This window comes from Simochromis diagramma, unplaced genomic scaffold (assembly GCF_900408965.1).
Source record: "Simochromis diagramma unplaced genomic scaffold, fSimDia1.1 OVJJ01000293.1, whole genome shotgun sequence".
NCBI lineage: Eukaryota > Metazoa > Chordata > Actinopteri > Cichliformes > Cichlidae > Simochromis > Simochromis diagramma.
In genome coordinates, this window is record NW_024386801.1 from 20113492 (window position 1) to 20319718 (window position 206227).

The window sequence follows — 206227 nt, forward strand, 5'->3', positions numbered from 1 at the left end:
TTGTATAAATATGTCTAGACTTTAGTGGCTATTTCATTGGATTTCCAAAACAGGCAAGTCTAAAAGTCAAAAAGCATAAATATCAAACTGAGGTAACCTTTCTCTGTGACCCGGAATTCCTCTGCATCTAGCTTCCTTCATATCTGGGAGTATTGATTGGCACGTCCCGCTGTCCTAATTTAACATCATGCTTTCTTCGCTGTAACCATACAACCATTACGTAATGCCAGGATTAATTCCAGCATCCGAGCTGATGACATGATCAAATACCAATGGTTCTCGAAGCACAGTTGATGCCTTTTTAGAGCAGCCTGTAATAACTTAAACTAGACACACGTGCCCACGCTAAACCAGAAGCTCTGACAGAAATTCCATGATAAGCACACAAATGTCACATCACATGAAATTTAAAGCTGGTGGATATTTCAATTAGTTTGACAGAACGATCTGATGGCTTGCCGTCTTCAGTTGTCAGTTACATTGCACATTATTTCTCTAACTCCACACTCTATTATTGTTGTGTAACAACCCATTCTTATTGACACCACCATCATTACTGATCACCATTACTTTCAATGATAAAGACATATTGCATTCTTTTAGACCAGTGAAAAGGGAAATATATTTAGCAGCATACCTCTATGTTTCTTTTCTTGCCTGTTTTTTAATATTTTTTGTCACATCTGTGCTGCTTTTCATAGTTAACATAGAGCAAACCTGCACCGAGGCAGTCCACCCTCTGCGCAGTGTTTACTTTTAAGGGAATAGCTTTGTATTTTCCAAAAGGTTGATTCTTCAGTGTTGTTTTTTGAGTTCTTTTTTAATCTACTTTATCATTTTTTTTAGTGCAGTAAAAACAACTGCAAAATGCAAGCTTTTTTTAAATTAAATTTTATTTAAAAGCAAGCTCCTCAACAGAGGTAATAATTAATTAAATTTACAAGACTGTGTAAAAATTCAAGTTTTGGATAAGCCTATCTGAGGAAAGTGTGAGCATTATACCAGTTTGTCCTTACAATGTTTAAAATTAAATAAAATATATTTTAAATGGTAATAAGAACCCCAAAGTTAGGTCACATGTGATAGCTACTAGAAACCCTCCCCACTGGAGTATTATTTTGCTTTAGTGGTACATATGGGATAAATATATATTTAATAATCATTAATCATTGATTGCCACATAATTTGCACCTTCTGGGGCCCCTCGGTTTACAATCTGGAAGTACGTTTCTTAATGAGTAGTGGATATAATTTAATCATTCAACAAAGGCTGAGCAAATAACAAGGAACAGGAAGACATGCATGACGCCAGCGTGAAACACTGCACTGAACTTTACATGAGTCAGAAATCAGACTGTTGTATCACACAGCAGAGTGGCTTTCATGTCAAGCCTTCGTCTACAGTGAAGTACATCATTGTCTTGATAAAATCTGATCACTTGTGACAACAAAATGAAAAGTGTGACTCATGGTAAAGCTGAGTTGAAGGCTCATCCCAACTTCCTCCTGTTCATACTAATATCAAATTATGTGTCATCGGGAAAAAAGACTGACAGCCTGTGCAATTCAGATAAATCAATTAGATTTCAACTGATTGATATCAGCTTTCTTTTTCGTTTTATCCGCTTTCAAAAATAATTTGTGCATATGAAATAAATCAGTGTTGAGTTAATCAACACAAGACAATGTTCTCATCTCCAAAAGTGACTGCTCACATTGCCTTTATTCCAAAGCTGGAGTGCTAGATGAGCAAATGCAATTAATGCTTAAATGTTTTCTGGAGAGCCAAAAGCAATGATTGGATGTCTCAGTTTTGTAGGCTTGGCATCATCAGATGTTTCCGCTTTGACACTGACACCAGGTGACAAATGAACAAATGGTTCTGCTGTGTTCATTTTCAAGTTAACTCAGATGCTGTCATCATCAAAAGTCCAACATCTTTACAGTAAATGACTGCGTTTCCTCAGATATGTAACGTGATGACGAGAGACAGCGATGAGAGCAAATCTTATAATTCTGCATACATGACCAACAATTTCTGTAATGTTTCATTTTTGGTTCAGTTAAATCAAAAGTTAGACTGAAATCCAAAGAGAAAGCATTAAGTTAGAGGGTGGCAATCAAGAGTTTATAGAGTCTGATCCAAAGCTGACTATTTTGGATCAGTCCAAGTTCTTCAAGTTTAGCTTCATATAACAGAGAAGCCTTTTTAAGTATCCATGGACTATGCTCAATTGAACCATACGGCTGGTAGCCTGGTTGCCTTGTGGGTAAAGTTGAGACCATGGCTTTGACAAGTACGACGAAAAGGTAGTAAGATTATTTGGAACTAACTTTTAAACTGCAATCAGCTGTGTGCTACCAGGATTCATGACGTATCCATACTGCAAGATGGGTGGGTTCTGAAGTTTTACAAGCATTGATCGCCATCACTTGTAATCATGAAATCCGGTCGTTAAGTGATGACGTGACGAATCCTACTTCCGGGCCTAAAGTAGTCTGCGTTTGATATGGCTTTTGTGTTGTTAACATGTTTAATGTTTTGTATTTTCTTCTATTTAATCTCAAAAAGCTCCTAAAACAGTCAGTGATCACTGTTGACCTCCCTCAGCTTTTATTACCGCTAATCATTTATTTAAGCTCAGTTTTTAAAACCTTAGGATGTAGCTACAGCCCAGCCCATGCAGCAGTATATGAATGACTAACCTCGTATTGTGAATGAATTATCTCAGTTGTTCTCCTGGCTGAAGTTTGGTCCTTTTACAGCATCTTGCCATGCGATTACATTTGTTTCTGACCACCGAGAACACTCACGTTAACTTTTATCGAGTGGAAAAAAAGTTAGCTTGTTTATATTATGCTAACAAAGCTGTGTCGCTAGCGGTCACGTAGCACATCATTATATACCAGCTAGCCCAACTTCAGTAACCCTACAAACGTCACTGCTGTTTAGTTTTCATTCTTCATTTATGTTGGAAGTGATAACAGAGCTGTACGTTTTAATTTGTTTCCAAAACCCCGCAGTCAGGACATGCTATATTGTATTTAGATAGAAGCTAGCGAGCTAACTTCCTGCTAACTTCTAACTCCGTTAAATGTCATAAATTCCGTTTTCATGGATGCCTGGATGTTAAACTCAATTGTTACACCTGGTAGAGCAGAACGCTGATCATTTTATTAAAGATGAAAGACTTAAGATAGTTTTTCAACTCTCAGTAATGCCATAGTGATCGTTTGATATATGGACCTGCAGCGGAGTTCAGGCCCAGACACGGCTTGTGACATCAGACTTAACGACCGGATAGCAGGGTTCCTGTCTCATCTGTAAATGAAAATTCAAAAATCAAAGCACAACCAGCAGGTACTGTGGAAGTATTAAGAGCAAAACCTCATTTTGCTCAGTATCATGTTTTTGAGAGCCACAAACATCCGTATTTAATCCAGGTCTGCATCTATCTACTCTATCATGCTATAATAATGTGATCATTTATCCCACAGTCACAAACATTTATACATTTAACAGTTCAAGTGAGCACCACTTTAAACCTCAAAACAAACCTTAAAATTGTATTCACCCTGCACACTTTTGTTGGCGTTTAGTGTGGATATGCTATGGTCGTTCAGTTTGTGTGTGTTCTATGCTTGGTATGCTACGAATTTTAACAGTCAGCACAAAAAAAAAATCTATACAGTAATTTTCAGATGGTGCAGATGATTATTTAATAGAGTTGAAATAAGCAACTGTAAAAATGATTAAAGTCTAGAAAATAGCAGAGCAGACGCAAAAATGTGGGGACGAAAGGACAAAGTTCTGGTTAATGTACCTTCATTAAAATATTAGTATTATATGTGCTTAGTATAATGTAATTGTAATATATTTAAGGACATAAATTTAAAACATTTAGATTGGCCAGAGTTAACCTAGCCTCACTGTATACGTAATTTATTTTACATAAATATATTTGGAAAGATTAGATGATAACAGTTCGTGTAAGTATCTCATGTCACTGTGTAACAGAAGCTCAGCATCACATTGACGGCATTTCTTGATAATTATTGTTTGTTGAGCTAACACTAAAAAGAAGACCTGTTTATAGTGCAGCGGTTTGCTTGGCCAGTACTTTTTTAATACTGTTTAGTTTAGTATTTTAACATGAGATACTAGCTTATTTCTTTAACCTCCCAAGACCGAAACTCTTTCGTGGAATGTATTTTTATTTTTTTATTTATTTATTTATTTTTTTTAACCTTTATTTAACCAGGAAAAGTCCCATTGAGATTAAAAACCTCTTTTTCAAGGGAGTCCTGGCCAAGAGGCGACAACATGTTGAAATTACAAAGTTACATACATATTATAAGTAACAATTACATTTTAAAAACATTTTTCTCTGGCTCTCTCAATCTGGACTTAAAAGCATTTAATGAAATAAGATCTGCTATCTTCCAGTCTTTTTGCATCATGTTCCATGTGAAAGGGGCAGCATAAGTAAAAGCCCTCTTTCCCAGTTCAGTTCTGACAAATGGAACATTGAGCAAAAAAAGATCGCTTGAACGCAGGCTGTAAAAGCAGTACTTCTCCGTGTGAGCAGATCGCAAATGTAAGTGGGCATTTGTCCAAGCAAGGCCTTATAAATACAGATGCACCAGTGAACAAACCTCCTGGAGGACAACGAGGGCCATCCCACTCGAGCGTACAGATCACAACAATGGGTCAAGGCCCTACAGTTTGTAATAAACCGTAAAGAGGCATGATATACTGAGTCAATCTTATGAAGACACTGGGCGGAAGCATTCATGTACAGCAGATCACCATAATCTAAAACAGATAAAAATGTGGCATTTACAAGACGCTTTTTTGTCTCAAAAGAAAAGCAAAATTTGTTTCGAAAGAAAAATCCCAATTTTAGTTTGAGTTTTTTCACAAGATTGTCTATGTGAGATTTAAAAGTCAGAGAATCATCAATTTTTTTTCTCTTTGCTATTTGGCTTTATAGCGTTCGATAGAAACTGAGTAATGATGTGCAAAACTCTTTAATTTCTGTCTGAACAGAGCAGCATTTTTCCTGAATACAAAAACAAAATGAGAAACAACAATTGTGCCACTTTGAGCAATATGGCTCATTGGAAAGCCATTTGAAAGAGCAAAATTTAGTATTGTGGTCTAGACAACCAAAAATGTGACGTCGCCGTATGTGGACACCAGGTCCTGGGAGGCTAAGGGAGCTTCAATTAGCTGATCTACATTTTTTGGCAGTTTTACTTTAGTGGTTAATTTTTCAGTCCTGGAGTCTTTGAGTCTTGATTGAGAGAGCTTCAGTACACAGCAGCATGTCAAATTGTTTCATTAGTTACAAGATAAATGTATTTTTATTGCAATCAATTTTTTCTCTAAGCCTAAAAAGCATGTTTCCCAGGCACCTCTTTAAAAAAAAAAAACTACTTACACCTCTCATTATCTATTTTTTTTTTTTACGTTTTTTAATCTGTCATCTTATACCTCCAACATCTATGAACATTAACACATTAGCATCCTAGTTTGGTCTATTCCCATAAAGGAAGTTTATGAGTTGCTGCCCATTTGTCTGCATATCTGTCTGTCTCCCATGTGCCAAGAGAATTTTAACTTCCAGAAACAAAACCCTGCTCAGTTTTAGAAAAGATCTGGGAAAGCATGTGGATCCTGCACATTTACTTTATAATCCATTTATACAAGTAGTTTGTAGTGAGACATGCAAGGCAACAATTATAGGGGCTCCCTATCCCCAAGGAAATCTCTTTAAGGGGGATGTCTTTCTGGTAATCCATCAAATATTCGTAAAGCTATTTCTCTTAAAACAAAAGTTTCTGACCAGCAGACTGATCGCCTTAACAAAAATCAAAAGAAACACAAGTTTGATGGAAATTCAATAGTCATCACAAAAAGCCTGTGTTTCTATGCTACACTGTAACCAGCATAATCTAAAGCCTAATGTTACAGACATGTCTAGGTTTCTAAGAGGTTGTTGCTAAGTGAACTGTACAATCACTGAACAGGGAGCAAGTACATCAACTCCTAAAATTAAACAACTAGTTAGACCACTCTGTGGCACTGTTTATATTTTATCATGGTGTAGACTACTTTTAAACAATAAACTCTTTATAAGAAGTTTTAAAACGTCTAATTGGTGAGCTGCTCAGACACAATCAGAACATTAAAATGATGGATTCTGGTACTTGAGGACTGGTGTGGCTGCATTTCCTGGCATTAAAACAATAAAAAAGATGAATAGGAAAATCCTAATCACTGTATCCGTAATGGCAGAAATCAGCTTCTTCCAAGACTGCATTTCCTTCTTACAATGAGCAGTATTAATTACTATTTGAATTAAGCCAGTATATGTTTATGTAAGCCATACTGGCTTCATGTTGCAATCTTGTCTGTATCCTCATTATATTTTTTTTCTGTGTGTGTTTCATATTGGTCCCCTGTATGTTCTCACTATTTGGTTGTGTCTGCCTGGGTGAGGCGTACCGCTCCTGCTCTGACTGCGATTCACTCTGTTCACCAGAGGCTTGTCACTAGCAGTGACACTGGCTCCACTTTCAGCCAGATTGTCCCGTCTGTGCCACTAAAAATCTTTTTTTTTTTTTCATTTGCAGTTGGTTAAGATGAAGACAGACTTAAAAATGACTAGTAATAACTAGCTCCACTGGGTAAAATTCACACCTATATACATTGTGTGGTCAGTTACATGCTGTTAATTTTGCAAACGTAGCAATATCTTTTGTCTGCTATGAAACATGATAGGCTTGTGTAGTAAGTGGACTTAAGAAGGGATATGACTGAGATATGAATGTAAATCAGAGCTAGACTTTTTCCAGGTCCAAAGAGTACTGGGATTCAAAACTGCTTACAGTGCTGATCGCAAGGTCCTTTTTTTTTTATAACTGTTGGATTTTGTGCCTTATGTGTTTCTATTTTTACTTGCCTTATATGTTCCTCTCTGACTTTGTGTTTCTCAGTTGTTGTTTATGTGGTTACTTTCTTTTTTATTTTGAATTTTTGTGTGTGTGTCTTGTGGATTTTACTTCCTGTTTTTGTTCATTTTCACCCTTTTGTAATTGTCTCTCATCCTCTTTCACCTGTGTCTTGTTGCCAGTCACCACTGTATAAATATAGTTTTGTCTTCGTCAGGGAATGTGTTTTTTTCTCTTTTCCTAAAATGAAAAAGCTTTTACCTTGATAGCAGGTTAATTTTGCCCTGTTGGAGGTTTTAGATGTACGGTAATCCTTGCTGGCACTACTATTGGATCTTCATGATTCTTAGATTCCTGGCTAACCACAAGCGTCTTTGTAGTTTTGTGTGTGTGTGTGTGTGTGTGTGTGTGTGTGTGTGTGTGTGTGTGTGTGTGTGTGTGTGTGTGTGTGTGTGTGTGTGCCCACCCTATACACCTAAGAACAGATAGTGCTCCACAGCATGCTGGTCACGACTCTCTCCACCCAGCTTTTCAGCTCCACCTCAGCCACCAGTCTGCTCATCCTCTATTCAACAGTCATGTTCCATCACTCAAACCCTCGCACTATTCTCCTAAATCTACACTAAACCGAGTTGAACCTTTGCTAATCTGAATCGAGTCCGAAAATAGCTCAGCATGACATGAAGTGGCTTATAGCAAACCTGCCGCTGTCATATTTATTATTATATTAGAGACACACGATGTGTGGCTTTACTTCATCACGTCTATTCTTAGGCACATAGAGTGAGCAAAGAGTCAGTCTGTGTAACTGCTGATATTATTAAGTGCCCATAATGTACAGCTTTTTTTTTTACGCAGAAAAAAACATCTTCAGCCGTTTGCCACTGAAATGCTGCATAAGTGCTTTCGTCAACACCAGGAAACTGACAGCACTGAGAAGGATCTCTGCAAGACTCCCTCCTCACCTCTTCTCACACACACGCTCTACTGGAACTCTTAAAGCCTATGACGACATGCAGATGAGAGCCATAAAACTTATCAGCAGGATAGGCTGCTGTGGCTTCTCTCTGCTCTGTGGCTGCAGACCCCTGACCTGTCTTGTCATTGGATAGCTGCCAGCTTAATGCAACATTGGCAGAGCTGCCACCTTTCCTACCAGTTAGTCCATCCATTTTCCGAGCTAAAACACATCGCTGACCTATTTTTAGCAACACAGGTTGGGAATTTGCGGAATTTTGCACCAGTCAGGATACAAATTATTACTATATATTATGTTTATGTGTTTTATTATACGTTATAGAAGTAATGTAAAATCCTCGGTGTGTCCTGCCAACAAAAGAAAAGACACAACATAGTTTAAAAAAATCACTGAGTGCTAAAGTGATGATATAAACTAGAGATAAACAGTGTTCTAGTAATTAACCATCACTAAAAATGTCTGTCTATCTATCTATCTATCGATATAGATAGATAGATAGATAGATAGATAGATAGATAGATAGATAGATAGATATATGAATGAGTAGAAGAATGGGTGTGCTTACACTTACCACCATGTGTGGGTCCACAGTGTGGCTTGGACCCATCACACAGTGACTCAGGCTGCTCTCCATTTGAAAAATTAAATGGGGGGGGGGGGGGGCACTTGGCAAAATAAAATGAGGCCCCCAGGAAAAAAAGAAAAAAACATGCTGAGCTAAGCACAGCTCCTACAGTCTCAATCACAAAGGAGGAGGTTGGCGCACTGATGTAATGGCTGCCGCCATGCTGCTGCTGCCTTGGCAGGGGAGGAGAGCTCGTCAGCACAGTCCTACTAATTCAAACCCCCACCCCCACTCCCCACCCACCCCCATTCTGGATCAAGGGTACATCAGATATCATTAACAGAGAGAAAGAGAAAGAAAAAAATGGGGGAACGGTGGCCAAGAATACAGCGAGACGCAGGGTATTGGACATGAGAGAGGATGAGGCGTTCAGTGGGCATTTCTCTGGCTGCAGAGACACACATCATGGAAAGCGACAGAATCCCTGAGGGAAGAAAAGATGTCCATGAGAGTTTCTGGAGCTGTGTAGAATGCATGTGTATCACTGTGTCTATGCTAAACCCCACAAACCTGTCAGCATCTGTCCACCTGTAGAGCTGCTGCACAACTCTGTGATATACATTTGAAAAAAGGGAAAAGGCTATTGAAAGCACTGCTTTTCTCCCATATCTCCTATAGGATTTGATTTTAATAAGTTAAAAAAAATGCTTGAAAAGCTCATGAAATGAGTTAAGAAAAGAGAAAAGTAAAACCATTCCTGCAAAGCTAAGTTGTGGTAGATGTTTTCTTTTATTTAAGATAATCCTGTAAATCCTTGTCCAATGACCTAATGATGCTCCCACATAAAACAGGATAATTTTTTCATTTTCTTTTCTTTGACCTTCATGGGCTGTTAGGTTTTAAGGCACAAGAACTATTTGGTTAACGGTTAACTTTTAGGAAAAAAACTGGCGTTTCTGTATTTTCTGGTCAGGATGCTGAGCTCCACTGCAGCTAAAGGTGACAACGCTTGTGAACGCTTTACATACGCTTTATGTACCCTCACCTAAATTTTAAACACAATATTTTCTGTCTCGCTGCTTTTGGGGCGAAAGACAGTCTCGAATCTTTTTTCTGGTGAATTAGCCATAATCTTTTTCTTTATTGGAAAGCAGCTGAAGTGGTGACATATATAACTTTTAAACTAACAATCAGTAATAAAAGTTAACTAACTAAATTAATTAATTAACTAAACTTTAACATATATTTCTACTGTTAAAAAACATGGTCTCTGAATCCTCAGTTTCCTTTGGCTTCAAACTCTCTGACCCATGTGCCGTACCAGTGAGATGGGTCTCAGTTGTAATTTGGCAATTTATAATTTAATCTAGACCATTTAACCAAGAGGTTTTGGTGCCTAAACCTTAAAAAACAACTAGAGAAACCGAAATTGAACAGATAAAAAAAAAAAAAAAACAGGACACAAAGGTTAAACAGTCCTGTGAATTGTGCCACTTCATCTGCCTGCTTGCACATGGTTAAACATTGTGTGGCTGATTATGCTATGCAGTAAATATTATTAATTATAACTTTATTCCTTATTAACAGTAATGAACTATTAACTTGAGCCTAATAACTATCAATACCGTTCACTCATGATAGCTGTTACAAAGTATATCCATTTTGGAAAATGGGCGGTTTGTGTTTTACAGCAAAACAACACAACGTATGAAATACCCTCAGAGAAAAAGCCCAATACAAACAGTGGATGCGTGAGGATTTCTCTGAACACCACATTTATTGACCAGCAATTTCTGGCTTTTACCCGTCTAATGGAACAAAAGCTGGGACTGTTTCTGTGGTGCTCAACAGAAAGCACACAGGATACAACCTCATTACCTGTTACCACTACACCACAGCAAAGGGACATTTTACTGGGCTCTAATAAGCAGTAGCAAAATGATTATATCATAACAGTTGTTTTTCTTTTGTTTGTTTTTTTAAAGATATGCCATCCAAGGGATATACAATTCAAAAATGGTGTGAGTGCCATTTTTTCAACTTCTAGCTGCTAAAATAGTGCTGAAAATTATGTTCATTCACATGTTTAAAGGATTAAAGGTGAATTCTGCTAGTTTTAAGAATTTTCCTTAAAGTACTCCAGTCTTTTCTGAACATGGTGGTGCTTCTGTAAAGACAGAAATCAACAAGAAAGGTACTGAGCTGGCCAACACGCTGGGGAGTAGCATCAGCAACTTCATCATAGATAATAAATAGGCTGCTGACTTAGTCAAACTGGGACTTGTCACATAAAATGTGTATTCTAGGACAGTGTAGTGGATATATAATCTGCTTTACTTTCTACTTTGGTTTAGTCCTGTTTATTATTGTCTGTAAGGAAAGACAACTCATGCACTGCAGATGAAAAGTCATGGGTTATTATGGTTTCAGGAAACAGACAGGTATTGACTGAAGTGCTCTGTGACACAGAAATAATATATGTGAATAATTGAGATGGATGGCCTTCACTAACACATGGACTTCTTTGTAAAAAAAAATTATTTTCAATGTTCACAAATGTTGCATTACTACCTGTACTGTTTTGACCTTATGGTAAATAGTAAATGGAATCACACACATCTGGGAAAACTATAAATGTAGGCAAAAAAAAAAAAAACTTCAAATCTAGCTGGTAAGGGGTTTTCATCATTAAAGTTATTGCGCCTTTAGCGAAGAAAAAGAAACGAAAGTAAAGATATCAAACAAGCACCGACTATTATGTCTATAGGACAATTTTATATTTTCTTTTGGATTTTATGGAGAAACAAGTCTGCGACAGCAGTAAGACAGCGTCCCCGGTGACGCCTCGGTTTCTTCTTCTAATTTACTGCTGCCGCCTAGTGTTCATGCTCAATCACTGCAACCAAGAGCTCGCTCCGTAGAAAAGAATATAGAAAGACGGATTTCGTTAGTAAACTAATGCACATTCCAAGATGGTTAATTAATTCGCACGGATCAGTTCATTCCAAAAAGAGCTCTTGTCGGGGTTTTTTTCACAGTTTCAGTTTCTGCTTTCAGTTCACTTTTTCCTATCCAAATGAGTTGATCCTTCTTATTATTTAAGTTAAAAAAAAACAACAACATTGCAATTGATTAGTTTTGGATTTATCTTAACAAATTAAAACGGTTGTTTTATTTTGTCTTGTTTGATTTTATAATATTTGCATTTGTAGAGGCAAGATTTAAAATACACTTCCATTTTATTAATTTTGTTTTTTAGATATTTTGTGAGTGTTCCGGGGGGGTTGTCGGTTAATTTATATTTTGCACTTATTATTTTTGTTATTGTGATTGCTTGTTTTTTGTTTTTGTTTTTTAATAAGATATTGGACTGGTTTGTCTTGGGGGGGTTTATATCACCAACCAAAAGTTCACTCAGTGATCACTGATTTGAAATCGGGGTTCTGTTGGTTTCCCTGACGTCCTGTCAGGAAAATAAATCAAGTGAGGATCACTGCGCAGGCGGCGGGGACGAGGCACTTTCTTAAGCAGAGATGGTGCGTATGAATTAAATGTATCATTTTTTGGTCAGTTTCATATTATACATCAGTTCCAAAGACTCAATAAATGATACGGTATATTTTTACGTATAATATTTACTCAAGAAATCCTGAAAGCGGGTCCACTTACTCACACAATGCTAACGTTAGCTGGCTAACTTTTGACTGCACTGTGAGTAAGCAAAACACTGCACTGCTAGCGTTAGCCGCACAGTGTTCAAAGAAACAGCCTTCGTGTAGCTTATACTCGGCGTAGTCTGCCTAAGTAAATATTCATTTAGCTCCTATTAAATGTTGTTAAAACATGATGAGTTAAATATTTGTTAGATGAATCAAGAATTGGAAGGCTAACGCTCAGCAGCTAGGCTGAGTTAGCATCATTGAAACTAGCGATGGAAGTAGAATGTCTTACTTTCGTTTTCCCTTAATCCACTTCACCGGCCTTTAGGCTTTAAAAGATAGAAAAAGAGAAATAATTATTTTGTGCAGAAATGTATCACTGCGAAGGCTGTGATGGTTCCGCAAGTCTCCTATAGTAAATGTTAGTGATGTTCTGTAAAGGTTACTTGGCTAATGACAGTTAGCCGTCATTAAATTCTAACTGGTCAAACTTTTGTATGATGGGAGCGTTGCAGTGCGACATGGTGTATGAACATGACTGCATAGCAATTGCAAATCATTCTTGTCCCCACACGTTAATAATAATAATTTTTTAAAAAAACGACAGATACAGATACAAAAACACAGTGAAATACACAAAATCCAACGTTTTAATTGTGACGCTGATGAGGCGATAAAAGCAGAAATCCCCATAACCTTTTTTTAACCTGCTCTTCGTGTCTGTTGTTATTTGGCTTGACGGACAGTTGAAATCCATTTAGTATTTTATGATTGCCATTTACCATGTTCCAGTATTTATGCTGCTGTCTGATCTTAATCCAGTATTAAAGTCAGTTTGGTGTTTTGTGTTTCGAGCCAGTAAAGAGATGCGTGTTTATAAATAATTTAATCACGGTGGTAATTTAAAACCTGGCTCTGGAAAAGTCCAACCTGCAGACAGTCTCGTTTGTAGTTGCCGTTTTCAGTCCTTGAGAAACAGTAGCTAACCAAGAGAACTGCTGATAATGCAAGACAACTATGTAAGTTCAGCTCCTGTGTGTGATGTTTTAATACTAGTGTTTTTAAGTGACTGCTTGGTTTTGGTTTTTATTTTAGTTCCGCAACCAGTACGACAATGATGTGACCGTATGGAGCCCACAGGTAAGTCATGTCTTTCACTGACTAAGTGCATCATTGACACTTGGTAGCATGATGAGTGAAATAAGCCCGTCCATCTGTGAACAGGGGCGTATTCATCAAATTGAGTATGCCATGGAGGCTGTGAAACAAGGGTCTGCAACTGTAGGGCTGAAATCCAGAACGCATGCAGTCCTGGTGGCGCTAAAGGTACAGTCATGCAGTGTTTGGTGGTAATCTTATGACATTGCAGTTTTTTTTATGCCTTGGATAAATGCCAGAAAATTGGTCACTATACAGGCGTTGTTCCTGATGCAGAAAAACAAGTCTGTAGGATTGTATTTTTTAACACACTGTCACCAAGTATCTACACAATTATACTTCTTTCCTGAATATTTTGTGGGTCAGTAGTATGTTTCTGAGTGTCTCTCAACATATTAAAAGGATTTCATTTGTGTCATCCTGCCTACTTGTCTTATTTATAGAAAAGGGGGGAAAAAGCCTGTTTCTTATAATAGGAAGTATATTAAAGTGCAACAGCCAAGAAAATCTGCAGCAGGTTATTGGTGTCAAAGCACAATAACTGAAAATGCACAACTGATGTGTCATGTTTCTCTTGCAGAGAGCCCAGTCTGAACTGGCGGCCCACCAGAAGAAGATCCTCCATGTCGACAACCACATTGGTATCTCCATTGCTGGACTGACTGCTGATGCCAGGCTGCTCTGGTAGGTAACAGTGACACTGATGGTGCAGAGTAAGTCGCTCATGATTATAATACATAATATTCTTAAATACAATTCCTACACCTTCTCTCCCACAGTAACTTCATGCGTCAGGAGTGCTTGGACTCCAGATTTGTCTTCGACAGGCCCCTCCCAACGTCACGTCTTGTCGCTCTTGTTGGCAGCAGTATCCTCTCTACTGTTATCAATCATACTAATATGTTATAGCATGTGTTTCCTGTGTGAGTGAGAGAAACTAGACTGTTTTCTGGTTGTCTTCATGAAAGGATTAAAAAAAAAAAAAAAAAAAAAAAAAAGTGAATCGTACGATTCTTGACTTAAACTGCAGAAACCCAAATCCCAACACAGAGATATGGAAGAAGGCCCTACGGCGTTGGACTCCTTATTGCTGGTTATGATGTGAGTTTGTTTCACGCCTGCTGTTTGTTAAATATCTGCCTGGATTTATGCATGTATAGCTTTATCTGCAGCTGAAAGACTATAAAGGTGTCAGTAGTCAGTGCAGTTGATATTTATTTGTTTTGTGTCAAACAGGACATGGGACCTCACATCTTCCAGACCTGCCCGTCAGCAAACTACTTTGACTGTAAAGCCATGTCCATCGGAGCGCGTTCCCAGTCTGCACGCACCTACCTGGAGAGATGCATGGATAAATTCTCTGACTGTAAGATCCAGTTTTTAATTTTTAACCTTTTCACAAGCATTTACATTTAAAGCAGTTTAAACAGCAAATGAATGCTTATCCTGTTGTTTTGTTAAATAACTAATGTAATTTGGCCATGAGCATCTTGAGGCATTTTGGGACATGTTGAAATATTTTAGTCATCAATGAAGTTTTACAATATAAACGTGGATAGTCACACTGATATGTTGGTTTTGTTGTCAGGTATCCTGAATGAACTGGTCCAGCATGGCCTCCGTGCTCTCAGAGAAACCCTCCCTACTGAGCAGGACCTCACTACCAAGGTACCCCAGCTCCCTCCACACCCACCTGATACGTCACCACCTTACACACTCAGCTAGCACAAGTCTTGACTTAATTGAGACACGAGCTTGTGCAGCACAGAGGCAGTTTCTCAGCACTGTGCCCTTTTTCTTTCAGAATGTTTCCATCGGCATTGTTGGGAAAGACATGGAGTTCACCATTTATGACGATGACGATGTTGCTCCATTCCTGGAAGGGCTAGAGGAGAGGCCACAAAGAAAGGTACTGCAAAGGTTTATCCAGTCCAGCTCCGGAGAAACATTTCCATGTCACTCCATTATAGTATACCATCTAAAATAAAACTGAAAAAAATAATTGTGTTTCAGGTTGCCCAGCCCGCAGATGAACCTGCTCCTGCAGAGGCCTCTGATGAGCCAATGGAGCACTGAGGCAGCACGCCAAACAGTGATCTGCTTCCCATAGATCCCAGACAACCACGTGACACTTAATGCAAGTCAAGAGAAATATTTAGAGGGGGGAAGATGTTGTGATGTGCCACTTGCTAAACTGTTAATCAAAAATATTCTCTGCTAACATCAAACAATGTGATGTTGCTTTTGTATGGTTAAATTGTACCATGATACAAGTAATAAACTCATTTTTGTTTTTGAATGCTGCCTCTGCTGCTCTCCTTATTATTAGCTGACTCACGGCGAGTGTCGATACTTCGATTAACATTGCAGGCATCACTGAAGAGTCTGACTCAGTGCCATAAAGGAGATACTATAAAGCTAAATGGCATAATTCGACGACCAGAATATACAGGAAAGTGTGTGTGAAACATCTTCGCAGCATGTTAATCACTGATGTGCATTCTCAGGTGCTTTTACTCACAGTAGGTTTGCTTAGAAGGCACTTCTTCATATTAAACACTGAGGAGAAGAGGACTCGGCTAACTCCTGTCTAATTAAAAACTTGAGTTTTGTTCCTTAAATTAAGAATAGTGTCATTTATTGCATTTGCTCACACAAAGGAATCCAAGAGCACAGTAGGAAAACTGTCAAAACAAAATTTAAAATGACTGCAGTTGTAATGGTAGTGTTTCATTGTTGACAAAAGTGAGAGGAGGCACAAACATCCCAATATTGTGCACTAGGTATTAAGACAATTTGCATTCCCATTTGGGGTCTGATTCAGTCTTACTTGCTCTTGTTTTTTGTTTTTCTTTCATTTTAGATATACTTCATCTTCCAGTACCAGATAAAATAACATTAGGTCCCCTTAGAGGAGCAGAAACTGATGCCTTCTGACCTTCGTGACAGATCTAACAAACGGTTTTGTGTGCATACTGTCCACCTTTTCAGCACATCACCAGAAATCCTGGAAGCACATTATGAATTCATGCATGCAGACGGGTAATACTGTATTAGATAATGAGGGTTTTATAAACCTTTCAGCCACTGGATCAAGCTGATATTACTGATATAAAATATGCCCTGTTCACATCTTTTCTCATGTATTCACTTAAAGTTAAGCAAGGCTGGAGAAACTGTCATGCTATCACCAGCTTTCATGTTACTTCCAATCTGATGAGAACAGACTAAAAACCCCATCTGCCCTCCCAAACCAGACCCCGGCTCAAGTTGACTGTATCTGAATCGCGTTGGTCAGTTTGTGTCTTTCTTTGCTCTCCTCCTCTTGTTTCTCCGTCTGACCAAGCCGCAGGCCGTTTCCGAGTCCACTGGTTGCGCCAGGTCCTTAATCTTCTCCTGCTCCAATACGGATGTCATTCTCAGCGTGAGCTCCAGCTCTTTCAGGACTCCAACCAGTTCCTCCTCTGGGACACCCAGATCAATCTGACCCAGTTGCTTTCTGTGTTCGTGCATGTCCTCCTCCTCAGTTTTCCCTAAATCGCTCTCTAACCCTACATCGTCTCTACTTGCTGCTGTCAGATCAGATTCTCTCGCAGCTCTTTCGCTCAGATCTTCTGCTTCCTCGACCACGTCTCCACCTGTGACGTCTGCAGTGAGGTTTTCGAGCAGGTCGGCCCCGTCGCCTTCTGTTCTCTCTGCCTCTGTCTGTGGACTGTGGTGGTGCTCCTTACAACAGCAGTGGGAATGTTCCCAGTATGGATGAGGCTCTTCTGGATAATCTGTGGAAAGTTTTCAGAAATGCATCCCCTCATTACTGATCGCTATTGTTTTGAAATCAAAAATACAGCAGTTAGCAAAGGATAATCTATATCTGTCTATCTTACATTCAGTATTGCAGCTTTACTTTGTAACTGAAATTTAGGTAAAAACTTAATTTTAAGCAAAGAAAAAAACTATTTAGTAAAATCATATGAAATCCTATGAAACATTTTCCGACATACAGGGAATCGCTGGCTTCACTTCATCCCTGTGCAGTGTAAAGTTAGTTGCTGAAAGAGAGACTTTACTGACAGAAAGGCAAATAATTGTAAGCAGTGCCTTGTTGCTTGGGAGAACTTTGGAAAAAAACTTGGAAATCACACAAAAGTCTGGTCTGAATTTGTTCTTTTTGTGCATAAACCACAACCTTAAGCAACTGTTTTCATTGTTGCAGAGCTCTCCAAGGGTGTGTTAAACGGACAGTTAATTTGATGCTTTGGTCAATAAAGAATCTAAAATCAAAGAAATAAAGGAGCAATTATCAACTTCTTCACATGCAAATGCATCGAAATGATTTACTGAAATTCCACTTTCAAGTGTATTAAAGTAAACTAAGGACAGACTATTAGGTGGAAGTCATCGCTCCAGTCCTTCACCCTGACTCACATATTGTTGTGGTCAGATATACATCAATATGATTTGAATGCTAATCAAAGCAAAAAAAGATCAAAATGTTTTAACCTCCTAGGACCTGCCGTCCACATATGTGGACATCACATTTTGGGTTATTTAGACCAAAATAATGAATTTTGCTCTACAAGGGCCTGATATCCACTTACGAGGACATTATACTGCTACTGTTCAATCAAAAATTTTAAATGAATATCCTCATATGTGGCTTTTATTATTCTTAAAAACAAAAATAAGGTTAAAAAATATATATATATATATCTGGTAATTCTTTGTTTTTACATTCATCGGCTCCCAATCAGCCCAAATATCAAATTCAAAATGCATGCAGTGGAAGAGTTCGGGTCTTAGGAGGTTAATTACTTTACGCCATTGTTTTAAATACTCTCTGCTGTCTGCAGCACATGCAGCCGAAAAGTGAAAAACAACCACTGATTCATTTTGTATGTTTGCATTAATTTATAAAGAAAAACTGCTGATATTTAGAGTCTGGAGTTTCTCACTCTAAAAATCGTCAGCCCTAAAACTCCAGTATCAGTCTGGCTTTTGTCCACACACACACACACACACACACACACACACACACACACACACACACACACACACACACACACACACACACACACACACACACAGCAGTGGGTCTCCTGACTTCACTTCAGTCATTTTTTTTTGGATTCAATGGGACTGCAGCTGGAGTTAAACACTGAACAGAGACCAGAGAACTGAGTATGAAAACAAAAAAGGAATTCAGAACCACAGCACAGGAAATGGATATATCAAAGACATATCAAAGTACAGAAAGTTCTGAAGAAGAAATAAACTATCAAGGACTTAAAACCAAACACAGATCGCTCGTGTTCTGGCTGGATCATTTTATTCTTTACTTTGGTAAAAAACTGCCTTTTGCTTGCTGACCAAAAATAATCATCATGACAGGAGGTGCAATCACAGCGTTCTGTGACTCTGCCTAAAAAAATATTCATTTTTATAAGTGGATGATTTCCCCTTTATAGGCAGCCTCCTTAGGACAGTGCTGCACTCCACTTAACACAACTTTCAGAAAGAGAGAGAGCCAAAGTGGCTATGCTTAGATGTGGTAAGAATAGCACTTCCAATACTGACCTGAATAATGAAAACATCGCTGTACATGAAATGCAATCAACAGCCTGGCTGATGACAGAAAAATCCCTTAAACTGAAAGCATCTTAAAACAGCACCAGCTCAGAGAGCGCAGCTGTGTAAGTATCACAGTTTATACTGTGAATTCGGCAAAAACACAAAGACAAGCCAAAAAGGATGTGGAGGAAGTAAATGACAGCAAATGAACCCGAACCCAAGTGATGAACAGTTACAAGTGTGAAATCAAAGAGGATCACTTTCTTTTACAGCTGGAACAGAAAGAATTCAGTTAATAAAACACATTCAAAGGAAACAAGGCGAGAGCGAAGATGATGAAGTCACTTTTTTTCTTTCCTAAAAATCTGATAAGAAAACATTTTCCTGTGGGTAAAATATAATCTTTTACCTTTCCACTCATCCTGGGGCTTCTTCTCTGGAGCCATTCCCTCCACCAGCTGACCCTCCTGCATCATCTGTGTTATCTCCGTCAACTGCTGAAGGAGGCTCTCCTCCTGGTCTGCCATCACGCCCTTCACCCTGCACACAGGAAAACAGAAACGTTTAAGCTTTGAATGAATATATTTAAAAGCCAGCTCACTGAACATGCAGCAATGAGAGAAGTAAACACACCAGCACAGGCCCGTCTTAAGTTTACCACTGAACATCCAAAGGTTTCAGAGAAGGCTTGGGAGAGAGAGCTGTGGTCAGATGAGGCCAAAATCGAGCTCTTTGGCATCAACTGGACACGCTGGGTTTGAGGAAGAAAAATGCTGAGTATGACCCTCCGCTGTCAAGCATGGAGCTGGAAATATTATGTTTTGGGGCTGTTTTTCTGCTAAAGGTACAAAACGACTTCTGTGCGCCGAGGGGCCAATAAGTAAACAAGAAACATCTTACTCCTGTGCTTGCCAACACGGGATTCTCCACCAAGTACTGGGTTGTGTCTTGCTTGGTGACCAAATTCTTATGTCACTCTGTAAAAGGCGTACGGTCACCTGTTAGGACTGTGGTGGGCTTTGGAAACAATCTTCTCCATCACCAGCTCTGTCTCCCTCAGCTTCTCCTGCAGCTGGGCCAGCTGGAAATCAGCTGGAGGGCCAAGAAAGGACAAAGTCAGGAGAAAGGGTTGCGGTACGTTTAAATTATGCAGACAATATAGATCAACGCACTGATGCACAGGCAGTCAGAGTCATTTGAACAATGTACAGTTGCATTATTTTCTTTTTTACAACCTTGGGGTTTTTCTTATTGGGTTAATAACCAAACCAAACCAAAGATAAACACAAATGCTTTCTGAGAGCGAGTGACTTAATGCATGTAAACAGCTTTAATAATGACTGAAATGCTCCCTTGATGTTGATGCTGGAAACCAAAAAAGGGGAAATTGTGTTTCTTCAACTTTATTACCACTACATAAAATGACAACGATCATTATGCGCGCTCTTCAGACAATAATGAGCACAACAGTGATAATATGTGGCTCCTGCAGCGCTTCCATCAGAAAGTAACATTAGATTCATTTAGCAGCTTAGTTACAAAAGCAAAAACGATGGGAAAGTGATTAAAAGTTGCTAAATGAGAGTGTGTAAAACTTACTGATCTTTCTCTTGAGGTTCTCTGAGCGTGATGCAGGGAACCTCCCCTCTGCTGGCTTGCTGCTCCCTTTAGACGTGATCTAGCAGAGAGAGAATCAGGATTAAAACTCTTAAAGAAACAACACAGCAAATCCCACAACCCCACAGGGAAGTGTGTGTTTGACTTCATGCTTTATAACAAACAACATCAGTCCTTTGCAGAAAAGACTGTGAACACTTTTCACTTCTTTATGGTTTCATTTTTACTTGACATTAAAATACTTTTACTTGTGCAATTTAGTGTAAATGATGAGAGATGTTTAATTACAGCTGCTACATGAAAGCTAGTTTTTACTTCAGTAAAGAGCTTTTAGGTACATCTCATGCTGTTTCTTCTCGCCAGCTGCTAGTACTTCACCTTAAAGAGGATGTAGAGGATGTAGAGCAAGATCCCGAAGCCATACACGGGGATGATCTGTCCTGCCAGGTTGGATTTGCCTCCAGCTCCCGCCCCTGTTCCTGCTCCCTTGCCTCTGCCTATGGCCTCTGTGTTGTGGGCCCTGGAGGCTCCGGACCCCGCGGCTCTCTGACCTCTGCTCTCCGGAGCCATCTGACGGTGCAACATTGGAGGGAACCGTCCTGAGCCTGCAGTGAGGAGCCAAATGGGAGTCAGTGCCACAGAAATAATCTTGCTGTTGAAAGGCATTTTATTGTCTGATTTTTTTTAAGTAATGCATTTTTTATTTGACTAGCACAGCGCTCACTGAATAAATAAGTCAGGCTTTGCGTAAAGAGCTAGGCTTCATCTAATGTCTGTGCAGGTGTGCCAACAGAGTCATATTTTGTTTTCCAAATATGACCCCTTTAAATACAAAGCAGTTCGTATATTATACACGTATAACGGTAGATAGTGTCATGTGTGTGTTTGGCGCCCTCTCCAGGGAGGAAAATGCTACTACAACTAAAGTGATGCATAAATGATGCAGAACATATTTTGGATTGAAATACTAACAAAAGAAATAGTATAACACAATTTAAAAATCTAATAAATTAAGATACTCATCCATATATATTTATATATATATATATAAAATATAAACCATATGAACCGCAGAGGCAACCTGACCAGTAAAGAAAAGCCGTGAAATGCGACGTACCCTCCGGCCGCTCGGCAGCATCCTTCCTCCCCCGGGATAACAGCATTTTGGGAAGCATCAACGCGACGCACAGCACGAGGCACGTCGCGAGGGTCACCTTCTGAAAGGTTGACATCGCCATACCGACAGGTGAGCAGTCACCTCCCTCACAGAAATAACGACGATATTGTGTCAGATTTGCGGAGAAAGCGCAGACGAAGACTGGAGTGTGGTGAACTTCCTTGTTGGCTGGAGGAGCGGAAGTGCTCGGGAGCTGTAGTTACATAGTTTCGCCGTTGGGTGGCGCCAAATGATCGTATGAGTGTTTTTAATGTCCCTGGCTGGTAATGGAAAGATTTTGTATGTGTGTGTGTGTACCACTTTATAATGAGCTTTATCACGAGCTGGCCATAACAGTTCATTTCAGACACAGGGGGCACTCCTTACACTGCCATTCATGAAAACATCATAGCGCTTCTAATAAAAGCACCATTATATCGAATGAATATCTGTTCATCATCACATCAAGTCATAGATTCCTGGGTCTAAAAATAATAACTATTATTGTTATTATTATTTTATTTTTCATTTTTTAAATTGGAAACTGACTGGGCTGATCTAATAGAAAGTGGAAGCTTGTCCCACAGCATTGAAGATAAAAACAGTGATAGGATGGTCCTCATTATTTTAAGAAAAATGTGCCAGTACTTTGATTTCAAGAGGATTTGTCCACACTAAGGGGTTAAAAGTAGTGAGATGAAAAGTGTGCCTATACCATACAGAGATCACAAAGTATATTGGGTTTTTTTTTTTTGATTGGATGGGATTTTGGATCAAATGGGAAGCCAGTGAGTTTATAGGGCCTAGCACTTGCATTTCTTTCCTCCTTCAGTAATAAAATACTTACATACAATTCTAAATTATTATCCTGAAAAACTAAATATGACTCCCACAGTAAAACTTCAGCTTTCATGTAACTGATATTATACCTAAAAAGAAGATGCCGCAGTTGTAAATATGATGTTTTCCAAAAGGTTGACACTATTTCATGTACTGCATCGCCCCACTCACACATACCTTTTGTTGTCTCCTTCGTCTCTCCCTGCTTTTCTGCCCCTTAAAGATGCAGTAGGGAGAAATTTAGAAAGTGTATTTGTTAGAGGTATCCCATGGTAAAAACCTAACTAAGTGAATCCTAAAGTTCCCTGCTAAATCAACTGCACCATGCATGCGGACTAACCCTTAACATGGACTTGGTAGAGAGCAGGTGTACAGAAGGCTTTAAATGTTTTTATCTCTGAAAACAGGGACTGTTTCTGGCCTTAAATGTTGCCGTAAGAGCAGTAAGAGTGAAGTTGTGGGGCAGGCCACTGAACAGTAAATGTTTTTTCTAAATCTGAGTTCAACCCTTGGACATATAAGTGTGATTTTTTTCCCAATTCCTGTCTGATATGAGCGGGATGCTCAGATTTTACTGAAGCAGAAAAATGCTGTGCACATGTTTTATGCCGTCTTGGAAAATGAACCATTTGCATATTCATCGTCTGAAGGAAGCACATTTGATTTTGTATTCGATTTTTTTTACGAGACAAGTTATTACTTTTGTACATTTGAAGGGAATATTTAGACTGTTAATTCCCTCTGGCGACATGTCTTTTCCCACCCATTACTGGCAATCTCAGTACATACAAAAAAACAAAAAACCATGAGCACACAAAGTGAAATTCAAATCCAGTTTAATTAGTCAAGAAAACAACAGCTTGCGAGCAGAATGAGAACAAAACTAGAGTGGGCTCGAAGTCCCATTCGAGGCTTCAGAGAGGAGAGGCGGGGAGATGGAGCTGGTACTCCTCAGTTGCTGAACAGAGCCAAACAATCTTTGCTAAAGTTTCCGTTTGTTTCGGGGCTTCCTTCGAGCCAGCTGGGTGGGGTTCACCACAAAAGACACTTCAGTGACTGCCAGAGCGATCTGACAATCAGAGGGAACTTTGTATTTTTCTTTGATGGATGACTTGGTTGGTGCTATGTGTGGCCTGGCTGACTTCTTTCCATCCATCTAGTGTTTCACATTTGGTGAAGTAGACTATGAATTATTTGCAAACACTAGTTCACTCTTTTTCTGTTCACCGTCCACATTAGGTCCTCTGGAAAATATCTTCTGATAGTTTCACTACCCCGTTTTCACTCCCCAGTCGATCTCAAGTCCATCTGATCAGAACTGTCAGCTTTAAGGGAAATAGTCACGCAGCTCTGGAATAAAGAGTTCAAAGTTGGGCTGCTGGAAATGTGTTCAATCAATGTTTTTTTTCTTTTTTTTTCTTTTTTTCCATACAGTTCAGTCTGAAACAAGAAGCTGATGAGGTGTGCGCTGCTGTGAGTTTCGTAGTCCAGCTGGCTCACAGTGGTCCTTTCTCTGATCTGCAGAGAGAGATGGAAAACATCAAATATGTCAGAGTGAGGTCTGGGGGCTTCACAAGAAACAATATCATCAGCTTCATGTATCCAGTAACTGCAGTGTAATAGCAAAACAATGGTTTTGTATTATGAACAATACACTGTGGGCTACAAGGGTACTTTCAACAGGTAAAAACATGCTAAATACATAATTTATTTCATGCTCAGCTCTCATAATGAACACGAATATGAAAGTTTAACAAAGCTGTTGCTGCCGATGATAGTTTTGGCCTCATAAGCGTTTAATTTTCTCTTTTATTTATTACAGTCTCGTCCTACCTGTTTGATTTGCCAGTATTAGTTTTCTTGTCTTCTGTCTTTCCACTTCCTGTTTTATTTCGGTAATTGCTTTTCTTGTGGCTTCACTTCATCTTTCTTTTCCAGCCTTTGCGTCTGTTTTCCCTGCCCTTGTTATCTTTCACCTGTCTTTGACTGTTCAGCCTGCCCTTTTCCTGTTTTGTTTCCCTGCTGCTTTTTAGACTTCTAAGATCTCGAAGAAATGATTCATCAGTTAAAATCTTGCACCTCTTTACTTGAACCCATTCACACCAAACTATTCAAATCCGTATGTCATTGTTTTACAAATCCTTTAGTAAATATTATCAGCAGCTCTCTGCAGACCTGCACTTTCCATATTTCTCACAAATGTGCTGTAATCACACTGCCACTCAAGAAAAATGACTTGGTAATTGGTAATTCATAATTACAGACCTATTTCTAATCTTTCTTTCCTCATCAGAATATTTGAAAACACACTTTGCAAACAACTAAATGGAGAATTCAACTTGAAGTGTTTGTGATAAGTACCAATCAGGATTTAGATCCACAGAAATGGTCACGCTAAAGTCATCAGTGAGCTGAAGCTCAACAGTGATTCACAGAGTTTCAGTCCCGACATAGAATTTCCTTTTAAATCCTACTATTAGTTCACACAGGTCTCAATGGTCTGTCCCCCTGGTACAGCTCTCACTTGTTCACTGTTTACAACCCAGTCAGACCTCTCAGGTCATCAGGTGGAGAACTTTTAAATGTTCCTAGAATCACATCAAAGTATTCTGAAGATGCTTCCAGTTGTTCTGTTCTTTGGAACAGGCTGCCTGCTGACCTGAGATTAATTGCCTCTATGCATTCAAATTAAAAAATAGACTCATTTTATTTTGCCATTTTCTCTCCCCTAAGGCTTTTTAAACCTACACAGGTTTTTATGCTTTTATCTTTAATTCAATTTAATTTAATTCAATTCAATTCAATTCATATCACAATAGTCAATTTTATATTATACAGTAAAGACCCCACAATAATACAGAGAAAACCTCAACAACCAGATGTCCCTCCTATGAATAAGCACTTGGTGACAGTGGGAAGGAAAAACTCCCTTTTAACAGGAAGACACCTCCTAGAAAATTGGATAAGCGGTCACACGAAGTAGGCTATTAACTCATTAAATTAGCCAAGGGTTCCCCTTGGACGCTCCCATGAAAGAGTTTATGTTATAATTATGGATAAGTGCACTGGCAACAAAGTAGCTAATTTTACAAATTGTGAGAAAAATATGAAGAGGTTGTATTGATAATGCTGACTGTCTCATACTACTGTCAACAACATGAGTGGTTCGAGAGGAAAAGCAGTGTACAGCAGTCTAGCTTTAAAAGTGCTGTTTGGATGTGCGTTTGCACTTTAAGCATTTTGGTCACCGAGACTAGAAAAGAAAAACTATTATTAATGATCAGTCTATTTGAAACCAAGAAAGAAAAGTGGAAAGATGGTGAAGTTAACAGAGTTGTTAACATCACAACTCTATCATTAAAACATTAAAACACAGGAGAATCTGATGGATTATAAATGAGTATTTTAGGTGTTTTAGGATCATCTATCCATGAAAAAAATAAATAAATTTGTTTGTTGCCAACTTGAAAAGATAAGAATTTATATTTCTTACTGATCAACAGGGAAACACGAAGACATTAGAGGCTAATGAAAACCTTCTATCTGTGCTCAGAGGTCAGAGGGATCCTCCAGGAATAGTGATGCTATGATTGTTTTGTAGGCAGGGATTTCATAGCTGCTGATCTGTAATCTAGAACGCGACCTCAGTCCCAGTACCCACCCAGTACCCTATTAAGAAGTGAACTTTTTAGCGCAGATAACCGAGGGTTACCCAGATAAGATGAAATCCTGCTTTGTATTAAAGGCCTCTGATGGTCAGAGATCAGTGCACTGTTTTTTCCATAGCCATAAACAAAAACATGCTGCGGTTTCTACGATGAATGCAATCCTTTATTTGCTCACAGAAGCCACAGAAGTTTGTGTTTTTACATAAAATTTGTATTTCAAATAATGTTCTGAGCAACGTGTGCTGTTCAGTAACTATAACAACAACTGCACTGCATTGAAAGCAACTCACAGAAATGTAACCTAAACACTTTAACACTTGTTTTAAAAAACTCAGGAGCATAATTAATATTTAATTCTCCCAATTGGAGTGTAGATGAATTTACCTGCTCTCTATACTTTATTTACTTCTGCTTTACTTTCACCAAAGGTTGTTTTCTCACTATAAAGCACAATTTTATTTCCAAGTTTGTGTTCAGTGGAACACAAACATGTTTTTATCTTTATTATTTTTCACAATAAAATGTTCTTTGTAGTGTTTTTTTTTATTATTATTTTTATACTTTTTTTTTAATCTACATGTTAACCAGCTGCTTGAAGGTGGAAAAACACACATGTGCAGTCGTCCAGTGGTCACATTCATGAAAACTCAAAAAGGAAAAAGAAAAAAAAAACATCCTACATCAACAAAGCTACTTGGATCTCGAGAGAACATTTATAAAGAGTTACAACCTTACGAAGCCAAAAAGCTTTCACTGTATCCATTTTATCAAAATTACAGGGTTGGGGCCACATATCTAAAGTAGACTCCCATTTTAGAGAGCTCCAAGCAAAACATGCAGCATATGACAAACATCTGTCTGCATTTGTAATAAAGTTACCTCATTTTTAACCTGAGTTAACAATATACTTGCCTAAAACCTTGAATACTCTGGTGTTTATGTCCCTGAATACATAAAGATGTTTCTTTTTTGAAAACAAATGATATCTGCAAGATTTTTCAACATTAACTGGAAGATCAGAAATCATTTACAAATAACTCTCAGCTTCCAGTGTCCAATCGTGCAGGGCGATGATGTGTATTTTACTGCTGTAGTAGTACAATTAGTATCATAATGATATGTTGGGCTGCTGGTGGCTTTTGGGAATGTTTCTGACCTCGAAAACTTCATATTTGTGGATTGCCTGCTTTCAGCTTTCCTCAAACCCTTTGCACTCATAGCCCAACACCGCTCACACGCCCATCTAGGGGCTTACAAAAGGCAGAGCCCAGGATGTAGTTCCACAGGATTTATGTGACTACAGTTAACAACTTTATAAAGAGTTCTACAGATAAGAACAGAATTATTATGATTATTCTCTGGCAGCACGGTGTTTAGAACTGTTGCCTCACAGCAAGAAGGTCTTGACTTGACCCCACCATCTGGCCGGAGTCTTTCTGTGTGGAGTTCCCCGTGTTTGTATGGGTTCTTTCCGGGTACTCGGGCTTCCTCCCACAGTCCAAAGACATGTTAGGTTAATTGGTGATTCTAAATTGCCCATAGGTGTAGATGTGGGTGCGAAGACTGACAACCTGTACAGTGTGTACCCCGCCTCTCGTCCTATTGTAGCTGGGATAGGCTTCAGTCCCCCCACGACTAGAACCAGAACAGCAGCGATGGATCATTTTGTCATGTATGTAAAGCTTAAATTCTCTCTAATAACAAGCAAGAATACACGAGTTTAAGTGGAGTTACAGGGTTGCAGTGCAGAGAACATCTCCAACCACAATGAATATGTTGTCCCATTGTAACGCTCCCATTATTACAGCACTGGACAGTATATCTGACAGTGGGGAAGAAATGCTTCCAATGTTGGAAGCTTTATTCAGCGTTTTAATGGCTGGAATAAACATTTTTGCTTTGCTTAAGACCCTTGAGCCTTGCTTAGCACATTGCAAAGTACACACTGTACTAATTAATTCTGTGTGAATCACAAAAAGTGATCTGGAAGCACATATTTCTTTAAGCACAGCGCACTCCCTTAGTTTTACTACTGATAAATTTCATAAAAGCAAACATATTAATCTTCCTAAAGTAGCCAAGAAGATATCCTTTAGGGACCAATATCAAGCAGAGAATTATTAATCAGTTACTTCAAAGAAAAAGCCGTACTCAGAACCACACTAAAGCTTTACATGCCTATACTGATTTATACTTTGATATAGTGGATAGTCAGTCTCCAAAAAGTGGATTCTGTTCATCTGGACGTAGCGTTTTGTGGAAGAAACGTTTCGTCACTCATCCAAGTGACGTCTACAGTCTCAGCTGACTGCAGGTTTCATCTCATAAACAGTACATTTGCATAATGACTGAAACCAGCCCACTGAAGGAACAATGGGCTGGGAGGTCAGTTCCTTAATCTTAATTATGCAAATTCTCATGACCATTGATCAACAACCACTGACCAAAACCCACTGATCAAAGACCACTGATCAATGGCCATGAGTACCATTCACAGACAGTTAGGGAATGGCTGCAATCACAGCATTGTAAGATGGCGAAAGATGTACCCTTAGGCCCTCTCCTCGATTCACAGATGGTCTTTCCCTTTTCACGTAAGATTAAGGAACTGACCTCCCAGCCCATTGTTCCTTCACTGGGCTGGTTTCAGTCATTATGCAAATGTAGTGTTTATGAGATGAAACCTGCAGTCAGCTGAGACTGAAGAAGTCACTTGGATGAGTGACGAAACGTTTCTCCCACAAAACGCCACGTCCAGATGAACAGAATCAACTTTTTGGAGATTTACTTGGGCCAGAATGTTTGCAAAATAATCTTGAAAGGAAATTCTGAAATTTCACACAATTACAATTTTTCTGAGCGGAAATATACAGAAGAAATGTATTACTGCAAAGATACCGGCCTCCCTATGTCAGATGTTACACTGACATATTCACACAGTAGATAAGTATTAAGTATTACTGCAGCCAGAGATGTTGATCATAAGGATTTTTGATTGAGCCATCTATAAAGCCAAGTAACATGCATGCATAGCAAATTTAAATATTGGGGTTGAAAATCATTTTTTGAGGCAAACACACCAAAGGGTTGAAATTTAGGTTTGTTTCAAATCACATTTGACTGTTGCTTCACTACAAGATGGTAACAGCTGAAATAAAAGCTACGGCTCTCCCACCATTCATTTAGATAGGACAGGTGCTACCAAAGCTGGTTTCACAAATGAATTTCAGACCATTTTTTTAAGACCTGTTTCAGTCTGCATGCCAGGTTGAATGAGACATATAGTACAAAGCACTCTGAGTGTTCAAGTAGAGTAGAAAAGCCCTATACACCAATCAGGCATAACATTATGACCACAGACAGGTGAAGTGAATAGCACTGAGTATCTCTCCATCATGGCACCAGTTAGTGGGCGGGATATATATTAGAGAGCAAGTGAACATTTTCTCCTCAAAACTGATGTGTTAGAAGCAGGAAAAATGGGCAAGAGTAACAATCTGAGCAAGTTAGACAAGCTTCAGATTGTGATGGCTACGTGACTGGTTCAGAGCATCTCCAAAACTGCAGCTCTTGTGGGGTGTTCTCAGTCTGTAGTGGTCAGTATCTATCAAAGGTGTTCCAAGGAAGAAACAGTGGTAAACTAGCAACAGGGACACGGGAGGCCAAAGCACACTGATACATTGGAGGATTGAAGGCTGCACGTGTGGGCCGATCAAACAGACAAGCAACTGTGGCTCAAACTGCTGAAAAGGTTAATGCTGCTGGTAGAAAGGTGTCAGAATACACAGTGCATCACAGTTTGTTATGTATGGGATAGCCACAGTCATATCCAAAGAGACCCCTGTCCTCCACTGAAAGCACTAACAATGGGCACCTGAGTATAAAAACTGGATCACAAAGCAACATCACGTGGATGCTGGTGTCCATGTGCATCTGTGGGACGTGCCGGACAAACAAGTCTGCTTGCAACTTACAGGACTTAAAGGCTCTGTGCTAACATCATGGTGCCAGATACCACAGCACACCTTTACGGCCTTGACAGGTCCAGCACAATATTAGGCAGGTGGTCATAACGTTATGCCTGATCAGTGCATAAGAAGCAATCCATTTACTATTTACTATTTAAATCAGCGCAATCTAACCACACAAAGACTTAATATGGGGAGGCTTGCATGTTTAAGTGAGATTAAAGTGAGGTCCAAATTTTCACATGTCTGTTAAGTACTGGAAAAGTTCAGGTCTAAAATGCAGATGCTTAAGATGCCTGTCAAGCGGTAAAACCTTGTGCAAAGTCTGTAAAATATTCCGTCTGATTAATATGTGGCTAAGAGATTCCCACGTTTATGCCTGAATGTCACATAATGTGGAAAACACACTAAACTTTTCTCTGCAGGAATTTTAAATTCGCAACGTCTTGTTAGGGACTCTCGTGTCTGCATGTGGACATATTTGGGATGATCCTGGGCGCTCACTTGTATACCTTCCTATTATTTAAGTGCATGGTTTAGTTCAAACTGTCAGACCGTGTGTCTGGAACTGTAATTCACCGTCATCAGAATATTACCTCTTACTGAGGCTGCCTCTCGGTGCTGCCATTAAGATGGCCCCCCTCATAGTCCAGCTGGCACAGGATCATGTTGTTCTTGAGGAAAAACTTGTCTCCCACGCAAAATCTGCAGAGAGAAATCAAAATATGGAACTGGGTCTTGGTTCTTGCTACAGCCGAAGTGAATGATGAGGTCCCAGAGGAGCATTTCAGGCATATTTTCAGCATACATCTGTAGCTATGATGTTTAGAAATTTAATCTTGCATGACTGCTGCCTGATTAACTATCTGAGTGATATACAAAGTCTTTAACCCCTTGAAGTTTTTCAAGTGAAGGGGATTTCATTGCATTCTGATTACGGTGCACTGCTAATATGCTCTTAATGACCAGTGAGCTCACCAGTACATCTCCGAGATAAGTCAACTGAATTTGATCTCCCTGGCTAATTGCTACCCTAATCTTACCTCTGGCGGCAGAGCTGACAGGCAAAGCAGTCTAAATGGTAGACGTTGTCTCTGGCTCTCATCACCATCTCAAAGGCAGGGATCAGCTTACTGCAGGCTGCACAGTTCCCCGTCACCCCAAAGAGCCTGCAGAGGGAGAGAGGGCAACAAACAGGCCTGTAATCTGGACAAACACAGATACATTTCAGCCAGGAGCTGCAGAAGGAAAAAAAAACACTGAACTAGAGGACAAAAGGTAGCCTGTGTGTCCCAGAGAGCATCACAGATGATGCTCGAGCACTGTTCGCAAATAATCACTTCAATTACTGATTTATAGCGGTGAACCGCACTGCGTTTCCTGATTATTGATGGCTGTTTCCACTCCCCCTAATGCAGAGCCCACATTATATACATATAAGTGCAGCCAAGTGTGAAAAACCATTCAAATCGCGCCCCTAGTAGTAATTATGAGGAGATGATAGTATGAGCTTCTCATAATAAGATCTGGAGCTGTGTCATTAAGCTATGGCTGCAACTAACCATTAAGTTTATTATCAACCAATCTGCAGACTCGACAGTCAAAAAGCTGGAATGTGAGCGAAAGGCAAGAAAAGCTTGAATTTCTGCAGAAAACGTTTCATGTTTTTACTTGTCAAATGGCATGTATGATTAATTGTTTCAGCTTTGTTGCCAAAATTAGTCCAGACACCCCATGTGGACAGATAATGAGAAAACCACAGGGTTTGTAATGCATCACACAAACTCCAGTAAGTCAGTTAAAATCAGTTTTAGCTATATTACAACAAATAATCACCTCAAAGCTCTTTATATTGCATAGTAAAAATTGCATGAAAACCCCAACAGTCACACGACCGCCTATTAGCAGCACTTGGTGATAGTGGGAAGGAAAAACTCTTTTATTCGGAAGACACCTCCAGCATCCGGGTTGGACAGATATCTGCTGTGATCAGTGATCAGTATTAGCAATACACTGAATACCTCTTAGCCTATGATATGTTCTTTCTCCATTTCCTCTATTTATTTACAATAGTTTAGCATTAAAGGTTCATTTTTAAAATCTGGTTAGCTCATCAACAGCTGATTATACTATAAAATGTCTCCAACAACGTCTGATATGTTCTGACATTACAGTTTTTCTCTTAAATGTTTTTCATTTGGTAAATGTCCCATAAATTCAGAACCTAAACTATGTCCCTAACCCTACATAGGTCGGCAACAATCTGAGGCATGTTAAGAGGTTAGAGGTATAGCACTACAGTTAGCGAGCCTGGAAAAAAGTCCGTACACTCCATTGTTTTAACAGTGTTGCTCTGCCAACACTGCGTGAAGGTAGGGTTACAACTTTCCATCTATTCTCTTCAAACATCTGTTATTTCTGCACTAATCTTTTTTCTTCACATATGTGAGCGTTCAGAATATCAAATGTGAGTTTTCATAAACAGGATATGAGCTCTATCACTAATGCATTACTGCTGATAGAGAGCAGCAAAATAGAGATTAACTGATACGAAAATGTCACGATTTATATGAAATGTCAGTTGCTTTAAGAAGAAAGTCAATTTATTACTCTCTTCTGAAACCCCAAATTTATCTGGCAACTTTTGAACCTTGTCCTCAGACCACCTGAGAACAAACTGTGTTGCTATAAATGCTTTGTGCTGGCCAGCTGCAGATGGCCTCACCGCTTATTCACCTCTAACAGAATGACCAAATAACTCCCCAAGAGCCCGGCACACACGAAGACAAGTGGCTGCCGCTGATTTCCATATTCCATTAGAGGCCAAATAGAAAAAGGGGGCTTTGGAGGAACCCTTATGGAAAAAGGTCATCCATGTAATAAGGGAGAAAAGCACTGAGCAGCCCTGGATTACAAATGGAAAACGTCATCAAATGAGTGACCAACGTGAGAACAAAAGTGAGACCTAATTAACAGAATGTTCTGATCTAACGAGCTCGAGTCAGGCACCTGGTGGGTTTTTTTCCTGCTCCTTAACGAGGCTACGAAGCTCAATGCTAATTCTCTACAAATGGTCCAATTAAAAGAAATCACATGGTTTTAATCCCACTCTTCAAAGGCCTTTGGTCTGCACCCTTGCAATGATGAGGAAAACAGGAGGCAATCTAGCCAATTTAACTGTCAAAAGGGGTTTTGGTCTCTTAAGTGCAGTGCAGCTAATGAGCGACTTAGCTCCAACCAAATCCAGCTGGATTGTACATGAGACTAACACATGAGTTCAGCAATGTGGCTGCGATATCAGGAGTTCTCTTGCTGACCTGACACCAGATATCATTATTTCTAGGCAAGAAAAATCAGAGGCATATAACTCTGAGTGGAGCCCGTTGATGCAGACAAGGTTTGTTTAGAAAGGGTTGATGGTTTTAAAAAGGCTAAGGTAGAAATCTATTTAAACCCCAAGTACATTGAAACATACTTACCTGTATAGTCATCCTTGACCAAATCACAGTCACAAAAGGTGCAGAATAACTTCAGATATTGTACAGATGGCCGTGCACCGTAATCATGAGGTGGCCAAACCCTAAAGGAGATCCTTCTTTATAGTCAGTTTTACTCTAATTGGGGCAAGAACTTGGTAAATTAATAACATGGGAACATAAAGGGAACTTAAGGCAAGCGTATCAAACCATGAACTCACTAGGACAATTTTTATTGAGGAAAAAATTAAGCAGTGTCATGTCTTGATGCATGCTTAGTCATCCATGTAAGTTAATCCCAAAAAGTTGATTCTGTTCATCTGGATGTAGTGCTTTCAGTCCAGATGAACACCTGCTTTGGCTTCATTTTTCAGACCTGCAGTCTGTGGTGCTGCTCCTTGATGAAACTATCCACTTTGTATGAGTTTATAAAATCATTAGTTATTATTATTCTTTGATTCTCTTTTTCTCTTCTCTTTTTTCCTCTCTCCCTCCCCTCACCCCTGCCCAGTCACAGCAGATGGCCGACCCTCCCTGAGCTGGTTCTGCCAGAGGTTTCTTCCTGTTAAAAGGGAGTTTTCCTTTCCCAGTGTCGCCAAGTGCTTACTCATAGGGAGTTGTCTGATTGTTGAGGTTTTCTCTCTATCATTGAAGGGTCTTTAACTTATAACAAAAATTGAGTTGTTTGTGATTTGGCACTATCTAAATAAAAGTGTATTGAAATTGAAAAGCATCAACTGTTCATTCTACTGAAGTACCAACACAAACTTGATAAAACTTCATATCCACAGCATAATCACAGCTAATATCACCCTTTAAAGACTGATGTCTCCAGCTACATGTCTTCTTAGGACGAAATTAACCATTATCAAAGTCCATGTTAAGAACTATAAGAGACAACGGAAACATTCACAAAGTGCAAGCTTCACTGTTCTGCCTTTTCTTTCTTATGCTGCATACAAGATGCTTATGTCTGTGCAAGTTTACTGCAGACAGCTGATGTTCTTATTTGTGCTCTTGAACCCATAAACCTCAAAACTAGTCCATGTTTGGATAATGTAACCGTTAACCAGTCACCCTGCAGGATAAACCCTTTCACAGGGAAAAACAAACAAGTATTTTTCCACAAGACTGTAACGCAGAGTCAAAATATGGTGACTCAAAACATTCCCTCTCAAGCACACCACATCCAAACACTGTCAAATGATGCTTGGACAGATTTAATTTATTTACTGACGTGTTGGCGATTGTGGACACTTGATTGCCTGTGAGGGCCACTTGCTTCACTTTGATATCGTAGTACCATTCTCTAAGAAAAACGCTCACATTTCACATATGGGAGCCGTACCTCAGGTAGTCTCTGCGGCAAAGGATGAGGTTGGCCCGGGTGTAGAGTGTGGAGCCCAGCCGGCCCAAGCGGCAGTCACAGCAGGCACACTTCAGACAGTCCTCATGCCAGTATCTGTCTAACGCCTGAAGCATGAAGCGGTCCCGTATCTTCCCATTACAGCCGGCGCAGCCCCTCGGCTTTTCTCTGGACTGGAGGGACACAAGAGACACACCTGGCAGGAAAAAGGCCAAGAAACAGACAGACACAGAGACAGACACAGAGACAGACACAGAGACAGACAGAGGAGATTCAGTGTTAGTTTTCTGTCAGGAATGAGACACAAAGAGTGAATGTCAATAAGGGCTTTTTCCGCAATCTATTTTTTTAATTGTTGCACATTAACAATATAATAGAGTATAATAGAGCAAGCATATATATATATATATATATATATATATATATATATATATATATATATATATATATGCTTCATTAGGGAAGTCTGTGGGACATTTATCTCTATTTCTAGTTTTATGACATTGTAGGAGATGTGTTGTTTCCGTTTATAGATATAAGTAACCTGAAGCATGTTATTGGTTTAAAGCCTTTATGATTCTGTCAACATCATCAAAATCGACCTGATGTGGTAAAATAGTTGCTTGGGGTTGCATTGTGTTGCACAGGTGTGCCCATTAAAGTGGAAGTACTGAGTACCAGTTTAAGCAAGGGAACGTGTACTCACTCTCCTCCTTGTCCAGCACCATCCTTTAGGTAAACGGCAATAATCCAAGAGTGGGAGAAATACCAGCCTTTACTCTCCTGCGTGGAAGAGCGGTAACAAACACAGAGGCCTGGACGCGCTGTTTGAACCTAGAGTCGCTCAAACTTCAGCTCCGCTCTTCATAGTCCCCGAAGAGAGAGCCGAGAGAAACAGCCGCGGAGTCGCTCTCTTTTCCCTCGCGCGTAAAAATAGCCCGTGGATGGATGAAAACAGCTTCTCGGAGTATCACCTTGCCCTGCAGTAGAGATGTCCCCAAATCAACAGTGGCTTAGCATTATCTTGGCTGATGTCAGTGCGTAAGTATTTCTCTATCTGCACAGGCTGCGGCTGTTCCCCTCAAATGAGCCCTTCTGCACACAACGAGCCTCCCCCCTCCTCTCTCTCTCTCTCTCGCTCTCTCTCTCTCCCCTCTCTCGCTCTCTCTCTCTCACTGCAAAAAACTCCCAGAGTCAAATGTTTTTTTAACGCTGCGTGCTAATTATATAAAGTCATTATGTTCAGATCTGATAGTAACCGCCCCCTCCCTCTCCAAATCAATTATTCAATACACAGTCACACACCAGGACAGCCCGGGCCTGAGGTGTTTTAAAATGAGCTTATTCAACTCCAAGGACACCAATTATCTCCAGGGCGCCCTGTAGTCAAAGCTGTGGCTTTTCAGCACGACAGATGCAGAGCCTTTTTTGTGCGCGAACGTGCACAGGCGCGCCCTGTTCAACGTGTTCATCCTTTATTAATGTACTTAGGGTATTTTTTAAAGGTAATAGATTAGCTCGGGCTAAGACTATACTGTATTACAGATACCATGAAAGGTATCTGTAATACAGTTTTCAAAACGAAATAGCCACACAGGTGATTAAATCTCCAGATGCCATAATCAGGAAATACTTAAAAAGATACCCTAATGCGTTGACTCCGGGTTTCGAAATGAATACATCATTTTAGATGGCCTTGAACAGGGAAATATGGAATAAAACATGATTAAACTGCTAAAAGCCCAAAATCATTTCTTCTGGAGATTTTTAGTAATGCTTTAGAGATTGTAGGTTAGTGGGGGCGATGCCAATATAGATCACATAAAAAAGCTTGTCTATACCTTCAGTCTTCCATGAATATGACAGGAAATTGAAACCTATAAAAGAGCAATAAAGTAGCTGAAAGCTTCATAATAGAGCAATTACATACAGCAAGACCTTGTGGGAAAATTAAGAAGTTAATAGAACACAAAAAGCATAGACCATGCCAGAAAAGTAATGATCATACTTTGGGTCCCCGTGAGACGATGATCAGCATGTATGACATAAAAACTTTAAAACAAAGGTGTGTCTACTAAAGAGTTTAGGGCTTGAGTAGGCTCACCTAAAGCTACATGCCGATTTTTTAAGGAAATCTAAGCTCTATAAAGTAGCTAAAACTGACAATGAAATTGGTAGTGCAGCCCAATGTGGAAATATTAAGCAAAAACCATAAAAATATACATCAGCTAAAGGTCACAATGACCTAATTGGCAAACCTATTACCACAGGTTGTTAATAGGTGATAAGCAGTGGTTCTCAAACTGGTGGGGAATAGAGCCGCTGCATGCAGACAAATGTTCTGTGGCGCATACATATGACACACATGGTAACATTAATGAAATAAAGTGCTCAGATCCTATCCAGGCTATCATACTAATGTATCAATGCATTTGTCAGAAGACTGGCTGCTATAACCTTCTGACTCCTCGAGTATAATAGTGATATCGTAAGCAAGGAGTCATTAAAAATGAAGAGAATATGTTGGGGCCAGATGCTGTTAATTAAATGCACTTGATTAACTTAGCTGATGTTTTGGCAGTTTGCTGGACTGTAGTATTCAGGTGTGTGAACACAATGAGAAGGAAGAAAGACATCAGCAATTGCTTAACCGACAGTGTTGCTGCCAGTCTGCAAAGGGTTATAAAACCATTTGCAAATAATCTCAAGTCCGTCGTTCTATAGTGAGAAAGATTATTCGGAACTGGAAAACACTTGATATAGGTGTCAATTTTCCCAGGATTGGACATCCCATCAATTTCACGCCAAGATCAGACCATGCAATGTTAAGTGAAACTGCAAAAACCCAAGAGCCACATCTCACTGTACAGACCTCAGTTAGCATGTTAAATGTTAAAATGACACTACAATTAGAAAAAGACTGAATAAACATGGCTTGTTTTGGAAGGGTTGTCAGGGGGAAAGCCTTGTCTAGCTTATGTTTGCAAAGTTCTCTGAGCAGTCAACAAGACTTCTTGTAAGAGGAGACCAAAATGAAGATATTAATTGATGCACAGCATGAAAACCAACCACAGGATATCAACACAAACACCTCATAATGACTGTTAAGTACAGTGGTGGAGAGAAGATGATGTGGGCTTTTTCATAGCCACGGGACCTTGGCACTCAGTCACTGAGTTGGCCATGAACTCCTCTGTATACCAAAGCATTGTGAAGTCAAATGTGAGGCCATCTGTCTGACAGCTAAAGATAGGCCAAAATTGGGGCATGCAAAAGGACAGTGATTCCAAGCACAGCAGCAACTCTACAACAGAATAGTGGGAAAAGAAAAACAATCAAGGTGTTGCAATGGCCTAGTCAAAGTCCAGACCTCAACCTAATTGAAAGCTGTTGGGGACCTTAAGAGAGCTGTGCACAAACAAATGCTCACAAACCTGAATGAACTGAAGAAATGTTGTAAAGAAGATTGGGCAAAAATTCTTCCACAACGATGTGAAAGACTGAAAAGGTCATACAGAAAATTATTACTTCAAGTTGCAGCTGCTAAAGGTGTCTCTGCAAGCCACTGAATCATGGGGTTGACTCAGTTTTTCACAGGACAGCATAGAGTCCTGTGAAAACAGTTTTTAAATGATTTTACAACATGAGAAAGAATCTTAAAACGAAGGCGTTTGATAAAGAACTGACTGATTTATGTGTGATGCTATAGTATTGAAAGAGATGTCATATTGTGAATCGGTTATAGGACAATAAACTCAATGTAGTCATGAATCATACTGCAGGCATTTGAAGAAAACACATTTTTAAAGCCATTTAAGAACATCACTAAGAACAACAAATTCTTTTTGGATAGTCCTACAACTTCCTCTGGCATAATGCACAGTCTTGATTAATACTATAAGATGATGTGATACTTTAATTATGCTGTAGAGCATTTATATGTCTTTGCAACCTCAGTAATAGACTGATAATATTACCTCCTTATAAGAACATGTTATATAAGTTATTTAAGGTAAATAATTTAATCTTTAAGACATTTAGACAGGGTATTTATAGGAATTCTTGCTATGGAACCATCTAAAATAGCTTTATCATAAGCCTGCCGCATTCAATTTTCTCCTTTTATAAATGCAAAAGATGAATTGTGAATAGCCTTGAAAGCCAATTTTTAAGTCCCAGACCTGCTGTAAGTCACTATATTGAAATTTTATGAATAGAAATACAGTAGGGCATGGGAAGGTCATTATTTAAAGTTAATATTGAACATTTGGACACAGTCCCTGTAGACAGATTATTGGAAAAATGTAGTGATTTTCAAAGGGGTTATCAAGGCTGGTACACATCCAAATCCACAAACAACACTGCAGCCTGCTTCCAAATAGATCATCCGGCCCTAAATCCTCCTCATTAGAAGCTGTGGCATCAACAACTGTTCTAACATGGCCCCTGGATCAGGTCACACTAATTAACCAGCACCATCGACCGACTATTCCTCATTATCCACCCTCTCATCTGATCGCATATAGGCCATCAAGACAGCTAACGATCAGCAGACTAATTAATCAGCTGATGTGGTGCAAGTGAAGCTCCAGGTTCCCTCTTCATTTGCGAGACACATGGGAGCTAATTAGTTCAATTATTAATGCATCTAATTAAATAGTTTCTCTGGGTAATCACGGTTACAGTCTCGCCCTCCATCAGTTCCTGTAATAAATGGTTCTGCGATGTGTTAGACCTCTTTTGTCCTTTATTTTGACATACACTAACTCCAGTGCAATGCCTGGCCCTTACTAAACATTACAGGCTATTCACAGGCCCGGACCCCATTAAGCTAATTGCACTAAAAGCAGTCTGTGGCTGACATTAAAGGTGAGCTGTGGTTAGGGCTCTAATTAGCAGTCTGTGAAAATAGGAAGTCTTTTGGCCATCTGCTACAGCTTGCCATCCTGCCTTCAGTGTGAAAAGGGCAGATACAAATTTAGGTAATGCTTTTTTTAGGAGGGCTGTTTTCATATATAATGCCATGAGGGGCCACTACAGGGAGCACAGTTTTTAAAAGTAAAAGCCGAATTTAGAGAAGGGAATACCAGGAAGCTGCTGCATTTTGTGGGATGCTGTATATAGTTCAGCATGTGAAACCACAGGCTGTGTTTTCGTTTCAGATTTAAAGGAGGAAAAACAAGGGTTATTTAGGCTTGGGGCTAATTTTCAAACATCTACTGTGCTGTGAAGGTATTTTTTTTATGTGTAACTTTGTCGGATGTTTAAACAAAATCTAAAAGAACCAACCTGTGTACACAAATCATAGACGTTTATATAGAAGCAAAAGCTTTTCCAGTCGCTAAATGAAAAGCTACCCTTTGGTCCAAAATGAACTATAGCAGCAGCTATTTGATAGATCTCCATGATCTTTTGTATACATTTATGATGAATCATGGTGCGTCTATTTGGTTATTCCGATAACTTCTCATGAAATCATCTAGGAAAAATTTCTACATTATATTTATTTTGCAGCAGGGTGGCTTAGTGGTCAGCATTTAGCCTCACAGCAAAAGGCTCCCGGGCTACACCTGCAAAGCTAGTACCATTTCCACCAGCAAAATTTGCATGCTAATAAAATGCTAAACTAAAAATGTGACAGTGTTAAATGGCATCATGTAAATTTGGTTGTAGCGCAGATGTTAAGCAGCTAGAATCAGCATTTAAAGAGTAATAGTAACGTAACAAAAAGCTGTGGAAGTGTTGTTCAAAATAAACTTGCATGACAAATAGAATAATTAAAATCAAATATTTATTTAATGCTAGCAGAACTAATTAACAATACACATACCACATTTTTTTTGTTTTGCTTTTCTTTCTTTACAGAGCTTGTAAAGAGAGCTTTGCACTCACATCCACATGCTGTAGCTGTGTGCTGTCACCAGGGGGCGGTGTCAGAAATCTTGAAAAAAGCAGTCTTTGGTCAGCTTTTACGTTTGTGCTGTTGGTGGTCCTTTAGCTTAGCTCCAACAACAGAAAATAGTCATATTCAAGCCTTCTGCCTAGACCCAGTGCTTTCACCATTGGGCTAACTGCTCTGCAGTTGGTGGGTTTTTTTCTTTGTTTTGTTTTTAACAACTCTATGCTAGCAGGGTGGCCTGGCAGTGCAGTGGTTAGCACTCTTTAACGCCTTCTTTCATTACACCAAGAAGGTCCTGGGTTTGAGTCAAGCAGCTGGTGAGGCCTTTCATGTTCTCCCCGTTGCCTGTGAATGTGAGCGTGAATGATTATCTTTCTCTGTGTTCCAGATAGGCTCCAGCCTTCCCATGATACTGAATGCATGCATGCTGTTTAGGTTACCCAAAATCCTTCACTCCTGGTAGCATACACAATTGTGGTACCTTGAATTCCACTTAAGTATGTGAAAATGGCAAGATGAATTTCTTGAAAACTGGACGATAACACTAACATTTTTATATTTCTTACACAAAGCAAAGTGCTTTACCAGACAGGCTTGGCTGATTGTAACAGAGCTGCACCTGGACTCCCAAGAGGTTAGATTTCTGAGAGTAAGCTTGTTTGTTCTGATTCCTTGGCTGAGCTGGATGGGGAAATCTGCCAAAGAAATTCAGATTTTAGGACATAAAGTGCTTTTAAACAAAGCAAGTAAATCTCACAAACTCATCCAGAAAGTTCTGTGACTGCTGCATTCAGGTCATCTCAGGATCAAATGCAGAAATCACAAATATATATGTGTTTATTGTCATATTGTGAATAAAGGACCGACCAATTCAGAGATGTGTAATCAGGTTTAATTTGTGTTGATTAAGAGAAAACCTATTTTTGGAGACCAAATAAATATTTTTAATATCACACTGTTACAAAATTAAATAAATGTCACCATACTATATGCTGATAACAGGTTTTTGCTGTGCCTGAGCAGAATCCGAGTAACACTGCTCCATCCTAGGAAATTTAAGATGTCATCTTGTACCTGACAATTTGGGTCTTTTTAACAGCAAACATTTAAGGCTGCTTGGTATAGAGATTGGTCTAGTAGTGAGAGAAGCATCAAAAGTTTTAAGGTTTTAGATTTCAACAGAACAGTGAAATTCTCTCTGTGAGTTGGGGGAGATGCACTGCCTCAAATGAGGGAGTTCAAGTATTTCTTATTTATGAGTCATAGGAAAACAGAGCATTAGTTGGACTGGTGCAACGTCAGCAGTGTCAGACTGCTGTGGTGAAGAGAATGGAGCAGAAAGACAAAGCTTTTGATTTGCCAGTCCATCAACGTTCCAACCCTCACCTGTGCTCATGACACATGGGAAATGACTGAAAGAGTGTGGTAGTTCAGGCATCCGATTGGCAACCTTTGAGGTTTTCTTGGTCTGTCCCATTGCACACTTACTAGAGTGACTGTGTATCTCTTGTTCCCTAGGAACACTTCAGTATCTCTCAAAAGAAACTGCAAAGTGTTGCTGGAAAGAACAACATATAGAATACCCTGCTTAGCCTGCTGCCACTGCAACACAACTTTAGATAACCAAAAGATAATAGATGGATGGATAAATGGATGGATGTTTAGTGAGGTCCCATTGTAATGCTTTTTTGATCTGAGCTCAAGCAGAGTACTTTATCCATCACTACCTTCCTGGTGAGAAACTTAGGAACTTCACATCCTCATACATACTTCTCAACCACAAGGTAGGGAAAAAAGATACCCTTCGTGATTGTTCTCTTTGACTCTGTTGAGACTGTAACACGATGAGCATTATGCAGTATTTAATAACACTTAAAAGTGGCCACTGAAACGATACATTTACTGAGGTCAGACAGCACAGATCCTTGTGGTCTTTTCCCCATAGACTTCTGTGAAACCAAACTTCTTTGTAAAACCAGGGGATTTGCTCTCCATTAGAGGGAATGCAGGTTAAAGGCAACTCACCATTGACTTGGGCAGTGCATATCAAAGTCAGCAAAAAGACAATGCATATAAAATCATGTGTTTGGATCCATGTGTGGAAATGGAAAAGAATATGGTGTTTATTTAATAGTTTATTTTTAATAGTGATATTGTTGAGAAAGGACTATCTATAGTACACAGAGCATAAAAGATTTGCCTCAAAGCAAAAAGTGAATATCAACTTTAAAAAGTGTTTTTTAGATTCTTGTCTCAACAATTCAAGAGCAATGAGGGCATTTGACTCACTTTCTCTACATATTTTTCAGCAGATGGTGTTTCATCCTGCCCAGGGGTAAACAACATTTTTGACACTTTACTGTGCATATTAATCACAAGAAATTAAAAGTAGAACTGACATTCTGTTTTTTAGAAAAGCCGTTAAAGTTAGGATGATATGTTTAGAGGACACTCTCACCTCATTAAAAAGGTCAGGTAGTTTTCCGAATATTTATTTTAAAAGTACTACAGTACTCTTTTTTTTTTTTTTTTTACATCTGCTATAACATCAAAAACAGATGCAGAGAATCAGGGGAACCACAAAATGAGAGCACCATCAGTCCATATTTTCAAGTATCATAACCCAAAAGAAATGCCACAGTGATATTACAGTGCTGTGAAAAAGTATTTGCCTCCTCTCTGCTTTCACATTTTTTGCATATTTGTCACATTTACATGTTTCAGACCATCAAACAAATTTTAATATTAGACAAAGATAACCCGAGTAAATGCAAAATGAAGTTTTTAAATGATGATTTCATTTCTTAATGGAAAAAGCAATCAAAGCACTGATCAGTCACAGACTCTGCAGACTCAAGTTTTGCTTTGAAGAAGCAGCTGGAACATTTCAAGTACTTGCTCATGGTGCTATACAGTCATTTCCACCCGATGAATCCAAGGTCCACTACTGACGATGTGTCCCAAATCTTAATATGATCATCTAGATCAGATCTCTAATCCCCCCAAAAAGTGGCAGATTAGCTTGGGTAAAAGACCGAAAGTTGAGGCACACAACGATGTGTGCTGCTGGTAAAGTTTCTGCTCTGCCTTTCCTCATAACAGCCATCCCTCAAGATTCTCGGCATTTAAAGCAATGCATTATCAGGGACTACAACATCTAGTCCTTTTACTGAACCATGAGTGGTATAAAGAAGGAATGGTGAGAAGAGTGCGTCATCAAGCTCAGAAAAATGCTGGACTGATGAAACTTCACCAGAGAGGTTAAAAGAAATGGGAAACTTGCTATATTTGATGGAACCACGAATTCTGCACTACCAGAAAATCCTGAAAGGGAATGTCCGTCCATCAGGGCCCTGTGTCTCAAGCACACTTGGGTTATGCAGCGGGACAATAATCCGAAACACACCAACAAGTCCACCTCTGAATGACTCAAAAAAACAAAAATAAATTGGAAGTTTCTGAGTGGCCAAGTCAAAGTCCAGATTGAAATCCAATTGAAACACTTGATCTTAAACAGGCCGATTATGCTCAAAGTCTTCCAGTATGGTTCAATTAAAGCACTTCTGCAAAGAAGAGTGGGCCAGATTTTCTCCACAGCAACGTGAAAGACTGGCAGGAATTGGCCTGGGTGTGGCTAGTGAAATTAAACTCAGCTCCTAGCAAAGTCATTTAAAAACTCTACCTATTTTTGTTTAATATTAGAATTTGTTTGATGATATGAGACATGTAAGTGTGACAAATATGCAAAGAAGAAGAAAAAGAAGGAATCAGGAAGGGGACAAATTCTTTTTCACCACACTGTCCATTTCAAATAACTTCAAAGCCAGCACTGAATAGCTCTTTTTCCATGGCTTATATGTTGGAAAGAATCTTTCCCACTTTCAGAAGTGTTTGGGCAGCGTTCCTCTGCTACAGATGCAGCCTGTCACACTTGAAGGGTATCTCTTTGATCTGCGAGTCTAAAACTTGGCAAGAAAACTTCAACAACAGTTGTACAAGCACAAACCTTTCCAGTTTTGCTTTGGAAAAGCTGTAACACAATGTATTTGCGTATGTCTCTTTACATATGTCTGTTCTCTATTTGAGTAAACCAGGAATCTAAAGCTGCCCTGTCCAGCTGCAAAATGCTTTAATATATTTAAATATAGTAAAAAAAAAAAAAGAAAAGAAAAAAGTAGCCTAAACACATATAATCTAGTTACATTGCCTTAAAGGCAGAGTAGAATATCTATATTTTGGAAGGATGACAAGATTAAAAGATCTTGGTATAGTATCTTGGTATCAAATCCACTGTTCCAGTATTAATACCATCCATTTATTACAGTAAATATGAGGAATTTTTAAAAAGAGTAGACTCAAGCCCAAACTCTTGGGTCTACTCAGGAGTCTGGGTCTCAGTAGAGCCTTCTGAAATGGAAATGTGCAAATAATTAACTGTACTTTCCAGCAGTGCCAGCACAACAACAAATCTTGGTCCAAAGCATGAGTGAGATACAATCATTAACATTAGCTACATCTGTGTTTGTCAAATCAAATGTCCAATGCGAGAAAAGCTTGTTATCATTGGCACTAAAGTCACTTAGTCTAGCAACACTAGCTCAGCTGCATCTGTATATCTGCGTATCACGTGTTGTGCAATTTGAGGCTGTAATACAAAAGATGTCATCTCATTCAGCTGCAGGCTTGTCTCCTGAAGTCTGAATTAAAATAATAAAACACACACAAAAAAATCCCCTCTCGCCCCTGCAGGCGGTCTATCCTTCAAGCTCAGGTCCTCTACCAGAGGCCTGGGAGCCTGAGGGTCCTGCGCAGTATCTTAGCTGTCCCAAGGACTGCCAAGATCAAGGACCAAGATCTTGGATGTTGTTCCTGGGATCTTCTGGAGCCACTCGCTTAGCTTGGGAGTTACTGCCCTAGTGCTCCTAGCATCTTGCACTCTGCTTTTGTGTGCTGGATTGTCTCAGGGACATCTTTACACAGCCTGCACCTGGGGTCTTGCCTGGTGTGGTAGACCCCAGGATCTATGGATCTTGTGCTCAGAGCTTGTTCCTGTGCTGCCGTGATCAGTGCTTCTGTGCTGTCTTTCAGTCCGGCTTTGTCCAGCCACTGGTAGGATTTCTGGATGTCAGCCACCTCCTCTATCTGCCGGTGGTACATACCATGCAAGGGCCTATTCTTCCATGATGGTTCCTCCTCTTTCTTGGGGTTTTGCTGCCTGAGTTATTCACTGAGCATGCGGTCGGTTAGAGCCATCTTCCTGATGTATTCATGGATGTTTGTTGTCTCATCCTGGACTGTGGTGCTGAGATTCACCAGTCCCCAGCCTCCTTCCTTCCGCTTAGCGTACAGCCTCAGGGTGCTGGACTTCAGGTGAAACCCTCCATGCATGGTCAGGCGCTTTCTAGTCTTGATGTCAGTGGCTTCTATCTCTTCCTTTGGCCAGCTTATTATCCCAGCAGGGTACCTGATCATGGGCAGGGAGTAGGTGTTGATAGCCCGGATCTTATTCTTACCGTTCAGCTGACTCGCCTGACCCTCTGCAGGTACTTGGTGGTTGCAGCTTTCCTAATGTCCTCTTCGTGGTTCTCATTTGTCTGTGGGATCCCCAGGTACTTGTAGCTGTCCACTATGTCTGCATTGTTGCCTTCTGATGGTTCGATCCCCTCAGTTCTGACTACCTTCCCTCTCTTTGTTACCATCTGACTACACTTCTCCAGTCCGAACGACATTCCGATGTCATTGCTGTATAGCCTGGTGGTGTGGAGCAAGTCAATGTCGCGTTCACTCTTGGCATACAGTTTGATGTCATCCATGTACAGGAGGTGGCTGACAACTGCTCCATTCTGTAGTCAGTATCCGTAGCCAGTCTTGTTAATGATCTCACTGAGGGGGTTCAGGCCTATGCAGAACAGCATTGGGGACAGAGCATCTCCTTGGTAGATCCTGCACTTGATGGTGACTTGAGCTATTGGCATGAATTTGGCCTCTAGTGTTGTCCGCCACATTCCCATTGAGTTCCTGATGAAGGCTCTTAGGGTCCTGTTGATCTTGTACAGATCTAGGTATTCTAGGATCCAGGTGTGGGGCATCGAGTCATAGGCCTTCTTGTAATCAATCCAGGCAGTGCACTATACTATATACATATATATGTATTGTATTTGCATATACACCTACGCAGACTTACTCATACATAGCATACATAAAATTGCATGTTTTTCTGTCTATAAAGATCTTTGTTTAAGGCAACACAACCAGTGATTTTTTTAATTATTATTCACTGTAGTGTAATTTTACATTGAAGCTCTGATCGAGCTGACACAAAGAGTCAGAGGCTATTTGATACTGAAGTAATATCAAATATCTCATTAGATTTAGCTTATTGCATCATTAGCACAGGCAGATATGAACATCTTGCATAGCAGTATTTAGTGCACAGACAGCAGGACATCATTTTAGTGTAGGAGGAGACAGCAGGATACCTTAATAAACCATTAACAACTCAGATGATGTGAAAAGGATTTCATTATTCTGTCCTTGATGCATAAAAATGTCACATTCATTCATATTATCTATCCATACATTAAAGATATGAAAATAGGAGACTCATTTCAACAAAGCTAACCTTAAATTTTTGTATCTCTATTCTCTCAGATAGCAGATGTCTCGTTTTAGAAACAAGCTTTTCACATACATTCATCAAGCAATCACTGTGTGCACTCATTCAGCCTGACACACAGTGCACAGTACATGGAAAGAAAAAGAAGAAAAATATTGTCCTTGAGTCCTGCTCAATCAACTTAAATTCTTGTTTTCATAAACATCTTAAGAGAAAACATGTCTGAATAAAGATAACTAGCTTTACTCCTAAAAAAATATCAGCCTACCACATCAATATGCATTTTAATTGTTTTTTAAAGAACAGTCTGACAAAACATTTTCACTTCTATTTATTTCTGTAGCCAATTATTCCAGCCAGATAGTTTGGTGGTGAGAGGTGAGTGAAGTACCACCTGTTTCTGTTCTAATGTGGATCTGTTTCCTTGGAGGTTCAAATCTTTGGAAGACAGCCAATCCCCTGTCACTCTGACTAAGCTGTCGGTTTTTAGATTGGAGTGGGGATGTGCTCACCAGCTGTGAGATTAAGGGGAACTGATCGATGGCCTTTCTGATTGGCTCTTGGGGTGTCCCAGCAGCATCCAATCCCCTTGGTTCGGATGGTTGTCCACGGCCGAGCCAAAAGCAATTCTTCCTCCGCACAGGGGCCAAATAAGATCACTGACCTGAAGCTTCGAGGCCACGCTTGGAGGTTCTGTCTCCATTTGTCTGCGCTCCTCATTTCTCTGGAAAAAAAGAGAAAAAAATGAGACAGTCAGAAGAGGAGAGGGGAGAGAGATGAAAAGATTGAATAAAATTAGAATTTGTATGAAAGGCATGTTGCACCTTCGCACATTTACACTTTATTTTTGCTCAATCTGCATTTTTCTGACACCTTTGTTGTTATTAAGCTCTAATGTCCACTGTGTTCTGCACTGCTCTCTCCAGAAATTACCTGTCAGTCAAACTCAGGTGGGAGGCACTGTGATGTGTTTTTCCTCAGATTTGCTTCGAGTCTCTGTAGGTGGGGCTGTTTTCGTTTTCTCTTCTGTTCCGCCACATCGAGAGCTGTTTCTGCCTACCACTGCTTTTTTTTATTCAAAACAAACAGCTTTAGCTGCTGCTCAAAATGTAAAATTCATGACTTCCTGTGCGTCAAATGATTTCTTTTTCTTTCTTTTTTTTAGGAAGGGGGTGGGGGGGAGCAGTCTTTCTTGGGCGTAAAAGAATGCCTGTGGGTATCTAAGAGTATAAACGTGTCCGGGAAATATCCTCACAATGGAGCGAAATGATATTTGATGAGGAAAAATGTTCACTGATCCCAAACAGCTGTATCAAAAAGACTCGTGCAGAGACATGGCTTTCATTTGCCTCCTGTGTTGCAATGACGGACACTGTGAGGAGGCTGCACTGCTTTCTGTTTGCTCTTCACCAAATATCCTCTGCTTGGATGTGGTGAGGCAAAAGGTTACCGAGCAATCAGAGGAAACTATTTGTTCAGAAACTTCAAACTTCAACTCTGAAACGCTAACAGATGTAATCTTCATCTATCTGTGCTTTAGCCCTGATTTTACTTGGCTGAGCTGATGATGGGTATTTAAAATATAGCTCTAATAAGTAGTGTGAGTTTTCTTGGCCTGGCACGGATTGTAAAGTAAATAAATACCTTTTTATTTTTATTATTTATTTTTATTTAGATTATTTCTTGAAATAAGTAAGATTCATTTATGGGAAAATTCCAGATGGGTGGCTTCAAAGCCACGTGTTACACAGGGGCGTTATTACCCAAATTCTCCAGCATTATTCACCTCTCCATCGCTGACACGGATCTACAGGTCAGTGTATTTATCACTCTCTTTGTCATCATTTTCCATCCTTTTGTGAACATTTTGCATCACTCTTTTGTCCCATTGCATCCCTTGGTATAGGTTTTTTTTTCTATATCTCTATTTATTTATTTTTTCAGCTTGTCTTGTGTCTCCAGATCCCTTGTTTTGCATCACTCAGCAGATGTTTTGGTTCTCTTTGTGGTCTTTGCATATAATGCTGACTCACATCTCAGCATTTCATTTGAAAGTTGCGACCATCACAAAGGCCTGTTCTTTGTCTCCTCTGGAAGAAATAATTTTTCTATTCTGAGATAACTGGATACTGACCTGCTCTCTGAAATCTGGAGAGATAAGGATTAAAAGACAAAGTAATGGTCAAACTAATTATCCTGTCTAGTTTCAGGATAACAATGTGGTGTTATCTGAAGAAAGGCTCATTTTAGACAAAGTTCTGTACAGCAACGTTCAGCTTGTTTTAGTTCTTTTTACGAAGGGCCAAAATGAGAAGAAGGAATGTCAGAAGAACAAAAATGATCCAAACCTCTGAGGTGCATTTAGAAGAAAACAGCTGAAAAAAAGCAGAGAGTTTGAAATGTTCCTTTCCTCTGGGTTTGTAATCATTCGGCTGACTTCATAACAAGAGATGTTAACAGTGTCCTCTTTGAGAGGCTCTGTCAAGGAAATCAAAGGCAAATTCCTTACATAACATTAATTGGCAAATGAAGCAGTTTCTAATTTATATTTTTCAAGTATTACAGATACCACTGTATCTCATCTCTACCTCTTATTTAGTGGTACACACTTGTACCTGGGTACCATTCATGTATTATCTGGGTAATTGCATCACAAATCAAAGTAGCAAAAACATCTGGAGTTAGATTGTATTTGTTTTCGTACATCTTTGAATAGCTCAGGGTCATAGCATACACATTCTTACTCATATGTGGTACTTAAAGACACGAGCAATAAAAAAAGAGTCAGTCAGAAAGAAAAACACCTATAAGTGAATTCAGATTTTCCCTCACATGTTGAAAAAAATTTCAGACACCATAAATTACATCTAACAAAGTCTATTTATATTGGTTTTCCTTAAATTTGCCACTCACCTTCATCTGAGACCTGCTTTCTGCTTTGGTCTCTTCCTAAGTTTTAGCAGTAAAACATCAGAGTGGAACACTAAGGGGAATACAGCTATTATTTATGGCATCTACATTACTATGTGTATTTCCTCCCTTAACAATTTTTTTTTTTTTTAAAGGACATTTCTGCTGTAAAAAGTAAATAAATAAATAAACTATCGATCTGGTTTGTGTACAAATTTGTCGCCTCCCCTGGGCAAGAAATTATTATTTTTATTTATTCTTTTTATTTTTTTGCCTGTCCCGTTTGGCTCTTTTGCCATCAGAATTATTGTCTAAAGGCAAAGAAAGATGCCCAACGGATTTACTTTACCAAATGGACCATCCCAGCCTTGCTGTAATGGTCTATTTGATTCACCTTTTATTGTTTATTTTATTTTATTTTCACTTGCTAAATACGGGACAGACTTGACTGGGGAAAAGAAAGGGGAGAAAGAAAGAGGGAAAGAAAAACAGCAGGGAAGAGGGCAAAAAACAAAAATAAACAAAATAAACAGACAAAAAATACATATATCAATCACCTGGATCACCTGTTGAGAAAGAAAAAAGAGAAAACAAGCAGAAGGGGGAAAAAGAGCAACATAATAAACAACATCACGATGATATATGGGAATATAACAGTAAATACTAAATATTAAACATTATTGTGCAGCACGTAAGATCGACAGCGCACAGTGTGCTTTGAGGTAGGAGCCAAAAAGGGTGTAGTTTGTGTGTGTGAGCACCCGTGTGTACACCTGTGAGCATGAGCGCGCTTGTATTTAAAAGGTTCCTTCATGTAATGATCTGCAGGAAATTATTAAACTCAAGGCCAGATCGTCATCGTGATCTGTGCTGCCATCTAGTGGAAACGTGAGGGAGCGTCGCTTTGTTTAAGAGGCTAAAATTCAGCATAACAATGGAGCTTCTCCCCTCACTGCTCTGCTTCTAGTCTTTCTATTTTTAGCACAGGAAATTCTTTTTTTTTTTTTTTTTTTACTAAAGGCTTTAGAGTAATGCCCTCTCTCATGGACATCTAATTAAAATTAAGCTGAAAGCGAAACAGCAGTCCCCGTGAAGAGCTAAAACAGCCATCAATGTTTAACTTTAATTTCCTCTGGAATAACCAGTGTTTTTACAGCATTTACAAAAAAGAGCGTTCATCAACAAAAAACTGCATAGATGAAGATATTTTTCATGATACACAGTGCATTCCTTCTGTAAAAAATCATGGTGACATAACTGAGAAGAAGTTTTTCTTTAGAAGAAAAACAGCATTTTGTTGAATAAATTTCATGCCCTCACTTGGTATGTGTTATTTCTACAGTATGGTGTTAAGTTTTTAGGGCATTTTCTTCTTCTTCTTCTTTTTTAACTCAAATAAATACAAGATTAAGATACTGAATCTATACAAAATACATACAGTATACAACCGAAGCTGAGTACAACGTGCAACAATAACAATGTTAAATTAAAATTGATATCACCTTGTAATAGATGCATTATTTTCTAGTCCAATTAAATACTATTTTATCTTATCTGTCATTAAAAGCAAACAGGATACAACAACATATGACATACAGGTTCCACCTTTACAATAAAGTAAGACTAAAGGGTGCATAGGAAGAGTCCGAGTGTCAGTTAAAGGCCACACAGCCACACAGCCATGCACTGATATAGGTATATGCCTCTCACTTGGCACAGACACTGATGGATGTAGCTGCTGGTTTGTGAAGTTGGTGTTGTTTCGTCTTTTTAAACCACACATCGCCAATGAAGCAAACCGAGAAGCCAAGGCACACTACACACTGATTGTATTTGACATGTCACTACCCTAAGTATTATAATCTTCTTCATCATCTCCAAAAAAGACCTGAGAATCTGAGAAAGCACACATCTATCCCCGCTATCACAGGGCAAGAGGCAGGGTGCACATTGGACAGATCTCAAGACTCCAAAGCTAACACAGAAGAATCGCCAGTTAACCTAACCCTGTTCATGTCTTTGGACTTTTCCATTCAACTAAATAAATTGTGTTAAATGTAACGTTCAGCATTTTAGTGATAATGACCACAGCTAAACTAAGTGTTCATACAGCAGGAGCTGTTAAATAAACTATATTATGTATTAGACAATCAGAGGATTTACACAGTATGCGTATTACAAATCACAGTTCAGTGATCCAGTAAATAAAACATTATGGTTTCCAAAGAGTGGCATTACTATGAGAATATACATTTAACGTGCATTTAAAATAACCATGTAATATCAATTATACTGTCTCTGAAATATTATACCAGTATAAAAGGGTGCTGAGCAAAAGACTACACAACGCTGAACTATAGGGGCAATACTCTGGTAAAGTAAAGCTAACTGAACCAATCACAAAATGAAGGCATGCAATATGGTGTTGAAAGTTTCATTCAGTGTCATCACTGTTGGCCTACACTGTACTGATGCAGGAGTCGGTGATGCAGTGCAAGCTTTCGACAAATAAAAGACAGCTGATCAGCCTCCCATGTTGTGTTGTTGGAATAAGATAAGAAGTGTTAAGGTAACCTTTTTTCATACGTTTAAACTACACCAATAAATCAGACAGAAATTTTGCTTAGAAAGTAGCCGTAGCTAAGTATTAAAAAACTGTTAAAACAACTAAAATAAAACAAACTAAACAATTTTTGCAAGAGCTGCTGATTGCTGTGGAATATGTTCACGATCCACGTCTGTTTTCAGTCTCTCAGCCAGATCCGATCTGTTTTTGGAAAGTGTGACCAAGTACAGTCAGTGATTGGAAACCCATGGTCTAATAATTAACAATAAACATGTTTTTTGACCTCTGCATATTTATACAGGGAGCAAGTGCTCCTACACATAGCTCCTCATATTGATGCAGCAGCCCACGATGGACAAGTGCAACTGTTTCTATAGAGAGGCTATTTTGGGGGCCAAATTAGGTTTAGTCACGTGCTTAGAAAGTGACAGGTATTCAGTTAGTTGCAATCTTTATCCTCTAGATGCTGGTACTACACACAGGTCCTTTAAATATAAAAAGTAGGCATTTCACCAAAGGTTCAGTTAATACACATTAAGAGAAAAAGAATAAAAAGTGTATGTAGTAAATATCTTTTTATGCTTCCCTCTCCTGTATAGTGTTGCTCTACTTAACATACCTGCTTTTTTTTTTTTGACTGCCTCACTGTATTTGGCCCTTTCATCAGAGAAACATACCCAAGGCAAAGTCAAAATAACCAAAGGAAAAACAAAACTTTGCCAAGATATATATATATGCCTGTAAATTTAGTAACTATGGCCGTCTGAATCTTTCCACCAACCACTCATGTTGCTCATGATATAAAGAGGCTCACTGTTTCTGTCATTGTCTATACACTCAACAGTTTTCTGCTGAGTGTGTAGACCAACACATCACACATCAAACCCAACACATTAAGGATGCATCCCCTTAAGGGCCACATACAGCAGGGACATCTCAGTGTCCGATTAGCTGCTAACTGTACTGGGATCATCATACGGACTTCCTCCTCTTGCCAAAAACATTGTTGATGAGTTTGGCCATAGACTTTGAGCCGCTGTAGCGTCGTTTGTCAGCGCGATACTTCAGGTGCTCCATCACCTGCCGGATGAGCTGTGTGAAGAGGTTGGCAATGTCTTGGTAGCTCTCGGCTGCTGAGACCTCCTGGAAATTACAGCGGTTTTCCTGCGCCAGACCGCGGCCTTCATCCTCACGCACCTGACGAGCATGGCAGAGGTCCTGCTTGTTGCCAACCAGGCAAACAGGAACATCCATCTCCCTGAAAAAAAGACAGCAGGGAGGCGTTAAGACCATCAGTCTGCAAGATGACTGAGGATAGCAATATGAAGAGGATGCAGAGGCAAATGTGTTTTATTTTACAGCTTTTGAGTGCTTTTGCAACAACATTGCAACAATTTTGGCTATTAAGCAACCTATCCTATCTTTCTGAGCGTAAAGCAGATGTTTCGACTAGCTGTGCTTGATTTACATTCACACAATCCAACAGTTCCACTTGTGATCTACACCTACATTTATTCTCAAATACCTGTCATTAGGCTACACAGCTCTTCCCTCCGTGTTATCAGGATGCCTTGGCATGCTGCCAGGCAGCCTGATAGATGTGGATGGCCTGTTTGTTTGTTTTTTTCATGCTTAAATTTATCAGACACCTGCGCTGGCAATCCCTGTAAATCATGAATCATTTATGAGTTTGAGTTTGTAGGAGGGCAGTCAGGACTCCCAGCATTCCTCAAATTCAAAAGTGCATGTAGATTCATGTCCAGTTACAAAGAACCTAGGGCACAGATACTCTGTTTTGTTGTTTTCCTGGAGTGTTTTCAGCATGTTCAGTTCATATAGTGGGTGTATATCATTTTCCGGACTTGCCACTTTACTTTAAACCTCTGATTACTGATTCTTTGCACGAGGATTTCATCTGACACTTGAAATTGTAGAATTGAATGTATGATTTTGCCTCCATTTCAAAACAGGCATTGTTGTAGCGCCCAGAATTACTGTTAAATAACAACCAATCCAAACATCCATTATATGTCAGCAGCATCTGTTATTAAGTTTCTGCTGACCCTTTGCAGTTCTCCATGCGTGTCTCCCGAATCTGCCGCAGGATGTTTTTGGCATTGATGAAGGAAGTGCGGTCACTGATGTTGTACACCACCACAAAGCCATCTGCCCAGTCCACTGGCTCTTCAAGTATACACCTGGCCTCCGAACCCTGCCAAGAAGAGCATGTGCTTTTATGTTGGTATCACCCAGTTTGTCCCGAGTCAACGTGCCGACTAGGTTGTTTTTCCTATGGAGCAGGAAAAAAGAGTTGGAGCCTGTATCCTTTACACTGTGTCACTTTCTATGGATGGTATTATAATAATATAGCTGGGTACCATTATTATTTCTATAGATATGTTCCAATGCTGAAAACACCTTGTATTTGTATTTTTATTTCCCTGTTTTGAGCAAAACTGAGTCGCTTTTATACTTTTTTGACAAATGCACATTGGCATTACTGTCTTCCCATTGATTATACAGATTTGATTTTATTGCTCTTCTTGCTAATCAAGCATCTTACGATTAGTTTTCATACCTGTAATATTGAAACACTTTCCTTTTATGGATCCATAGCGTATTGGTTTACAAATTTGCTCAGCAAGCGGAGGGTTGCTGGTTCAGTTCCATCCAGAGATACAAATCCCTTTTGGAAAGTGTCAGAAAATGCATCTGGTGTAAAACCCTGCCAAAGGAAACTCACAGAGCTGCTGTGGCAACCCTCTGTGACAAGTGAGCAGCTGAAAGTCACTAATACCAGAAAGCATTTCAAAGTGGTGCCTTAACAATATCAGTGACACCAGTAAATAAATTCAGAGTGACCCTACAAGCGCTTGTGACCTTGACATAAACAGTGTAAGAAGGGCTTGAGGCCTGGGGACACACCTGAGTGCTATAAAACCCCATTTTAAACCTTTTGTCTTTACTGACTTCTTTTAATGCAGTCTGGGTCAGAAGGGCTGGATTGTGACTCTGTGTTCCTTATGGGACAGCAATATTACAGGGGGTCTAAATGACAAAGACAATGACTGGTTTTTGTTTTGAGCCAGGGTACTCCAATAAAACACTAACGTTGTAGTAAAGTCCCTCTCAGGTCTTTAGTTTTGTTGAATGAGAAGTAAGAGGTTTATATGGCTCCCCTTTTTTTCAAAGGGACATTCATCTCCTCAGGATACTCTCATAAATCCTTATATTCCCACACTTGCTAACTCTAAGTGAACACATGACCACAGCTAAGCCACAGGCAGCTCTCCAGCAGCCTGAAAACAAACCACTGTTTTGATAGATAGATGAAGGCAAACCAAATTTTGGTTATGGCCCGACAGTCAAACAAAATTACTCAAGAATGTAAAAATTGACTTTCTTTATGAGTAGTTTAGGTGAATTTTCTTGAAAAGGCATTATTCTCATCAGTGACAGATTTTCATTTTTTCGGTTTGTTTCCTGTCAGTGGTTTGTCGGTGGTCCTCCAGATGAAATGTTAGAAGAACAACAGGAAAAGTTGGTGGTCCTGCTGCAGCTCTGCTTTTCTAATATATTTCTGTTAATACTAAAAACAAGAGTCTTACCTGAGAGCAGGGGTCAAAAACCTCCAAATTCAGCTGCCTGCCATCGATCGACAGTCTTTTGTGGTACAAAGAGTCTGTGGAGGAGATACAAAATGCATAAATAACTATTATATTATATTATTGATGGATGTCAAAATTACACATGGAACATGTCAAAGATGTGGTGTTTGGGACTTTCATCAGTTTTTAGTAAGACTTTCAAGACACAAATCTATTACCAGGTATTAACATTACCTACCATGAATTTGTCATGAATCTTTTACTACAAAGTTTGTTTTTGTTGTTGTTGTTTTACAGGAACTGGACTGCTAGTGTATCAAGCATAATTAAAAAGTTGTGATGGGTCAGACATACATACACAAGTATATATTTTGACTTTATTGTTATTTATTTTAACTTTCCATGTCTATTCACTGCATGACTTGTAATCATGGCTAACAGAGCTAGAAGCATCAATGCCTAAAGCGGTAATGAAAACAGTGAAAACCACAATTACATCATTACAATAAAGGATATAGGATAACAGCATCTTTATGATAAATACAAATAGAAAATAGTATAAAAATACAAATCCATTAGATATCCAACTATACTATCAGAAATGTTGAGCTAAAACACTGGAAGCTGTGTCAAAACAGCTACACGAGAGGATTGTACCTGCCTGCAAAAGGTTTATTACCCAAAAGGACAATATTTTCCTTGTCCATGAATGCACAGGTGAAAATGTTGCATCTCTAAGTGGATGAGAGCAATCTTCTAGACCAAAACCTCATCAAAGTGCCATTATATGAAATCTGGAAACACTTACTGGTATTTGAGGCATATTCACCAATAAAGCGTCTGGTCAGGAAGCGCACGAGGACAGCTGGAGAAAGGAGATGAAATGGAAAACAATAAAATGAATCATGGCATCATTACACACTCATCCCTCTCAGTGAAGAAGGGGGTGGGGGAGCCTTGTTCACCCCAGCAGGCACAACACCGTGTTAAATGTCTCCAGGATTGGAGCGATGAAACTGAAGCCCCACATAAAAGAATGCTGCACGGCTTTCCTGGAAGGTCTGTGTGCATATTTGGCAAGCTGAATAGTTAAATCCCCCCCAGCCTGTGCTTTGCCTCTACACTGCAAGCTACACATAAAACTGACTGACTGGGCCAGTTTTGGTCCCACAAGACAATCAATTTCAATTAAAGGCTGAAGTTTCAAGTGCTGAACTCTGGAAGCTTGCTCCTAATAGTGGGCCTCTTGAGGGGTTGTACAGAGGTTAGGACACGGTGACACACAAACATGGATATGGACATTCAACACTTGGGACTTAACACAATAGGAATTGTCCCGGTTCCATTGTCACATAAAGATACATTCAACGATAAAAGACGCGTTCAAAAGCAACAAATAGAGCAGAAGGGAGCAGAAAAACATGTCGAATGAACTCAAGCACCCACATACAGCTTCCATAAGCTACAGCATCTCCAAGGTAACGGCTCTGCTTCACTGCCAAGCACCAAGAATGGCCATGTCCCATTGTTTTAAAAGGTTTGTACAGTACAGTCTGAACCACCCTCTCACAGACAGAAGCAGAATCATAAGTAATGCTTTCTCCTAGACAGCATTTTTAACAAGAGCTTAAAAATCCAATCTGAAGTGTGTCCAAACAGGAGAACTGAAGTATGGTTGCATGAACTGGTTCTCCGAAGAACCCATAAAAAATACTAAATGGTCCAATATGGACACATGAAACTTAAAATAGACATAGAAAAAAAACAAGCAAAGAAACAAGATAACAAACTATCACTGTGACACATCAAAGCCAGTGAAAGCCAAGATCAAATTACACTCTAAACAACACCACAGGTGGAGCAGCAGGCCGATTGACTTATTGATAAAACATGTTGTGCTTTCCTCTGTCCAGCCTTGAACTAAGCCCTGTGACTGAGGAGTTTTAAAACAAAGGCAGATAATCTCTGGAGGGAGAAATGGTCTTATTAGTTTAGTTAAACCTCAGTGAATGGAGCCAATAATCCACTGTTGTCTTTGGTTATGTAATGCAAAACCAGAGCTCACACAATGCTGGAAGAAAAGAGAAACATGTTTATTCAAACTTGGAAGTGTTCACAGCTAAAAATAATTACTTTTCAGTTCTCAAGGCCACTCTTCCTGGACGGCAAATAACCGTTAAAATCGCATGCCAAAAAAAGTGACATGCAATTAATTAATATTAATTTCTGCTATCATTCAACCTAATGTTTATTTTTTGTTTACCGTGTTTCTGAATGAGCTGTACTTGCACCATAATAGTCACGCACCCAGTCATTTCTGCTGTTTTCATTAAGGGTATGACATGAACCCAGCATAAACCTGGTGGTACCCTGGTGATTTGCTTTGCTCTGATTTAAGTTTTAGCTGTAGCCTGTAGAAGTGTCGAGAAACACTAAGAAGAGATTTTTCCACTCTGTGAATTGATTGTGGTTGGGCTCTGTGGGAATATTCATAGTTAATCACACTTTTCAATCACCTTTTCTTGTCAAAGTTTACAAGAACAAAAATCTGTCTTCCTTCTCTCTCCCCAACCGGTCATGGCAGATGGCTCCGCCCCTCCCTGAGCCTGGTTCTGCCGGAGGTTTCTTCCTGTTAAAAGTGAGTTTTTCCTTCCCGCTGTCACCAAAGTGCTTGCTCATAGGGGATCATATGATTGTTGGGTTTTTCTCTGTATGTATTATTGTAGGGTCTACCTTACAATATAAAGTGCCTTGAGGTTACTTTTGTTGTGATTTGGAGCTGTATAGATAAAACTGAATTGAATCAAAAATCAGCTCTCATGCTCCATGGCTGGCTAGTTAAAAAGTACGCGCTCAAAAATTTTAAACAAAACTTGTTTTGTGGTTAAAGTGACATGTTTTCAAGTGTTACCATATTGCAATCAAGAGATCTATCCAGAAATTACACTTTCCTATGGTAGAAGAAAAAATAGACAGATCTCAGATAGTTCACAGTCTCAGCAGTATCATCATGTTTTGACTGGAAAGTTAGAAACAACAACAAAAAACCACCAAAACTTCTTTTCAGATCGCAGAAGATTGCAGCGCCTCCCTGAGCCTGTTTTTTGCCGAGTTTTCTTCCTGTTAAAAGGGAGCTTTTCCTTTCCACTGTTGCCAAAATCTTGCTCAAAGGAGTTTGCTTGCTTGTTGAGGTTTTCTTCAGAATACTGTCAGCTCTTTACATTATAAAGTACCTCGACACAACAGTTGTTATGGTTTGGTGCAATATAAAGACACCCGAATTGAACTAAATAGCTGTTAAATCATTATATGATGGAGAGCTTTTGTTGTTTTACACATCTGCATTACTGTTTAGAGCACATATGTAATAACGTCTCTAAAGTATTTATGCACATAATTCTGTCCAGCGTCTTTTTTGATGAAGACCATGATAAGTTCGCCCAAACTATGCAGAGCAGGATCGTACTAAGATAGAGCCGTGAGTCACATTCTTTAAAATCTTTAGCTCACCTCAGAAAAGTGTGTTAAGCTACATTGTGTATGTTCTATAATAATTACAAAATCTTTGGCCCTAAATTTAATATAACTGAGACACTGAATGTCTGAGAGGGGAAATTCAAACATGTTAAATCAGCCACAATTTGTCACTTTATCATTTAATTGTTTTTAATTTTAGTTAGCAACAATTTTGATAATATTTAATTATCAGTTTTTCAAGAACAAATACCAACTCTGATTTACCAGTTATCTTATGCACTGTACTGTAAACTGAATATTTTTTGAGTTTTTGACTGATAGCTAAGCAAAAACAACACAATGTAGCCTATAACCATACAATTAAGAACTTGATGACATTTGTTGACCAATTGATTAAAAAATAAAATGATGATAAAACACGCCAAACTGCTACATTAGCAGAGACATGTGTTTAAATTCAGGTAATAAGCAAAATAAGCAAGTTAAATGAGGTGGTTTGAAGTTAAGGCATCATAACTTCCTTGTCAGCAGACTTGACAGTTTTTAGTTTTTATTGAGATACAAGTATAAAGAGACACTTTTTCTCCCTTATAGATCACTAAATCACTCTCAAGTACTTACCTGATTTCCCAGCCCCCTGGCTTCCCAGTAGGGCCAGCTTGATGTCGTTCATGCCTGTGTTGTGTCAGGTCCTCAGCTGTATCTCTAGCTGCAGTTCTGTGTTGCGTTTGGTATTTCGGTTAGCCTCAGCTCACTAAACACTCCTTATCGTAGAAGCAGAGTGGAAGTACATGACGGCCCTCCCCTCTCTTTCTCTTCAAAGAGCTGTTTCACATTTTAAAACCAGAGGCAGAGGAGAGTGGGGAAAACAAGCACCCTCCTCTTTGGTCTCTGTCTCTCTGCCAGAAGCTCTTTTGCGCGCTCTCTCTCTCTCTCTCTCTCGCTCTCTCTCTCTCTCTCGCTCTCTCTCTCTCTCACGCACCTCTCATTTTTCTGTTTTCTCTCGCTCTCTCTTTTTTCCCCTCAGTCTGTCTGTTTTCCTTCTTTCATTCCTCTCTTGGACCTATTTCTCCTCTCTCTCTCAGCCCCCTCCTATGCAGAGCTTGCTCAAAGGTCATGACTGACTAAACCTATTGTGCCGGTCCTTCTCTTAACATTTTAACTGTGGACTTGCTTTCATCTATGGATTTTAGTGCTATTTTTCATGGGGTAATGGTATAATGGTATGGAAGCCAGTTATGCTTGTTTGCCAAGAAATGGTCAATATAACAAAATATAGAATTACAAGAAGCAAAAATAATGCATTACCGCAACGAGTTACATGGTACTGAAAATATATTTTTAAAGATAAATGACACAAAACCTGTGATAATGTTGAGTGAAAATCTCTTATTATGATACTTATCATAATAATGATAAGTATCATAATAATGATAAGTGATAATGCTTTGAAAATTGTGAAGAAAACTCAAAACTACAGTTTTATATTTTATCACGTTGTAGCTGATATTTTTAAAGCTTTTGCTGTGAATACCATTTACATAATGTTTATCTACAAGAGAAACTAACTTTGAGGGAACATCAGTGCCATATAAATTAAAATAATAGATGGGGGGGTTATATCATTAATAAACATATCTGTTTCTGTCCATACAAAACAGGTTTATTTCCTTTCTCTTCATACAGTATACATAGTTCTATATAGTCCCATATTGCTTTGTTCACAAAAGGTTGATTTATTGTTCTGATTGGACACTATAACTGGATCATGTGACTAGCGACATGTGAAGAGTGAGTGTATGATAGGTAACAATGGGGTTGCGGTGGACGAGCTGTTGATTTTTCACATTTATTGTTGACTTGTTTTTGTCCCATTCTGTAACTGTGACTGAAGAATGATTCATATTTTTATTGCTGTGGTTAGTCAGCTTAAGGAAACTTGGTTAAAGAGCAAAAACCTATTTTTTCTGCCAGGACTGGCCTTCCATATAAACCATAATTTACCTTCTTGCCGTGCTTACTCTGATGTTTTCCTGTTTTGGTTTCAGGGAAAAGGAATGGCAGTGATATGATGTGGAAAACATTTTGCTGATTTTTAGTTACACACTTTATCAACTGCCCAGCTCAAAGTACTGAAGCAATATAGCAGCAATAAAAACACTGATTGGAGCATCAGTCATACTCCTCACATCCAATGAAACTGATTCAGACAAGCAATCCATCTCCTTCAGTGTCAGCCTTCACACAAAATGTGACACTTACAGCCTGTAAATCACCCTGAAATAGCTTTGATTTCACAGGCACTAACTCCAGCCAACAACAATGAATATTCTTCAGACTACAACAGCATTTTTGTATCCACTGACCCTCTTGCTGGTTCATTCTGGGCATTTTGGGTCTATTTATTTGATCTTGTTTCTATGTAAAAAAAAAAAAAAAAGTCAGATGTTCTTGTGTTTTATTGGTGAAGGTTGTCTAGACTTGGCTGCACTTGTATTGTCAGGCTTTTCCAAAAACAATTACGACACTGTTTAAAGCCTTAATTTGGGGTCATGGCTTTGGGGTATTTACATAAGTTTATTTATTGTTGTGACGATTTGATTAAAGGCAAAAAAAATCCAGGATTGCCATGTGGTTTCATTTAAACATGTAAACTCAACTTTTATATTTTGAAATGCATTCAAAACGTCCATGTTCGTGAGCGCTGTCAGTCAATTTTGAAGTGAATCATGTTTCCAAATCACCTTTTCCAGACTCTAAAGTACTTTCATCTTGTTTACTTTAGGACTGTAGATTTATACCATTTTTTAAAAAGCCATAACAATGAAATGAAAACAACCTGACCAAATTTCTATATGTGGGTCCAAATCTATTCATATTGCATGGCATATGGACTGAATGTGCTTTTGGAATGTTTACTAAATTATCCTCTTTCCATTCAGTGATGTTTGGAGATCACATTTCCAGAAAATCAGCTTGCATGAGGAAAAAATAATTGGAACCAGATAACTTCATGTTTTGGGAATTTAGATGAGGACTGAAATCACCAACACATCACAAGAAATTCTTTAACTCCCTCATCAGAACAAAAGAGAGATTAATATTTCATACTGGGGAAATATGCTAGCCCCAATCACTCCTAATCCCAAACCATTAGCTAGAAATCTAATAAGCATTGGTGGCTAAACATTTGATGCATCAGCTATTCATCAGTGCAAAACATAAAATTTAAATAAAAATCCATTTTCTGTCATGCTTCTTATTTACAGTGGACATTCCCATAGCAATGAGAAATTCCTCTATTCTACTTCCAAGGTGAGCACACAGTGAAGGACCCAACCATCCATGGAAGCTTTTAAGCAAAAACCATTTCTCCTGAGCTGATCAACACGTTGTTAGGGTTCCTGGGTCGGTGACCCAGTGTTTTGTGTTTTTGGTTATTTGATTTTGTTATTTCTTTATATTCTAGCTTTGCTTTACGGGTTTTTCTTAAGTTAAGGTCCTCTGGGTGGGGTTTGGTTAGAGTTTTAGTGTTTTGGTTTTCTGTCTGTGTTCCTTTGTTGCTGTCTCCCCTGTCTGCTGTATTTCCACGTCCAGTCAGTGTCTGTGTCTGCCCTGGTCCCACGTCTCTGTTCCCTTTGTTTTAGTGCTTGCCTGTGAGTCTGTGTTATGTTTCCTGTTTTACTTTGGAAGTCCATGTCTGATGTTAATGTGTCTGGTTTTGCTTCCCCTGGTCTCGTTAGGCCTGATTTGCCCCAGCTGTGTTTCCCTCCTGTTACTCATTCCCTGATTGCTCCCTCTGTGTATTTAAGCCCTGTGTTTCTTTGTGTCCATGTCGTGATCTACCGTTTATTTTGCTGTGTGTTTTGCCAGTCCACCGGTGTTAGTTTATTTTGAGTTTTTTCCAGCTATGTTATGTTTGCGTTCAGCATTAAAGCTGTTTTGTAGTGATGGTGAGATGAAGCCTCATGATGAACTGAAGCTTCCCATCCAACTGGTCGACTCATGGTTCGAAGCATTGTGATGATTCATTTGCTCTACTGCGCCATCAAGTGGACAATTCAAGTGAAATGGGCTCAATGATTATAATGATGTGATGTGTAAACCTCTAAACTGAATAAATAAATTGTTTTTTATGGTTATTTATCCTGAATATTGTCTCAGTATGTCTGATACAAAAGAGAAAGTGGAAACTATCAGTACACAGTTTTTGGGATGATTGTGTAACTGCGTAATCATGCTTATGTACATCTCAATAATGACACAAACTAGTGTGTGGCACTTCAAGTTGAATGAATAAAGGAATTACTATTGTTCATGACACCAATAACTGAACTCTAAATGTTAGTTATATTTAATATTATACTAATTTTATATTATATTAATTTAATTAATGTTTGTGTATAATAAATTGGCAGCTTAACACAGGAATGTACATGGAAACAAAAAGGGAGGGAGTTGTGATGTGAATGTGCTTGTGACTTTATAACAGTGCTCATGGGGGAATCAGCTGTGTTTTGCTGCCCATTTTATTTCGAATCTGGCGCGAACCAGTGAACCAGTTCCCGAATCAGTCACGTGGTACGGACTGCCCGCGAGGCCTCGAACGTCACTGCATACGTAATCTACGCAAGCCTCGATACGCGCTTCAGAAAAACGCCCCCGCGATTACCCGACGCGCGATTCGAAGCTTCGACACACAGGACACATCACTACTGTTTTGGTTTAAGTTTGTCTCTGGAGTCTGCATCTTGGGTCCTATTCCTGTCCGCACACAGCCGTCACCTAACAGAAGATCGCGACCAGAACATGGACCCTGCAGACTCCTTTTTCTCGGAGTTCAACGGCGAGATGAGGCGGATGGTGAGTCTACTCGACCGCATTGCCCAGTCACGGGATCTACGGACTATGGCAGTCGAGCTGAATGCAGTGGATGCCATCATTCGCCATAACCCTCAGCTGTCTCAGTTTGCTAAGGACACTAAATTGGACGACACCATTACTGCCTGGAGAGAGCAAGTCAAGGCTGGTGAGCTTGCTCTCTCACTCTCTACATCTTCCCCACCGTTACCCCAGGACAACACACACTCTCCTTCTGTCTCAACATTGCCACGGACTTCCTCTCCCTCCCCACACCAGCTGGGTTCTCGTTCACCTGCCTTTTTCCTGGCAGCTATGTGGTCAGAGGATGAGGAGGAGGTCTCTTTTTCTCCACCGGTTCCTGTTTCCTCATCCCGAAGGAAACGGCGTTCTGGCCGCCGCCACAAAGGAACTGTTGAGCATTCTGACTCTGGACATTCTGACATCACACCCACTTCATCTGTTCTGCAAACTGGTTCCGCTGGAGGGTCCGAGGGGCCCGTGCAGCCTCTTGCCTCGTCGGCTGGGGGTCCGGGAGGACCCAGCCAGCACATTCCAGTGTCTGCTGACTGTTCGGGTGCGGCCATTCAACCACCACCGGCTCCACCTGCAACCTCTACATCTACACCGCCCGCAGTGTCTGCTTCCGCTCCGCCTGGTCCGGCCTCCGCGGCTCCGCCTGGTCCGGCCTCCGAGTGTTTAGCTTCGTCTGCGCCTGGGGTCCCCATGCTGTCCGGCCCTGCACGTCCTGTCCGGCCCTGCACGTCCTGCACGTCCAGTCCGGCCGATGACTGGACGTCGTTGCTGTCATGGCCGGCTCCTTGACCTACGCCGCCGTCATGGACGGCCCCCTGAACTACGTCGCCGCCAGTGCCTCCCGCCCGGCCGGCCTCCTGATCTGCTCGGTCTGCTTTACGGGGTTTTTCTTAAGTTAAGGTCCTCTGGGTGGGGTTTGGTTAGAGTTTTAGTGTTTTGGTTTTCTGTCTGTGTTCCTTTGTTGCTGTCTCCCCTGTCTGCTGTATTTCCATGTCCAGTCAGTGTCTGTGTCTGCCCTGGTCCCACGTCTCTGTTCCCTTTGTTTTAGTGCTTGCCTGTGAGTCTGTGTTATGTTTCACGTGGCTGTAAAGAAGCTTTCATGTGCCCACAAAACTACACATACCAGGAAACACGTTACTCTCCCCAGCTGGGTACACACATGAAACTTCAAAGGGTACCATAGTACTGTCAGCAACATCATTATATACTGACTGTGCACGAGGAAACCTTCTAGAAGATTTCTGTTGATTCTGTGAAATAAGATTATCTGCTATGTATGACATGGGAAATTTTATGTTGAACTTAAACTGGTGAACTGTTGAACTAATTGTCAGATAAATTAGGTCACCTAACTGCTGAAAGTCATTGCAGTTAGGTAGCCTACTTTCCAGTAATCTACCTTTTTGTAGGCGTAATATTTATATGACCCTGATTCATCATGCATTTTAGATGTGGTTTGGTTTAGCTTGTGAAATATACTTAGACTTCTCCGGATGCTTTAGTCATCATAGCTTAGCATGATTTAATTTATACAAAGAACTCTTGCAGTATCAAGAACTCACACTCTCTGTACTTTGATTTCATTGGAGTTGCACATAAGAAAGTCCAGAATGAAAGATCCCCTGAAGTGCTGTAGTCCAAAAATGCTGGTTTTGAGGAAGGGAACCATTTTGATTTTACGAATAAAAACCACCAAAACCAGTTTTCATTTTAGGTTTTGACGTCTAGTTATTATTGGTAAATGTGTGCCACCAAAGGAGTCTTTTTCTGTTTGAAGTCCTTAATTGAAAATTGGGCATGCGTTAGCAGAATGCTATATGCAAGAAAGGAAACAAAAAAAAACGAACAAATCAAACAAACAAATTTCTTATGATCAGCATAACCAAGCTTTATGGGAGCTATTTAAAAAATCATTTGTGTATCTTAGCTTCACTTAAGATTATTAAACCTTACTTAAGTGCAACTAAATGATGAATAGATGTATAAATACGCCTATTGAAAAACAATAAAAACATGAACATATTCACTGGAGCTGCTTTGCTATCTTAGTTTAGCTTTCTTTTATTTATTTATTAACCTTTATTTAACCAGGAAGATCCCATTGAGATTAAAAACCTCTTTTTCAAGGGAGACCTGGCCAAGATAGGCGGCAGCAGATGTCTCCCAGTTACAGAAATTACTCAAACACAGGCAGCAACAACACACATGCAACAATAAGTGAAAGAATACAAATAAAATAAAAAATAAAATTCAATAAAATTCAAATAAAAATAAAAAAGTCAGTTAAAATGACAATCAATCTAATTGAAACAGTTACATGTTATGGACTTGGCCTCAAGGATTCGTAGTTTAGATTTAAAAGCACTTAATGAAATGAATTCAGTCATTTTCCATTCCTTCTGCAGTTTGTTCCAGGCCAAGGGTGCTAAATGGACAAAAGCTCTTTTACAAAGTTCAGTTCGGGCAAATGGAACAGAAAGCAACAAGTAGCCATGCGGACGAAGAGAATACCGATCAGCATGTTTCATTCATTCTTTCTTTAAATGCTTAGAAAATTTCATCTTAACAAAATAAAGTTCAAAGTGTTTACATGTATTTAAAAAAAAAAATGAAAATACTAGACCAGAACATGAATTTAAAATGTTCGTTGCAGCCGCATTATAGTATTAGCTTCATAGCTGTAGCTAGCAGTTTAGCTAGGTTTATTTTCATGTAGCATAGTTTTTTTTAAACTCTCTCTATATATGTAGAGTTATTTAGTGTCTTGGGATAATTTAATTAGACTAATCTGATATAGATAAGCGGGGAAAAATTGCAAATAGGTAGTTAATTAGCTCAATTTAGCTATGCTGCTAATTATCGCATCATGGCTAACAGCAACTTGGCTACCAGTCAATGACATTCATGGCAGGTGAAACAGCCTTCTCAGTTTCTACGGGAGCAGTTTGAATCTACAGCAATCCATATTTAACTTTGTATCTTTTACATTTGTTTTTCCATTTATATTTCTGTGACTCTTTATGGATCGGCCATTTGTTAAAAGGTGTTACCCATACACCAAACTTTAAAATACAGCTTGCTGTCTTAATTTTAGCGAACCTTAACAGTTTCCCTCATAGGGTCGTGTAAAGGGTCGTCTTGGGTCCCCTCGAGCTTTTACGCTTACTATTTGTAAAGACTGGATTGTGTGAAGCTACAAGCCGGTGTGTTTTATTTATTATTAGGCTATATTTAATTATATATCCAAGGCTCAAAATTTTGTTGTTAGCTTAGCTTTACTCAGTAACTTAGTAATATGTCCAGAATTAAAATATTAAACTAAAATGTTTAGTTAGTCTGTTTAATTTATTTAATTCGTTTAGTATTAGGTTAACCAAATATGTGTGAAATATTGAAGCATAATAAAGGAAAAATTAGCTAAGAGGCAGAGACATTACTGGACAATTGTGAAACAGTATACTGACCTCCAGCCAGTCCTACCACACATTATAAATAAGCAACATTTAACAATCAACACATACTTTAACTTTAAATCAGATGAATACATGATTGTCCAGATCTACTAAACCATTTCATCAAAATGTGCAAAAGCTTCACGCAGCTGCAGATGGTGGAAGAACTGATGGCACTGGGGAAAAAACTAAATAAAATTACTGCTGATTCATCCCTTTCGGGGTAGAAACAGCAAAATCCTTTGACTTTGTTTGTGGAAAACGTGGTTCTCATTTCAACAGGAACACCATCAATGGGCTGAGATGGCAACTATCAATCTTTCTAACAGAGGTTTCACTTAGTGATTGTTTCAAGAAACCAGAGTGACTTTGGTGTTTAAAACAATACCCATAAATCCAGACATGCCAAATGTCTGTTGGTCTAGTTTTAGTTATCCAGTCAGACAAACTCTCATAAACATCTTGAATATGTTACTGCACTGAACGTCAGGCTCAGACTGGATAGATGAAGTGCACAGGCAGTGGTTATCCAACCCACTGACTTCATATGATGTTTCTGTACTGGCCTGCTTCTTTTTCCTTTTCTTTTACCCCCAAATTTTAGTTCCCAAATTTAGTCATAATTTAGAAAAAATCCTCATAATGTTTCCATTATGAGGATTGAATTATGAAGTGAGATGGGCAATGGTGATTAATGGTGTGTTACTGGTCTGTGAGCTTTTTTTTTTTTTTTAATTTATAGCATTAAAATATCTATGCTGAGCCAAAACAAATGTCAGAGATGATGAGCAGCAGGATCTCCTTTGTCCTGGACAACATAAAAAATTAGGTAAATTTTGGCTTTACACAGCCAGCTTGATGACCACTACAGCATTATCTTCATAAAAGGTGGTACATCGTTTCCAAGAGGGTGTAATAAACCAAATCAGCTATGCTCTCAGTAGCATCCAAAGTCAACAGCATGCACTTACTCCACTCCCAGACACAATAATTCAGTATTTTCATGCAGTAGCTTACCAGGAATGTGAGTGAGGAAGGGAGTCTAAACCACCCTAAATAACACAAAAAGCAAGAGCAAATCATGCAGCAGCTTTTTGGAGGAACGATACATCTTTAACTGTTCTAAAGTGACAATGCTCTTATGATGAATCAAAACTATCAGAGGTACAATCAGGGCTAATGGCTGCTGTTGAGTTTGATCTAAACATTAGATTTAGGTCTTATCTCAGAGACGATATTCTCCATTGCAGCTGGAGGTATGTCAGCATTTTCCTCCTTTTTATACGTTGGTGATTCACCCAGCTTCAGACAGACAGAGTGAGGGGGGCTTTGCATGACGGCTTTGATCTTAAAACATCTGCACACGGGGAAAAAAGAAGGAGAAAGAAGAACTGACGAAAGAAAGAAAACAAGAAGGAGACACGTGATTAAGGTTTAATGAACTGAACAAAGTAGATTTCCAAAGTCATTAAACCTCCTGTTAAGGACATCCCAAGGTCAGTTTATGCTATTTTATCTTAAATTAGCCACAGCGATGGCGACCCTGAAAAGCTCGCTCTCATCCCTTTCTGTATGCTTTCTTTCAGTGGCTGACAAATTTTAGATGTGCACACAGATCAAAGATATTGTTTATAATGGGACCACAGTGGGTTTTATCAGTGGTTGCAACAGATTTTGTCCATTTGAAAGCCTTTCATTGGGTTTATAGAGTGCAGGCACTCATGCAGCATTCACAGAGCTGCTTTCATCACTGATTATACATAAGAGCATTTTGACAATAGACTATAAAAGCATGAGCTTGATGCTCTCTTATGTTTGGCAAATTACAATGAGCTGCAGGAAGGAAGAACAGCAAGAACAAAATGTCCTGAAACATTAAAAAAACATTACACGTTTAAGAGCTGAAAAATTGAAAACCACAATCAGAAAATGACAACAACACAGAGCGAGCCAGCCACCAAGCAGGGCGGCAGAGTCCAGGAGAAACACAGGCTGTCAGGTTTGGCAGACGAATCCACAGCATGATTTTAATGTAAAAATCACCAGGAAGTATCCAAAGACTGTCTTTATCGTTTAAGAAAAAATATATATGGTCAAAAAGAATTAGTGAAGACTGCTGTAAAACAGTGTATTCTGTCAAGGGAGTAAGGGTTTGGGAAAGAATTAGCAAGGAACTGAGAATAAATTGCCGTGACATCATAATTCAGGATGACTAGGGGGAAGTACTGGCATGAATGAATTTTGAAATTAGACTCATTGTAGCTTCTTTTATTTATGCTGCTTGTCCATCCATCCATTTATCCATCCATCTATTCTCTTCTGCTTATCCTTATCTGGGTTGCCGGCAGGCTGGAACCGATCCCATCTACCATAGGGAGAGGGGGGGCGGGGTACACCCTGGACAAGTCGCTAATCTGACCCAGGACTAGTTGCTGATAGGGCTAGTAATCTTAGTCTTAGCATATCTGACATCTGATTGTTTATTGTCAAGCAAACATCTGTTGCAAAATAATTCAACATGTCAATGTTACAATTTTGGTTTTAACAATTATACAGTTATACAAATACTGAATTTCTCTTTGTTGCATATGTTACAACAACTTGTTCTTCATTTTAACTACATGTCTCATGTTATTGTTACTTTTTTATTCCGTTTTTATGGTAAGTCTCCCTTCACATAGAGAAGTACAGCAATGGATAAATTGATGTTTATTAAACAATTTGCTAATTAATATTTATTATTTATCAGTTAATTAGCAAGAATAATTGTTAGATTTCTAGGTTGTGGAAACAAATTACCCTGCAGTATATTTGTAATTATGCTTGTGGATAATAACCAGATAAACAGGTTGAAGCACTACAATAATGCAATGCAATAGGTTTTGTAATAAACTGAAGTATTGTTTTGTACTCTGAAACAACCACAGCTGTTTCAAAGTAAAATGCACATACTATGCATAACTTATGCTCCAAAAGTATTGAGGTAACTCCTGCTGGCAGATAGTACAGCAGATAACGTGTGTGTTTTTGAAGCACTTTCCTCCAGCCTTCACTGGGTTTTACTGGCTTGGCTCTGCATGATGTCATTTAAGGAGCTCGAGCCGCTGTCTCATATTTCTGAAACACTTGGCAGCTTGTTGTGTGCAGACTGTCCAGACAGCATGATTTTTTACCAGTTAGTGTCAAGTAGGTTAAATCAAAATGATTACTGCGAAAAATAAGTTATAGTATTAAAATAAGTTTTGATATCACCTAATCAGTGTTCATTTTGCTAGTGTTGAGGGGAAATTGTAGACTGAAACGTGCCCCGCTTAGATAAACCCTGGCTCCTCCTCTAATTTCTCAATCGACGCTTGAATAAAGACACCTGAAGCCCATTGCTCAATCCCCCCTTGGCTTTCGGGTTGTATTTTTGTGGGGAAGTTGATTTATTGTACACTCATTATCCAAAGTATGTTTAGTAACTCCCCTTTTTGTTTTGGTTACTGGTGTTTGTGGACCAGTGGAGGTTCACCCCGTGGTGACCCTGTGTTATGCTGCCCTCTGCTTGATGGTGGTGAGTAAGGTTGCAGCAATTAAGGTGGCAAATCAGACTGTAGGAGAGTGGACCCCAGATACAACACCCCCCTCCTCCTTCACACACACACACACTGGTTTATCTCTGCTGCTAGTTTAAGGCTATTAGCGGCCCTGGACACTCGCTTGCCTGGCTAGCTGCTGTTAACCATTTTTGTGCTGTTATTGTAATTTTTTAAGAAACATAATAAAGTAGCTTAATTATTGAAACTCTGTTGTTTTTGTTTGGGCTTTTTCTTCATTGCAGCTCCAATCTCATTTCTTGATTTCTTTATTTTTATTCTTTATTTGTTACTTTTACTGTCAGCTGGTAATATAATCAAGTTTTAAATTATAATTTAGATTAATATTTCCAAAGTTGCAATTCTCTGGTTGAACACACTGGTAAAAATCCAGACATTAGTTTTACTTTTTCTCCATTTTATATTAACTGTTTTTAGTTTTGGGGCAGAATTTTATTGATTAAATACATCACTTGCTGCCTTTTCGGGCTTTACATCTTTTTTTTTTCTTTTACTTGTCATAAATTATGAAACTGAATGCTGTCATGGATAAGGATTTATTTTTATGTGAAGTCTAACCACACAATAAGACGAAGGCAGAGCAACTGTAGGTATTAAGAAAGAAAGTGGATAGATAAAGATGAAAGTTGATAGATAAGATGGTATAAATGGGGAGTGGGACACAAAAGCCTCTTGTGCTATAATGGACTCACTGTCAATAGCATATTTGCACTGAGGGTACATTCAAAACAGATGTCCTTCCAGTGTTAAGTCTTACACGGGCTCCCCCTGCTGGGGAAAGTTTGTAATAACTGCAGAAGCACAATAACCGACAATCAACCAAAACCATTTTAATGATATTTATTTGTCATCAAACCCACATTGCTGGGATGTATGACACATGTGCCAATGCACCATTATGAAGTAGTTTTTATGAAAAGGTGGAAAGCCTTCTGTCTACTGTATAAAGTATACTTGCATCACCTAAAATCAGTGTTGAGCAGTGATTTAACAATAACAGAGTTAAAGTAGACCTATTGTGCTCATTTACAACTCAATTTTTATTTTTAGTCTTTACGAGAGTAATGCTGGGCCTATGAGCAGCTCCTCAAATAAGCCATTTAGCTTAGTTCTTCTAGCCTTCAAGCTAATGTTCTTCTGGTTGGCTACCACTCATAAACAGAGGTCAAGCCAATCAGAGATGTCAGAGATGTGTACCTGAGATTATATTAAGGATATTCCCTTTTATCAACATTATACCGAGCCAATAGTAAAACAAACAGCCTGAAACTGAGTATTTAAGGAAGCGATCAGGATAACTTTTACATAAGCTGATATTATTATTTAATATGAGCACTTTAATATGAAAATGATAAATCATGCAACTGATCTGATTTGACTGATTTCATTTAAAAACTGTAAATAGCATCTGTCTCTGTTTCATTCCATGAACATCCCTGAAAAATGTGACAAGTTTTCAGTTCCACGACATGTATTTTTAATATAAAAAACACAAGTTATTAATGTTATTGTCACAGTTTTTAAAGACTTAAATCTCAACATGTTTGAGAAGTGTAAGGAAATTAATAAATTGCAAGTTATAGGCAATATTTTTTCCCGCTAAAAACATTTCTCTTCTTTCTGGAGTTTTCCTTGTTCTTCCTGTGGAGCCACTGAAGGCGAGCTCTGTCTGTTGTGCCCTGGTTGGCTGATGGGAATATCCGGTCTGGAATAATCTCCTTCAGTTTGCTCAAGAAAAACATCTCCAGGTTTCGACCAGCCTGAGCCACCTCTGAGTCTGGCTGCACAGCACAAGGAGAGAAAAAACAACCCACAGTGACCTATGATGAATTAGCTTACCAGAATAAAGTCATAAATATTTCAGACCAAGCAGGTGTAAGGTGATCCTTCCAGATTCAAAATCAGATTTCTATTTTGGTTAAACGTATTTTAAAATACCTCAGCACTTACTTGATTACCATACAGTTTACACAAATATCCACGTTCCCATGGCATATTGTCTACTATGCCATAACCATGTACTCAGCACTGAGGAGAAAGAAAATCAAAGACTACAGATTTCCTCCAATATACATTATAATAACTGCCTTGTCTGTAAACATCTTCATTCCTGGTAGATATAAGTAGTAAATCCAGAGATTTGATTGATACTTGATTTGCAGATGAACACAACCTTGACTGGCAGGCCCCATGTGACGAAAGAGGCCCAGCTTGCTGATACGCGTGGAACTTATCTCCACAGACTGCAGTGCAGGAATAACTCAATTATACCAGAAATTAGGTCAAAGTGGGAAATCCGCTCATATTCCTTACGTAATTGAAAGTAGCGCAGTTCTTGAACATCAACAAGATGTCATCAACAAACTGCTCAGCAGTGAAGTAGTGGAGAGTGTTGCTCTTGTCCAGTTTCCTGCGGATCACTGACAGGTCGATGGGCCTTTTGATGATCTGGTAGTAGTTTCGAGCCTGGCACACGAGAGCATAGATTTGATGTAAGATCACCGAGGTGGAACATTTTACATCCTCAGTTAGGTTGTAAGAATTTCGCTAACAGCGATGTCTTGTAGTTATTGCTGTATATACAAATATGCACTGTATATTTAAACCATTTGGTGTTCATTTATGTTACATTACTGCTGAGGTGATTTGTGGTTGTTGGACTGACCAGAGGGCTGACAGGTTCATGGAAAGGAGCGCTGAGGATTTGACAGTATAGCAGCAGAGTCAACTTCTCACATCTCTGCAGACAAAAGAGCAAAATCAGTTCAAGCTGCTTTACAGTGGAGCATAACACGGATTTATTACACCGGATAGAGGCGAGTGTGAAAACGCAGGCTGATCTGGTTTGTGCAATAAACATTGATAACCCTCACGTAACACGGTATTTTAGTCATTTATGGCCCAAATATATTTCACACAGGAATACTTTATTAATACTATACTGTTTTCTTTAATTATTACAGATATTATAAAGTGTTATTAATTATGGTTTTCAATAAATAGTAAATGGTTCTTATACAGCAACTTTTCTACTCTATCAAAGCACTCAAAGTGCTTTGCACAGGAGATTGTTTGCTTCAGAAAAATCTGGACGCAATCCCCTTAGTTTTGGCGAGGGAGCAGTCTGGGCAGAGGGGGCAATAAACCAATCTGTTTTCATCATCACTCTGGCCATTAATTGTCTAATAGAAAGCTTCTGCACCAATAAATATTACTGTTGTAAGTCTGTTAATCATTGTTGACCCCAAACTGGACTCAAAAACTGCAATAAAATCAAAGCTTAAACCTTAACAAATGTATATATAGAGAGAGAGTCATAAATGAGTCTACACAACTTAAAATTGTGTGGATTCTTGCCACACCGGTGGATCAATTTCAGTTGGAGAGTAGCCCTTTAATAGTTAATAGTCCTTTAATTTCACAGTAAGCGAGTGAACGTGTGTGTGACCTGGCGTCTTCACACTCTTCCCCAGACAGCTCTCTCACCAAAACTAAGTGAATTGTTTCCAGATTTGTCTGAACCAAACAATCTCCTGTAAGAAAGGATCAACATTTAAGGCCATCCTCACAGCAACAGAATGAAAATAAGCATTATAGCTTTAATTTAGGAATTAAACCAGCCTTACCCTCTGGTCCAGGTTGGATAGTGTATAAGGTGCCTTGACTCCCTTGCAGGAGTCCATGATCTCACAGTCGTAGGCCTCCACAGGCTCCTGCTCACTTCTACACAGAGTACACACCCAGTCACCTCTGTGGAATACACAGGACCACAGTCCATGAAAAAACACATTAAACCCATATGTCATATATCCAGATTTGTATGTTCACACAGCACTTACAGCGGGAAGCTGCTGAGAGGAGGTATATGACAGCCTATGTGATAAACTTTGGGGCAGCGGTCACAGCAGAGCAGCTCTCCTCCGTTCAGACAAACAGCGCAGAAATCTTCACTCTCCTCAGTCCCAGCCTCAGCTCCAGGCTGCTGGGCGGATGAGTCGGCCTGTTCTCCCAAGCATCTAATTTCACCTCTTTGATCTTCACCATCGTCTACTTCGATTATATCAACCACACATGTACTTTCAACTTCATCCTCCGGGGGCAGGCATTGGTCCTGATCTGCTTCTTCTTCTCCTGGATCCAGTTCGATAACCAGAGTCTGCTCTGGATCTGGATCCAGATAAAATGCTTCAGATTCAGCTTTCCCATCATCAGATCCACAATCAAACAGGATGTAAGGCTGATCTGGATTAGAGTCACAGTCAAAGCCTGAGTCCTGCTCTGGCTCTCCAGAAAGGGAGCTGTCAGGACAATATGGTTCAGTCCAGGATGTTGGACTGAGATCACATGGCTCTACTGGTTTAGGCTGGAATGATCCTTCAGTTAACTCCAGTATATCTTCCTCAGTTTGACTGAATCCATTCTGTTAGCAGAGATCAAGACACAGAGGTTAAAAAAAGGAATTTATCTTTGTTGTACATGAAAGTGTTTAGACCTTCAGCTCTGTACCTGTTCAGAAATATTTAATGACACATTGTCACAGAGCTCAGCTTGTTTTTGGCACGGCAGACGTTGCAAAGACACCACAGGCTGCAGTGATGATAAAGACACAGACTGGAAGTTCAGACGCTCCAGGCTCACTACAGGTATGCAGGAATTACCCAGAATCCTCTGGGCCTCTGGGTGAATCCTGTGAAATTGAAGGTGTCTTATGGCAGTGTCTTCAATTCCATTACCAAGATTATTTTCAGCATAAAGTCTCGGTGAGGCTAAATTTCTTAACCAGATTCACCCAAAAATGGAAAAAACAACACTGATAAAGAAATAGTTCAGCATTTTCCAAGACTTTGGAGAAGTTCATTGATAGGGCAAGCTTTTAAAAGTGATTATCAAAGGTTAGCATTAAGAGTGTAAAATTCATAGGAACATTTTCCATTTTAAACCCATGGAAAGAACAAACAAAAACAATCCTGCCTAAACATTGTTGCAGATCAAGAAAACCACTTTGAGGCAACAACATTCCCCAGTGCCTCCCCAAAAAAGGGCAATACACAACAGAAACAATTTAGGAACAGGCATGACAACGACCCCAAACCTATATCACCCTGGCTTTTGCTGGGCTTTATGATCATGCATCTACAGAAACTATAAATAGCACTCAAGTCCAAATGAATGTATTCTACTACACTGTGGACCATGGATATCTGTCACCATCTGATCTGGCAATAAAAGTGTCTAAAACTGGCTGCCCAGTCTGTAACGTACCAAAGCATAGATTGGTTTGGATAAAGAGAACTTTAGGTTCATCCATTGCTCTGTTGTCATCCTTTAAAATCAACATGGCTTTACCACAGCATACTCCCCTTTTTTACCTTAATCTTCTCAATAAAGCTTTCACACTTTTGTCTGGAGGCTTTTCCCATTTTTCAGATGACGGAGAAGTTGCTTTTGTTTTTCTGTCATAAGACTGGTTTGGCTCCTTTTCCACCTCACAGAATCCAGTCATGCTGACCTATTTTGTTTAAAAATTCAAAAAAAGAGACTTTGCATTATTTTCATCTTTCTAAAATCCCATTTACTCATCTCTCATTTACTACAAGTTATAGTGATGAATCCCTCCTTCTTTAAAACATTGTTTACATCTATATTCACATGTTCTGCACGGGGGGTTGGTTCCTCTGCTGTGGTTGCCAGATTTGGACCAGTCTCAGATGGCATGGCCTCCAGTGCCAGCCTTACCCTACACTTGGCTACCCATGGTAACATGGTGGCTCGCCTTTGTGGGAAGTTGCCATGGCGTCTGCGAGGCAAGTCTGCCATCTCCAGGAGACTGGGCCTCTTGGGGTGAAAAAACAGAAGAGAAAACAGAGAAGAAGCTGATGGTTTAAAATCTTCTGTGTGCTCAGTGTTTGACAGTGAAAAAAAAAGTACAAAACCATAAAAGAGGTAGATTAAGAATCAGCAATGTAACACTAATATAACTGCTCATTTGCGCAAAGAGTAACGTTTACAACACAAAAAGAGACGTTATGAGCATAACAAAAAGTTACATCACATTAACATACAGAAGGAATCAGGTATTAGGTGAATTATGATCAAACATTACCTCAGTTTGAAGGCAAGTGATGAAAAAACAAGATGTCTGCTTCAGAAAGTCAGGTGAATGTGTCCTCAGGTGGATGTGAGCTGAGCAGGAGAGGAATAGAAATGTTCCATGTGTCCAGTGTCAAGGGGAACTCAAATGATTTGATTGGTGGAGTGAAGATTCAGCCTCAGCCCCCTGATATTTCAGCACAGCTCACAAATAGAAACTGCAAACAGGTGTTTAATATTTAATGCGTTTCCCAGTAATCATGTGATGCCTTTTTGTGCAGTAGGTAAAAGATATATTGAGGGTGTAAAAATAAAAGCTCTGCATGTAAATCAGCTATGAAAATATTTGTATATTGTAAAGCCAAAAACAATGTGACAGTGTGTGTGGTTGCTAATAAATCTGTAGCTCTATCAGTGGTTGGCCACAAAACAACCCCTATGCTTTATTTTCAAACTTTATTAATGACATAAAAAGATTTTTTTTACAAAACAGCTTTGTTTTGTAAAAATGATGGAATTCCTCTTTAACATACAAACCAAAGTCTAAAAACGTTGGGACACTGTTCCATTCTGCTTTTATTTACAGTTTTGCACAATTCACAAATCTCATATTTCATTTACATAGAAAAGGTATCAAATGATTAAATTGAGAAAAACTATCATTTATAATAAGATGATTTTGAATTTGAAGGCAGAAACACATCTCAACAAAGTTACATTAATGAAATGAAAAGTTAATATTTGTCTAAAATTGGTGCATTTTCTCATTTTAAAGATTTAACGCGTTGTCTACATTCAGATTGTTGTGAACAAAATATGGGTTTTCAAGATATTACAACTATTGCATTCTGTTTTATTTGCATTTTACAAAACAACCAAATGTTTTTGGAACTGGGATTATAAAAAATAACCTTTTAAATTTTGAAACACCAACATTAGAGTTTGTGTCTTTTATCAATTCATATATCAGACTGCAAATAACTGATTCACTGTCTTATTTTACTGTTCCTGTTGGTGGAAGTTAAGATAATTTTAATAAAACATTTTCTATATACTCTATTAATTTAGTAAAGATTTTCCTCAATCTGTGGGCCAGGCTCTTTACAAAGGCCAGAAAAATACATTTGAGATGGACTCTTTGACATGATACATTTTTCCCCTTTTAAGCCAAATGAAATCTTTATCATGGTTTCGTGTGAGTAAAGTGGCATGAAATGGAAATACTTCAAAGCAGAACAAAACTTTGGGACACGCTTCTACAGAATTATTTATCTCTTATATTAACCTTCATTTCCTTGTTTCTGAAATAGAGACAAAAAGTATAACTTCAAACACATTAAATATATATACACAAGATAGATTAGGGATTAATAACAAAAATGTCCTTACTTGTTCAGTGGTGCTGATCTCTAGGGCTGCAAAAAGCTGGTGGTATGGCAGAGGTGTGTCTTACCTTCCTTCAGAGGCTGATTTTGCAACCTGTTATTCTGGCCAATGACAAGTTACACGCTGGACATTTCACTCAAACTTTGAATAACAGACTGACTTTATGTAAATCACCTTTAACTGTGTCTGTTTGCGGTTGCGTCGCCACAGAAACCCAATAAAGCTACGTGGACATATATGACTACACGTCATCTTTAACTGTGTGCACGTGATCCAAGCCTGTGTGTGTTTTTACTCAGGGTTTATATTCTCTGCATAATGTGTCAGGGTACTGTTATATATGATGATTATATGTTGAAATAGTTATTATAATATCATAGTCTTGTAAGACCTGGCATTTCACTTTTGTCCTCTGTGGAGGACATGTGTCTGAGACCACTACATCAAGCCCCATGTGTGGAATCTATGCGGCTCCTAATGAACTGTCGAGATGTTTATGGCATGAGTCAGATAACCTAGCATCCAAATTTGCTAGTTCCTAGTTATAGTCACTTCAAGAAGTCGAGACAGATTCTTCAAGATTAGGCAGTCCATCAAAGTTATCTCTTATAAGAGGAAAAGAATAAAGCCCTCTTGAAGGTGAAACCCCTCTTAAGCACTTTTTATCCATAATTGACGTTGGATCTCATTATTAGCCCTGCTCAGGTTCCTCAAAAACTGGTACGTCCCGAGCATTCTCCTTCCTAATGTCTGATCGCCATCTCAACAACTATCTCACTCAGCCCTCTGTCAACCATGTATGGTCATTTTAGTGAGCGACATGACCTGAAAACCCAGAATTATTTCTGTCAAGGTTCGGCTGTATAGCAGGCAGAGGTAGGAGCCAAACACAGGGCTCAGAAACAAAGAGATCAACTAAAAGAGGCAGCTTTATTTCCTGAAAGACGAAACTCCACCCAAAAATTAAAAACTGTGAAACTAGAACCTGGGAACTATAAGCTAGAAACAGACAACTAGCAATTAGCAGCCAGGAAGTTACAAGGGAAACACAGAACACAAGGACCCACACGAAGCCACAATGAGCAGAGGGAGACTGAGGACGTAAACACATACACAGGATAACGAGAGGTTGGACCACAGGTGGGAGCACAGCTAGAACTAATTACAAACTAACAGGACATCGAAAGCAAAACAGAACACAGTGCACACAGGGCAAAGACTACCAAAATAAAACAGGAAACAGATGGACCAAACACAAAAGGCCAGGGGAAACGAATACTGAGACGAAACAGACTAGATGCACTGAACACAGGGAGGGAACAGAGACAAGGCTACGAAGACAAGTGCAAAAACACTGAAGATGGAGAGAAAGGGCAAGAGCGAGGAGCAGAGAGTGAGAGTTAGGGAACGGAGAGACACAGAGAGGGGAGATGTAAAAGGAACTACACCTAACAAATCTAAATCACAAGCAATATACAATAAAATCAGAAAACTCATAAGTTTCCTTATGAAAAAGTCCTCTTAGATTAAAGACTGGTCCTACTCACCGACTGGCCTCCCCTATAGTCCAGTCATCCACATGGGCAGTTACAAACACTCTAATACACCTTGCTGATGCACCCATCACATCAGAAATGGGGCAGTAGTTTGTAGTATTCCACTAAATTTGAATGTCAAAAGTGAACTTTAATTAAATGTTAATTTTGAATATATTAGTGTTTGTTGCTTTAGTGTGAAACATTCGATTTCATTTTCTTTCCTCGTGTTTGTCCTCAGCCATCCAGGATACTTTGGTAAGGTGGGCGTGAAACATTACCACCTGAAGAGGAATACCTCCCACTGCCCTACCATCAACCTGGACAAGCTGTGGACACTGGTGAGCGAGCAGACCAGGATCAACTACAGCAAGAAGCCCGATGGACCCGCCCCCATCAATGTTGTGCGTGCTGTAAGTATTGCCAAATGTTGCCATTATTAAAAATGTTCTCTCATTAAAATGTCTCTAATTAGCAGTTTTTGTCATAATAATTGGACCTTTCATTCAGTTAAAAGGACTAGATCACATCTTTATGGGGGTTCTTGTTGCTCTACTTTACTGTAGCTTGGAGTAGGTGGTGGCATGTCAACTTGCTATTTATATTTATTTAGAGTTTGTTTCTCCAATAGATCCTTCTGTGTCAATTTCAGTAATTACTTCCTCCAAACCACCAACGTGTCTTTTAGACCTCATTCCTACAAAACTGCTCAAAGAAGTTCTGCCATTTATTAATGCTTTAATCTTAAATATAATCAACCTATATGCCTATGTAGCACAGGCCTTCAAGCTAGCAGCAGTTAAACCATTACTTAAAAAGCCATCTCTTGACCCAGCAGTCTTAGCTAATTATAGGCCAATGTCCAACCTTACTTTCATCTCAAAAATCCTTGAAAGAGTAGTTGTCAAACAGCTAACAGATCAAATGCAGAGGAATGGCTTATTTGAAGAGTTTCAGTCAGGTTTCAGAGCTCAGCACAGCACAGAAACAGCTTTATTTAAGGTTACAAATAATCTTTTTATGGCATCTGACAGTGGACTCATCTCTGTGGTTATCCGGCTAGACCTCAGTGCAGCGTTCGATACTGTTGACCAAAATATTCTATTAGAGCAATCAGAGCATACTGTAGGCATTACAGGTACTGTGCTGCAGTGGTTTGAATCATATCTAACTAATAAACTCCAATTTGTTCATGTAAATGGAGAGTCCTCTTCACACAGTTGTTATGGAGTTCCACAGGATTCCTTAATTCTGTTTACATTATACATGCTGCCTGCAGAATCATTAGAAGGCATAGCAGCCATTTTCACTTCTACGCAGTTTACTCCCAACTTTATCTGTCCATGAAGCCAGCAGGCTTAGATTTCCCGAGTGTGATGAACAGACAGGGACCCAGTGAAGTGCTTGCTCATAGGGGTCATATGATTGTTGGGTTTTTCTCTGTACCTATAAAGTGCCTTGAGGTGACTTTTGTTGTGATTTGGTGCTATATAAATAACATTGCATTGAATTGAATTGAATTGACTTGGGTTCAGGTTCTGGTGTCCCTTGGGTACATGCAGAGGTCGTGACAGGTGGCGGCGTGATGGCGGCGTGATGGCGGCGTGAGGTCCGCGGCACGTGGCGGCATCCATGGCTGCACAAAATTGTAGAAATGGATGATTTCTGTAAATGTTAGATTTCCATTCATCTAATTGTAATTTTCATGAAATAAAAAGACATTGTACCAGAAACAGAAACAATGTTGTTATATTACATCACATCATTCTGTAAACAAACAAAACATTAGTCAACTTTTGTTTATCAGTCACTGTACTTAAATTATCTAAAGAAAATATCTAAATAGTTTTTTCTTCTGGATCTCAGAAGGATATTCATGTATTATTTTTGCATAGTGATTAGTTATTATCATTAGCTTGGGTTTTCAAATATATATTTGTTTGATGTAACATGAGAATTTAATTGCTAAAATACAAGTAGAACCCGTTTAATTCTATCAATGTCAGACTTTAATCGTATCACTTTTTTTGTTAAATTCACAATTGTCTTCTTGGACTAAAAAAAGAAAGCGAATTTTCAGTTGACTCTTGTGTCGTTTCTATCATCAATCACCAGATGTCGCTATGGAATTATTGCACTTTGTATTGTTGGGGGCAAATCTCGCACAAAATCGCGTTCGTTCCGAATCCCGTTCCTCTTTCAACTAGCCTCCAAGATGGTAGGTTCTGCGTTTTATCCCTGTGCATCCAAACTGGGTTAAATCTACTTCCATCCTTACTAACCTGTATAAAATAATCCACTTTAGATGGTGTCTTATAATACACTCATGTTGTAGGAATAAATGTTGGGTGTTATTACCGTTATTTACTCATTTTTGTGAGGACTTTGATGGGTTCACTGTGTGATATGTCGCTTCTCCTGGGCCTCGGCTCTAGCAGGGAACCTACAGTTTTACCCACACGCAGAAAACAAACATTTGTAATTTTTTTGACAACGGTAGTGAGAGTTAAATGTGCAAGGTGGTGGTGGTGGTGTAGCCCTGAAACAACCATTGGCATAAAGCGTTAAACCTGCCGATAAAGGTGGTTGAGCTAGCATTAGCCTCCTACCTGCTAAGCAGCATGCAAGTACTCGGACAAACTCAGCGGTTTACTTTAGCGTTTCTGTGGGGAAAACATGCTATGTATACTCCTTTTATTACAGATTCTTAGCAGACTAACATCACAGTCAACCTGCCGGACTGTTAAGTCTGTTGCTTTGCTAGACGGGAGCTAATGTTTCAAATAAACCTCATCCTTTCTTTAACAATAACTGCAAAATCTTTGCTCACAGCCTACCAAGAAGTCGAAGACCAGGAAACTCCGAGGACATGTCAGCCACGGACATGGTCGCGTTGGTGAGTATACTCTTTTTGACAAAAGTTTTAATTGATTGTTTTTCATCCCCGGACGAGATGGAGTAAACGTTTACCGACTCTCTCCACAGGCAAGCACAGGAAGCATCCTGGAGGTCGTGGTAATGCTGGTGGCATGCATCATCACAGAATCAATTTCGACAAATAGTAAGTCACTCATAATGATATTAGTGAAATTTGAGTACAGTGTGACTACTGTAAAGTGGAACTCAAGTAAACCTGGCTTTCCTGTATTTGGCCATAAAAGTCTTTGTAAGGTAATATGTCTAAAAATACACAGAAGTATGCTTTTACCTCAGATATTTAAGTTAGATTATGATGTCCCTAAGTGTTGCCTGATATGATTTGGGTTGTTGTGTTGGATTCCTTTAGAGATAAAGCCAGGTTTTGTGGCTAAAGCAGTAGGGCTGAGTAATGAGGAAAATCTAATGTCACAATATTTTTGGCTGTATCACAAAAAAAACTATTTTCAGCCATATAGAGCTTAAAATTGCACTGCTATACTCTTTCAAATTAACTGTTTTATATTTTTGACAATAATATATCTGAATGAATTGAAATGTTTGGGGGGGGGGGGTTTCCATTTGTTGCACACAGAGGTTTTTGACAAATGGGAATACTGTAAGTCTCTTTCTGTGGTCAACACTAGATGTTTAGCAAACAAAAGATCATAGCAACAAAAAAGGACATCGGCAAGAATTCACGAGACAAATTAAAACAATTGAGATTAGAAAGATGCTCTTTTGTTCTTATAACATAAAAATTGTGAACCAAAAAATGTGATGGCCTTAAATTACAGGAACGAACGTTTAGATAGTGGCTATAAAAACAACTAACCTACAACGTCGCAGGTATCACAGCTGGTTTATTTAACGTTTTCTTTGCTGTGTGGGAGATGCTGACATGTAGGGTTTAAAACAGGCTTCATTTTGCAGTGGATGACTTTTCAGCTGATGGAATAAATTCGTGATACTTTTTGTGCCAGTAGGTTTATGGCATGTCTTGCAAATTACCGTATTTTGTCTCCTCCTTGTGAAATCCAAACAGTCTCATTCACTCGCTCCTCTGTAATTCCGGCTGTCGCCATATTTTTCCTTATCAGGTAGTAAACACGCATGCTCAGCGCAGGTAAAATATTTTCCGGTTGGGAGGGGGGATTAATGATGCATTTGCAGCGTGTGGGAGAAAAAAAACTGACAGGGAATTGCATGCAGACAGCTTTTATATTGCGGCAATTTCCACTTGATGTTTATTTTAAAACCATTTTAACCATCGTTCGTGGAAAACACGTGATACATCAAGTATATTCGATGTATCACCCTATTCTATGTAGCTGTAGTGTTTCCTAGATGAGGCTTTACAGTAATAGTTTATTTTAACAATATATTATTGTGTACTATAGAGCTTGCTGTAATATATAACAAAATTAATCGGCGGCAAATTCAGCAAGTCCCTCAACCTGTAGACAGACTGGAGTTATATCAGCTGAGTTGTGGCTGCTGACAATAGTCCCTGTTCTGCTCCGCAGCCTTGGTGAGCTACAGCAGAACAAGGACTACTGTCACTGTAGGGCAGTGGAATTGGAGTGTACCTCACACAGGCAGAAGAGAGTTGAGGTAGCTGATTGAGATGCCACCACAGCAGCTTGGTCAGTCTTTCTGTAGATTAATACCTAAACAGCTGCATTTTCAAAGAAAGAGTAAAGATTTCATCCAGTAAATCAGAAACATGGTAGACCATCCCCACTACGGAGCTTATTTACTCAACCCAAGTCTACTTGGTGAAAACTGCCATGCAATATATTATTGAAAGATCTGGAGAGCAGTGCACTGATACTGTGTATTATGAACACAAAGAATTTATTGAACTTCTCCCAATTTGGGAACTGTGCTCATCTGTGGAACACATTTATGCAGGGTTAGTTCTGCTGTCCAGTTAAGAGATGTGCTGATTAGTTTTTACCTGCTTATAAAAAAAAAAAAAGGCTGTGGGAAGAGAAATGCATTTATCTAATGTTTCTATAGAGACTAGAGTCTCATCTTGACAGACTTCATTGTCTTGGTGTGCTTGAGTCCTCTTAGATTAAAGACTGGTCCTACTCACCGACTGGCCTCCCCTATAGTCCAGTCATCCACATGGGCAGTTACAAACACTCTAATACACCTTGCTGATGCACCCATCACATTAGAATTAGGGCAGTAGTTTATAGTATTCCACTAAATTTGAATGTCAAAAGTGAACTTCAATTAAACGTTAATATTTAAAATATTAGTGTTTGTTGCTCTAGTTTGAAAACATTCGATTTCATTTTCTTTCCTCGTGTTTGTCCTCAGCCATCCAGGATACTTTGGTAAGGTGGGCATGAGACATTACCACCTGAAGAGGAATACCTCCCACTGCCCTACCATCAACCTGGACAAGCTGTGGACACTGGTGAGCGAGCAGACCAGGATCAACTACAGCAAGAAGCCCGATGGACCCGCCCCCATCATCGATGCTGTGCGCGCTGTAAGTATTGCTAAATCTTGCTATAAAAATGTTCTCGTCATAATAATTGGACCTTTCAAATCTTTACGGGAGTTCTTGTTCCTCTACTGTAGCTTGGAGTAGGTGGTGGCATGTCGACTTGTCGGCATTGAGTATCACCTTAGGAAATTGGATTGTTGAGCAGCTGGAATCAGACATCAGAAACCGTTTTCTTGGTTTTGTCTTTTTTTAAAGAACAGGTGTCCTTTAAACAGTTGAAACACTCATAGTGGAAAGTTAAACCTTTTGGATGGGTTTCTGATGAATTTGGTGCAAAAGTGTACATGGTGCTAATAAAACAGATTTAAGACTTCTTGGTTTTCCTTAATTTTTCTGCTTTCAGGACCCTTTTTTTTTTCCTCCATTTTACACAAAATTATACTCAGACATTTACATTTTTAAAGAGCTATAAATTCTGGATTTGTACCAGATAATTTTTCTGTTTTCAGTCATTGAAAATTATTTCTTTTTGTAAACATGCTTTCATTTTTATAGAATAGTTACTCTTGTCTATTAAAACTTGACTTTTGTTTGTTTGGGTGCATTTTGCTTATTGTGCTCACGTTAGCACACTCCCTTCTTACAGAAACTTATACTGGGCATAGCTCTACCTGATGCAACCCCAAAGGGATTTGTGTCTCTGGCTAGAGTTGAACCAGCATCCTTTTTCCTCGCCAAGCCAATGTCTAACGTTTGTTTTGTTGGGTCGACAGACTTTTTTACTTAACTAGTGTGGTTTTGTTTGTGGTGGTTATCAGTTCATCTTAGGTTGGCTTACATGTCGTAGTTTTAGCTGTTAGTCTTATAAGATAATATTACAGTGTATTGTCAGATAAAATAATGATCTCCACCTGTGCTTTATTTTGCAGGGTTATTACAAAGTCCTGGGCAAAGGCAAGCTGCCCAAGCAGCCTGTGATCGTCAAGGCCAAGTTCTTCAGCCGACAGGCTGAGGAGAAGATCAAGGCAGTGGGAGGAGCCTGCGTGCTGATGGCATAACGATCTTGTCTGTGTGTTTTTGCAGAAATAAACTGTATAAATGGAAACTGGTATGTGTGTGTAATTTTTTTTTTCCCCCCCACTCCTAAGTTGCAATTTGATTGGCATGGAAACTGAAGAGATGCTGTTAATTTTGATTGAAAAGTGTGAGGAGCAGAGGAAACTTTTTCATGTGAGGAAATCACCTGGATCCTCAGCACTGTTGGTCTTGTCCTTGTAAAATCTTTTTGACAAGTGTCCAAGTTGCAGACTGAACAATCTTTAAAAATGCACAGACTTCCTGTTTTGTTCTTTTAATATAGCAAAAGTCAGTCGTTTCTAATGACTTACAATGAAACGGTATTGCTATGCTTTTGGTAATAATAATATAAACTCACCAAAAAAATACAAATGTTGCCGTATGTGCTTCAGAAAGTCAGCACTACATTGAACAATTAAAGAAATGGTCAGAAAGTTAATTCTGATGTTTTTTGTCACGTCATTGCAATTAGAGGCAAAATGTATGTATATTCAAATTTCTGAGGAACTTGTTTATATAGTGCTTAATCAGCTGCTTTTAAACTGCTACCTTTAAAAGAATTTTGTTTATTGGGACGTGGTGATACCCAACACAAACTACCAGATATAACTTAACAGCTTGTTTTGTAGTCTGGAGGCCCGAAATGGTGCATCTAACAAGTCATGTATAGAATAAAACAGTCAAAAATAAAACTTTAATATCAGTAAATATTAAAGTTTTCTCAATTGTATCTGTGTGCAAGCAAAGCTGAAACAATTCAGTAATTGTTTGTCATGAAAGTTGTCCATCATTTTAAGAGCTTTCCTTGGAAACACTGGCAGTGTGCTAGACATGGCAACATGAACTTAAGAAGTTCAATTATGACTTTCACTGCAGATTAAGGATAGTTAGGGACAGTCCTGCTCTTTTATTTGCTTTTCCTTTTTATTCTTTTTATTTGAGGTTATATGAATTAACTAGCTGATTGATAGAAACAGAAATGCAGACTAATCCACAATCAAAATATCCATTATTTGTTTTCCACAAAACCGCACAGAAAAGATAACAAGGTAAGGTAAACGCATAAATTTCACCCTGGTTCATGATTTGAATACTTCCTCCACCACTAAGGGGCGGGCTTTAATATGTAGGATTTCCTGCCGTGTCATTTGAAAGCAGCTAAAAGCGTGACGTGAATGCGACTGAAACGAGGGAAACGTCAAAGCCAGAACGTAAGTGTACGGAGCACAGTTTTCTCTAACTTTGCATTCAGTAACCTGCGTACATGTTAAACGTGCAGAGCAGGTAGACGAAGTCTCCTGACACGAGGTTTGTTGACGGTTCCTGGAATAAGCAGAATGTGCTGTACATGTGACAACGTCATGCTCTAGAATGTGAGGCGTGCACTTCGAAGTGTTTCACGTCTCAGTGTTCCTGAGCTTCCATCGAGGGAAACGGGTCTGTGTTTAACAGTTCAAAGTAAGTAGCTTCAGAAAGAAGTGACAGCCCAGCTGATTAAATTTGCACGCATGCGCTGTTTCTAGGATATCCGTCCCATATGTTCCTGTTTCCCACGCTGCATTTAAGGTGATTATAGTTGGTTCAAACCTTGTCGGAGGAAAAAAAAAACATTGATCTTTGTTAACTGGCCAAAATTTGTTAACACAGTCTTATTTTTGTACTGATGTAGCTCTGTTAACTTGTTTTCTGACATATTGTGTTTCTTACGAAGCAGCTGAAAAAGGGTTTTCTCAATATCAGATTAGAAAAATCAGATGCCTATTAGATATGCTGGATCCACAGAGCAGTTTGACATCTTAGTTTTAAAAAATCCCAGTAAGTGATAAATTCTTTTGTTATTATATTGGTATATTTACAATTAAATTCTTGTCTTTTCAATATTTGTGTCCTGTAAAGCGATCTTAAAGCGTTCTTTGTGCCTGTTCCTTGGGTGAAGGGCACCTGAGTTTTTCCCTCCACCTGCCCATGGACAGCCAAGCCTGGCTGGAGTCCTCCCTGCAGCGCTCTGCCAGTCTGGGCTTGGAGGTGCTGCAGCGAGCCTCCAGGCGGAGTGTGGACTGGGCGAGCACTGCATCCCAAAACCCCACTATGGCAGATGAAAACACAGATATAGCTGACGAGGTGCTTTTATCTTTCGCCTTTAATATTTATAATAATATAACCTTATAATGTAATCTAAATATAAATAGTTTTAATTCTTTGTTCAAAGTTTGTTTTTGTTTTGTTTTTTTTATCAGCTTGTCTCTTTTCATCTCTTGCTTTTCCAGAGAAATCCCACAGAGCTTGATGATGCCTTTGCAAAAATCGCTGAGTTCATGGCACAAACCACTAGTCATTGCAAAGTTAGTGACTATGTCCCAAAGCACCTCTATGTGGACTTCCAGCTACAGACCTGGGAGAATAAAATATGGATTTTGTCTTTGTTGCAGAGATTTTACAAGTCTGGTTGTTGCACGCAGCCCAGTGACATTGAAAAGAACCACATGTCCAGGTTTCACACACAGCCAGCATCTGCAAAGACATCAGCTGCGCTACCAACCAGGAAATGCGACAAATACCAAGTAATTCTGCGTTGTTAAGAGTGTTTTTGATTATCTGGAATAGGAAAAGCTCAGAGGCTGACAAACCCAGAGCATTTAAGGCTTTATATTTAAGAAATTTACAGTAGGTAATTTGTTGGCCAAAAAAGTGGCTTAATCATGAGGAAAAGCAAAACAAAAAATTGAGTTGGAGGCTTCAGAAAGTTAGCATTTTACAGTGGCATAGACAGTACCAGCAGAATTCAGGAAACTACTTTGAAGTTGTATAGATGGAGTTTGCATTTCAGTTTGGGGGCCTGAGTTTTACTATTTACATGTTGTCAAAAAGTTTGACTTTAATTCATCTAAAATGTAAAAAATAATCATTGCATTAAAATCTTTTTATTTGCTGCTTTCAGAACCGCGTGTCTGGATCCAGTGAGGATTTTTATATCGAGCTTTCACCTGGAACATATGCCATCACTGCCAGTGTGGCAGCGTCACAGCAGCAGACTCAGCTGGTCAGTGTTAAAGCTGGGGAGAGTGTCAACCTCACCTTTGACCTCTGACCCCTCAGCTGACCAAACCTGTCACCCTTCAATAACAACTGACTATTGCACATGCTCTTTGTTTCTTGCTTCTTGTATATAGATTTTTGCATTAAGAGTTTACATTTTATTTTATTGTAATGCACGTAAACACATTCTTACCTGCACTAAGACCACATCATTGTATTGAAATAAAATATTTTTGTAATCAGTTTTTTGTTTGGCTCTTCAACATACACTGTACATGAGTTTACACTGAGATAATATGTAAATATATTGGCATTGTTCTCAGAGAGACTGCAGTCCCACTGGTGGTCGAGGTTTGAAGCTGGATGTGGACAAAATGTCTCTAATGTTTGCTCTTCTTCCTCTGGTGCCAGGAAGTGCCTGAAACAAGGAGCTGTGATTTGGTGAGGCACTAATTTGTGGTTCAGGGATGCTGAAACTCACAGGTTGGGTTGTCCTCCGGGGACCAGCACTCCCTGCACAAAAAAATAAATTCCATCTGAGCTCATGCATATTGCACACATATCAGAACGCATACTGTATACTGCTATCATCAAAAACAGCATGTTGCATCTTTATTGACATTTTGTGAGACAGGTTTGCACTTATTTGTGACCATTAAACGTGAGGGTAAAAGGACTGGAAATGCATTTATGTTTACAATACATCAAAAATAACATGCATGTGTTCATGTGCGCCCACACTGTGTAGCAAGCAGCATCTGCTATAAAGGTAACAGAGAATAACATTTAGTCAAAATATGAAAAACATCATCGAAAGGGTTTCAGGACCACTCTACACAGCACTTACTGGGGTCTCTAGTAAAACACCCAAAAAAGGCGAAGAGGATCGGATGTTTTTAAGATTGGATAAGAACAGACTAGCAGATGGAAATACACTGATTTTTTTAGTTAGTTATTTATGAGTTTACTAACAAAAATTCAACCAGGTAACATAAGGTCAGGTACAGTGTCTTTTGAAATGTTTAATTTCATTCACTTAAGTAGATGATGTCAAAACAAGGGATTTTAAACATGATGTGATTAAGTCTTCAATTTCAATATCTCCTGTCTTCTAACAGTAACACTCCAGCGTTCTCAGTAAATTTGTCATTAACCTTAAACACTGTAGGACCCATTTGTTTATGTGATATCTCCAGTGGAATCTACCTGTGATCTATTTTTTCACAAGGTTTCTTTTTGTTTCCAGTTTTCTTTTGAACTTCTTCAGAACTTATTAACTCAGTGTGTGTCTGATTCTCACCTGGCTGCCTGTGCTGTGGTTCTGGTCCAGTTCTTCTCCAGTATCTCCAGGGAGGACGCTGTTGTTTACTTCTTATCTTCACTGAAGGAGAAGTTGATGCTCTGGTCTCATCATGGGAAAGAGATGAGGAGGAGGAGGAGGAAGATGGCAACTCGGGGTCACTCGTCCTCACATCTGCATCTCTGCGGTCCACCTGCTTGACTTGCTCTGTTTTATCAAGTTCATCTGATTTTCCAAAGCTAGCACCAAGAATAGGTGGAACTAAACAGGATGAACAGTAGCAAGAGGCACATGCTGAATGGCAGCAGTCGGTGCAGTACAGCTGGGGGGCACAAAGCCAGCTGCAGCACTGATTGTGAGTGACTGCTTGGAGCTCCCGTACTATTCTGGCATGGCGAGAAGCAGAAATGGGCAAAAGCAGACTTTCAGGAAGCACATACACACAACTATTCCACATCAGCACCCGGAGGCGTCTAACACCGTTACCTACAGGAAGGAAGAGTGAGCCCTTTGAGTGGATTACAGATGGTGATCATGAACAGACATTGGTGATTTATCATATGAATATTTATCTTAGGAAACAAGTCTCCCGTTTGAAAACGGTCTCATTAGAATTGTTGACTATAAAGAAAAATATCCTTGATTGTATCCACACCACTGAATGTCATATGATGATCTTATAATATAAAATATACGACTTCTGCCGTACCTCCATAACCATCTCTATGTTCTGTGGCTGCCACCACTTGACCTGGACCGTATCTTCTCAGATCTTGTTCCCATGGTGACAGGACAGCGTCGCCAGGAGCCAACCTGCATGTGCAACCTCTGCTGTCATTGACCATGTCAAGTGAACAAACGAGCTGGCGCTGGGAGGAGGCAATCTCAAACGTTGCACTTTCTGCATGGTCAAAGTCAACCACCCAAATTCCACTGCAGCCCTAAAATTGGAAGACAGTCTTCAAATATTTACTCGTCCCTTTTTTAAAATTTGATTTTTAGTCCGTTAGCGTCTGACTTTTGGATAAGAGCAGTGACTCTGACACTAAAGCTTTTTTTTTTTTTAACTTCGGCTCATCAGGTTATATTTTTATGATCAGTTTTTGTTGGATTGTACTGAAGCTGCGTCACAATAGATTAAATGCTCTATATTTATTCTGCTTTTCCTCTGAAGACCAGGAGCTTTTCCACCACTTTTTAAATGGGATGGCACAAGGAGAGCCTTGTGAGAGATTGGCGACCTTACCTAGATCTACCCCACCACTGACCCTGTGACAGCTGGGACAGATGAGAAAATTGGGAAAACACTGGGCACAATTTTCGGGCAAAGTGCTTATTAAAGCAGTCAGTCAATGAGAGCCCTGCTCAGTGCAGCTGATGTGCCCCTGTGCACTCATCCAGATGGTAATACATTAAAAGTGGTGTGGCTGAATACCCTTAAACTTAAAGTCAGCAAATACTGTAAATGTATAGTTTCATTTTTAAAACGGTTGTGCTTTTGCAGGAGTAAATAACTGAATTAGCCCGTATTAGCTGCAGTAGAAACAATATTCAACAGTCATGTGTCACCTGTATTTGTTTTATGACAGTGCCCATGTAATAAAGGCCATCCCGCTCTCTCCTGGCCAGGACTCTGCATCCTGGGAAGAATTCTGGGCTGCTTAGGGTTTGACCAGACAGGATACAGGAGGTAACCGGAAGATTGGGATTACTCCGACTGCTCCTATAGTGTTAAATTGTTGTTAAAACAATGTTCAAAGTTTAAAAAGATAGAAAAATTGTGCAACTAGACCTGAGCAGGGGTGAAGATATGTGGTGCAGCTGTGGTATTGTGACAGAGGTGGGGGGACAGCACCACTTGGCTGGATTGAAGCTTGACAGTGATGGTTGGCTCTCAGCAACATACAGAGGAATCACCTGACAGCAGTAATAGAACCACACATACTCAGACTCACAGTCACTGTGGGGCCTATTTTTTAGAACTACCGAGCAATTCTCAGTCGCCTATACCTTCTCCAGCGTGCCATTCAAATCAAATGGAATCAGATAACAGCTCCCCCTTGTGGTCTGTGTGAAAGACTGCAGATAGTCCCTAGTGTTTCTGTCCAGTTTATTTCCTATATCTTGCAGGTAGAAAACGTTCACAGGCCTCCCAACTGCCAGTGCAGGAAGAGCTCTCAGCACGGCCTCTGGTTGATCAGGAAAGCCTGTGAAAAGAAGGTGGACGGCATGACAGGCAGGGTCGGTGAGAGCAATACTCAGAGCAGACAAGAGATCTCTGCCTGAGCTGCAGCTGATGGAGTGAATCCAGGACAGAGCCATGTACACTGTGTCAGGAGCACAGGAGCACATGTGGCGGGACCAGCAGGTCACCTTCAAGGGAAAGAAAGACTCAGTAAATCTGAGGTTCTGCTCAAGCTTAAAAAAATGTCCTCGAAGTACTAAAAGCTCAGGGTGAGATTAAAAAAATGAAGAAAATGAAAGAATAAGAGTGATTAGTTATTTAAAAATCAAATCATATAAAGGTGAGGTAGTATACTATATGAGTTTACTCAATTTTGCACTTGACTGACTTCATGCACAGCTGTGATCAAAAGCCCTGTGTGTGAATTCACTGGATCAAAAATCCAAAAGAAATTCAAACTAGTGCACCTGATTCTTGTTTTAAGTTAATAGTATGCTGTACAACCATTTTACCCTGGAAATGAGCATACAAAGAAATTATTAAAAGCCCCAAATTACCAGATCCCCCTCACCTTGCTTGAAAAGCTCATGATGTTAAAGAGAGAGTCCCTGTGAGACGCTTTATTCAGCAACGTCTGGATCAGCAGGTGTTTCACTGACCCCAGAACAGCTCTCATGTTCTCAGAGCTTTCCAGGACAAACGTGATGTTGCATCCCTGCTTTCCCAGGAGCAGTGGTATCAGTGCAGCCTCACATGTCACCATCTGTCCAGATGTCATAGTAACACTGTGGTAATGGGAAGGAATCAAACAGTTTTCTTTTATTTTTTGCCTTTTTTGTAAACTGTAATAGTGAAAAGACAGTGAGAGAGGGCGAGGAATCACCTGAAAATCTTTGAACTATATTTAGGCCAAATGTAACATATTATCAAAAAGCACAAAACACATAACAATGAATATATCTACATATCCTGTGAACATTTTTTAATCTTTATTTAGATTTTGTTTTGTTTTAGAACACACTTTACCAAATTTTAAACTGAGCGCCTGCATCAATTTTTATGAAAAATAATCAGCTTACGCACTTTTCTAAATGTATAGATAAATTAGACAGATTTATAGATAAATTACAGTTTTTGTTTTTAGTGTTATGTTTTTAATAATTATTCCAATTAGTCATAATGCAAAGAGGCCAATTTTAGAACTGTCTGTATTACTGGATCATATTGGAATAACTGATATACTAATGTGTACATCTCTTTAATGTTGCAATAGGTGAAGATGGGACTCATTTAATTACTTTCATGTGTGACTATATATACTGAACATATACTGTATATATATTGTATATATTGTATATACTAACTTTATATTTTGCTGGGTAGTAGTTTTTTACATTTTAATATATATATTTTTAATATTATATATATCGTTTCTTATTTTATTGTACTTTGTAATATCACCCCAAATCTACAAATTCACCATACTATCAGATAAATGTAGTGGAATAAAAGCATGTAGTCTAATCAAATGTAAAGTTAGAGGACTTAAGTAAATCTACTTCCATCAAGTTGACTCAAATACGGAGAGAAACTTGAAACATTTCTTTCTATGTCCGCAAAAATAGCAAACACAGTTATTAACCTCCTTCAGTAAAGAAAGCAGCTACAAACATGAGTCACTACAATTGAAATATAACACATTTAAAACACAGATTACATTACCTACATTTTTTGTGTCGATCACAGTCAGCTGCAGACAACAACTTCAACCCATTGTTTATGTCGGTTTCCATGGTGTTCAAGCCCGAGCTGGCCCTCTTCATAACCACTGGTGGGCCTGTTTAGCTGCCAGTCGGCAGGCCGGGTCACGCTACAGTTGCTATGGTACAGCTACACAAAAACAGCAGCTGTGAAAAATGACACTAATCTCTGCAGATGTGTCAGGAGTTTTCTTCTCCTAACTCTATTTGATTTTTCCTCTAATTAACAACTCGAATTAGGTCACCTTCAACTGGTCCCACATTCATAAATGGCTCTCAGATAAAATGGCACTGATAAGATTTTCATGGTGCTACAGCTCATGTGAAAAAATGAGCAAAGGCACAAAAATGTCACCATTCATTTGTTTATTCAGTGGTACACTTTTGCCTCCGTTGGGTGATAAAACCTATCACAAGTGTCACTACAATCCTGTAAACATTAAAAGGCAGTGACCTCAATGCAAATACATGATTCAACTAGAAAATACATTTACAACATTATCAAATATAGTAGAGAAACGTCTAATCTGTATTCAATAGATTGTGCTGAGCTCCTAATCTACACAAACTAACAGTTGTTCTCCACGGCTGCAGAATACCATGTCTGGCAGCATAATACTAATTTGCTGGATATTACAAAGAGCTAAAAATCACAGTTATATCACAATCTTAGAGATTACAGCTTCTGTTAACTACCTGCACAGCACGTACTACTGTAGCGACTGCTAATACGAGACTCACACACTCTGGGCTAAAAGAACGCTACATGTTAACCTGCAGGTGCGAGCAGCTGCAGAGTGAGAACGGCTGCCTTAAAGGCTGCCAACGTTAAGATCAGTGAAGTCATTGTGGAGCATCAGGATTTCTAAACGCAGCAAGCAAACCGGCAAACAGAAACTGAAAGTGTGTGAAGGTAGAAATCTGAAGTTCTCCAAAGAGGCATCTGGTTGTAGGAGTAAATGTTCCTATTGCTTTTGGTCAGTGTGGGTTTATTTGTGGGTAGGAAGATTAGTAACCCAGGTCTCTGAAGTCTGTGGAGCTGCAGAGACGAAAGTGGGGGGAGAAGAGGCAGATTTGGTTAGACTTAGGCTTTGCCAACTTAATTAATAATTAAAGGTAAGCAAGGGTTAACATTAATGAAAGTCACCATTATTATGTTTTCCATATACTGCTACAATAATGAAAATGCAAAACTACTCCAGAAAGCAAAATGTGGTGCTTGAAATAAGCAGCGTATGGATATTTTTTTTGCACTGGTTCTTTATGCGTGAAAAACTCCCAGCAATGCACAACTTTCTATAAGTAGTGGATTACACCCTAATTTAAAAATGAGAGTTTTGTGAAGGTTTTGAATGTTTGATTGCACCTCATGATATTAATTTGTAGGTATGATAAACTGCATGATACCTTATTTTGAAAGGTATAAATATAATTTGCACAAGAAAAAAATGTTTTTAAAGCTAAAAGATGGGAAAAACATCTTACCCTTCACTGAATTGCTTTTTGGCAAAATGAATCTGCTCCCTCACAGTTGTCCCAATCACCATGATCTGCTGTTCTGTATCGATCACACACTGCAAAAACAGAAATGTCAAAACATTACAGAACCGCGTTGGTTATAGTAGAGCCATTTTAGTTAGTGTAGTTAATCATCTAGCTTTTATCTTGTATCTGTTTACATCACTGTGTTGTTTCCCCTCCAGGATGGATAGTGGTGATGTATGGTGGTGATGTATGGTGGTGATGTATGGTGGTGATGGATGGTGGTGATGGATGGTGGTGATGGATGGTGGTTGCAAAGCAGAAGATTTACCTTGAGTGTCTTTAAAGTCTTGCTGCCCAAGGACATGAGGTGCTTGTTACTTTCTGAAAATAGATGTAATAGATGAACAGTAATATGATGACACCGCTTCATATAAAAGTGTTCTTATAATTTTCATTCAGGCAACGATTGTTGTCTTCCTTACCCACTATGGCAAATGAGCAAGTTATCCTGATTTGTCCGACGGTCAGGCCGAGCTCCTTGACGTGACCATCGATGCAGAGCCTGCGCTGAAATGGGAAGCCATCGGTCTCCATTTTGATCTCTTCGACCAGTTCTTTTAAACTGAAAGGGAAACAAAATAAGTCAACAGTTCTCACCTCACATGCTGCAGATGTTATCAGTACATACTTAGGAGACACTGAAAAATGAACTGGTGTCAGGAAAATGAAAAATTAGTGAAGACATCTCACCCAAATCTCTCCGCAGTCACAGAGGACATCAGATTCAACTTGCAACCTGTATCAATCAGCAAATTCACTTCCTGTCCTAAACACTGTATACACAGGGGAGGTGCATGTCAGATAGGAGAAATAAGAAAGAAAAAAAATCCTTTTGACAAACAATTCACGGATATTTTGTGCTTGAAAAGAATTTTTAAGTAGCCCAACTTTCACCCACCTTGCAGGGCACGAGGATGAAGTCATCCTCCTCATCCTCCTGTGAATTTACATGGCTGTGGCTCAGACGAACCTCTCCATTGCTTGGTGTTACTCCACACATGTTTATCCTGCCTCTGCACAGCTTTGCCTCCAGTAGGCGCTTCTGGAGAATATTGTGTGGCTGCTACAACAGAGATTACAAACAACACAAGCACGCCTACTGAATATATATCCTCAGTATTGTCGAAGCCTAAGATCAGATCTACAGTCTGAGCTAAAAATGCTATAATATAAAGACCATCTTTAAGCTCATGTATACAGTTTAGAAAGTACTGTGTCGCCTGACTTTGACATATTTTTGTGTTATGGTTTCTTCACAGAATCCAGAGTCATCCATGTTTGGCTCATTGGTGATTCTAAATTGGCCCTTGGTGTGAATGTGGAAGCAAATTAAATAGCTGTCTGTCTCTTTAGCCCTGTGATGGACTGGCAGTCTCTCCAGAGTATACCTTGCCTCTCACTGGGTGGCGGCTGAGATGTGCTCCAGCCACCCTGCTAGAAGTGGTTAGGAAAATGGATAGACTGATAACAATATAGATTCAGGTTTTCACTTTAGAGTATAAATCATTGATAAATTTCTCACACACACACACACACACACACACACACACACACACACACACACACACACACACACACACAGAAAGAGAGAGGCAATGGTCCTCCTCCCCATCACCTATATAATGTCTATATAATAATGTCTATAACTATAATAATGGAAGGCCTTAGATATGAGGCTCACCCCCTGCTTAGAAGTCCCGAGTTTCTTCAGTCCATCCAAAGGAAGCAGATCAGCAGAGTCCTTATGGAGGAACTGGATCGCCTGTTTCAGCCTCCTCTGTTGCCTCAGAGTCGCTGCATCCAGGACCCCCTTTTCTCCGCGGTTCTCTGTCCGCATCCCTGTAAACATGATGGCGGGCGTGTGCGTGTGTTGCCCCGGCTCTCTGACTGCCTGCATACAACCGAGCCTAATGAGGAATCCCCGATGCGTCAAGTCCACATTAGAAGAGGAGACTCCCCCGTAACATGACAGGTAGTTAAGACAGCCCAAGTTGTAAAAATGAATCCTGCTGTGAACTTTCAAAATAAAACCCATTTTCCAAACGCTGCATAGCCCATCGCGCAATGAACGGATGGATGTTTTAATGCTGCATTACAGATTCATGAACTGCTCAACTCTGAGACCCCTGAAAAGTGGATTTATTTCGTTCTTCCACTAACACAACCCTGAATTTATGTTTTTATTGTACAACCTTTAAAAACACTCAAAATAATTTTTTTTTCTGTGTACAAAATGCTGAATTAAGAATATTTCAGTTAAAAGTAAGATTTCTTTTCCTTTGGCCGCTTAAGTGTGCCATGTCAGAAAAAGATTGAGAACTGCTACAATGCGAATCTGGTAAGCTATGTTCATTTGCTTCAGATAACTCAGGCTACAGTCTATTAAAGTGCCCACAGCTCACTGTTTACAAAGACCAGCTGTACTGCATATGTTCGCGCCACAAGTTTATTTATTTATTTATTGTGTTTCATATAAATGTTCAAGGAACATAAATGATTAGAAAACGGAAAAGACGATGGGCCAATAATTCACTGGAACAAAACAGATGCAAACATCAAAAAGTAAAAGAAACACTGTGGTGCACTGAATGTTTAATAATGACTGATAGCGCTTGCACATAATCCACAATATGTTATATTCATGTATGCATTTCTTGGGTGTTTGCCAGCTTTAGTGGGATGACAAATTCTAGAACTTTCTGAATTCTCACCGGTTTTATTTTGACAGCAGCTTCCGGTCTCATTCAGTATGTTTGCGTGACTTTGCTTTTACTTGAAGCAGGTAGAACGAAAACAGGGAAACATGAAACATACGTCACTTTGCTGCAGCGTGACTCCAATAACACGCTCTCACGTGGAGAAACCACTTGCACAAAATGTGAAGCTCTATGAGCAGCAGGCCTGTAAGAGTTAACTCACGTTTTGCAAAACAAAGGCTTTTTGGTGAGGGTTATAACAGGAAATAAAAAAATTTATAAAATCCCTTTTTTTTCTAAATTCTATTTTTAATAACATTTTATTGTTTTTTTAGAAAATATGAATCACTAAAAAGAAAGCATGAGCACTGGGCTACAGCAAATAATTCAAAAATATTCTCTCTATTCAAATGGGGGGAAATGTATATATATGACAGCACTGTCCAAATGTTCTTTCAGTGAGCAGCTCACCCTTGCTTTCACCAAAAAGGAGGGATATCCACAAAGCCATCTCTCATTTTGCCATCACTGTCATTTGCATCCGAGCAGGAGACAGTGGTTTATGCTCCCTAACAGGACAGACTGGTATTCCTGACATTTAATTCATTTCAATTCAATAGACGATGAAGCGTTCCCTTCGTGTTTGTTCTGTTTCGTGTCTCTGAGGTTATAAGTGTTGGTTTCAGATAAGAAGGCTCAAAACTGTCCCAAGCTGGTTGTGTTCGAAACCTAAATATTGACATCAGTTGGAGCTGCTACATTTACATCATGCAGGTAGTTGTTTACTTAATTAAAAGCAATAATACAAGACTAACAAAATCATTTCTCATTACAAATCCATATTTTTGCTCTGAGGTCAAAGTTTATAATGTGAAAAAATGTACTGAAAGTGTAAAAAAAAAAGTCTTACAGATAATTAAATAATTATTTCCTGTGCATGTGTGTAATTAACATTTAGTTTTTCTCCATTCCATAGCAATCACTTTAAACAGTTTGTTTACTTTATTATTTTATCTTTTTAATTAATTTTACTAGTTTATTTTCTTTTTTCAGTATGACATATAGATCAGTATTATTATTGTCATATCAATCTATTTGGATTTTTTAAAACTTTAATTGCATCTTTGTCAGGGTCAAACTCAAGGTTGTCAAACATTACAACATCCCAAATCTGTCCCACCAAAGTGTCCAACGCGGCCCGCTGTATGACTTTGCAAAGTGTGAAAACTGTAGCCAAGTCACTTTAAAAGTATTTCTAGATTTTTACAAAGTTATGATTCATGTGAACATTTGGTGCCTTTCCTCCTGTGATCTTTAAATGAAATGAAATTCTTCTTCTTTTAACGAATGAAAATGTAATGATAGTAGACTCAATGAATGTCAAAGAACTGAGATGTATTTTTGAAAATTGATTTTTCTTTAGATATCCAATGCCAATTATCTATTTTGGTAAACAGTCCTGTCATCTAGAAGACTTGGGAAGGCAAAGGATATCTGTCAGTGTGGCTTATGGTTAAACATTTTTAAAATCTTAGTTACCTATACCAGGTGAACTTTCATTCAGATGTACTTCTTTACATTTAATGAAATGATAACATTTGATGGGATTTTCTTATGCAATGACGTTATTAATCTGCTCAACTTCAGATCTAATTGGGCAGTATCTGATCCATGGAATACAAATAGTTAGACAACCCTGAGGTGAATCCTGCATTTCTACAGTCATTCTCGCCTCATTGAGGACTACATCTCTGCGTCTTTTCAGCTTCTTTTGTAGGTGTTCATGAGGTGAAATTGTATCTGCAACTTTTAAAAGATGATTATCTGATGTCCTGGGTGTAGTTTGTAGTGTCATTTTATCCCAGCGAGCCTCTTTTCACTGCATTGCCCACATTCCCCCTTTTTTTACCCACACGACCTTGTTTTCAACATGGATGCCGAAAATTCTTCCACCACAGCGCAGTTTATGTCGCTGGCGAACCCATTTAACCACATTTTGTGTCGCACGGTGGCTCGGAATCTACAATGTCGGCTGACTATCGTCTACCTTTCATGCTTAAATAATTATTTTGTAACGACGTAGCAGCGCATTTACAGTCAAAGTGCCGAGACAATGCGAAAACGGACGCGGAATGGCGTCTGCCAGGGGCCCGGGAGGCTGAATACCAGCAGTATAGACTCGAATGAACGTAACAGTCATACGCCTAACCCAATAAGAGCGGGCTTTGCGACTCGGTGACCAATCCCTCAATAGAGAATGGGCGGGACAACACGGTAAGGATAGTTCTGTCATACATGTTCCCGGGTTGTGAACATCGCCGACCGTTTCCTGCACTGTTGCATGGTGGTCGAACAGGAGGAATTGTTGGAAATTTTTCGGAGGTTAGTATATAAATTGGTTTTTACCCAGTGTGCATTATTCCCTCAGCCATCTCTGTGAGAGGGAGTGACAGGTTGCGGTGGGGATTCAGTCCAAGAATGGGAGACGGCTGTTTAATCATAAAATAAAATTGACACCCACCGAGCCAAAATGCTTATGTTATCATTAATTAGCTCGCGGATTCCTCGCTCTTGTTTTCCAACTGCGTCGCTCGTTAGTCAAACGGGAAGCTGTATGGCGTGAGTTAGCTAGCCCTCCATTTGTCATTCCAGAGCCCTTTTAGACTTCACAAAATCATTTAGAAGTCTCTGTGATCTCGATAACCGCAGTCATCGAGAAACAGTTCGCCAACAACCGCTGTGAAAGTCGTGACAGCGCTGCTTGTCATAGTTAGCAATGTTGTTAGCCTACGAAGCGGCTATCAAGCTTACTCCATTACGGCATGTTTCTGTGGCTGTAGTCGTCAACTCAGCGTTTAGACACGCTGTCAGTGTGATAACTGAATCCTGGGATACCAAAGCCGGTTAAATACACTTGTTTGATATACAACAGACTTGACTAATGTGGCAAGTCATAGTTGTGCTACATCGTAAGTAGCTAGCTCCAAGTATTGAGTCCAAATCAACAAGCGCGTTGATTTGGACCAAAAGCAAGTAATGTTGACGTTAAGTTATTGATAAGACACTAGTAAAAGATTGAATTACCAAATGTGAGCTGAGCAGAGCTGTTAGACTGGTTTATTATAGTTTAATAATAAACTATTATAATAAGTGATGTCATGTTTATGACTTGAACTTGAAAACAGAGCAAGTCAGAAGAACGCTATAACGAATCTTAATATGCTTCTTCTTTCTGCGTTTAATATCCACCAGAGTTGTAGGGATTTCTTGACATTTTTATTTTGTATTTGTGTTAGATTTTCTGTTCATTTAACTTCCAGAGTTAGTTTGTTCGTTTCGGTTCACTTTTTGTTAGAGATGTTGTAATATATCAGCTGAACAATGTTATCAACCAGTATCGGCCTTATTGACTTATATCACCTATTGGCAAACACATGACATTTACAGATGTTTATCTTTTATGCAACATAAATTTTCCACTTAATAAATGTTAAAAGGTGTGATGAAGATTTGAAATTTTGTTTATTTTTTTATGACGATAAAAGAAACAAAATATATGAGATTACTTTGTTTCCTTGGTACAAAAAAGAAAATGAATAAAACAATGCAAACAGCTAACACTGGTATCAATTCCATTGAGTCAATAGAAATAGATTAACTATGAAGCCTGATATGAAGCAGGTTGTTACATTGGCTCCAATTTCACAAGTGTTGTATCTTTAGTTTGAATGAGGGGTATTTGTCTGGGGCTGAGCTTAGAATAAGAAATATATGTAGCAGACATTTCATAAACAAACTTTACTCACTTCACAGGTAAATATGTGCTAATGTTGTTTGTGTTCACACATGTTACCATGCTGAAACTGGCAAAACAAAAAATTTCATGTAGTGCAGAAAATCTCAAGTTAATTTTTGTTTATAAAAAAATCTATTTTTGTTTTACTCTTTCACTTAACTTATTTTGTTCCACACTTAGGTTAGGTTATTCTAGTAAATCAAAACTAAGTTATAACACATTATTTCTATGCAGTTGTATGGTTGTTTGCCAGTTTGTTGGTTGTATTTACTGAGTATGTTTAGACACTGAAAAAAAACATTTATATATGTATGTATTGCACATATTGGAGGAATAGCGATGATTTGGGGGGCACTGCAACAGCAACAACATTAAGTAAGATTCTTAATGGTTACATCCAGTTATCAAATAACTGCACAGTATCTGCATTTCCAGTGCCTGTGTCAGTATGCATTTCATTTGAGTGTCTTGCCTGTTTCCCCTGCAGCAGCTAAAGCATGCTCTTAGCCCAGATAAACCGGGACTCCCAGGGAATGGCAGAGTTTCATGATGCAGATGGGCAGCCGGTCACACTCTGTCTAGCAGAGGCTGTGACAGTGGGAGGTGAGCCTTTAAACTTTCTATTGTTACAAAATATTTACTGACATCACTGCAGAACTGTACATCTAATCACATTTGAATTTCAGTCCCAGTTTTGGTTGAGGATGGCAAAACTGTGTCCAGAAGTAATCGGGTATTAGCTGGGACAAAGGGCATCACATCGCAGTCCTGTTGTTTCATTTTGTGACGATCTACTCCATTACTCCTTAAACTAAAAGTCTATGTTTTACTACTCTCTTATTTCCCAGATGCAGATCAGATGGAGAGTATGGACACAGTGAGTCTGCAGGCTGTTACACTTGCGGATGGATCCACTGCATATATCCAGCATGACACCAAAGGTTCCTTTTCAGATGGACAGATTATGGACGGCCAAGTTATCCAGCTGGAGGATGGCTCTGCTGCCTATGTTCAGCATGTGCCCATGCCTAAAGCGGGTAAATAAAATGGAAATATTGTAATACCAATAGCAGAGTAGAGCTTATTCTTTGTGTGCTGTGTTTGTGGCACAGTGCAAGGCTGTAATTTAATTGCACGTCATCTATATTATGTAACAAAAGCTCACTAGTAGCTTTTCTTTCTTTTCTTTGCAAGCTCCTTTGACCACTAGTAGCTAACCAAGAACACACTAATGAAGAAGTGAATGTGAGTAATGTTTATTTTTAATGCATTTTTAGGGGGGGGCAGTTTACAGCTTGAAGATGGACAGGCTGTTCAGTTAGAAGACGGAACAACCGCCTATATTCACACACCCAAAGGTAAATAGCACCTAATCAAACTGAATTGAATTTTAAGCATCTTTCATCTATTTAGTTGATTATTTTAATGTTTCATTTATTGTGCATCAGTAAAAGAAAATAGTCAAAAAACATCTGCTTATCCTTTATTATATTCCCTTCCTATAAACTCTTTTTTTTTTATAAATTGTAATAAATTTATTTGCAGAGTTTGGCTAAGCTGCAAGTTCACAGACATTCAAAAATGTTCATGTGCTTGTGTATCTTCTTTTTTAAAAACCAGTCTATTCATGGGAATTAAAAATGGTTACATAAATGTTAGTGTTGGACTAGAAAATGTACAAAACATTTATAAATAAAAACTCTTAAGGTGAAGGATTTCACCACAAAGAAGCATTAAGTTTGGGTCCAGACATGCAGGAAACTATTATTTCCCTCCCCAAACTTTTTGATTTTTACTGGAACAAAGCTCAGTTTCATCAGAGAGTTTCAGTTTCTGCGTCCTTCTCCTAATTTCTGTGCAGAAACATATGATCAGGGTGGCCTGCAGGAGGTACAGCTGGAGGATGGGAGCACCGCCTACATTCAGCACACTGTGCACATGCCCCAGTCCAACACCATCCTGGCAATCCAGGCTGATGGCACCATCGCAGACCTGCAGGCGGAGGCGGCAGCTATTGACCCAGAGACCATCAGCGTGCTGGAACAGTATACCACTAAGGTACGTGTGCTTTGTCTTTGTACTGGTGTGGTACCAGCTCTACATTTTGTGTGTGTGTGTGTGTGTGTGTGTGTGTGTGTGTGTGTGTGTGTGTGTGTGTGTGTGTGTGTGTGTGTGTGTGTGTGTGTGTGTGTGTGTTGACACAGAATTATGACAGCGAGAAAGTGGTGGGGTATGCAGTATAAGTGACAGGTGGATTCAAGGATGGGGGTGGGGTGGTACCATCTGAGGCCCTTCCTGTTTGGAAAGGTGATGGTCACGCAGAAGGCTCTGTGGTATGTGATGTTTACAGATGACACTATGATCTGTAATGAGAGTAGGGAGCAGGTGGAAGAGCTCGGAGAGGTGGAGTGCACTGGAGAGAAGAGGAATGAATGTCAGTAGAAGCGAGATAGAACACGTGTGTGAGTAAGAGGCAGACAGGTGTAACAGTGAGGATGCAAAGAGGAATATTGATATGAGCTTGCAACGTAGTGGCATTTTATCATGTCACACAATATTTTTAGGTAAAAGAAAATCACTAACACCATTGTGTTCTGCGCACATGTAATTGGCTTGTGTAAAAAGTTATTATGTCGTTATCTTGGCAAGATGGTGACTTGTGAATATGAGATTAAATATTATCTTATTCATAGGCTTTATAAATTTCCCTGTTTTGAATGTTCCATTTTTGCTGTAATAATGGTTTATCAATTTTAAATATTATAGTTTCATATTTCATATCCCTTGGTTTAATATATTTATGATCATCCAGTAGATATTAAAATACCCTTTCTTTTCCCTCAAAGGTGGAGAATATAGAGAACCCCCTGGGGACCTTTGGCAGAGTTGAAGCAGACAATGGTGTCCACATGCGGGTAATGTTTCTTTTTATTTATTTCTCCTTTTTTTTTTCTCTTTACGTTAAGTCTAACATCGGATACATAATTGTGCCTTGTCTTTCAGATTGTGTTACAGGGACAAGACAACAGGCCAGGAAGGGTCTCAAATGTTGGGGAAAAGTCCTTTCGCTGTGAATATGAAGGCTGTGGAAAGCTGTACACCACTGCCCACCATCTTAAGGTAAGTGTGGGTGCTTTGTTTTTCTAAAAAGTTGTTGTTGTTTTTTTGCCTCCTCAAGTGTAGATTATTTAAAGATAACATTTTGTAAGATTTTTCCATTTACTGAAATGCAATGCTTTAGAGTTTTGTTTGTGTCCTGCAGGTACATGAGCGTTCCCACACTGGAGACAAACCATACATCTGTGACTATCCCAACTGTGGAAAGAAGTTTGCAACAGGTAGCAACAGATAATATAATTTTACAAGTTGACTCATGGCTAATTTCTTTTATTTTTGTTCCCAAATTTAATTTTTTTAAAGCCTTGATTAAAATCTCATTATCACCATAGTGATGTTGACAATTGAACTAGTCAGGTTATTACTGTGTAAGTAAGTTATTTTTCCTTTTAGTGAAGGCTGTAATTGAGTGGGATTTAATTTACTTGCAAAAAATACATATTTTGTTTATCAAATTACTTAAATTGTGTGGAAAATGCAGACTCTTCAGTAAAGCACCCCAGACAAACTGCCTTAATTACCACTTGTAAACACAAGTTTAGTCAACCCCATTCAATTAAATTCTATTCTTTTTATAGAGCACCAAATCACAACAACAGTTGCCTGTTATGTTATATTGTAATATAAAACAGTATATTGAAAGAGATCCCTAAAGGTCTGTTTTGAGCTGGAAAAAACTCTTGCTGTTAAACGTAAGACCATATCTGAGATCAGTATAAATATGGAATAGGCTGCTTGTAGTTATGGAATAGTAATTTAGCTGAATGTCAAATTGTGTGATTCTTTAAGGCTATGGACTGAAGAGTCACTCGCGCACACACACGGGGGAGAAGCCATACAGATGTCAGGAGTTAAACTGCTGCAAGTCCTTCAAAACCTCTGGAGACCTTCAAAAGCACACAAGGACACATACAGGTAAACAACCACACCCAGAAACTCACTGACAAGTCACAATGTTGTTGCAACACTCAATAAGCCTGATAAGGTTTGTAAACAAACCCAGGAGATTAACTGTTGTTTGCTACTGCTGGTAAAAGCTACATTACTTCAGGGCTGTTAATACAGAAGGGTCTGTTTAAGGAGTATTTTGAATCAAAATGGATTGAACTAACTAGCCACACAGCACTGTCTTTTTTAAACAAACAACACATGGTGGTGAAGAGCTAGGATTGGCTGAACAACTTGAGGGGGTTGTGTCAAGTTGTTCAGCCAATCCTGAACAACAGATGAGGGGAGCTGAAATTTTTCAAAGCCACCATAGTGCTGCAGGAGCACAGGCACATGGTCATCACGAGAAGCATGACGCCAAGTTCCTCCTGCTTGTTTTTTAAAACACAGCAGACATTTTGCAGTTGGAATCACACTGGTTATTTATAAAGGCCTGAAGGCTACTTTCACACCAGCATTAGTCATGTTAAACAGCTGCTTACAGTGTTGTGTCCTATTTCTGTCAGGTTTACAATTCTATAGATTTCAAGCTGCAGGGTTGACATACTTCATGTTTTGCAGGAGAGAAGCCTTTTAAATGCCCAGTTGAAGGCTGCGGCAGGTCATTTACCACCTCCAATATCCGTAAAGTTCACATCCGAACACACACCGGAGAACGGCCATACTACTGCTCTGAACCAAGCTGTGGACGGTCATTTGCCAGTGCCACTAACTACAAGAATCATATGCGAATTCACACTGGTGAGTCTTTGGTATTTTATAATGACTCAGCTTGCTGAGTCGTTGTGAGTCACTAAGTGCTCTCCAGTTGAACCCCTGGATCTCAGCACAGTTTTTTTTTTTTTTTTTTTTTTGTTTTTTTTTTCAACAGAAGCTGTGCAAAAAGCTTTTAAGCTGTTAATTGATAAAGTTTCAAGATAGCTTAAATCATCATGTCTAACACTGAAGTTTGAAAAACTCTGTTTTACTAGGAAGAACAAACAAACATTATTTCTATATATTTTTAAAACTATCTAGAATATCTATAGAATATCTAGATTTTCAGTCTTTTTGTGGACATTTAATCCTTTTACTGGTCTTCTATATAGGATATGTATTTGGATTTCATAGCTTAATGCTAGCTCTAATGTTGTCTATATGTGCAGATGGAAATAAGCTAGTAAACTATATCTGGGAACAATCCCTCTGTTCACTGTTCTTCACTACATTGTGATCTTACATATAAAGAAAACGTGATGTAAAAGTAAAGCATATATTAATTCTTGAGTGCTGAAACAACACACCAATAAAGATGGGGGTCTTCACTTCTCTTGCAGTTTAATAAATGAAGTCAAATGCTCATTGTCTTACTGTTTTTCCACTCCAGGTGAGAAGCCGTATGTGTGCACAGTGCCTGGGTGTGAAAAACGCTTCACAGAATACTCCAGCCTTTACAAACACCATGTTGTTCATACGCCCTGTAAACCTTACAACTGCAATCATTGTGGGAAAACCTACAAGCAGATTTCCACACTTGCCATGCACAAAAGAACAGCGCACAACGACACCGAGCCCATCGAAGAGGAGCAGGAAGCCTACTTTGAACCCCCAACAGGTCAGTAAAATGTAACGAAACAGAACGAATATTTTAAATGTTTTTTCATCATCATCGTCTTTATTTCTAAAGCACTTTAACAACAACTACAGCTGACACAAAGTGCTGTACATTAGAACGAAATAATACAATCAAATAAGATATAAATAAAAGCCAAAAAACCCCCAATAATAATTAATTTGTTAGTTAATAAATTATTTAATTAAAAGAGAAACTAAGTCTCACTACGGTCAAAAGCCAAAGAATAAAAATGGGTTTTAACGTGTGTTTTAAAAGTGGACAGTGAAGGGGCCTCTCTTTTTTTGATAAGTCTGTGAGGGATGTAGGAATTTAGAATGGAAACAGATGTTAACAATAGTTCAGATAAAACTGTCTATTTATTAACTTACAAAATTCTAATGAATCCTTAATGTCAATTCAGATGCCATCGATGACCCCAGTGTGAGCTACACGACAGCTGTAGTGGAGGCAGATGACTCCGGATCAGAGCCGGTTCCAGTGGAAAGCTCCGACATGGTTGGTCCGCAGCATGTTGCCCTGGTAACACAGGAAGATGGAACACAACAACAGGTAAGAGAATACAACGTCATCATGACTATAAACATATTGCAAATAACTTTTTTTTTTTAAGAAGCGAGGATGCTCATCATATACCATATGTGAAGCAAACGCCTCAGAAATCCCTTAAAACTACATTCATTATAATGGTCACCAGTGGCAATAGCCGTGACTGCAAAATGACATCTGATCCCTGAAAACTATATAGGGAAAGCGACCTTCTGCCCTGACTTTTGTAAACATTTTCCTAATGAGTTTGTGGGATCAGTCACCAATGTCAGGTCATGTTAAATAAAACATAAAATTCATTTTTTTTCTACGAGTCAGGAAGGAGGGAAGCCCAGGATGGTAATTGGCTAACAACCAGTAATTGACAAATGGTTAGACGATGAGCAGACTGACCTCTCAGTCTTTACGTTCGGTGTCAAATGACCAAAACAGCTCAAAACAGTTCAAAAGAAACATGTATAGCATTTCAAATAGTAGAAGAAATATAATTTACATATTAATGGTGCGAAGGTTGGATGATAACTGCAGCAGAGATTTTGTGAATATTAAAATGAACATATAGCACGGTAATAGGAAGCTGAGATTTCTGTAAGAGTAGCATTTAAATTCATTTCAGGTTGTTCCTGTTTTAACTTTGTACTTTTCTTGCATATGCTTTTTCAAGTGACATCAAGTATCAAGTGGCAGCTGCAAAGTCTCCTGACTGTTTGTCTACTATTGAAAAGACGATTTCTAATCTCAGTGGGACTTTGACCTGGCTAAAGGATGCAATCTGAAGTTGTCAGAGTGTAGTTCAGACTCAATGTTCTTTTCTCTTTCAGGTCAGTATCTCCGAGGCAGACCTTCAAGCTATGGGTGGCACAATTACCATGGTAACCCAAGAAGGCACAACCATAACTATCCCAGCCCATGAGCTGGCAACTCAGGGTGCTCACTCAGTCACCATGGTAACAACAGATGGCTCAGATGAACAGGTAAACAACTCTCATAGCTCAGTAGACTGCACTCAGAATAATGTGAAGGGCTTTTTTTCTATTTAGAGGGCTTCAGTGTGGCGTTGTATTCAGCTTAAATAACTGAGCTGAAAATCAAGTCTATATATTATAAAAGTAACTTAAGAAAGATCAGTTGCTTTTATTTTTAGTATTTTTATATTTTTTAAAATCAGGTTTTCAATTTTAATTTATTATTTATTCCGTTTTCTGGTAAACTTCCATGATGGAATCAGATGTGTTTTTAAAAATATATTTGTGGCTCAAAAATTAAGCTGTAATTTAAGTACAGCGTTTTTGTCGCCCCCAGGTGGCCATCATGACACCTGACATGGCTTCATTCCAAACTGTGGAGGAGGCAGGTTACAGCCAAGAGCAAGATGATATTCATCCTGTCACATTACTGGCCACATCCAACGGCACACACATCGCTGTACAGGTTGGTAAAGATCATCAGAGGGACCGAGTTCCAGTCATTAAATGTATTTAGTTCACTTTAGGAAGAAGATAAAGGAAAAATTTGGAAAATGTTACATCTTTAAGTCTGGTTGGAACAGGCTCTGCAGTACAGAGGCCCCACCCTGAAAATATATTTGCCTAAAGGCTTTTGTAGGCTTTAGGAGTGGTAGGTGTGCTGTTGACCTCTTACTGCAGGGGTGTCAAATTCAAATACACAGTGGGCCAAAATTCAAAACTGGAACAAAGTCGCGGGCTAACATTAATATTTATTGAAAAAAAAAATTCCTCCATATATATGAATGAATCTTTTCTTATTGACTCAAATAAGTTTTGCTGGAAAACTGAATATGGAACAAGCAAAGCTTAATACTAAACAATATATATATTAGCTGTATAATACCAGTAGGCCAGCTCTAATAGTAATTTGGTATGGCTTCGCGGGCCAAATGTAATTAGGCTGCGGGCCAAATTTGGCCCGTGGGCCAGAGTTTGACACCTATGTCTTACTGGTTCAGTCAATTCGGGATCAAAACAAACCTTAGTATGGATGTTATTCAAATTCATGGTGACTGCTAACTTGTTATGCAAAAAAGAAAACCAGCGCTGTAAATAATTGTTTGTTTTTCACTGACACACAATCTTATTATGGAAAGTAAAGGGTTTGGGGTTTTTTTTTTTCTAAATGCCTCTACATATAGGAGAATGATTTATTTGTTAAAGTGCAGATGTTATCTTTATGTTTATCTAATAAATTCACTAACATTTATCCACTTAAAATACCTTTTTTTTAGCTATGTATTAGAGTATCATGTTTAATTTACTATCAAGGCCAAACCCTTAAGGGTATTATAATTACATCAAAGGGCTAACAACCTTTTTATTTCCCTCCGCTGTCTTTATTTAACAAATTGCACTGTTTCTGTTATGTTAATGATTTAGCAAAGGCTTATTTTGCATCTTTTCCGTCATGTTACAGTCATCCTCCAGCAGCCTGTTGGGCAATGGTGGTGGTATTGTTTTTGAGAGGGTTGGGACTATGAATGCATTCACTTCCATATGTGTTTAGACATTGACACAACTTTTATTTTAGCTCCTTTATTTAAGTTGCAATTAAAGTGCTAACTCTCTGAAGTACTTTGAAGGATATTCATGCTCAAGGGATTACAGCACTTTAATATGTGCACCTTTATTTTGAAGGGACCAAAACCGTTGTATGTGCTAATTCTAGTACTGCTCACCTGTGGTCATCAAAATTTCAATATTGTTTGCATTGTTTTCCTCTCTCTTTTTTATAGCTTAGTGATCAGCCTTCGCTGGAGGAAGCCATCAGAATAGCATCAAGAATACAGCAAGGAGAGTCACCAGGCCTGGATGATTGATCGATAAGGACAGTGATTATGAATTAAGACTAATTTCAAATGGACTATGTCAGTGGGAGAAATCATGAGTCTTCCTCAATGTTTTTCCACAAAAGAATTTAGCTTTTATGTGTACATAGAATTTTGATAACTGGAGTTCTGGTGTGCTATTTTGTCCCTCTACATAAAATGTGAGAGGATGAGGGAGGGTGGGGAGGGGGGGCTTTCTAATGTTTATGGTGCACAGTACTGCAGTGTACAGCTAATGCTATTTCTAATAAAAAAAACAAACAAAAAAGTGTGATTGTGTGACTGCAGTTGATTTTCAACACCCACGTGCTTATTAACTTTGTCTCCTTTCAACCTTGCTCCATTTAGAAGGTAAAAATACCTAGAGGACAAAGGGAAACTGTATAACACAAAATTTTTATAAAAGATTACAGAAAGATATGAATGACAAGCACAATAAAAAAAGATCCAGAATAGTTAAAAAGAGCATTGTGCAAACACATTACATTACAGTACATGGAAAACTTTTTCAACTACCCTGAGGAATGGAGAAGAAGTGTACTGGTACTGATTTTCAAAGAGCAGAACTGTAGTAACTACACGGGAATAAAGTTGATGAACCATACCATGAAGATGTGTGAAAAAAATGTTAGGCTTCATTCTGAGAAAGCACACTATAGATGTGTTGTTTGCTTCCAGACTGTTGATGGACCCTAGGTCAGAAAGAGTTTCACTGTGTCTTTGTGGATGTAGATAAAGCAGACAATGGGGTGCCAAGAGAGAAACTGGTACTGCATGAATAAGTTGGGAATGAGATTTTTTACACGAAATCTTCTTTTTAGCCACATTTTTTTTTTTTTTTTTAAATCTAGTGTGTTTTAGGCGTCTCCCATACTCCGTTGATCCATTTTGCACCATTTCAACACCTTCGTGCACAAAATCTGCCATAGAATCCTCATACAGCAGTATATTTTTCTGCTTTTTTTCATAAATCACTTAATCAACTTGAGCCCTTTTCAAAATGATTAAACATTAATTTATTTTCAAAAATGTAAACTTTTAATGACAGTTTCAGATATTTGAATTATTAAGCATTTATTGAAAAAACTTTGTCAATAAACTTACTAACTACTATAAACATACTAACTCGCATAACTTGTATATAACGGGTGGGTGTTTATGTTAATGGTTTACTTGATCTTTATCTATCGCGGCGTCTTTGATCTTTCCGCCTGAATAAATTGTCCTTAATGGTCGCGTCTCGGTCAGCGTGTAAAGGCACGCGTTCGCGCCAGATTGTTGCTTTGCTATTCATGACGTAACGTCTCCCGAAACCACACTGGAACGCCCATCTTTCAAAATTTAGGGACGAGATGTGATTGGCTGCGCATGGCATGTGACCAACGGTCGCGGGAAGTCCTTTCCCACGCGCGTGATAGGAAGGAGTTGGTAGTTGACTCATTCAAACTTTTTGTAAACATTGGAATGGTTTAATTGTGGAAAGACGTGTTTCTCTGTCAGCGAGCCGTCAAGAAGGTAGTGACGGACACTCACACCCGTCGGGTGGGGGCTTTATTTTTTGGAATTAATTCAATATCAGCTCAACTTCGGACGTTGTTCTCGGGGCCATTTTTAGCGTTGGATGGGCGTGTGAGATTCAGCAAACACGTTAACTTTGTAGGCGAAGCTTCTGAAGGTAAAAGTCGTTCTTTTCAGGCTTTTGGATCAGTACCTTTAATTTGAGGCAACTAGAAGTGTTGTATCTCATTAAAAAAACGTCATCTCAGCAGTGCTGTGGATCCGCCGCGTGCTTTTCAGTTTTTGGTTTTTTTGGTTTTTTTACGGCGTCAACGAAGCCGGGTTTTAAATCCTGAAAATGTCGAGCTACAGCCGCCATCGGCACGGATCTCCTTCTCCCAAAAGTCGGCCAATCCGTCAGAAATTACAGTTCACATGCAGCGACGGAGAGGACGACATCATCGAGGACATCAATAACAGCACGGGGGGAGAGTCTGGCTTCACGGAGATGGATTCCCCGATGCCAGTGCGACGGATCCTCGCCGATAAATGCCTGGACGGGAGCAGCAGCCCCCTGAATCAGTCCGGTGGGGACGAAGACGTGGAGCTATGGGACGAGGAGGAGAGTTTTGGATCCCCAACTCACCTGCAGTCACCCAGCAGTGTTATATTTGCCAACTGCTCGCCATCCCCTCGGAAAAACTCTCGGCTGTTTGGAGGGTCTCCCTGTCGTCCCGGATCTCCGGACGACGGGGGATCCAGCTCCCCGATCCCGGACTGTCCAGACACCCCCCCGCACAAAACCTTCAAGAAACTGCGGCTTTTTGACACACCGCACACACCAAAGGTAAATGTAATTTAATTTTTGAGACATTATTCATAATCAGACTCTTGCAAAACCGAACATTTGAGTGCACTGTCTTGTCTGTGTAGTTTAGCTTACTGCTTCGATCGTTTCTCTGTCTTTTCGGGCCTTTTAGCAAACACACTGATTCAAATTTTTGAACTTCTGGAGAGTCCGTTAATCACCCACTGACCCACTTAATGTATAACTGTACTTATTGCATAACGTTATAGTCATCCACACAGTTGTATGTCTGGGCATGCATATCAACGAGTGAGCATTTAATTTAAAGTACCTTTACATTATAAATACCAGTTATTGTTCTTAGCTTATTTTATGCGCATTTTGGTTGAAACAGATGGTTTTTTTTGGTGTTTTTAGTCCTTCTGCTCTGTTATTCTCTCATCTCTAAAACTGACTTTTGCAGAGTTTATTGTCCAGAGCTAGAAGCTCAGGCCCGGGGTCCTCCAGCAGGAGAGTTTCCTTATTCAAGAAAGTGGACGTTTCAGGAAAGTCACTTATTGACAGTGGCAAGAGACAGCAGACCCCCCTGGTCAACTTTAACCCCTTCACCCCTGACTCCCTCCTCATTCAGTCTGCCACACAGCAGAGAATCAACAGAAAGCGAGCACACTGGAATGAGTAAGCTCATAATTTTATATATTGCATCTTTAGATCAGTCCTCAAAAACCGCGTGTTACACGTCATTGTACTTGAAATGTGGCTGTTGGAGTCGATAAACTGCTGTCAATGATTTTTTTTCCAGATTTCCCAGCCATAACAGTTAGTCTTTAATTACCTTAATGTTAATACAGCTATGCAACAATCGTTAAACACACAATGTAGTAGCCGATTTTGTAGACCTGTATTAAACTTTACCTGTTTCCTTCAGCACTTTCAGAATATCTAAACATTTGGCAGTATAAGACCCTAGGTTTACCACGACCTCACTGAACTCTGCCATGTGCTCTTGAAGTCCTCAGTGCTGCCCCCTGCTGTACAGAATGCTAACCCACATTATTCTTTATCTTTACACTTGTAGCTCCTGTGGAGAAGACATGGAGGCGAGTGACGGTGAAGGAGAGGAGGAAGTGGTGCCACCATCTAAGGTATTTAGATGTTCTTGTCATTTCTAGTCAGATTCAGTGCCTCTATTTTATTGTTGGAGTGTGTTGCTGGCACTGCAAACCAGAAAAGTTTTCTTTATTCTGTCTGGATGTGAATAGTGTTTTCTAGGAGTCTGAGAGATTTGAGGTTTTATAAATGACTAAATTGTCATATATTGAAGCCTTCAGTCACCAGATGTCAAACTCTATAAATATGTGTGGTGTATTTTGGGCTTGTTAAATACATCTTTCCATCACGATCAGTAAGAGCACCAAATGAGAGAATATTTTTCGAGAAACGGTTTTCCATCTGTAGGTAAAGGTCTAGAATTCTGTTTTGTTATGTTGTTTTTTTGGATGGAAGCCACATATAAACATAAGTAAAATGAATTTCTCTTATAGGGGAGATTATGTGAAGAAAAGTTTGCTGCTATTTAAATTTTATTTGGTTCCTTTTAAATTTGTAGCTACAGATGTAAAATTTGTGAAACATACCACGAAAGTTAAAAACAAAACACGAACCACACAGGTTAACTTTTTTTTTTTTTTTTTTTTTTAAATTAACAAATCTACAACAAAGGAAAATTTGGTAATTGTTGAAGTTATAAATGTTGTGGAACGAGATTTAAATGGAAATTCCAAAACGAGTATGTTGCACAATGCTCGTTGTTATTCTAAACACAACATAGAAAAGGCTCGTTCACATGTGTATTTCATATGTAAATTGCCTCAAAACTATTAGCTGGGTAAACCTGTTGGTTTCGGTGGTAACTGGACTGGAAAAGCGAGCTTCGTGCTGGTTGATAGTTGGATTTCAGTGATTGTATCAGATTTTCTTTTGTTAAAACTGCTCTCCCGCCCTCAGAGGATCACAATGATGGAAAGCAACATGACGTCCCGGTATGCTTCAGAGTTCCTCGAGTTGGAGAAAATCGGCTGCGGGGAGTTCGGTGCTGTGTTCAAGTGCGTGAAAAGGCTTGACGGCTGCATGTATGCCATCAAGAGGTCAAAGAAACCTCTGGCGGGATCAGTAGACGAGTAAGTAGATTGGTTTGTTTAAACTACGCAAACGAAGATCATATTTATTTGTGGTGAATATTGGATACAAATTGGATGAGTGGAAAGATGGCTGGATTATTCAAACTTACCTGTACTACTGTGTTTGTAATAAGACATGTGTATATACCCAAAGAGACCCATGTTTCCTCTTTCATGTTTTTAAAGGAGCTCACTAAAAGTTCTTTTACTGGAAAGTTTTGACCTCCACTCATGTGAACTACAAAACCAGCTCCAGTCACGTCCTAATTAAAACGGTCTGTTCTCCTTCACAGGCAAAATGCCTTACGGGAGGTGTATGCTCATGCCGTGCTGGGCCAACATCCCCATGTGGTACGCTACTACTCAGCCTGGGCTGAAGATGACCACATGCTCATCCAGAATGAGTACTGCAACGGCGGCACGCTGTCTGACGTCATCGCAGAGAACTACAGACGGCTCGGCTACCTGTCGGTGCTTGAGCTGAAAAATCTGCTTGTGCAGGTCACACAGGGACTAAAGTACATCCACTCAACCTCTCTGGTGCACATGGATATCAAACCAAGTGAGTAATTGATCTTGATGTTAAAATATTGGGAGTTGCAATATTTGATGTATTTTTTTTTTTAAAGCACAAAAGAATGGCCGTCGAACTTATTGAGAAGTTGGATTATTGGGCTTTCCTGCTTGAAAAAATGTTTCGGGGATCTCGGCAAGTTCAAGACAGCCAGAAAAATCATGCACATTGGTTAAAACGAACAGTCATTACAGACTTGATGACTTGTTTGTTACTCAAAAGTAATATACATTTTGTTATTATTAAATAACAGGAAATAACTGTTATCTGTCATCACTTTATCTTTAGGCTTTTTGTCTTTGCTATATGCCATGAATGGGCAAAATTAAGACAGGCTCTCTTCTGACAGGGCTGTGTTTCCTGGTTCAGTTCAGTTGTTCAAAGTCTGTCCCTTAGCTTTACCCTAGACCAGGGGTGTCAAACATGAGGCCTGGGGGCCAGAATCAGCCCAGGAAAAACAATCTGGCTAACTGCATGGCTTTGGAAAATGTGAAGGAGGACATACTTTTAACTGTATTTTCTTAAGTTTTACAGCTTTTCCTATATTCTTGATACATCTAAGTAATTAGGACTAGAAATCTACCTTAGAAATTTTAGCTTTTTTTTTTCTTTCTTTAAAGGAACTCACAACAACAGTCTGAGCAATGAGATGTCAAAACCTTTTCTACAGTTTTTACACAAATATTTATTACTATTTAAGCTATTTGTATAGTAATGGCTACTATTTAATTGACTAGTGCAGCTTTTCTTTATCATGTTGAAAAACCTTTATGATGTATAGTTGAAATTGCACTACTTTTCTTATATTACAATGTCTCATAGGTTTACACTGACAGCAGGGGAGTTTCAGAGGCCACGCCTTGAGGCGACCATTGTTGTGATTTAGCGCTATGTAAATTGGATTGAACTGAAGTGGCCCAGCCCACTTGAAGTGAAAGTGGGTTGTATGTAGCCCACAGCGTTAAATCTGTTTGCCCCTTTTAAGAAATGTGTACCCCTGCTTTATGTGGCCCATTCATGCTGATCTGCATAGCTGCCCCCCAGTATGCCCATTTTAAAACAGGAAAAATCCACACTAAGGTATTTGAGGTTGCGACTGGCCTTCATTCTTATATTTTATAGAAAAGGAGATGAGACATTTAACATTAAAGTTTCCTAGTCCGAAACTAATGGAAGCTTTCTTTGTTTAGGCAACATCTTTATTTCACGGAAATCCATAGTGAGCTGTGATGAATGTGACGAGGATGAAGGACTGACTCCTACTGCCATCTACAAAATCGGTACGCTCAGTCCAAAGTTCTATAATATCTAGTTTGTCATTTTATTCAATTTCAGATAGCTCATTCTCACATTCACCTGCGTTCGCTCTCCAGGTGATCTTGGTCATGTGACAAGAGTGAACAATCCACAGGTTGAAGAGGGCGACAGCAGATACCTGGCTAATGAAGTTTTACAAGAGGTTTGTTTTCCTGCTTAAAAAAACAAACCAAAAAAAAAAAAAAATGCTTGTACTTATTCTGCTGCACTTCCAACATAATTTTTGTTTTCTTTTTAGGATTACAGTAACCTGACAAAAGCAGACATCTTTGCTTTGGCCCTGACTGTTGTCAGCGCGTCAGGGGCCGAACCTCTACCCACCAATGGAGAGAAATGGCACGAGATCAGACGGGGCAAACTCCCTGCCATTCCTCAAGTGCTTTCTCCAGAGTTTCTCAGTCTTCTTAAGGTAACTGCACAACACTTGTCTTTCCTTTTAGATCCTTTTAGAGTTTATAAGAATGGGTGTTATTATGTTTTAGCTTTTGTGCTTATCTGAGCCAAGCTGCATGTTCCCAATTACTTTAATGTATAAAGATAAACTTTTATTTTTCTGTGAGACAGTGCAGGCCAGTTCAAGTTTTTCAAGCGGCCCTTCTCAAGCGCTTTCATTGGGTGCTTGAAAAGTTTAAAATTTTAGCTTTCATTCTGATAGGACAGGAGAGAGCAGACAGGTCAGTAGGGAGTGAGTGAGAGGGAATTTCACATGAGATGGGTCGAGGTTGATTCAAACCCTGGCCTCTGGCATGAGTCATGCCAGATAAGCTATATTAGCCTTCCTGTGGAAAAGTTTCTTGAATGTTGTTATTTATTTTATTAACCAAACAATTGATCTAATAATTGAATTGTAGTTAATGTATTTCTTCTTTTTTTTTTTTTTTTGTAAATCCGAGCACTGTCAACCTCAGCTTTTAGTTTTCTGGTGAATTTATTTATTTGTTTTTGTTTTGTTTTTTCCCCAGCTTATGATCCACCCTGATCCAACAAGGCGCCCATCAACCTCTGACCTCATCAAACACCCGGTACTTCTGACCACTGCCAGAATGAGTGCTGATCAGCTCCGAGTAGAGCTCAACGCAGAGAAGTTTAAGAACGCCCTGCTTCAAAAGTACGTACTGCACGGAAGCTTACCAAGTGTTTGTCTTCACTCATCAGTGGTTTGACGGTCTGAAAATTCCTAGTTTGTTTGGACAAGTTGTGTGATAGCAGAAAATAAGCCAGTTATGGAGTACCTATCCTGCACCAGTGTTAAAGGAGGGGGCTGGGAATCATTGCTCTGTCACTTTGAAAAATAAAAGTAGCAAACACATTATAAGAAATATGTATTCAGCAATTTGTTTGTATTCCTTATTTAAAATAATAAACAGTGAGCATAGTGAGCTTGAGGGAGAAACCCAAGGATTGTGCTCAGTTATCTTAGCTCATTTGGTTACAGTTTTCAGCTAAGTCTAGGACTGTTCTTAGTGTGGTCTACCATCTCCTACGTGTCTCATTTATTCCCTTTTTCTTTTAATGTTCTTCAGAGAGCTGAAGAAAGCCCAGCAGGCTAGAGCGGCAGCCGAGGAGAAAGTTTTATCCACGGACAGGATCTTAACCCGCTCCACAGTCCAGAACTCCAGAACCACCAGGCTTATTGGGAAAAAAATGAGCCGATCGGTCAGCCTCACAATCTACTGAGACTTTATTCCATCCCGATAAGAAGTGAAACACGAAGGCTTATGGACCTTTTAACCAGAACTGATCACTTAAAAAAAGAAAAAACAAACAAACAACTTTTTGTTTTGGAGGACAACCCTGTCAGTTGAGGAGTTGGGCTCCTCTGTCCAATCAAAGCTGTAGAGTGTTGACGCACCAGACTTGAACTCATCTCACTAGACTCTTTGCCAATATAGTTCAGTCCTTTCACCAGTGGACTTCTTTTTTTCTTTTTGAAAGGAAGGTAGTTGCTTTACCTTTTACACTTTGTCATTCTTTAGGTTTGCATAGATGTCAGACAATTCTCTCCATTCCTGTCCTTGCACTTCTCTCGACTAAGTCGAAGCGCATTTCAGCAGATCAAAACTGCAGTGAAGCTTCCCCCCCCCCCCATGTGTGAATGTACTCAATGTAGCCGTGCGCACCTTACTGCCTGTCGCATGCCTGATGCTGGCTACTAGAGGATCTGAGAACTTACAGTTTCTGTGTTTGTAATGGAGCACTTTGGAGGTAACATGTGGCGCTTACCACATTGTTTCAAAAGAGGAAAAAAGAAAGAAAAGAAAATGAAAACCTGCTGCTATCGATGTTTTTGTGTGTCAGGGTTTGGTCTGTTTCAGGTTGGATCGTTAACTGTCACTGGCTCTTATTTTCAAGTAGCAGGAGCTCCTGTTTCCATCCTGTTTTGTATCTGGTCGGATGGAAATAGATCATGCTAAAAAAATAAATAAAAAAAATTATCCAATGTCTGTGAAGTACCCCAACCAGTGAACCAACTTGTTATCTATGAGGTTAGAATTGATCCATGCTTTTAATCTTGCCTATTGATCAGTGCTGCCAACCCTGCCTGTAGCATTACTACAATCATCGTCCCGTTCTTACGATTCTCATGTGTTCTGTTGGTTCGTTCTTTCTTCTGTCTGTTTTTCATAACGCTTGTCTTCGATTACTGTTTAGGCGAGTATTCCTCAACCTTTTGTTCTTGTAACCCCATAACAGTAACTTTTCTGTTGTCTGTTCTGTTGTTGTACCATGTAGATATGTTCTTTTTAATAAATTCTCACCATCTACACTTCACCTTCTGTTCAGTGGCATTTTTATGAGAGAAAAACTTTCAGAAAGATTGAAAATGAATCTTTAAGTACAAATGATTATTTGTGTTTAACAAAAAATAGAAACAACATCCAGCATAGTGATATACAACAAAGTATATCAGCATTAGTATTTCTCACACCAAAGATGTTAGGGCAATAGAATGTGGCACTTCTAAATAGAGGTGGGAATCACCATACATCCCACGATACAATATTATCACAATACTTAACACACGATACGATATTATTGCAATTTTTAAAAATATTTTGCGATATTCAGATTCTGTACATAAAGGTAAACTTTATCAGTATTCATTTTATCTAATATCAAAGTCTCGCACTCAGTCTTTCTCTCATTTCAGTCAGTTTTATTGTTGACAAACTGAACTGTTTGTATTACAGTCTAGTCCAACTTAACTGAATGCAACCATCTGGTACAATTATAGCTATTCTGAACTATGCAATTTATGAAAACTATGCAGCCCATTCAGCAACTGAAGAATTTGAAAGTAAATTAAAACAAAATTTAATTTTACATTAAATAAAAAAGTTTTAAACTTAATTAAAATAAAACATGTCTTAAATGAAAATAAGTAAACTGTCATGTTTATTGCTGCCAAAAAAAAAGTTAAACACATTTGGACAGTGTCAGGATTCTTGCTCAGAAAAAGGATCAACATGCTCTGAAGTTCCAGTCCACAAAACCTTTTTTTGTAACAAAATATCGATTTCTGCTGTCCCTGTATCGATACATTATTAGCAAACAAAATATCACGATACTACACAGTATCGATTTTTCCCCCCACCCCTACTTCTAAATCACATGATAAGTATTACAGGTCAGGCCATCTAGAAGTAGTCACAAATTTGGTACTAATTTATTTTCCTGGAGTTCTAATCATAACTGCTTCATTTTTAAACCCAAGTAAAAATTCACTGTGTAAAAAACAAAAAATTCATTATATAAATTTTTTTTTTGCATAAAATAACATATAAACTGACTTGGTTCTATCTGAGATTTCCACAGACGTTCAGATGAGGATATTAAATCTTTAGTGAAAACTTCACTACAGTTAAATCCAAAAATTGAGACCGTCACTTCACTTTGTAAAATATTTTCAGAATATTCAAATACTTTTAGCCATCTAGATTTTAACACAAACATATTCTCAGTTACATTTTAAGCGCCTTAATCAAGCAACATTTTTAAATCCAGAAATTTTATATTTTAATCTTTAATTTCCCATTTTTAAGTTGTCAGAAAACCGCTGAAAAATAAAGAGAAAAGGCTTACATGACACCACAGATAAATGAATGTCATTAAATATTAGAGAAAGGCATGTGTACACGATCTCTGCACTGATGTCAATCAATCAACAGGTGAACTTAACAACACACCTTTGTATGCATCTACAAAACATCTATATACACATGCACGTTTCTATCAAAATGAATGCCTAAAATATTATTATTTATTATTTATTTACATATAATTGGCATACTACTACTAATAATAATATTTTTGTGATTTTTAAAAGTTTAGTAATTTTGAGCTGGCAGTTTAGATTTTCCATATATTTATATGTTAACGACTTTCTCTTTTTTTTTTAGCAAGGTAGAATAGAATAGAATAGAATAGAATAATCCTTTAATTGTCCCACAAGGGGAAATTTGGTTGTAACAGCAGCCAAAAAGACACATATACAAACAAACAGGACACAGAACAGAAACATAGGTAGTTTCAAACACCTATTATGTGTCATTTTTTACGTAAAAAAGAAATAATGTTTTTTTTTACCCACAAAGTCCTCACATACCCTCCGCACAGAGCGTCAGTGACACACACTCGTGCCTGATGTGTGTGCGCTCCTCTCGCTGAGCGGTGCTGCAGTTCTTCATCACGATGCCAAGCACGCAGCAGTTGACGGCGGGTCACGTGACCTTTCCCCGTCGTGTCCAACAGCAGAAGAGAGACAGTTCATACAGCAAGAGAGTAAGAGTGACACACACGCAGCCGGAGAGGAGAGAAGTAAGAGGGGAAAAGTACAGGAGAAGAAGACGAGGTATATTCCACCGATATGGCCTTGCGGGATGAACTTTTAAAGTCCATTTGGCACGCCTTCACAGCGCTGGATGTGGACAAAAGCGGGAAAGTCTCTAAATCTCAGCTGAAGGTAAGCTGCTTTCCTTGATGGTTTTGAGTTTCGTTTGGCCGCTGGAGGTTTTAACTTTTAGGATCTTTGGCTTTTTTCGAAATAGTGAAATAGTGAACCCGTTTCTTCCTATTCTGATTTGCGTGGAAAAAAAACAAACGCACACACTTCTGTTAGGCAGCATCAGCTGAGACGCACCTGTTGACAGTTTGCACATCGATTAAAGGAGAATCCCACACTAAAAACCACCACAGAACAAGTAGAGCCAACAGATGTTTGAAAAGGAGGCTTTAACGCAGATGAAAGTAAAGTTATTCAAAAGATCTGCATACACCTCTCATCACTGGAAGAATCCACTTTAAAACACAGCCAAGTAGAAGATATTTTTATATGAGTATAAATTTCCTGGAGATACCTCCTTGTATCTAAACAACACGCACTCACACTCCTGTGCCAGCCAAACATTGTTCAGGAACGGATGGAAAAAACGAAAAAAACAAATCACTTCAGGAGCATCAAACCAAAGTGAAAATGGTCGCTGCTACTCTGGGGTAAGTGCAAAGAGAAAGGGCATGGGACGGCATAGGCCCCTCCTGGGTTCCCACCCTCTATTGCCAATGTACCGGCCATCCATCTTGTTCTCCTTATCCATTCAGGGTCGGGTTCTAACCCAGTTCTCATAGGGTGAGGGGCAGGGTACACCCTGGACAGTGCCAGTCTGTCACAGGGCTAACACAGACAGACACCTATTCAATCCTGCAGTCAATGTGGAATCGCCAGTGAACCCAACATGCATGTCTTTGGACTGTGGAAGGGTGAGGAACCCGGGGTACATGGAGAGAACCCAGGCAAACACAGGGAGAACATGCAGACTCCACACAGAAAGCCTCCAGCCGGTGGATTCAAACCCAGAATCATCTTGCTGTGAGGTGCCAACCACTACACTACTTTAGTGATTTAGAGATTATAGTCTTTGGTTATCTAACAATGCCAAACACCATTGGATGAGAGCATGAATAGGAACAATGGCTGAATGTAGCTCAAGTACTTGTTGTTGTCGTTTAAGTATTTCTATTTAATAAGTGGAGCTGAAGGTTATACAGTGGGTTTTAACATGGCAAAACCAAGGGTGTAAACTTTTCATTAGTCATCACCATTCACTACAACTGGTAGTTTATCTTTGCTGGAATAGAAAATATTGTTTGACAGAGCTCAGTTGACTGACTAATACTCCGAACAATAAAATTGCGCAGTGAAGATCTAAGAAGGAGAACAGTAGATTTACACAAGCTGGGAAGGTCTTTTTGGAGCCATTTCTAAACAACTGCAGATTCCAAGATCATCCCTTCAAACAACTCCACGCAAGTACAAGTTATTCTGTCTACAGTGAAGTGACTTTTACATCTTCATTGACTAAGAGGGTGCTGACCAAGACTACTTCAAATTTGACACATTCAAGTGCCACTGAAATTTGCAGCTGTCCACACGGACAAGCCAAATGCCTCCTGGAGAAAGGTTTTTATATGAGACATGACGAATACTGAGGTGTCTGGTCACAATCACGAGAAGTATGTTTGGAGGAGTAAAGGTGACTCTGTCAAAACTAAGAACGCGGACATAAATGTCAAGCAAGGGCTGTTGTGCTGCCAGTGATACTGGTACATTGCACAAAGTGGATGAAATGATGACGGAGGGCTACCTTCATATTCTTCAACTTCACCTCAAATCAACAGTAGATGGTTGAAACTTGGAGACAGTTGGATGTTCCAACAGGACAGTGATCCCAAACGCACATCAGAACTACCTACATATGCTTGGCGACTGTCTGAAATAGTTACTCAAAACAAAACAGTCTCTAAATTCTTGTACAGCTATTGCATCGATGATAATGCATAATAACTGCATTGTCATTGGTACCAGGGCACAGGCCTGCATACGTGCACACCGTGTCTTCAACATTAGTTGTCTGTAGTATACTTACTTTAAATATTCTGATCTGGTCCTCCTCTTTTTTATTATTATCCTGGGAATGTCCCGGTTGCTACTTGCACAATAGTTAGACTAGTTTCTACACAACTGTGGCCTAAAAAAGGAGAAAAAAATGCAATGCAGCTTTAAGACGCTCCACGTCTGTTGAAAATGGTGAAACACCTTCCTTTGTGGTTCTCTTGGTTGTGCCACACTTGTTCTCCAATTACTGCTGTCATGTCCACATGTGCAACCCCACACGGCTGCCAGTCGTCAAAAGGAATTCTGGGCAGGGGCCTTTGTATGACAGGGAACAGTATTTACATTTTGTTTTATTTGGTAAATGTCGACTGTAACCTACGACTTTAACCCTACGCTGTGACCTTTCATGTAACCTCAAGTGCATTTCTCAAGAAATGTAACTGCAGGGAGCAAAGGCAGAAACGGCCAAGACCTGGCTTAAATGTAATGCGACTCATAACTATTAGCTGAAATTGACTTAAACATATCAATCGATCGTTATAATAACTAGTAAGTATTGTTTTCACCTCTGATTTCAGGTGCTGTCCCACAACTTATGTACAGTCATGAACATTCCCCATGACCCGGTGGCTCTGGAGGAGCACTTCAAAGATGATGACGAGGGTCCTGTCTCCAACCAGGGATACATGCCTTACCTGAACAAGTTCATTCTGGATAAGGTCAGTCAGCTGTGTCAGCACATTCAGTCACACTTTGTCAGCCTAGGATAGTAAAGTGGTGTTTATTATATCTAGGGCGCTGTCTTTTTCAGTCTTCAACACACTGACAAACAATAAGTGCCATTGTTATAGAGGAAATAATAATGGCAAATTATCAGTCTGCGCTACAACTCTTCATTACTTTGCTTTGAAAATGATACATTAGCTGAAGGCTGTTCAGAGGCTTGACCAGCCATAACAAGTACTTTGTGGGCGTTTTATCTATTTTCTACTAAGGCAGGAGATTGGAGTCATGTTATAGTTGCTGATTGTTTGTCCCTGAGAGCAACAGTCCCGAGTCTTCGTCAGGGCTGCAAAAGCTGCCTGTATGGGCCACTCATAAATAGTGGTGTGATGCTCCTCTCAATCACAATTCTAGACAAATAAAATCAGAATTATCTTCAAAGTAGCCAATTCTTTTTGAAATGCATGTTCTTTTCTTTCAAGCAGTTATTTCAATTTCTTGTTTTCTTGCATCATCCGAACTTATTTTAACAGCTGACCTGATATTGTTCTGTAAATTTTCTCCAATCCATAATTTCTTGGGTAAAATATTAAACGCCACCAACTGTGAAACATCATCGGGTGTCTGAGAGAGTGCTGTATGTGTAGAGTTAAAGCACTGAATGACTGGTTGAGAAGACCAGAAAAACTATATAAATCGGGTCCATTTTTAGCATCCGGGCCTTCACATAGCAAACTAGTGTCAGACCTCAGTGCTTCCTCCACCATGCGTAACAGTTGACATGTGTTTTTTCATTTTTTATTTTTTTTTTGGTTGGGCAGTGTTTGCAGAACCATTCTCAATCAGTATTTGCCTCGTACTCAACAGAATGGGCACAGATTCAGATTTCTGCAAGTCTTTGCTGTAGTTTAACGTCTTTGTGTAATCTTTATAAGATATCCTCTGCTATGGGATGTAGCAGCTTTTGATTTCGTAGACATTTTGTCTTACGGTAGATGTTTGAACATGGGGCATTTAGACATAAAACTGAGAAAGTTGTGATCAAGATATGATTCATACCGACCGGTCTTTCTTGATATGAGGAGACTTTTTCATTAAGTAGACTTTGTGCATCTCTGAATACTTTTAAAACCTGATCACAGGTGGCTTTTGGAGTCTTGATCTTAATGCTACTGAGGTGCTGTGGCATGGGCTGACATTTTGTACAAACATGCCAATATAATTGCATTAAAAACCATGTTTTTGGGAGTAATGTTCCCAAATTCTCATCATTGTGGTGTGTCATAAGCAGCTACTTATCTTATAGAGGGTGTTGAAGCTAAATGTGGTTTTTTTAGTTACTAAACCAAGAGCTGGCATACTTTTCCCAGCCTGCATTGTGACTGATTACGCTGTGTTAAATAAAGACTTAAAGCTATTTGTCTGTCACTTGATCTAAGATGGGAACCCTGTTTTTTTGTTTTTGTTTTTGTTTTTTTTGATCATGTTTAAAGGTTATTTATTAGTCATATTTAATTGTGCACTACAAAGGTCCATTGATGGACACAGTGTATTAGTAGCTACATTGTGCTGGTGTCACCCTCTGTGTCCATCCATCATTGTATTGCTCCGAGACGGCGGCACAAAACCATTTATTGAACATCAGACCTTTGTGATGATGTAATAACGGGGTCACGGGATGAATGGAGCGTTTGTGATTGCATAGCTGGACATCATGACAAGAGAAAATGCTTATTTAGTCATGTCATGAGCAGCAGTGAGCTCTAGTGGAATTCCTTCTGAATGTTTGGAATTCTTGTATAACATCCGTGCTAAGTGGCTATTGCCATGATTTAAAAAGGTTCTTAAACTCTGTCTTAATGAAGGGTTTAAGACTTCTTATTCTTGAATTTTGCTGATTTTATTTTATTTTTTTATATTTTCCAGTAGTTTAGTGTGGCATTTGATTATTGTTCGTTTGTTTTTTTGTTTGTTTTACAACTTCCATTTCAGTCATTTTAAAGATGTATGTAAGAAAAAAATAGATACTTGTAAACATATGAGTTCTGATTGGCTACCTGATAGACTGTGCTCACTGTTAACTTCATGTCTCAATAATCTGTGACACTTTATTGAATTGATCTGTTAATTAACTGATCAATGAATATAAAATACTTTTTCTACCTGTATACATTTCTCCACTGGCGTATAGAAAAAATCTTTTGTTTTGCCCTTAAAATGACTTGACTATTTCCAGCAGACCAGTTGTTTCAGCTGGAGCTTCAATATATAGAAAGCTTGGATTAACACTAGTTTAGAGAGGCTGTTTGTATTTGTTTATCCTCCTCGTTGTCTCTGTGGCAGTGCACATTTCTGACTGTTTTATGTCTGAAGTGATTTGTGATAAAGCTACTTAAATATTTCTGGACAAACAGACATACTTGACATACGTGTTGTGTAGTTAAGACGTGCTCGTGATTGGTGCTGAAAATTTCTAACCACATTTTCTTTAAAGAAAATAAATGCTGGATTTAGTTTGAGGAAGACACACACACACACACACACACACACACACACACACACACACACACACACACACACACACACACACACACACACACACACACTCTTGTATTTTTCACACACAACCATCCCACCCATGCATTGGAGTGGGGTGGTGTTCAAAGCATTCAACTTCACTCACTCCTGAGGAAACTCCACCCTGTCACACAAGGAAAGTGTGTGTGTGTGTGTGTCAGAAACCCAAAACCCAGGAGAGCAAGTATCTTATTTTACAAGTGAACACAGTTGCTAGTCAGGAAAAACTTTAAACTGCGTGTGTGTTTGTGCCTTTGTACAGCAGACAGGAAGTGCAGATGGAGGCAGTCTGTACATTATCCTCACCAACTCACCCGTATAATGTAGCAGAAAATAAAAGGCAGACCTCTAACATTTTCTTTTGAGACGTGTGTTGGTGTGATGAGATTGTTGAACTCTGTACCATGACCCTGAAACACTTACCACTGCTGATGTAGTAGAAAAGTGATGATGATGTTGAAGCTCAGGGCCGCGCACTTTGTTGTGTGATAGCATGTTGCACTACATAGAAACGTGTGTGTGCTTGTGTTACAGAGATTACTTAAGTTCATTGTTCCAAGTCAAGAATTTTGACACACACAGTCACTGAAAGTGTTGACCGCTGTGGTGACTCCTCTTGTTGCAATAGTTCTCTGCTGTTAGGAAAGATGGAGGACAAAATCCTGAGTCCTCACTTCACGTAAAAATGCGTTGAAGCTAATTGAGGTTTCACCAGTCTGAGACTGATCGGGTGGGTTTGTAAGGCACAGTGTTTCCTCGCTGAGCTGCAGCAGATTGGCAGTAAGACATTTGTGCTAACATGCCTTAAAGCGATTATCTTAATTTGAAATCCATTCTTCTGAAACCTCACATTTAATAGGGAAAACAGAAATTTAAAATGCATTCATGCACAGAACATGGACTGTTCTGTTAAGGGTTAAGAGCTTAATGGGCTGGTTTTTCTGTTTAGGAACTTTACAAATAAAATAAGAATTCCTTGAATTTTGCCCAAGTTGAGGGGCCTATATCTAATTCTTTTTCTTTTCATCAGAAATGCTCAAATGTTTATTTATTTAACACAGTTGTGTATGTAAATAATGTCAGATCTGGAGTAATCTGTGTTCTTGCTGCAGAGCGAGTCTTATAGTTCAGATTTGGTGAACTTTGTCATTCGAATTCACACTAACCACAAAAGACATGGCTACAGTAACTGGAGGATGCTTTCATAGTTGTATCGCAATATTCACCTTTAGTTATCTGCTAATGAGAGCCTCAGCAGTCTGTGTTTAGATTTATGTATATTTATTACGCTTTTTTTAAAGAAATGAGGATGTTGATGCCAGATGTTGGTGATGAACCATCCTAACAGCACCTGTTTTGTGCTGTGAACCATTAAAAAAGCACTTTGTTACTACTTCCCCCTTTTCAAATGCTTTCATATCACATCATACCGTGTTGAACATTCAGCTGCTCCTGTCACTGGTGTGATTCTCATTCCACTGAAGTCTGTGATTTTTTTTTTTTAAAAAGCAGACAATCCGGTTGAACTGGTAACAAGATTTTCTTTTTGTCTTCCAGTTTATTCTAGTCTGACGCCACTTCTTACATTTCTGTGTTGTGTTGTTTCGGTGTGAGATAAGGTTGAAGTTTAGATCCTGAATCCTAATGAACATGTGGCAGTGGAGAGGAGGGGGCGATTTGCTGACAAGGATCTCACTGTTGAAGGGAAAAGACCGAGAGGGATCTTGAAGGGGAGGAGGAGAAAAGACAGCGAGAACCAGCGAGCTAAGAACAAAACGAAAACAAGACGAGCGTGACACAAAGAGAAGCTCTTTCGTAACAAATCCTGCTTTCACGACTTCCCCTTTACCCTATCCTCGCATGTTGTGTTGCTGCAGAGTGATTAAGCATTCAGAACCACAAACATGATGCGAACACATTCAGCTACCTGAACACATCATCATGAGAGACACGTCCTTATTTATAACAACAGCAGAATATGTTGCTTTTGAGTCAGACTTACTGCCAGAACCATTGACGAAGGGCAAAATATTCATGATGGGAGGAGCCTCTTTACACCGGCATGTAACTTTTATTTTTCATTTTATTCCACCCAAAATCTATTTTTAGCCTCACAAACAATCTTTACCTGTTACAGTCTTTAATAGTTGCCAGTAATTTCACCTTCACAAAAGACCTGCAGCTGTTTTCAGCTTCAGTAATCTCCAGAAAGCTCCCAACAGCAACAAATATTCAATACACATTTGTACCATCTGAACACGTACAGAGAATCAGCATGACTGATAAGTTACTGGTAGGCAAACCCACATTTAATCTGCATAGCTAAAGTAAATGAGGATATCTATTTTGCTTATTTATTATTGAATACACACTTAATTTATCGCTGCTAAGGTACATGAAATACATTTTTATTATCTCTCTTTTTTTTTTATTTTTGCATTTTCTTCTGTCTTGGCTTGAAAAGGCTCTGAATGATGTCATAGAGATTGGCTATCTCTGATGGGAGAGGTGACGATGCCGAGGCCAATTAAAGAGAAGTTTGGCTGTTGTGTTTCTGTAAACACAGTAGCTGGAGAAGTTTGAACAAATTCTGATAAATCTTTGTAGGTGTGTGGAGTGGAGTCATGTTTGCGATGACTATATAAAGATTTAAAATATGTCACATTTGACCTCTGACCTTTCCATCAAGGTCAATAGATTGAGCTGAAGGCCAAAGTGATAAATACAGAGACTAGGGGGTGAGTTGAATTTGCTGAAGTTTGTGCTGTCTGAGTGCTTCTTGTTTTTAAAATAATAATTTAGTACAGCGGTCCCCAACCTTTTTTGTGCCACGGACCGGTTTATGCCCGACAATATTTTCAGGAACCGGCCTTTAAGGTGTCGCGGATAAATACAACAAAATAAAACTAGTACCGGTACCGAAAAAAAGAAGGTTTATTCATAACACACGTGAAAAGACCCAGGAAAACAGAGTAAACGATAAAAATGATAACAAAATAACGCTGAAAACCGATTAAAAACCCTGAAAACCATACATTTCACACCTGAGCCTCAACTCTCGCGGCCCGGTACCAAACGACTCACGGACCGGTACCGGTCTGAGGCCCGGGGGTTGGGGACCGCTGATTTAGAACGGAGACACACAAAGAAAAGAGTAATACACTACAGGAATGTTTGTTTTTGTTTTTTGTGAATTTAAAAAAAGTGTTTTACTTCATTTAGACGTCAAAATTAATTGACATTTAGTCCTAGTTTGCAGTGTTGAGTAAAGCAATGCTTCAGGGTGACTCTCAAAAGTTGAGGAAGTACTATCGCTTTAACATCTAAGACAGGTTTCTACACAGGCACTCAACCTAAATGAGCACAATAGCAGGTTACATCAGATCTTGAAACCGTTCAGGCTTTCAAGCTGGATGTTTGTCTCTCTCTGTCACAGCATGGAAAATGGATTCAGGTTCGGGACTAGCTGAAGCAGCACACAAGTCAAAGGTTTATTATCATGTGAACATACTTCACAAACTCACTGTTCTGTATGTTGCCTGTGAAAAAAGGACATTTTAATGAAGCATTTGATAAAACGCACAAGCTCAGAAGCTATTTGCTTTGTAAATAACTGCTTGCTTATTTTAGCGTTGTGCATGTTAGTGCGGCTGAGCCCCTCCCTCTGAAAGCGTTGGTCTTCCCCACATTTACACAGAGGAAAAAGTAGTGACTTCCCACGCAGCTCTGTAAAGGGGACTGCAAAGCACATTCTGGAGAGTTCAGCTGGAGGTGATACTTTTAGGTGTTCCTTCCCTGAAGAGCTCAGTTCTCCTAACCCTAACAAACACAGGCTATGAGTAAACACCAGGCCGCCTCTCTGAGGTGATAAGCTGAGGGGGGGGAAAAATTTCAAGTAATGAGGTCAGCAAATGACAAATAATGCCTTTGTAAGCTCAGTCTCCAGATTTGTACACACTTGGTTTCACACATCCCTCCCCCGACACTCTTGCCTCTGTATGATGTCATAGAGGATATCCTTAGTATGGTCAGCTAAGTTGTGCCCACAGAAGCTACAAACCTATTTGAACAGTCGTCTTTAAAATAAAGACGACTTATAGGGGAAGGAGCTAAATGATTTGTTAGCCAGTTAACTGGGGTCTCCACTAAGGCTTAGTGTAAGAAAATCGAGGATTATTTTAAATGGAGAATAATGCAAAGCTACTCAGAATAAAAAAAAAAAAATCTGGAGATGAAAAGGGGTGGTAGTTCCACTAAAGTTTGTACTGTGTTAAAGGCTGAGTGTTCAACAGCAATATGAAGTGCTACCGATTGTCCTGAATGCCGCCTTAGACCAGTGTTTCTAAAAACTGTGTGATGGCCACTGCAGGTGCCGTAACCATGGTTTTGAGCAGGATTCATGGACTGTAGATATAATAGTTGATGAATCCAGTTACAGGGTTGACTGGTTTCTAATTGCGGCAAACGTTGAAGATGTTTTGGGATCATTTGCTGGTGGTTGGATTTGTGGGGCGGCTGCCAGCAGGACAAGATGTGCTTCTCATCCAAACGACTGTGCACTCAGCCAGCCGGTAGTCTCCATGGAGATGCTACTGTTCACTGGCTCAAAGAAAACATCGCCTCCACACCACTGACTAGACCTTTTTAAGAACTTTCCTCCCATTTGGCTCTGGAATTTAAACCCTAGAGGCACCTTTTCTTTTTGTCCCTTCTCAGTTTCTGTGTGCATCGTACTGTAATACACAATCTGTCTTTCCGAACACTCCTGCACACATGTACATCTTAGATACCCTTATGACATCATTTTGTCTAGCCACCCTGGACTAACTAGCATGGGCATGTGCTAGTAGATGAAACACATGTTGTACATTATTAAAGTCGTGTATTATGGATTTGATAAATTAATATATCCCATATGTATAATATCTATGCTCTGTGGTTTGAAATGTCAGCTTTAAAAAATGTGAGCATCTGGAAAAGCAGACTGTTCTCCTTTGGTGTGGAACATAACCTGATGATGTTTCTGTTGTGCCACAGGTGAAGGATAACTTTAACCGTCAAGACTTCAACAAAATGTGCTGGACGTTGTCGTATAGGAAGAACCTGGAGCAGAATGAGCTGAAGATCTGTAACGATGACGCCTTCAAGATCTGGTGCATCTTCAACTTCCTGTCTGAAGACAGATACCCCCTGACCATCGTCACTGAGGAGGTCAGAAAACATGGGATGCTGTTGTGTTGTAGTACGCCCTTTTTTCTTTTTTTTTCTTTCTTTTTTTTGTGGCTCTTCCCTCAGTTGGTGTCATAGAGGGTTGGTTAGTCTTAGATTTACTGATTAAATCATTAAATTGAAAAACGTGACATTACTGGGTTTTGTACTTTTGCAGATCCACTTTGAAGTGCTCTTTAGTGCACATATAAGTACCCAAGGCTGTTGATGTGTTGCGTAAATAGATGTTAAATTAAATGTGAATACTTTTAGAAAGCCTTGTGTACATTAAAACAAAAGCACTTTGCAGTTGTTTTACCGCTCCGTCCTACTTGAGATCTCATTCACTGGTATGTGGCTCATGAAGTAAAATGACTTTGACGCCTGTGGTCTGGATGTAAGAGAAGTGACATTAAAAGAAAACAATTCATGTAAACACCAGATGGCTCTAGAAAGGAACAGACAAATTCTGGGTGAGTTCTAGGTGTCGTTTTTTTGTTCACATCTCCAACTTAACATGGAGTAAAGCAACATTGAAAGAAACTGAAGAAGCTAAATTAGATTTTGAAAAAATTGAGACCACACCAATTGTGTGTAAAGACGCAGCTTTGGGATGCCATCTATGCCACATAATTAGCTTAACCACTTTTCTGGCAAAAGCCCTGCCTTGGACCCTGCGGTCATAAAACCACAGCACTGAACACAAACGTCTGTGTGAGCTGTCTTTGCATCAAAAGTGCTTCAGAAGCTATGCAGTAAGACGCTAACCTGTAAGGATGCCATTGACTGGTTCAGGAATCACATTAAGGTTTTGTTTGTTTGTTTGTTGTTGTTGTTGTTTTTTTTTTTCAAGAGAGACAGTAAACCTCTTACATTTTAGACTGGAGCATTTCTTTTCAAAGTGCTTACTAAAAGGGGAAGCACTGGCGTGAACAGCCTTTTATTCATCTGTAGTCTGTTTTATATTCAGCATATGATACTGTACGTGTCCCTTCACTGTGTCACTTAGTAGCCAGTGGAAAAAGTCCGTTGCTCAAGAGCAGAAAAGGAAGTTTCGAGCTTCCTGTTCTTTTACAAATGCTGGAAGATTTATTGTTGTGTAGGAAAAACATCAGAACTCAAACACAGGAAGATTGTTTGCAAAAGAAATGCACATTTTGCTGCTGCAGTCATGTAAGGATGAATTGTGGGAAAAATGCAGAAATGGTGAAAGTTATCTTTTATTGTAAATGAACAGTTGTGCTTTTGATGAAAAATGACTCTGCGTGTGTGTGTGTGTGTGTGTGTGTGTGTGTCTGTGTGCATGTCTGCATGTACAGATTGAGTACTTCTTGCGTAAGCTGACAGAGGCGATGGGGGGAAGCTGGGTGGAGGAGCGCTTCGAGGACTATAAGCTGCAGCTGAACTCAAAGCAGCAGTGTCTGAATGCATGGGAGCTCATCAGCCTAGTTGGGTCGGGTCACTTCAGTAAGGGCATGGACCATCAGACGCTCTCAATGGGAATTGGTGAAGTCTACCAGGAACTCATTCTCGACGTGCTCAAACAGGTGGGCAGCACATCAGCACAGACTGATGGTACAGTCTTCATCGCAAAGCTCTGTCATCTTACTCTGATTTCAAAGAGTGCCGATGCAGCCTACTGTAATAACTGTGACGCATATACCACTTTAAATGATGGGAGTCATAGATTTCACACTAAATTAAACAGCACATTTAGCACCTGGCAATGAAAATGTCAAAATCCCTCTAAATGTCTTAGTTCACAGTAGTGAAGTTTTTCAATATTTCGATTAATTCTGCTAAAAACTAAAACTGTTTTGTTTTTTTGTTTTTTTTAAAAAAAAAAGAAAAAAAAGAAAAACGCTGTTTGGGACCAAGCATTTTGAAAATAATTACAAATTAAATTCTAACCACAAATGCAAATCATTGATTAAAAATGGTGTCAAATAATGACATTTCAGTTCATAAAGTGTTAATTATTGATTTATAATAAAGCTTGCTGTTAGGAGGATGTAAATGTTATTTAAGCCGCTAAGTATTCTGTCTTACTGCAGGGCTATATGATGAAGAAAGGGCACAAGAGAAAGAACTGGACGGAGCGCTGGTTTGTGCTGAAGCCAAACACAATCTCATACTATGTTGGTGAAGACTTGGCTGAAAAGAAAGGAGACGTCCTGTTGGATGGAAACTGCAGTGTGGAGGCAAGAGCCTGCTGTCTGTAGTAAAACTGTTTCAGCTTCCTGGCCTTGATTTCTATGAGAACAGCAGCGGAAGAGAATATAAACATGTGAAACACGGAGATTAATTCCCTATGCACATAAGAAATAAAAGACCAGAGAACTGTTTAGAAAAAAAGAAAAAGAAGTATGTTTTGTTATTGTTTTTTGTCTGTGTATTGTCAGCTTGTAAATTCTGTTTTTCTTTGCAGCATTTACAAGACAAAGAGGGAAAGAAGTGCCTCTTTCTCATCAAGTCATCACAAAAAAGCTTTGAAATCAGTGCATCAGACAAGAAGAAGAAGCAGGAGTGGATCCAAGGTGAGTTCTATCGAAGCTGCTCAATAGTAGTTTGATAATAGTTTTCTGCTGTCTGCCTCATTGTTAATAAACAGTAAATTAGTTGTTCACTACTTCTACTGCAAATAAACCTCTGGTAGTTCGACACAGTTAAAGAAAAACTTTGTTCTGCTCAAAACACCTGACCTACAAGGTATCCAGGAGCCTGCTGTAGTTGTTCGGATGACTGAACTACTTCATCTTACTCCCTAAGGGAGTCTCCAGCCACCCTTTGGAGGAAGCTCATGTCCACTGCTTGTTTCAGCCATCTCTTTTTTTCTCTCTCTCACTATTCAGTGTAACCTCAGTAACAGCTGAATTTCTCTCTTTATGAGAATACACAGGACATGTAGCTGCAGGTCTGATGAAATGATTACAGAATCAATCATCGACCTGTGACTTAGGGTGTCCTGGGGCCAAGTGCACATATGAACATCGTGAATTGTATGTTCAAACATGATGGTCGTTATGGACAAGCAAACCTTGGCTCAGGCGGTCCCTCCCATTCGCATATCCCCAGATTGTGTCGTCACTAATCTTCTTGACAATTAAAGTTGCCTGAAGGGGACAATGGAGTCCCCGGAAGGGGCACCTTCAGTCATCCCATGCATATACCTAAACCTGACTGCCTGACGATTGCCTTTGAGCAATGGCAACTCCAGAGTAGTATAGAGCCCAGGCTGTGTATTGAGGCAAGCCCAACTATCTCTAGCAGTACTTCCCAACCCCTCACACTGGCTCAGGTGCCTTCCTGCCCAAAGAGGTGATATTCCATGTTCCTAAAGCTAGATTTGTCATCTGTGGTTTGGACAGAGAGGGCATCCAACCATGACTGCGGCCTGATCCACAAAACACCAAACTCTCATATCCCCTACGGTTAGTGGTGGTCCCACAAGAGAGCAAGCCCATGTAGTGCTTTCAGACTGTGCCCAGCCAGACCCCATAGGTTAAAGCTCGGCCTCCTTACTGTGACATTCCTCCCAGGACCAGTTTGCCTTGAGTGATCCTTCCAGGGTTGAATTGCCCCTGACAACATAGCTGCTGGGATCACGCTGGCATGCAAAACTGTCCTCCAGGAAGAAAGTGGCAATTCATAGAGGGGCTTGGAAAAACCAAAACATGAAACAGGAAGCTCTAAAACTAAAGATTTTTTTTTGTGTGATATCCATGTCTCAGCTGTTCAGAACTGCGTGACTCTGCTGCGCCAGGGCAGACCAGCGCCGCACCGCGAGGCTCGACAGAAGCGCAGAGAGCTGCGGCTGAAACAGCAGGCTGAACAGGAAGAACTGGAGCTGAGGATGAGGGAGCTACAGACAGCCAATGAGGCCAAGCAGCATGAACTGGAAAATATGAGGAAGGTAGGAGATGAAACTCACACAGCCAATAGTCCCCCGTGGATCCATTCTGGTCAGAAAAAGTCTGCCTCACTATCACTTCTGTTTCGTAGCATCTCAAAGATGAAAATGAACAGAAGTGAAAGATGCAGAGTGTCAAAAATATAACAGATAAAATCACAAAGGCAAAGCGGGGGAGGAAAAAACGAGAGACTTAAAGCAGCTCTTGGCCATCTTCACTATGCTGTTTGTATTGAAACAGGGAAGTCGATCTTTGTGGTCATGTGAGACAGAGGTGCATATCTTCATGGGAAAAACTGAGTGAGTGTGCATCATTTAGAGACAAAAAGCTATAATAAGTGCAAACTGTACATATAGTACAAGATCAACATGTGATCCTCAGACATTAGAAACCCCATGTAAAGTGAAGCCACCGACTTTCATCCTCTGAGCTAAAAATAAAAATAAAAGTTTATTTTCCTTTGTTAAAATGGAAAAAAAGAAGATAGAACTTATCAGATAACAGCCCGACGGTTGGGCAGGCAGTAATAACAGTAATTAAAACAGCCTTTCTCTTGAGAACTTCTTGAAAATAGGAAGTGCACGTAAGGGAGATGTGGTTACTGAGGTTATAACGAGAGAAACGTCTGCATATAAGGCTGGAGGTGCATCTGTTGGATCACAGACGAACACCAGGATGTTTAAATAAGATTAATTATGAATGGAGCAGAAAAAATGTCTGTGCATGCTTTAGTGAGCGAGACAAACCTGAGGGATTTCCCTCACTGAAGTTCTGAACTTGTATGTTCGAAAACGGCACTCCTCAAAGCACAGCTCAGTACTCAGTCTCAGATTAAAGAATGAGGAAGGATGGGAGGCATTCCTCTTCCAGCATAAAGTGCACTGGAGCAACTGCACCTCACTGTCGAACTATTCACACAATGTTACAGCACACTGGTGGTTAAAGACCAGCTAATTTGTGTTCTCACATTCATGTCAGAGAAGTCTTAGAAATGTTCAGGGCTCAACTGTATGTGTGAAGAATTTGCAGTGTTAAAGCTGCAAGCCTGTCCTCCATTTTTCAGACAGTCTCCACAGGAAGGTGCAAACTATGTGGCACTAATTTTGGGAAAGTGCCTGAAGTATCTGAAAACAATGTTCTGCCTGCCTTGCCTTTTATGGAATTATATTTCTGTCAAAAGACAGCAAATAATTTGTTGCCATTTATGCAAATAGAACTCGACAGCCAAGTGCACAAAGGAGCCATCATGCAGGCGAGCGCGTCTCTGCTTAGCTGTAGCTAATTTATGCTCTTGCAGACGGCTCTGCTGTCGGAGCTGACTTCTGCTTGCTTGTGTCAAACTGACTTTTGAGAGCTTGTGGAGGGGGGAAGCCCAAAGAAAGAAGGCCTCTGATGGGCCTAGCTACTTTCAAAGCAATCACACCTTTAAACCTCGGTGGATGTGTTTTTTTTGAGGTTCTTTGGATGTATGGTTTATTTGGTTTGTTTTTATGAGCGATTCGGTCCCTGTACGACCACAGTGAGAAGTTGGTCTGGGTTGCAGGACGTGAGCCCTAGTGGGTGTTGAACTCTGCCAGGGCTGCCCTCTGTAATTGATTAGTCATCATTTTTTTATGAACAGGCATAGCCAAGTGTTGATATACTCCTAGCTTCATCTGTGGTTACAAACTGTGGGGTAGTGATCAAAAGAACGAGTTTGTGGATACTAGCTGTGAAAACGAGCTTCCTGTAGAGGCTGGCTTCTTGCTCAGAGCTGAGGTGAGGAGTTAAGCCATTCGAGACGGACTCAAACAGCCGCCACTTTTGCACACTGAAAAAAAGTCAGTTGAAGTGGTTCAGGTGTAAGTGTAGGATGTTTCCTTGATGAGGTGTTCCAGGCATGTCCTGTCAAGAGGAAGCCCTGGTGTAGACCAAGGACACGCTGGGGAGATTATTTCTCAGCTGACCTGGGATTGCCTCAGTTTTCCCACAGATGCGTTGGAGGTGGCTGGGGAGAAGGGGGTTTGGGCTTCTCTTCTTAGACTGCTGCTTCTGTGTGACCTGGCCTTAGATACTAGCAAAAACTGGATGGATGGTAATGGAGCTAACAAAATGGTCCAGTCTGGTTACAACTATAACTGTTTTCATAAATCTCTCCCCCACAGACCATAGACATATACTGGCTATGGTCAGCAGCCTGCCACCTCTCTCTGTGGCCACCCACTGCACTGTGAAGTGATAAAACTAAACGGATAGAGCCAACTGGCACAGATACAGCAACTTAGAAGTACCAAGATGTCTCTAACTATTATGGTATAATGTTGGGATTGCATCTTGCTTAACCAGTGTTGCGAAGGCGGTTTGTGGCTGAGAAGGAACCACTGTTTTCAGTCAGATATGTCATCACGGCTGTCATTGTCTAAATTAAGTGTCAAAACCAATCCAGCAACATTCCTCTAAGATTGCATCACAACTTAAAATAATCATTCAATAATCATTATCTTGCGCACTTTTAGAAGTGACAGTGTGTTTTTGTGTTGCACACTGCAGGGTTACACACGCGTCTCATGCAACTATTTGAAGTAGGTCAACTAAAAACCCTCGTTACCACTGAAACTTGCTGCCAGCTCATGAATGCCAACAATAGACCAGCTCCACCCTGCAGCCTCTGACTAATAAATAGTCCATCACTTCCTGCAAATGAAGGAATGTGGATTGAAAGAGCAATGTGGGGGCAGGGGGTGCAGCAGCCATTAAACATGTTGCTCCAGAAAATCCTCCTGCTAAACCTCACTCTCTCTGCTGCTACCAACACTGCTGATTTCTGCAATTTCATTTGTCTTTTTCAAATGCTGATAATTAGTGGCTGCTCTCTGCTAATTCTGAGAAATAACAGGAAGTGCCATCTTCAATATTGTCGTGGTTAAGTATTTTTCTCATTGCTGTTATCCATCCGTGAGAAATCTGTTTGTTTGTACTGTCCTTCTGCAATGTGGGCAAATGTTACAAATGTTATGAAATAGTCTCTCAACTGTTTGATTTTGTGATTTTTGTTATAGGAAAAAAACATCATTGCAGAGCAGATGGGCTACAAATAATTAAAAAAGGCCTCTTATCTGACTCAAGGGGTCAGATAAATCTTCTGAGAATGGTATTGTTTAGTTAAACTTAAATCACCGCATTGACCACGTATCAGTGGTTAGGTTTTCAGTTCAGTGTAGGACCGGGGGGGGGTTGCAGCCAGCATTGTGAGTAAAGCTAAGTTGCAGTCAGACTGGTTCACGCTGCGCTCGTCTAACAGACTGAAGAACAGGACAAGAGTTCTTTGTCTGGAACAGCGACCTCTAAACTCACAACAATCTACCATTGAGGTGTAAGTGTACAACTCGCATAGTTAGCTTCATGAATTAACAATGAACACAAACATGTGTAGCCACACACAGGCATACAGTAGACATTCTCACACACTGCTGCTATAAGAGGAGCATTGTGACAGTCTGCAGACAGTTCACATCAGGGGTGAAGCAAAAAGAGGTTATTGATCAACCACCAGCACAGTTTAATTTACCGAAATGTTTTTCCCTGTTACGTTCGGTTTTGTTTCGAAACAAACCCACGCTCTACACCAACAGCCGGCAAACTTAAAAATGCGTTTTCATAAATTGTTTGTATATTCTAGTATTGTTGGTGTCACATTCCTCATAGATCAGTGAGATGCCAAGAGGCCAAAAACAGCTACACACAGTTCGCACAAGACTGTGTTGCCATTTATACGCTTCACAATGTATTTAAATGATTGTAGAACATAAACAATGGCAGCAATTATAAAAGTTTAACCTTGCAGTATATAGGCTAGGTTGGACCTTTAAATGTATTTTATTTTAGTTAGTATTATTCTAGTATTTTTGAACCTTTGCTTCTTTTATAAATACAAAAGCTGACCATATAAAGTTTTTAGAGCTGACTTGACTTGGAGAAAGAGTTTCGTTACTCATCCAAGTGACTTCTTCACTCTCAGCTGACTGCAGGTTTCCCCAACCTTATAAACAGGTTTGACTCTCATCATCCGCTGGAGCACAAACTGTGACTGTAGCATCCTGATGACATACAGAGGCCAGGGAAGCAGAAGAACATCATATCAAGAAGGTCCTGAGTAAATGTGGTTATCCCAGCTGGACATTTGTCAAAGCTGAGAAGGCGCCAAAAGAACGCTCCAGGAGAGAAGGACAACCGCTGCCTAAGTGAAAACTCCCACATCTCTGTGGTTTTTAAACCCCAAAACACACTGCACCAAAAATTGGTCCACTCCAAGGATTGGGTCCTGCGACACAAACAGACTGACATAGTGTGCGCTGTAAAGTGCCAGGAGGATTGCCAGGATTAAACATCAGGGAAACCAAACAACCTCTGGCTAAGCGGATGGCACAACACAGAAGAGCTAACTCGTCAGGCCAGGACTCTGCAGTCTATCCAGGACTCTGCAGTCTATTTACACCTACAGGCCAGTGGACAGTGATGAGGATGTACACATCCTGAACAGGGAGGAACGCTGGTTTGAGTCAAGGAGGCCATTTACATGAAAAGGGAAAGACCATCTCTGAATCGAGGAGGGGGGGGCCTAAGAGTACATCTTTCACCAACTTACAATGCTGTGATTGCAGACATTCCCCAACTCTCTGTGAATGGTACTCATGGTACTATTCACACTGATCAGTGGTCTTTGATCAATGGTCATGACAATTTGCATATTAATGATCAAGAAACCAACCTCCCAGCCCATTGTTCCTTCAGTGGTGCTAGTTTCAGTCATTGTGCAAAGGTACTTTTTATAAGTTTGGGGAAACCTGCAGTCAGCTGAGACTGAAGAAGTCACTTGGATGAGTGATGAAACATTTCTCCCACTGAAAATGCTACGTCCAGATGAACAGAATCAACTTTTTGGGATGTTGTCTTTATATATCAGGTAAATTGCAATTATGGTCAATTTCTTCTTGGAACTAAATTTTGATTGCGTTTCGATTACAGCATACGGGGAAGATTTGTCTTTATTTAAAAAAACAAAACAAAACAAAACAAAACAAAAACCCCAGAAATATCAAGCGTTGTTACATCCTGGCAAGATAATGAAATTAGGAAATTTAATTAAATGGATGGAAATGAAAATGGAGTTAATGAAACTGCTGCTGCTACATTTTGTAATAAATTCGGGGACCTCTAGAAACATCTAGAAGCACCAAACCTACTTATGCTCTTGATAACATTTTATCAAATGTCCTGTTTCAACAGTCGTCTGCAATTCCACATTGACAGCAACTTGTGTTGTATTTTATAACTTTGTCATTCAGAAAGTTAAATGAGGGAAAAGTCTTGAAACAAGCAACAAAACCTGTAGCGTGCACTCAACATTCTCTCTTCTAGATCTAAAAGGAGACTCATGGTGAGAAAGTGCAAATCAAGCCTCGTCACACTTGTTTGCTGGGTGTGTTTCACAAACGGCTAAACTGAATTTCCCTTCATTCACAACCGGCTGTGGCAGATAGCTGCCCCTCCCCGAGGTTGGTGGTGCTGAAAGGTTTCCTCCTATTTTTAAAGGGAGTTTTTCCTTCCCACTGTTGCCCATTACTTGCTGATAGAGGGCCTGGTGATGGTTCTTTCTAATATTGTTGGTATTGTATCCTAGAAAGTGCCATGCTTTTTTTTTTTTTTTTTTTTTTTTTTTTTTTTTAAATTGGTGCTATATAAAATTTTTTTGATCTTCATGTTATCATAGCGGGCGATTGTGGCTCAAGAGTTGGGAAGTTCACCTTGTAATCGGAAGGTTGCCGGTTTGAGCCCCGGCTTGGACAGTCTCAATTTTGATGTAATTTTTCAAGACACTTCACCCGTTGCCTACTGGTGGTGGTCAGAGGGCCCGGTGGCGCCAGTGTCCGGCAGCCTCGCCTCTGTCAGTGCGCCCCAGGGTGGCTGTGGCTACAATGTAGATTGCCATCACCAGTGTGTGAATGTGTGCATGAATGGGTGGATGACTGGATGCGTAAAGCACTTTGGGGTCCTTGGGGACTAGTAAAAGCGCTATACAAATACAGGCCATTTACCATAGTTTAAAAATGGTCAAATATGATACCAGTATGTGAAGTAACTGGCTAGCATGCTTACCACTGTCTGAAATCCTGATTATTTATCAGCCATAAAATCCCGATGGGTATTGTCATTAACTGGCCTCGCAGGTAGTGTGGACCCCCAACTCTGTGAACGCGATAACGATCGAGAACTAGGCAGTGTAAGATTTTCATGTTGATACCATGTTTGAATCTAATAGGATGCTGAGTGGCAGCACTGGCAGGCAACAGTTTTCACATTTTGTGTTTATATTACTTGTGTTTTAAATTAGCACTGTAGCACAGTGCCATCTCCATTGTGTTGGTCTATTTCAATTGGTTTTTGTTTTTTTTTGTTATTAAATTGAGATTTTAGCAATCAGCAATAACATGGATCCATAGCAGAGTCGGGGTGCATTGATTAACCATGTAGAGTCTGCAATGACTAGGCTAAGAGTGTGTGTGTGTGTGTGTGTGTGTGTGTGTGTGTGTGTGTGTGTGTGTGTGAGAGAGAGAGAGAGAGACAAAAAAGCAGTACAGTTGCTGTAACTGTGATGGTTACATCGACCCAGATAAACGTGGAAGGTCATGAGAGAATGACTAGTAGTCTTCTTCTTCTTTTACTTTTTGTTTTTATTTAAAAACAAAACAAAACAAAAAAAACCCCAAAAATAAAATGCAACCGCAATGGTAAAACATTTTGTTATTCCAAGAAGTCTGAACTCTGCAGGACAAATGATTTCAGTGTGTATTACTTCATGCTCAATTTGCCTTCATAGAGCGCTGCTGGTGTTACATTTGCATACCTATTCAGAGGCAGCGCATTCATTTCTGTTAGTCTGTTATAAACCACACAACTAAAATTAAACATGCAGCAATCCCCCCCTGACAGGTCTTTGCTGAAACTTCCCCCTCACACCAGTTTCGTTGTTTGTTTTCCTTTTTTCATTCTGTGGTTTTTAAAATAGAGAAACTGCTTTTTAATTTCAAGTTTATTTAAAAGTTATGATGTAGTTCGCCAGTTTCAAAATGGAGCATGAAACTGATGTGCTGCATACTATATATGTGTTACTACTTTTCAGTTCTCATCCTTGGCTAACCTTTTGTATAAAACTAGTAGATGCTTAAAACAAAATAAAACATAATAGATATAATTACCAGGCTTTAGAAGGGAAAATTAAATTAGAAGAGCTACAGTTCTGGTTGGTTTTTAGCCAATCCCTAACCTTTACTGCAAAATCATTTATCTCCTCAACTAGACTTCACTTGGCAATATGTCTCAAAATGATGGCACTTGATGATGAAACTGTATAAATTAAGTATTACAATTACGGCCATAGCTATGAGGACGCCAAAACACAAACAACATGTGCGCTCTAGATGGCTTTTTCTTTGAAAACACTGGACATGTTGCCAGATTGGTATCATTCCCCCCAGTGTGTCGAGTTGGACTGTAGCATGACTCCTTAAGAATGATGACTGATGATTGGTTAAGGTACGAGGAGCAAATCGAAGGTAAAGCAGTTAATAGTAGGTAACTTTTGCCTTGTTATTTTAATTTCAATAAAGGATGAAGACCACACTTTATCTTGTTTTGTCTTTATTATATACCCACAGCACATATTTCAAATTTTCATATATGTAGTTGCTTCTGCAAAAGCAGGAAGAGTGAAGCCCTTTACAGTCTTCAAAATTCCAGGCTTTGTTTTGTTTGTTTTTTTTGGCTGTTTTACGACTCTAGGACTTTAATTTATTGAGAAGTGTAGCTTTTCTAAGCCCTGGTTATATCCCTGACTAGAGTGTGATATTTTAGTGTATGTAAAAGTAACACCACCAAACAGTCTCTTTAACCTGACACTACAAGGGTGTGAAATGTGTGATTTCACATACTGCTTTAGTCCACTCTGCAAAAAAAGGAAAATTAAAAAATTTCATTTTTGGCTTGTCTGTTGCTCTTTTGGCAGGCTCTGGAGGAGGCAGCAGCTAACGCAGCAGAAGAAGAAAAAAGACGCCTTCAGACCCAAACTGAGCTCCAGGACCGTTACAGGAGGGACCTGGAGAGAGAGAAACTGGTCTGTCAATCCTTTTCATCTGCATGTAATGTCTATAACGTACAGTCGAGCATAGTGGTGCCAGTTGGACTTAATATCATACATGGATGTTTCCTCTGCACCATTACCACAAACCTCTGATTACTCTGCCTGACAACATCTTAATATTGTTGCGCTACACTTCATGAAGTACACTCTAGTACTGGATCTTCTGATTAAAATGCCAATTTAGAGTTATTTACTTTAATTCCTGAACAGAAAAACAATTTTAGTGGTTCCTACTTCCTACTGTTTAAGTTAATTCTGCATCTCCTCGCTGTATCTCTGCATAATTTCCGTGATGGCTGTTCATCAGTGCAATTCCACAGTTATCTGAGATATGTATTGAGACATCAGTAGTAGATATGTGCAAATGTCATCAATGGTGGCCTCCATAGTTGAAGTGCCACATTAAAATGACAGCAATATTAGCACTGCACACTCCTTGTGTAGTCTTAAGTACTACTACAGATAAAACAAAAAATAAGCAAAGTCAAACACTACCAGGTCCTGAGTTAGACCCCACCATCTGGCCGGGGCCTTTCTGTGTGGAGTTTGCATGTTCTCCCTGTGCTTGTGTGGGTTCTCTCCGGGTACTCTGGCTTCCTCCCACAGTCCAAAGACATGCAGATAGCAAGGTTCGGTTAACTGATGATTCTAAATGTGAATGTGAGTGCGAATGGTTGTCTGTCTCTCTGTGTTAGCCGTGAGACAGACTGTGACTAGACCTGTCCAGGGTGTACCTCAACTCTCACCCCATAGTAGCTGGAATAGACTCCAGCACCCCGTGACATGGATGGATGGATGGGTGGATGGGTGGATGGATGGATGGGTGGATGGATGGGTGGAGGGGCCACCAGACTGGTCAATTACTGCACTTGCTTTATATTCAGGGACATTAATCCTCAATTATCAGGCTGCAAATATATTTATAATAATGCATTTTATTTGAGGGCACCTTTCAGAAACCCAAGGTCACCTTACAAGGAATAAAAGGAACAATATATCACTGTATTATTGAGAGCATGCAATAATGGGTAAGTCGGAACAATTTTCATGCAACATTGTTTTGCTATGACATAATTCATCCATTTCAATTTGACATAAACCTGTTAAATACATAAACTGAGATTGGCTACTAAAATAAACACAAAACAGAAAAGTACTGCAGAGTCTTGAGCAGCAATTTGGAGAGACTTGAATGGATGTTGTTTGTTGCCTCACATTTAAGAATATAGTGTGTGGTTAAGAAGAGTCTGAGGCTCAGCTAACACTGATGGCGTTTTCTTTCTTACTCACAAACACTTGTTTGTAAAAGAGCCCCGTTTCACTGTGCTCGAATGCCACTGATAACATCTTGACATGCTTGCTACACAGCATGGATGTGGTGAAATGGCAGATAGAAGTTTAACTGTGGTTCTTTAGTCACAGTTCTGCTCTCGGATGTCCCACTTAGTTGATCCTAAGAGACGGCGTAATTTTGATTTGTATTTCTTACTTAATCTTATACATCATTAATATGTTACTCGGTTTAAGTTGGTTGCAACAGCACTTCGCTTAACTCCACTTTCTCTCACACTCGTCCACACCAGCTGAGCTACCCACTGAGAATAGCATGAGGTTTTTAGTGTTTGCTCAAGATCATCTCCACTATTAGCACACACAGATTGTGTGTGCTAATTCATAAACATCTGACCCCAGAGGTGTTATATGAAGCAGTGTTAATGCTAATAAGTATGTTATAATTCTTCCTACTCCATTTCAGACTTAATAATTGTAATTTCATGTCATTTAGACTCTATTTTATTTATTTTACTTTTTTGTTTTGTCTGCGCACATTTGTGTATTTACATATATATTCATATTTGTACATGTAAATGCAAGTATATGTACTTGTATATATCATTTTTTCTGTATATGTCTGAAATAAAGATACAATAACAATGAGTTGGTGAGGTACGCTGAGCTCTAAGGTGACTCTCAAATGCTTTCATTGAGGCTTTTCCCGTCAATAAGCTCCAAGTGGGATTTGGATAATACAGCAGCCTTTTGAAGGCTATTGAACAGCAATAATATTCAGTCAACAGAAAATATTTAAATTTGATCTGAGCATAAACTAAAGTGATTTACAGCCCTCCATCAGAAGGCTTTGGGACAGTGTCACAATGCACTTTAAATGCACCCACAATATCAGAAATAAACAGCAGCACTCAGGATGTAAAGACTGCTAGAATAAATATTAACTTATGAACTTACAAGGCTGATTTTTTTTTTTTTTTTTTTTTTTGTCATATTTTGCTGTTATATTTCTTTGCTGTCACCTGTTCCTCTGTCTCTGGATGTAGGCGGCCCTTTTTTTATGTGAAAGCAGTGAGAGCCTGAAATAACTGATAACTATCAGGTGTGTGTGTGTGTGTGTGTGTGTGTGTGTGTGTGTGTGTGTGTGTGTGTGTGTGTGTGTGTTTTCCTCCGATAATGTGTCTGATGGGAGTCATCAGCCCTCTTTTATGTGAACGCACTTGGAGCAGAAAGCCTGAGTTTACAGAGAGCTGATAGCAGTTGTGATAGCAGTTATCTCTGACTGAGGTTTTAGGTTGCACCTGTCTATGTCTGTTTATTTTACACGTCTAATATCAAACTCGGGTTTCCTGTGAGATGTCGATTAATCATGACAAGAGTACTTTAGATATGCGCACCTGCTGTGGCACTTTAGAGTTGGCACCAATATGCAAACTCCAACGCTTAATTCAAGTCAAGTCAGTTTAAAAAAAAAAAAAAGGTGTGTGTATGTGTATATACACGTGTGTGTGTGTGTGTATGTGTATATATGTGTGTGTGTGTGTGTGTGTGTGTGTATATAGCATGAAATCGTTACCAGTCCTCTTAAGGTGCTTTATATTGCAAAAAGACCTGTAAAGACCCGACAATGAGAAAGAAAACCCTGAAAATTAGATGATCCCCTATGAGCAAGCAGTTTGGCAACAGTGGGAAGGAAAACCTCGCTTTCAACAGGAAATAACATCCAGCAAGAGATGGGACAAAAAAAAAAACACACCGAGGAAGGGCCACAGCTTAATAATATCTAATGATTGCAGAGTGGTGTATAAACACACACGAATGGATCTTATGAGTATTAATTTTGAATTCCAGGTGAAGTATACTTCTGTGTTTCCTGGTTTTAAAGGTGCGGCAGCAGATTGAGAAAAACCTGGCTGAGAAGTCCACTGAGCTGGAGCAGTACCTGCAGAGGGTCCATGAGCTGGAAGACATGTATCGCCAACTGGAGCACGCTTTGGAAGACGAGAGGCGTGCCAGACAGGATGAGGAAATCATCCGTAAGCTGCAGACACGGTGAGTCAAAGGGTGTGCGGAGGGAGAAATGTTTGGGTTTGTATAAAGAATATTCCCTACAGAGCCTCACTCAGATCCTCTGATGAGGAAACTTAGGTCACTCGGATCTTTGTATACGTCTCCTATCTGGAAAGCATAACACTGGGATAAATATATTCATAGAAATTCTTTTTTGTTACCTTAACAGTCCAGCACTGGTGCTACCAAATTTCAGTGAAGCATGAAACTTGATATTCCTAATGAAGTGCATCACATGAACCTCTGTCCAAAGAGCTGAGTCTAAGTCTTTGTTTTCCTAATATAGGAGGCTATACACAGCCAGACTTTCAACTTCTCCTTCATACACTCGACATTTCCTCCCTCATCTTTCCTTCCTATCTGCTGATGAATACATTCCAGGTCACGTTTGAGAAGTCACCAGCGAGTATTTCCTTTAAATGTAGTCGTTGTGTTAAAAATGTCAATCAGTTCTTTAGAAGAGGACAATTTTCAGTGGCTGTTTTTTCTCTACAACCACAGTTAAATGAGTAAAGTATGCCTGAGACCTAAATGGCAGTGTTTTATAATGAAACGTATAGGTGCTTAATGAGATACAAGAAATATTAAAGACTTGCCACTGAAATTTTGAGAGAGGAGATTTGCAAGGGGCACAGTTGTGCAGCACTATATACATATGAACAGTCTCAGTGTCAAAAAATATCAACTATACAAATCATGACATCACCACAAACTCAGATCACCTTTATGGAAAATATATTTCTTAAAAAAGTTTGAACTAAATTATGTTTGTATATATTTATGTTTATTATATTTACTTGTCTAACTACACTATTGCACCACCTGCTGACACATCCGTTTACAACTGATTTATACATTAGCTTCTTCATTATTCTTTTTTTTTCTTTTTAAAACAATTATACTTTTACAGCCTGGAAATATATTTCTCTTTTATTTGTGAAAAGGTGTTTGCCTCCTGCCTGATTTTCTCTTTTTGTGTTTTTTTTTTTTTGTCACACTTAAATATTTCAGATAATCCAAACAAATTTAAATGTTAGACAAACATAATGCAAGTAAACACAAAATTAAGTTTCTAAATGAAGGTGAGCTGATTGCCCCCTAAACCGAATAACTGGTTGGAGCACCCTTAAAACTGCAACCAAACTATAAGCGGTAATGAGTCTTTTACAGCACTGTGGAGAATTTTGGTCCACTCATCTTTGCAGAATTGTTGTAATTCGGTCACACTGGAGGGTTTTCGAGCATGAACTGCCTTTTTAAGGTCATGCCACAGCATCTCAATCGGATTTAAGTCAGGACAAGGCAACTCAAAAGTCTGCATTTTGTTTTTCTTAAGACATTCAGAGGTGGACTTGCTAATGTGTTTTGGATCATTGTCCTGCTGCCAAATCCAAGTTTGTTTCAGCTTGAGGTCACAAACAGACGGCCGGACGTTCTCCTTCAGGGCGTTTTGGTAGACAGCAGGATTCATGGTTCATTTACCACAGCAAGTCTTCCAGGTCCTAAGGCAGCAAACAGACCCAGACCATCACACTACCACCACCGTGTTCTACTGTTGGCATGATGATCCTTTTCTGAAATGACACACACCTTTTTGTCTCGTCAGTCCACAGAGTATTTTCCCAAAAGTCTTGGGGATGATTAAGATGTTTTCGGGCAAAACGAGACGAGCCTTTATGTTCGTTTTGCTCAGCAGTGGTTTTTTGTCTTGAAACTCCCATGCAGGCCACTTTTGCCCAGTCTCTTTCTTAAGGTGGAGTCATGAACACTGACCTTAACTGAGGCAAGTGAGGCCTGCAGTTCTTTGGATGTTGTTTTTGGGGTTGTTTGTGACCTCTTGGATGAGTCGTCGCTGTGCTCTTGAGGTAATTTTGGTCAGCTGGGCACTCCTGGGAAGGTTCACCACTGTTCCATGTTTTCACCATTTGTGGATAATGGAATCACTTTTTTTTCCACACAGGGCCATGTAGGTTTGGATTCTTTTTCCTCTTAAGAGTAAGCGCCTTCATTTAGAAACTGCCTTTTGTGTTTACTTGTGTTATTCTTTGACATATATTTACATTTTTTGATGATCTGAAACATTAATGTCTGACAAACATACAAAAACTAGAAACTTAGGAAGGGGGCAAACACTTTGTGTGTGTGTGTGTGTGTGTGTGTGTGTGTGTGTGTGTGTGTGTACACAGTATACAGTGCACACACTGTTGATAATAGTAACTACACAGGGTCTAATATTTTTCTCAAGAAGTGTCAAATCTGTGGAAAACGCATGTACGGTCCACATACTTTGTTTATGCAGTGATCTGACCCTCCTGGGGGTAGGGCCCATGCTGAAGCCTGCCTGTAGTAAATGATATATGTACTGTGGACCAGATTACTGGAGGAGGAGGCCAAAAAGAGAGCAGAGTTGGAGCAGATCCATTTGCAGCAGAAGCAGGCCATCTCCGTCACGGTGGCTGAGAAAGAGGAACTGGAGAAGGAGCGTCTGGCCAAGGAGAGCGCCCTGCAAGCTGCAATGAAGCAGCTGGAGCAGCTGGAGCTGGAGAGGCAGGGGGCGCTGGAGCAGTATGAGGTCAGTGATGGGGGGTATAAATATGGATGCAATAGGACTAGTGTGAAAACTCCTCTGTGGAACGGAGCCGTTACCCACAAATAAATCATTAAAACAATAAAAAGGGAAAAACTCAACTTATCATCATTTCTATGAATGTTGACATTTTATGACTAAATTGTGCCTCTTGCTGTAGTTCAAAGCAGTTACTGAGCAGTCTTTGAGGTTTGCACCTAACATATGTCTTCAAAGCTGCTTTCAGTTGTCCTTCCTCATATGTAGCACACAGCAGGAGACTGTCTGCTCCACTCAAACTACAGAAGCTGCTACATGTGGTTTAGAGGTGGGGGCCACCTGCATGCAGGAGGCAGAACATGCAGCATCCACCTTGCTAGCAGTGACTGGACTATTTGCACAGCAGCTTTCCATGCAAATATGCAGACTCATCATGCGATTAGTCTGTCATTCCCAAAAGAATTCACTTTTAATCAAATACTTTGTGGAAGCCTCAGGGACACCTGTTCAGGCTTAGCCATTTAGACAAGATTTCTTTAGACAAGAGATTTAATACTAACCACTTGTGAATCAGTATGCTGATAGGTGCCATTTTTACATCTATTAAACCTCACACATGTGTTGCGTTTTCTGTTTCTCCATGTGTGAGCCAGACAGTAAAGAAGAAGCTGGAAACTGCGACCAACAACACCAAGACCTGGAAGCACAAAGTGGCTGAACATGAGGGCTTGTTACGGCTCATTCAACCAGGTAAACAGAAACCCAATGAGCATCCGCCTGGACCATGTGGTGCTTTTCTTAAGAGCTGTTTGACAGTTAAAATTCAAGTTTAAGGTTAGGGTTGGGATTATTTTTAGGTGATAGTGATATATTCAGAATATCATACATCTGTTTATTCATATAGAAAATATAAAATGAGTTGTTTTTTTTCACTATAACATAAATTCAGATTTAAAAAAAAAAAAAAAATTAAAAACGCGTTAAAAACCTAATCACAATGATAGGATTTTTAAAAATGTTGTATTATAATAAATGCCATTCTATTTCATGTAAAAACTGACCTATGATATGTTATAAGCTGTGCAGTCAATTGCAGCTGGTTATAATCAGGGGTGCACATAAGTGGTCCGCAGGTGTGCATTCGCTGTCAAAATAAAAGACGTGCACCAGATAAGAAGTTGCAACGCGTGTTTGCATACATAAGATTTTCTGGAGGAGGACAGACATTTGTTTAGAACTCTTAAAGATGTCGAAGAAGCTCCTTTAAGCAATTACTTTGGTGTTCCTCCACCTCCAAAGAAAGATCAGAAGGAGTCTGAACCGCAAAAGAAGCGCGTATTCTCGGAAAGTGGTTGCAGGAGGTGAGCTGGCTTCAAACAAATGATGAACGCACAGAGATGTGGTGCGGAATGTGCCGTGAAAATCCCACTCTAGTGGACAAAAACAGTGCCTTTTTATATGGACGCAAACGCGCGTCGCAACTTCTTATCTGGTGCGCGTCTTTTATTTTGACAGCGAATGCGCACATGCGGACCACTTATGTGCACCCCTGGTTATAATCATAGAAGTTGTCAGTACACTCTCCGTGTCTGCACCATTGCAGACGCTGAGACAACGGGACGCACAGCAGTCCTGTCATTAGTCAAGACTGAGATAAACTGTACCTAGAACCATGCATGTGGTTTGGTTGTTGCAATAGTTGGCAGCACAGCTGGTCGTAGTTGTGTGTGTCGAGTAATGGTTTTGCTCGCTGATTTACAGCAATGACTCCAGTGAGCGTGATGTTGGACAGCGCCACCTCCTCGAAGGGCATTAAATCACATGCCAGTAGAGGAAGGCATGAAAGTAGAAGGCTACACTCTGCAGGGACAGAGTGTGGATAAGAGAGAAAGGGAGAACTCTGTGGGTTTGGTAAACATTTCCTCTGTGGTCTACTCTGTAGCTGCTAATCAGACAGAGGCTATCATCTAGAGTCCTGCAACTTTTTTGCACTGCTAGCTTAATTTGAAGAAAAATGGCAGTTACACATACAATAAATCCTCAGATTTTTAGCTGAGGATCAGCTGTTGTGGTCTCTTTTTTTAAGACTTTTTTTGGGGTGGGGGTCAAACCTAAGATGTTTATTAGATGGCCTCAAAAATTTACTCCAGAATACTTTGGTGCACAGAGGAGACTCGGTGACTGCATGGAGCCTGGGTCCTGTGGGTGCAAATTAAGCTCAAATCATCACTGCTCCATTGCTGCGCTTTACTGTTGTTATGGCGAATTTGTGATGATATGCTGTGTGGTTTACGCTATAAACAGTTTTGCTGTGTGTGTGTGTGTGTGTGTTTGCCATGCAGCAATGTTTTTTCTGTTTCTGTTTCTTGCTCAGGTGCCAAGGGGCAGCAGAATATCACAAACTGGGGCCCTGCAGCCTTTTCTGAAGCAGAGCTCAGTCTGAGGGAGAAACAATGGCAGGAGACGAAGAACCAGGCAACTTAAGCTCAGTAAAGCTGTTGTAAACCATTATCATAACCTTAAACATGTTTAACTAACAAGGGAAAGATGAGACAGGCATGCTGGGATGTACTGGAACGTCTCTGATGAAGCGTATCATTGCCGGGATGAAAAGGCATTTTATAATAAGGTGGCATTAACTAATCAATAAATCTCACGTTACCCTGTAGGAAGCACAGATAGAACTGATAAACTTGGCTCTATGTTAGTGTTGGCCACCATTGATTATCTCTAAAACCACCAACAAGAAAAAGTCACCTCATAATTTAGGGAACGGGATTTAAAATGATAATTATTGCAAAATAACTTTTCCTCAGTAGAAATATGAGAGATAATCAGCACAAAATCAATAGAAGGCATTCGGTTTATATTTTTACACACAACGTGACAGTGACAATGGGAGTAGTGCCAAACCGAACCAGTGACTATGACAACAAACGCGGACCACGGCTCAAAAGACGAAGACGTTGTTGAACAGAGGGATCCAAAGAATTCGGTATTGTGGAGATTTGTAGCTGTCCAACATAGGAGTGGAATATCATACACTGCACATACGTGCCTTTATGTGAAAGCGTGTTTCAACAAAGCCACGTAACACCACAAAATTGTTTTTGCCGTCCTTGCAAAGTGCAAAACTGACAGTTTCTCTGCAAGATTTTACAGTGTACATTTTATTGTAAAAGAAATGATGGCAGTAAGGACAGTGGCTGATTAAAGTAACTGACCCTCCTTAGCAACTCCCTCGCCGTAAGCGTTTCTCTCAGATAAGTGCAGGCACGTGTCAGACATGCGATCCACACGAGTGCAGTTTTACCAAAATGTCAGCAAAACCCACATCAAACCACAGATGTCCACAGATTATGTGTAATGGTGAGAAATGTCACAGGGAAAAAGTATTGAACACATGAAGAAAGCGAGGCGCAAAAAGGAATGGAAAGTCATGACACCAGCTGAAATCTATCAGTAATTAGAAAATAATCCTGACGCTTAGTGCAAATTAATGTCAGCTGGTTCAGTCCAAACCAACAGCTTATAAAAAGGTGACTCATTACCAATGTGTCACAGAAGAGACTTCTCATGATGGGTAAGACTAATGAGCTCTCTCAAGACCTTCACAACCTTATTGTTGGAAAGCATGCTGATGGCACCAGTTACAGAATTTCTAAAATACTGAAGATTCCATTGAGCACTGTTGGGGCCATAATCCAGAGGTGAAAAGAACATTTTTCACCATAAGCCGACCACAACCAGGTGCTCCCCGCAAGATTTCAGACAGAGGAGTGGAAAGAATTGTCAGAGTTGTCCCAGAGCCAAGGAGCACTTGTGGAGAGCTACAGAAAGACCTGGAATCAGCAGAAGGCACTGCACATCACCCCCAAAACACCATACCAACAGTGAAGGTTGGAGGTGGGATCATCATGTGTGGGGCTGTTTTTCAGCATACAGCACCGGCACACTTCATATTATTGAAAGAAGGATGAATTGAAAAATGTACTGAGACATTCCTGATATAAATTTGCTGCCATCTACCAGGATGATGACGATGAAACGCTTCAGCAAGATGATGTTCCCAAACACACAGCCAAGGAAACTCTCGATTGGTTTCAGCGAAAGAAAATACAGCTGTAAGAATGGCTCAGCCAATCATCTGACCTGAATCCAACTGGAAATGTATGGAAGGAACCAAATTTCAGAGTTTATAGAAGAGAGGTGTGGAATCAGGAGTTGATGTTTGTGTGGAAGACTGGGCCAAAATCACACATGAGCAATTTTGAAGCGGTTGTCACCAACACAGGCTTTTGTACCAAGTATTAAATGACTCAATATCAAATGTATAAATTATTAAATTATATAAATTAATTATTAATTATATAAATTAATTAAAAAAATTGTTCAATACTTTTCCACTGTGTCATTTGGCTTGGATGGGTTGTTACAGGCATCTGGAGATTTCGTGTCAATGGGACCTTTAGAGATAATTGGTGATGTGTTCCATACTTTACCTGCTGTATACAGAATGTTTGTTGGGTTTTTGCCTATAAATCTTTCTTGCAGTTATTTGCAAACCATTTAAAACTGTAAGAATCGGCAGGATCCTTGTGATTTCATTTTTTTTATCAATATCTACATTATTGTTTCTTGAACTGACCATAACCGTAACTTAGTTTTCCATTTTGTGTTCATGTGTAACACATCTGGCATTTGTACGATGATTGTGGAAGGTGACTTTGAGCTGTATGATCTCCTGTAGGACCAATGGGAACCTTACCAGTTACCTTTATACAAAGTTAATAAAGAGTGGAGTACTTAGAAGTTAACAGTGGTCAGTGCCTGCTGTCTGTAAAGGCAGACCATAGTCAAAATAGACCTGAGCTAACAATATACATGATTTGAAATTGGTTTTAAGACATTCAGCTTTATTAAAAACACAAAAAAGAAAACTGTTCTGTTTTAACAGGTTTCATGGATGGAGAACTGTAAAGTAATATGGCCATTTCAGGCAGCTAATCTCTGTTTTTGGTTTGACTCTAGGAAAAACAAACTATTCATGTAAAACTTGTTTTTGGTCAAATATGGTCCCCCGGTATAATTTTTTTTTTTTTTTCCTTTCCTGAATCTCTGCAATGGAGGTGGAGAGTATAAATTTAGCATGACCCACAAAAACACAATAACCTCATTAACAGGAAATACACAAGGATGAAACACAATGAAACTAGCCTTTAAGCCACGAGTATAAACAATGTGCACACCAGTGCTTTGCACCGTTTTTCTTCTTCCAGTTTGTCTCGACTGTGTCCATGATATGCACTACTTTTGATCAGAGTCTGACCCGTCTAACAAGAATTAGCCAAAGTGTATTTTAGGTTCTTTGTTTTAATCCTTTTAAAGAAGCAGAAACTACTAAAACTGCTAAAAACTACTCTACAAACTAGTCTCCTTAAGATCATTTTTACATTGAAATGTAAGTGTTTGTACATATTTGGTCAGCTTTATGTTTTAACAATGTTACCTTCAAAAGAATGTAAACTATCATGTACAATTCACTAAATGTTTTATCGTCAAAGAGCTGTTTTCAATACTTTGTTTCATCAAGATTTCTAAGTGACTCTGGAACATTTCTTGTTCTGTCCTGAATATTGTTAGCAGGATTATTTTACTGAAGTCTAACTCCCAGCACAGATGCTAACGGCAGGAAGTTTGTTATTTTAGAACAACCAGTGACTTTGATACTGTAAAAATTCAAAAGTGTGGTGTTTTTTTTTTTTTTTGTTTTTGTTTTTTTTTTTAAATATATATATGTAAAAAGCTCGAAACTGAACCATATAATAAATCACATCTTGAATAACTGACTTTTTTTTTTTTCTAACACCGTAGAAGAGTTACAACGATCCATTTAACAAGCTTCTTCCACTTATCGAATTCGGGGATGGGGCTCTTGCTCTCAGCAAGGCAGACGAGGTGTATCTGCTAATCTACAGGTAACATTAGACGGACAGATATTTGACCTAAAAGCATTTAAATAAGGTAATGTGCTATTTATCCTAAGGTGAGAAGTGGGAGCATCTAAACATGAAAGACTATAACAAAATGACTTAAACAGGTAAAAATAAATAAATATATAGCTCAATTTAAAAAAAAAAAAAAAACCAAACAAAAAAAAAAAAAAGTCTCAATCCTCCTACTCCTGCTTTTATCTCTCAAACTCCAGATTCACATTTTTTCCATAAAACTTTGGTTTACTTTGACACATCTCTCTCTGGCCAGTCAGAAATGAATCTGTGTATGAAAGAGGTCAGCTGACTTCCAGTTTGTTTGTGCATTAAGAAATGTTGTGGGGAAAAAAGACATTTGAGCGATTCAAATTAAATATTAAAACAAATTCAAATATGAAATATCCAAATTCATGTTATATTTGCACACATTTCCTCAGCCTGTACATACTTATAGATATAGAATATTCATAACATACTTCATACCGTGTACATTATAACATACCATAATAGACCCATTTCTGTAATATACTTGCATATCTATATTGTTGCTAATATATATTGTAATATATCTATATCATGGCTAAAGCACTTCTGGATGGATGCAAACTGCATTTCGTTGCCCTGTACCTGTGCATGTGCAATGACAATAAAGTTGAATTCTATTCTATTCTACCCTATTAGCCAGTTTATAAAGTAATAACTGTTTTAACCTTGAGTGATCACCAGAGGGCGCTACAGTGTCATAAAATGTGTGCTGTGAGTTTATAAAGCAGCAAAACGGTAAAACGTTAACTGGAGCTCATCTGGGGACAGGATGGTGACAAATGTTGACTTCATTTCTGTGACTTCACTGTCTAAACCTTTAGTTTTATAAAAAATAAAGCTCATCACTGTCTCATGTCTCCTGTCTGGTTGTTATAATACAGACAAGATCATAGATACTGCATTTTTCTACAGTTATGTAACAGAAATGACATTAATTAAATTGCCATCCTCGCATTGTATTATTGAGTAATGAGCAACTTACTTAATATGAGGTCCAGAGCATACAGGGAGATAACATTAGTCAAATATGAGCCAAATATAAAGACGATGATAATATTTGGAAAAACCAGATGCAAGACGAGAACAGCAAGAATTATGGAAATTTATTTGTATTATTTTAAATGTATCTTTTCGGATTAATCGTTTCAGTGTTGTTATGTAATAATTTAGTAGTACTATATTTCTATGTTCCATTGAATCATTGTGATTTAGACATCTGGCTGTTGTTTCAGTGTACCAAAAAGGAATCTGAAAGTACATCTGACATTCTTCGAGTTTCTCTGGGTTTGTTCCAGGAAGTTTCAAAAAACCAAACAAAAAAGCAAAACTTTCAAATGTTCCAGTTCCAAAACAACTGATTAGAGTTGATTTAATCCCAGATTTGTTCAGAGTTAAACGAATGCTTTGTGAATGGAAAATAAGGCATCATTATTTAAGACTCTGACACTATGATTCAACATAGCAGTGGGTAAATAAAGAACATCTTATTCCAGTGGAAGCAGAATGTGACCGTGCACATTTATTTTCATCTCACGCAGCAACAGGAGCAATGAATGGCTTGAAATGGAGCACGGAAAAGAGTCAATAAACAAGCATCGCACAGTGTTTATGCTGCAGTTCACTCATTCACAGCGGCTCAGGTAAAGCTGAGTTCATATTTCGGCCATCTGCACTATATTTTAAACGTTTTCTTCAAGATCGCTGAAATTTTAAAGCAGCAAAGTTAAACCACCATGAATTATGGAATGTTAAGAATATATGCAGCCTATATTTAAAAGCTTACTTTAAATCTTTAAAGCTGCACTACAAACATCCTCAATCAGAATTACACATAATTCCATGTATGCTGTATTATGCTGTGCTGAAGTTAAATGTTTGAATATCTTGAAATTACAGATTTATTTAAACCAAACATGACAGAACAGATTAGACCGACATGGTAATTGTATCATATAAATAAGGTAGACATGAATGCATAATGACTGTTGGCCAATTAAAAGTATGACATTGTATTTTTTTTTTTTGATGACACATTATTGACATAATGGCTAATTAAAAATTGAATGGTTAGTAAAAGTAATGATAAACTTTACCCAAGCAACATTATAATGTCTTGGTGCATGCTCAACCATCCAGGTAAGGAAATCCCAAAAAGTTAACTCTGTTCATCTGGACGTAGCATAAAATATGGAAATCCCGATGAAAGCAATGACTTCATTATCGAGGCTGAAGCTCTCCTCACCTTGATGTCCAACTCGTATTTGTTTAATTCAGTTAAATTGTATTTATATAGAGCCAAATTACCACAGTGGTTGCATCAAGGCGCTTTATATTGTGAGGTAAAGACCCTACAATAATACAAAGAAGACCCCAGGAGTCACCGGACCCACTGTGTGCAAGGACTTGGCGACAGTGGGGAGGAAAAACTCCCTTTTAAAAGGAGAAACCAGGCTCAGGGAGGAGCAGCTGCCATTACTGGTTGGGGGGGGTGAAGGGAAAAGAATTCACTTCTGTCTGTCACAATATTTAATTAATCCTAAAACGTCTCAAATGAGGACATAACCAATGGAAACTACGACTTTAAACTGTAATCTTCCCTTTATTTTGATCAGTTTAATATATAAACAGCCATCTTTCTGTACAGTGTTTTTATAAGCTTACATTACAAAGTGTTTTAGTCAGGGTGGCAGCTTTATAATGGGAAACTTTTTGCTACCTTAACATAATTTTCATTATTTCCAAAAAATAGAATATTTTTCATGATGATCTGCATCACTTTGCAGCACCATTTTCAACCTTTCCTTTCCTTTATTAAAGGATGGTCCAGTGTATCCTGTTTTAAAGGAAGTATTTGAGGACACTCTGAAGTATCTTTCCTTAGTATTACTGTGCTTTCTAGTGTTAAGGGTTCAATATTGAGGAAGGGTACAAGAGGTGATCGAAGAATAACCACACTGATCCGGCCGGGTGAAGTCAAACGATGATTTTAATACACACGTGGGAAGATCACCACAGACAGCAATTGATCTTCGACTTAATCAAAGCATAAACAGATATTTTATATCACCTGGGCTTAAATTTAATGACGCCCCTTCAACGTCACAGATACATTTTATACATAGATCAGATCAAAACCACAATGACTTTTAACACAATTTAAAAAGAACGCCGCCGTCGTCTTCATAACAGGTACATCCTGTTACTGCCGGATGCTCGCTTGTCATCCAGACACATCAGCAGCAGTTCTGCGACAAACTGCTCCTTTTGCAACCCCAAGCAAAACATGATTAAACTTTCACCTATAAATGATTCTCTCTAACTGAGTGTGTGTGTGTGTGTGTGTGTTAACCACAATTGCACCCTACTTCACCTCGCCGACTAGCTCCTGACCTCTCACCAGACAGAGAGACAGAAGCCACTCTCATATATGTACTAACCTGAACTGAAACTATGTATATATCATTTACTAAATAAATGTTTTAATCAAGCACCTCTACTAAAAGCTTAATACAAAAATATGAACTTATATCAGGTTATTTTTATTATCATTTATAAGTGTTTTGTAAGCATGTATTGCAATTTCTTCTATGTTCTAGTTTCCCTCAGCATGTATCACCTGGACAGTCACGCCAGTGAAGCTTAAGACCCTTAATGAACCGAACATCAACTCAAAAATAAGCACAGATATGCAATGTGTATAACATAATCATAACTGCATCTGAAATACAAAGTTAATATGATAACAGTATGCATAAACATCTTAAGGCCATCTTAAAGCTATCTGTTACATTGTTAAAGCAATGATCATACTGCAGATCATATTATGCTGGTAAAATACTTTTGTTCATCCCCACACTAGGTTCCTGAGTGACGTGACCTGGAAATGTTTGCTTGGCGGCAATAATAAGCAAAATCTTCTACTTGACCGCAACCTTGATCTGTAGTTAGTCTGCAGCTCACTAATTTTTTCCTCTGTTGCAATCAACCTAGAGTGTCTAATATGATTCAGAGGAATGTGACTGACAGTGTAAGTAAACACTGTTCAAAACAGACTAGATTGTAAAGTCTCCACTTTTAGATCACCCCTGCCCCCACACACTCCCCCAGCTTCTCCCCGTATGATCCCCTGCTAAGTTAATTCGCTCCATCCTCTCTCCGTATCGTGCAATAGCCGTTAATTTGAGTGAGACGGGGCAGACCAAACAAACACACACAAAATGCGTTCCCAAATCTGTGGTCCAGATGCGCTCGGCACGTACCACAGCTGCACTAACATTGCTTTTCTGCAACAACATGGCCTGTCAATAACGTCAAATACTGCACCGGACGCACCCCCACCCCCAGAAACGTCTGTATCCCATCATCATCCTTTCCTTTTAAACATCCTCACATTCATCAGCTTGGGGTTATGAGGCTTGTGGCACGTGTGCCGCATTCCTGGGAGGTGATGCGAAACAGAAATGCATTAAATTCCAGATCTGGAATCCATCGCAGGGGGTGTACATGAGCGTGTGTGTAAATATGTCTGTGTATGAAGGGGTGTAGGGTAAAGTGGTTAACAGGTCTCATTGCCCTCTTGAGTATGAGAACATCAGAGTGTCTGAAATGTCTGAGGAATTCAAAATATACAGCATTTGAAGGTTTTAGGAATTCTGGGCATTTACAGCAAATGGGGCTCTCGCAAACCCCCTGGAGCCTGCGGAGGTTTGCGGAGCAGAAGCGTGCTGTTGGGACTGTAAAATAAAATGTCTGCAGAACATTCACTTTCTATCACAGTATCGCATGTGACTTTTCATGGACCCCAGGGGTGTGATGTGAGAGTATTAAGAGTTCAGGAAAGCATCTGGTGAGAGAGTAGACAAAAATAGCATATCGCAGCATCTTCACATTGTAGATCTCGAACGGATGATTAAAAGGTCCCCAGAGAATTCCTGTAAGGGTTGACTATGCAAGCAGATGTCCTCCCCTGCCTCATAAAAATGAAAAACACCAAAAGTGGGTCCAGAAGAGTGAGGAATTAACAACGGCATTCCACTTCACAACAACTACAATAACTATTACTATTAAAAGGCTGTCTTTGCCTCCCTTTGAGGCTTCACCTTCGACCTCATTTCACCTGCATGTCAACTTTCTTTTCCAACAGCGCGTTTTTTATCCCGCCGCATCGCCCTCCTGATATTTCACAACATTAGATTTCAGTTGGATTTGTGTAATGTGGGACTTTTAGGTTTCGTGAGGTTCAAGGATGCGAGGATTTGGAATCTGGGACAAAGGATCTGGCTCCAATCAGAGCATCAGACTGAGGTTGACTCTGCACCCACAGGAAGGCCAAACCCGAGGCCGCAGAGGAGAACTCAAACCCATCTTTCTCAATTGTTCATACTAGATAAAAATATCTCCTGGCAATGCAAAGAGCCAAGCTAAAGGTGAGCCTTGTGCCACTCTGACCTCGAATTTGTGTTTTTACCAACATAGGTCAAAAGTTACTCGTAATACATGCAAGAGTTCATGAACCAGTCAGCTTGCCTCCTGTAAATATTATGCAAATGGACATACAGATGAATACAGGTGTTTAAGCTGCACACCTGACACGAATACCAGCACTCAAATGCATGTACTTCCTGCCTGCAAACACGGAGGACACAAATGCAGCAAGCATGCAATTGTACCTAAATGTGCTACAGATAAGAAGAAGAAAAAACACCCACGCACGCACGCACAGGCAAATTTTTAATTCAACTCAGTCAGAGGAAAACTATGACAGGGAAGCAGTGAGAAGTGACTGCTTGGCTGAGTGGTCCAACTCCATCGATGAGGAATGCTTTACGTGACAAGACCGCAAGACTTCAAAAGTCAGCATCTCATCTTCTTCCTCCCCCATGAACACAAAAGAATGTGTGGCAAGGCGCAAATATAAAACACAAGTGTTCCTGTTAAGAAAAAACCTACAACCCCCATGGACTGCACTGCACTCGTTCCAGCACATGAAGTTATTTCTTTTTTCCGTTGAAACCGTCTGACTTTTTATGACTAAGCCAAGTTTGGAGTTGGCCTCCAACCAGAGCATTGTTTACCAGCATCTGACTTAATTACAGCTTTATGAAATCATGCTAAAAATATCCAAGAGCAGCAGGCTCGAAGAAAAGAAGTCAACGAGTCAGCAGAGCTCTCCTTTACCAGGTGAAAGTCGTGCATGCGTGTGCGTCGGGGGTGGGGTTACCTGCACAGTACTGTCAGCATTTCTTTATTGATGACACACCCTTCCTCCAGGGTCATGAAGGTAAACATAGGGCTGCTATTTCAGACTGGAGAGGAGCAGAAGCTGCTTTGTCCTCACACCCAAAAAGAAAAAAAGAAACCACAACAGGAGAGCATGGCACTTAATCTTAACTTCTCAGGCTTTGAATGTGGAGCTCTGCCTCCAGCATCCTCACTGGCAGTTTATGTTGAACAAACGTTTGAGTAAATGTGACCTCCTCTCAAAAAAGATGCCATGTTTGTGCACATTTTTAATGAGCAATGATGAGGAAGCTGCTTTGAATGTGTAACAGTTACTTGACATTGAATGCTGTTCAACTACATCGAAGCTAGCTGAGGAAAAAGTAGGTTTTAAATTTTTGAAATTGACAGTGTACGGTGATGTGAAGGTACAAAATCTTAACATACAAACGTTTTTTTTAAAAGCCACTGAGTTGTGTTTATTTCAACGATGGCTCATTTATTCAGAGGTCATCCAGAAAAATATAATGAACTACTTTGTTCTGGATAAAATGTAGAAAAGTCAGCTCAGCTACTGAATATAATGGCCACCAGTTTCAGCTTGCATAGCTCACAGGTAAAAGCTCGAGTCATGCAGAACAAGTCAGTGTTGTGTATTTGCATAAGGCTGTGGCGATGCTCATCCACGATGACAATGCTGCTGATTGAGCACCACCCTGCACTACACAAGGGTCCAGTGTGTTGCTTGTGCTGGCCTGATGAGTGCTTTGCCCAGTCGTTCACAGCCATCAGGATGAAAGAATAAAGAGAAAAAGGGTTCAGCTTAGAAGGAGAAGGGTACTTTTTGGGTTCAGGTATAATCCAAAAATAATTTAAGTTAGTGTGCAGATAGTTAACTACATAGAAAAGGATTAAACTTATGTAAGCAAAATATATGAATATTATTACCTCCACCGAGGAGGTTGTGTTTTTTGTAGTATTTGCATGAATGTATGTCACTTTGTCAATCTGTAAACATGAATTTTAAAAAAACCTTGTAGGGGTGTAGAGTGGGGTCATGTTAACAGTCCATTATAATTTGCTTTACATCCACCAAGGTCTTTAAAGTCAACTGAATCATTTATTGGCTGAAAAATGACAAACAGCCTTTTAACTATGATTCTTACAACTGTGGTTTGTATAGTCGACATATATAAAGTACTGCATAAAGATTTAAAATATCAAATATGGGTATAAAATATCAAATTTCACATTTGACCTCTGACCTCTCCTTCAAAGTCTTTTTTTTAAGGTACTTTTTGAGTATAGTTGATGAATTTGATTATAGCTTTGTTATGCACATTACAATAACAGGTTATAACCTTCTAAGATTTTCAGTACATGTACTATGTTCCTGAATAAGTTCTTTTTTGGGAAGAAAATAAAAATGTGTCATATTATTATTAATTATCAGAAACTATGCGTTAAAAAAAACACCTACTCACAATCGTTCCTCCACTAAATATCCTATGTTATATAAATATCATATTAACCTGTGAGAAATTAGCAATCAAAAGACAGTTTTATGTGATTCTGTGCAAAAATACAATCACATTATTATAATTAGGAATAATTCAAATAAAAGGTAAATGAACAGCATTTTCTCATCCTTCCAAAGTGCTTACCACTGCAAGCCACTTTCAACCACTTACACTTTTCATCTAGTCACAGCCTTTCTTCACCTCACACACACTCACGCTGATGATACACTGGGGGTGTTTAAGGGGTTCAGTTTCTTGCCCAGATGCCAAAATATTTTATAGTTTTTACCGTGAAAAGCACAAACATTCCACAAACTCATGAATTTCACATCATAACGTTATAAATTATGGACAGAACTTCCTGGTCGTGCGCCTGGCATTTAATGAACATAAGAATGATCTGGCCATGCCTGAATGAACCCATTAGGAACATTTATGTAACTGATAATAAAGCCTGAATGACAAAAAGAGAAATGAAGCCATAAATGTTATGTATTCCATGCGTGTAACAACCGTCACAGGCAATGAAACAACAGAGGTGAGGTAGTGCTCGAAAGAACACGTCTAGAAAAAACAAAAGTCCAAATGAAATCCACACGTTACACAATCCTTCTCTCCACTTCATTTGAAAGTCATGAAACATGTCTTAAACTATAAAGTTGTAATGAGGACAATATGACAGTAATCCTTTGGTTCCAAAACTACAGATTAACTCCCCAGTTCTAATGAGGTGTTATACAATCGCTTAGCTCGCTGGAGTGCCAGGTTCACATTTCAAATAGGCTGCATCACCCAGCGTGAGTGATGGTCAGCGATAATGGCAAGATTTGCTGTTTTGATTCCTTATGGATTCAGCGTCGGGTGATGCTTGCTTCCTGCATGCAACGCTGGCGTGACAGCGATGACTCACGATGGCAGAATGCGATGAAGCAGGAAAGATCATTTCCAATTACACGATTAGCTTCGGAAGAATTACTATAGTAAACATGCTATTTTCAGAACACATTTATTGGCCACTTATGGGATATCCATCTCTCAGAATTGGAGAAGACAACGTGGAATAAAGCCCCAAAACATCTTGGAAATGCGATCTACATTTTCTCCACTTGTTGCCTTAGTGCAAAAATAAACAGGATAAACAAGGCAGCAAGGAGTACACACCAGTGAACCACAGCAGCATGACCACTCACAGATGCGCGGATGTTCTGAGTAACTGATGATCTTATGATGACAGAACATGTGAAGTTAATCTGGACCCAATATTTAGTGTGTTGGATATGAGAGGAATGGGCTCGCCTGAGAGTCAAGCTGTTAAGGCCAGGTGACTGGGTTTGAGCCAGTGCAGGGAAGTAAGACCATAAATCAGTATCACAGAATATTTTAAGATTCTGGCAGGATACCCCTGTGTTATTTATATTACTATTATTTTGGTATAAGTGGCCCTGTACGGAAGAATAGGTCATTCTTCTGTCAGGCCAATGTGGAAAATAAAACATGTTGTATCATAATAAAAAAAAAAAGAAATTAAACATAAACCAAACCAATAAATATCATCCTCTTAAGCTTGTTCACAAAGGCTAAATACAGGATGTGTGATATAGTGTTTGGTTATGGTTGGTTACTGGTTTTTTTTTGGTGCTACTAGATAGAGCAGAGATCTGAAGCTTTAAAAATGTGGACATACCCTTTCACAAACTGAAGGCACAAATTCATTTGTCCTCAGGAGAAACAGCTGTGATTAGGTTTGCCTCACCTGTTTTCCTGTCACTGTTTGTGGAAATGAAGCAAAACAAGACCAATAAAATTTTATAAGTGAAATTGCAAAGAGCAGACATGACTCTTTAGATAAATCTGTGGTCTCTTTTCTTCATTCCTATTCTGTTGTTAAGATATGTGAAACACTGATTTCATTTATGAAACAATAACCAGCACACTGGTACATGTGGTATACTCAGTGTTAGTTTGAGTATTTCTGAAATGGTAAAGCTTGTGAAGTAGTCCTGGTTTTGACCAGCAGTACTTAACAGTGGATGGGACACACACACACACACACACACACACACACACACACACACACACACACACACACACACACACACACACACACACACACACTCTAAGGAAAAGTTGGGTAAGGAGTTGAAACATGTTCAAGGAATTCTAACTCAAGACTGACACAACTTAAAATTACAGTTGCTAAAATCTCACCACTAGATGTCAGTAAGTTGCAGATTGCAGTCAACTGAATTTTGTTTTCTTAACCCTCCCATGTCAAGTACATAGCTACGGTGGACGCTGCAGGACTAACAACTCTATAAAACTTTGTGAAAGAAGTCGGATTAAGTGTATGAGTCATGATGACTGATGATGTTAGACTGAGGTGAGCCACAGACAAAAAATTCAGTTAGATGGAACTGGGATGTCCATCAATTTGTTGGAAAACACAATTACAAAATTCTTTTTTTTCTGTTCAATAAGCCCCAAAATGACTGACTGTACCTTTAAAGGCACAGCTTGCTGCGGTGACACCTTCAACTCTGCTGTGTCTACTCAGAGTTAAACTGTGTCTGAGTGAAAATATATCTGAGTTTAATAACAACAGACAAGAAACGTTCAAGGTAAAAGAACTTTTCTCTTTTTTTTTTAACCTAGCAGGGATGAGGGGACGCCTATTGTTGAACAAAACAAGCGTCTCTGGCATTAAACTGAGACGTTTACAGAAAAACAGGACAAGTTCATGAATATTGTTTGAGTTCATAAAGCTGAAAGTAGCAGTAGCAAAAGAAAGAAAGAAAAAGAAACAATAACAATATGGCTCCACAATAGACTCCACCAGTGCACATGTTAGCAAAGCTGGTAAATAAACAACAACCCCCACCACCCCCTTTAAATATTGCCAGAAATGTTTTTTTTCTTCTGCCAAGAATGGCCTTAATACTCTGTCCTAGAAATATAGCTATGTTTAAAAAAAGCTGCAAATTTCACAACATTATTCAAGGAGGGAAGAAAAGCAGCTGAGAGTTGGAAAGGTTCAGTCTTCAAATCTTCACAAGAAAACAGCACCTGCAGAGTCAGAGACGATATTAAAACGCTCAAATGTTGCTCGGTGGTGGTTGTTTTGATACCGCGTGTGTCAGGCAACTAACAGGTGTGAATCTGTGAAATATTTTATCTGAATATTTGATCATAATTTGGTTCGTTAATGCCAGCTTGTTACAAAAGCATGCATGTCAGAGGTTGTTAGCACGAGCAACAGCTGTTTTGAAATCAAGCAGAAGCACGACGCCCGTGCTGACAACACAACGTTGTGTGAGATTTCTATAAATGTTTACAAGACTAAGAAGTAAGATATTTATTGGCCAATGGTGCAAATGTAAAATTTATCTGCGCGGTTGACAGCATTGTTAATAAATATCAGTCAAGACTCTGCCAGCTGCTGAAGTTTCTGGCTCTCAAAGCCCACTTTCCATCCTACATCCCACCCATTGGAATTTTAGGAGTCTCCAAATGGATCCCTGATGAGGGAAAAAAGCTAATTTAGGTGTAGGGTGTTGTGGGATACATCTAAATACAACTAAATGACCACTGATGCAGGAGGTAAAATGAGCGACCAGTAAACACGATCGCTCAAGCTTTAAATTTTGTAGCGGTGTATGTTGATTCGTGTTAACATTGGAATAAAATTTAGCTTAGATCCACCAAGGTCTTCAAGACACAAAACCTTATAAGTTAGAAACTACGATTCTTACTTCTTACGTGTGGTGTGCATTATCAACAGAAAGTCCCATTTAAAGGTTTAAAATGTCCCACGTGACCTCTGACCTCTCCTTTACTGTCAGTAGATTGATCGGGGATAATAATGCTACACAGAACTATTTAAAATGATGTTTCTTCCTGTCATTGTTTGTATTGAGAGCGTGTAGGCATATGGGAAATAATATTTGGGGATCCTAAACATCATGTCATGTTGGACTGCTGACCTCTTCTTCAAGGTAAAACCTTCAACTTTTAAAACGTGTTTTATCTGTAAAAGTATGCTTACATTTTGCTGCTTTTCTGCTTTTGTTTTTATTTGCAACATTTAGGAAATGAAATCTAACATGATGAAAATGGATTAAACTGGTGACTCCATCAAATGGACCAATCTGTATGCAAGAAGGCTGTATCGGGGAAAAAGGAATATAAACCAGAATTCTCTTTTATTTTTCTGAATTAAAGCAAAAAGTCTAGATTATGAGTTTAATGTGATCCCTGTTTCCTTTTGGTGTAACTGAGTTTGACATCAAGCAACATGCTGAACAAAAGTTCCCAATCTGGAATGAATATTATGTAACATTTAAATGACCAGCTGTTTTATTTGGTACGCCATACTGGGAATGAGTTCTTTGGCCTTCAGAACCTGACTTCATTTTTTAACCATCCTAACAGATTTTGCTCCACATTCAGAATCAGAATCAGAAAGGGTTGGGGTTTTTTTGCCAAATGTTGAGCAGGTTTACAACATTAGGAAATTGCTGCAGTACTTAGTGCAAAACATACTGTAAGACAACACTTAAATAAACATAAAAATAAGTGCTAAGCAGACAGATAAATACATGAATTTCCTGTAAAAGGTGCTCTATTGGATTGCGATCTGGTAACTGTGGAGGCAATTAGAGTCCAGTGCACTCATTGTCATGTTCAAGAAACCAGTCTGAGATGATTTGATCTTTGTGACATGGTGCATTATCCTGCTGGAAGCACACTGTCATAAAGATGAACACAGTCAGTACAAATACTCGATAAGCTGTGGTGTTTAAATGGTGCTCAGTTGGTGCCCAAAGTGTGTCAATACAATATATCCCACACCACCAGGCAGGATGGATTCATGCATTCAAGTTGTTTATGACTCTGCCATCTCAATGTTGCAGCAGAAACTGAAACATATCCAACCAGCCATTGTTGTTCCAAATATTTGTTGTCCAATTTCATTGTGTTTGTGTCAAAGATGGCCTCAGTTTCCTGTTCTTAGCTGAAAGGGTTGGTCTTCTGCTGCTGTAGCCCATCGTCTAATTTAAGAGAAGAGGTGCTCTTCCGCATATTTTGTTTGTAATGATTGATTGTTTGGGTTAATTTCACCAGTCTATCAGGTCGTGGCCCTCTGAACACTCTCATCTCATCTCTGGCATCATATTTTCTCTTCTTCCAGGCCGTTTTCTATAAACCTTATAGATGCTTATGTGGGGAAAATCCCAGTAGATTCAGTAACACTCAGACCAACCCGTCACTTTAGGAGCGACCTAAATCAATACTCATGTTAACTAAAAGTTGAACAGGGATACAGAACAAAGTGCCAGGTGAGGTGATTTGAAATGAACCAAGCTACATTGTCCATTAATGTAGCTTGTTTGTTTTTTTCTTGCTTTATTGGCTAGGCAGACAAAAAACTGGAAAAATAAGTCATTAAATGCTACTGAAAAAACTAAACAAAAAATGAAATGGAAGATATGGATTTGTGGACAGGTGTGTTTTAGACACATAACAAGTTGAAAGTATCTATAACTGATTGATTGATTGTAATCTGTGTAATCTGTGTGTCTGTTTTCCAAACAGAAAAATCCCTCATATCGTAACTTTCTGTTGGTTGGAAAGGAACAAAAAGGAATGTAAGGGCCCCACATTTAGGAAAGCACAATTCCAGGAAGAAGGCTGTTGCATACCAGAGCAAATAAAGAGTTAATAAAATTCCTACAGTGCCTGCCCTTTTATCTCAGTAGTAATAAAAACAGAGTGAAATAAGTAACTATGAATAGACCATGAATATCACATAATGGATGTCTGCCAAAAGTGAGCTCACACTGTGTTCTACTGACCCTTGGCTGTGGAAGTGTATCAGATTCACCCGTCTCCAAACCAAACACTACACTGTCTTTGAACTTGTCAAAATGTATTAATGAACAACAACAACAAACTGATTTGGATACAACAGCCGTTTGGCCCTGGGTGGTTAGATTTTTGTCATTAGTACACTTTGTTTTGGAAATTCTGCAGCAGGAAATGTGCCAACAGCTTGCAAAGCAAATAAAGTACAACTAATTTAAGAACGGGAAGGGATCACGTTGAAACAGATCCCTGACTCATCTTTTGGCCCGTGGAAGCTGCAGTGGCGTTGCCATGACACCACTGTGTACATGTATTCTTGGCATCTAAACTCTGATAGACCACAAAGCTGACACCTGACAGTGATACAAAGCTTCTAAAAAGTTACATCAGCTGCTTGCAGGTCAACACATGTTGAAGGCAATATATTATGAACAAACTGGGAAGAACTTTTAATCTACTACTACTAATACAGTTCATCAAAAGATGCAGAGAAAATAGAAAATGTCTCCACTGCTTTTAAAAGAAGCTTTTTTTTCATAGTTTATTAAACAGAGTCACTGTTGAATATTTGTTTAGTACTGTGCTATAGCTTTTAGTAGGGTAGTATTGCAGTATTATACAGGGAGTGCAGAATTATTAGGCAAGTTGTATTTTTGAGGAATAATTTTATCATTGATCAACAACCGTGTTCTCAATGAACCCAAAAAACTCATTAATATCAAAGCTGAATGTTTTTGGAAGTAGTTTTTAGTTTGTTTTTAGTTTTAGCTATTTTAGGGGGATATCTGTGTGTGCAGGTGACTATTACTGTGCATAATTATTAGGCAACTTAACAAAAAACAAATATATACCCATTTCAATTATTTATTTTTACCAGTGACACCAATATAACATCTCCACATTCACAAATATACATTTCTGACATTCAAAAACAAAACAAAAACAAATCAGCGACCAATATAGCCACCTTTCTTTGCAAGGACACTCAAAAGCCTGCCATCCATGGATTCTGTCAGTGTTTTGATCTGTTCACCATCAACATTGCGTGCAGCAGCAACCACAGCCTCCCAGACACTGTTCAGAGAGGTGTACTGTTTTCCCTCCTTGTAAATCTCACATTTGATGATGGACCACAGGTTCTCAATGGGGTTCAGATCAGGTGAACAAGGTGGCCATGTCATTAGTTTTTCTTCTTTTATACCCTTTCTTGCCAGCCACGCTGTGGAGTACTTGGACGCGTGTGATGGAGCATTGTCCTGCATGAAAATCATGTTTTTCTTGAAGGATGCAGACTTCTTCCTGTACCACTGCTTGAAGAAGGTGTCTTCCAGAAACTGGCAGTAGGACTGGGAGTTGAGCTTGACTCCATCCTCAACCCGAAAAGGCCCCACAAGCTCATCTTTGATGATACCAGCTCAAACCAGTACTCCACCTCCACCTTGCTGGCGTCTGAGTCGGACTGGAGCTCTCTGCCCTTTACCAATCCAGCCACGGGCCCATCCATCTGGCCCATCAAGACTCACTCTCATTTCATCAGTCCATAAAACCTTAGAAAAACCAGTCTTGAGATATTTCTTGGCCCAGTCTTGACGTTTCAGCTTGTGTGTCTTGTTCAGTGGTGGTCGTCTTTCAGCCTTTCTTACCTTGGCCATGTCTCTGAGTATTGCACACCTTGTGCTTTTGGGCACTCCAGTGATGTTGCAGCTCTGAAATATGGCCAAACTGGTGGCAAGTGGCATCTTGGCAGCTGCACGCTTGACTTTTCTCAGTTCATGGGCAGTTATTTGGCGCCTTGGTTTTTCCACACGCTTCTTGCGACCCTGTTGACTATTTTGAATGAAACGCTTGATTGTTCGATGATCACGCTTCAGAAGCTTTGCAATTTTGAGACTGCTGCATCCCTCTGCAAGATATCTCACTATTTTTGACTTTTCTGAGCCTGTCAAGTCCTTCTTTTGACCTATTTTGCCAAAGGAAAGGACGTTGCCTAATAATTATGCACACCTGATATAGGGTGTTGATGTCATTAGACCACACCCCTTCTCATTACAGAGATGCACATCACCTAATATGCTTAATTGGTAGTAGGCTTTCGAGCCTATACAGCTTGGAGTAAGACAACATGCATGAAGAGGATGATGTGGACAAAATACTCATTTGCCTAATAATTCTGCACTCCCTGTATTATACTAGGGTATTTAGAAATTATATCTCCTAACTTTGTCTATAAAAAGGTACTTTTTGCAATTACCCAATGCAAATTTCAACTAAATAAAATTCACCACTAAAGGGCAGCGTTTCACCAAAAACATATATTATAAACTGCTGTGGGAAAAATTAAAACGCAGCATTTATTTTGAGATCCGGTGCAAACTGTTTGGTAGATAGCTATGAAGCACAAACTGTCTACTCCAGTGGAAAGCTCCCCTGATACTTTCTCTCGTTTTTAGAATTGTACTTTTTTTTTTTTGTAAATCCCCAAAAGTTGATTCTGTTCTTCTGGATGAGGCATTTTCAGTGGAAGAAATGTTTTGTCACTCATCCAACTGACTTCTTAAGTCTCCACTTAGTCACTTGGATGAGCGACGAAACGTTTCTCCCACTGAAAACGTTACATCCAGAAGAACAAAATCAACTTTGGCCCCACAGGAGTTAGTGTAAGAGCTGGAGTTGGATTAACATTCTCTTACCATTATTTGCTGTCCCATTTATTAGAACATCTGTCCTTCCACACTAATGTCAGTTTATTTGTAAAATCCTCACATACTGTATATGGGTTTTAAAAATAAGTAGAAAATAAAAATAAGATACTGTACGCCTACCCTAGATATAATAATCTTAGGCTTGATCTTTACATGTTGTATTTAGAAACAAGAAAACTTCTACACCCATCGCTCTTAACCCGCCACAGCAAGTTTCAGGTTAGCACAATATATGCAGCTGTTGAAACACAAGCAACAGCAAAGACGATAAACTTCTATGGGGGATACAGGAACAAGGCCTCTAGAACACAGCACAGATGATTCATTTTACCACACCTTCTTTTTAAGCCTGTTGTTGCCAGGACCACAGGAGGTGCAGTTTCAGTTTCTGTGGGTAATAAGCCTGTGTACATACAACACATAGTCGGAACCACAATTGGACCCAGAAGAAAGACAGATGCATGCGTTCATGCATTGGCTTAACAATTTTCAATACTACTTGTATTGTGATCATTTATTTAAGTATTTGCACCATCAGAGTGTGCCAACAAAAAGGCAGCTCAGCTTAGAGAGAAAATAAACAATAATCTACACACAGTCCGTGTTTATTGGTTTCAAATCTTGATGTTTCCACAGTTTTTAACATCGCGTTTCTCCAGCCTGGGAGCACACCACCAAAACCTACAGTGCCATTAGCCACGCACTGTACTTTTTAAAAAAAAAATTACTGTGGGGACATAAAGGCCCATCAAACAACTGAACATCTGGCCTACTTTGCTTGTGGCGAAGGCATTTATAGTTGAGTTAACAGAATCAGTTCTTTCAAGGATGTAAAATTGGCGCACTGTGAGGCAGTTACTCATTTTTTTTTTAAGGATGCTCCAAACTAGCCACTAAAGAGATCATTACTCAAATGTTTTACATGGAAGAAAAGGACAGGCTGCCAAAAAGACGTGTAAGGCAGTTTACGGGCAGTATTTTCTGTAGAAGGGAGTGAACTCCCTTTTCCTGGACTTTGGCTTGTGTTAAAAATAGTGCGTGTTGTAGAAATGCACTGCAATCAGAAATAGATCAAATCCGTAGAAGCATGGTGTGGGTTGTGATATGTAACATCGAGTCAAGTCGAGCTGATTTTAAGTTTAATATTGTAGTAAATTAAATAATAAATCTAACTAACGGCTAACCTTAGCCGTTAGCTCGTATCATTTTTTCATATTGCACCGCTAATTAATGAAGCATTTTATGGTTTCTGATCATTCAACATAGAGTACATGCCTGGCAGCTACATCCCCAATCTGGAGGCCTAACCAAGTTTTTTTTTTTTCTTTATTTTGGTAATTTGCAGTTTTGATGCAAAGATCGGCCTTTTAAATATCTGAAAACGTTAGCTGTAGCGGACAGAGATCGAAAAACATGTTTAACCTTTATACGCTTCGTTAATTAGGATGCCTGCAAGCAGCTACCAGTGATTGAGAGCAGCACTTTGAACGATTTAAGAGACCACTTGGAAGTGCACAAATGCACACTCTTCTTTCCTAAATTGCCACACTGCATGCGGTTGCCATAACAGCACAGCGCTAATTTACACATGGTTAGCTTTTTGCAGCTATTTAAAACTAACAGATGGCTCGCTAACACTCAAACGGAGTCATCCAACACACACATTTCAATTTATTTCAGTTATTAACACATTTAAACCCAAAATAACTGCCTTAAAGCATGCAAGACCACAGAGTGTCCTCTGTTAACCCCTCTAAACAACCGATTCCTTCACAGTTGCTGAAAGAAAAGACCAAAAATATGTAAATGGACTTGCAAACAAGTCTTCCATATACACAATCAAATACAAACCTTTGACAGAGAGAAGCAATGTAGTTAGGTCAATTTGCAAAACCCCTGAAATGCAAAAAATTCTTTCAACACTTTCTCAAAGAGAGAGGTGGGGGGTGGAGTAATAAATCAGAATTATGTAAGTATCTATTAGTCACGCTATTTGTGGACTGCTGTGTCGATTATAGTCTCTATCTACGTGTTTTTGGTCTGACTGACTGTACATGTGGGGTGGATGGGGTTGACATGAACTGTCCCACAGTCCCTCCCACTGGGTATGGCATTCAGGTACAACTCCCTCCCTTCTACTATAAAGCCTCTCATGTTAGCAGCATAAACTTCAGACTTCAACTCATGGTAAAGTCTTTACAGCTTTCACCAAAAAAAAAAACCAACAAAAAAAAACACACAGCTAAAGTAGTAAAGAACAAACTTGGATGTGCACCATTAATTTTGTACATCACAACACAAACTAGAGCCAGAGGTAAGTGAATTTGTCGCTGATTTCTATTTGAGTAAGTTTTGTAAAGAATTTAAATTCTGCAAAATTGGTGAAAAAATTCTGAATCAGTGGAAGAAAATATTTTATTTACTTATGCTGTTCTGTGCAGAAAACTCTACATGTTACTGCAATAATGTGTCTAAAAGAGCTTCATCGCTCAGATGTTGTGGTAATAGATAAGGCATGACCGCTTCAGTGCCATTTCTGTCTGTTTACCATTGGCAGCTCCCAGCCAACATGAGATTATCTCTGCACACCATCATCTGCTGCTGTGTTTTCACCACAGTCCTGCCATTGGTAAAAGGGGCCACAGGAGAGACCAACGCCAGCCTGAGAAAAAGGTAAGCTCTCAGAACATTGTGTTCATTCTACATTCATCTAGTAGAATAAGATGCCCACTGTTGGTAACACAAGGAACTTTTATGCCAAGTAGATTCTGAATTTTAGTTTTTTCTTGACATAAGGGATTATTAAGCCAATAATGATAGATATATGTTTTTTTTTTAACTTGAATATAGTATAGCTACATCAGCACTACATTTCATAATGGGCAAAGTTGTAGTGTCTTCAGTGGACACTGTCTCTGAATGTCTTTGACATTTATTCATTGCAATTTCCTTTTACTCACTACATGTACGTGTGTATGAACATATTTAGATTGTATAAAGTGCTTTGAGTGGTTGAGTAGGGTAGAAAAGAAAACTTAACATCAGTGATAATGTGACAGAGTTGAAGTTCTGTGGTTAACAACCTGTTTGATCTTTGTGGCAGGTCTAGAGTATGGCTGCAGAGCCATATGAAGAGAGACTTGCGCAGTCGCTTAGTGACAGGCGATGACCAACATTTTGGTGGACCGCAGCAGGACAGGCTTGCCAAAACTCTCCCAACCCCATCAAGGTAACAAGAAACATTGGATTGGTGACCTAGAGTCACGTAGTCATTCAGTGTGCTCCTAGTTATTTTCCTACTTAGAATACCCCCATGGCTGTCATTTGTGAGAGGTGTTCAAATTTTAAAAGTGTTAAAATTCAGAATTTTGAAGCATCTATTTTTGTTCAAGACGCTACAAATGAAGTCTGAAAATGATCCATTCTCTACTGGATAAAACATGCAAAAATCTAGATATGAAACATTTTGGATTTTACACACTGTGAACATATCATGTGTTGCCAAGCTAGACTTAACAGCACCTCTAAAGCAGTAAATCTTCCCCTTTTTTTCCAGCTTTGGCCCAAATATAAGGTCCAGGAGGTCAACGTCAAGTCAATCTGGTTGCCTCCTAATCACATGTATATACCACGACTTGTTCTACCGATTGAGCCTGACAAAGAAGAACGCTCAAACAGACACCACTGCTCCTAAATCAAAGATGGGACCGGGTGGCTTTGGACGTCGCCGCCGCTCACTTCTGGATGCCACTCAGCTCGTCCTCGAGACAGGAACGCATAGATGGAGCACGGAAACTGGTCAGCGAGTCAGCAACCCCAAAAGCACCCACACGGTGGCCTAAGGCAGGCATGAGAAAGCAAAGGAGAGTCCCTGTTGGGATTATGTGAGCACTGCAGATGAAGATTAGTCCACGCAGAACTTTTATTCCACAGATTCGGCGCTAGATATAGCGAAAGACTGGCTGCTACATCTGCACAGCCCATCGGAGGAAGCTCAAACCACTCTGGATGAAAGGAAGATTGAAATAAATCAAACTGAGACGTTTGTGTGCACATGCTTAGGTTCAGGTTTCAGTGTCTCTGAACAAGTGTTTGATTTATTGATGAATTCAAGCCAGACCTATGGGACTTGACAAGAATGTCTGTCTCTTCTTCAGCATCCAAAGCGAGCTTGGGAGCTGAGACAGAAGACAATTCATGTGGATCTTCTCCGAAACACAAAGCTTGGAGGAACACATTCTGCAACAAGGGAGCCTTTTTATTTTACTTTTTCTTCAAGGAATCAGCATTACTGGGCCCCAAACTATCAAATGCAGAATCCTCACAAAACTGAACTGAATGTACCGAATTGCTTGTTAGCTACAATTTTTATATATAGATAAACATATAAAATATGTACCTTATATGTTAAAATATGAAAGACTACCTTATAATGTATGCAACTATAATTTCCAACAACAAAACTACATATTAAACATCTTTAGTTTAACTTCAGTGAAGTATCTGATGTATCTGAAATGTGTCAATTTTTTTGTTTTGCTTTTTTATTTCTATGTATGTATCTAAACAATGAGTTGTACCATTTGCCTTCACTTGATTACACCTTTTTGGAACTTACTCATATTTAACATGTCTTATGGATATTTATCTGCACCTGAAGCAAAGCAGGCCTTTTAGTATGGGGCTGAGCTTTCACTTAAAGGGAAGGAGAAGGATTGATGAGCTGATGAAAGTGCTGTGCTGCCATCTAGCTTTGCAGCAGGCTTATGTGTAACAAATGCAGGCCAAGCCATTTCAAAGCATCTACTTTGGTGTGTTAAATGTTAGGTTTGACATTTATCGCCTCCTATATTTGAATGTTATAAATCATAATCATTTGCTCACAATTCAGCTGAAATTACTTGAAAAGGTATTACTGAACCAGATTAATGTCTTGCTTCGAATACCAGGAACTGTAATAATTTTCAGTAATAAATGAACAAATAAAACAATAAAATAAACTTGAAGAAACCTTTCTTCTGTGATCCACATCAATTATTTACCTTGTGTGTGTGTGTGTGTGTGTGTGTGTGTGTGTGCATGTGTGTGCGTTCGTGTTAGGGGGAAATACATGGCGTGTCCCTTGTCATTTAAGGATTGCGTGTGCTGTTTAATAAAATTAAACTCTGAGTCATATTGAGAGCAAAATATGTGACCCAGTGGTTTACATTCCATTCTAAAAATAGCACTACTCATCACCTGCACTGTCTCAAGAAACACATGTACTAAAATTACATTTGTATTGGGTAAACATGTTGCTCGGATTGAGTAAGTTCGACCTCTCGGGACAATAAATTACGTTTTGGCAAAGACAGTCCAAGTTCTGCTTAATGGAGAGGAGAGTGGTGTGCTCTTTTATATATTAGAAACACTTACATGAGGGCTAGAAAGATATAATCACTGTGGAATGTGACCCCCCACCCAACCCACACACACACACGCACCTCCCTGTATGCTGAGTGGTCACAGTGCCCTGAAATGATAAACAGATTTGACATAAATGACATAAATTTGACATAAAAACATCAACTTCCCCTCTAGGAGGATTAAATGCTACGATGGTCTCTGGCTTTGCTATGGGTTTGTTTGCAAAGAATCCTACAAACATTTGAAATATTCAATTATAAAAAGCTCATATTTCACCCATTGCTGTTGCCTGTGTTATTTAATGTGCAAGTAATGAACAAATGGCACACAGACATGTGAAGTTTTCTTCCTCTTGTCAAGTCCAGTAAAGAACTATCAGTCCACAAAATAAAGATGTTGGAGTGGTTCATCAACATATTGCATGTGCAGTATCTTGAAAATGGTCAAAGTACACCCTTTCATTTCTAAGGATTTACATATCAGGACATACAGTAAAAGCCAAATTGCAGAAGCTGTGTATGCAAAACTAAGCATACTCTTATTGCTACCATAGGAATTCAAAGCTTAGGTAACAACCAGGTGCTGTTAATCAAGTGCACCAAATTAACTGATCAACAGGAAGTTTGAGTGCCTCAATAAAAACACAGACATGCCGTCAGTTTGCTGTGGAGCATTGAGGTACATGTTAATACGTTAAAACGTTACTCATCCAAGTGACTTCCTCAGTCTCAGCTAACTGCAGGTTTCCCCAATCTTATAAACACTACCTTTGCACGATGACTGAAACCAGCCCACTGAAGGAACATTGGGCTGTGAGGTTAGTTCTTTGATCATTAATATGCACATTTTCACGAGTACTACTTACAGAGTTGGGGAATGGCTGCAGTCACAGCATTGTAAGATGATGAAAGATGTCTTTCCCTTTTCACGTAAATGGCCTCCTTGACTCTCCGCTCAAACCAGCATTCCTCCCTGTCCAGGGTATATACATCCTCATCACTGAATGAGTGGCCCTGGCCTGTAGGTGTAGACAGACTCCGGAGTCCTGGCCTGATGAGTTAGCTCTTCTGTGTTATGACATCTCGTCAGGCCAGGACTCTGCATTTATGCTAGTTTGACTCATTATGCACATGTACTGTTTCTCCCACTGAAAACGCTACATCCAGATGAACAGAATACATTTTGGGGGATTTCCTTATCTGGAAGATAGAGCATGCATCAGGACACTCGACTTTTCTAGTGCATACAATACCATCAGGCTAACCCTCCTGGGTCATAAGCTGACAGGAATGCAGGTGGATACCTCTCTTGTGACCTGGATTATTGATTACCTGACAGGAAGACCACAATATGTGTCTTCAACATTGTGTGTGTCTGACAAGGTGATCAGCAACACGAGGCCACCACAAGGTACCGTCCTCTCCTTTCCTCTTCACCCTCTACACCAGCGGTCCCCAACCTTTTTTGCGCCATGGACCGGTTTATGCCCGACAGTATTTTCAGGGACCGGCCTTTAAGGTGTCGCGGATAAATACAACAAAATAAAACTAGTACCGGTACCGAAAAAAAGAAGATTTATTCATAACACACGTGAAAAGACCCAGGAAAACCGAGTAAACTATAAAAACGATAACAAAATAACGCTGAAAACCGATAAAAACCCTGAAAACCACACATTTCACACCTGAGCCTCAACTCTCGCGGCCCGGTACCAAACGACTCACGGACCGGTACCGGTCCGAGGCCCGGGGGTTGGGGACCGCTGCTCTACACCACGGACTTCAGCCACTACACAGAGACCTGCCATCTTCAGAAGTTTTCTGATTAATCTGCAGTGGTTGGATGCATCAGTGAGGGTGATGAGTCAGAGTACCGGGCTGTGGTTGACCCATTTGTCACATGGTGTGAGCAGAATCATCTGCAGCTCAACGTGACAAAGACCGAAAAATTGATCATAAATACCTTGGAGAACACATAGATAATAAACTGGACTGGGACCTTAAGTGCATGAACGCATGTCTGCAAATGTGAATGAAGTGAAGCAACGCTGAAAAGATGAGTGAGCCAAGTTTTCTCCACAACAATCTGAGAGACTGATATGTCATACAGAAAATGATTACTTCAGCTTATTTGTGCTAAAGGTGGGTCTACAAGCTATTAACAGATGGGCAACATGATGCTATGTCAACACAAGACAACCCCGAGTCTCCACTTTTGTGTTAAAAGTTTGGACTTCAAACTTTATACCAGTTTTTAAATTGTGTTGATAAGCCACGTAAAACCAGTTATGCTAAAAATGTACATAATGTTTTTCCTGAATACTATCTTTATGTTTACTGCAGGAAGAAACTGTAAAAACAGCGTTTTCTAAGGAGAGCGCTCGAAAGTGATACACCTCCTGCTTTCAGGCCTGCAGGTATCAGGCTTATGATGTTTCATTTATCTTATAGTGGACAGAAATTATTGTTTGAAGTGGCAAAAACCTCAATCCTGATTGAGGTTGTCATGAATAAATTATGACAACCTCAATCAGGATTTTTTGCTTAAGTATTTTTATGCATCTTTAGGCATGAAAAGATGAATAAAAATACTTAAGAAAAAAATCCTGATTGAGGTTGTCATAATTTATTCATGACACGGTTAAATAACAATAATTACAATGGAACACGTCATACATCTATAGGCACATTAAACGACCAGTGGACGGCAGGGTATGGAGTGACACATCAGTGTCTATTGTAGTTGTTTATGTGCAAGTATACCATCAGCACTGACACCAATACAAGAAAACAGTCTTTGCATAGCTGTCCACTGTAGTGACCACTATGCGTGAAAGGGCTAATTACTTTATCAAAGTAAGTTGCTCAACACTGCTAATAAAAAATAACAAACTGCAGTGCACCAATGTTAAAGTAATATCAACATTTTATAAATTTAGAGTCACCCTAAATTTGAAGTTTGACCAGTTTGACCTGTCCACCTGCTGAATGCGCAGCTGCTGTGGCACTGTATGCTACAGCAGCACTGGACCATAAAGAAGAAGTATCATGAATACACAAAGGAGTATAGGGCTCTAAAAAAAAATTATCTAGCCAACCGAGGAGAATGAATTTTCCATCGCTGTCCAGATGGTGGTGTTGCAAGCATTACAGTAGCATTACCTTATGCTGAGCATACTCAGGACCAGTTTACTAGTATTTCAGACATGTGTGTAGCAGCGGTATGCTACACACACACACACACACACACACCACCACCACCACCACCACCACCATTTCTAAATCAGGGTCCTTCTATATCAGTGCTCTGTTGACCAGGTCAGGATCAAACATCTTGACCTTGGTCACAGGAAACTTAAATAAAAAAAATAAAAAAAAACGTTGTCAAAATTTACTTCTCTTTTCAAAGTGGTGGAGAAAGCAATCCTTTTATAGAAAAAAAGTCACTTCCCCATGTTTGTTTATATTTGCACACACACACACACACACACACACACACACACACACACACACACACACACACACACACACACACACACACTTTCTCTAATCAAATACCCTAAAAGGAGACGGTGACTTGTCGCCAGCCCAGTGAATTACACATACAACTTAAGTTGACAAAGAGGGGTGGGGCTTATGAAGTCTCAAGGCTTTTAAAAAAAGTGACACAGAACTGCTTGTTCATACAAACGCTTCCTCCTGCACTTCCTCTACTGCCAAACAACACTGATGCAGATTACTTCCTTGTTTGCTACACCAACTTTGTACCTCCTTCATACTTCAACCCGGCAGTGACAGCCCGAACCAGCCCGGTGTCTGCTGGAACCTGCACTGACAAGGCTTCAGTCTTCTGACACCTGACAACACTCTCTACAATCCCAGGACGTTTTAGCTTTGTGCAAAGCCCTGCCAACAGTAAGTACATGGCAGTCATAATGATTCTTTGTGTTTCCATTGTTTATATTAACTTTATGTCATTATCAACACACCAGCATTGCTTTTAGCACTTACCTCCTTTGCATGGTGAGCTCTGGCAGACATACCTAGATATAGTTTGCATATAGATTAAAGATCTTAATATGAAGGTGCATATTTCTATTTCTTTTTCTTTTTGCTTTTTTGGCTTCCAAAGGAGTGAGCATCTGTAGGTATTAAAACAAAATAAATGATATATCTTAAACTGCAATCTTAAGGCACAGTCAAACTTTTTTAAGGCAACAGTTAGCTGTGGTTAACACTGCTGCCTGACATCAAAATGTTTCTTTTTCCTTTTATTCTGAAACTTTGCTCCTAATGTTGAATTCACAGCATGTCTGTGGATGTATTCTTGCTCTCTTTACAACACAGTCCAAAACAAACCTGATCAACTACGGCAGCCACACATTTCCCAACAGGTACCAACATGTGTCTTAGTTAACTAATACAAAAAAAAAAAAAAAAAGGAAAAAACCCAAACAAAACTAGATGCCGACTAATTGCCTTAAAAATAGGACTGGGTGGTATTCATTCTGTTTCCTCTGTTGTAGAGGAATAAATACAAGACTGCGTTACACCCTAGAAAGACACGAACCCGTGATACAGATCTAGTCAAATGACACCGATGAGTTTATGCGTGGCACATGGTGCGTGCTTGAATAGTTCATGCACATCAAAGAAGACACTGTGGCAACGACAAGTTTCCCACAAGTACCAAGTTGTCAGAATCTCCTTTGAAATGCTTAGTTTGCACATACCTTTGGAGTTTTTGCACTGGTTTGCTGTTGTTTTCTCTGGGCTATTTACACCAACAAAGCAACATAATAGAATAGAATAGAATAGCCTTTATTGTCATTGTACAGAGTACAACGAAATTGGAGTGCCACTCCCTTGGTGTAAGTTTCAATAATAAATATAATGTAAAATATAAAAAGTACAAAAAAACAATCGTAAGTACTCAAACAATAGTATGTACAATATATACAGGATAGCAGCATTAATATAATGACAGTGACGGTATGGAATAGGTTCAATTGTTTTTGTGCTTATTTACTACGGTGATAGCTCTGGTAAAGAAGCTATCCCTGAATCTGTTTGTCCTGGTTTTATGTGACCTGTACCGTCGGCCTGACGGTGATAGTTCAAACAGTTGGTTGCTGGGTGAGAGTAGTCCTTGATGATATTGCCAGCTCTGCTGAGGTACTGAGAGTTTGCAGTGACCTCCAGGCTGGGCAGAGAGCAGCCACTGTGAAGCCACATGATTGCTACTTTTAGCTTGTGACAACTTGAGCTTTTATGTGAGATCTGGAATATCAGACAGATTTTATTCATTCATGTTCTTTCAATCAGGTAATTTGTTAATGATTCAATTATTTTTGTATTTTTTTAGACAAATTCTTCTAGACAGCTAAAAACGACTACCTCCTTAAGTATAATCCGCTACAACACTGAGATAACACCTGATGGCAGCTGACAGGATTCAGTCATGTTGGCATTGTGAATGTCTGAGCCTGGTTCTATTAGATGTCACTTCCTGTTACAAATGACTTCTTTTTTTACCCTGTGGCACCAAATACTTCTTCATAGAAAACTGCTAGATAGTTGAGTTTACGATGTTGTAGCCTTTAATCTGAAATTATAAAAGGAGTTCTCATAACGGGTGTGAACTGGTGATAGAGAAATAAATTTTTTTTTTTAAAGTTACACTTCAACACATAGTTAAGTAGTTAAAATGTGTTATAGAATCAGCACTCGCATCTGATGCTCAGCAACTGTCTGCACATACCAGGAAAGAAATGTTTCTGAAATGAGCTCTTTTCAGTCTTTAACTGCTAATGCGTTATGTGGATATTTTTTAATTCTATTGTTCATGTTTAAAATGAATGTAAATGGCATTCTATACTAAAAAATGACTACAGTACTTTTCACATGGATGTTGTGACGACACTGACACTGCATGCTGGTATAGAACTTTGAGACACGCAAAGCTGTGTGTAATGTAATGTTGTGTAATGTATACATAGAATTATAAACCCTAAACTAAGAAAATATAAAAAAAAAGCTTGTGAAACACAACAGCCAAAGACATTAATTTGGCCTCCAAACTTCCCAGATTCCAATCTGATCAAGCAATCACGAACTCTATCAAGTCAAATCTAAAGGCATTAAGGATCCACCTCCTTCATTTTGGTTCCACACAGCACAAGACACTCCCAAAGGTGTCCCAACAATGGCCATACTGGTTAGAGCAGTTTTTGTCAGCAATTTACTGAAATGACAGTTGTTCAATGCAAACAAAACAAATTAAGTGGGACGTTTTTTTGTTGTTGTTTTTTTAACTAACGTTTTGCCCAAAACACAAAATACTTCATTTTACAAAAGTCAAATTAGAGTTCCAGTCCCTTAAAATATGTCAAGTAAACAGCTACATTCAATTTATGATGGCAACATAAAATAGCAAAGTAATAAACAAAACTAACTGCTCATATAAAACCAAACTCAAGCTAAACAAAAATGGGAGCTTAAATATTGTCTGATGATCCCTAAAACTTTCCTCTTTTTAACATAATGTGAACACTCCAAATACAAGTAATGCATTTCAACTTCTTCTTTTGGCTCCTCCCTTTATGGGTTGCCACATTGGCCAACAGCAGCACAGTGTGCACCGTCACCCTGTCCGCTAACAGTACCAGAGACGCTCCGGTATGGAAATCTCATTCTTGATGATCTCCATGTTTGACTTGTCACAGACTTTTTGTCCTTCCTGACGCAAACCTCCCCACTTTCCAGTTCACTGACTTCCTTTCAACAAATTCCAAGTTAAATCTAAGCATAATACACGAGCATTTCAAAAACTACGATAACTCAAACAGTCAAGTCAAAGTTGTGTAAAATCATGGTCTTCGGGGTGTGACTTTGGGTGTGACCGTCACTCAAGCAAACAAAGGTAAGGAAGAAGAGATTGTGATGCGAGATAAGGCTGTACTGCTTTGCTAGGAGCCATTAAATGACACCTTTAACCAATGTCAAGTTTGAGTATGTGTGCAGTGTTATTTATTAAAGCTTTGTTTCTTCTAGATCAACTCAAAATGAGTAAGAAAATCAACATGGCCCTTTTGAAGCAACAGTCGACACCATGCATGGGAAAGGGTGAGTAAATAAAACCATGCAGGACAAACATAATATACAAAAGCACAACAAACAGCGATCTCACTAAACACAGGCATTCGTCTCACTCCCACGTATTCAAATGCAGCTATTACACGGTTTATCACGCATCTGTTCACACACCACTTAAAGTTAAACTGTCTGCTGTCTGCAACCTTGAGTGGCTTTTTTGAACAGTGCGTGCTTCTTATAGGTGTGCTAAAAGTGAGGGCAGTGAACAGATGATTCCAACTAACCAAACCACTAAATAATTTGCATACAAAGATGGACTGTCACCAGCAATGTGCTTCCTTTTACTGCAGTAAAGTTCATACTCGTGTTCTTCAGATTCTTTGCTACACAAATGCTTTTATGAATGATCTCTAATAGTATGTAAAATGGACTACTTGGTGTGTTTTGGATCATTGTCTGGCTGCATAACTCTGGTGAGGCGTGGTTGGCGGTGCCATTTTCTTTAAATTTGAGGTCTCTAGCCTGCTAACATACCTCTATAATTGATTTATTGGTTCAGCAGGTCTGGCTGTTGTCACGCCTGGGTGTGGCTCGTGAAAATGAACTCAGTTTTCCAAGAAGTCTGTTACTCACAGTTAATTAATAATTTAGCAAGAGGAGACCATTACTTTTTCCTACAGGGCCAGCTAGGTTTGATGGCTTTCCCCCCTTACTTTAGTGTTTACATGGTAAACACAGTGACTGTAGCTGCCAGTACTTACTTTTTGCCCTACTGCCCCATATCGCAGATCAGAGCTCACATGTTAGCAGCCAGTTGTGACATACCAGCTTGGATTAGCACCCCATGTTACCCCGACGCGCTCAATACCCTAAAATAGAGATAGAAGGACACTCAATACAACAACAACAACTAGCAGCTGCATCATACGTACAGGCAGTGGACCAAATAAACAGCAGAGCAAAGCCCGACAGAGTCAGTCAGAGAGAAAACCCTGAAGAGAAGCATCACAGACACAAGCAATATACAGTCACCAGAACTCAGGACAGTTTACATAGGTGTTGTGTCAGCAGCACTCAGATGTTTTGTAAGTCCTGCCACTGAGTGCCATACCTGTAGAAGTGGCAGTGCCAAAGCTAAGAGGTAAGGGGTCCACAAGAGACAGAACCAGATACGTGAAAGCTGAAATACCTGACTCAACAGGCAGAGACTGAAAGAGCCAAACATGGCCCAAATCACGACAGAAGGTAAGAGACAGATAGTGCTACCCCTGCTGATTTTATGTTTCTATTAAAAAAAGACTATGAAATGTGATGACAACTATTCAAAGAGTAATTTCAAAGAAGAGTTTCAAAGATGTTTATTCAGTGGCTACTGCCTGAGGCACAGAAGCAGCTAGATTTGACTTTCTGAGTGATGCTATAAGTGCAGCACTCTTTAACTGAGGAAACAGGTGGATATTTATATATACTATAAGTGAGTATTATGAAATACTGGCACATTTTATTGATTTTTTTTTTCTTTTTGTGTTACACACTGAAAACTTAAACATCATTCCAAAATTGAAATTTTATCATAATATTTCAGAATTTCAGTTTAATTGACGTTTCCAACATAGTCAGACGCTTTGTGAATGTTAGGTTTTTATAACTGGGGTGTGTAATACATCAAGGTCATCCAAGAGACTGTTGAGCTGTTCCAGCAGGGAGAGAGTACACGTGCTGAAAGGCTCATCAGAAACAGCAGCTCCCAAAATGTGCTAGCCAAGGAACAGGCAGCAAGCGTGTCAGTGTGAGGGCAAATGTTAACGGTATCATCTGTGAAGAATTCCAGATCACTCAGAGGTTTCAGACAGAGTGTTGTGTAAACCAGTAGGGATGCAGTGTGCAGCTGAAAAGTTTGGCATCTGATACACTGGAGCTGCATGTGCTATCGTGTGCTTGTTGATTCCAGTATCCTCACACGGATATATTCTGGATGTGTCCCAGTGATCCCCATGGACTGCAACGTTAATATCCACAGTGATGACACGGTGATCAGAATATCCAAACATCTCGACTGATGATGGGATGTTGGGTAGCAACAGTAGTTGTCACACTGTGGGAATTAAACAAGGGGGAGAAGCTATTAAAAAATATAAAACCAATCTGCTGTCATTCATCTGCTGAAAATACAAGATCAGGGGGTCCTGAGTTCAGAAATAGCATGCCATGCATGTATGAGAGAATGAGATTAATACAAATAAACTTGACTGTTTCCCACCAAAAAGCCTTGAGAACCAAAATGATGGCATGCTCATAACTGCTGCTCTAACAACTGGGTCAAATATTTCCTTTCCATTTACAAGCCTGGAAAAATCCTGTGAACTACATACAGGATATCTGTCTGAAGATTCTTGAATGTACTTTACTGATGCCTACCATTCAATAGCAGACCTGTATCAAGTCGGACACCCTTGCAAACCTGTTACAATGTAACATAAGCCAATCAATATTTGCATGAGCCTGAACTAACCTTCTGATAATATTACATGGCAAATGTCAAAATAAGGAAAGACTGACTTCCCAGGGCAAACTGCAGCGGCAATGATAATATAAACTTCAACAGCTGTGCTTTTCCACATGTTTGAATGTGGCACGTTTGTTGGTGCCAGACAGGCGAGTAGTTTTGAAGCCGCTTTTCTTCTGGGATTTTCCCACACATATATCTGTAGAGTTTACAGAGGGTGGTTTGAACGGCAGTTCTCTGGGCAAAATCAGAGGGGAATGGCCAGGCTGCTACTGGCTGATAGGAAGCCAACAGCAAATAAGACCACACCAGGTGCCACAGGAAACTGAGGCTACAGTTCACACATGGTCATCAAAAGTGGACAACAGAAGACTGGAAAAATGTTGCCTGGTCTGTCTGTTTTTTAGCATAAACACCATCAAAGCACCGATTTATCCTGCCTTGGATCAGTGGGTCAAAGTAGTGGTGGTGGAGTAATGGTGTAGCACAACTTATCATTACTGAAACACTACATTTTAAACAGTAATGCGTTTAAATGCTGACCATTTAAATGCCTGTATTACAGTGTAAAGTTTACAATATACCATCTTCTGATGGTGGCTTGCAGCAGGATAGTGCAGCATGAGTTCAGATCATCTCAAACTCATTTCTTGACCACATTGCACTCAAACGGCCTCCACAGTCCCCGGACCTCAATCCGACAGGGAACCTTTGGGATGTGGTGGAACAGATTGGTAGCCTCCATATTTACAGCAGCTGTGCGATGCTATGAAGCCAATATGGACCAAAATCTCTGAGGAATGTTTCCAGCAGTTTGTTGAATGCGTGTCACAAAGAGTTGTTCCAACCTGGAACGAGGTGCAACCCAATGAAGTGCCCGCTGACTGTATATTACTTATTACAAAATAAACATGAAACTAATGGTGTCACAATATACCAGTAAGGATGATGACAACCATAAATAATAAAAATAAATAAACACAACCTCACGAATCATTATGTAATTTTTGTTTTGCAAACGTTTACGCAGCTGTGGTTTCACAAGTTCCATCAACATGATATTTCCTACATAAAAATATCTTGCTTATCATCACAGCACTTCGGTCACATCTAATTAACACGCGGCGATGCACCGACAGAGGTGCACTGTGTAAGCAGGAGCTTTCAGTGTTGTTGCTTTTCCTGCTGTCACATACCGTCCTCAGTGCGGTGTGCTCTCAGAACACGCGGCCAGACTTGGACACACAAGTTTGTTTACTGTAACTTACCTGTTGCACTGGCAGCAAGCACTGAAACACGAGTTAGCCACTGTCAACGATCAACACTTTACCGAGTTCTTTTGATTCCTCGGAGGCGTCCGATGGAAGACAAAACACTGCTCAGTAGACCATTTAACTCTTTATTTCTCTTTCACATTACTTCTAGAAGGGAGATGCTTCCTGCATGACACGTTGCCGCAGATCTCAAAATGGTGGTGCGCCCCTAACAGTTTTATTACAGAAGCTCTCTTATTCTAGTCTAAACAACAGTGTCTCAGTAACTTTCCACTAGAGATGGTCCCCTCTTATCTACTTTTTCCAAGGCAAGTGTGAGCGAGCGTCTACAGCTTTCTACTCCCCAAGGACACATGATCTAATGCCTTTATTTTTCAGGGCTGTGTCCACTCAATACTACACTATATGACTTTATAACACTTATTAATAAAAAAGCATAGCATTATTGAGGCAATGCAAATTATTTAATTCCGACACCACTCAAGACACGTTCTCTGGCCTGTGTGTTGAAATGAGAAGCTGGAAAACAGCCCCACAACCAACCGTCCTCACTCCGGGTTATGTTTCTGGTATTCATGTTTACTGTCATTACTAAGATAATGTTATTTCTTCTTTAAGCACTCCCATATTTAAACCCGTTTATGAGACGAGTTATAACATGTCAGTATTTTGTTCCATTTTAGATTTCAAACATAATTATGACATAACTCCACTCCGACTAATAATGACCAGTATTGGAATGACAGAAGCATTCTGAAATATGATTAGATTACATTTTTAAACACTACTTTTACTGGTAAGAAAAATACAGGTAGTTGCTAAAAAAATGTTCTCAATACTTTTCAGATTTACCACGCCTTTTCCCAAAAGTGTCAATACACGAGGTGGATGAGAGGGTTCGTCTGATGGCAGAGAAGGTGTACGCCTCTGCTCTGAAGGAGGAAGACAGCAAGGATACTCTGGCTCTGTTCACTGTCCCAGAAGACTGTCCCATTGGTCTGAAAGAGACTAGAGAGAAGGAGCTGCAAAAAGAGATGGCTGAACAGCAGTCTCAGGAGTCAGTTAAGAAGTATGGATTAGAAACATGCTTAACTGAACATGTCTCTCTTTCTTGATAGCCAAAAAAGAACAAATAAAACCATCAAAAAATTACTCAGCATAAATAGTGCTTGCTTCTTTTCCCTCTGTGTAACTAGGAAGAAGAGTTTCAAGTTGAAGCGGTCACAGTCGGTATCTTTGCAGATGCCTCCTGATTGGACACCTACCCCAGCGCAAACACCCGCCACTGCTGAATCTTTGCTTTCAGACTCCTTCCCAGACTTCCAGAGAGTTACCATCAGTGGAGATTACTGTGCAGGGGTAATCAACGAGACTAGTCCATATGTTGAAATATAAAAGATGGACCACAGCCTAGTGAGGAAATATACCATAAAAAACAACTGATTTTTAAATTCAGACCAATGATGTGGTAAAATGCATGTTTGGCCTATGAGAGACATGTTTTTACCCAGAATTAAAAAGTCGATCCACTCTATATTTATAAAATGTCATTTTCACACAAGAAAAAGAAAAACATGACAGGTGTTCTTTTCTTGTTAAAACTTCATTGATGGCTGTAAGCTGACAGGGCAACAGGAGAGATCCTTCATTTAGCTCGGTGCCATAGTTTAAATAGATTATTCTTTAAAGGCCATCTTGAATCTTTAAGACACCGTCGTTAAACACAAAGAAAAGTCAAAAATTAACAACCTCACAATGTTTCCAGATCACAGTTGAGGACTATGAGCAAGCAACCAAGGGTCTCCTCAAAGCCCTGTTCATCCGAGAGAAGTACTCCAGGCTGGCCTACCACCGATTTCCAAGGACCACTGCCCTGTTCCTGCGAAATGCTGAAAATGAGAGGTGGCTAGAAGAGGATGAAGTCCTGCCAGGTTTACTAAACTTTTCCTTTTTGGTGTCAAAAATGTCCAATTTAATCTTCCTGCAAAAGTGCAAGTTATGTAATTTTCCATCTACTCGCTCACACACAGCAAGAGGTTATGTACAACATGCGCAAGTGCAGGTGTTTAACCAGCTCAGCTGTTTAACCAATGAAATACTCCGACATGGAGAGGAAAAGGAGCAAGGCCATTAATATTAAAGGTTCAGGTTTCAGTTCACCGTTAACCTCAAACAATTCACACAGAGAGCAGAAACAATATTAAACTTACGAAGGATGCCAACTCCAATATTCAATAAAAGTGCTCAGACCAGTTTAAACAACTCACTAATGATTTGATGTTTAGTTGTGTATTGGAGATAAAGATAAAACTTACTGTGTGCCACCTATTCTATGCAGAGCTAATTTAAGACCTCTCTGTTTGTGTGCCAGAGATGGTGTGAAGTGTCTGTGAGCCAAGGTCAGTCAGCCTGTTTCTGACAACAGATAATGTCGTCAGAAACAGAACCTGAGAATAATCCAGACAACAGATAAAGAAAATGTACAATCTCAAATATAACTCCAGTGTAATAAAGTTTACCGGCCTTAAATTATCTTACTATTTGTTATAAGTTTTGCTCATTTTGATACATTTAAGGTTGAGTTCAGTCACTTGCTGTTACTTGCTGTACAAAATAAAAAGTAAAACAAACACACAAAGAGACCAAAACAAAACTCAGTCATAATTAATAGTCAAAGTTTAGTTTTAAGTGAAAAATAAATAAAAGATACTGTATAATTTCACCCTTCCTGAATACACTGGGAAGGTTATACAGGCATGGAAATATCAGAGCTCAAACCTGATTGGGCGATGCCTGACACAGAGCCTAAAAAAACTGACCTCGAATGAGTCAAGAGAAAGACTTGTTGGAATTATCTACTAGCCATCATTTCATTCAAATGTCAGAGGTCTATTCGACTCATTTCCAGTTCCTGTTTTTGTATTCTTACACTTCACCAGAGAAGCTTTGCATGATTTTGCACACTTCAAAACAATACTTCTTTATCTCAGCCCCTGGGTACATCTCAATGTGTGAAACAAGCCATCTTAGCTCCTTTACCTGCCCTCACAGTCTTTCTTCTGATTGGATCTCCCTCATAAACAGAAGGTCTAAATAACAGGTGTGTGGCCAGGGCTTTGAGCCTGAAATGAAGGTATTAAGGATATTTGCTCTCTTTGATGAGGCTGACATCCTTATTTAAAATTGCCAGTATTCAATAGGAGCAATTATTAATTTAACAGTATATTTGTATGTGGTAGAAAATAAGGAAAAATACACTTTAAGAATCTTTATTCTATAACCAACACTTCAGAGAGTGACTGTTTTTGCAAATGTGAAATAACTTCTGATTGAGCTGCTGTCATCATCTGCAGACATCTGGCCTTACCCTCGTGAAGGGGAGGACCCATACTCCATGGAGGGTATTCCTGAAGACCTGAACTATGAGCTGCAGATAAAGGATGGTATAATTCATGTTTATGAGAGTGCTGAGGCCCTGAAACAAGAGCAAGCTTACAGCCTTCCTTACCCCGACCTCGAGACCTTTGCTATAGACCTGAGCCATGTACTTGCAATGATAGCTGACGGCCCAACGTGAGTGCAAAAGCTTAGTCAATATTTCTAACAGATTGACATTACGAACCTTTTGACTGATACCGAATGACATTTATTACATTTTACTCGTAACTGTTTCGTTATTTTGCTTCGCAGAAAATCCTACTGCCACAGACGGCTGAACTTCCTGGGCTCCAAATTCTACCTGCATGAAATGCTGAATGAAATAGCGGAGCTAAAAGAGCTGAAAAGAGTCCCACACAGAGACTTCTACAACGTTAGAAAGGTTGGCTGAAATCTTTCTGCTCAGTCTGCGATGCCCCAGACAGAGGAGAGGGGCTGACACACTTAGAGCAGAAGCTATTCATAACTTTAGTGCTCTCAGTATAAATAAATATCACTTTATAGGGATGCTGTGAGTTGTCCAGTAAGCCCCGTGCCACTGTCTGACTTGTGTCAAACACAGGTGGACACACATATACATGCGGCCGCTTGCATGAACCAGAAGCATCTGCTGAGATTCATACAGACCACATACCAGACTGAAGCAGATCGAGTGGTCTTGGAAAAAGGCAGTAAGAAGCTCACACTCAAGGAAGTCTTTGACAGCCTCCACATGGACCCGTACGACCTCACTGTAGACTCTCTGGACGTGCACGCTGTAAGAGAACTCAAAGCTTTCTACTTGTTCCTATGTCAGCATTACCTTGTATAAATAGAAATTGTCCTTGATGCAAACAGTTGAGGCAATAACTCAGTGACTATAAATGACCGTTTGGTTGTTTATCTTTACAAACAGCTTAACAGTTCCTGTTAATTTTTACTGCAGTCCCTTTAATGAAATGAAAATGTTGTGATCGCCACTGCGCTGCATGAGCCTCACTGTCTGACCGATCGATTATCCTTCTAGGGAAGGCAAACCTTTCATCGGTTTGATAAGTTCAACTCAAAATACAACCCTGTGGGGGCCAGCGAACTGCGGGAGATTTACCTGAAAGCGGACAACTACATCAAAGGAGAATACTTTGCACGTCTCATTAAGGTATAGTATGAGTTAAAGCACTAACACCACTTGAAGGCCTGCTTAGCTGTAGCTAAACTGAAATTATGTAAAGGCACCAAACTACATGCAGAATTTATTTGCTCTTGTTTTGGCCTGTCATGTTTGACACGCGTAAATAGCCAAGGTGGAGAACAAAAAAAGGAACAACTTTACATTATTCATGTTGAAACAGATCCAGATGGTGACAAAATAGGAGGCACAGATGCAATTCAACAATTAAATAATGACATTTATACTTTTCTTCTGTCAGTCTCTTTGAGACAGATAACTGAAGGACATTATCAGCTGCTTCTCAAGTGAATCTCTATTAAGTATAAATTCATTTAGCCCTACAGATGTACAGTCCTGGTTTGCAGTCTCAGTGTGCCAGTTGATCTACAGTGCAGAACAAGCACTACCAATGAGAGCTACAGCCTCATATTGAGCTTTACAAGATCCTGTTAGCAACTGAATAATAATGAGGACAACTAGTTAGTAGAGCCAGCGGCCATGGAAAACATGAAGGCCTTTTTCCCCCATTCAGACAAAAGATATACAAAAATACAAAATGCTAAAGCAAGCCAACAAATATGAGGCGTGACCTAATAAAGCCTATGTGTGGGAAACAGTGCATTTACTGCTGTTTAAACTTGAAACTGTAGCCTGTTGTTTGACTACATTTGACATTTTTATCAGTGCAACTTGAACTGATCCCACAGAAAAGGAGGAAACTGACCTGGATATAATCTGGCTACAGTTAAAGCAATGAAGTACGGGCCACCATCCCCAGAGATTCAATTATAAGATGCTAACTCATATGTTCAGGATGTTCCCAGTTTTGTTCCCATATTTTTTTCTAGACAATATGACATCACTGTGGAAAAAGCCCAAACATAAATAATCAAATGAACAATGGCTAAATTCCACAAAGCTGCTTTTACTTTTTAAGGCCCTGGTATTGTGCATGCTGAGTCACTGTGACATTTTGATACAATCAAATGTTGCTACATGTACAAAGATTTGAGTCATATTCATTATGAATTGGAATAAGAGCAGCTGGTAGTGCTGCTCATCTAAGCGATGCTTTGGAATATGCAGTAAAAAGCACTTTGCTGAAACTTGGAAACAGTGTTGCCATATCCGTCCACTGAGCAGTTACAACTAGTCACTTCTGCTTTATCAAGAAACATCCTGTTTCTTCCTGTGGTTTGTTATCCGTTTCAGGAAGTGGCCGGGGAGCTGGAGGAGAGCAAATACCAACATGCCGAGCCCCGTCTGTCAATTTACGGCCGCTCTGCGAGTGAGTGGGAGAGCCTAGCGACGTGGTTCATCCAGCATAAGGTCCACTCGCCCAACATGAGATGGATGATCCAAGTGCCCAGGATTTAGTAAGCATCAACTGAAGCATGATTGGGTTCTGAATAATTACACTTCTCAGTCAGCTGTTTTCAATAAGCAAACAAACTGTAAAATGTTTGTGTCACATGCAGGAAGATGGGTTAAATTTGCTCATCTTGTCTTGCAGTGATATTTTCAAGTCAAAGAAATTAATCCCAAGCTTTGCCAAGATACTGGAGAATGTGTTCCGCCCCCTCTTTGAGGCTACAATCAACCCTCAAAAGCACAAAGCAGTCCACGTGTTCTTAAAATATGTAAGTGTCAAAAGGGAGAAGTTTTAATGTGCAATAGCAACCATATACAGACATGAAAAAATTTAATGGTACCTTTCCACAATTAAATAAACAAAAAACATAATCATCTGATTCTTATATCAGCTTACATAAGAATCAGATGATTATTTTACGCTACTTAACAAAATGAAAATGGCAGGACAAAAAACAAGGTGGTGGCCTTAATATAATACTTTGTGGCAACACCTTTTGCAGCCATCAGTACCAACAAGTGATCTCTGTACTTCACAATAAGACGTTTGCATTTCCAAGCAACAGGTAGTTTGGCCCACTCTCTCATGTTTGAAGGATCCTGACTCCACACTGCACTTTCAGATGTTTCCATAGATGCTTAATAGGATTAAGATCCTGTCTCATGGAGTGCCATTTAAGAATAGTCCAAAGTTTTATTCCCAGCTATACATGACCTGCGACTGAGGCTGAGCTTTCTGACACTGGGCAATATTTTTCACACCAGCATGCCTTGGTACTCTCTAGACTTCATTGTGCTCTGCCCAGATTATATGTTTCCTGTGTCAGATGAAACAAAGCTGCCCCAAAACAAAAGTATCCCCTTACATGTTTCACAGTAGGCTTGGTGTTCTTCTCTTATAAGGGTTCATTTTTCCTTTAAACAAAGAGCTGATGTGGGTGGCCAAAAAGCTCCAGTTCTTTCTCCTCAGTCCAAAGGACATTTTCTTAGAAACTTTGGAGCTCGTTTTGGTGAATTCCACTGAAATGATTCATTGTTTCAATAAACTGCAAGGAAACAAACAAATGTATCCACGTCTGTCCATTCATTTCAGTGTTGTGTTATATATACTTTATGTTTTGCAAATGTGCTGATGTGAATCTGTTTTCCTGTAGGTGACGGGATTTGACAGCGTGGATGACGAATCTAAACACAGCGACCACATCTTCTCTTACAAGAGCCCGAAGCCTGAGGCATGGACCACAGATGACAATCCTCCCTACACCTATTATCTGTTCTACATGTATGCCAACATAATGGTTCTCAACAACCTCCGCAAGTAAGCCCTGCCCATTAATCTCATTTAATGCAACATGGCTTCCATTTAGTAGTGCACAAAGTAATTATGGATCGTTCTACAGGCAAAGAGGACTGAACACCTTCCTGTTCCGTCCCCACTGTGGAGAGGCGGGTTCCATCACTCATCTTGTCTCCGCCTTCCTGACAGCTGACAACATCTCCCATGGACTCAACCTTAAGAAGGTTAAAACCTTAAAATCATATTGAGGTTTGATACTCAGCGTCTTGTGTTTGCTGATGGCACAAGATGCTGGCAGATGATATTTTCTGCAAACAGGTCCATCAGTAACGAGCAGTGACACGCTAATCCACACGAGTGCTTGTTTTTAGCTGTCACATTTTAGCTTTGCATTAAGCTTCATTTCAGGACCCCAAGTCCCTCTCCGATGTGCTCATAGGAGAATAAAAACAGCTTGTTTGAGTAAGATGTGTTGGGTAGAATACCATTTACCATCCAGTTGATGTCTAAACACCAGAGAAGTTCCTGCTGTGTAATATAATATCCGACTAAATGTAAAGAGAAAAATAAACAGCCAACAGATGAGGTTAAACACTGCATGTATAAATGTGTAGGAAAGATTTAAAACAGTTAATCACATTCTCTAATAATTGCATCATGTTTTCAATACTGCTCAAATTTGGAACACATTGCATTATTGCACACAGACGACATTAGATTAGTATGACAAGTGTTGCTAAGACTAGAGCTGCAGCCCTTAACTTCCAAATGCCTGTGCGAAGAATGTGGCTACATGTTGCTTCAGTCAGTTATGTCAGTTTACATGGACACAGCCTCCATACGAGCACTTTCCAGAGTGCATGTTTAAAGCTTTTTCTCTGTCACAGAGAGAGAGGGGAGTGCTGCCATCTTCTGGGCTCCATAGCCCAAGGTTTGTTGTGTCATAACATAAGATATGGTTTCTTAAAGCACCATTTAAACATCTTGTCAACTACTTATGCACATCTGCAAGGAAAAAAAGACAATATGACAACTCAAAAACTTTGCAGAACAAAAACCTTTTGAATTTTGATGAGAAAATCAATATTGATTTAACGCTTAGTTTTGAATAACTTCTTATAATTAGGAAGACTTGCGTGTCTGCACCACCTACAAAAAGGTTTCCCTTGAACTTCTACTTGTTCTGCTTGTAATTTCATTTAGTTTTCCCACAAATAAAATGAAAATAACAAAACAAAATCGTTCTATTCGCATTACTATGTTGTGTCTCCTCCCCAGAGCCCAGTGTTGCAGTATCTATACTACCTGGCCCAGGTCCCAATTGCCATGTCTCCACTGAGCAACAACAGCCTGTTCCTGGAGTACTCCAAGAACCCCCTGAGAGAGTTTCTGCACAAGGGCCTGTGTGTGTCCCTGTCCACCGACGACCCCATGCAGTTCCACTACACCAAGGTCAGAAACACAGGAGAATATTTTATTTACCGTTTCACAGTCACTTTGATCACAGTAATTTGCTCCAGTCTGGTGACATCTGTGAGACTAATTGAATAATCACTGTCAGTATGTGGTGCACAGAGAAATACAAGAAATTTCTCTCTTCTTGAAGGGTGCTGTACAAATAGACCTGCCAGCCTAATCATAACATTTCATTTGTTAATATCAGTTTTTTTGAAACATTTCAGGAGGCCTTGATGGAGGAGTATGCCATTGCAGCTCAGCTGTGGAAGCTGAGCACTTGTGATTTGTGTGAGATTGCCAGGAACAGTGTCCTGCAGAGCGGCCTCTCACATGAGGTAAGGTCAGACCTTTTGTTTAGGGGATGCATAACTCTCTTTAAAAGTCCTTATTGTAAAATGATGCGTTTGATACAACAGATACAATGGATAAAATAATAGATAAAATAAAAATGTCTTTATTTTTTTTGTCCCAAACTTTTGTATTAAACATTAACTCAAGTTGATCTGCTGCCAGGGTTGTTTAAAAAGACAAAAGTAGTACTTTTTGGAAGTTTGAAATCTGTTACTTCTGGTGTAAAACAAACAGCATTTCATTAAAAAAAAGTTTTTATACAAACAGTCATATATAAAGGTGGTAGTGTGATGGTCTGGGGCTGCTTTGATTCTTCAGGAGCTGGATGACTTTTCGTTATTAATAAAAGATCACTGAAAGATTACTGAAAGCTAACTAATTTCCCAAAATTCTACAATATTCCAGTAATTTCTTTCAAAAACTTTATTGCTCACAAAAATGTCAATCAGCACATCCAAGAAGAACCCTAAAATATGTCCTTCAGATTAGTACCAATCCTATTACCACTGAAAAGCTAGACAGGAGAATGTCTGACAGTCCAATAGTACTGACTTCATTGACTGCATATTTATTCTGTGCAATCTCTTTTTTTTTTATGAAATTCAAACTCCACAATGAGTTAATTCTGGAAATATTATATCTATTTGCAACTTTCCAACCTACATCTTTTTAACCGTGCTCCCTATAGGAGAAGAAACACTTCATTGGGCCCAACTACCTACAGGATGGACCGACGGGCAATGACATCAGGCGGACAAATGTAGCACAAATCCGCATGGCCTATCGCTACGAGACTCTGTGCAATGAGCTCAGTTTTCTAGTGGACGCAGTGAAAACCGAGTTCGGCCACAGTTCAGCTCAGTGACCGAACACACCAACACAAACTGTGCTTGGATATGTCACACAGGGATAAAGGGGCACAATCTTTTAAACACCCTCTAAAGGTTCCTGATGCTTATTAGGAAATAATGCAGTGTTTTCTACATATTTGGTGCTTGTTGGTAAAGGTGGCGGTGTTTTGACCTCGTGTCACAAAATGAAAATGTGATTGTAACACCTTCCAGTCAGCATGTACGTATATCGTTTCATTAGAATAACAGTCTATTTTCATTTTGCAAGTTGTTTACTGTGGATGTGGCTATTGGATTGACACATTAAGAAGGGGGAAATGGTTTAAAAGTTAGAAAGCAACAATTGATTTTTGTTCTGCATGTTCTCTGCTTGAAGATAATATACGTTTGGGGTCAGACTATGCCGTGTGCATGGATTTCAGGCACGAGCATAATTTTGACAGACGTTAATGAAAGGCCAGGTAAACCGTTACAGTGAAATCTGTATTTAAGACCTGCGTTACACTCGCAAACATGTGACTGTTTAGAATTTTCTTTTTATATATGTGATGTCATTTTTAAATAGTTTTCCATTCCTAAAATAAAGGCTACAGAAATGTCAGAGATGTTTGTCATGAACTTTCTTTGAACCAACCTGCCAATAAGCTACAGAGGAAACAGATGCTGTTTAAACTAAGCAATCGTCTGCTGTCTGCACACGGCATGCAAGGGGAGAGGTTTCAAAACCTTCCACACATGTGAGTGTTTTATCATCATGATAGCGGAAGTTGTGATCAGGAATACAAATTTCTAATTGCAAAAGAGGGATCATGATGTCAGCAAATATTTCTGAATCTCTTTTGAAGCCAAACATCTGACACTAATTTGATAAGAATGCTAGCTGATGTTTAAAAAATAAATAAATCATTTTAAAAAACTGACAGTCTCTCTGCAGCTTATGTGTAACCTTAACTTTTGAAGGCTTTTGAGGGCGTTAAATCTTGAAAGGTTAAAATACCTTATCACAAAGTTCAGTTAAAAAACAAAAACAATATATCTTATTTTTCACTTTTTAATTTTTAATTTTTTAATTTGGAGCCTAAACCAAGTGGAAGGACTAGTCATTAGGATAAGTCAATCAATAACTTTCAGTCATGAAACAGTGCCCAAGCTTGAAGACAACATGTTAGATAATAATCATTTGCAAAGTTCATACAAAGACACTAAGACAAGCTTTTCAAGTTTTGTATCTTAACTACAACATAGCAGACATTGCTTCTGTCAGAGCAGCTCTGGCCTCTGAAGGTCAGACGCAAAATAAATAACAGGTCAAAATGATCCCCATATGCCCATTTGCAAATGTTATCACTTTAAATTCTCAATAACCTTTTTCTTTTTTAATGCGCAGTCATTAAACCACACGAAGTAGTTTTTACTCTTATTTCTAAATGAACCTCCCACACAGCCATTGTTCAGACCTGTAGAACAATGCTAATGTGAGCCATTCAAAACTCAATAACTGAAGACTCTGAATTTTGCCTTTACATTCATCAGAGGCCCCACACTGACAGTGGCTATGACATCAACCATTCACACTTGTGAAACAGACTGTAGTGAGTTGATTTGAAACAGTTAAACGGGGGTCGTTTTTTTGTTTTGAACATCTAATTAAATTAAAGGGAGACTGTACAGAAATTTTACTTTTTAACACAACAAAAAATATATAAATATATAAAAAAAAATGAAAACAGGCATCCAGTCCACTGGAACACAAACCCATGAAGTACAAAATAGTGAGCATCTTTTTATTAATGATAATGCTACAAGAACGCATGTGTTTTATTACACTTCTTTTCACTCACTTTCAAGTTAAAAAGTATCCTTTACTGATGCTTGGACTCCTTTCAGAAGCGATGTAGGATAATGCTGCCACCTCATGGTTGCAACATCATATACATCCCACACAGCAGTTTATGTTTTAGGGCATGTTTAAAAATATGAAACTGGTTTATGTAGATTCAGATGCAGGTATGCTCTTTAAGTTTTAAAATGTAAAGTTTTTTGGAACACTTGCTGACCTGACCACACAGTCATGTAACCACAAGATCAGATGCCATTTTCTGAAGAACTTGTTGAAAGAGCTGCACATCTTTTGAGCCTGTAAAATCTCAACTTGAATGAATGGATTAAATTGCCAGATAACATTTTATGAATCTCTTTGTTACTTTGCAGGAAAACCCAGAGAACTGAGGTGTCAAAACGTGACAGCAGTGGAAAAAAAGAAAAAACAACTACCCAAAAGTTTTACCTTTGGTCACATAAAATTCTAACTTTAGTATAGTTGAACTGAAATAATATTAAAGAAAATTCCAAAACTGTTGTCTCCTACATAAAAAATACTTATAATAAGTTAAAATACAGGGTGGGCCATTTATATGGATACACTGTAATAACATGGGAATGGTTGGTGATATTAAAGTCCTGTTTGTGGCACATTAGTATATGTGAGGGGGCAAACTCCTCAAGATGGGTGGTGACCATGGCGGCCATTTAGAAGTCGGCCATCTTGGATACAACTTTTTTTTTTCAATAGGAAGAGGGCCATGTGACACATCAAACTTATTGGTAATGTCACAAGAAAAACAATGGGGTGCTTGGTTTCAACGTAACTTTATTCTTTCATGAGTTATTTACAAGTTTCTGATCACTTATAAAATGTGTTCAATATGCTGCCCATTGTGTTGGATTGTCAATGCAACCCTCTTCTCCCACTCTTCACACACTGATAGCAACACCGCAGGAGAAATGCCAGCACAGGCATCCAGTATCTGTAGTTTCAGGTGCTGCACATCTCGTCTCTTCACACCATAGACAATTGCCTTCAGATGACCCCAAAGATAAAAGGTCAGATCAGGAGACCTTGGGGGCCATTCAACAGGCCCACGACGACCAATCCACTTTCCAGGAAACTGTTCATCTAGGAATGCTCAGACCTGACATCCATAATGTGGTGGTGCACCATCTTGCTAGAAAAACTCAGGGAACGTGCCAGCTTCAGTGCATAAAGAGGGAAACACATCATCATGTAGCAATTTCAAATATCCAGTGGCCTTGAGATTACCATTGATGAAGAATGGACCCACTATCGTTGTACCCCATATACCACACCAAACCATCACTTTTGTTGTTCCAACAGTCTTGGAGGGATCCATCCAATGTGGGTTAGTGTCAGACCAATAGCGGTGGTTTTGTTTGTTAACTTCACCATTCACATAAAAGTTTGCCTCATCACTGAACAAAATCTATTGAAAAAACAAAAGTTGTATCCAAGATGGCCGACTTCTAAATGGCCACCATGGTCACCACCCATCTTGAGGAGTTTGCCCCCTCACATGTACTAATGTGCCACAAACAGGACTTTAATATCACCAACCATTCCCATGTTATTACAGTGTATCCATATAAATGGCCCACCCTGTATATGTGATCAAATGCAAAAACTGAAATTCACACAACAAAGACCTAGATAACCAATTTCTTTAAATACAACTTTAATTAAGGATTTGATAAATAATAAAGATTAAGGCTACTGCATATTTACATTTAATAAAATCAACACTTTAAATCCACTTAAACAAAACAATTTTAACTCATAACTTAACTGTAAATTATATATGATATCAACTTGGATGGATGGAAAAGATTTCTACAACAGTCAGATTAAAATCATCCTAACAAATAAATGTAAATACTTTTAGAGAAATCAGCACAGCTGAAAGGCAAAGGTGATTTACAACAGTTAAGACACCACAACGAGCCAAGTCATTAAAATCACATGAGACTATTCAGTCCTGTGTCCTGAACTGCACCAGAACAGGATTTTATCACAGATTCACATAACACAGCTCATGGTCCATGTCATGTGGGGTACAAACATGCAGGGATACATTGCACAGACATCCAAACAGCTTTATAGATGGAACATAAATTTTCACTTTACTGCTTGTCCAGAAGCCCTGGCAAATACGACAAGTATGTTTGGTGTCTTGGATTTGAACATGAAGGAAGAATAGGACATTTTGGGAAATGATACTTATTTGCTCTTTGCCAGAGGTTTAAGATTTGATCAATACCAATTTACTGTCTGTATGTTCACTGCAAGGCCAGAGTCAGTTGCCAAATTTAGCACAGAGACTACAAACAGAATGAAAAGAGCCTGATGCTGTCCAAAAGTTGAAAACAGTCCTGCAGGGACTTCATGAAGCAATTTAGCCATGAATCAGTCGTATTAAACAAATTAGATATAGTTAAATATAACATATTCAAAGATGATTTAATAACACTGACTACAGCCGGCCTTTTCTCCTTGTTTCCAGTCTTTGTATGAGGATAATCTAACTGCTGTCCTACATTTACAGGCATCTGACTTTCCCTGGACAGCAAACAAGACACTTTCCCAAAATATCAAAGTGATGATTTAAATTATATGAATGAGAGTCATACTTATCAAACTTTACAAGAAAGTGCAACTGTGTCTCTCTCATTCATATCGAAGGAAGGCAATGTCAACATGTATCAGCATTTGTTTTATAAAGTGCCTAGTTAACCCCAACCACCTCTTAGTAGTACTTTAAGCAACATTTGGTTATTCTGGGTTCCATTAAAATGTTGATGTCAACATGGCGGCGCACAGTAGAGCGGCGGCTACTCATGCTCCCAGAGAACGCGTCGATTCTAATGTTTTATGTCACTTTATCAATGCTGGTCATTATGCCCTTTGCTGCTAAAATATTTATTTACACCTATATTTATACCCACACTCCTTACCCATACTCCATACTGGTACTCAGGTTGTTGCACTCTAGTTATAGTATTATTTATTGTATTGTCTTATTACTTGTCATTTCTGTTTGTTAAAAAAACAAAACAAAAAACAAAAAAAAAACACCCCAACTATTTATTCTAACTTTAAGAAAAAATTTCTGTTTCTTCATTATTTTTGTTTCTTTTCACTCCGGACCGTGTGTACATAATTTCGTTCCACCTCATGTTAACATATGATGCAAATGAC

General features: G+C 39.4%; 14 protein-coding genes, 2 long non-coding RNA genes and 1 other non-coding gene across 29 annotated transcripts; 11 read left to right on the top strand and 6 right to left on the bottom strand.

Annotated features, from left to right (window-relative positions):
• Positions 1–11947: 11947 nt before the first annotated feature.
• psma1 (proteasome 20S subunit alpha 1) lies at positions 11948–15617 on the top strand. Its single transcript, XM_040026438.1, has 10 exons — positions 11948–12037; positions 13256–13300; positions 13385–13486; positions 13899–14002; positions 14098–14186; positions 14349–14419; positions 14555–14684; positions 14907–14986; positions 15123–15227; positions 15332–15617. Exons 1-10 carry the CDS (start codon positions 12035–12037, stop codon positions 15392–15394), a joined length of 792 nt encoding a protein of 263 aa, XP_039882372.1. The 5' UTR covers positions 11948–12034; the 3' UTR covers positions 15395–15617.
• A 322-nt stretch (positions 15618–15939) lies between these two features.
• ric3b (RIC3 acetylcholine receptor chaperone b) lies at positions 15940–22040 on the bottom strand. Its single transcript, XM_040026437.1, has 6 exons — positions 21621–22040; positions 20882–21108; positions 20486–20564; positions 19885–19978; positions 19296–19426; positions 15940–17097 (listed from the first exon to the last, which is right to left on the bottom strand). Exons 1-6 carry the CDS (start codon positions 21739–21741, stop codon positions 16613–16615), a joined length of 1137 nt encoding a protein of 378 aa, XP_039882371.1. The 5' UTR covers positions 21742–22040; the 3' UTR covers positions 15940–16612.
• Positions 22041–23318: 1278 nt separating this feature from the next.
• LOC120730210 (rhombotin-1-like) lies at positions 23319–36115 on the bottom strand. The gene is made up of 5 exons (XM_040026439.1): positions 35684–36115; positions 34960–35173; positions 31179–31304; positions 30732–30840; positions 23319–24017 (listed from the first exon to the last, which is right to left on the bottom strand). The coding sequence occupies exons 1-4, from the start codon at positions 35703–35705 to the stop codon at positions 30735–30737; spliced, it is 468 nt and encodes a 155-aa protein (XP_039882373.1). The 5' UTR covers positions 35706–36115; the 3' UTR covers positions 23319–24017; positions 30732–30734.
• On the top strand, positions 25793–44014 carry LOC120730211. Its single transcript, XR_005695071.1, has 3 exons — positions 25793–25807; positions 32730–32732; positions 43887–44014. It is a non-coding gene; the product is annotated as an uncharacterized LOC120730211 (long non-coding RNA).
• A 7472-nt stretch (positions 44015–51486) lies between these two features.
• Positions 51487–60930, bottom strand: rerglb (RERG/RAS-like b). Its single transcript, XM_040026444.1, has 5 exons — positions 60675–60930; positions 57385–57441; positions 56577–56650; positions 55032–55180; positions 51487–54226 (listed from the first exon to the last, which is right to left on the bottom strand). The coding sequence occupies exons 1-5, from the start codon at positions 60724–60726 to the stop codon at positions 53941–53943; spliced, it is 618 nt and encodes a 205-aa protein (XP_039882378.1). The 5' UTR covers positions 60727–60930; the 3' UTR covers positions 51487–53940.
• An 11880-nt stretch (positions 60931–72810) lies between these two features.
• LOC120730212 (transcription intermediary factor 1-alpha-like) lies at positions 72811–77822 on the bottom strand. Of its 2 annotated transcripts, none has more exons than XM_040026441.1 (8): positions 77650–77822; positions 77370–77509; positions 76507–76687; positions 75840–76420; positions 75627–75750; positions 74666–74740; positions 74314–74466; positions 72811–73781 (listed from the first exon to the last, which is right to left on the bottom strand). In XM_040026441.1, exons 1-8 carry the CDS (start codon positions 77815–77817, stop codon positions 73578–73580), a joined length of 1626 nt encoding a protein of 541 aa, XP_039882375.1. In that variant the 5' UTR covers positions 77818–77822; the 3' UTR covers positions 72811–73577. The 2 variants fall into 2 exon arrangements, with proteins under 2 accessions (XP_039882375.1, XP_039882374.1); XM_040026440.1 differs by having other exon boundaries at positions 77638–77822.
• Positions 77823–83177: 5355 nt separating this feature from the next.
• Positions 83178–87496, top strand: rpl27a (ribosomal protein L27a). Its single transcript, XM_040026453.1, has 5 exons — positions 83178–83229; positions 83844–83907; positions 83997–84072; positions 86259–86433; positions 87321–87496. The coding sequence occupies exons 1-5, from the start codon at positions 83227–83229 to the stop codon at positions 87447–87449; spliced, it is 447 nt and encodes a 148-aa protein (XP_039882387.1). The 5' UTR covers positions 83178–83226; the 3' UTR covers positions 87450–87496.
• LOC120730556 lies at positions 85946–86076 on the top strand. The gene has a single exon (XR_005695134.1). It is a non-coding gene; the product is annotated as a small nucleolar RNA SNORA3/SNORA45 family (small nucleolar RNA).
• Positions 87497–88528: 1032 nt separating the features above from the next.
• Positions 88529–90746, top strand: akip1 (A kinase (PRKA) interacting protein 1). 8 transcript variants are annotated; one of them, XM_040026448.1, is made up of 7 exons: positions 88529–88679; positions 88748–88926; positions 89183–89283; positions 89405–89589; positions 89736–89810; positions 89898–90029; positions 90407–90746. In XM_040026448.1, exons 3-7 carry the CDS (start codon positions 89223–89225, stop codon positions 90554–90556), a joined length of 603 nt encoding a protein of 200 aa, XP_039882382.1. In that variant the 5' UTR covers positions 88529–88679; positions 88748–88926; positions 89183–89222; the 3' UTR covers positions 90557–90746. The 8 variants fall into 8 exon arrangements, with proteins under 8 accessions (XP_039882382.1, XP_039882380.1, XP_039882379.1 ...); XM_040026446.1 differs by having other exon boundaries at positions 88529–88926; positions 89180–89283; XM_040026445.1 differs by having other exon boundaries at positions 88529–88926.
• A 2782-nt stretch (positions 90747–93528) lies between these two features.
• On the bottom strand, positions 93529–94674 carry cunh11orf16 (chromosome unknown C11orf16 homolog). The gene is made up of 3 exons (XM_040026443.1): positions 94561–94674; positions 93815–94177; positions 93529–93721 (listed from the first exon to the last, which is right to left on the bottom strand). The coding sequence occupies exons 1-3, from the start codon at positions 94663–94665 to the stop codon at positions 93566–93568; spliced, it is 624 nt and encodes a 207-aa protein (XP_039882377.1). The 5' UTR covers positions 94666–94674; the 3' UTR covers positions 93529–93565.
• Positions 94675–96100: 1426 nt separating this feature from the next.
• On the bottom strand, positions 96101–99419 carry LOC120730218 (nuclear receptor-interacting protein 3-like). 2 transcript variants are annotated; one of them, XM_040026454.1, is made up of 7 exons: positions 98976–99419; positions 98193–98357; positions 97985–98067; positions 97717–97856; positions 97563–97615; positions 97235–97323; positions 96101–96788 (listed from the first exon to the last, which is right to left on the bottom strand). In XM_040026454.1, exons 1-7 carry the CDS (start codon positions 99327–99329, stop codon positions 96758–96760), a joined length of 915 nt encoding a protein of 304 aa, XP_039882388.1. In that variant the 5' UTR covers positions 99330–99419; the 3' UTR covers positions 96101–96757. The 2 variants fall into 2 exon arrangements, with proteins under 2 accessions (XP_039882388.1, XP_039882390.1); XM_040026456.1 differs by having other exon boundaries at positions 98193–98354; positions 98976–99418.
• A 2845-nt stretch (positions 99420–102264) lies between these two features.
• On the top strand, positions 102265–113042 carry znf143b (zinc finger protein 143b). Of its 2 annotated transcripts, none has more exons than XM_040026457.1 (15): positions 102265–102372; positions 104274–104389; positions 104635–104823; positions 105064–105144; positions 105648–105844; positions 106633–106701; positions 106790–106906; positions 107049–107124; positions 107693–107818; positions 108413–108592; positions 109218–109445; positions 109867–110015; positions 110834–110986; positions 111315–111443; positions 112759–113042. In XM_040026457.1, the coding sequence occupies exons 2-15, from the start codon at positions 104284–104286 to the stop codon at positions 112840–112842; spliced, it is 1884 nt and encodes a 627-aa protein (XP_039882391.1). In that variant the 5' UTR covers positions 102265–102372; positions 104274–104283; the 3' UTR covers positions 112843–113042. The 2 variants fall into 2 exon arrangements, with proteins under 2 accessions (XP_039882391.1, XP_039882392.1); XM_040026458.1 differs by lacking the exon at positions 102265–102372 and adding an exon at positions 102394–104161.
• Positions 113043–114215: 1173 nt separating this feature from the next.
• Positions 114216–121999, top strand: wee1 (WEE1 G2 checkpoint kinase). The gene is made up of 10 exons (XM_040026459.1): positions 114216–115195; positions 115620–115834; positions 116235–116301; positions 117164–117336; positions 117630–117898; positions 119101–119190; positions 119284–119369; positions 119466–119636; positions 120190–120335; positions 120751–121999. Exons 1-10 carry the CDS (start codon positions 114707–114709, stop codon positions 120902–120904), a joined length of 1860 nt encoding a protein of 619 aa, XP_039882393.1. The 5' UTR covers positions 114216–114706; the 3' UTR covers positions 120905–121999.
• A 1970-nt stretch (positions 122000–123969) lies between these two features.
• swap70b (switching B cell complex subunit SWAP70b) lies at positions 123970–158405 on the top strand. The gene is made up of 12 exons (XM_040026460.1): positions 123970–124190; positions 126698–126838; positions 134457–134630; positions 135947–136174; positions 136682–136828; positions 137056–137164; positions 138359–138540; positions 146580–146687; positions 149890–150056; positions 152448–152646; positions 153294–153390; positions 155015–158405. Exons 1-12 carry the CDS (start codon positions 124095–124097, stop codon positions 155122–155124), a joined length of 1758 nt encoding a protein of 585 aa, XP_039882394.1. The 5' UTR covers positions 123970–124094; the 3' UTR covers positions 155125–158405.
• On the top strand, positions 146694–149460 carry LOC120730222. Its single transcript, XR_005695072.1, has 2 exons — positions 146694–147521; positions 147556–149460. It is a non-coding gene; the product is annotated as an uncharacterized LOC120730222 (long non-coding RNA).
• Positions 158406–177102: 18697 nt separating the features above from the next.
• Positions 177103–179996, top strand: LOC120730224 (pro-adrenomedullin-like). Its single transcript, XM_040026465.1, has 4 exons — positions 177103–177295; positions 177539–177654; positions 178085–178210; positions 178538–179996. Exons 2-4 carry the CDS (start codon positions 177551–177553, stop codon positions 178821–178823), a joined length of 516 nt encoding a protein of 171 aa, XP_039882399.1. The 5' UTR covers positions 177103–177295; positions 177539–177550; the 3' UTR covers positions 178824–179996.
• Positions 179997–184074: 4078 nt separating this feature from the next.
• Positions 184075–201778, top strand: ampd3b (adenosine monophosphate deaminase 3b). 3 transcript variants are annotated; one of them, XM_040026461.1, is made up of 16 exons: positions 184075–184301; positions 187440–187511; positions 192108–192330; positions 192458–192620; positions 193027–193192; positions 194615–194834; positions 194952–195081; positions 195262–195456; positions 195706–195837; positions 197062–197225; positions 197363–197489; positions 198375–198538; positions 198621–198741; positions 199796–199969; positions 200200–200310; positions 201015–201778. In XM_040026461.1, exons 2-16 carry the CDS (start codon positions 187451–187453, stop codon positions 201189–201191), a joined length of 2328 nt encoding a protein of 775 aa, XP_039882395.1. In that variant the 5' UTR covers positions 184075–184301; positions 187440–187450; the 3' UTR covers positions 201192–201778. The 3 variants fall into 3 exon arrangements, with proteins under 3 accessions (XP_039882395.1, XP_039882396.1, XP_039882398.1); XM_040026462.1 differs by lacking the exon at positions 184075–184301 and adding an exon at positions 185529–187308; XM_040026464.1 differs by lacking the exons at positions 184075–184301; positions 187440–187511 and adding an exon at positions 187526–188726.
• Positions 201779–206227: the final 4449 nt, after the last annotated feature.

Excerpts from the sequence above, each read along its gene's own strand:
- LOC120730218 (XM_040026454.1), bottom strand. The coding sequence starts at position 99,329 with ATGGGTTTTATTTTGAAAGTTCACAGCAGGATTCATTTTTACAACTTG. Across the intron at positions 98,358-98,975 it reads TCGGGACTTCTAAGCAGGGG|CAGCCACACAATATTCTCCA; the intron begins GTGAGCCTCATA and ends TCTCTGTTGTAG. Across the intron at positions 97,324-97,562 it reads AGACTTTAAAGACACTCAAG|TGTGTGATCGATACAGAACA; the intron begins GTAAATCTTCTG and ends CTGTTTTTGCAG.
- cunh11orf16 (XM_040026443.1), bottom strand. The coding sequence starts at position 94,665 with ATGAGAGCTGTTCTGGGGTCAGTGAAACACCTGCTGATCCAGACGTTG. Across the intron at positions 94,178-94,560 it reads TCATGAGCTTTTCAAGCAAG|GTGACCTGCTGGTCCCGCCA; the intron begins GTGAGGGGGATC and ends TTTCCCTTGAAG. Across the intron at positions 93,722-93,814 it reads TGAATGGCACGCTGGAGAAG|GTGATTCCTCTGTATGTTGC; the intron begins GTATAGGCGACT and ends TACTGCTGTCAG.
- LOC120730224 (XM_040026465.1), top strand. The coding sequence starts at position 177,551 with ATGAGATTATCTCTGCACACCATCATCTGCTGCTGTGTTTTCACCACA. Across the intron at positions 177,655-178,084 it reads AACGCCAGCCTGAGAAAAAG|GTCTAGAGTATGGCTGCAGA; the intron begins GTAAGCTCTCAG and ends TCTTTGTGGCAG. Across the intron at positions 178,211-178,537 it reads ACTCTCCCAACCCCATCAAG|CTTTGGCCCAAATATAAGGT; the intron begins GTAACAAGAAAC and ends CTTTTTTTCCAG.
- rerglb (XM_040026444.1), bottom strand. The coding sequence starts at position 60,726 with ATGAACGACATCAAGCTGGCCCTACTGGGAAGCCAGGGGGCTGGGAAA. Across the intron at positions 55,181-56,576 it reads TTTTTGACCCCTGCTCTCAG|GGTTCGGAGGCCAGGTGTAT; the intron begins GTAAGACTCTTG and ends TCTTCTTGGCAG. Across the intron at positions 54,227-55,031 it reads CGCATGGAGAACTGCAAAGG|GGAGATGGATGTTCCTGTTT; the intron begins GTCAGCAGAAAC and ends TCTTTTTTTCAG.
- rpl27a (XM_040026453.1), top strand. Across the intron at positions 83,908-83,996 it reads CCACGGACATGGTCGCGTTG|GCAAGCACAGGAAGCATCCT; the intron begins GTGAGTATACTC and ends CTCTCTCCACAG. Across the intron at positions 84,073-86,258 it reads AGAATCAATTTCGACAAATA|CCATCCAGGATACTTTGGTA; the intron begins GTAAGTCACTCA and ends GTTTGTCCTCAG.
- psma1 (XM_040026438.1), top strand. Across the intron at positions 13,301-13,384 it reads TGACCGTATGGAGCCCACAG|GGGCGTATTCATCAAATTGA; the intron begins GTAAGTCATGTC and ends ATCTGTGAACAG. Across the intron at positions 14,685-14,906 it reads CATGGATAAATTCTCTGACT|GTATCCTGAATGAACTGGTC; the intron begins GTAAGATCCAGT and ends TTTTGTTGTCAG.
- znf143b (XM_040026457.1), top strand. The coding sequence starts at position 104,284 with ATGCTCTTAGCCCAGATAAACCGGGACTCCCAGGGAATGGCAGAGTTT. Across the intron at positions 107,819-108,412 it reads GCACACAAGGACACATACAG|GAGAGAAGCCTTTTAAATGC; the intron begins GTAAACAACCAC and ends CATGTTTTGCAG. Across the intron at positions 109,446-109,866 it reads CTACTTTGAACCCCCAACAG|ATGCCATCGATGACCCCAGT; the intron begins GTCAGTAAAATG and ends ATGTCAATTCAG.
- ric3b (XM_040026437.1), bottom strand. The coding sequence starts at position 21,741 with ATGGCGATGTCAACCTTTCAGAAGGTGACCCTCGCGACGTGCCTCGTG. Across the intron at positions 20,565-20,881 it reads TCCTCTACATCCTCTTTAAG|ATCACGTCTAAAGGGAGCAG; the intron begins GTGAAGTACTAG and ends TCTCTCTGCTAG. Across the intron at positions 17,098-19,295 it reads GCCCCAGGATGAGTGGAAAG|ATTATCCAGAAGAGCCTCAT; the intron begins GTAAAAGATTAT and ends AACTTTCCACAG.
- swap70b (XM_040026460.1), top strand. The coding sequence starts at position 124,095 with ATGGCCTTGCGGGATGAACTTTTAAAGTCCATTTGGCACGCCTTCACA. Across the intron at positions 124,191-126,697 it reads TCTCTAAATCTCAGCTGAAG|GTGCTGTCCCACAACTTATG; the intron begins GTAAGCTGCTTT and ends CTCTGATTTCAG. Across the intron at positions 137,165-138,358 it reads GAAGCAGGAGTGGATCCAAG|CTGTTCAGAACTGCGTGACT; the intron begins GTGAGTTCTATC and ends TCCATGTCTCAG.
- ampd3b (XM_040026461.1), top strand. The coding sequence starts at position 187,451 with ATGAGTAAGAAAATCAACATGGCCCTTTTGAAGCAACAGTCGACACCA. Across the intron at positions 192,331-192,457 it reads TCTCAGGAGTCAGTTAAGAA|GAAGAAGAGTTTCAAGTTGA; the intron begins GTATGGATTAGA and ends CTGTGTAACTAG. Across the intron at positions 195,838-197,061 it reads ACTTTGCACGTCTCATTAAG|GAAGTGGCCGGGGAGCTGGA; the intron begins GTATAGTATGAG and ends TATCCGTTTCAG.
- LOC120730210 (XM_040026439.1), bottom strand. The coding sequence starts at position 35,705 with ATGGTGCTGGACAAGGAGGAGA. Across the intron at positions 31,305-34,959 it reads TGCCGCAGAGACTACCTGAG|GCTCTTTGGGGTGACGGGGA; the intron begins GTACGGCTCCCA and ends CTCCCTCTGCAG. Across the intron at positions 30,841-31,178 it reads TGTCAGCTCTGCCGCCAGAG|ATTTTGCGTGGGAGACAAGT; the intron begins GTAAGATTAGGG and ends TTCTCTCTGCAG.
- wee1 (XM_040026459.1), top strand. The coding sequence starts at position 114,707 with ATGTCGAGCTACAGCCGCCATCGGCACGGATCTCCTTCTCCCAAAAGT. Across the intron at positions 116,302-117,163 it reads AAGTGGTGCCACCATCTAAG|AGGATCACAATGATGGAAAG; the intron begins GTATTTAGATGT and ends TCCCGCCCTCAG. Across the intron at positions 119,370-119,465 it reads CTAATGAAGTTTTACAAGAG|GATTACAGTAACCTGACAAA; the intron begins GTTTGTTTTCCT and ends TTTTCTTTTTAG.
- akip1 (XM_040026446.1), top strand. The coding sequence starts at position 89,223 with ATGCCTATTAGATATGCTGGATCCACAGAGCAGTTTGACATCTTAGTT. Across the intron at positions 89,590-89,735 it reads ACACAGATATAGCTGACGAG|AGAAATCCCACAGAGCTTGA; the intron begins GTGCTTTTATCT and ends TTGCTTTTCCAG. Across the intron at positions 90,030-90,406 it reads GGAAATGCGACAAATACCAA|AACCGCGTGTCTGGATCCAG; the intron begins GTAATTCTGCGT and ends TGCTGCTTTCAG.
- LOC120730212 (XM_040026440.1), bottom strand. The coding sequence starts at position 77,817 with ATGGCAGACTTGCCTCGCAGACGCCATGGCAACTTCCCACAAAGGCGA. Across the intron at positions 74,741-75,626 it reads TATCCAACCTGGACCAGAGG|AGATGTGAGAAGTTGACTCT; the intron begins GTAAGGCTGGTT and ends TTTTGTCTGCAG. Across the intron at positions 74,467-74,665 it reads ATGAACCTGTCAGCCCTCTG|GCTCGAAACTACTACCAGAT; the intron begins GTCAGTCCAACA and ends CTCGTGTGCCAG.